The following is a 211,926-nucleotide window of genomic DNA, read 5'->3' as shown; positions in this document are numbered from 1 at the left end:
CACAAAAGTAAAGAGTGGTTAGTTATTTCTAAATGATGAAGTAATCATTGGTTTTTATTTTCTTTTTATGTTACTCTGTTTTTCTACCATTAGCATTTTTGTTTACTGTTTTAAAGTTATTTAAAATTGTTTTAAAAACAGAAAAATCACAGTGAGCTTGGTTTATGGAATTTTATTGCAATTTTGCACAGCATTTAAATTTTCAAAGGATTAGTTAAAATTCGAAAAGAACAGTGCATTTACCTTGGCAAAGGGAGAAAATAGACTTTGTAGTGGTTTTAGCCTTTTATCCACAACTTTTAGGAAAAGACTGCCTACCCAAAAGCCATTAGTTTAATGACACAATGTAAGTGTTATTCTGGGAAGTAGAACGCTGTGATTAAACCTGTGCTAAATCTCTGCCACCCTTGGGGGTTTGCTCTCGTCCTAACAAAGAGTGCTCAAGTCAGACATGGAACAGCCTTCAGTGCAGCATAGGGTTTGTAGGTCTTGTTTTGACATCCCCAAGTGCTTCTTTGACCTCCAAAGCCCTTCCGGGGGCAGCTGTTCACCCTGAAGACTTTCCTCCCCTGAGAAATCCATCTTCGGAAGGTTGTGAGCTGCTTGTTCCTCAGAAATCTCCTGTTCATTTGGCAGCTGGAAGTGGTTTCCTCTCTCAGCTATAGCAAAGGGAAAAAATAACTTCCTTAGAGCGCTCTGACAAAGGCAGCAACCAACTTCTACTTTGGGGGAAATGCATTGGATTTTTGGAAGGAAACTGAATCCTGAAGATGACTTTTACTTTTAACGTTGGTCTGGGGCTTCAGAGAGATTAGGTATTTTAGGGAGAACTCAGTCATCTCCACGCTCCTCGTTTTACAGAGGAGGAAACGTGGGTGCAGAGAGCAGGAGTGACAGAGCCAGTGTCACTCAGCTGGTTAGCAGCCAAGTCAGGGCCTGACTTCAGTTGCACTGGCTACTTCCGCATGGTGACCAGTGGCTTCCAAAGGTATTAGCTATATGTTATCAGCAAAAAACAGTCAACCAAAAAATAACCCTGTGTACATTCTGCAAAGCTGATCAGTAAGGAAGTGGAGATTTAAATCTCTATATTTGAAAGTTAAAAGTGGGTCCCACTGTTTTATCAGTGTTGTTCCCAGAGTCCATGGATAAGCCTCTCTCACTTTAACTTCATTCAGACTTACTTATCAGCACCTTAGCACACTGGCAGGCACCAGAAAAAATTTAGATGAATGAATACTGATTGGGAAGCCAGTAGTGGATTAAACATCTAATGTATGGGAAAGTACTCTGAAAGCCTGTGAAAGGTTAAATTCCCTGTAAAAGGGAATAGCCTTACACAGACATACATTCCATTGTCCCATGTCTTACAGACACCGAGATGTATATATGTATATATATGTATTTTTTTTTTTACTGTATTTTGACTTGCTAATCCAGAGATTGATAAAATATAGTCAATGAGGTAAATTATGTTTATTCTCTTGAGATTAAAAACCGTTATTGTTTATTAACATCTAGTAACTATGATGGATAAGGCAATGGCAACCCACTCCAGTACTCTTGCCTGGAAAATCCCATGGACGGAGGAGCCTGGTGGGCTGCAGTCCATGGGGTGGCTAGGAGTCGGACACGACTGAGCGACTTCACTTTCACTTTTCACTTTCATGCGTTGGAGAAGGAAATGGCAACCCACTCCAGTGTTCTTGCCTGGAGAATCCCAGGGACTGGGGAGCCTGGTGGGCTGCCGTCTCTGGGGTAGCACAGAGTCAGACACGACTGAAGCGACTTAGTAGCAGCAGCAGCAGCAGTAACTATGAATCTCTCATTATTAAAGTAGGAGTGGTTGATTCACAATTTTTCAAGACATTGGCCCACCAAAATACAAAAACTGTAGATCATTTTCCAAAATCTTTTTGCTTACCAAAATCATTTTAAATCAAATTGAAACCTGTAAAGTCTTTATATCAGGTATATGGTTGCAACATTTATTATATAAGCATGCTTTCCTCTTTTACTTTTAAGACATAACAAGTACAAACTGGAACCTATTATACAGAGTGAAGTAAGCCAGAAAGAAAAACACCAATACAGTATACTAACGCATATATATGGGATTTAGAAAGATGGCAACGATAACCCTGTATGCGAGACAGCAAAAGAGACACAGATGTATAGAACAGTCTTTTGGACTTTGTGGGAGAGGGAGAGGGTGGGATGATTTGGGAGAATGGCATTGAAACATGTATAATATCATATATGAAACGAGTCGCCAGTCCAGGTTCAATGCATGATACTGGGTGCTTGGGGCTGGTGCACTGGGACGACCCAGAGGGATGGTACGGGGAGGGAGGTGGGAGGAGGGTTCAAGATGGGGAGCACGTGTATACCTGTGGCGGAGTCATGTTGATGTATGGCAGAACCAATACAATATTGTAAAGTAATTAACCTCCAATTAAAATAAATAAATTTATATTAAAAAACACAATTATAACCAAGAAGAATTTAAAAAATAATAAATAAAACAGAATCTTAAATAACATTTACCTCACACTTTAATATAGGATTAGTAGAAAATGGTCAACTTTGAAATTCCCTGAGTTGAAAAACAAAATACAGTGAAGTCAGTCGCCTCACTGTTTCTGAAACACACTAGGTTCACTCTCATCTTGAGACAATATCCACTCTCATCAGTACCTAATTATTACTGCTAGAATTCCCACCCTACTCCTCCTAACTCCTTAGGGCCTCTATCAAACATCACCATCTCCACAGTACCATTATGTATTACAATACACACTACCACCATCTTCTCGCCACCTGAAATGCACTATAAAATAAAGGAAAGACCTCGACTCTTGTAGTCAGAAAGCCCTGGTTTTCTTCCCAACCACACTGCTGACTGGCTGGGTGAACAATTTTGTCCTCATTAAACTATAAATGGTGGTAACATTACTTACTTCAAAATATCCTTATCAGAAGACAAAATGTTGCACATGAAACTGCCTGGCACATAAGAAGTGCTCAATAAGAGTTAGATTCTTTCCTCCCATTCATATTTAGCAGCTGCCTGAATGCCAACTTATTATATTCTATAATTATCCAATGTGAAAATCTTGCTGCTACAACATGGCCCTTGAAGTCACCTGCTTCTCCCTGTTCAACCACCAGGACCTGCCATAGATGCTAAGCTCACCAAAGTAGTTATGCAGTCAACTCATTTCAAGCTGGGGACTAAAGAATACAATGTCATATTTTTTTAAAATTAGCAGTTCATGTCTTTCCCAAGCCAAATTAAGCTTATTTTGATAATTAATTCCCTTGATTGGAATAGATGTGGCTTAGTAGTAGCTGGCTAAACAGTTATTAAGACAAATCTTCAAAAATAATAATAAATGAAGAAGTCATGCACATCGATGTACCTTGCTGACCCTGCAGGAGTGCCCCCGGTTGCTGCCTCCACCTGGAGCTGGCACAGATGTAGATGACCGTGCGTATGTACTCGGACCCGCAGAGCTTCCTGGATCCTTCACTCCTTGCTTCTGAAATGGCAAGCATAACAGAGAAGGTAAATAACATAAAAATGAAACCTCTCATTTTGCTGAGGACTGAATGAGAATCTGATATGGTGAATACTGTCAAACCAAGTTTTGAAGTTGCCCTCCCACTCTTGGCCAATTTATATGAACTTTCCTGCCATTTTATTGGTCAATACCTCACTTTAACGATATTTGCTAAGCACATAGGTGATACCATGAAGTTTTGAAAATGAGTTTTTACGATTATTGCTAGTTATTCAGTCACTTCCGAACAGCATCACTTACTATTTAGCTGCATTCATGAGACAACAGGACACTTGAAGACATCATGGAAAACATATGGACTTTAAAGGTAGGCAAGTCTGAGTTTCAGTGTCAGCCTTACCCCTTACTGAGTGACATAGGGCAAGTTTTAAACATTTTAAGCCTCAATAATCATGTCTATAGGGGCTTCCCTGGTAGCTCAGTTGGTAAAGAACCCGCCTGCCATGCAAGAGACCCCGGTTCAATTCCTGGGTAGGGGAGATCCCCTGGAGAAGGAATAGGCTACTCTCTCCAGTAATTTGGGGCTTCCCTGGTGGCTCAGACAGTATAGAATCCACCTGCAGTATGGGAGACCTGGGTGATCCCTGGGTTGGGACGATCCCCTGGAGGAGGGCATGGCAACCCACTCCAGTATTCTTGCCTGGAGAATCCCCATGGACAGAGGAACCTAGTGGGCTACAGTCCTAGGGGTCGCAAAGAGTCAAACACAACTGAGCAATCAAGCACAATCATGTCTATAGAATGGGAAGACCTTTCTCATAAGGGTTTTTGTAAGTATTGAAAGCACCATCTATTTCAAAGCAATGAGAATGCACACTTAAGAATTCAGGTTCTCATGTTTTGGGCTTGAATCCTGCTTTCCCACTTGCCAGATCTAGAATCTCAATCAAGATATTTAACGTCTCCAAGCATCCTTCACTGTGATATTGCATTGATGACAGTGACTACTTCCTAGAGCTAATGAGATAATGTGTCTCCTGCTTGACAAAATAAACAGTCAATAATTATTGATTGTCTGCTTGTCTTATCATCCAGACAAAGTAGAAAGATAATGTTCCTTTAGAATTCAGGAGTGTTTCTCTGACTAGAATCTTCCTTGCTATTCTTTACCCTATGACTTAGGTATGCCTTTATCACCACATGTTTTTATAATAGAAAACTGAATTCATAATCTCAAACAGCTAAATAATGAAATTTCTCTTCCAGTAATCCTCTGAAAGCACTAGCTCTTGCAAAGCTTTTACCTACACTGAAAATTCTAGAATTTGAGATATTAAAGAATTATTGTCTCCTTTTTTAGGAAATTAGACAAATAATTATTTAGTTGATTTTGTTGAGTCTTTGTGATGGTGGTAGTTTAGTCACTAAGTCATGTCTGACTCTTGTAAACCCATGGACTGTAGCCCACCAGGCTCCTCTGTCCATTGGATTCTCCAGGCAAGAATACTGGATTAGGTTGCCATTTCCTTCTCCAGTCTTTGTGATAGTTGAAAAAATCACTTGAGCCTGTGGATTAAGATCAATTCACCCATAATATTTGTGGTATTGCTATTCTTTGGTAAGGAAGATAGAGAACATAACAAAATAATCTAGGCTGCCATTGGACGCATCTCTGATTCTGAAAAATAGAATACTGTTTCAAAGAAGTGAGGCTTTCTTTGTCTCTCTGGCTGCAGTATAGGTAATGGGTTAAGGGAGACAATGTTTGAGGCAAGGGAAACAAAAAAGGCTTTTGCAATAATTTAGATGAGATACAATGGTGTCTTAAACTAAGGTCCTGGTAGAGGGGATGGGGCAAAAAGATAATTAGATAACTGAAGGATTTGGTACTGACTGTGCAACAGAGGTAAGGGAGAGAGCAGCCATAAGTTGTACTTGGGTTTCTGGTGTGCACAGCTGAGAGGTAGAGTGCTTATTTGCTAAGAAAATCACCAAAGGTGCAGGGATGTTTTTTGACATCAAGCAGAGGTATCTTATCTTTTATGGGCCAAAACTGCAGGTTACTCTGTGTCATTTGTCAACTCCAGAGGGACATCTGCATGACCAAGTCTAGTATACTCACATCAGCAATTATCCAGCAGTGTATTTCCAACTTTTTCCTTTCTCTGGAGACTTATACAGCCCAACTTGATAAAGCTAGTTTTCACAAAGCACTGCAGTAAAGTGGGCTATGCTTCTGCAAAACTCAAAAGAAAATTATTCAGTCAAGGAATGACCTCTACCCTAGATATTGGATATACTCTGTTTTCTCTGAACTCTGCTATCACCCTTACTTGATCTCCTAAGGCTCAAAATAGTCTCCTCTTTTGCCAGCTCTAAAGACCTCATCAGGGCTCTTGCTAATCTGGGATGAAGACCTGAACTCAGCCTGTGACCAAATGCAGGCAAGCTAACCGGCCATGTCAATTATCCAGATGAAAAAGCTACTGCCAAGAATGAGGCTGCCAGCTGCAGAGCCTCAAATTCAGGAGCTTACTTTGTTTTCCCCATTTGTGAGATGACAGAGGATTGAATTACTTAAAGAACTCTTTTGAACTTGAAATTCTAAGTCTTGTTATAATTGGCTGATTCTGTTACTCCCACCCCAAAAAACGTTCAGTGGCTCAGCATTACCTGGAGAATAAAATGCAGTCTGGCATTTAAGGCTCTCCACTCAGGTGCCCAAATATGACTCCTTTCACATCCTTCAAGGTCCAATCAGAGAGGAGACAACCCAAATGAAAATTAATCTTTCTAATCTCTTGACCAACAACAGTTTGTTGCTTGTACCTCTAACTGGAGCCCTTACTCCATTTTGTTGGGAGGTTTACACAACTTTCTCTCCTCAGCAGCAACAGTTTGTAACTCAAGTTACTATCTGCATGGCTTTGACTGTGTAATGGCTTCTCTGAGCTTTAGTTTCCTCATCTGCGAGGAGATAATATTTGTCTTGAAGATGGTACAAACTGACATAAGTAAAGCACCTGGCATGATATATGACGCTTAATATACACTCAAGTAAATTAACAATTCATATGCGAGAGATCAGAACATGTAAATTTGGGTCAAAACTAGCTAAAAAATATAATTTGGGGTCTTTTATGCATAACTCTCAAAGTTTATCCATAAATTTGCAGTCTTTTTTCCCCTTCTTTTATTCGTCCCTTTCCTTCTTTCCTCTCCTCTTTTCCACTTATTTCCTCTTTAGAAATAAGTTCTAAAAAGGAAGAAACTTAGAGTACTCTTTCCTAAAGTATTGTCTTCAGGACATGAATCTTTTCCGACGATTTTTGGAGAAAAAAGTACCCCATTCCAATGTTCCCTTTCCTGAAGATCAGTAAAGTTTACTAATATAGTCAGGGCTCAAACAAGACTTGTAGTTAGGAAACTTCTTTAACTTTGTTTAACTCAATGTTTCACAAACTTATTGGCTCTGGAAAATTTCACTGTGAAATTGATTAATACCTGGGATAGTCACGAATTACTAGAGTAGATGTGTCTCTGTGCTAAGTTGCTTCAGTCGTGTCTGACTCTGTGTGACCCCATGGACTGCAGCCCACCAGGCTCCTCCATCCATGGGATTCTCCAGGCAAGAATATGGGAGGGCTTGCTAGTTCCTTCCCCAAGACATGTTTCTAGTTCCAAGCAAATGGTAGGATTATATTTCTCTGAACTTTAAACTTATTTGTGGCCACGAGACACAGTTTAGCAAATAAAATGTGAGTGGAAGGGACACATGTCACCTCTCCCTGGCATTTAAGGATCACTGCATGATTCCCCAGTTCCACCACTCTTCCTGCCTTGGTGACCAACAACAGTCCTGATGACAGAATCTGGTCTCTGAGTCAGAACAATATGGATCAGGGCCACCTGATAACCTGTAATGAACAGGTAATATGAATGAGAAATCTTTATTAGTTAAAGCCACTGATATATAGTAATTATTGATTGCAGCAACATCAGCAAAGTAAGATGAATTATTTGGCCTTAAGAACTGGCTTTAATTATCACACATTCAAAATGATCAATTACATGAAGGGCCACAATTAACATGACCTGAAATTTCAAATTAACAACTAGACAGTGAATTCAGTAAACTTTTCACCTATATACTGCTCATAGAGGAACTGTGGTAAGAAGAATGCCTAATAGACAGTTTGGGGGACAGACTGGCAGAAAAGTTTTAAGTACTGTCTGTAGCATTAAATATGGGAAATTTTATCTCAGTTCTGTCATTTTATATCTGTGTGACCTCAGGAAATACATATGACTCTGAATCTGTTTCTTCATTTATAACATGTAGATAACACTGCTGACTTCACTAGGCTAGTTGTCAGGACTAAAGTGTGAAAGAGCACTGATCAAGAGTCTCTAGCACAAAGAGAACTTTTAATAAATTGATCACTGATGGTAATCATAATAATTCTACCAAATATTATTGTACCATACCATAGTGATCTTGGTGTTAGAATGCTCGAGTTTTATCATCGCCACTTTAGTTTTCAGTTGAGAGAGGATGGGAAAGTGATTTAACCTGTATTATGTTTTCTAATTTGTAAATTGAAAAACATCACAGCATCAAATGAAGTAATGTTAGTTAAATACTGACAAATTATGTAGCATACCATACAAAGCTACTTGGTGGTAATGATGGTTATGAGGTCACTGTATAAATTCATTAGCAAACACTAACTTATTTTTATCATTTTTTAACACAGAGTTAGTGCTGCTACTCCTTGGCTAATATTCCTACCTACTGCTTCCAGAGGGTGCTTTCTTTAAATGGCACCACTATACACTCAACTATTCTCATGGGTCATTCACAACTCCTCATGCTCCCTCACTCTTCACTGACTGAATCCTCCTGCACACACACATACACAAAGTCTAAAAGTCACAAAGTCTCATTACTTCTAAATGTCCCTCTGGTCCACCCACTACTGTATATCCCCTTTGCCATTATCTAGACTTCCTTTCAGTTCAGTTAAGTTGCTCAGTCGTGTCCGACTCTTTGCAACCCCATGGACTGCTGCATACGCGGCCTCCTTATCCATCACCAACTCCCAGAATTTACTCAAACTCATGCCCATTGAGTCGATGATGCCATCCAACCATCTCATCCTCTGTTGTCCCCTTCTCCTCCCTCCTTCAATCTTTCCCAGCATCAAGGTCTTTTCAAATGAGTCAACTCTTCACATCAGGTGGCCAAAGTATTGGAGTTTCAGCTTCAACATCAGTCCTTCCAATGAACACCCAGGACTGATCTCCTTTAGAATGGACTGGTTTGATCTCCTTGCAGTCCAAGGGACTCTCAAGAGTCTTCTCAAACACCGCAGTTCAAAAGCATCAATTCTTTGGGACTCAGCTTTCTTCTTAGCCCAACTCTCACATCCATACATGACTACTGGAAAAACCAAAGCTTTAACCAGACGGACCTTTGTTGGCAAAGTAATGTCTCTGCTTTTCAATATGCTGTCTAGGTTGGTCATGGATTTTCTTCCAAGGAGCAAGCATCTTTTAATTTCATGACTTCAGTCATCATCTGTAGTGATTTTGGAGCCCCCCAAAATAACAAGTCTGTCACTGTTTCAACTGTTTCCCCATCTATTTCCCATGAAGTGATAGACTAGATGCCATGATCTTCGTTTTCTGAATGTTGAGCTTTAAGCCAACTTTTTCACTTTCCTCTTTCACTTTCATCAAGAGGCTCTTTAGTTATTCTTCACTTTCCACCCTAAGTGGTGTCATCTGCATATATGAAGTTACTGATATTTCTCCCAGCAATCTTGATTCCAGCTTGTGCTTCATCCAGCCCAACATTTCTCATGATGTACTCTTCATATAAATTAAATAAGCAAGGTGATAATATACAGCCTTGACATACTCCTTTTCCTATTCTAAACCAGTCTGTTGTTCCATGTCCAGTTCTAACTATTGCTTCCTGACCTACATACAGCTTTTTCAAGAGACAGGTCAGGTGGTCTGGTATTCCCATCTCTTTAAGAATTTTCCACAGTTTGTAGTGATCCACACAGTCAAAGGCTTTGGCATAAGTAAATAAAGCAGCAGTAGATGTTTTTCTGGAACTCTGTTGCTTTCTTGATGATCCAACAGATATCAGCAATTTGATCTCTGGTTCCTCTGCCTTTTCTAAAACCAGCTTGAACATCTGGAAGTTCACATACTATTGAAGCCTGGCCTGGAGAATTTTGAGCATTACTTTGCTAATGTGTGATATGAGTGCAACTGTGTGGTAGTTTTAGGATTCTTTGACATTGTCTTTCCTGGGGATTGGAATGAAAGCTGACGTTTTGCAATCCCGTGGCCACTGCTGAGTTTTCCAAATTTGCTGGCATATTGGGTGCAGCACTTTCACAGCATCATCTTTTAGGATTTGAAATAGCTCAACTGGAATCCCATCACCTCCTCTAGCTTTGTTCATAGTGATGCTTCCTCAGGCCCACTTGACTTCACATTCCAGGATGTCTGGCTCTAGGTGAGTGATCACACCATCGTGATTATCTGGCTCATGAAGATCTTTTTTGTACAGTTCTTCTGTGTATTCTTGCCACCTCTTCTTAATAACTTCTGCTTCTGTTAGGTGCCTACCATTTCTGTCCTTTATTGTGCTCATCTTTGCACAAAATATTCCCTTGGTATCTCTTATTTTCTTGATGAGATCTCTCGTCTGTCCCATTCTATTGTTTTCCTCTATTTCTTTGCACTGATTACTCAGGAAGGCTTTTTTTTTTATCTCTCCTTGCTATTCTTTGGAACTCTTCATTCAAATGGTATATCTTTCCTTTTCTCTTTTGCCTTTCACTTGTCTTCTTTTCACAGCTATTTGTAAGCCTTCCTCAGACAACCATTTTGCCTTTTTGCATTTCTTTTCCTTGGGGATGTTCTTCATCATTGCCTCCTGTACAATGTCATGAACCTCCATCCATACTTCTTCAGGGACTCTGTATCTAATCCCTTGAATCTATTTGTCACTTCCACTGTATAATTGTAAGGGATTTGATTTAGGTCATACCTGAATGGTCTAGTAGTTTCCCCTACTTTCTTCAGTTTAAGTCTGAATTTGGCATTAGGGAGTTCATGGTCTGAGCCACAGTCAGCTCCCAGTCTTGTTTTTGCTGACTGTATAGAGCTTCTCCATCTTTGGCTGCAAAGAATATAATCAATCTGTTTTCAGTATTGATCATCTGGTGATGTCCATGTGTAAAGTCTTCCCTTGTGTTGTTGGAAGAGGGTGTTTGCTATGACCAGTGCATTCTCTTGGTAGAATTCTATTATCCTTTGCCCTGCTTCATTCTGTACTCCAAGGCCAAATTTGCCTGTTACTTCAGGTATCTCTTCACTTCCTACTTTTGCATTCCAGTCCCCTATAATGAAAAGGACATCTTTTTTAGGTGTTAGTTCCAGAAGGTCCTATAGATCTCCATAGAACCATTCAACTTCAGCTTTTTCAGCATTACTGGTTGGGGCATAGACATGGATTACTGTGATATTGAATGGTTTGCCTTGGAAATGAAGAGAGATCATTCTGTTGTTTTTGAGACTGCATCCAAGTACTGCATTTCAGACTCTTTTGTTGGCTGTGATGGCTACTCCATTTCTTCTAAGGGATTCTTGCCCATAGTAGTAGATATAATGGTCTTCTGAGTTAAATTCACACATTCTAATCCATTTTAGTTTGCTGATTCCTAAAATGTTGACGTTCACTCTTGCCATCTCCTATCTGACCACTTCCAATTTGCCTTGATTCATGGACCTAATATTCCAGATTTCTATGCAATATTGTTCTTTACAGTATTGGACTTTACTACCATCTCCAGACATATCCACAGCTGGGTGTTGTTTTTGCTTTGGTTCTGCTTCTTTATTCTTTCTGGAGTTATTTCTTCACTGATATCTGGTAGCATATTGGGCACTTACCTACCTGGGGAGTTCATCTTTCAGTGTCCTATCTTTTTGTGTTTTCATAATTTTCATGGGGTTCTTAAGGCAAGAATATTGGTTTGCCATTTCCTTCTCCAGTGGACCACATTTTGTCAGACTTCTAATCTATACTTCCATTTAGATTACGGCAATGGCCTCTCACTTGGCCTCACATCCTTCATCAATCCATTCTCTATACTGCTGCCAGAACACATGATTATTACCCACATTGAAGATTCTTCTATGATTTTTTGTTTTCCTCAATAAAAAGTAAAAATTCCTTTCACATGGCCTGCAAGACTTCTTATGATCTGGCAGTACTCGTATAGGTCTTTGATACCCTGAAATTGTAAATGGTCCACCTATAGCAAATATCTGAGTTTTTGGGAAAGTTCATGTTCTCTGCCTTTCTAGGCCTTTCACATACTATTTTCTTCATTTAAAACTCCTTCTCCTCCCCTTTTTAAAACTGGTTAACTGCTACACTACAAGTATCTGTAGAACCAACATTGAAATACCATTTATCTAGATGACTCTGCATAATCTTATGGATAAAAATTTACCATTCATTTTAGTGATTTTTAAAATGCCCTATCAGTGAGAATTAAATGAGCAGCTAAAAATAGTTTTATTAGTGATCTCAGAAACAGTAATATATAATGCTTCATTTTGTATTGACAGAGAATTTTTATTCTTTTTATGTTTGCATTGTTATTTTGGGCTTTTAGAAATTGTTAAAGCAATCATCAGAATATATGTAATAATTTAGAAAATTCACTAAAACTATTATTGAGCTACGATGAAAGGTCCCTAAAGTGTCCTGGGATCATTTGTTCTTCCTGGTATAATGGCATCATATCTTTTAACAGCTGGCTTATCCAAAGAACATACAGACAAGGAGAGAGTACATTTTTCATGATACATTACCGATGCTACCTAAATGTCTCATCAATTTAAAAAATAAACGGTGCTCATTTGATAAGATGCATAACCATGTTTTTAAAGGTTCCAATTTAATGAGCATGCTCTGTTTTCTATTTAACCCATGACTAGTTTCATGTAAATTGTTAGCCTTTTAGTTTTATCACCAACGGGTAAGCCAACCTAAGCAAATGAAGACTAATAGCCTAGTAAATGTTCTATGGATCTGAGGGTGGATTTGAACATTGTACTATATCCTGAACAAACAAGACACGAAGCCCAGATGTTGTATTAAGGAACAAATGAGGTCATAAGCACAATCTGTATTTCCCGCAGGAGGAGTTGGGCCTTGGCAAGGACCCAGCCAGCTGCTAAGGGCAAAGAGGTTCTCAGAGCAAGAAGTGGGGATGTGGTCTGGGATCATCGAAGTGAGAACGACTACTTCTGAGGACCAACTTCATACAGGTATCTTGCTAAGTGCTTTACTCTGAAGGAAAACTGCTCCAAATTGTCAGTAAGAATACAATCTCACAAAAAGCAGCAGTAATGCTTACCCAAAGAAAGTGATTTGTTTATACCTTTTGTCTTAAGGGAGAAAATGGATTTTATCTTGTTGTAGACAAAAAAGACCTTTGATCTATGTTTAGCAACTTTCAAGGCTCATTTTATAGATTTTCCACCATTAAAATGTTTTTACCCTCTGTGATATTGAGACATTTTGTTATGATGTTGAAGAAGTCATATTTAGGATATTAGACCATGTTATAATATAGGGAAAGCATAGCCAACACTTCTTACATTAATATGATAATTCATTTACTCAGCAAATATTTGTGGTAATAATTTCCCTGTAGAGGTGCTGTTCTAGGTGTTGAATATACAGTAGTGAGCAAAACACATAGTTCCTGCTCTCAAGGAGCTTACAGTCTAGGGAGGAGGCAGACACTGTGCAAATGACCACAGAAATATTTAGCACAGCAGGTATGAATCTCAGTTCAGAAATTCAGGAATCCAAGGAATATATTTTCTATAATTCAGTTTCTAACTTTAAGTTTTCATTTCACTCACCTGGCAGAAATAAACAACACACCAAAAAAAGTTAATGTTAGTATCTCTCAGAGTTGGTTTTATTCCATTTCCAGGACATAATTCTAGCATCTTACCCTATGCCAAGGCCCATCTATCATCAAAGTGCTGCTTCTTGCTGGGCCATTAATCATCCTCTGTTGCTGCTTTTTCAGTTCCAGTGCTTCTTTGCTGTTTCTGCACATCATTCATCCTGTGGAGAATGGTTTTTTGAAGTTGCCTATGGTCCCTCCTAGATCTTATTACTTCCTGAACAGTACTTTTCAAAAATAGGACATTGGCCCCTGCTGCTTCATGAATCCACAGGTCTCTCTCTTTTCCTCATTCCCCTCCCTCTCTAGCCCTGCACATTCCCCTTCACATTCAAGATATTTGGAGCAAATTTAGCCTGTCTGGGTGGCAGGTCCTATAGGAGGGAGCCCCAAAGTGTTTCTCCTGAGAATATGATGTATGAACTGAGATCTGAAGTGTGAGTGAAGAGCTAACACATTGAAGAGGAGTGAGGATCAAGGAGAGTGCTCCCTGCAAAAGGGGTCCATATGGCAAGGTCTAATAGCAGGGGATAAAAACTGAGAAAAACTGCTTTATTATTTGGAGATAATTCCCTGGTGGCTCAGATGGTAAAGCGTCTGCCTACAATGTGGGAGACCTGGGTTCGATCCCTGGGTTGGGAAGATCCCCTGGAGAAGGAAATGGCAACCCACTCCAGTACTCTTGCCTGGAGAATCCCATGGATGGAGGAGCCTGGTGGGCTAAAGTCCATGGGGTCGCAAAGAGTCGGACACGACTGAGTGACTTCACTATAGAAGAATACATACTCTTTTACGTTTTGGTGTATAAGACCTCAGAAAAACCATATAGGCATGAACCATTGACTACCAATAGTGGAAAATGTATAGGAGCTGTTCAAAGCTTTAGGTTTAAGTTCAAGTCTCTAAGTGAAGTTCAAGTTACCAGATATATGGTCTTTGGCAAATGATGTCATCTCTTTAAGCCTTAATTATATCACCCGGAAGGCTTTCTACGTGGCTCAGCAGAGAAGAATCCATCTGCCAATGCAGGAGACACAGTAGATAGGGTCTGTTCCTTGGGTAAGGAAGATCTCCTGGAGGAGGAAATGGCAGCCCACTCCAGAATTCTTGCCTGAAAATCCCACGGACAGAAGAGCCTTGCAGGCTACAGTCCACAGGGTCTCAGAGTCAGACATGACTGTGCGACTGAGCATGCATGCACATATCATCTGGAAAACAAAGATTATGATAATAATACAACTTCTTGTTCCACCTGTCTCATAGGATCACTGTAAGGGTATAATGTGACAATGGACTTGAAGTTGTTTTGCAAAATGCAAAGAACTTTAACATGCACATTGTTACTAGCAGGTTGATAGCAATCTATTCACGGTAGGATGCAACATTTTGAGAGATTCCTACTGGGACAAAGTAGCAAATACTAGTGTTTTATCTCTCATTTATAACTGTAAGTAACTACATAGAGGTAGGGTGCTAGAGAAGACTCTTGAGAATCCCTTGGACAGCAGGGAGATTACACTAGTCAATCCTAAAGGAAATCAACTCTGAATATTCATTGGAAGAACCAACGCTGAAGCTGAAACTGCAATACTTTGGCCACCTAATGTGAAGAGCTGACTCATTGGAAACAACTTTGATGCTGGAAAGATTGAAGGCAGGAGAAGGGGATGATAGATGATGAGATGGTTGGATGGCATCACCAACTCAATGGACATGAATTTGAGCAAGTTCCAGGAGATGGTGAAGGACGAGAAAGCCTGGCATGCTGCATTCCATGGGATCAAAAGAGTTGGCCATGACTGAATGACTGAACACCACCACCACCACCACCACAGAGATGAACCTAGAATATACTAAGTATGGTGTACACATGGACATCACCAGATGGTCAACACCGAAATCACATTGATTATATTCTTTGCAGCCAAAGATGGAGAAGCTCTATACAGTCAACAAAAACAAGACCAGGAGCTGACTGTGGCTCAGATCATGAACTCCTTATTACCAAATTCAGACTCAAATTGAAGAAAGTAGGGAAAACCACTAGACCATTCAGGTATGACCTAAATCAAATCCCTTATGATTAGACAGTGGAAGTGAGAAATAGATTTAAGGGCCTAGATCTGATAGATAGAGTGCCTGATGAACTATGGAATGAGGTTCGTGACATTGTACAGGAGACAGGGATCAAGACCATCCCCATGGAAAAGAAATGCAAACAAGCAAAATGGCTGTCTGGGGAGGCCTTAAAAATAGCTCTGAAAAGAAGAGAGGCAAAAAGCAAAGGAGAAAAGGAAAGATATAAGCATCTGAATGCAGAGTCCAAAGAATAGCAAGAAGAGATAAGAAAGCCTTCTTCAGCAATCAATGCAAAGAAATAGAGGAAAACAGTAGAATGGGAAAGACTAGAGATCTCTTCAAGAAAATTAGAGATACCAAGGGAACATTTCATGCAAAGATGGGCTCGATAAAGGACAGAAATAGTATGGACCTAACAGAAGCAGAAGATATTAAGAAGAGATGACAAGAATACATCGAAGAACTGTACAAAAAGATCTTCACGACCCAGATAATCATGATGATGTGATCACTAATCTTGAGCCAGACATTTTGGAATGTGAAGTCAAGTGGGCCTTAGAAAGCATCACTACGAACAAAGCTAGTGGAGGTGATGGAATTCCAGTTGAGCTGTTTCAAATCCTGAAAGATGATGCTGTGAAAGTGCTGCACTCAATATGCCAGCAAATTTGGAAAACTCAGCAGTGGCCACAGGACTGGAAAAGGTCAGTTTTCATTCCAATCCCAAAGAAAGGCAATGCCAAAGAATGCTCAAACTACCGCACAATTGCACTCATTTCACATGCTAGTAAAGTAATGCTCAAAATTCTCCAAGCCAGGCTTCAGCAATACATGAACCGTGAACTTCCTGATGTTCAAGCTGGTTTTAGAAAAGGCAGAGGAACCAGAGATCAAATTGCCAACATCTGCTAGATCAAGGAAAAAGCAAGAGAGTTCCAGAAAAACATCTATCTCTGCTTTATTGACTATGCCAAAGCCTTTGACTGTGTGGATCACAATAAACTGTGGAAAATTCTGAAAGAGATGGGAATACCAGACCACCTGACCTGCCTCTTGAGATATCTGTATGCAGGTCAGGAAGCAACAGTTAGAACTGGACATGGAACAACAGGCTGGTTCCAAATAGGAAAAGGAGTACGTCAAGGCTGTATATTGTCACCCTGCTTATTTAACTTCTATGCAGAGTACATCATGAGAAACGCTGGACTGGAAGAAACACAAGCTGGAATCAAGGTTGCCAGGAGAAATATCAATAACCTCAGATATGCAGATGACACTACCCTTATGGCAGAAAGTGAAGAGGAGCTAAAAAGCCTCTTGATGAAAGTGAAAGAGGAGAGTGAAAAAGTTGGCTTAAAGCTCAACATTCAGAAAACGAAGATCATGGCATCCGGTCCCATCATTTCATGGGATATAGAAGGGGAAACAGTGGAAACAGTGTCAGACGTTATCTTTTTGGGCTCCAAAATCACTGCAGATGGTGACTGCAGCCATGAAATTAAAAGACGCTTACTCCTTGGAAGAAAAGTGATGACCAACCTAGATAGTATATTCAAAAGCAGAGACATTACTTTGCTGACTAAGGTCCGTCTAGTCAAGGCTATGGTTTTTCCTATGGTCATGTATGGATGTGAGAGTTGGACTGTGAAGAAGGCTGAGCGCTGAAGAATTGATGCTTCTGAACTGTGGTGTTGGAGGAGACTCTTGAGAGTCCCTTGGACTGCCAGGAGATCCAACCAGTCCATTCTGAAGGAGATCAACCCTGGGATTTCTTTGGAAGGAATGATGCTAAAGCTGAAGCTCCAGTACTTTGGCCACCTCATGCGAAGAGTTGACTCATTGGAGAAGACTCTGATGCTGGGAGGGATTGGGGGCAGGAGGAGAAGGGGACGACAGAGGATGAGATGGCTGGATGGCATCACAGACTCACTGAACGTGAGTCTGAGTGAACTCCGGGAGATGGTGATGGACAGGGAGGCCTGGCGTGCTGCGATCCATGGGGTCGCAAAGAGTTGGACACGACTGAGCGACTGAACTATGAACTGTAACTATGAACTATGGTGTACAACTATATACTAGCAAATACAATCTTCCTTCCCTACACAAGTTGGAAGAGCAGCTAACAACTTACTCTCAGAACTCTCAGTAAGTTCTTCATGGCACATGCCTAGTAGAGAATGACCAAATGAAATGATGAATAGCTCGCACAAAAGCCTAAAGTTAGCCCAGTCACCACTCCTTCCTTAGGCCCTTAACTAGGATAAAATGAGTTGGCTAACAATTCTTAAACTTATATAGTAAACTCTACATTATATCAGGAAATGTCATCAGGAAATGCAAATTAAAACAATAATGAGGTATCACTACACACCTACTAGAATGGCCAATACTTGGACCACTGATGATACCAAAGCCGGCAAGAATATGGAGCAATAGGAACTCTCATAAATTGCTGATGGGAATGAAAAATGGTATAAGCACTTTGGAAAACAGTTCAGGGCTTTGTTTCTTTACAAAACTAAATATACTCTTACCATATGACCCAGAAATTGTGCTCCTTGGTAGTTTCTCAAAGGAGCTGAAAACTTATTCTACATAAAAACCTGTGCATGGATGTTTACAGCAACTTTAATCATAACTGCTAAATTTTTAAAGCAACCAAAATGTCTTTCAGTTGATGAATGACAAACTGTGGTACATTCAGACAGTGGATACTATTCAACCCTAAAAAGGAATGAACTATAAAGCTATGAGCAGACATAGAAAAACCTTAAATTCATATTATTACATGAAAGAAGTCAATCTGAAAAGGCTAGGTATTGTATGATTTCATACAATGGAATAGATTCAGTTCAGGATCAGTTGCCTAGGATGCAAGAAGAATAAAATGGCTTTGCTTTTCATTTAGGCCTGATGAGCAATGAGAATAGAATATGTGAAAATTTTCTAAAATCAAAAATATAAAATAAAAAGAGACACATTTTTTCAACTACATTTTTATTTTGTTATACAAAGTTTTATGGAAAGTCCAAACCTTAAAAAATAATGACAAAGAGTTAATGACTTAAACCAGTAGAAAATTTATCATTTACAAATCCTAATAACCTGAACATTTATCATCCTTATAACCTTATCTAAGTTTTCAGTCCACCTAAAAATTGCCTTTCTTTTGTTTAAAGAATGGCTCCAAAGAAATGAAGATTGTGAATGGATACTTGTAAAAGGTAATTCCCACTGTTGCACTGATTCCATTCTGTTTTTAATATATATTACTTTTCAGATAGTTTAGTCACTTTCCAATGCCTTATGCTCTCCTCTCCACTTAGAATGCTTTATAGAACAGGCTATACTGCCCTATGGTCTCAGTTAACAAACACCAGGACTTTTCAAAACAAACAGCAAGGAACACACTGTTGTGATCTATATTTTAAGGAGTTGCTGCTCCCACTCCTCCTATTTCTATAAGGTTGCTCTAGAACTGTTCACAAAAAGACATCCCAATGGAAACGATAGATCAGGGACTCTCTGTATTTTATCTGGGCCTACTTAAGTCTAGGCTTAAAACCCAGAGCAGATTCTGAAGGATGCAGGGAAGAATGCCCTGACGTGTCCCAGACTAATTCTTACTTCTGGATCGGGAGTGTGATGCTTGCTGGCCAAACAACGCGACACTGGCATTGGCTGTCATGTCTTCTGCTCTAGTCAAATAGTCTAACTCAGTTCTACAGCTGTACCTCTCAGATCTAAGAGTATAAAGTTCTTAGTTAAATCTGGGCATGAATGTCCATTAGTCTCATAATGCTAATGGCTGCATAATTTATAAACACTGGAAAACAGAGCTCGGAAAGCAGAAATTTAAAAGTGTTCGGACCTTTTGTCTTAATAAAGATTCTGTTTTAAGTAATCCTAATACTTTACAAGCTTTGCTTCTAATGGAATAACAATTTCTAACCTATTTGGATATTTTATAAGTACATATCTGTACTTACAATGTCCTTGGAATATGATGAAGAAAAAGAATAGAAATAAATTTCAAAAATTAAGGAAAATACAATGAAACTCTTACAGTTAGCTCAAATAATAAAACTAACCACAATTATCTGAAGTAAAAGTTCATACATTTATATTAAATTTAGATGGAGGTTATACATCAAGTAGTGTTTTCTAGAATCAAAATCCCAGCTTACTTCATACAAACCAGACTATTGGTTATTAAACATTGTTCTACTACTGATGATGAATTATGCTTTGACTTGACTTGGGCCCAAGCAAAGTCACTATTGCATCTCCCTGAAAAGAAAAAAAGTTACACAATTAAAATGCAATAAAATACAAATTAAGAGGTAAAGTAGTGTTTAAAATGCCATTTAAAATTTATAAGCTAGTGATATACATACAAAGAGCATCGAATAGGACTATAAAAGGAAACAAACCAAGTTAAATTTAAATAATAACATTTACTTCCTAGTATGAATTTGCTGTTTCCTTTGAGAGGCTCTTTTAATGAAGTTTGATAAACAATTTTATAAGGATTCAGTAAAGGGACAATTTTGGCAGCTCCTGTTTATCTTTAATGCTTAATCCTCAGTTTTTTCATCCATAAAATCACTTTTAGTCTTAATGCTACCTTAAGCTCTTTGTTGATCTGTAGTGTTTCATTAGAGACAGTAAAACATCTGAATTTCTGTGTGGATTGGTATTTCATTTAATAATAATGATCTTTGTATCAAAGGGGTAAATGAAACCAAAGACAGGAGGTGAGTTTTCAAAAAAAGACACAGTAAAAAGATGGGAACTGAAAGCAGAAGGCTAGGACTTTCTCTATCACATAGAAAAGTTGATCTTGAGGAAATCATTGGTATCTTGGAATCTTAGTTTCTTTAAATGCATAATGAAAATATTAACATCCAGTTCCAAAGATTGTTGTAAGAGATGATTGAGCTAATGTAGTTGAAGGTGTTTTATAAACTGCAAAGAGTTATAAGCACCGTAGATAACATCACGTATAAGTCGGTTCCAATCTTTTAGCTTATAATATACTCTCTTCGGCACGTCCCTATCCTTTTAAGCTCTGACACACCAAATCAATTGCTAAACTGGAGAGGGTGGGACAAACTAAGAGAGTAGTACTGATATATATACAATGCATGCATGCTGTGCACGCCTGCATGCTAAGCCACTTCAGTAGTGTCTGAATCCTTGTGATCCCATGGACTGTAGCCTTCCAGGTTCCTCTGTCCATGGGATTCTCCAGGCAAAAATACTGGAGTGGGTTGCCATGCCCTCCTCCAGGGGATCTTCCCAACCCAGGGATAGACCCCATGTCTCTTATATCTCTTGCATTGGCAGGCAAGTTCTTTACCATTGAGCCACAAGGGAAGTCCACAATATATACATACCATTGTGGCTCAGCTGGTAAAGAATCTGTCTGCAATGAGGGAGACCTGGGTTTGATCCCTGGGTTGGGAAGATCCCATGGAGAAGGGAAAGGCTACTCACTCCAGTATTTGACCTGGTTGGGAAGATCCCATGGAGAAGGGAAAGGCTACCCACTCCAGTATTTTGGCCGACTCTATACAAAGAGTCGACGTGACTGAGCGACTTTCATACACTTCACTATCACACTATATATACAATATCATGTATAAAATAGATAGCTAGTGGAAAGCTGCTATATTACACCAGGAGCTCAGCTTGGGGCTCTGTGAGGGGTAAGACGGGGGGTGGGAGGGAGGCTCAAACCTACCTAGATCTAGTTCAGTCTCTCACTTGGGCAGATTAGTAGATCATTACTATAGCTTGTTCAGTTTTAGTGCCTAAAACAGACCCTTGTCACATATCACATGCTCAGTAAATATTTATTGAATGAATGGTCTATCTTTTCTGCCTTCAATGTCTCTCAACATTAATTTATATATATATACACACACACATATACATATATACATACATACACATCCAGGTGTGTATGTATGTGAATGTGTTTGTATTTTTGAAGATTTCATTTCTCTTTTTGTTTTTCTCTTAATTTGGGGGAAAAAATGTACATTCAAAAGTACGGAGGAAAAGATGCAAGCATTAGCACACTGAAACATAAGAGTAGAAACAGTATGTAGGAGTGATTCTCTACAGGCTGCTTCCAGAAAAGGAGTTGGTCCATGCCACTGAAATTGGCTTCTGCCAAGTGCTTAAGCCATGAAGTGAAGTGAAGTCGCTCAGTCGTATCCAACTCTTTGCGACCCCATGGACTGTAGCCTACAGGGCTCCTCTGTCCATGGGATTTTCCAGGCAAGAGTACTGGAGTGGGTTGCCATTTCCTTCTCCAGGGGAACTTCCCAACCCAGGGATCAAACCTGGGTCTCCCACACTGTAGGCAGACGCTTTACTGTCTGAGCCATAATTCCGTTCAATGCAAGACTTAGGCCCCCAGCAACCAAGCCCCAGTGCACCAAGAGAGGAGCTGGTGCTTCAAACAACAATAAATGCTAATGTGGTGGTAAGTCCTGTCAACATCCAGTTACATCATAAACTTGTAACTGCAAGGTTTGGACCCCAACCTCCTGTTCATGTCAGGCACCAAGCTGATGCACCACCAGAAACATGAGTCCTGAGTCAGTAGGATAGGGCTAGAGCCAATGTCCCGCCATGTCTTATCACAATGATATTCTGACCCTTGGTCACACTGGGAGGGGCCAAAATTTCAGAAAATTATGTCGCTTAAAACCTCCACAGTCTTTTCTCCTTCTGTGCAAGGCCAGAGAAAGTAATGGGCAATGAGAAGATGAGCAGGTGTTGTGGTCCTAAAGTTGCTATTGATCCTTTCTCCATGGGTTTCCCTCAATGAACCCTGTTCCAGTACACTCGATGCATGGGCTGTCTGATACTTTGCCTTTGTGAACTTACATATTTACCCTAAATCAACAAATGTCATCTTTGCCTTGAATATTTTTTAGTAAAATAAATAAAACTTTACTGATGACGTTCTCTTTGTACCCCTTTCCAATTCTATTCTTCCCTCATCTTTCATTTCCCAGAGGCAGCCTTTATCATAAATTTGGTGTTCATATTTCCTGTATGATCAAATCATATGACTTGCAAAATTTTGATTAACTCTTGGTTAAAATTAACAGAGAAATTGTAGGTCATAACATTACATGGTAAGATATCTTTATGGGAAATAATGGTTTGACATTAATTATTTTGAGACTTTAAATTACTATTATGATTGCAATTCTTCACTGAAAAGCTAAGGAGGAAGTGTACCAGTTAAGCTTGTGGTCAGTTATAATTAACATAAAATCTGATTAATGATTTTTTGTTTAATCTCTCAGAAATATAACCCTTTGAACCTTTAAAATTCAATGGCCAAAAAGAACGAAAAACTTATTTGTATTAGGAAACTGTATTTATTTACTAAGGTATGGAATATATTTGTTAAAAGAAAACTTTTGCTTACCAGCATTGAAATCATTCACATACACACCCCTCCCCCACCACACACACACACACACACACACACACACACACACACACACACTCGTTTTTTGAAAACATTCAGACTCTCTGATCTTAGCCTTCTGCTTATAGAGTATGCTGCTCAAAATAAAAGATGTCTCTAACCGATTCAAATCAAAACACAAAAATGAAAATTTTCTTTCACTTTCTAATCTATATTCTTTTCTTTTACTAACTATAAATATAACAAATGAAGGACATAATTTTGAGTTGTGTCTCTGAATAATATTACATAAATCATAACATATTGTATTTACCTTCTGACAATTTGCTTTTGTCATGCAACACTATGTTTTCTAAGATTTGTTCAAAATTTGTCAAATTGACATATTAAAATATATACTAAACTTCTGTATTATAGTCATTTATGTGATTATGCCATATTTTATTTATCCAATATCCCACTGATGTTCATTTAGATTGTTTCCAATTTATCAATATAGAAACAAGGCTGTCATGAGTGTTCTTTTCTCATTAGCACGTCTTTCAGACCACTACCAAGAAACTGAACAAAGCCCTAGGAGATATACAGAATCCAAACAGACGTCATTTAAACATCTATAACAATTATAGTTCTACAAGATAGGAAAACTGTTGTAATTTAGAGTTAATGACACAGTCAGTAAATGAATTGAAATGAATCAAGATGCAGCAACACATTCAGAGCTGCAGACTTCCAAGAAAACATGTGATATGCAGGTAATATATAACCAGACTTGACGAGAATGGGCTTTGAGACGCCTCCATGTGGAGGGTGTTGACAAAACAACTGAAATAGGGCTCAGCCTGGCAGCCAAGGTAGTCGGGAAAATGCCCTTGAACATCTACTATCAATATGCATCTAGGCCAGTTGAGAAAATAATCTCCAAACTACTTGGGATGTTTCACTCATTTCTTTATTGGGAAAACATCTTTGCCCTGAGAAGAATAAAAACTGGGTATAGAAATAATGCAGCAAATTAAACAAGTAATTATAATATTTTTGGATTAAAGCATTTGTACATGCTTGGTATTTTAAATATTCATTATATATAAAAGAATTTGTCATATTTGATTATCTAACAAGTAAGTTTGTGATTCTAATGAAAATTATCTATAATGTAATTAGGTAATTGATTTAGACTTGTAATCATAGATTGAAATATTATTAATTTGTAAAAAGCATTGGAACATTTAGGAAAATTTAAGATTCAGCATATTCAATATTTTAAACTTATTAAGTTAATAGGAATTCCTTAAGTATCTGAGATTTGCTTGCCCTAAGAAAATTGAAGTATTTAAAGTCCAATATATTAAATTTATAAATGTAATTTAAAAGATTCAAAGAAATTTAATTGTTACAAAAACTCACTTAAAAGTATTTATTAAACTTTCCTAGACTTAGAATAATAAAATATATAACCTAAGAGTTTAAGGTGAACTAAGACTAAACTTTTTTTTTTAATTTTGTAACGTGAATGTTTTAAGTGAACCTGAACTGAGTTATCGTCTCTGAAAGAAACATTAAAAAAAACTCATATTGCCACCTTATATATATCCCTTAGTACACATGTGCAAGAGAATCTCATGGTATCACTGGCTTACATGATATCTGAATTTTCAGTTTTATTGAATTGCTCTCCAAACAGGTCATGCTAATTCATATTCCCATGATCCCTGCATAAGAATTCCTAGTTCCCTACAACTCTGCTAATGCTTGATATTAACTTATATTTTAATTTTGGTAAACTTGATCAATATGAACTGATATCTTGCAAAATTTTAATTGCATATTTCCTCATTATTCATGAGAATGAATGTTGCTTTTTAAGTTTATTTGATAATTTAGTTTCCTCTAGTCTGAGTTAATATTTTATATGCTGCCCATTTAAAAAATTGAGTCATTCTTATTGTTCTGTAGGAGTTTTTACATACACTGGATATTAAATGTCTTCCATATATCTTGGAAATTTCTTCTTCCAACCAGTTGTTTTTAACTTGGAATATGAAATCCTGGACAGAAAATATGAATTTTGACAAAATAATCATACAAAAAATAATTGAGATTTATAGAGATTTTACTATGTGCCAGTAACAGTTCTAACCACTGCTGCTGCTAAGTCGCTTCAGTCGTGTCCGACTCTGTGCGACCCCAGAGACGGCAGCCCACCAGGCTCCCCCATCCCTGGGATTCTCCAGGCAAGAACACTGGAATGGGTTACCATTTCCTTCTCCAATGCATGGAAGGGAAAAATGAAAAAAGTGAAGTCTCTCAGTCACGTCTGACTCTTAGTGACCCCATGGACTGAAGCCTGCCAGGCTCCTTCGTCAATGGGATTTTCCAGGCAAGAGTACTGGACTGGGTTGCCATTGCCTTCTCCCTTCTAACCACTTTGTACATATTAACTCATTCTTTTATATATATATATATATATATATATGTAGCAGATTTTATTAAACGTTTAAGAAAGTGGATGGAACAAATCTGCCTTACAGATATTAAAACAACTTAAAATTGAATTATAAACACCAGGGTACCTAAAAGGCCTTTTCTTTCCCTCCCTTTTTTTTTTTAACCATTCTCACCTTCCAGACTGAAACGTTTTCATTCTTTCTAACAACCTTTGATTCTAGTGCCAATATTATACCTATTTTGCAAATAAAGAAAAAGAAAAAATTTGAAAAAAATTAGATTTGGGGTGGTCATTTTTTAAAAATCTATCCTGCCTTTAAATTATTAACACATTATCCTACATTTTCTTTTAGGAGTTTGTTTATTTTCCCCCATAGTCTTCAATCCATTTGCTGTTCACTATTACACAAAATGTGAGATGAGGGTTTAATTTTTTCCCCGTTTGTCACTTCTGGAATTGTAAACCTTAAATAGCTTTTAGTAATCTGTATGAAAGTGAAAGTCACTCAGTCCTGTCCGACTCTGTCATCCCATGGACTATACAGTTAATGGAATTCTCCAGGCCAGAATACTGGAGTGGGTAGCCTTTCCCTTCTCCAAGGGATCTTCCCAACTAGGGATCAAACCCAGGTCTCTGGTATTGCAGGTGAATTCTTTATCAGCTGAGCCACAAGAAAAGCCCAAGAATACTGGAGTGGGTAGCCTATGCCTCCTCCAGCAGATATTCCCGACCCAGGAATTGAACCAGAATCAGACCATGATCCCCTACATTGCAGGTGGATTCTTTACCAACTGAGCTATCAGAGAAGCCTGGTAAACTATATAATAAAAATCAAATTCCTTAACTTGGCAGTCATACATTTTCTGGTCCTAAATGGCCTGACTGGTCCTTTTGTTGCTCTTTTCTCAAGTGATCTCTTTACCAGTCAAAAAGTCTACTCACAATGTCCTTAAAATGCCAAGTTCAGTTCAGTTCAGTCGCTCAGTCCTGTCCAACTCCTTGCGACCTCATGGACTGCAGCATGCCAGGGACCTCTTCAATTCTGTATTTTTGTTCAAACCTTTCTATCAGTCTGGAATAACAGTTCTACTCTCTTGTCTACTGGAAAAACCCTGATCCTCTAAAACACTGTTGAAATTCAGTCTCCTGTGTGAAAGCCTTCCCCAAAGCATTCTTATTTTTTCTTTTTCTTCTTCCTATTCTCCTTTCAAAAGTCAACTATTTTCCTACTCTGTGTTCCTATAGGAGTTTGTTTATTATTTTGTTCTTTATTACCCGATTGTGTTTCTTAAGCATATGTTGTTTCTTTCTTAGAAACCATATATATGCCTTTTGTCTGTAGGTTTGTTCATTCACACATCTATTCAACATTTGCTGATTGTCTATTATGTGCTAATGCTATGCTAGATACTTGAATATAAAAGTTTCAAACAGCTCAAATTAGTAAGAAAGACGTGTATACAAAATATTATAATTTATATTGACAAATTATTGCAGCATTTGATAGGTACTAGATAAAAATATATGTGATGGAAAGAATCAACATGCTAATGCTTACAGATTTCCCTCCAACCACTATACCAACACATACTAATAAAAATTTTGAAAAAATTCAAACCCTCCTTCCCCACTGCCCCCAGTTCAGAGCTTGTGGATAAGTTCTTAGCACTGAAAGAATTACAGAGACAAGAAAGGATGGATCAGGCCTTGAGTTTATATTTAGGATTTGAGAGCTATGGGTGGAAGAAGAAAAAGGAATATTATGAACTATATATTTGGATTCATTTTAATATTTCTTTGAAACACTTAAATAAATAGAATTCTCTTTTAATTTCTTTTGGCTGTTGAGCTGTATATCTTAAACAAGGTTCACTATGAGCACAAATATCCCCATGCTGTTAAAATATCTTGTACTCAATGAATTTGTGAGAAAATGAAAATATTAAAATAGTTTATATCATGGAAAAAATGAGGCATTAGAGATGCATTCCTCAGAGCACACTCAACTATTTTGTAAGGAAACCAATGCATTTAAACAATTACTTGATGTACTATAATGACTTATAAAACAGATAAGTATAAGACTAAAATTCACTTATGATCCTACCTCTAAGAAACAATGCTTCTAATAGTGATTTTTTTCTCTAGCTTTTCAATGCATATTTATTCAAAAACATTTATTGATAACTACCATAAGCCAGACACTCTACTAAGACATAGCCCAGAACAATAGAGACAAATTCAGTGTTTATGTAGAGGTTATAATCAAGCTGTGGGAGATAGGCAATTAACAAAATCAACCAATCAAAACTCCAGTATTCTTCCCTGGGAAATTCCATGGACAGAGGAGCCTTGCAGTCTATAGTCCCTGACGTGTCAAAGAGCAGGACACCACCGAGTGACTGAGTGCACGCATACTCACACACAAAGACAAGTCTTATTAAGAAAATTAGTCATGGAAGAGTATTGAATAGGGAGTGTTTGCAATTTTAAATAAGGTGGCCAGGGAAGACTTCACTAAGAAATCGACATTTGAGCAAAGACTTGAAGTGGGTAGAGGATCAAACCGTGTACAAAGTCCCAAGCAAGCTAGTATGTATGTATGTAAGTATTTTCTGTTTCCTTGTTTGTTTAACATTTATAGTCCATATGGCTAGGGTAAAACTCCACCTCTTACATGTAACCCAAATCTAATCAGTACTTCTGACTTGCCTAGTCATATTTCCCTCTGATTGGATATTTAGATTCGTTCCTTTTCCTTTTTTTTCTTTCCTTTTCTTTTTTTGTCTCATCCTATCACAAAACATGCTATAATTTCTTAGATTGCCCTTATGAATATTTCTGTAAGATAGAGTTCCAAAAGTCAACAATTCTGGTTCAGATTGCCAAATTGCTCCCAAAGAACTTACACTAATTTTTATTTCAACTGTCAGTATAAGAGAGGACCTATCTTACCAAATGTCTGTCAGTAATAAGTAGTCCAAGTAAAAGAATTTCTGTTAATTTGATATATGAGACTTCTATTAAATGAATGCTTCTCATTTAACTTAATGAAATATATTTTGATAATGAGGTTAAATTTTAAAATATATTTACCAGCCATATTTTGTGAATGAACTGTTCCTAACCTCACTCACCCTTCTATTGGAGTCTTAGTGTTTTTTCTTATTGATTCATGTATATTTTTAGTATTGTTAACATGTTGATATATTCATGGTAATATTTACCAGATCATTCCTTAAACTAGAAATCTAAACATAAACAGAAAAAAACTGAAAAGCTATCTTGAAAATAATGGACATCTATATAGTATATGTGTATATATATATACATGTATATATATGTATATATACACACATATATATACACAATGGAATATTACCCAGAAATTTTAAGAAAATCAAATTCTGCAATTTGCAACAACATGGATGGATTTGGAGGGTAATTGAGTAAGTCAAAGAAAGACAAATACTATATGCTTTCATATATATGGGAAATCTAAAAAAGAAGATGAATGAATAGAAACAAGACTCACAGATACAGAGAACAAATCAGTGGTTACCAGTGGGGAGAGGGGAGGAGAGAGTAGCAAGATAAGGGAAGGGGATTACCAGGTACAAATTACTAGGTATGAAATAAATAAGAAACAAGGATACAATGTATAGCACAGGGAATATACCCAACATTTTATAATAACTTTAAATTAAGTATAATATATAAAATACCAAATCACGATGTGATTTAACACTATAAATCAACTTTACTTCAATTAAAAAAACTTTTAAACAACACATAAGCAAAATATATATATAATGATATATAGTGATGCTGATTTACTTATCAAAGTTTTATAACAAATCGTTGATATCTGAAGATCAGAGTTAGGGAAGAGGACAATGTCAAACCAATAGAAACAAATGGCAACCTTAGGAACACTGGATAACATCTAAAAATATTATTTCCAAAATAATTTTAAAATAAAAATATTATTTCCTTTTGCAGCCAGTTAGCTGACTGTGCTCTTCCTCACAGGGGCCCAGTGTGCAATCGCTGCAAACAGCCACCTCCTTGTCTATTGCCTGTACAGGTTGCCCTAAGGGATCTTGGAGACAACTCTTTCTACTGGACCTTCATGACTGGCATGCTGCTCTGTCTAGGCTCCAGACAGGTGTGCTCGGTGCCTTTGGAAAGTCCCAGGGAGCAGTGGCCAGAGTCATAATGGCCATCCACACCTAGCAGCAGAACAATAAGCCTGTGATTGAGGCCCTCCTCAGAGCCAAGTTCAAGTTCCCTGGCCACCAGATGATCCACATCTCCAAGAAGTGGGGATTTACTAAGTTTAACGCAGGTGAATTTGAAAACATGATGGTAGAAAAGCGGCTCATTTAGATGGCTGTAGGGTCAAATATATCCCTAATCATGGCCCTCTGACAAATGGGTCCTGCACTCATGAGAGCCTTGGCGCTGCCCCTCCTTACTCATGCTTACCCATAAATTCTACTTTCTTGACAAAAATAAATAAATAAAAATATTATATCTTGTAAAAGTCTTTGAATATTTGCAGAGAACAGTCACAACCATAAACTAGGGACAGTTTTAAATGATTTCATATAATATTTATAATTATTCTGCTCAACATTATTTACTTTTAAAAATAAAGAATGATGTTTTCATTTAACAGATAAAGACTGTGAGGCTCAAATAAAATAAGCCTGCTAGACACCATGCCACTCTTGGGACTTATATATATCTTTCCACTATGCCACACTTCAGATATTTGAGAAATGTAAATCTCTTGTATGACACAAAAGTACAGCTGAATAAAATCATAAAATGACATAAGATTTTGACTTTCAAGTCTTACCCTGTTAGAATCCAAAGTAGTGGGCATATTTTTTAATTCATATACAGCAACTTGTCCATCACTATCTCCCACCAGAAGGCAATCTGTTTGCTTAGCAAAAAGAACAGTTGTGAACTTGATTCCAGGGTTAGCAACATTGACAATCAGAGGGTCCAAACTGTAATGAAATATTGTATTTATAAGTTTAGTTATTGTTAATATGTTCTTTTTACATACAGACTAAGAAAAGCCTGAGATATTTGTGATTTCATTTAACAAAAACCAAAAGCGTCTTTATGTGTTTCCAAAAGCAAAATAACTATTTCTCACCCTTTATTCAATCAAAGCTTTCATTCTTTCAATAAACTAATTTCAACTAAATAAAGTATTCACAATTAAGATGTGAACTCATACTTTAAACTCCTGTGATGATTAATTTTATGCATTAATTTGGCTAGGCTGTGGTTTCCAGTTGTTTAGTCAAACACCACTCTACACACTGATGTGAAGGTATGATATGATTAACTTAAATCAGTAGAATTTGAATAAAGCAAATTATCCTTCACAAAGTGAGTTGGCCTCATCTAATTTGTTGAAAGCCTTAGAAGAAAAGACTGAGGTCTTTGAAACCGAATAAATTTCTGCCTCTATATTGCCTTTGTACTCAAGACTGCAACATGGACTCCCCTGATGGAAATTTTGGCTTGTTACCCTGTCAAGCAAACTTGGGAACTGCCAGGCCCCACAATCACATGAGCCAATATTTTTAAATCTCTGTCACTCTTTCTCTAGTATTCTCTCTCACTCTTTCTCTAGTATTCTTGCCTGGAGAATCCCATGGACGGAGGAGCCTGGAAGGCTGCAGTCCATGGGGTCACTAAGGGTCGGACACGACTGAGTGACTTCACTTTCACTTTTCACTTTCATGCACTGGAGAAGGAACTGGAAACCCACTCCAGTGTTCTTGCCTGGAGAATCCCAGGGACGGAGGAGCCTGGTGGGCTGCCATCTATGGGGTTGCACAGAGTTGGACACGACTGAAGCGACTTAGCAGCAGTAGCAGCACTCTTTCTCTCTCCCTTCCTCCCACCAACTCTATTTTATGGGTTCAGTTTCTCTGAGGATCCCTAGTACAACTTCTTAAATAATAAATGTCTTTTAAGGGAAGGATGTTTTGATCCATATGAATCCCTAGACCATAAGTGAATCTGAACAAGATTTAGAACCTTGTTCCAAGGTTCTCTAAACAAGAACCTTCTCTACTCTTACTCAGCCAAAGCAATCCATTGACATTCTTATAAAAGAAGCAGTAACTTGCATACTTCTTCTGAAGAAATTTTGCCTGGGAACTACAATTTTACTAGGAAAAAAAAAATCAGAGATGACATTCCTTTAAGTAACCACTTTCTACGTTAGTCATCTCATACACAAAAATATATTGTTTTGTGTTGTACTCCTTGAGTTTTTGGTTCAAATTGTTTTATAGAATGAGTCGTGACAAAATTTTAAAGTCACTAAACTATTATTAATCTCTAGGAAAAAAATTTGCAATTATTAATAAACCCATTGAATTTTATATCATTTATTTCAAACAAGAATGTATTTCCATGCTTCTCCTCCTTAATAACTTGCCTAAAGGTCTACAATATTTTCTAATATTGAAATAATGATTGAAGAAGTAGAATCATTAAACACAATTCCAGCACTTTATAAACTTTCATATTAAAAAGGACGGTCCAGTCTATGGCCCTCTAATAACTTTGATGTAACACTTAAAGAAAAAAAAATTAATTAAACTGCATGTTTCTTCAAATATGTTTTAAAATGAGGTAAGAGAATAAGTAAATATCATTTAAAAATACTTATTTTGCTCCCTTCTTTATCTTACTAATAAAAAGGTCTTCGGTTAAGAACAAGTAGAAAAGTACCTCTCTGCATTCTTCCATAAACCAGACAATGACAAAGAATTCAAGTAGTTATGATATCCTATATCAGTCTATAAAAATTTGATGGGGGACTACCGTGGTGTTTCAGTGGCTAAGACGCCATGCTCCCAATGCAGGGGACCTGGGTTCAATCTTTGGTCAGGGAACTAGATTCCACATACTGCAACTAAGTTTGCATGCCACAACTAAAAGATCTTCCATGCTACAACTAACATCTGATGCAGCCAAATAAATAATTTTAATTGAGGAGATAGAATAACCCATTTTCATTCAAATGTTTTTAAACTATTAATACATATGATGTAGATAATTAATATATTATCCTGGCACATCACTTTATTCATAAAGAACTCTCATAGTGTGAACTATTACTTGTTTTAAAGTAACTACGGTTCTCTTGCTGCCGCTGCTGCCGCTGCTAAGTCGTGTCAGTCGTGTCCTACTCTGTGCAACCCCATAGACGGCAGCCTACAAGGCTCCGCCATCCCTGGGATTCTCCAGGCAACAACACTGGAGTGGGTTGCCATTTCCTTCTCCAATGCCTGGAGGTGAAAAGTGAAAGTGAAGTCGCTGTCATGTCTGACTCAGCGACCCCATGGACTGCAGCGCACCAGGCTCCTCTGTCCATGGGATTTTCCAGGCAAGAGTACTGGAGTGGGGTGCCATTGCCTTCTCCGACAGTTCTCTCTAACCAATGTCAAAACCATCAGGCATCATTTAGATGGAACTGCAATTATCTTCAAGAAAAAGGTTAATATTTACGTGCTGATGTGAAGGTCCCAAATCTCCACTCTGCTCTCATTTGCAGCTGCAAATATGTAGGATGATTTTGGAGACCAGGCAATATCATAAACAACATAAGTAGTTGGATAAAAACTCAAAAATGGTTTGAGATTCTCATGTTGCCATATAATAACACCCCAATCTGCAGAACAGCTTAAGAAAACATCATGGCAAAATGGGTTCCATGCTATTTTATACACTGGTCCCTAAGATAAGAAAAATAAATTAAAATACATAGTAAGTAGTATTTAATGTCTTATACTTTAAATTTGACCAACAAACTTAAAATGCTCAGATTTCTAAAAGCTTTATACACCATGCATTATTGTGTAAGTATTATCTTAGCTAAGAATACTAGGTCAAAGTTGAATCTCTTCCCTAAATTATGGCATACAGAAGCATACAAATATAGTTGTTACAGTACTTACTAAATATTAATATATACTATAGTATTTAAAAATATTTAGGAATATTAAGAAAAATAAACAAAAATAAAGGAGAAAATGAAAAAAACATGGTAGGAACTAGCATTTTAAAATGTAGGGAATGCGTATATGCCAGCGTCAGTTTTACTTTGAGATCAGCATGTTAAATCAGCAGTTTTTAAGAAGCTAAAATTGTGATCTAATAACTTATGAAAAGAAATCAAGGATATCTAGAAGCAAAATTAAAAGCCCCGCATACTATGGGTGTTGCATATACAAATTCAAGCTTTTATTTTTAAATCTGAAGTTATAAATTATTGCATAAAAATACTGTGTCTAATACTTTTTTCAGAGATATAACAAGATAAAATTTTCCATGCCTACTGTAATTAAAACTAACCTTATGTCCTCTGTAGGTATCTAGATATTGTTCATTGTATGAACAGGAACACTTGTGAATATGACCTTCTTCAGTACCAGCCAAATAGATATTTGTGTCCTAAACACAAAAAATCAGAATGCATTAACTTGTGATGTATTAGTAAATGTGCTAAACAGAAGACAGAATTCAAGATTTCTTAAAATATGTTCAAGAACCAAAACTAGAAATACCATCTTGTAGACAATTGACTGTTGTCTTTTTCTTTAGATCATGATTTTATAATAATTAAACTCCCTGAAGGATGGCTGTGCAAAGAAAACACAGATTCTTTTCTTTGCTAAAATTGAGTGTAGAACTTAGTATCCTATCTAGAAACTACATGGACAAACATTCACTTAAAATGAGCAAGAAACTTTCTAACATTTAGAGCTACCTGACAAGAGAACTAACAGTCCAGGGAAACAGTATTATTTCACTAGAATTAATCAAAGAGAAGACAGATGACTTAACAAGAACATGATTCTTGCTGAGAATGAGAGAGTAAACGAGACGGAGTCTCAGACATCTCAGATGTATGTACCAAATAGGGATTTAAAATGTGTTTTCTATACTGAAGTTATAGTCAGAAAGTCTGAAAGTCAGGGCTCTATGTGGAGCTATGTCAAGTCAGCACCACCTGGTAGTATTATAGAACTGCAGAATGTCAGGCCCTGCCCCAGACCTGCTGAATCAGAATCATTTTAATAAGATTCCCAGGTAAGTTATAAGAACCCTGAAATCTGAGACACATTGCTCTAGCATATATCAGTACTTAAGAATGCAATTACGAGATCATGGGGGTCTATGTAGTTTAAATTACAAAATAAAGTCCATTTTTCCCCCAAAGTAGTATTACCAATTTACATTCAGCAGTATATAAAAGTTCCTTTTGACACACATTCTCTTCAACAGTTTGGTTACATTAGAAATCCTAGATTTTGCCATCCTATTAGGTATTAGCTTACACTGAATGGTTTTAAGTTTCATCTATGTGGATATAAACAAAGTTGAGCATTTTTATGTTTATTGGCCAATTGAATCTCCTCTTCCGTTCACATTTCTTGACCATTTTACTAATAATCTTTCTTTTTCATATTCATTTTAATAAGTTCCTAATATATTCTATTGCATATGTTTTGTCTGTTATTAGATGGCAAAAATCTTCTCCCAGCATACAGCTTTTTTTTTTTTTTAAGAACTCTTAGTGTCATTTAGTAAATAAAAGTTCTCATTTTAATGTAGCTGGTATTATATATTTTACATAATTAGGATTTTGTGCTTTAAGAAACTGTTCCTACTTTGAAGTCATAGAGATATTCTCCCATATTTCCTTCTAAAAGTTTTTACATATAAAGGAGTAGGGATCTAATTCCTTTTTTATATATGAACAATGATTACCTCAGTAGTATTTTTAAGTAGGTCATCTTTCTCTGGGCTTCCCTGGTGGCTCAATGGTAAAGAACCTGCCTGCCAATGCAGGAGACACAAGAGATGTGGGTTCAATCCCTGGGTTAGGAAGATCCCCTGGAGGATGGCATGGCAACCCACTCCAGTGTTCTTTTGCCTGGAGAACCCCATGGGCAGAGGAGCCTGGTGGGCTACAGTCCACAGCATCACAAAGAGTTGGACATGACTGAAACAACTTAGCACACAGATAAAGGTCTTTCTCTAGAGCTCTTCAAGGTTGCTGTCTAAAGCTGGGTTCCTCACTATATAAACCTGAGACCTCCAGGCAAGAGGTTTATTGGGAAGTTCTCTCAGAAACAACCTCTTTGAGGGAAACAGGAACAGGTAGAGATTTAAGTTAAACTATGATGTATCTGCAACAGAGTGGTCAGTCCAACCTATAATAAGCTTTGGAGCTGAGACAGCCCTTCAGAGTCCTACCTCCAGACAAAGGGGTCAAATATGTTTTGCATTTCTTCCCAAACATAAATTAGTTAAGAATGATGACAGACTCAAACCAAACTAAATCAACAATCAAACTAAAGGTAAACTGTGTAAATATCACAAAAGTCAGAGATTCTAGGACTGGATAAAAAAGCAAAATTCAACAATATGCTCCCTATAAGAAACATACTTTAAATATAAAGACATAAATAGGTTAAATGTAAAAGAATGTAAAATGATAAACTGTGCTAATATTAGTTAAAAGAAAGGTGTAGTGGCTACATTAATGTCAGACTAAGTAGATTTCAGAGTAAAGAATGTTACCAGCTATAAATAAGGTCATTGTATAATAAGGGAATCGATTAATCAAGAGAACAATTCTAAACACTTATGTACTTAAAGCTTCAAGATACATAAAGAAAAAATTGATAGGATTTCAAAGGGAGAAAAGACAAATTCACAATTATGGTCAGACACTTTGATACCTTTCTGTCAATAAATCATGGAAGAAACAGGCAGAAAATCAGGAAGGATATAGTGAACTTGAACAATATCATCAACCAACATAACCTGATTGACATTCACAGAACATTTACCCAACAGTAGCAGAATATACACTTTTCTCAAATGCAAAGGGAATATATACAAGTAAACATCACATTCTAGGCTCTAAAACAAATCTCAATAAATTCAAAAGGATTCAGTTTATAAAAAGTTGGCTCTCTGATCATTATGGAATTGAATTAGAAACCAACACAAAGATCCTTAGAAAAACTGTGAATATTTGGAAACTAAATAACATGCTTTATCAGTCAAAGAAGAAATCAAAGGAGCAATATTGATGTTCTGAGCCAGCTAATTCTTTGTTTGGGTGGGGAGAGGAGGGTGGTTGTCTTGTGCATTGTAGCGTGTTTAGCAGCATCCCTGGACTCTGCTCGCTAGATATAACTCTCCTCCCTACATCCCACCTCCCACAGCTGCAACAACCAAAAATATCTGAAGAAGACATTGTGAAATGTCCCTGATGGAAAATACTCCCCTCCCTGCCCACATTGAGAACCACTCTTCTACAGTCAAGTTGACAAGCAGATTATAGGAATTTGAGAATGAATGCAGTGAGAATATGACTGTAGTGATAAAAGGGCTTCCTTGGTGACTCAGAGGTAAAAGAATCTGCTTGCAATACAGGAGACCAGAGTTTCATCCCTGGGTCAGGAAAGATCCTCTGGAGATCGGATTGGCTACCCACCCCAGTGTTCTTGCTTGGAGAGTCCCAAGGACAGAGGAGCCCAGAGTCCGACACAACTGAGTGACCACATACACGGTGATAAAAGTGAAAAATAATAAAAGCCTGAACTATATGAACAGTAGGCTTGAACTAAAAGAAGTAGGATGATAAAACCTAAATATCATGTGGGTGATAGAGTAGAATAGAGTAAGAACTCAAGTTTTGGTTTGCATAAGTAGGTGAATATTGGTATCATTAAAGAGATGATCATATTACATATAATAGAAAATATATAGGAAATGTTTTCTTGTAAGAGTCACAGTGGTTGAATTTTCTGATTCCAAAGAGCCTCCAGGTAAAAAGAATTAGAAAAGCAGAACTTTACTAACAGTGCTCTGATTTCATTTTGGTCTTGATAGGGATAATCTGAAGTGGTCTTCCAAATCCCCAGAATCATGAGAGTCACCACTCACAGTGAGATATGTAAGACTATCTAGTGGATTCAGTTTCTGTCACTATGATAGGGCAGGAGAGTACCCAACAGGGGCAAGGTGGGGCATTCAAGTTAAAATGAGCAATTGAGTAGATAATCCTTCTATTGTTGCTCAGAAATACAGACCTTTCCTCTAAAATGCAGATGAAGGACAGCCAACTGGAAAGTGCCATTTCACCTTCAGTTCAGTTCAATTCAGTTCAGTCGCTCAGTCGTGTCCGACTTTTTGCGACCCCATGAATCGCAGCATGCCAGGCCTCCCTGTCCATCACCAACTCCTGGAGTTCACTCAGACTCACGTCCATTGAGTCAGTGATGCCATCCAGCCATCTCATCCTCTGTCATCCCCTTCTCCTCCTGCCCCCAATCCCTCCCAGCATCAGAGTCTTCTCCAATTAGTCAACACTTCGCATGAGGTGGCCAAAGTACTGGAGTTTCAGCTTCAGCATCATTCCCTCCAAAGAAATCCCAGGGCTGATCTCCTTCAGAATGGACTGGTTGGATCTCCTTGCAGTCCAAGGGACTCTCAAGAGTCTTCTCCAACACCACAGTTCAAAAGCATCAATTCTTCGGTGCTCAGCCTTCTTTACAGTCCAACTCTCACATCCATACATGACTACTGGAAAAACCATAGCCTTGACTAGACGGACCTTAGTCAGCAAAGTAATGTCTCTGCTTTTCAATACGCTATCTAGGTTGGTCATAACTTTTCTTCCAAGGAGTAAGTGTCTTTTAATTTCATGGCTGCAGTCACCATCTGCAGTGATTTTGGAGCCCAAAAAGATAACGTCTGACACTGTTTCCACTGTTTCCCCTTCTATATCCCATGAAATGATGGGACCGGATGCCATGATCTTCGTTTTCTGAATGTTGAGCTTTAAGCCAACTTTTTCACTCTCCTCTTTCACTTTCATCAAGAGGCTCTTTAGTTCTTCTTCACTTTCTGCCATAACAATGGTGTCATCTGCATATCTGAGGTTATCGATATTTCTCCCGGAAATCTTGATTCCAGCTTGTGTTTCTTCCAGTCCAGCGTTTCTCATGATGTACTCTGCATAGAAGTTAAATAAGCAGGGTGACAATATACAGCCTTGACGTACTCCTTTTCCTATTTGGAACCAGTCTGTTGTTCCATGTCCAGTTCTAACTGTTGCTTCCTGACCTGCATACAGATTTCTCAAGAGGCAGGTCAGATGGTCTGGTATTCCCATCTCTTTCAGAATTTTCCACAGTTTATTGTGATCCACACAGTCAAAGGCTTTGGCATAGTCAATAAAGCAGAGATAGATGTTTTTCTGGAACTCTCTTGCTTTTTCCATGATCCAGCGGATGTTAGCAATTTGATCTCTGGTTCCTCTGCCTTTTCTAAAACCAGCTTGAACATCAGGAAGTTCACGGTTCATGTATTGCTGAAGCCTGGCTTGGAGAATTTTGAGCATTACTTTACTAGCATGTGAGATGAGTGCAATTGTGCAGTAGTTTGAGCATTCTTTGGCATTGCCTTTCTTTGGGATTGGAATGAAAACTGACCTTTTCCAGTCCTGTGGCCACGGCTGCAAACACTCTCCTCCAACAACACAAGAGAAGACTCTACACATGGACATCACCAGATGGTCAACACCGAAATCACATTGATTATATTCTTTGCAGCCAAAGATGGAGAAGCTCTATACAATCAACAAAAACAAGACCAGGAGCTGACTGTGGCTCAGATCATGAGCTCCTTATTACCAAATTCAGACTTAAATTGAAGAAAGTAGGGAAAACTGCTAGACCATTCAGGTATGACCTAAATCAAATCCCTTATGATTAGACAGTGGAAGTGAGAAATAGATTTAAGGGACTAGATCTGATAGATAGAGTGCCTGATGAACTATGGAATGAGGTTTATGACATTGTACAGGAGACAGGGATCAAGACCATCCCCATGGAAAAGAAATGCAAACAAGCAAAATGGCCGTCTGGGGAGGCCTTACTAATAGCTGAGAAAAGAAGAGAAGCGAAAAGCTAGGAGAAAAGGAAAGATATACGCATCTGAATGTAGAGTTCTGAAGAAGAGCAAGAAGAGATTAGAAAGCATTCCTCAGCGATCAATGCAAAGAAATAGAGGAAAACAACAGAATGGGAAAGACTAGAGATCTCTTTAAGAAAACTAGAGATACCAAGGGACCATTTCATGCAAAGATGGGCTCGATAAAGGACAGAAACGGTATGGACCTAACAGAAGCAGAAGATATTAAGAAGAGGTGGCAAGAATACACAGAAGAACTGTACAAAAAAGATCTTCACGACCCGGATAATCACGATGGTGTGATCACTCATCCAGAGCCAGACATCCTGGAATGTGAAGTCAAGTGGGCCTTAGAAAGAATCACTATGAACAAAGCTATTGGAGGTGATGGAATTCCAGTTGAGCTATTTCAAATCCTAAAAGATGATGCTGTGAAAGTGCGGCACTCAATATGCCATTTCACCTTAGGCTGATACCTAAGTTTGTTAGTTTTATGCTTACAAGGCACAATATCTATTAACATGCTAACCTTTCGCCTTTGTTTTTGGCCACGAGACTTGTGTGATCTTAGCTCCCTGACCAGGGACTGAATCTGCACCTCCTGCCTTGGACACTGAAATCTCAACCACTGGACTGCCGGGGAAATCCCAGCCTTATATCTTAACACACTTCAATAATTAGAAGTTGTACTGAAATAATTTACCTTGGGATGAAAAGCAAAACACATTCCAGGAGCCTGTCGAGATATCAAAGCTTCACCTTTCTTTTCCTTTTCCCCTCCTTTTTTGCTGGTGCTAGCAGTCGTTCGCCTCAAGCGCATCAAATCTTTAAAGAAAAAATAGATACCTTATCTACCACGTGAAAAAAGTATTATAATATGTCCCTTCTGCAAACAATATGAGTTCTGCCATCCTTTGCATGTCATTAGGTTAAAATAAGCAAATATCAGAGTTAGTTGCTTAGCAAAATGATCAAGCCTAGTTTTTCTCTTATTTAGTCAAACCTAAATTTATCACCTTTTATAATTCAGCACATAATAAGAGAAAGATAATTTGTGGGGGGTGGGGGGTGGGGGGTGTATATGTGTGTGTGTGAGAGAGAGAGAGTGTGAGTGTATTTATTTATTTTTACCATGACAGTCCAGTCCTTTCCGTATAACCCATTTAGAGATTCTTCCATCCGCTGATATAGAAACTAGTATTTCTCTTTTGTCATCACCTGTTGTCCCTCGATCTTGTTCTATCCACTGCAGTTGCCATACAGGTCCCAAGTGTTTTTGAGGTGATTCACTAAAACAAGGAAAATCACTAAGTGGAAAATCATAATTTTTAAAAAGACTTGTAATACTAAGCGATAAGGACGACTCCCTAAAGCATCATGACTTAATTACAGAATGATGCTTTTATTGTTCAACTTTAAATATTTTGTAAATCAGGGGGAAAAAACCACTTTTCTAATATTCACTGATGTTTTTCTCATTTCTTACAAAACGAAAATTTTATTGCTATCATAATAGGAATATAAAAGCAAATATATCTTTCTTTTAAGAATCTACTCCTTTTACTCTACTCACTTACTTTTTCCTAGTTGTGTAAATTTGGTTTATTTAGATACATTGAATATAAGTATCTCCATTTTTACAAGGATATTTCTCATAGTTTAAATAAGTAAGTCATTTAAGTCCTATTCAAGTAAATAGTTACTTCACCCTTCTTATATTTCAGCATTGTCCACTGGCTTGATGCTCTCTAAGGCTGAGATTTAAAATTTTTCTCAAAAATTAAAATCACTTCTCAGATTACTACTTTCCTTTTGGTTAATGGGTTGCTTTGTTCCTAGTACTGACTCTTGATTTTTTATGTGAATCCTCCAAAGCAATAGGGCTGAATACTTTTAAATCTAGATGTATTTGATTATTTGGTAAAAGTTACGAATCTTCTGCCCGGAAATAAACACAAGGCTCACACTTACAAAACTATGCAAATAATTTCAAAATTAAGCTAAAAAACACCTGCTTTAAAGCCTATCTCCAGTTCTTCTGAAGTTTACTCAAACACTAATATGAATATATGACCTCATTTTTGCTCCATGAGTATCAGGTTTATTATAAAAACTTGAGGTATCTTTCGATCTCTTTCACCTTAAACTTTTTTTAGTTTCTCAATATGTCACATTAATTATTTCTTTCATTTATAAAATGAAAGTTCTTGAAATCTAATGCACATCATGGTGATTATAGTTAATAATACTATGTTGCATACACGAAATTTGCTAAAAGAGTAGATCTTAAGTGTTCTTACCACACACAAAAAAATGGTAACTATGTGAGGTTGTTGTTGTTGTTTAGTCACTAAGTCATGTCTGACACTTTGTGATGAAATAGACTGTGGCCCACCAGGCTCCTCTGTCCCTGGGATTTTCCAGGCAAGAATAATGGAGTGGATTGCCATTTCCTTCTCCAGGTATGTGAGATTATGGATGCATTAATTAATTTGATTGCACTAATCATTTCACAATGTATACATATATTAAATCATCACATTGTACACTTAATCATGTTGTACAACCTAAATAAACTCAATTTTTATTTGTCGATTATACCTCAATGAACCTGGAAAAAAATTTAGCTTTTTAAAAAGCAGCAGCATACACCAAAAGAAGTTTGTTGGTGGGCAGGCAGAAAAGATGATAAAGAGATGTTAAAGCTGAGCATTCCAACTGGAGAGACGTTGTGAGGAATTATCAAATGTTTGAAAGATAATGGTATCACTCTCAATAAGAGTATAAACATTCACTCAAAACTAAATGACATTAATTTTTTTCTTCTCCTGAAAAAAAAGTACATGTTATATATTTATCTAATTCTTGGATTTTCTCACCTACTATCCAGAACCGGAAGGTTACTGTTGTTCTGTACATTATAAATTGCAATAGTGCCATTGTGATAGCCAACTGCTAAAAGGTTAGGTGAGCCGATTGAAAAATCCACAGCAGTAACTCCATAAGGACTCTGATAAGTACGCTCTGGCCACTGAATAAAAAATATATATTATATTACAATTTAAACTTGGTTTTATAGACCACAGTACAGGAGGGTGTGATAGTGACTTAAGACTAGGCTGATGGCAGTGGGGATGTGAGGAGCATTAACCTGCATTCAGTTACTCCTAACTTCGTATATACATGAGAACAAAACCTCAATCGGTTCATTTCCTTTATTTTGATGAATCCTCAGAGCTCAGTAATTTTGCAAAATACAGCATGTAGCTCTACAGTAATTATCATTTTGGGTAATCTTCCAACAGGATTTTCCATCACAGGTCTACATTCTTAAAAATACAAATAATTTCCACCAAATAAATTATCCTGCATATATTCCTATCTCCCAGTATCTGTTTCTAATGCTTGTATTATCTAATCATTTCTAAATAAGGATAGAAAAGGCTCTAGAACTTTCTAAGTTACTCTTTTCTACAACTCTGTCAAGAGTTTTATTCTTTTGTTTGAATGTCCCATTCAAACCCTTTCCTGTTTCTAACAACCTACATGGAAAAGAAGACAACTTGCTGTTGATGAATCCTGTCAATCCTTCCACATGTTTAAAATTGCTTCTTCCTTTCTTTTAGGCTATATAAACCCAACCTCCTAACAGATGAGGGTTATTTATAAGAACTCCAATTATTTCTGTATGCCTTTCTGATCTTTTTAAAGTGGTCCACTTTTCATTTCTGTTGTAAAGTAAAACTAAGGGTAAAGGGACCTCCCTGGGAGTCCAGTGGTTAACATTCTCTGCTTCCAATCCAAGGAGTGCAGGTTCAATTTCTGGTCAGGGTACTTAAGATCCCACATGGTGTGATTAAAAAAAAAAAAATTAAAGGCAAACTTGTAAGTGACAGATTGACTAGAGCTATTTAGCAAAAAACATAACTGATTCTTTTCATTTTCTTTAAAAACTCACAACAGTAAGATATTATATGAATCTATTTTACATCTATTGAGGATAACAGAAACCTATCTTATAAAGTGATGAGTTATTCAGATACTGAAAAGCAATCCAATAATAAATGAAACAATTTTTAAAATTTGCATTTGCAAATATTTTTCTTTATAACAGGCAGTGATATACAATAATGGTTCAGCCCTGGATCATCAGATCTAACAGCACATAGTAGTGAATTTACTTTATCCTATAAAGTATCAGAATAAGTTTTTATTATTTAATTGTTACAGATTTAAACCAAAGAAAATAAAGTCTTGCATGATAAAACTTCCTTGACTTTGCTTAATTATCAAATATGACTATCTACTACTTAACGAGAATTATGTCAACATTTAATTAAATAAAAATAGATCTTGTTCCTGCTCAAGTTACCATGGGGTTCTTTATTGACCAACAGCAGGCCAATCCTCTTTTTTGCTCCTTAAATCCAAAGTGTCCATAGCCAACAGCCAAAAGGTCCTGAAAACCAGAAAAATTCAAACTAAGAGAGGATAACATAAAAATATTGGCAAATGTATGAAGATGTATATTAATGAACTGTGTTAAGAAGAGTGATTATATTTTAATTAAGGTTAAAAAAACACCATATGCCATCTATTTTCACTCTACATTTCCATCTTCCTAAGCAAAATCACAATAATCACATTTTCAGACTGAAAAATAAGTACTCAAAAAGAACCAATTGCTAACAAGCTCTTTTACATATTGAGATAATCTTCAAAAATTGTATTATTACATTATAATCTCCTATGGGTTTTTAAGGATGACCTAATTTTTTCAAATGTAAAATAGAAGACCTTTAAATTTAAAGTGAGGTGCTATGGACTGAATTGTGTCTCCTCTCCTAAAAGTCATTTGTGGAAGTCCTAACCCCTAATAATATGTGATTATATCTGAAAATAGCACATTTAGGAGGTTATTAACGTTAAACAAGTCCAGGAGGGTAGGGTCCTCATTCGATAGGATTGGGTTCCTTACAAAAAGAGGAAGAAACCTAAGAGCCCTTTCTCTCCACCATGTGAGGATACAGTCAAGCCTGGGAGAGAGCCTTACCCAGGAAATGAATCAGCCTCCAGAACTGTAAGAAATAAATTTCCATTGTTTAAGCCACTCAGTCTACGGTGTTTTGTTATGGTAGCTTCAGCTGATTAATACAGCAGGTCATTTCCAGAAATGCCTTTATAATTGACCCTTGAACAATGAGTTTGAACTGTGTAGGTCTACTTATAAATGGATTCTTTTAAACTAATATATTGAAACTTTTTTTGGAGATTTGTAACCATTTGAAAAAATTCACAGAAAAACTGCATAGCCTAGAAATCCAAAACATTAAGAAAAGGATTTTTCATGAATGTATAAAATGTATGTAGATAATAGTCTACTCCTTTGATAGGCATAAGTGAACATTTAATATAAAATTAATAATGTATTCATTTTATTACTGTTTTATAACTTTGCTTTCAAAGAATTATATATTACCATACATATGCCTCACTCTCATAATTGAAGAACTGCATATCAGCCTATCATCACAGGTAAGCAGCTTTTTTCAGGGTAACAACGTTTCCAATACACCATTATGAATATGACTATAATACTGTATGCCATTGAAATTTTATAACAATTCATTCATTAGTGTATAGTCTAGGCTATCCTGAAGCAATCATATCAATTACACTAGGCTACCATAAAGCAATCATATTGCTGCTTCTTTGTCATCAATATATAAATCACTATACTTGAAAAAAATAGGAATTTTTCATATTATCTTTTTATTTTTGATATCTAAGTAACACATGTAATGTCTATAGTATTTTGCATCATCTAAGACAATACTGATATAGGCACTGACAGACAATTCATCTGTTAAAATGCATGACATACACTTCAGTGTTGCTAAGTACAGTACAGTACTATAAATGTTGATCCATTGATCTGTTGATCATAGAAAAAGCAAGAGAGTTCCAGAAAAACATATACTTCTGCTTTATGGACTATGCCAAAGCCTTTGACTGTGTGGATCACAACAAACTATGGAAAATTCTTAAAGAGATGGGAATACCAGACCACCTTATCTGCCTCCTGAGAAATCTGTATGCAGGTCAAGAAGCAACAGTTAGAACCGGACATGGAACAATGGACTGGTTCCAAATTGGGAAAGGAGTATATTGTCACCCTGCTTATTTAACTTATATTTGGAGTACATCATGCAAAATGCTTGGCTGGGTAAAGCACAAGCTGAAATCAACACTGCTGGGAGAAATATCAATAAATTCAGATACACAGATGACACCACTCTTATGGCAGAAAATGAAGAACTAAAGAGCCTCTTGATGAAAGTGAAAGAGGAGAGTGAAAAAGTTGGCTTAAAACTCAACATTCAGAAAACTAAGGTCATGACATCCAGTCCTATCACTTCATGGCAAACAGACAGGGAAACAATGGAAACAGTGACAGACTTTATTTTCTTGGGCTCCAAAACCACTGCAAATGGTGACTGCAGCCCTGAAATTAAAGGACACTTGCTCCCTGGAAGAAAAGCTATGACCAACCTAGACAGCATATTAAAAAGCAGAGACGTTACTTTGCCAACAAAGGTCTGTCTAGCCAAAGCTATGGTTTTTTCCAGTAGTCATGTATGGATGTGAGAGTTGGACTATAAAGAAAGCTGAGCCCTGAAGAATTGATCTTCTGATCTTTTTGAACTTTGGTGTTGGAGAAGACTCTTGAGAATCTCATGGATTACAAGGAGATCCAACCAGTCAATCTTAAAGGAAATCAGTCCTGAATATTCTTTGGAAGGACTGATGCTGAAGTCCTTTGGCCACCTGATGTGAAGAACTGGCTCATTGCAAAAGACCCTGATGCTGGGAAAGATTGAAGGCAGGAGGAGAAGGGGATGACAGAAGATGAGATGGTTGGATGGCATCACCGACTCGATGGACATGAGTTTGAGCAAGCACCAGGAGTTGGTGATGGACAGGAAAGCCTGGCATGCTGCAGTCCATGGTGTTGCAAAGAGTCAGACACGACTGAATTGATTATAAATGTATTTTCTCTTTATTATTTTTCTTAATAATATTCTCTTTCCCCTAGCTTGCTTTATTGTAAGATTACAGTTTATAATACATATAATACATAAAACATGTGTTCACTGACCGTTTATGTTTGGTAATACTTTCAGTCGACAGTAGGCTATTAGTAGTTAAGTTTTGGGGTAGTCAAAAGTTACACTTAGATTTTTAACTGCACAACAGGTTGGCACCCCAAGCCCCCTTTTGTTCAAGGTCAACTGTATAAGTACATATGCACAAAAGTTTAATTATCAAACAAACCCAGAATTTTCTTTGTAATCGGAAAGAATACAAAGACAGTCCTCCCACCATCTTACCTCCCAATCAACATCATGTCTCCACAGTTCTCTCTGTCTTACAATACTTTTCATCACTACCCTTGACATTGACAAACTCTTATTCATCTCTTTCAGACTCACCATAGATGTCAGTTCTTCAAAGAAGCATTCACAACCTTCTCTTATGTGTTCCCACGGTATTATTTTTCCTTATTAAAGCACACAGGAAACTAGTGTATGACTAGGGCCTACATGTGACTAAATTACTACTGTATCTCCAGTGCTTTAACAGAGTTTCTGCACAGAGTTAATACTCAACAAATATTTACAGAATTAATTAATAAATATGATGGATACCATCTGTCATATTTTTAGCTTCATTCAAAATTAACTTTATTCTAAATAGCAATATATTAATTTTTAGCTGTGAGTATATTCAGTTTCTTAAAATGATTCATCTGTCTTTACTACCCAGTTATTATTGATTTATTAAATTTCACTTATCTACGAGATGTTCCCTAATATAGTTTTATAAACACAAATCCACAATAAAAGTATTATATTTTATTCAAAATAATACACATAATTTAAGTAATGTGTTATTTCAGTCCAGTTCAGTCACTCAGTCGTGTCCAACTCTTTGTGACCCCATGGACCACAGCGCGCCAGGCCTCCCTGTCCATCACCAACTCCCGGAGTTTACCCAAACTCATGTCCATAGAGTCGGTGATGCCATCCAGCCATCTCATCCTCTGTTGTCCCCTTCTCCTCCTGCCCCAATCCCTCCCAGCATCAGGGTCTTTTCCAGTGAGTCAACTCTTCGCATGAGGTGGCCAAAGTATTGGAGTTTTAGCTTCAGCATCAGTCCCTCCAATGAACACCCAGGACTGATCTCCTTTAGGATGGACTGGTTGGAGCTCCTTGCAGTCCAAGGGACTCTCAAGAGTCTTCTCCAACACCACAGTTCAAAAGCACCAATTCTTCAGTGCTCAGCTTTCTTTACAGTCCAACTCTCACATCCATACATGATCACTGGAAAAACCATAGCCTTGACTAGACAGACCTTTGTTGGCAAAGTAATTAATGTCTCTGCTTTTGAATATGCTATCTAGGTTGGTCATAACTTTCCTTCCAAGGAGTAAGTGCCTTTTAATTTCATGGCTGCAATCACCATCTGCAGTGATTTTGGAGCCCCCAAAAATAAAGTCTGACACTGTTTCCACTGTTTCCCCATCTATTTCCCATGAAGTGATGGGACCAGATGCCATGATCTTCGTTTTCTGAATGTTGAGCTTTAAGCCAACTTTTTCACTCTCCTCTATCACTTTCATCAAGAGGCTTTTTAGTTCCTCTTCACTTTCTGCCATAAGGGTGGTATCATCTGCATATCTGGGGTTTCAACAAAAATGATTATAGTTTTATTTTTCATTTAAAAATTTTTATTGCAGTAGAGTTGATTTACAATGTTTTGTTAGTTTCAGGTTGATTATAGGTTTTTAATATCCATAACAATTATCATGTTTGCACACAGTACCTTATAAGGTATAGCGATAAAACAAGGCTAATTCTTAAAACATGCATAAAACAATACAGTTTAAACAAATTAGTTCTGAGGACTTTAAACATACATCAGGGACCTCCCTGGTAGTCCAGTGGTTGGGGGTCCACCTCCCAATGCAGAGTATATGGGTTCAATCCCTGGTTGAGAACTGGAATTCCACACATTGTGGGGCAATACAGCCTGAGCCAAACAACAACAACCAAGAAAAAGATGCTGCAACTAGCACCCAGTGAGGCCAAAATAAATAAATATTTCTCAAAAAGGACCAAAAAAAAAAAGTTCTTTCAGAAGCACTAGTTGAGAATCATGTCTTCAGAACCAGTTTATAAATCTCAGGAAAAAACAACTCTCATTAATCTATAATCATTCTTTTTTTTTACAAGAAAACATACCGTTCCCCAGCTTGATGATTCATCTATTTTTCCTCAAGATGATTTTTAACAGAGCAGTACTAAAGGGCATCCCTAATAGCTCAGTTGGTAAAGAATCGCCTGCAGTGCAGAAGACCCTGGTTTGATTCCTGGGTCTGGAAGATCCCCTGGAGAAGGGATAGGCTACCCACTCCAGTATTCTTGGGCTTCACTGTGGCTCAGTTGGTAAAGAATCCACCTGCAATGCGGGAGAGCTGGGTTCGATCCCTAGGTTGGGAAGATCCCCTGGCGAAGGGAAAGGCTACCCACTCCAGTATTCTGGCCTAGAGAATTCCATGGACTGTATAGTTCATAGGGTCACAAAGAGTCAGACAAAACTGACTGACTTTCACTTCACTTTCAGTAAAAGCAAGAATTCTGTAGCTAGATGTCTTGGTTTGAATTCTGTTTCACTTACTGGTTATATAACTTTGGGCAAGTTATCCTTTCTGTGCTTCAGTGCAACATTATGAGGAAAACAGTACCTTATTCATAGATTTATAATAATACAAGTAAAACGTTTACAATAGTGCCTGGTACATAGTAGGTGCTATTTAAATATCCACTGTAGTATTAGTTTCTTAAGGAATCTCAAAATCATTTTGCACTTTTACAGGGTCACTGGATTAAGCTGTTATTGTTGTTATTTAGTCGCTAAGTCGTGTCTGACTCTTTTTCAACCTCATGGATTAAGTACATACTTCCAAATACGGTTTCTTTAAAGAGAATGCAAATTTGGGTGCATGAATTTGGTTAACATGTTAAACTAAATAAATATATATTATTTTCTTGTTCACTTCTCAACATCTGAAAGAGATTCAGCCATGTTCCAAGCACATCTCTTAAAATAAAAATGGTGAAACTTTCATATTAAAGAAGAAAAAACATTGTTTTCTAGCTGTTGCATTTCCCCCTTTTTAAAATATAAACTTGTTTTCAGAGGAATTTTAAAACTAGAGGTTATATCAATTTAAATCTCTTGCCTAACAATGAGAAAAGAAAATTATTAGTGTTATACTTGGTAAATGCCCTTAAATGCTAGAGACAGAATTATTAAAACATTTGATAACTTACTGGATTTGCTTTATTCCAGGCAAGGCTGCTCACATTAAGGCCTTTGGTTAGGTCACAGGAAAAGGACCAGAGTCGTTCCAAATTGGCTGGTATTGTTGATTGTTCTGAACTTATTTCTAAATCTTCTTCCTCTTCCTTCTTAGCTTCTTCTTCGACCACTTCAAGTTTTCCATCTACTAAAAAGTCTCCGGGCTCTTCAGGTTCTGGTTCTAAAATTAAATCAAATGAAGATCATGCTGCTCTACACCCATCTGCTAAAGTTTCCAAAGAATAGCTCTATCTACCACTGATACTTCAGACACCACTGGATCTGCTAGGTCATAATGCTCAAGGGACAGGGCACCTAGAAGAGCAGCTTGAACCTGCTGCAGAATCTTCTGTTGTTCTGAGACCCACTCAAAGCTATTAGCTTTTCAGATCACTGAGTAAATGAACCAGAATAACATCCAAATGAGGAATGTGTTGCCTCTAAAATGCAAAGACAGCTTCCCTTGTGGCTCAGTCAGTAAGAAATCCACCTGCAATGCAGGAGACCCAGGTTCAATCCCTGGGTCAGGAAGATGCCCTGGAGAAGGAAATGCCAACCCATTTCCTTCAGTATTCTTGCCTGGGAAATCCAGTATTCTTGCCTGGGAAAACCCACACACAGAGGAGCCTGGTGGGCTACAATCCGTGGGGTTGCAAATAGTCAAACACAACTTAGTGACTATACCATCGCCAACGAAAGTAAAGAGATCCACTAGGAATATGTCTGTCTGTCTCTCTCTCTTTTTTTTTTTTCATTGCAGAGGACTCAGATGCAACTGCATATCTTTTACCTTAGAAGGTATATCTGACATATTCTACTGGACCCTTGGAAATTTCACTGAGGTGGAAGGCCCCTGAAATTCTGTCAGATTTATTTCTCACCCTCCGACATGCAAATGTCTTGCCAGTAAGTTTACTTCTTGTTCACTAGGTCCAATCAACATGATACCATCAGTGTAATGGACCAGTGCAATGTCTTGCTGAAGGGAAGGCTTGCTGCAGACTAAATTATGACATAAAGCAGAACAGTGAAGGTGTACTGCTGACCTGGCCAGCTGAGAGCAAATAGCTTTGGTTTTCCCAACAGGTACTAAAGGGAAAAAGCATCAGCAGCTACACACTATATACCACAAGTAGTGTTAGTTTGCTCAGGCAATGAGACTCTAACTGAAACACCAGCTGCAACTGGAGTCACCACCTGGTTAAGCTTACAATAATCCACTGTTACTCTCTAAGAGTCATGTGTTTTCTGTGTAAACCAGATAGATGAGTTGAATGGTAGGAGTCAACATTCCTGCATATTTCAAGTCCTTGATGGTGGTATTAATCTCTGAGATCCCTCCAGAAAGGTGGCTATATGGTTTACTATTTTAATAGGTATAGACAGCTCTAGTGACTTCCGCTTCGCCCTTTCCTCTCAAATTAGCTCTCATTCCACAAGCCAAGGATCACATGGGGGATTCTGCCAGTTTCTAAATATTTCTATTTCAAGTATACATTCTGGAACAGGGAAAATAACTGCAGGATGATGGGTGGACACACTGTGAGATGAACCTGAACTAAAATTCTGTTGATCACCTGATTTTAAGTCCTAGTGGACCCCAGTGATGTTTTGGGTCTCCCTGTTAGTGTGCACTCAGAGCCAGTGTTCAGTAATCCATGAAATTTCTGATGATTTCCTTATCCACAATGTACAGTCCTTCTAATAAAATGCTATAGATCTTTATGGAGAAAGCTGGGATAAGTATTAAGAGTACACACTCTTGGCAATGTAGCATGAATCATTCTCAAAGTGACCCAGTCTCCACTTCATTCAAGACAGTCTGGTTTTATAAACTGGCTCAAGTCTAGGAATAGGTTAAGGGGCTGTGACTTTGTTTTTTGGTGTTTCAAATTAGAAACACTTGACCTAGAACTTTATTGCTTATATAGATTAAGTGAGAATTTATAAGATGACCGTATGTTATGGGATGAATTGTTTCACTCCAAAATTCATATATTGAAGTCATAATGACTCAGAGGTAAAGAATCCACCTATGATGCACGAGACACAGGTTTGATCCCTGAGTCAGGAAGATCCCCTGGAGAAGGGAGTGGCTGCCCACTCCAGTCACCACATGGTTAAGCTGGTGAAGACTGGGAAATTCCATGGACAGAGAGATCTGTAGGGCTTCAGTCCATAGGGTGGCAAAGAATTGCACAAGACTGTGTGACACACAGAGCACACACAAGAATGTAGTATATCAGAATGTAACAACATTTTGAGAAAGGACTTTGAAGTGGTGATTACATTAAAATTAGACCGTTAGAGAGGGTCCCAATCCATTTATTGATATCCTTCTAAGAAGAGGAAATTTAGATACACCAAGAGAGACAAGGGATGAACACACACAGAGAAAAGACCATGTAAAGAGGCAGCAAGAGGGTGAACATCTGCAAGCCAAAGAGAAAGGCCTCAGAGGAAACCAACCTTGCTGGCACCCTGATCTTGGACTTTCTGTCTCTAGAATTGTGAGGGAGTAAACGTGTGTTGTCTAAGTCTTCAGTCAGACGTATACATTGCAAACATATTCTTCTAGTCTGTTGCTTGCATGTTTCCCTGCATTTTTTTTCCCTACTGTTAGCAGTGTTATTCAAAGAGCAGACATTTTAACTCTTGCAAAAGTCTTATTGATTTTTTTCTTTTATGCCTTGGGATTTGGGGCCTCCCAGGTGGCTCAGTGGTAAATAATCTGCCTGCCAATGCAGGAGATGCAGGTTTGATCCCTGGGTTGGAAAGATCTCCTGGAGAAGGGAATGACAGTCCACTCCATTATTCTTGCCTGGAGAATACCATGGACAAAGGAGCCTGGTGGGCTACCACTCATGGGGTCACAAAGAGTTGGACATGAATTAACTCACCTGCACTTGGGATTTTTGTGTATTAAGTGGATCTTTTCTTATGCTAAAATCACAAATATTTTTTTCCTTTATCTTCTCCTAGAACTTTATAGTTTTAATTTTTACATTTAAATCTATGGTCCATTCTGACTTAATTTATACATTTAATAGGAGGTGAGGATTAAAGCTCATTTTTCTCCCCATAAGGATATCCAGTTCTTTCAGCATTGTTTTAAAAGATCAACTTCTCTGTATTGAATTGCCTTGACATGTTTGTTAAAAATCAGTTAACCATATATGTCTGTGCTTATTTCTGGACTCACTAGTTTGTTTCAATCATCTATATGTCTACCCTTAGACAAATACTCAGCTGCCTTGATTACTGTATCATTATAGTCAGTCACCTGTAATATAGTAGGGTTAAGTCCTTCAACTTCATTCTTCTGCTACAGAATTGACTTAGTTATTCCATGTCCTTTGCTTTACCATATAAAACATAGAATAATACTGTTGACTTCATGATCTTTAAAGAAATTTCAAATGGTGGGAGATGTCTCTCATTTTCAAATTCTAGCACTCTCCATTCTTTTCTGTAGATTCTAATTTCTGTTGTTATTTTCTATCAGCCTGAAGAACTTCCTTGAACTTTTTTTGCAATGCTGGTCTGCTGACAATGAATTCTCTCAGCTTTTGTTTGTCTGAACATGTTTTTATTTCACCTTGATCTTTGAAGGATATTTTCTCTAGATATACAATTTTTAGCACAGTAAAAATAACATTGCATTGTTTTCTGGCTTCTGATATAGAAATAAGGGCATTATTAATTTCTCCCCTGTATGTAATGAATTTTTTTCTGGCAACTTTTAATTTTTTTTGTATAGTATTTATAATATGCCTCAGCGTGCTTTTCATTGTGTTTATCTTGCTTGGGTTTCATTGAACTTCTTATAATTACTGATTTAAAGTTTTTTCAAATATACAAAATTTTTAGCAATTCTTCCTTCAAATATCTTTCTGTGCTTCCTCTTTATTCTACTACTACAATTCTAATTACATATATATTAAACCACATGACCTTGGGACACAGGTCACTGAAGTTCTATTTTTTTAGACTGTTTCTGTACTTTAATTTGGAATGTTCCTCTTGCTTGTCTTTTAGTATTTTGTCACACTCAAGCAGTAAATGTTTTCATTTCAAGTACTATGTATTGTATTTCATCTCTAGAAGTTCCATTTGGTCCTATATGTAGCTTTCATTACTATCATCATTGTATCCTTATTTTTTCCTTTAAATCTTTAAGCATATTTTTAGAACTTATTCTTTAAGAGACTTTATTTTTTAGAGTAGTTTTAGTTTCACAGCAAAACTGAACTCAAAATGAAGAGTTCCAATATACTCACAGCCAGATTTACACATAGCCTTGTCCAGATCAACATCCTGCACCAATAGTACAGTGTTACAATAAGTGAACTCCCAGTGACAAATTATTATTACTCAAAATCTATATAGTTCACTTTAAGATTTACTCTTGGTGTTGTACATTCTATGAATTTGGATGAGTGTACAATGAAATGTACCCGTCACTAAGTATTATGCAGAATAGTTTTATTGCTCTAAAAATCTTACATACACTGCCTATTCATTTCTCCCAACCTCTAATCCCTGGAAACGTCTGATCTTTTTACTGTCTCCAAACTTGTGCCCTTTCCAGAATGTCATATAGTTGGAGTGACAGCATATGTAGCCTTTTCAGATGGGCTTCCTCCACTTGGTAATATCCATTTAGATTTTGTCTGTGTCTGTTCATGGCTTGATAATTCATTTCTTTTTAGTGCTGAATAATATTCTATTGTCCGGATTTTCCACAATTTTTTCATTCATTCACCTTCTGAATAACATCTTGTTTGCTTCCAAGTTTTGGAAGTTATGAATAAAGCTTCAATAAACATCTGTGTGCAGATTTTTGTGTGGAAATAAGCATTCAACTCCTTTGGGTTAATACCAAGGAGTACAATTATGGACCATATGGTTACAATATGCTTAGTTTTGTAAGAAACTGCCGAACTATCTTCCAAAGTAGCTGAACTACTGTGCATTCCCACCAACACTGAATAAGTGTTCTTGTTGCTCCACATCTTAGCCAGCATTTAGTGGTATCAATGTTTTGGATTTTAGCTATTCAATAATTGTATGGTGGTATTTCATTGATGTTTTAATTTGAAATTCCTTAACGACATATAATGATGAACATCTTCTTAAACTTATTTGCCGTTTGTATATCTCTTTATAAGGTGTCTGTTAGGTCTTTTGTCTGTTTTTAAATTATGTTATCTGTTTCCTTATTATTGAGTTTTAAGAGATATTTGTCTATTTTGGACAAGTTCTTTATCAGGTATGTATTTTGCATATATTTTTTCTAGTCAGTGACTTGCCTTCTCATTCTCTTGACAATGTCTTTCACAGAGCAGATTTTTAATTTTAATGAAGTCCAACTTATCAATTATTTCTCTTAATAGATTGTGCCTTTGGTGTCAAATCTGAAAAATCATCACCATACCCAAGTTTATCCAAATTTTTTCCTATGCTGTCTTCTAGAAATTTTATAGTTTTGCACATTTCATTGAAGTTTATGACCCATTTTGAGTTAATTTTTGTGAAGGGTATAAGGTCTGTATCTAGATTATTTATTTTGCCCATAAATATCCTGATGTTCCAGAATCATTTGTTGAAAAGACTATCTTTTTTCTTTCCATTATATTGCCATTCCTCTTTGGTCAAAGATCAGTTGACTATAATTATGTGGATCTATTTCTGGGCTCTTTATTCTGTTCCATTGATCTATGTGTCTGTTCTTTCACCAATACCACACTATCTTAACAACTGTAACTTAACAGTAACTCTTGAAGTTGGATGATGTCAGTCCTCCAACTTTTTTCTTCTTCAATATGGTCTTGGCTATTCTGAGTATGATAGCTTTTTTAAAGTTCTTATCTGTCTTTTACCATCTCGGTCACCTTTTTATCTGTTTCTATTGACTGACTTTTTAAGCTTTAGCTCACATTTTCCTGCTTATTTACACAGCTAGTAAATTTGTATTGGGTGCTGTGCATTATAAATGTTACAGCACTGAATGTCTGCGTTGTGTTTTCTTCCATACAATACTGTATTGAAGTTTGTTTTGTTGAGCAGTTAACTTACTTTCAGATTAGTTTGATTCTTGAAATTAGCTTTTAAAAATAAAAATTTTTAAATTAGCTAAAAAGTTTATTGGTGGGGATGAGGGTCTAGACTAGTCTTTATTCTTGGGTTATTCTAGCTCTACTCTTAAGGTATAGCCATTCTGGATATTTATTGAATACCCTATTTCTACCCCTCTGGCCAGTCAGAAATCAAATGTGTTGCAGCCCTGTGTGAACTCTGAAGACTTTTTCACTTAGATCTTACTGGTAGTTGTTCTTTCCTTGCCTTCTGGAGTTTTAGTCTAACATACACAGCTTATGTTTCAGCCAAAGACTAAATGATAGATTTATGGAGTTTTTTTTCTCTACATAGTTTCCTAATATCTGATTATTCCAATTACAGTCACCTCAGACTCTTTGACGGAGAAGGCAATGGCACCGCACTCCAGTACTCTTGCCTGGAAAAATCCCATGGACGGAGGAGCCTGGTAGGCTGTAGTCCATGGGGTCACGAAGAGTCGTACACGACTGAGCGACTTCACTTTCACTTTTCACTTTCATGCATTGGAGTAGGAAATGGCAACCCACTCCAGTGTTCTTGCCTGGAAAAGCCCAGGGATGGAGCAGCCTGGTGGGCTGCTGTCTATGGGATTGCACAGGGTCAGACACAACTGAAGCAACTTAGCAGAAGCCTCTTTGAACTCTTATCTGGATGTCATCATATGAGTAAAACTGCAATACCTATGTCCTCTCCGATGGTCTTATAATTATTTACATCCTAACTAAAAGCAGAACTACTATTTTTTCTTTTTTAAATGATCAGTGATACGTTCCTGGGCTGGAGGAAGCACAAGCTGGAATCAAGATTGCTGGGAGAAATATCAATAACCTCAGATATGCAGATGACACCACCCTTGTGGCAGAAAGTGAAGAGGAACTCAAAAGCCTCTTGATGAAAGTGAAAGAGGAGAGTGGAAAAGTTGGCTTAAAGCTCAACATTTAGAAAACGAAGATCATGGTATCCAGTCCCATCACTTCATGGGAAATAGATGGGGAAACAGTGGAAACAGTGTCAGGCTTTATTTTGGGGGCTCCAAAATCACTGCAGATGGTGATTGCAGCCATGAAATTAAAAGACACTTACTTGTTGGAAGGAAAGTTATGACCAACCTAGACAGCATATTCAAAAGCAGAGACATTACTTTGCCAACAAAGGTTTGTCTAGTCAAGGCTATGGTTTTTCCTGTGGTCATGTATGGATGTGAGAGTTGGACTGTGAAGAAAGCTGAGCACTGAAGAATGGATGCTTTTGAAGTGTGGTGTTGGAGAAGACTCTTGAGAGTCCCTTGGACTGCAAGGAACTCCAACCAGTCCATCCTAAAGGAGATCAGTCCTGGGTGTTCATTGGAAGGACTGATGCTAAAGCTGAAACTCCAATACTTTGGCCACCTCATGCAAAGAGTTGACTCAATGGAAAAGACTCTGATGCTGGGAGGGATTGGGGGCAGGAGGAGAAGGGGATGACAGAGGATGAGATGGCTGGATGGCATCACCGACTCGATGGACATGAGTTTGGGTAAACTCTGGGAGTTGGTGATGGACAGGGAGGCCTGGCATGCTGCGCTTCATGAGGTCACAAAGAGTCAGATATGACTGAGTGACTGAAGTGAACTTTAGAACGTTTCTATAAACTTCATTTCATTCATTCAAAAATTGAAAAGTTGAATTAAGTAATCTCTCAAATCCTTAAAAATATTGTAGCCATAACAACAGGAAGAATGCCTGTGTAATAAAATTAGGGGGAGGTAATAAAAGCTAGAACCTGGAAGGTATCAATGGCAATGGAAAGGGGTGTTTGACTACGAGAGAATAATTCAATACTGGAACAACAGAGAGGAAAGAGCTTATGAGGTTTTGAATCTAAGGTACTATCTCTTTGGGCTTCCAGGTCTGGACTCTCCTGCTAGTCACTTTTAGTGCTGGAAACTATATAAAAATGTCTTCTGATAAGTGATGTGTGTGTATGTGCTAAGTCACTTCAGTCAGATCTGACGCCTTGCAACCCCGTGGACTGCAACCTACCAGGCTCCTCTGTCCATGGGGTTCTCCAGGAAAGAATTACTGGAGTTGGCTGCCATTTCCTTCTCGCTAATAAGTGATAATTCAGTTTAAAGATTGCATTTAGAAATAATACAATTTGATTTTTTAAATTACTTGAGCTTGTCTAAAAATGATTATATTTAGACATCTTTTTTAAAGTATAAAATCTTTATTTCAAAACAACACTATTTTTTAAAAGATGTTTTAGTATATAATGTGTTAAATACCTTTTAAAACAGGAAGCTGACGATAAGCTGCAAGTTTTGGCTGAAATATATTTTCCATTATAACTCGTTCCATAAAAAATAAGTCCTGCTGAAACTTATCAGATTTAAATACTGCATCTGAGTTGTCTTCTTCTTCATCTCGAACTTTAGCCAGAATTACATTTTCAATATCCATTAGAGAACTACCTTCACTAACTGTAAAATACAAATATGATGTAATGGTAACAATTCAAAAATTATATTAGCTGGTTTGTACATTCTAAAGATTTATCAATGACATTTTGCCATCACTATTTGTATTCCTCCAGTATTCACAACAACTTTAATAGTTACTTACTGAATGTCTTTTAGGAACCAAGCACATGCAAGATATACATATATTATCTCCATATATTTTTATTCAAATTGAAATTAAATTATTATCAGTCTTCATTACACCTTCAGATAAAGGTTTAATTTATTGCTTTATAGGAATACTACACTACTGTTATTTATTAATGCTATAACAAATTACCAAAAATTTAGTGGACTAAATTTAAAGTTCTAGATTAAATTTAAAATTAAATTTAAAGTGGATACAAATTTAAAGTTCTGTAGGCTACCGATCAACCCAGGTCTCACTTGGCCAAAACCAAAAGGTTATTAGGGTTATGTTCCTTTCTGAAGGCTCTAGAGAATTAATTTCCTTGCCAATTTCTAGAAGCCACCACCAATCCATCATCCATCTTCAAAAGACAGCAACATTGCATCTCTCTGATGGTCCTGCCATTATATCTCTCTCTGACCAGAAATGGAAAAAAATACTCCAAAGTACCCATTTGATTGGTTTGGGTCCACTCAGATAATCCAGGATAACCTCCCTCTTTTAGATCCTTAATGTAGTCACATTTGGATAGTCTCTTATCTCATGTAAGGTAATCTATTCATAGGTTCCTGAGATTGGGATGTGTATATATTTGAGGAATGATATTCTACCTATTACTTAGTTTAAACCGAATGAAGGGGAATCCTGCCTCCATGAAGATGGAGTAAACACTTTCCCCTATTCCTTTGCTAAATACAACTAAAAATCTTGGGACATTGATTTTTTTTTTTAAGAGGAAGCCTTTGAAAGCCTTTGTCAGAAGAAGGCAGAGCAAAAAGACTGCTCAGGACCCAGGGAATGACATAGTGGTGAGTTCCCTGCATTTCTTATTATTGCAGATACTCCAGACAAACCTCTCTTTAGCCAAAACTCAGGAAAAGAACAACCTTGCAAGAAAGAAAACTTTTAGGATATAACCATTTCTCTCCAGGAAAAAAAAAACAGAGAAAAACTGTAGCTCCACCCATTCCACAAATACCACTAGCCAAGTGGGAAGTCTAGACTTCCATTCTTGCCAGGTTCTAACAAGGCTTTCCAGTCTCCCAGCCTTCCAGTGGGTGTGGTGTCAGAAAAGGCTCAGTAAGGAGCTAGGACTTTAAATCTTACCCAAAAAAGAAAAAAAATGACTGTGCTGCCCTTTGTGCAATATCAATTAAGATCTCTTGGGAAACATGGAATTCCACAGTTATCTGGCAGTAAAAAGGTTCTTCCCAATAGTCAGTGTTGAATTGGTACAGTCAGAACTTACAGAACTGCCCCAAAGTAATAAAGCCAAGTCCCAATCCATGGTGTCAGGAAGTGTTAATGAGGTGCTCCTCTCCCTCCCAGCCATGTAGGTATCAATGGAAGTTAGAGCCCACTATCTAACTTACACAAGGTTAGAGCTCCCCATCTAACATTACAGAACAGTAATGAGATGATCCCCTCCCTCAGTGTAATTGAAGGGCAAGTGAAAAATATGGATTTCTACTCCAGCAATGGGTGCTTCCCAGGTGGTGGTGCTGCTGCTGCTGCTAAGTCGCTTCAGTCATGTCCGACTCTGTGCGACCCCATAGACAGCAACCCACCAGGCTCCCCCGTCTCTGGGATTCTCCAGGCAAGAACACTGGAGTGGGTTGCCATTTCCTTCTCCAGTGCATAAAAGTGAAAAGTGAAAGTGAGGGCACTCAGTCGTGTCCGACTCTCTGTGACCCCATCGACTGGAGCCTACCAGGCTCCTCTGTCCATGGGATTTTCCAGGCAAGAGTACTGGAGTGGGATGCCATCACCTTCTCCGCCAGGTGGTGCTAGTGGTAAAGAATCTGCCTGCCGACGTAGGAGACGTAAGAGACCCAGGTTCAATCCCTGGATCAGGAAGATTCCCCTGGAGTAGGAAATGGCAACCCTATCCAATATTCTTGCCCAGAAAATTCCATGGACAGAGGAGCCTGGTGGGCTACAGTCCATGGGATTGCAAAGAGTCAGAAACGGCTGAGTGAACGTGTGCGTGTGTGCACACACACAGACACAAAATGGGGCAGTAAACCCCACTTCTACTTTCACCTGACGGTAATGGAGCAGTAAATTTCCCTGTCAAAAGAGTGTCAAACAAATCCTGCTACAAATGAAGTTTAAACAAGATCCAGTTCTCAAAACATAATACCCCAAGTCTCTAAATTTTAACTGAACGTCACTGATCAAAGAACCAAGAAAATCTCTACTTAAATGAAACAAAAAACAAACAAAATCAATAGAAACCAACACTGAGATGACAGAGATGCTTAAATTATCTGACAACAGGGAGGTCCTAAGATGGCGGAGGAATAGAACAGGGAGACCACTTTCTCCCCCACAAATTCATCCAAAGAACATTTAAACGCTGAGTAAATTCCACAAAACAACTTCTGAATGCTGGCAGAGGACATCAGGCACCCAGAAAAGCAGCCCATTGTCTTCGAAAGGAGGTAGAAAAAAATAGACAAAAAAAGAGACAAAAGAGGGAGGGATGGAGCTCTGTCCTGGGAAGGGAGTCTTAAAAAGAGAGAAGTTTCCAAACACCAGGAAACACTCTCTCTGCCGAGTCTGTGGCGAGCCTTTGAAGCACAGAGGGCAACATAACAGGGAGGAAAAATAAATAAATAATTAAACCCCATAGATACGAGCCCAACAGTAACTCCCCTAGCAGAGAAGCAGCGCAGATACCTGCATTTTCCACTAGCAAGCGGCGGCTGGGCAGGGAGGCACGGGCCGCATTGCTTAGAGTAAGGACCCCGGGCCTGAATGCCCTGCGGGCAATCTGAGCGAATTAACTTGGGCTAGCAAATCAGACTGCGAGATAGCTACCACGCGAAAAGCCCTAAGACACCACCAGGCCTGTGCACAGAGCAAAGAACTGAACAGAACTAGCCGGCTGTACACCATCCCCCTCCAGTGACAGGCAGCCAGAGCCAGAAGAGGGCAATCGCAGCCCCAGAGAGACAGTATCTACCAAACTGCAAGCAGGCTTCTTTGCTAACTAAGACTTCTTGGGGCTCTGGACATCTGCCTGCGAAGGTGCGCCAGTTGTACACCCAGAAAACCGAGTGGCAGGGACAGGAGCCGATAAGTTGCAGCGACCCCACTCATCCAACACCTCATCACCTGAGCTGCTCAGACCTGGGAAGGGCCCAACACAGGCTGAGGTAGCCCTCAGCCTCTGAGGACTACCCAAGTGCCTGAACTTGAGCAGCTTAGACCTGGGAGGTGCATGCAGCCCAGGGCTGGCCTCGGACGGTTCCTGGCAGAGCAACCTAGATCCTGAGCAGTGTGGGCAGGGAGGGCACATGCTCTGGGAGCGGGGGCAGGCCCAGTGTGGCTGAGACACTGAGAGCACACGTCAGTGTTATTTATTTGCAGGGTCCCTCCCTCCCCACAGCACAAAAGAACAAGTAAGCCTACAGAAGTGTCCACCACCGCCCCCTTGTGTCAGGGCAGAAATCAGACACTGAAGAGACCAGCTAACAGAAGAAGCTAAAACAGAGGGAACAGCCTTGGAAGTGACAGGTGCAATAGATTAAAACCCTGTCGTTAGTACTGACTACATAGGAAGGGGCCTATAGATCTTGAGAAATATAAGCTGGACCAAGGAACTATCCAAAAATGAACTGAGCCCACACTGCCCACAACAACACCAGAGAAAGTCCTAGGTATATTTTTACTATTTTTATGATAATCCTTTTTTTATTTTTAATTTTTAAGTCCTCTATTACTCCTTTAATTTTCATTTTTATAACCTACTATTACTTTGCAAAAAAAAAAAGACCTTATTTTTTAAAGGAAATTTCATATATCTATATTTTTTATAATTTTTGTGACTTTTTTTTTCTTCTTTTCTTTAATATTGTATTTTTGAAAATCCAACCTCTACCCTAGATTTTTAATCTTTGTTTTTTCATATTTGTTATTAATTTTGTACCTTTAAGAACCCAATCTTCAGTACCCATTTTTACCTGGGAGTGAGATTACTGGCTTGACTGCTCTCTTCCCCTTTGGACTCTCCTTTTCTTCTACCAGATCGCCTCTGTCTCCTCCCTTCCCCTTCTCTTCTCTACCCAACTCTGTGAATCTCTGTGTGTTCCAGATGGTGGAGAACACTTAGGGAACTGATTACTGGCTGGATCTGTCTCGCTCCTTTTGATTCCCCCCTTTTATCCTCCTGGCCACCTCTGTCTCCTTCCTCCCTCGTCTCTTCTCTGTATAACTCCGTGAACATCTCTGAGCGGTCCAGACTGTGGAGTGCACTAAGGAAGTGATTACAGGCTAGCTTGCTCTCTCCTCTATTGATTCCACCTCATCTCATTCGGGTCACCTCTAACTCCCTCCTCCCTCTTCTCTTCTGCATGTAACTTTGTGACCCTCTCTGGGTGTCCCTCACTGTGGAGAAACTTTTCATCTTTAACCTAGATGTTTTATCAATGGTGCTGTATAGAAGGAGAAGTCTTGAGACTACTGTAAAAATAAGACTGAAAACCAGAAGCAGGAGGCTTAAGTCCAAATCCTGAGAACACTAGAGAACTAACTCCAGGGAAAATTAATCGACAGGAGCTCATCAAACACCTCCATATCTACACTGAAACCAAGCATCACCCAAGGGCCAACAAGTTCCAGAGCAAGACATAGCACACAAATTATCCAGCAACACAGGAACACAGCCCTGAGCTTCAATATACAGGCTGCCCAAAGTTACTCCAAACCCACTGACATCTCATAACACATTACTGGACACTTCCTTACATTCCAGAGAGAAGAAATTCAGCTCCACCCACCAGAACACCGACACAAGCTTCCCTAACCAAGAAACCTTGACAAGCCACCCATACAACCCCACCCACAGCAAGGAAACTCCACAATAAAGAGAACTCCACAAACTGCCAGAATATAGAAAGGCCACCCCAAACTCAGCAATATAAACAAGATGAAAAGACAGAGGAATACCCAGCAGGTAAAGGAACAGGATAAATGCCCACCAAACCAAACAAAAGCTGAGAGAATTCAGCACCACCAAAAGAGGAAGAGATAGGGAATCTACTTGATAAAGAATTCCAAATAATGATAGTGAAAATGATCCAAAACCTTGAAATCTAAATGGAATCATAGATAAATAGCCTGGAGACAAGGATTGAGAAGATGCAAGAAAGGTTTAACAAGGACCTAGAAGAAATAAAAAAGAGTCAATATATAATGAATAATGCAATAAATGAGATAAAAAAAACACTCTGGAGGCAACAAATAGTAGAATAATGGAGGCAGAAGATAGGATTAGTGAAGTAGAAGATAGAATGGCAGAAATAAATGAATCAGAGAGGAAAATGAATTAAAAGAAATGAGGACAATCTCAGAGACCTCCAGGACAATATTAAACGCCTCAACATTTGAACATAGGAGTCCCAAAAGAAGACAACAAAAAGAAAGACCATGAGAAAATACTTGAGGAGATAATAGTTGAAAACTTCCCTAAAATGGGGAAGGAAATAATCACCCAAGTCCAAGAAACCCAGAGAGTCCCAAACAGGATAAACCCAAGGCAAAACACCCCAAGACACATGTTAATCAAATTAACAAAGAACAAATATTAAAAGCAGCAAGGGAAAAACAATAAATAACACACAAGGGGATTCCCATAAGGATAACAGCTGATCTTTCAATGGAAACTCTTCAGGCCAGGAGGGAATGGCAAGACATACTTAAAGTGATGAAAGAAAATAACTGCAGCCCAGATTACTGTACCCAGCAAGGATCTTATTCAAATATGAAGGAGAAATCAAAAGCTTTACAGGCAAGCAAAAGCTGAGAGAATTCAGCACCAGCAAACCAGTTCTCCAACAAATGTGAAAGGATATTCTCTAGATAGGAAACACAAAAAGGGTGTATAAACTCAAACCCAAAACAATAAAGCAAATGGCAACGGGATCATACTTATCAATAATAACCTTAAACATAAATGGGTTGAAAGCCCCAACCAAAAGACAAAGACTGGCTGAATGGATACAAAAACAAGACCCCTATATATGTTTCTACATGAGACCCACCTCAAAACAGGGGACACATGCAGACTGAAACTGAAGGGCCGGAAAAAATATTCCACGCAAATATAGACGAAAGAAAGCACGAGTAGCAATACTCATATCAGATAAAATAGACTTTAAAACAAAGGCTGTGAAAAGAGACAAAGAAGGACACTACATAATGATCAAAGGATCAATCCAAGAAGAAGATATAACAACTATAAATATATATGCACCCAACATAGGAGCACTGCAATATGTAAGACAGATGCTAACAAGTATGAAAGGGGAAATTAACAATAACACAATAATAGTGGGAAACTTTAAGAACCAACTCACAGCTATGGATAGATCAACTAAACAGAAAATTAACAAGGAAACACAAACTTTAAATGATACAATAGACCAGTTAGACCTAATTGATATCTATAGGATATTTCACCCCAAAACAATGAATTTCACCTTTTTCTCAAGCGCACATGGAAAATTCTCCAGGATAGATCACATCCTGGGCCATAAAATCTAGCCTTGGTAAATTCAAAAAAATTGAAATTCCAAGCATCTTTTCTGACCACAATGCAGTAAGATTAGATCTCAATTACAGGAGAAAAACTATTAAAAATTCCAACATATGGAAGCTGAACAACATGCTGCTGAATAACCAACAAATCACAGAAGAAATCAAAAAAGAAATCAAAATATGCATAGAAACGAGTGAAAATGAAAACACAACAACCCAACACCTGTGGGACACTGTAAAAGCAGTGCTAAGGGGAAAGTTCATAGCAATACAGGCATACCTCAAGAAACAAGAGAAAAAATCAAATAAATAACCTAACTCTACACCTAAAGCAACTAGAAAAGGAAGAAATGAAGAACCCCAGGGTTAGTAGAAGGAAAGAAATCTTAAAAATTAGGGCAGAAATAAATGCAAAAGAAACAAAAAAGACCATAGCAAAAATAAACAAAGCCAAAAGCTGGTTCTTTGAAAGGATGAATAAAATTGACAAACCATTAGCCAGACTCATCAAGAAACAAAGGGAGAAAAATCAAATCAATAAAATTAGAAATGAAAATGGAGAGATCACAACAGACAACACAGAAATGCAAAGGATCATAAAAGACTACTATCAGCAATTATATGCCAATAAAATGGACAACGTGGATGAAATGGACAAATTCTTAGAAAAGTACAACTTTCCAAAACTGAACCAGGAAGAAATAGAAAATCTTAACAGACCCATCACAAGCATGGAAATTGAAACTGTAATCAGAAATCTTCAAGCAAACAAAAGCCCAGATCCAGATGGCTTCACAGCTGAATTCTACCAAAAATTTAGAGAAGAGCTAACACCTATCCTACTCAAACTCTTCCAGAAAATTGCAGAGGAAGGTAAACTTCCAAACTCATTCTATGAGGCCACCATCACCCTAATACCAAAACCTGACAAAGATGCCACAAAAAAAGAAAACTACAGGCCAGTATCACTGATGAACATAGATGCAAAAGTCCTTAACAAAATTCTAGCAATCAGAATCCAACAACACATTGAAAAGATCATACACCATGACCAAGTGGGCTTTATCCCAGGGATGCAAGGATTCTTCAATATCTGCAAATCAATGTAACTCACCACATTAACAAATTGAAAAATAAAAGCCATATGATTATCTCAATAGATGCAGAGAAGACCTTTGACAGAATCCAACATCCATTTATGATAAAAACTCTCCAGAAAGCAGGAATAGAAGGAACATACCTCAACATAATAAAAGCTATATATGACAAACCCACAGCAAACATTATCCTCAATGGTGAAAAATTGAAAGCATTTCCCCTAAAGTCAGGAACAAGACAAGGGTGCCCACTTTCACCACTACTATTCAACATAGTTTTGGAAGTGTTGGCACAGCAATCAGAGCAGAAAAAGAAATAAAAGGAATCCAAATTGGAAAAGAAGAAGTAAAACTCTCACTGTTTGCAGATGACATGATCCTCTACATAGAAAACCCTAATGACGCCACCAGAAAATTACTAGAGCTAATCAATAAATATAGGAAAGTTGCAGGATGTAAAATCAACACACAGAAATCCCTTGCATTCCTATACATTAATAATGAGAAAATAGAGAAATTCAGGAAACAATTTCATTCACCACTGCAATGAAAAGAATAAAACACTTAGGAATATATCTACCTAAAGAAACTAAAGACCTATATATAGAAAACCAAAACACACTGGTGAAAGAAATCAAAGAGGACACTAATAAATGGAGAAATATACCATGTTCATGGATCGGAAGAATCAATGTAGTGAAAATGAGTATATTACCCAAAGCAATCTATAGATTCAATGCAATCCCTATCAAGCTACCAATGGTATTTTTCACAGAGCTTGAACAAATAATTTCACAATTTGTATGGAAATACAAAAAGCCTGGAATAGCCAAAGCAATCTTGAGAAAGAAGAATGGAACTGGAGGAATCAACCTGCCTGACTTCAGGCTCTACTACAAAGCCACAGTCATCAAGACAGTATGGTACTGGCACAAAGACAGAAATATAGATCAATGGAACAAAATAGAAAGCCCAGAGATAAATCCATGCACCTATGGACACCTTATCTTTGACAAAGGAGGCAAGAATATACAATAGAGAAAAGACAATCTCTTTAACAAGTGGTCCTGGGAAAACTGGTCAACCACTTGTAAAAGAGTGAAACTAGAACACTTTTTAACACTGTACACAAAAATAAACTCAAAATGGATTAAAGATCTAAACGTAAGACCAGAAACTATAAAACTCCTAGAGGAGAACATAGGCAAAACACTCTGACATAAATCACAGCAGGATCCTCTATGACCCACCTCCCAGAATATTGGAAATAAAAGCAAAAATAAACAAATGGGACCTAATTAAAATTAAAAGCTTCTGCACAACAAAGGAAACTTTAAGCAAGGTGAAAAGACACCCTTCGGAATGGGAGAAAATAATAGCAAATGAAGCACTGACAAAGAACTAATCTCAAAAATATACAAGCAAGTCCTACAGCTCAATTCCAGAAAAATAAATGACCCAATCAAAAAATGGGCCAAAGAACTAAACAGACATTTCTCCAAAGAAGACATATAGATGGCTAACAAACACATGAAAAGATGCTCAACATCACTCATTATCAGAGAAATGCAAATCAAAACCACAATGAGGTACCATTTCACACCAGTCAGAATGGCTGTGATCCAAAAGTCTACAAGCAATAAATGCTGGAGAGGGCATGGAGAAAAGGGAACCCTCTTACACTGTTGGTGGGAATGCAAACTAGTACAGCCACTATGGAGAACAGTGTGGAGAGTCCTTAAAAAACTGGAAATAGAATTGTCTTATGACCCAGCAATCCCACTGCTGGGCATACACACCAACGAAACCAGAATTGAAAGAGACACGTGTACCCCAGTGTTCATCATGCACTGTTTATAATAGCCAGGACATGGAAGCAACCTAGATGTCCATCAGCAGATGAATGGATAAGAAAGCTGTGGTACATATACACAATGGAATATTACTCAGCCATTAAAAAGAATACATTTGAATCAGTTCTAATGAGGTGGATGAAACTAGAGCCTATTATACAGAATGAAGTAAGCCAGAAAGAAAAACACCAATACAGTATACTAACGCATATATATGGAATTTAGAAAGAGGGCAATGATAACCCTGTATGCGAGACAGCAAAAGAGACACAGATGTATAGAACACTCTTTTGGACTCTGTGGGAGAGGGAGAGGGTGGGATGATTTGGGAGAATGGCATTGAAACATGTATAATATCATATATGAAATGAATCGCCAGTCTAGGTTTGATGCAGGATACAGGATGCTTGGGGCTGGTGCACTGGGATGACCCAGAGGGATGGTACCAGAAGGGAGGTGGGAGGAGGGTTCAGGAAGGGGAATACATGTACACCTGTTGCGGATTCATGTTGATGTATGGCAAAACCAATACAATATTGTAAAGTAATTAGCCTCCAATTAAAATAAATAAAGTTAAATTAAGAAAAATTATCTGACAACAGATAAAATATATCTGACATAAAAAATATCTGACAAAAAATTCAACAGATGGGCTCAACAGCAAAACTGAAGGGACAGAGAACAGAATCAGTGAACTTGAAGAAAGAAAAATAGAAATTATCAAATCTGAAAACCAGAAAGAAAATAATTTGCAAAATAATAATAATTATATATATATATATATATATATATATATATATATATGTTAGTCAGAGCTCAAGTGGGGGTGGGGGGGAGGAACAAGCCAAAAGACTGAGCATTGCCAGGAGAATGTATTCAGGGCTCTGAGGCATTCCCTGTTGAGAGACCAAATTTTCAGCTTGATTAGTAAGGGTTTTTATTTGTCGGGAAGATGCCCTGGAGAAGGAAATGGCAACCCACTCCAGTATTCTTGCCTGGAGAATCCCATGGACAGAGGAGCTTGGTGGGCTACAGTCCACGGGTCTCAAAGAGTCGGACACGACTGAGCGACTTCACTTTCACTTTCACTTTATATATATATATATATATATATATATATGAACGGAGGCCCAGAGACCGCTAACAAGATATATAAATTCACGTTATTGGGGAGAGGAGAAAAGGATGAAACCAAAAATGTACTTGAAGAAATAATAGCTGAATAATTTTTCCAAAATTTGGCAAAGAAAAACATATAGAATTAAGAAATAGTGAATTCCAAAGAAGATAAACCTAAAGAAATTCACACCAAGATATACTATACTCAAGCTTCTGAAAACTGAAAACAAAACAAAAATATAGAAAGCACCAAGGAAAAAATACTTTCTTATATACAGAGGGAAACTAAAATCTAAAAACCTTCTGCATAGCAAGGAAAACCATCAATAAAATGAAAAGACAACCTACTGAATGGGAGAATATATTTGCAAACCATATATCTGATAAGGGGTTAATACAAAGAGCTCAAAGAACACAATAGCAAAAAAAAAAAAAAAAAGAACATAAGCTAAAGAGACATTTTTCCCAAACGGCACATGAAATGTTCAACGTCACCAATTATCAGGGAAATGCAAGGCATTATGTTAAGTGGTCCTTTTCATCATGGGGGACTGGAATGCTAAAGTAGGAAGTCAAGAGATACCTGGATTCAGGCAGGCTTGGGCTTACAGTACAAAATGAAGCAGGACAGAGGCTAACAGAGTCTCACCAAGAGAATGTACTGGTCATAGCAAACACCATCTTCCAACAACACAAGAGAAGACTATACATGGACATCACCAGATGGTCAATACTGAAATCAGATTGATTATACTTTTTGCAGCCCAAGATGGAGAAGTCAGCAAAAACAAGACAGGGAGCTGACTATGGCTCAGATCACAAACTCCTTATTGCCAAATTCATACTTAAATTGAATAAAGTAGGGAAAACCACTAGGCTGTTCAGGTATGATCTAAATCAAATCCCTTGCATACAATGGAAGTGAAGAGTAGATTCAAGGGATTAGATCTGATAGAGTACCTAAAGAACTATGGATGGAGGTTCATGACATTGTATAGAAGGCAGGGATCAAGACCATAACCAAGAAATAGAAATGCAAAGAGGCAAAATGGTTATCTGAGGAAGCCTTACAAATGGCTGAAAAAAGAAGAGAAGTGAAAAGAAAATGACAAAAGCAAAGATATACCAATCTGAGTGCAGAGTTCCAAAGAATAGCAAGAAGAGATAAGGAAGCCTTTCTCAGTGATCAATGCAAAGAAATGGAGGAAAACAATAGAATGGGAAAGACTAGAGATTCCTTCAAGAAAATTAGATACCAAGGGAACGTTTCATGTAAAGATGGGCACAATAAAGAAAGAAACAGTATGGACCTAACAGAAGCAGAAGATATTAAGAAGAGGTGGAAAGAATACACAGAACTATACAAAAAATATCTTAATGACCCACGAAGGTGTGATCACTCACCTAGAGCCAGACATCCTGGGATGCGAAGTCAAGTGGGCCTTAGGAAGCATCACTACGAACAAAGCTAGTGGAAGTTATGGAATTCCAGCTGAGCTATTTCAAATCCTAAAAGATGATGCTGTGAAAGTATTGCACTCAATATGCTAGCAAATTAGGAAAACTCAGCAGTGGCAATGGACTGGAAAAGGTCAGTTTTTTTTCAATTTCCAAAGAAAGGCAATGCCAAAGAATGTTCAAATTGCCGCACAATTGCACTCATGTCACACATTGGCAGGTAACGCTCAAAATTCTCCAAGCTAGGCTTCAACAGGACGTGAATCGAGAACTCCCAGATGTTCAAGCTGGATTTAGAAAATGCAGGGGAAACCAGAGATTAAATTGCCAACATCTGTTGGATCATAGAAAAAGCAAGAGAATTCCAGAAAAACGTCTCCTTCTGCTTCATTGACTACACGAAAGTCTTTGAGTGCGTGGCTCACAATAAAATATAGAAAATTCTTAGAGATGGGAATACCAGACCACTTTATCTGCCTCCTGAGAAATCTGTATGCAGGTCAAGAAGCAACAGTTAGAATCAGCCATGGAACAATGGACTGGTTCTAAATTGGGAAAGGAGTTTGTCAAGGATGTATATTGTCACTCTGCTTATATAACCTATATGCAGATTACATCATGCGAAATGCCAGGCTGGATAAAGCACAAGTGGAATCAAGATTGCCAGGAGAAATAGCAATAACCTCAGGTATGCAGATGACGCCATTCTTATGGCAGAAAGTGAAGAGGAACTAAAGAGCCTCTTGATGAAGGTGAAAGAGAGAGGGAAAAAGCTGGTTTAAAATTCAACATTCAGAAAACTAAGATCATGGCATCCGGTCCCATCACTTCATGGCAAATAGATAGAGAAACAATGGAAACAGTGACAAGCTTTATTTTCTTGGGCTCCAAAATCACTGCAGATGGTGACTGCAGCCATGAAATTAAAACACACTTGCTCCTTGGAAGAAAAGCCATGACCAACCTAAACAGCAGAGACATTACTTTGCCAACAAAGGTCCGTCTAGTCAAAGCTATAGTTTTTCTAGTAGTCATGTACAGATGTGAGAATTGAACCATAAAGAAGGCTGCACATAGTGAAGAATTGATGCTTTTGAAGTTTGGTGTTGGAGAAGACTCTTGAGAGTCCCTTGGACAGCAAGGAGATCAAACCAGTCAATCTTAAAAGAAATAAACCCTGAATATTCATTGGAAGGACTGATGCTGGAACTGAAGCTCCAATACTTAGGCCACCTGATGAGAAGAGCCGACTCATTAGAAATAAGACCCTGATGCTGGGAAAGTGTGAAGGCAGGAGAAGGGGATGACAGAGGAAGAGATGGTTGGATGGCATCACTGACTCAATGGACATGAGTTTGAGCAAGCCCCGGGAGATGGTAAATGACAGGGAAGCCTGGTGTGCTGTAGTCCATGGGGTTGCAAAGAGTTGGACACAACTGAGCAACTGATGTTAAGTGAAATAAACAGAGAAAGAAAGACAAATACTGTATGATTTCACTCATATGCAGAATATAAAAAATAAAAAAACTCATAAACAAATTGATGGCTATTAGAGGGGAAGGAGGTTGAGGGGTAGGTGAAATGGCTAGAGAGGGAAATTTATAGTGACAGTAACTAGACTTTTTGTGGTCATCACTTTGTAGTGTACACAAAGATCAAATTATTATGTTGCATGCTTGAAACTAATATAATGTTATAATTCAATTATCCCAATTTTTAAAAAACTGAAACAAATGAAATCTTACTTTTTTCTAAATTACTCCCTGGCACTGTTTGTTCCCAGTCTTTTGAAGGTACACTTGCTTTACTACTTGAGTTAATCATAGATCGTTTTGATGGTAAAGATGAAAGCTCCATAGCATTGTAAGAATCATACAAATCCCAAGCCGTGGACATTATACCTAAATAAAGAAAAGGAAGGTAAACATGACTTAAAAGCAAATTATAATATTTTAGCTTATACATAGCTAGCTAAAGCAAAATCTAAGGTAAGAATATCTATTGTTCAGGGAAAAAACATTATTGTTTTACAACAATGGCAAGAAATAGTTAATGATGCCCATGGATTATAGCTTGCCAGGCTCCTCTGTCCATGGCATTCTCCATGTCAGAAAACTGGAGTGGGTAGCCATTCCCTTCTTCAGGGGATCTTCCCAATCCAGGGATCAAGCCGAGGTCTCCAGCATTGCAGGCAGACTCTGTACCATCTGAGCCACCAGGGAAGCCCCAATTTTAGTTTAGGTAACATCATTACATTTGTTCATTGGACAAAATTTAATTAACCTAAGAAACAGAAAACCTAGGAAACAGATATTATGTACATGCCATAATTATGTACAAGTTAGAATAATAAATCATGATTGTGACTTCCTAATTCTATACTATCATACACTATTGAAATCTTATTTTAGCTACTATCAGAAAAATGGTATTCCTAACTATACCTAAGTTTTGAGTATTTCTGAGTGTAAGATTGTGTAAATAGTTTTTTAAAGTTTTAAAATATTGTTTCTATCTACTGGTTTAATTCAGACTATATTAGCCATATAACATTTATAGAAAGATAATTTTATTTTAGCTGAGTAAAACGACATGATTACTGTAAAAGAAATGGTAAATAACACTTACATTTCCATAACCTAGAAACAACTGGTAACATTTTCATGCATGTCCTTCCAGATTGATATAAATATATATGTTAACACATGAACAAATACACATGCATTTTTAAATTAAAATGATCTCATATCACACACTTCTTAAAAGAGTTTTTACTATAGTATATAATACACATAGAAAACAAACTGTCTCTATGAAATGTACCAAGTTTTAGAATTTAATTGTATTTTTAAAAGTTAGCCAGGAACACTAATACATTCATTGAATTATCCATTTATTTGAAATGCAACTTCTATAATAAAGTATTGTATGTGGACTGTTAGGTAGGAAAATTTTGTCAGTTTTTCTGAATCTTTACAGAGGTAACTTCAGCTAAATTGACATTTCTGGCTTCTCTATGTCCCTCATTCACACATTACCAGGCAAAGAGAAATGACTAATCCTACAGGAAAGTTTAGGAGATGGAATTACAACTTTGCCACTTCTGGATTCTTTTGTTAAGTCTGCTCATTTGCAGAAAGCATGCATTCTCATCTGTTCTCACCCATGCAAACAAGGTCTGCGTTTTCTAGCTGTGCCAATTATTGTTGATAAGATCTATTCTGAAGGGAAGAAATAGCAAGTCCACTCAGCTGTGGATGAAAGGCTACATGTTTCAATTAACTTCATCAGTAGTAAAGGCACTTTTAAAAATTTTCCATCTCTTCTATTGATCCATAGTCTCAATATTTACTTGATTTTCATCAAATTCTTTAGTATAAACTGTAGCATTGGTTTTAAAAATTCCAATTGGAGTATAGTTGATTTACAATGTTGTGTTAGTTTCAGGTGTATAGCAAAGTGAGTCAGTTATATACATACATATATCCACTCTCTTTTATATTCTTTCCCCATATAGGCCATTAGGGAGTACTGATTAGAATTCCCTGTGCTAACTAAGAAAAAAGTACTAATATCATATGTGAAAGAGAGGATGTCCCTGCTGATTCCATGAACATTAAAAAGATAACAAAGGAACACTATGAACAACTCTATTCCAATAGATTTGACAGTCTTGATGAAACTGACCAATTCCTTGAAATACACAATCTGCCAAAACTCACACAAGAAAGAATAGACAATCTGTATAGCCCTATCTCAATTAAGGAAACGGAGTCATAATTAATAATCTTCCAAAACTAAAAGCACTGGGCTCAGATACAGGGATTGAATTCTACTAATTTAATTTAAGGAGAAAATTGCACCAATTCCCTGTAACATCTTTCAGAAGATAGAAATAGAGGGAATACTTAACTCGTACTTTGAGGCCAGCATTAATCTAATACCAAAAACAGACCATAAGAAAGGAAAATGGCAGACCAACAACTTTCATGAACATAGATGCAAGAATCCTCTACAAAATATTAGCAATCAAATCCAACAATATATAAAGAGAATTACACACGGCAACTAAGTGGAGTTTCTCCCAGATATGCAAAACTAGTTCAACACTGGAAAACTGATTGATGTAATCCATAATATCAGGCCAAAGAAGAAAAGTGACTTGATCATATCAACAAATTCAGAAAAGGCATTTGGCAAAATCCAACACTCATTCATGATAAAAACTCACAGTAAACTAGGAGTAGAAGCGGAACTTCCTCAACTTGATAAAGAACACCTACAAAACCCAACGAGTTTCTTCTAGAAACTAGAAAATATTTCACTAACATCAGGACAAGACAAAGATGTCTCCTCTTACCACTCCTTTCAACATCATACTGGAAGTCCAAGCTAATGCAGTAAGATAAGAAAAAGTAAATGCTAATAAAAGAAATACAGAATGGAAAGGAATAAATAAACTGTTTTTGAACTCAGATGACATAATCATCTATATAGAAAACCTAAAAGAATTAACAAAAAAACTACTGAATTACCAAGTGATTACAGCAAAGTTTCAGGGTACAAGGTTAACACTATACAAAAATCAACCTATTTGCTATATATTAACAATGAACAAAGGAATCTGAAATTTGAAACAATATGATCTACATTAGTACCCAAAAGTGAAGTAGGAATAAGTCTAACAAAATATGTACAAAATGTATTATAAGGAAGACTACAAAACTCTGACGAACAAAATTAAAGAATGAAATAAATGGAGAGATATTCCATGTTTACTGATAGCATGACAACTCAGCATTGTCATGATGCCTGTCCTGCCCAAATTGATCTATAGATTCAGAGCAATTTCAATCAAATCTAAGCAAGTTACTTTTGTGCATATCAACAAACAGATTCTAGGGGAGACTTTCAAGATGGTGGAGGAGTAAGACATGGAGATCATCTTCCTCCCCACAAATACATCAAAAATACTTCTGCATGTGGAACAACTCCTACAGAACACCTACTAAATGCTGGCAGAAGACCTCATGCTTTCAGAAAGAAACCAACACAACATGTAAAGCAGTTTTCCTCCAATTAAAAAAGAAGTGAACTGACAGAAAGGAACTGATTCTAAAGTTTACCTAAAGGGACAAAAGACCTAGAAAAGCCAGCACAATATTGAAGACAAAGAAGAAAATAGGAGCAGTGACACTACTCAACCTGAAGACTTACTACACTGCTACAGTAATCAAGATAATGTGCACGGAACAGAACAGAGAGCTCAGAAATACACTGGCATTAACATAGTCAGCTAATCTCTGTCAAAGGAACAAAAATAGATGAAGCAAAGATAGTCTTTTCAACAAATGGTGCTGGAACAAACTGGACATCCAAGCACCAAAAAAAAAAAAAAAAAAAATTAATCTAGATACAGATCTTACATCCTTCAGGAAAATTAACCAAAAACTTGTTTTAAAACTAAAAGTAAAAGGCAAAACTAGAAAACTCATAGAAGAAAATATAGGCAAAAATTTAGATGACCTTGAGTATGGCAATGACTTTTTAGGAACAACAGCAAAAGCACAATCTATTAAGCAATAATTGATAATCTGGGTTTCATTAAAATTAAAAATCTATGCTCTGTAAAAGGAAATGTCACGAGAATAGCAAGACAAGCTACACACTGGAAGAAAACATTTGCTAAAGATACAATTGAAAAAGGACTTTTGTCCAAAATATACAAATATCTTTTGATCCTTAACAATAAGAAAACAAACAACCAAATTTTAAAATGGGCCAAAGAACCTAATAGATACCTCATAAAAAAAACAGACATACAGGTGGCAAGTAAGTATATGAAAATATACTCCTCATCATATGTCATCATGGGAAAATAAGTTAAAACAAAAATGAGGGGAATTCCCTGTGGTCCAGTGGTTGTGACTTGGCACTTTCACTGCTGGAATCAGGGTTTGATTCCTAATCGGTGAACTAGAATTCCCCAAGCCACAGAGTATAGCCAACCCCCACCCAAACAAACAAAAATAAGTTACCACTGCACACTACTAGAATGGTCAAAATTTGGAATACTGACAACACTAAATGCTAATGAGAACGTGAAACCAAATAAACTCTCCATCACTGCTGGTGGGAATGAAAATGGTATGATCACTTTAGAAGGCAGTGTGGCTATTTAAAAATAAAAATAAAAATACTGTTTCCATACAATCCAATAATCACATTCTTCAATATTTACCCAAAGGACTTTAAAACCTATATATACACAAAAACTTGCACATAGATATTTATTATACCAGCCTTATTGATAATTGCCAAAACTTGAAACAATCAAGATGCCTTTCAGTAGGCAAATGAATAAATTAACTGTTGGTACATCCAGATAAAGGATAAATAAGAATCTGGCTACCTATGGTTTTACAAGCCTTCTGTGAGGGAGGAGAGGATTTCAAGGAGTCTCTGTGTATAGCATTCAGTATGCATTGGGGTTTTTGTTTGTTTGGGGTTTTGTTTTGTAGTTTTTTTTGTTTTGTGTAAGTACCCATTGTATAGTCAGAGCTATGGTTTTTCCAGTAGTCATGTATAGATGTGAGAGTTGGACCAAAAAGAAGGCTGAGAGCCAAAGAATTGAAGCTTTTGAAACTGTGGAGCTGGAGAAGACTCTTGAGAGTCCCTTGGACTGCAAGATCAAACTAGTTAATCCTAAAGGAAATCCACCCTGAATATTCATTGGCAGGACTGATGCTGAAGCTGAAGGTCCAATATTTTGGCCACCTGATACATAGAGCTGACTCACTGGAAAAGACTCTGATACTGGGAAAGATTGAGGGTAGGAGGAGAAAGGGGCGACAGAGGATGTTTTTTACAAAGCATCACTGACTCAATGGATACGAATTTGAGCAAACTCCAGGAGACAGTGAAGGACAGGGAAGCCTGGCATGGTGCTGTTCATGGGGTCACAAAGAATGACTCAGTGACTGAACAACAAAAACAACCCATGTCTTGATCTGTGCCTGGTATTCTCCATCTAAAAAGCCTCTATTTTGTCCTCTCCAGAGTAAAATTTTTGACATCTTACAGGGTAGAAGATGGAAAGTTTCTCAGAGAAGGTACTTTATTCCTTTTGTGACTGAATTATATTTCATTATATGTATTTACGAGTCTTCCTGATAGCTCAGTTGGTAAAGAATCTGCCTGCAATGCAGGAGACCCTGGTTCAATTCCTGAGTCAGGAAGATCCACTGGAGAAGGGATATGCTACCCACTCCAGTATTCTTGGGCTTCCATTGTGGCTCAGCTGGTAAAGAATCCGCCTGTAATGCGAGAGACCTGGGTTCAATCCCTGGGTTGGGAAGATCCCCTGGAGAAGGGAAAGGCTACCCACTCCAGTATTCTGGCCTGGAGAATTCCATGGACTGTGTAGTCCATGGGGTCACAAAGAGTCGAACATGACTGAGAGACTTTCACTCACTTCACATATGTATTTACACACTTTGTCTGTTCATTCATTTACTGATTGACATTTCAGTTGTTTCTACTTTTTGACTGTGGTAAATATTGCTTCCAAGAATATGTGTGTACAGGTATTTGAGTACTTATTTTCAATTCTATGAGGTATATACCTAGGAGTGGAACTGCTGAGTCATAAGGAAAGTCTTTCTCATTATTTGAGGAATTACCAAACTGTTTTCCAGAACAGCTGCACCATTTTACATTCCCAGCAGCACTGTATGGGAGCTTCAATTTATCAACTTCTTTGTCAACACCTGTCCTCTGGCTTGTTCTTTTTAATTATAGTCGTTTAACGTGGGAGAATCAGCAACTCATTGTGGTCTTGACTGTATTCTCTAATGACTAATGGTGTTTAACATATTTTCTTCTGCTTATTGGTCATTTGTTTTCTTCCTTTGGAAAACAAGTTCAAGTCTTATGCCCACTGTTTTATTGTGTTGTCTTCTGGTTCTTGGATTATAAATGTTCCTTATATAGTCTGGATACTAGACCTCAAGAGAAATAGGATTTGCAAATATCTTATTCCATCATGCAAGTTGTCTTTTCACTTTTTTGATAGCTATTTGATGGACAAAGCTTTTAATTTTGACGCAGCTCACTATTTTTTCTTTTGTTCACCATGATTCTAGTGTCATATCTAAGAATCTACTGTCAAGGCAAAGGTAAAAATATCTACCTCAATTTTTTCTAAGAGTTTTATAATTTTGGCTCATCCCACATCCAAGGGCAAAGGAGATGCCCCAGCAGGACAGTAGGAGGGGCAAAATCGCATATAGAATCAAACTGTATACTTGCCAGAGACACTCAGAGGGCTCAAACAAACCTTGTGCGCACCAGAACCAGAGACCCTACAGAGACTGAGACAGAACTGTGTTTGAGTGTCTCTTGCATAGGTACAGGTCAGCAGTACACTGCTGCAGGAGTTACGGGTGCAGTACACCTGGGTATGGCATCAGTGCTCTTGGAGGAGGTCGCCATTAACCCCACCACAGAGCTGCCAGAACTTACACAAGAATGGGGAAACAGGCTCTTGGGGGGCACAAACAAAACCTTGTTTGCACCAGGACCCAAGAAAAGGGAGCAGTGACCCCACCAGAGACTGACCAAGAGTTGCCCATGAGTGTCCAAGAGTCTCCGGTGGAGGCATGGGTTGGTGGCGGCCTGCTGCAGGGGTTGGGGGCACTGAGTGCAACAGTGTGAGCATGGGACCTTTTGAAGGATGTCACAGTTATCTTCATCACCTTCACCATAGTTTGGCCTCAGGTCAAATAACAGGGAGGGAACACAGCCCCGCCTATCAACAGAAAATTGGATTGAAGATTTACTGAGCATGGCCCCTCCCATCAGAACAAGACCCAGTTTCCCCCTCAGTCAGTCTCTCCCATCAGGAAACTTCCATAAGCCTTTTATCCTTCTCCCATCACTTCATGGCAAATAGATGGGGAAATAGTGGAAACAGTGGTTGACTTTATTTTGGGGGGCTCCAAAATCACTGCAGATAGTGACTGCAGCCATGAAATTAAAAGACATTTACTTCTTGGAAGAAAAGTTACGACCAACCTAGGTAGCATTTTAGAAAGCAGAGTCATTACTTTGTCAACAAAGGTCAGTCCAGTCAAGGTTATGGTTTTTCCAGTAGTCACGTATGGATGTGAGAGTCGGACTATAAAGAAAGCTGAGCGCAGAAGAATTGATACTTTTGAACTGTGGTGTTGGAGAAGACTCTTAAGAGAGTCCCTTGGACTGCAAGGAGATCCAATCAGTCCATCCTAAAGGAAATCAGTCCTGGGTGTTCATTGGAAGTACTGATGTTGAAGCTGAGGCTCCAATACTTTGGCCACCTGATGCAAAGAGCTGACTCATTTGAAAAGACCCTGATGTTGGGAAAGATTTAAGGCAGGAGGAGAAGGGGATGACAGAGGTTGAGATGGTTAGATGGCATCACTGACTAAATGGTCATGAGTTTGGGTAAACTCCAGGAGTTGGTGATGGACAGGGAGGCCTGGCATGCTGTGGTTTACGGGGTTGCAGAGAGTCAGACACGACTGAGTGACTGAACTGACTGACTGATCAGAGGGTAGAAAAATGAAAACCAGAATCACAGAAAACTAACCAATCTGATCACATGGACCACAGCCTTGTCTAACTCAATGAAACTATGAGCCATGCCATGTAGGGCCACCCAAGATGGACAGGTCATGTTGGAGAGTTATGACAAAACATGGTCCACTGGAGAAGGGAATGGCAAACTACTTCACTATTGTTGCCTTGAGAACCTCATGAACAGTATGAAAAAGCAAAAAGATAGGACACTGAAAGATGAACTCCCCAGGTCAGGAGGTGCCCAATATGCTACTGGAGATCAGTGAAGAAATAACACCAGAAAGAATAAAGAGACAGAGCCAAAGCAAAAACACCCAACTGTGGATGTGACTGGTGATGGAAATAAAGTCCAAGGCTGTAAAGAACAGTGTTGCATAGGAACTTGGAGTGTTAAGTCTATGAATCAAGGCAAATTGGAAGTGGTCAAACAGGAGTTGGCAAGAGTGAAGATCAACATTTTAGGAATCAGCAAACTAAAATGGACTGGAATGGGTGAATTTAACTCAGATGACTGTTATTATCTACTACTATGGGCAAGAATCCCTTATAAGAAATGGAGTAGCCATCATAGTCAACAAAAGAGTCCGAAATGCAGTACTTGGATGCAATCTCAAAAACAACAGAATGATCTTTGTTTGTTTCCAAGTCAAACCATTCAATGTCACAGTAGTCTAAGACTATGCCCCGACCAGTAATGCTGAAGAAACTGACATTGAATGGTTCTATGAAGACCTACAAGACCTTCTAGAAATAACACCCAAAAAAGATGTCTTTTTCATTATATGGGACTGGAATGCAAAAATAGGAAGAGATAGCCAGAGTAACAAGCAAATTTGGCCTTGGAGTACAGAATGAAGCAGGGAAAAGGCTAATAGCATTTTGCCAAGAGAACGCACTGGTCATAACAAACACCATCTTCCAACAACACAAGAGAAGACTCTACATGTGGACATCACCAGATGGTTAATAGTGAAATCAGACTGATTACATTCTTTGCAGTCAAAGATGGAGAAGCTCTATACAGTCAGCAAAAAAAAGACCAGGAGCTGACTGTGGTTCAGATCATGAACTCCTTATTGCCAAATTCAGACTGAAATTGAATAAAGTAGGGAAAACCAGTAGGCCATTCAGGTATGACCTAAATCAAATCCCTTACAATTATACAGTGCAAGTGACAAATAGATTCAAGAGATTAGATCTGATAGCATGCCTGAAGAACTATGGATGGAGGTTCATGACACTGTACAGGAGGTAGGGATCAAGACCATCCCCAAGAAAAAGAAATGCAAAAAGGCAAAATGGTTGTCTCAGGGGGCCTTACAAATAGCTGTTAAAATAAGAGAAGTGAAAGGCAAAGAAGAAAAGGAAAGATATACCCATTTGAATGCAGAGTTTCAAAGAATAGAAAGGAGAGATAAGAAAGCATTCCTCAGTGACTAATGCAAAGAAATAGAGGAAAACAATAGAATAGGAAAGACTAGAGATCTCTTCAAGGAAATTAGAGATACCAAAGGAACATTTCATGCAAAGATGGGCTCAATAAAGAAGAGAAACAGTATGAACCTGACAGATGCAGAAGATATTAAGAAGAGGTGGCAATTGAATGGTTCTATGAAGAACTATAAAAAAAGATCTTCATGACCCAGGTAATCACGAGGCTGTGACTAGAACCAGACATCCTGGAATGTGAAGTCAAGTGGGCCTTAGGAAGCATCAATACGAACAAAGCTAGTGAGGCGATGGAATTCCAGTTGAGCTATTTAAAATCCTAAAAGATGATGCTGTGAAAGTGCTGCACTCAATATGTCAGCAAATTTGGAAAACTCAGCAGTGGCCACAGGATTGCAAAAGGTCAGCATTCATTCAAAACCCAAAGAAAGGCAACGCCAAAGAACGCTCAAACTACCACACAATTGCACTCATCTCACATGCTAGCAAAGTAATGCTAAAAATTCTCCAAGCCAGGCTACAACAGTACATGAACCCTGAACTTCCAGATGTTCAATCTGAATTTAGAAAAGGCAGAGGAACCAGAGATCAAATTGCCAACATCCATTGGAACATTGAAAAACTGAGAGAGTTACAGAAAAACATCTACTTCTGCTTTATTGACTATGCCAAAGCCTTTGACTCTGAGGACCACAGCAAATCATGGAAAATTCTTCAAGAGATGGGAATACCAAACTACCTGAACTGCCTCCTGAGAAATCTGTATGCAAATCAAGAAGCAACAGTTAGAACTGGACATGGAACAACAGACTGGTTCCAAATTGGGAATGGAGTAAGTCAAGATTGTATATTATCACCCTGCTTATTTAACTTATACAGAGTACATCATCAGAAATGCTGCACTGGATGAAGCACAATCTACAATCAAGATTGCTGGGAGGAATATCAATAACCTCAGATATGCAGATGACACCACTCTTATGGCAGAAAGTGAAGAAGAACTAAAGAACCTCTTGATGACAGTGAAAGAGGAGAGTGAAAAAGTTGGCTTAAAACTCAACATTCAGAAAACTAAGATCATGGCATCTGGTCCCATCACTTCATAGGAAATAGATGGGGAAACAATGGAAACAGTGAGAGACTTTATTTTTGTGGGGCCCCAAAATGACTGCAGATGGTGATTGCACCATGAAATTAAAAGACACTTGCTCCTTGGAAGGAAAGTTATGACCAACCTAGATAGCATATTAAAAAGCAGAGACATTACTTTGCCAACAAAGGTCTGTCTAGTCAAGGCTATGGTTTTTCCAGTGGTCATGTATGGATGTGAGAGTTGGACTATAAACAAAGCTGATTGCTAAAGAATTGATGCTTTTGAACTGTGGTATTGGAGAAGACTCTTGAGAATCCCTTGGACTGCAAGGAGATCCAACCAGTCCATCCTAAAGGAGATCAGTCCTGGGTGTTCGTTGGAAGGACTGATGTTGAAGCTGAAACTCCAATACTTTGGCCAGCTGATGGGAAGAACTGACTCATTTAAAAAAAACCGTGATGATGGGAAAGATTGAAGTCAGGAGGAGAAGGGGACAACAGAGGATGAGATAGTTGGATGGCCTCACCAACTTGATGGACATGAGTTTGAGTAAGCTCCAGGATCTAGTGATGGACAGGGACACCTGGTGTGCTGCAGTCCACGGGGTCACAAAAAGTGGGACACAACTGAGTGACTAAACTTAACTGAACATTTTTGAGGTAATTTTTGCATATGATATGAGGTCTGAACCCAACTTTATTCTTTCACATGTGGCTATCTAGTTGCCCCAGCACCAGCTGATGGTCTTGGCACCTTCATTAAAAATCACTTAACTATATATCTGAGGGTTTATTTCTGGGACCCCTATTCTATTCTTCTGGTTTATATATCTATCTATTTGCTGGCACAACCTATTTTGATCATAACTTTATAGCAAGTTTTTAAACCAGGAAGTATGAGGTCTCTAACTCTGTTCTTTTTCAAGATTATTTTTGCTACTTGGGGATCCCTTGATATTCCCTTGATAAATTTTAGGATGGTTTTTTTTTTTCTGTTGTCGCAAGAAAGTCTTTGGGGGTACTTCCCTGGCAGTCCTGTGGTTAAGACTCTGTGCTTCCACTATAGGGGGTGCAGGTTCATCCCTGGTCAGGGAACTAAGATCCCACCTGGCTTACAGCATGACCAAGAAGTGAAAATTAAAAAAAAAAATTTCAAAGTCTTTGGCATTATTCTGGGTGGTATTCACATCTTAATAACCTTAAGTCAATTCATAAATACAGAATGTATTCCCATTTACTTAGGTATCCTTTAAAATTTTCAGCAATATTTTATAGTTATCAGTGTACAAGTTTTTCATCTCCTTAATTATATTTATTGTCATATTTTATTATTTTGATGTTATTAGAAACACAATTACTTTCTTAATTTCCTTTTTGGAGTGCTCATAGGTAGTATGTAGAAATACACATGAATTTTGTGTGTTAATTTTATATCATGCAACTTTTCTTTTTATTGTAACTATATGTTTATTTAACATCCATGTTAATAAACATGTTAAATGTTTAAATAGACATTTTATTTAAAATGTTTATACGTTAAATAAACCTGTTGTGGTAATCATTTCACAATACATGTAAATCAAACCATCATGTTGTACTTATACATTGATACATATCGATTATTTCTCAATAAAACTGGGAAAAACAGTCTCTTGTTAGAAAACACATAGATGGATCATGGTTTTTTCTTACAGTATTTTTGATGTTTACTGTCTTTTTTAAATCCATCCCGCCAACTTTTACTCTTTAATTGGAGTCTTTAATTCACTTATTTAAAGTAATTATCATTTAGGAAGGACCTCTGATGCTTTTAATTTGTCTTCTTTATGTCATACACTTTCTTTATTCTTTAAATCCTCCATAATTGTCTTCTTTTATGTTTGGTATTTTTTATAGTGTATCGTTCTTATTCCTAGTTTTCTTTTCTGCAATTTTTAAGTTATTTCTTGGTGATTGCCTTGGGGATTAAAATTAATTTCTTAAAATTTTAACAATCTACTTTAAAATAATACTACTTTACTTCCATTATATAAACTGCTTCTATACAGCTAAATCCCATCCACTTTAAGTTGATGTCATAAATTATATCTTTAAACTTTGTATGCCTAGTAGCATAGATTTAGAATTATTATTTAATGCATTTATTTTAAATCACATTGCAAAAATACAGGAGTTACAAATCAAAATTATAATACTGGCTTTTGTATTTACCTATGTAGCTACCTTTTTCAGTGTTCTTTATTTCTTTCTATGTCTTTGAGTTACTTTCTAATAGTGATAAGCATAATATATTCTTTCTGAATTAGGCAAGGAAAGACAAATGCCTTGAGTCAATATTCCAGGAAGCTCCTAGACACATCAAAACATACATGCCAAATTCTTTGAGAATAAGGTCTGCTCTGTTCCTTCTAGAACCAAGCGCCAGGGTCTCACACTAGGAAGGCATGCTTCTGTCTTTAAGACCACCACTGTATCCAGGAGGGGAGTGGGACAAGAGAAAATAAAGATGCCACAAATCTGTCCTTAATATGTGAAGAGTACAAAATTCCATGATATAGTTTGTATAAAAATCAAGATTGATAATTATGCTATTCCAATCTTCTGAATCTGTATTTATTACTTATTAACTAAACTGTCAAATTTTGAAAGTTGTAGATCACAGTACCCAGCTATTGCTGTGATTTGGCCAAATCATTTCATTTTGCCTTATACACTTTATTATAATAGTTGTTAATCAACAGACCCAATGGATGTATATTAAAATATGGTAATTTACCAAGCAGAATATAACATAAATTACCTTTGTCTTCTTTCAAGATTTTGTCACATTGAACGTCTTTATTCTTTGGTGCTCCATTAATAGTCTGCATCATCCTTTCTACGTATAAATCATTGCCCAATCTATTTCGACAAAGAGTCTCATAGTTCTTGTTTCTCTGGCTATAAAAAAATAATATACACTCAACTTACTAATAAAAATTAGTTTTTGCCACACATATCTTTTTATATTATACTTTTTCTAAAAATTACATTATTTAATGTAGATTGCACTAAAAAGTGAACAATCAAAAAGTGAACAATCAAAAATCTTGGAAAAGACTGCATTAAACTACCTCCAAAGGACTCTTTTATACTATACTCCCCAACATCCCTACAACTTTGAGTACCCACCAATAGTGCAATAGGCCTTGCACCATTTCTACATAGGTTTTATGAACTTTGATACAGACACTCAAAAAAACCACAAATTTCTCTCAAAGTACTACTTTTGTGTCATTCCATAATATGTATTGCATGTGTGTGTGTGTGCTCAGTTGTGCCAAACTCTTTGTGACCCCATGGACTGTTGCCTACCAGGCTCCTCTGTCCATGGGATTCTGCAGGCAAGAATACTGGAGTGGGTTGCCATTTCTTTCTCTGGGGTTCTTCCTGACCCAGGGATAAAATCCGGGTCTCTTGCATCTCTTGCTTTGGCAGGTGGATTCTTTACCACTAGCATGGCCTGGGAAGCCCTGTACTATGTATTATTTTCATAATTATTTAGTTCTGAGTATTTCTTTGATTTCCATTATGATTTCTCCTTTGGTTCATGGGGAATTTACAAAATGCACTTTTTAACTTTCAAAAGGGTATATGAATATGTCTCCATGTTTTAGTTGAGATTTATGCTATTAATTTTTAACTTCATTCCACTGTGGTCAGAGAATTTGTCAGATATCACTTCTTTGAAATTTTTGAAACCTTGCTTCATGGCCTTGTACATGGGTGAATTGTATAACATTCCATGTGTGCTTGAAAAGAGTGTGTGTCCTCTAATTGTTGAATTCAGAGTTCTATATATTACCATTAAACTATGGTTTTGGTTCAAATTTTCTATAACTATACTAATTTTTTTATCTGATTGACTTATCAATAATTAAGAGAAACATGTTTATATCTCCTATTTTAATACTTGTCAAGTTTCCAATTTTTGCCTCATATATTAAGAGGTTATTCTATTAGAAGTTTCATGTTTAGAATTATTATACCTCCTTTATCATTATGAAGTGACTCTATTTCTAATAATGCTATTGGTTTGTTTCTCTGTAAATGATATGTTCTTTAGTGTTTTCTTCTGCTTTTAAAATCTTTGGGGGATTATCTTAGTGGTTCAGTGGCTAAGAACACACCTTCCAATGCAGCAGACATCGTTCAGTCTCTGGTCAGGGAAATAAGATCCCACACGCTGCAGGGCAATGAAGCCAATGCAGCATTGCTGCAGCACCTGTGTGAAGCTGCATGGTGCAGAGCTCTAGAGTCCACGCGCTCTAGAGGCCCTGTGCCACAAGGCAGCCCAGTGCCGCAACAGAGAGCCCATGTGCTGCAGCAAAGACCCAGAGTAGCCAAAAAAAAGTTTTTCTTTTAATATTTGGTATTTTGGAGTACAATGTATCCATGTGTGTGTGTGTATTTCTTTTTTTAAATTTATTCCTATTTCTGTGGAATGGTGTTTTTCAACAGTTTGGGGAAATCTTTGCTGTCTTTGAACAGCACCTCTCTTCCATTCTTTGCATTCTGCCCTTTCGGAAATGATTAGGTGTACGTTAGACCTTTAGCCTATTATCAATAACTGTTTAATTTCTCTCTGATGCTTTAGGAATCATTTTTCTCTCCAAGATTTTGTACAACTTAGATCTAAATTTTGATTTATTAAATATCTATTCAATTATGTCTCATTTAAATTTAAATGCTTACTTTTTAAAAACAAAGATTAAAGCTTTGCTTACTTTTTAATTTTAACAACTATACAAACTAAACTGATTCACGTTGAAGTGAAGTGAAGTGAAGTCGCTCAGTTGTGTCCGACTCTTTGCGACCCCATGGACTGTAGCCTACCAGGCTCCTCCCTCCATGGGATTCTCCAGGCAAGAATACTGGAGTGGGTTGCCATTTCCTTCTCCAGGGGATCTTCCTGACCCAGGGATCGAACCTGGGTCTCCCACATTGCAGGCAGATGCTTTAACCTCTGAGCCACCATGTATGGCAAAACCAATACAGTATTGTAAAGTAAAATAAAATAAAATAAAATCTGAAAAAAAAATTCTTTTAAAATGTTTTTGCAGTTATCAGTCATCATTTTAATAGTTTCTTAGGGTTAATGATGTTTTAACTCTATCTTATTTTTCTTATAATTTTTTTCATTATTTTTGACTGTGCTAGATCTTCATTGTTGTGTGTGGGCTTTCTCTAGCTGCAGCAAGCGGGCGCTACTCTCTAGCTGCAGTGTGCAGGTTTCTCATTGCAGTGGCTTCTCTTGTTGCGGAGCACAGGCTCTAAGGTGAGCAAGGTCCAGCAGTTGTGGTGCTCAGGCTCAGTAGTTGCAGCACAGGGGCCTACTTGCTCTGAGGTGTGTCAGACAGAACCAGTGCCCCCTACGTCATAAGGTGGACTACTCTCCACTACTGTAACACCAGAGAAGCCCCTTAACTCTTTTATTTAAATATTTCACATATATTTTATACTTTATATTTGGTAACATCATTATCTATAGTCCTCAGGATCTAGATCCAGGATTTCCTATTTTTTTTAACTTCTCACCCATAATGTCTTGTTTCTTTATTGGTAATTTTTACTAAACACACGGAGGAAACCTTAAGAGTCTAACTGGGATATGCCTTCCTCCAGAGAAGAGTTGTACTTCCCTACGATAGTAGCTAGGAGACCCTACTGACCTGGCCCACTTGAGATAACTGAGATCCTTTTAAGGGTCTTGGTTTAATATAAGAGCCTTTTTTTTGATTCTCTCAATTTGGGGGGGATTCAAGACTTACCGGTGAGCTCTAGATCCATGTGCTAATATTATCATTTGCCTCTAGCATCTCTCCCTCTCTGATTTTAGATCATTTATCTATCCCATTGTTATTCTTTTCCTTTCTTTTTCCTGGTCCTATGACTTTTCCCTTATGTCTGATGTGCTTTAAAAAAGTATGTTATTCAAGATCTGATTGTATTATATTTTATAGTCCAAACAATTTTACAATATTTTATATTTGGGTAAAAATAATACCATAAAAATTATGCTAATGATGAATTTTTTAGTACTATGAATCATATTCAAATTATACTTGAAGGCAAATAATCTGAATAACTATAAAATACGAAATAATCCATTTATGTAGCTATATTAATTTAGAGCACACTTCGGAGTAAGGAAAATTATTTGAGATAAAGAGGGGTATTATATAATGATAAAGGGGTCAAGTCTACAAAAAGATGTAACAATCCTTTATGTATATGTGCGTAACAGCAGAACTTCAAAATACATGAGGCAGAAATCCATTTATATTCATTAATAAATAGAAATGGAAAATCTGCTCTCAATAGTAAATTCCATCATATCCCCATAACACATTTTCCCTTCTTAAGTTTAAGTTGTTTTGAATATAAAACTGGCAGTCATTTCTTTTTAAATTGAAAATAATTCATATATGTATAAAAGAAAAAAATCATTAAAACCTATTCTGAGACTTAGAAGCTTCCTTTATTTCTTTGTTATTTAACTTGGTAGCTCACCTATTTTTTAAAGAATATGCTAAAGCTATGAGTTACTCCTCTAGGAAGAACATACAACATATATACTTTACATGTAATTTCATGGGGTACAAATTTATCCAGAAATCCTCAAAGACAGAAACAAGAATAGTGCCCTCTGATTTAGCATTTAAATTACAAAAGCAATGTAAACAATTAAAACACACATACCTTACTTTCTCAGCTTCTTCAGATTCTACAGAAAACATAACTGTTGGTAGATTTAAAAAGTTCATTGTTTCTGTCTCTGTGAGAATTATCTCTATAGTCTTCTCCAGGTCTTCTTTTGTTATAATTTTTCCAGGTGTTGTCCTCATAACTCGTAAATCTAAAATACATAACTTAATGAAAATAATTTACTAACTGCTAATTTTAATCTTCATCAAAATGTCATGATGAGTCATACATTGCAGGTGGCTTTATATGCTAAAAGAATATGTCATGTTGTGAGATGTAGTCTATTTAAACTTTCTGAAGCCAAACTGGATCCTATGGCTCATAAACCGTCTCTGCTGCTGATATATCAAGCTTACTCCAATATCAAGTGTATAGTCATGACTACAAGGGCATCCCATTACATCTATCCCATAATATTAACAGGGAGATTGAGCTGAATGACTGTTGATACAATGCAAAAGGAGTATGGACAAGTCTATTTCCAAATAATATGCAACCCTTCTCCGAGTCCTGAAGCTAATATCTTGTCTATATCTTCTCGTCCTTCTTATCTGTTGACTTTTGATTTAGATGATAGCCCACCTCTAATCATCTAATCATCTTCACCAAGAGCTCAAAAGATTCTCCAATGAAAGTTGTGGTTAAACACAGGAGAAAAACAGACTTAATATCCATGCAAAAAATACATTGAAAAGAGTTAATCTCAAGTCTGTAGTCTAGTCAGAAGTCCAAGGTTCTTAAAAAATTCCACTGAGGACAGAGTTTCAGGGCTGGGAGTTTGAACTTGGTTGTATGGGTAATAAAGGAGCCATGACAAGGGTATATAGGCCAGAATTCAATGTTTTCTGTTAAAAATCAGGGTGAGAAGCAGGGATCCATGAGATTCTGACATGGGTAAAGCTTGAATAGGCAAAGGGTATAAACTTCCCAGAGATTAAGGCTTAGTCTCCTTAAGAAGGTCCAGAGTATGAGAAAAACACCTTTTTCATAGTCTAAAAAAAAATACAAGCTACTAATTCCACAAATCAATCACCAACATTTCGAATTGATAAACAAATTAGAGTATACTCATCTATTAATATTAAGTAGTAATTAAATATGATATTAAAATTATGAAAATGTTTGTGATAAAATGTAGAGTGACTAAATAGTCCATGACAAAATCCATGGTATGATTGTAACAATTAAAATACTAGAGTCCATGAAGAAGCTGAGGAAACAAAATTTTAAATTACCAGTTCTTTATAGTATTGGATAATTCTTTTTAAAAATGTTTTTTAATTTTTATTATTTATGCAATAAATTTAAAATGAGGAAGAAATGATTTATATAAGTAAATCTACCTACATAGCAGATATAGGATAAGTGAAAAAGTAAATAGTGAAAAGTAAATAAGTGAAAAAGTAAAAAGTAAATGGACACAACTGGAGATTTATCTAGTCCAAACTGTTAGTTTGATCAATGAAGAAAATGAGAAACAGACAGGCTAAGTGAGAAGTTTAAAGTCACACAGGCAGTTTTGAGCTCTTCTCTAAACTTCCTTTCTTTAAGACTGTCAGGTCTTCATCTATGATTTAGTTACATATACCTCAAAGTAGCTTTGACCAAAATAGACAGCATATTAAAAAGCAGAGCCATCACTTTGCCAACAGAGGTCCATATAGTCAAATCTATGGTTTTTCCAGTAGTCATGTACGGATGTGAGAGTTGGACTATAAAGAAGGCTGAGCATCGAAGAATTGATGCTTTCGAACTGTGGTGCTGGAGAAGACTCTAGAGTACCTTGGACTGAAAAGATATTTAAGCCAGTCTAGGTGGGAGGGGGGTTCATGTTTGGGAACACATGTAAGAATTAAAGATTTTAAAATTAAAAAAATAAAAAAACTAAAAAAAATAAAAATAAAAAATAAAGAAGTAAAAAAAAATAAATAAATAAACCAGTCTATCCCAAAGGAAATTAACCCCGAATATTCATTGGAAGGACAGAAGGTAAAGCTGAAGTTTCAATACTATGGCCATCTGTTGTGAAGAGGCTACTCATTGGAAAAGACCCTGATGCTGGGAAAGACTGAAGGCAAAAGAAGGGAGTGACAGAAGATAAGTTAGTTAGATAACATCAACAACTTAATGGACATGAATTTGAGCAAACTCTGGGAGATAATGGAGGACAAAGGAACCTGGTTTGTTACAAACAGTCCATGGGGTCACAGAGAGTTGGACATGACTTAGCAACTGAACAACAACCTAAAAGTACCATTATGACACAGATATGCTAATTATAAAAATGAATGATCTTACAGTAGATAGAACCAATAGAGTAACACCTTAGTTACCTACCATGGTTGAGGAAAGTAGTAGTTTTCTTTTACTTAGTGGCAGAGAATCTACTATTCATAGACAAAACCCTAGGATGGCAGAAAGAATTTTTGTCTGGCTCTCTCTAGCAACCTTTGTATGAATGTTGGTTGAATATGTTATATATTGAGAAACTGCTTCAAACTCCACTATATACCTATAGGATTTGTCTATTCATCGACCAGATACCCTAACGGTAAATGAACTTTAAACCAGATTTAACTACATATCACTCTCCACCTAGAAACACATCACAATATATCAATCTGCCTTGTCTGTTCTTATTTACTGCTGGTGATGGAGGGAGCATGGTTCCATTCCTGACGATTTTTACAGAAGGAAGAAGCTCTAGAATGACAATCTTGGCTCTTCTCCACACCTTTACTCATGATTCCCATTGAGAGGGTTGCGGTAGGCCTGAGATGGTCTGATGTTTTATTGAATGGGTGGGTAAGTCTGTCAAATTTGAGAGTTTAACAGCAGGCCTTTATTCATAATGTGATATTCTGGCTCTAATATACCATATCTACATTTATTACATTTTTCAATTAATTCAGAACTGCATAGGGGAAAGGGATCTCATTACTTCGCTACCTTCAAAGACCCCCCAGTAGCTAATCATCTGTGAAGCCTTCCTTGGCCTCTGCATAAGCTAGAATTGGTGTGATAAAATTGCAGTGCAATTCAGTCACATAAGCATCTTATTCTCACCCTTCCTCACAAATTACATACGTATCAAGACACTTATGAGTTCACGTAAAAGATAGCTATTATTATTCAATTGTTCTGTGAGACCATCCACAATCTATAGGTAAGATGATGTTTTGGCTCCTACCTTGCCATTAAAACCATAAGCTTTTGTAACCATAAGCCTCCTTTTGGTTATACAGTAAAAAGAATGGTTCTCAAACTTTAGCATGCAACAGAATCATCTGGAGAACTGATTAAAGTAAAGACTGCTGTGACTTACCCTTAGACATTTTTTTAACATTTAATAAATATTAATTTTAGAATAGTTTTACATATATAGAGATCCACAAGAATATTACAAAAAGTTACTGTATACCCTGTACCCAGTGTTTCCTATTGTTAACATTACTTTGGTACCTTTATCACAACTAATAAACCAAAACTGATGCTTCATTATTAACAAAAGTGAATACTCTATCCCAATTTCCTTAATTTTTAACCAATGTCGTTTTCCTTTTTCAGGATATATTGTAGGATATATTATGTACATGTATCTACATGTAGGATATATTATGTCTATCGATTGTGTCTCCTTAAGTTTCCCGACACTCTGACGATTTCTCAAACTTCCCTTGTTTTGATGACCTTGAGTTTTGAGGAATACTGGTCATGTATTCTGTAGAATGTCCATCAGTTGGGTTTGTCTGATATCAGACAGGTTATGGATTTCTAGGAGGAAGACTACAGAGGTAAAGTGTCATTCTCACCATATCATATCAAGGGTACATGCTATCAGCATGACTTACTACTGATGATGTTCACCTTGACCTGAGGTAGACTTTGTCAGCTTTCTCTGCATTAAAGTTGCTCTTTCCCTCCCCTTCTACATCCTGTACTTCTTAGAAGGAAGTTGATATGCAACGCCCACATTTAAATGAGACAGTTAAGCTCCACCTTCTTGAAGGAGAAACGTCTATATAAATCATTTGGAATTCTTTCGTATACATTTGTTCTCAATCATTAATTTATCAGTCATTCACTTGAATCACAATGGACTCATGGATATTTACTTTATACTTTGGGTTGTTAATCCACTATTACATAACATATTTTGTTCTTGAAATTATTCCTCCTATTACCATCACAAGATGTTGGCTGCTATGTCCTTTTCACATACCTCAGATTTTTTGTTTGTTTAATGTAGTTTTTTCTCTTTAACACTTGTTTCAGTTCAGTTCAGTTCAGTCGCTCAGTCGTGTCTGACTCTTCGCGACCCCCTGAACCGCAGCATGCCTCCCTGTCCATCACCAACTCCCGGAGTTCACCTAAACCCATGTCCATTGAGTCGGTGATGCCATCCAACCATCTCATCCTCCGTCATCCCCTTTTCCTCCTGCCCTCAATCTTTCCCAGCATCAGGGTCTTTTCAAATGAGTCGGCTCTTCGCATCAGGTGGCCAAAGTATTGGAGTTTCTAACACTTGTTTACTTTCTGATTTACCTTATATATTCTCTGTTCCACTCTAGAAGCAGTCATTTCTCTAAAGACTCCTGGTTCCTTTTATTGGAGAACAGTATCAGAAACCAAGATCTGGGCACTGGGTATGCTTGTTGCTATAGGGGTGTCATTTCTTCTAGGCTTTCTTAGCAGGCAGGGCTTAAGAAATATTTGTGTCTATAGTAAACCCCCCGCTCAACCACACACATATAATCTGTATATACATTAAGCTAAACATTAGTTTACTCTTTCTGATTCTCACTCACTATCATATGGATAATTCTAACCTTCTCCCCTTGTTTGCCTGCAATCTCCAACTCCGCTGACAGTGAAAAAATGTAGTTCGTACTATCTGCCTTCCACTTATTTACATGTTTAATACTAGTATATATGTACAATGCTTCAGATTGTTAACTCACACTCCAATGGAAAATGAGTCTATCAAATAAGAGTATGGAGGCTATGTGTACTTCCATGTTTTTAATCTTCTAATCTCCATCAATTTCAATGTTACTTAGGGCTATACCTCCCCTGACACCCAGTCTCTCAGTGAAGTTGTCATGTATTTGCAAAGCAGTTAGATTCTTATGTCACAGTCTGTATTTCATTCTGGGTGCTCTGATCTCTTGAGTTTGTTTTTTTTCAATGTAGTATATTAAGGTTGACTCTCTGTACTGTAAGAGTCTATGGATTTTAATAAAAGCATAATGTCATGTGTCCACTACTATGGAATCACAGAGAATAGTTTCACCATTCTAAAAAATCCATTGCACACTTCTTTTCACATGGACTATTTCTTTGATGTTCAGGATTCATTCTATGATAATTAAATCAGAATTCTGGACATGTGATCTAGGTTATCAGTATTTTTAATACTAATTTATAAAAGTGTTATATATTACAAGCATGTGGGAAATTTTTAAATATACCCAAAAGTGTGTTAGAGCAGGACTGAACCAGCTTGCAAGGGGCAATTATTAAATTATCAGGAATTTTGTAAGCTAATCATTAAATAGTCATTATTCAAAATTAAATTATATAAACTTACAACTAAATACATATCAAAAACAAAGATAATAACCACTCAAAACTTACCACTCTAGACTTTTGCAGTTATTTATACTTATTGCATCTGTATGGTAAAAATATTGAATAACAATGTTTCACTAAGCATGTCTTGCAAGCGTCCCACTCAGAAATTTCATGTTGGTAGCTTGAATTTGTTGGGGGTGAAGATATTTATACCACACGAAATTGGCAAATACTACAAATCAGGACTTTCTCTACTTCAGAGTAGGTTAGTTTTATACTTATCAGCACACCACTGCTTATGCCTAACCCCCTCTGTCAGATAGTCCTCTATTGTTGGCCTAGAGTAAGACATGGAGAAGGCAATGGCACCCCACTCCAGTACTCTTGCCTGGAAAATCCCATGGACAGAGGAGCTTGGTGGGCTGCAGTCCATGGGGTCGCTAAGAGTCGGGCACGACTGAGCGACTTCACTTTCACTTTTCACTTTCATGCATTGGAGAAGGAAATGGCCAACCCACTCCAGTGTTCTTGCCTGGAGAATCCCAGGGACGGGGGAGCCTGGTGGGCTGCTGTCTATGGGGTCGCACAGAGTTGGATACAACTGAAGTGACTTAGCAGCAGCAGAGTAAGATGTGAGTGTGGGAAATTTTTTAAGGTATATAGATTATGTTACTGAACATTCAAGATTTAGAAATGTGAATCTAAATGAGTTGCCAGGTCATCAGTTCAGTTCAGTTCAGTCGTTCAGTCATGTCCGACTCTGCGACACCATGGACTGCAGCAGTCTGTCAATCACCAACTCCTGGAGTTCACTCAAACCCATGTCCATTGAGTCGGTGATACCATCCAACCATCTCATCCTCTGTCGTCCCCTTCTCCTCCTGCCTTCAATCTTTCCCAGCATCAGGGTCTTTGCAAATAAGTCAGCTCATCGCATCAGGTGGCCAAAGTATTGGAGTTTCAGCTTCAACATCAGTCCTTCCAATGAACACCCAGGACTGATCTCCTTTAGGATGGGCTGGTTGGATCTCCTTGCAGTCCAAGGGACTCTCAAGAATCTTCTCCAACACCATAGTTCAAAAGTATCAATTCTTCAGCACTCAGCTTTCTTTATAGTTCAACTCTCACATCCATGCATGACTACTTGAAAAACCAGAAGTAGAATTGTTTGGGTGTACTCACTTACAGAGGCTTGACTTTGTAGTTAGAATTAGCCAGCAAACCAAGATGATATAAGCATCGATACTATTCTTCAACATTTCTGGAGGTGAAGTTTTTATACTTTTGATTGTTTTTGTTAGAAACAAGTAGAGGTAGTAGCTGTGCATGGGATTCTCCAGGCAAGAACACTGGAGTGGATTGACATGCCCTCCTCCAGGGGATTTTCCCAATCCAGGGATCGAACCTGTATCTCTTAAGTCTCTTACATCAGCAGCTGGGTTCTTTACTACTAGCACCATCTGGGAAGTCCTTAGAGGTAGGCTTCAAGGCAAATTGTAACATAAAGATAATTGTCTTTTTCTTAAGAGCAATGAAAATTCATTGAAGGGTTTTAAGCAGTGAGAATGCAGTTAAGATTGCTAAAAATATCATTGTAATAGGGATAGAGTAGGATAATTAAATAGTTAGTTTAGAAATCCCTCTAAGGAATTAAAGACAGAAAGGGAATTTTAAGGGAGTTTGGGGAGACTGTTGTAAACTACTGACCACTCAAGAAAAGAATCTACTAATCTAGCAAAAATCCATGCTACCTTGAAGAAAGACCAGGTGCATCTAAGCACCAGGCACACTCAAGCCACAAACTCTGATTGTTAAAACACAGGACAATATATACAGGGTCTCAATCTTGTTATTAATACATGAAGTCAGGAAGTTAATGGTTCTTGAAAAGTAGGATTTCTGCATGTAGTCAAGACAGAAACACACGTAAAAAGGGAAAGAAAGTAGGTGAAAGGGGACATTATACCAAAACCCGAGATGAATTACTATGTGGTGGTGGTGTAGTCACTAAGTTGTGTCTAACTCTTGTGACTCCATGGACTGAAGCCCACCAGGCTCCTCTGTCCATGGGATTTCCCAGGGAAGAATACTACAGTGGGTTGCCATTTCCTTCTCTAGGGGAATTTCCTAACCCAGGAATTGAACCCAGGTCTCCTGCATTGCAGGTGGATTCTTTACTGACTAGGCCACCATATGTCACCATCCTTCTAATAATATAGATCTTATTTAAATAGTGTCATGACAGTCCCCATTAGAACGTATAAGGTCAAAGGAAGAACTAATGATGCAAGCCATGCCGTCTACCCAAAAATGAGGAAGAAGATGATCTTCTTCCCTGCCCACTTATTCTTTAATTCTAAAAAAGCAAAAGCCCTTTTTGTTCTCAGGGCTGTGCTCCCTTGTTGGCCTGCTTGTAGCTCTCACAGGAATCCTGTGCTTATGTAAATTCACTCTTGTCTATCTTTGCCTCACATTGAATTCTTTCTGCAAAGAGACAAAAGAATCTAAGCTTCATTAAGTCCTGGCACAAGGTGAGCAGTTTCAATTAAAAGACAGTGGATTTGAGTTCCCTCTCAAGTTAGAGAATTGTAGGTTCAAGCCCCAATATGAGGTGTGGCTGAGTTTGAGTCCCAACCAAGGAGTGTGGTTTCAACTCTGCATGTAGTTTGGAAAAAATTGGAAGGTGGCAAGAATATACGTAGAGACTGCTGGGGGAGGTTATGACAATAATTTAATTCTCTTTCTTCCATCCTGAGAGGATGGGCTTCTTCCTACAACAGATATTCCTAATTTTTTCTTAATTTTCACTGCTAAGCCTTTCTCTCTTCCAAGGCCTCTTTCCATTAATACTGCCTGAAAAATCAAGTATTTGGCTTTTCCAGCCTCTCTTGAAGCTGGTGGTGGCAGTGTGACACAGTTCTGGCCAGTGAGATAAAAGCAGAAATACACAGGAAAAAGGAAAGCTTCTGGGAAATGTTTACTCTCCTGATAAATGGAGATGGAACTGGTGCCCAGAGTTGGGACAGGTATTATGAGGTCCTGTGGCAAGAAATGAGAAAAGGCTGAAAAAAGAATAGCAGAGATGCCAGTTCTGATTCTGATATGACTGTGCCACAAACGCAAAGACAAAAGCTATCTACCTTTCAGTTCAGTTCAGTTCAGTTGCTCAGTCATGTCCAACTCTTTGAGACCCCATGGACTGCAGCACACCAGGCTTCCCTGGCCATCACCAACTCCCAAAGCTTGCTCAAACTCATGTCCATCGAGTCAGTGATGCCATCCAACCATCTCATCCTCTGTCATCCCCTTCTCCTCCTGCCTTCAATCTTTCCCAGCATCAGGGTCTTTTCCAATGAGCCAGTTCTTCTCATAGGTGGCCAAAGAATCAGAGCTTTAGTTACAGCATCAGTCCTTCCAATGAATATTCAGGACTGATTTCCTTTAGGATTTGCTGGTTTGATCTCCTTGCAGTCAGTCCAAGGGACTCTCAAGAGTCTTCTCCAACACCACAGTTCAAAAGCATCAATTCTTTGGTGCTCAGCTTTCTTTACGGTCCAATTCTCACATCCATATTTTCTTCCAAGGAGCAAATGTCTTTTAATTTCATGGCTGCAGTTACCATCTGCAGTGATTTCTGAGCCCCCCAAAATAAAGCCTGTCACTGTTTCTATTGTTTCCCCATCTGTTTTTCATGAAGTGATGGGACCAGATGCCATGATCTTCATTTTTTGAATGTTGAGTTTTAAGCCAGCTTTCTCAATTTCCTCTTTCGTTTTTATCAAGAAGCTCTTCAGTTCCTCTTCCCTTTCTGCCATAAGGGTGGTGTCATATGCATATCTGAGGTTATTGATATTTCTCCCGGTCATCTTGATTCCACCTTGTGCTTCATCCCACCCAGCATTTCACATGATGTACTCTGTATATAAGTTAAATAAGCAGAGTGATAATATACAGCCTTGATGTACTCCTTTCCCAATTTGAAACAATCCATTGTTCCATGTTGGGTTCTAACTGTTGCTTCTTGAGCTGCATACAGATTTCTCAAGAGGCAAGTCAGGTGGTCTGGTATTCCCATCTCTTGAAGAATTTTCCACGGTTTGTTGTGATCCACATAGTCAAAGTCTTTGGCGTAGTCAATAAAGCAGAAGTAGATGTTTTCCTGGAACTCTCTTGCTCGTTTAATGATCCAATGGATATTGGCAATTTGATCTTTGGCTCCTCTGCCTTTTCGAAATCCAGCTTAAACATCTGAAAGTTCTCAGTTCACGTACTGTTGAAGGTCTGGAAGTAATAGCAACTCCATGTATATTTACCTTTAACTTCCTTTAATGTGGAAAAACTGTCTTCATTTAAGCTAATGGTAGTTGGGTATTCTGTTAGTTGTCAGAAGCGTTCTGTTACATAGTCTAACACCATAAAGAAAAGTTCATTAAGCACTTTTTCTATAAATATTTTAACTAATCCTTCATTGTCATCTCAGAGGAAAAGATATCCATACCACACTCCAACACAAATATTCCTCAAGGAAATAGCCACTTCTTCCAGTGCTTTAGTCAACCACTATTTCCTCTTTGATCTTCACTCACATAATCCTTCGTATTACCTCATGTTTTTATCTTCTACCTGGAATGAGTCTCTCCAATTTGTTCTCCTGACAAATTACTAATTATCTTTAAAAGTCCAATTCAAAAGTCAGTAATGTTCTTTATGAATGTTCTCCTGCTTTTTACTTTCCACCTCATAGTAATCTTTTCTAAGTGTTCCCATCACATTCTACTTATGTCTCACTACTGAATCGATCACAGTATATCAGAATTATTTGTCTCCTGAGTTAGAAGCTGAGCTTTTTTAAACAGGGTTTGTGATTACTGAGGCTGTTGGTGCAAGGGAGTCACTTGAGAATTTTTTAAAAAATATAAACATTACCCTGATAATTCTCATGTAGCTGTTGCACAAGCCAGCATTTGGGAATGATTACCATAGTTCTTCTGTCTCAAGCACCCAAAAAATAATGAGCACATTTACAAAGAAATAATAAACTGTTACTTAAATGAAAGATTGGATTCTCATTACCTGTAAAACTAGACAATCTTTCCCGTTTAAAGGATGGTTCTTCTAGGTCTTCGGCCATTGATTCACTAGTGGATACACTTGACTTAGAAACTGTGCTGCTTCCTAAAACTGACCTTTAGCAATGGAAAACAACATTATTTATTTATTCATATGTCCTTAGGGCAATTAAATGTATAAATGAAAACTATCAGATACACATAGAGAAATCAAATCAAATCAAATATGATTACACTATAATCATATAAGCAAAAGTGATAAAATAATTCTTTAAAAATTAAGTTGATGATTAGTGTTCTTTAAGTAAGTCTCAAAGTCCTTTTGTCTAAAGTCCATGTCTAAAGTCTTTCAATGGATTCCCAACAGTATATTTAGGGTAAAAATCTAAAATACAGCCTATCTACTGAGATTCTCCATCTTATCATCATATCACTATTCTTTTATTTTTTAAAAGTTCCTCAACCTTATGGAGCTCTCTTACCTCAGGGCCTCAGCCTGGAATACTCCGCCTTTAATTTTCACCAGGTTTCTGCTCATTATTCAAATCCCATCTTAAATGCACTTTTATTCAATTTGATAAATGTCTTCTCAAAATTTAATTTAAAATAAAGTTTATATATTTGGTGGGAAATCAATATATTGAAGAGTCCAAAAATAATTTCCTTTAAACATAGGAACTTAACAGTACTCCGTGATATTACATACTTTTTCCTTTCTATTTATAGTTTCAACGGGCCTCCAAAAGGTTGGGCTCAGCTTATTGGAACATCCTTTATTTTGCACAGAACTCCCATGGCATCTGTATGCCAATTTGGAGGTAGGTTCTAGACAGCATATTTTCTCCTAAAATTTCGTGCTTAGTTAACATCTAGAACTTTTAATTTGTCAGACTGAAACTTACACACTAACGTACTTCCCCATAATCTTTAGATTGTTTTAGGAGTACTGTTTTATTATCACAAAGATTGAACTTCTCTATTGGAAGCTCTAAAATTTTTCAATTATGTAAGTATCTGCATATGTAAATACAAAACATATGATTTACCAAAAAGTTATAAAACAAGACAGAAATCAAAGCATAGGAGAATAAGGATTTGTATGGAAGAATAGGGAGGAAAAAAAGGGAAGCCTCTAAACTGCAGCATAAAAGAAACTGAAGAAAACTAAAGAAATATGTCTGTAATGCTAGGTCCCATCTTTTTGGTTCCTCAGGAAATCTTGAGTAAAATCTATATATGTTTTTGCACAAATGTGTTGGTAGGAGTATAGATGTAAGCCCCACATCTAGTTAAAACAAAAGACGAAAACAAGAGGCGGAACACTAGTGTGGGAGAGCAGAGCTGGCAGACAGGACAACTGACATCTAACTTCCACATGTGCAACTTAAATGAAAATATGTAATAAGATAAACACAAAGAAGCATAGAATAGTATACTCTACCTTGTAAACTGCCCTAACATACTAGGATTTAATGTGTTCTGATAAAGGCTATAGGAAGCTATAAAGTCTGAGGTATGTGATCCATCTTGTGAAGTCAATAGTTTATTTGGCTTTCCTGTACCGGAATATGGATCTGGACGGTAAAGAGGTTTGGGAGTAACATCAACTCCATGTATATCAGTCACCTGTAGAAAATAGTGATTTAAAATAAAATAAGTAAAAAAGATGGGATTTCTGTATTACAAGTTCTAAAACTAGAGATAAAAACGGTAGAGAAAAAGATAAAGTGTGTAGGATAGGACAAACATGGACAATTGAATGATAAAAGATTTTATGTTTAAAAAACTTCTTAACTGAGGTAATACAACTTTAAAAAAATCTCATTCATGTTTTATTTATATACAAGTAATACATGTTAATTTTGAGAAATTCAATTAATTTTGAGAAAATTTAAAAATGTAGAAAGATAATTCAGATAGTTAATATTTTGGTATATTTAATTTTATGTATAATTTTTTAAAAACCCACAATTTTTCATTTAATATTTTATTAATAAACATTACCCAAGTTACTACACATTTTTGGCTTATATGTCTTTGGCTAATTTTCTGTATGTGAAATTTAACACATACAGAAATGTAATTAAAATGTAACAATATAGTTAAATAATATAAAGTAAAACATTGTTATAATTGCAACTGAAGTAAAAAATTAGAACATTTAAAGAACCTCTAGGAGACTTTGCTCCTTCTAGACAAAAACAGCTCCGCTGGTTTTTGCTCCTTCTATGTTACTGCCTCTCCCTCCCTCCCCAGTGAATATCATTAACTTGATTTTGGTAGTTATTTTCTTTTTCTTTTAAATAGTTTTTTTTAAGTATGCATTCCTAAATAACAGCATTTACTTTTCAAAACTTACATTGAAGTAATATATACATAGACTTATACACATAAATGTACAGCTTAATATATTTTCATAAACAGAAGACACCCAGGTAACTACCATTCAGACCTAGAAATAGAAAACTACCAGCATGTTAGAAGTTCCTTCCCTAAGAGTCACCATCTCTTACACCAAAGGTAATGATTATTTTGACTCCATGGATTACTTTGGCCTGTTTGTAAACTTTATTTTGATGAAATCAGGAAGCATGTACCCTTGATATCTGGTTTCTTTTGTTCAAAATTATATCCACATTTGTGAGAGCCATTCATATGGTTAAGTAGAGTTGCAGATGGTTAATTTTCACTGTTGTACAATATTCCATTGTGTCAATATATCACAATTTATTTATTGTTCACAGATTTTCTGTAGTTTCCCAATTTTTGGCTAGTACAAATGACGCCACTATTAAGACGGATGTGCATGTGTTTTGCCGACTATACTGTATGAATTTATGTTGGGTGTATACCTGAGTGAGATCCCTGGGTAGTGAACTATTTTTATGTTCACATATAGTAGATACTGCTAAAAGGTTTTCCTCCCAAGTGGTTCCCACCAACAAAGTATGAGAGAGTTCTGGTTGCTACAGATTTTGGTTAGCACTTAGTATTTACCTAGTTTGGCAAGGCAATTTAGTTTTTAAAATTTACAATAGTCATATATTGTGACTGAATTATCTGACATCTTCTGTTCAGCAGCTCATTTTTATTTATCTCTCCATATTGTTGCATGTATAATAGTTTGTTTATAATCACCAATAATTTATCGGTGATTGGTTGTATCTGTTGGATTAGCATATCTTATTTTATTTATCCATTTTACTTTTCAGTTCAATTCAGTTCAGTTCAGTCGCTCAGTCGTGTCCGACTCTTTGCAACCCCATGAATTGCAGCATGCCAGGCCTTCCTGTCCATCACCAACTCCCGGAGTTCACTCAGACTCACGTCCATCGAGTCAGTGATGCCATCCAGCCATCTCATCCTCTGTCGTCCCCTTTTTCTCCTGCCCCAAATCCCTCCTAGCATCAGAGTCTTCTCCAATGAGTCAGCTCTTCGCATGAGGTGGCCAAAGTACTGGAGTTTCAGCTTCAGCATCATTCCCTCCAAAGAAATCCCAGGGCTGATCTCCTCCTGAATGGACTGGTTGGATCTCCTTGCAGTCCAAGGGACTCTCAAGAGTCTTCTCCAACACCACAGTTCAAAAGCACCAATTCTTCAGCACTCAGCCTTCTTCATAGTCCAACTCTCACATCCATACATGACCACAGGAAAAACCACAGCCTTGACTAGACGGACCTTAGTCGGCAAAGTAATGTCTCTGCTTTTGAATATGCTATCTAGGTTGGTCATCACTTTTCTTCCAAGGAGTAAGCGTCTTTTAATTTCATGGCTGCAGTCACAATCTGCAGTGATTTTGGAACCCAAAAAAATAAAGTCTGACACTGTTTCCCCATCTATTTCCCATGAAGTGATGGGACCAGATGCCATGATCTTCATTTTCTGAATGTTGAACTTTAAGCCAACTTTTTCACTCTCCACTTTCACTTTCATCAAGAGGCTTTTTAGTTCCTCTTCACTTTCTGCCATAAGGGTGGTGTCATCTGCATTGACACTGAATTGTTTCCAGTTTTTGGCCATCATGAAAACTGTTTCAATAGATATTTATGTAAAAGCATATTGTTATACACAAGAATGCATTTCTGTAAGGGACAGATAGATGTGGAATTGATGAGTCAACATGATTAGATAACACCAAACTCTTTTCCAAGTTGACTGTAAGCTGTTCATGATTACCAGCATTGTGACAGTTGCTGTTTTTCTATATTCTCATCAACAACTAGCATTGTCAGATTTAAAAATTTAAACTAGTATGGGTATAGGTATACAGGTATCTCATTTTGACTTTTTCATAAAGTTGAACTTCTTTTCATATGCTTATTCCCATTCTGACTTCACTTCTTCGAGGAAAATGTCCCATACATGTCCTTTACACACTTTTCTATTGAGTTCTGTCTCTTTAAAATTTACATTAGAGTTCATTAAACATCCTGCAGTCATGAAATTAAACGACGGTTGCTTCTTGGAAGGAAAGCTAGAAAATCCCATGGACAGAGGAGCCTGGCAGGCTACAGTCCATGGGGTCGCAAAGAGTCGGACACAACTGAGCGACTTCACTTCACTTCACTTCACTTCATTAAACATCCTGCAGTCATGAAATTAAAAGACGGTTGCTTCTTGGAAGGAAAGCTATGATAAACCTGCTGCCGCTGCTGCTTCAGTCGAGTCCGACTGTGTGTGACCCCATAGACGGCAGCCCACCAGGCTCCCCCGTCCCTGGGATTCTCCAGGCGTTAACACTGGAGTGGGTTGCCATTTCCTTCTCCAACGCATGAAAGTGAAAAGTGAAAGTGAAGTCTCTCAGTCGTGTCCAACTCTTAGCGACCCCATGGACTGCAGCCTACCAGGCTCTTCCGTCCATGGGATTTTCCAGGCAGGAGTACTGGTGCCATTGCCAGTGTAAAACACTAAGATCAACAGTCAGAAAACGAAGATCATGGCATCCGGTCCCATCACTTCATGGCAAATAGATGGGGAAACAATGGAAACGGTGTCAAATTTTATTTTCTTGGGCTCCAAAATCGCTGCAGGTGGTGACTGCAGCCATGAAATTGAAAGACGCTTACTCCTTGGAAGAAAAGCCACGATCAACCTAGACAGCATATAAAAATCAGAGACATTACTTTGCCGACAAAGATTCATCTAGTCAAAGCTATGGTTTTCCCAGTAGTCATGTATGGATGTGAGAGTTGGATCATAAAGAAAGCTGAGCAGTGAAGAATTGATGCTTTTGAACTTCGCAGTTGGAGAAAACTCTTGAGTCTCTTGGACAGGAAGGAGATCAAACCAGTCAATCTGAAAAGAAACCAACCCTGAATATTCATTGGAAGGACTGAAGCTGAAGCTGAAGCTCCAATACTTTGGCCACCTGATGAGAAGAGCTGACTCATTAGAAAAGACCCTGATGCTGGGAAAGATTGAAGGCAAAAGGAGAAGGCGATGGCAGAGGAAGACGGTTAGATAGCATCACCCATTCAATAGACACGAATATGAACAAACTCTGAGAGACAAGAGAGCCTGGTGTGCTGCAGTCCACAGAGTCACAAAGAGCCAGACATGACTTAGTGACTGAACTACAACAAAATGTTCTGACTATGAATCTTTTCTGTTTTATGTGTTGAAAATGTCATCTTTCACTTTATGGCTTCATTTTCCTTGTTGCTGTTGTTCAGTCACTCAGTCATGTCCAGCTCTTTGCGACCACATGGACTGCAGCACGCCAGACTTCCCTGTCCTTCACCATTTCCCAAAGTTTGCTCAAACTCATGTCCACTGAGTTGGTGATGCCATCAAACCACCTCGTCCTCTGTTGTCCGCTTCTCCTCCTGCCTTCAGTCTTTCCCAGCATCAGGGTCTTTTTTAATGAGTCAGCTCTTCACATCAAGTGGCCAAAGGATTGGAGCTTCAGCTTCAGCATCAGTCCTTTCAATGAATATTCAGGATTGATTTCCTCTAAGGTTGACCGGCTTGATCTCCTTGCATTCTGAGGTTCTCTCAAGAGTCTTCTCCAACACTACAGTTCAAAAGGGTCAATTCTTTGATGCTCAGCCTTCTTTATGGTCCAACTCTCATATCCATACATGACTACTGGAAAAACCATAGCTTTGACTATACAGACCTTTGTTGGCAAAGTAATGTCTCTGCTTTTTAATATGCTACATTTTCTTTGTAGTATCTTTTAATAAAAAGAAGTTCTTTTTCTTAGCACAGTCGAATTTATCATATTTTCCTTTATGGTTTACATCTTAGATGTTTCATCCAGGAAAACATTCCCAATCCTTAAATTATGAAAATATTTTTGCTTTTCATGTTTAGAACTATAATATACCTGGAATTGAGTTTTGTGTATACTATGAGAAAGGAAGCCAATATGTTTTTATTCCATATGAATACCCAATTGTTTCAACAAGAATTTTTGAAAACCCTATTATTTTCCCATTACTCTCTAGTGTACATTTATTATAAAACAAGTGTTTATGTGCTTGAGTCACTTGTAGACTTTTTGTCTATACCTTTGTTAATGTTACACTTTTTATAAAATTTGTTATCAAGGAGAGTATCCTTTCACATGGTTCTTATTCAAGAGTATCTTGGGGACTTCTCAGGTGGAACAGTGGATAAGAATCCACCTGACAACGCAGGGGACACAGGTTAGATCCCTGGTCCAGGAAGATCCCACATGCCAAGGAGCAACTGAGCCTGAGCTCTAGGGCCCAAGAGCCAGAACTACGGACCCCGCATACCACAAGTACTGAAGCCTGCACGCTCTAGGGCCATCAAGCCACAACTACGAAGCCCTTGTGCCACAGCTACTAAAGCTTGCGGGCCCTGGAGCCAGCTCACTGCAACTAATGAGCCCATGTGCTGCACTTACCAATGCTCATGCACCTAGAGCCCACGCTCTGCCCACGGGAAGCCACCATGATGAGGAGCCCATACGCTGCAACTAGGGAGTAGGCCCCACTCTTCGCCTCCAGAGAAAACCCATGCACAGCAATGAAGACACAGTGCAGCCAAAGATAAAAATGAATGAAATCTTTTACAAACAGTATCTTGGTTATGCCTACCCTTTAGCAGTTTTATATAAACTTTAGAATTACCTTGATAAGTTCCTGGAAAATAATAAAATAAAACAACAACAACAACAACAACAACTTGAGATTTTGACTGAAATTGCAAAGAACCTATAAATCAAAATTTGGGTAAAACTGATACACTTAGAATATGGGCTCTTATTGTGCATAAAAAATTCTCTCTCCATTTGTTTGGGTCTTAGTATCTCACAGCAAAATTTATAGGTTATGTGTATCTTTGTTAAATTTATACACAAGTATTTAATGCATTTTAGTGCTATTATAAATGGCATCATTAAAAAATATGTAATTTTTGAAATGTGTGTGGCTGGTATATACAAATATATATTTTTTGCTTTTGATTATTTTTGTTATCCAATAATCTTGCTAAGCTCTTAGTAATTTGATAATTACTAGGTGATTTAAAATTTTATATGTAGGTAATTGTGTCATCTACAAATATTCAAAGTTCTGTTTCTTCTTTTCCAAATCTTATACTTTACATTCTTTTTGTTATCATACTGAAATGGCTAAGACCTCCAAGAATGTTGGATAGAAATGGATCCTTCTTAGAAATGCTTTACCATTAAATATGATCACTGCTGTAGGATTTTATAAATAAGATTAAGGAAATTTCTTGTGATTTCCAGTTTCAGAAGAATCTTTCAAATCTAGAATAAAATTTTCATCTTATCAAATACTGTATTGAGATGATCATATCCATTTTTTCCTTTAAGCTATGAATGTGGTGAATTACCCTGATGGATTTTTAAATGTTAAACCAATATTAATTTCTTGATATAAACTCAACTTTCTTACAATGTATTATCTCTTTCTATTGTTATTGAATTTTAATATTTTATTGAGGATTTCTCCATCTATGTTTCCAAGTGAGATTGACTTGTAAAGTTTATTTCTCATACTGTTGTAGTCAGATTTTGATATCAGGATAAGTCTAGCCTCATAAAATGTTTTACAGTATACCCACTTTTCTTGTTCTGTTTTTGTCCTTATGTGTTTGGCATATATCACTAGTGAAACCATATGGGCCTGGAATCATCTTTGACAAAAGATTTTTAAATTACTCATTTCTTTAATAAAAGCTTCCAATTTTCATTTTTATTTTTCTTTTTAAAATGTTAATTTTTCCATTTTATATTTTCAAATCTTTCAAAATTTAAAATTGGCATAAAGTTACATACAATCTGCAAGAATTATCTTTTTAGATAGCTTTGAAAGTGTACATGTCAGTGGTTTTTAGCATATTCACAGATATGAGCAACAATCACCACAGTTAACTTTAGAACTACCTCAAGAAGAAACTCTGTTTCCTTTAATTCTGACTCCCTAACACTTGTCTTTCTCCCAGTTCTTGTTGTTACTCAGCGGACAAGTCATATCTGACTCTTCAGACTGTAGAGTGTAGCATGCCAGATTCCTCTGTCCTCCTCTATCTCCCAGAATTTACTCAAATTCATGTCCATTGAGTCAGTGATGCTATCTAATCATCTCATTCTCTGCTGCCCCATTCTTTTGCCTTCAGTCTTTCAGTCCAATCTCCCAGCCTTAGGCAACAACTAATGTATTTCATGTCTTTATAGATGTCTCCATTCTGGACTTTTATGCGCGTAGAATCACATAGAGTGTGGTATTTTGTAACTGGCTTGTTTCATTTAGTATAATGGTTTCAAGATTCATCCACAATGCTGCATGCACCAGTAGTTCGTTCCTTTTTGCGGTTGAAAAATGTTCCACTGTATGAATATATGTATGAATATATCACATTCTATTTAGTTATTTGCCCACTGTTGGATATTTGGGTTGTTTCCACTTGCTGACTATTATGAATAGTCAGGGTTTGAAGTTTCGGGTTTGAAATATATCTTAATTTCTCTTGGGTGTATATATCTAGAGGTAGAATTGCCAGGTCATATGGTAAGAGTATGTTTAAACTTCTGAGTTACTACCAAACCATTTTCCAAAGTGTCAGGACTATTTTATGTTCCTATCAGTAGGGTTCTGATTTCTTGATATCCTTGCCAACAGTTGTCACCTGACTTTTTGATTCTAGCCATCCTAATGAGTATAAAGATCTCACTGGTTTTGATCTACATTTCTCTAATGACTAATAACGTCATGCATCTTCCTGTGTGCTTTTTGACCATTTGCATACCTTCTTTGGAGAAATGAGTATTCAAATCCCTTGACCAATTTTTAATTGGGTTATTTGTCTATTGAGTTGTAATTCTTTATATATTTCATATACAAATCCCTTAACAGATAGATCATTTGCAAATATTTTATCCCATTCTGTGGGTTGACTTTTTACTCTCTTGATTATGTTCTTCAAAACACAAACATTTTTAATTTTGGTAAAGTCCAATCATCTGCTTTTTTTTTTTCTTTTGTGGTTCACATTTTTGGTGTCATATCTGAGAATCCTTTGCAAAGCCCAAGGTCATGAAGATTTACCACTTGTAAGTTTTTTAGTTTTAGCTTTATATATATGTCTTTGATTCACATTGAATTAATTTTGATATGGTATGAGGTAAGAGTCCAACTTCATTCTTTTGAATGTGGATATCCAGTCATCCCTACACTATTTATTGAAGACCCTCTTAAAATAGTCATGATACCCTTATCAAAAATCAGTTGACCACTGATATAATAGGTTTATTTCTAGACTCTTAGTTTTATTCATTGATCTGTATGTCTATCCTTGTGCCAATCAATACCACACTATCTTGATTTCTGTTGATTTATAGTAAATTTTGAAAATGGAAAATGAGAATCTGCTCACTTTATTCTTCTTCTTTAGGAGTATTTTGTCTATTCTGGGTTTCTTGAAATTCCATATGAATTACAGAATCAATTGTAAATTTGTACAAAGAAGTCTGCTGGGATTTCTAGTAAGGACTGTATTGAATCTACAGATCAAATTGTGGAGTACCACCATTTTACCAATGGTAAGTCTTTCCATTCATAAATTTTGGATGCACTCCCATTTATTCAGATCATTGTTGATTTCATTCAGTAATGTTTTACAGTCTTTGGAGCTAAAGATGTCACTGCTATTATTAAATTTATTTGTAAGTACTTTATTGTTTTGGATGTTACTGTGAAATTGTTTCCTTAATTTTAAAATTATTCCAAAAGTAAAAACTATAATTTATTTGTATATTGACCATGTATCCTGCAACCTAGCAGAACTCATTAGTTAATTTTAATTGTTTGTTTGGCCATGCCGCAGCTTATAGAATTCTAGTTCCTTAACCAGGGATTGAACCTGGGCCACCACAGTGAGAGGACCAAGTTTGAACCATTAGACTGCCAAGTTTGAACCATCACCAGTTCCCTAGTTTTTATACTTTTTGGTGGGCTTCTTAGGAGTTTATGTACATAACATTATGTCATCTGCAAACAGAGATTTACCTTTTCCTTTCCAAACTGGTTGCCTTTTTTTTCTGCCTAATTGCCATTTTTAGACCCTCCAGTACAACACTGAATACAAGCAGCAAGAAAATTTTGTCTCGTTCCTGACATCAGCGGGAAAGCATCCAGTTGCCTGCTAAGTTGATATTAGTGGGTTTTTCATAAATGTCCCTTATCAAGTTGAATTCCCTCTATTATTAGTTTTTTAAGAACTTTTATCATGAAAAGACATTGGATTTTGCAAAGTGCTTTTTCTAAATCTATTGAGATGATCATCATTTTTTATTCTACTGATATGAGATGTGGTAAATTACATTGATATTAAGATGTTAAAGTACTTTGCATCCCTGGGATAAACCCCACTTGGTAACTGTTATGGGCTGAATTGTCTCTCTCTACCAAAAAATTCATATGTTGAAGCCCTAACTCCCAGACCTCTCAATGGGACTGAATTTAGTGATAGGGCCATTAAAGAGATAATTAAGTTAAAATAAGGTAATCCAATCTGACTAGAGTCCCTAAGGAAGAGCAGATTAGTACACTGTTTAAGCCATCTAGTCTGTGATATTATGTAATGGCAGTCTTATGAAACTAAAGCACTCAAGGCATAAAATTCTTTTTATATGTTACTAGATTACTAGTAACTGTAGGTTTTTCAGAATGCTCCTAAGGAAATTCTTTTTCAAGTTAGTTGAAATGGTTTATTAATTTATCATTAATGGATATTGAATTTTTCAAATTCTTTTTATCTGTTGTTATAATCACATTGTTTTCAGTCTACTGATAAGACAAGTAGTATTGACTTTTGAATATTAGAACAACCTTGCATGTATTATCTCCACTTGGTCATGATGCATTATACCTTTTACACAGTGGTGTTGACACTATGTAATATGTAGATAATATACAATAATACATACATATTACATATAATGTATATATAATATAATGTATATGTAATATGTATATAACTATTATGGACTGAATGTTTGTGTACCCCCCAGATTCGTATGCTGGAACTCTAATCCCAGTGTCATGGTATTGGGAGGTGGACCCTTTGAAAGGTAATTAGGTCCTGAAGGTAGCACTCTCACAAGTGAGATTAGTGCCTTTACAACAAAAGCTAGAGAGCTAGCTAAATCTCTTTCCTCTATGTTAGGATACAAAGAAAGTTGGTAGTCTGCAACCTGGAAGAAAGTCATCAACAGTAACCGATCATTTGCCACCGTAATCTTAGACTTCCAATTTCCAGAACAGTAAGAAATGTTTATAAGCCACCCAATTTACAGTATTTTACTATAGCAGCATGAGCTGACTAACTAATTCTTAAGGTCATGAGTAGACTCTCTTCATTACACTCTAATAATAATGATAGGAGCCAACTGCCAATATTATGCTGTAAGATATGTTAGTTATATCGTAAGGATCTAACAAAATCAATATATCAATATAGGTATACCTCATTTCGGGCTTTCTCAGTGGCTCAGTGGTAAAGACTTCACCTACAATATTGGAGCCATAGGAATTCGACCCCTGGGTTGGGAAGATCCCCGGAAGAGGGCACAGCAACCCACTCCAATATTCTTGCCTGAAGAATCCCATGGAAGAGGAGCCTGGCAGGCTACAGTCCATGGGGTCACAGAGTTGGACACGACTGAAGCGATTTAGCACAACACAGCATACCTTTTATTTCACTTCACTTTATTGCACTTCAATATTGCGGCTTTTGTAAAATAAATTGAAGGCTTGTGACAGCCTTGCATCCAGCAAGACTACTGATACCATTTTTCAAAAGCATCTGCTCATTTTGAGTCTCTGTGTCACATTTTGGTAATTCTCACAATATTTTCAATATTTTCATTATTATTGTATTTGTTATGGTAATCTGTGACCAGTGCTCTTTGATGTTACTATGATTCATTGAAGGCTGAGAGGATGGCTAGCATCAGTTCAGTTCAGTCACTTATTCATGTCCAACTCTTTTCAACCCCATGAACCGCAGCACACTAGGCCTCCCTGTCCATCACCAACTCCCGGAGTCCACCCAAACCCATGTCCATTGAGTCAGTGATGCCATCTAACTTTCTCATCCTCTGTTGTCCACTTCTCCTCCTGCCCTCAATCTTTCCCAGCATCAGGGTCTTTTCCAATGAGTCAGCTCTTTGCATCAGGTGGCCAAAGTATTAGAGTTTCAGCTTCAACATCAGTCCTTCCAATGAACACCCAGGACTGATCTCCTTTAGGATGGACTGGTTGGATCTCCTTGCAGTCCAAGGGACTCTCAAGAGTCTTCTCCAACAAGCATTAAAGATTTTTTAAAATTAAGTCATCTGTATTAGAATTTTTAGACATAATTCTATTGCACACTCTATTTAGACTACAGTATAACATAATCATAATTTTTATATACACTGGGAAGCCAAAAAATATACATGATCCACTTTATTGTGATATTTGTATTATTCCAACTGAACCCATGATATCTCTGAGGTATGCCTGTACTGTATTAGAAGTAAGTTATTGTTTCAAAGTAGCATACTTCCCTGGTGGTCCAGTGGTTAAGACACTGCTTTTCAATGCAGGGGGCATGGGCTCAGTCCCTGGTTGGGGAGCTAAGATTCCACATGCCCTGTGGTACAGAACAAATGGTGCTAAAACTTGAATACCTCTATGTAAAAACAGCAACAACAGCTGACCATAGCTTGTACCATATACAAAGATTAAGTCAAAATGGATCACAGACCTAAGTGTAAAACCTAAAAAAATTTTGGAAAAAAAAAAAAGCATACTTTCTACCTTTAACATTTCAATCAAGTTCTTACCAGTATCATTTTCAAACAAATTTAGAATTCTAAAGAATATTACCTGTGTGACTGTCTTTGCAGAAGAAATAGTCATTTTTTCTATTTGTTTAGCTTCAGGTAGAATCATCATGTTTTTTGACACAGTCATTCTGCTTTGGTTTGCACCAGCATATCCTCCTTTCATTAGAGCTCCTTTTCCTGCACCAACAAAACTAATAGACTTCCTTGGCCCTAAGCCAACGTTTCTATGTCAGGAAAAGAAAATATAACACAGAAGATCCAAGAAATTGAAGAAATATTAGCCAACAGAAAAACAAACAAACAAACAAACTTTCACTTAGAAACATGGAAACAATCCGATCATATAAACAAGAAGAAAAATAGTAGCCACTTGAGAGCTCATTATATGTAAGCATAGTTCTAGAATGTTTACAAGCACTGTGTCATTTTTTCCTCACAATAATTCTAAGAAGTTGCTATAACATTATTTTATTTAAACCATAAAAGCTTAGAGGGAAGCATTCCTACTAGAGTTGAAATTTGAAACCCAGACAGTCAGATCAAAAGTCTACACTTATTTCTCTGGGTCTGTTTCCTTATCTGTAAAATGGGGGTAATAATAGTATCTTTTAGGTTACTGGCTTCCCAGGTGGTTCAGTGATAAAGAATTCACCTGCCAATGCAGGAGACCCGGGTTCAATCCCTGGGTCAGGAAGATGCCCTGGAGGAGGAAATGGCAACCCACTCCAGTATTCTTGCCAGGACAATCCCATGGACGGAGGAACCTGGTGGGCTACAGTCCATGGGGTTGCAAAGAGTCATACATCAGTGAGCAACTGAACACACACACATAGGTTATCCTGAGGATTAAATGTATTCATTTATATATTATAGTTAGGAAATGCCTGACACATAGTAATCATAAATAGGTGTAGACTGCAGTTATATAGGCTGACTGAAGCATGAGTAATAAAACCTGGGAAAGAATATCATGTTCCTGCCTGAACAATTACATAATAAATTTTAATAAGAAGAGAAAATATAATCAAAATATTTGCATCCAGGAGAAGAAGTATGATTTCACTTTTGGATCAATTTCTCCAAATTCCTTAAGACAAAAACCTAGTCATTCTTTCATTCTAGTACTCTAATTGTGCTGCAGACTTCTTTAAAATAAGAGTGATTGCCCTTTAAACGATAAAAAGGCAGTGTGTTTCCAAAGAAAACATTTCAAACAATACTTTTATTTTCCAAATCATAACAAGATCAGACAAGAATACAGTACTTTAAAATGACCACAATCTGCTTTTCACATTTTATTTTTCTTCATAGCATTTATTACTACTGACACTTTGTATGTTGTCATATACTCCTCTCCTAGAATGTAAGCATCTTTAGGACAAGAACTTTGTCTTGTTCATTGCTATATCACTAGTACACAAGACAGTACCTAGTCAATTGCGGGCACTGTTGTTTAGTTAGTAAGTCTTGTTTGACTCTTTTGCATCCCCATGAACTGTTGCCTGTCAGGCTCCTCTGTCCATGGGATTTTTCCAGGCAAGAATACTGGAGTGGGTTGCCATTTCCTCCTCCAGGGGATCTTCCTGACCCAAGGATTAAACCTGCATCTCCTATGACTTCTGCATTGGCAGACAGGTTCTCACCACCAGCACCACCTGGGAAGCGCTTAACTGATGTGATTGCTCAGTCGCACATCAATTCCTCTGCTAGTGGCAAATCCCAGTGCTTTTCCATGTGGTTCCCTCCTCTTGGTATCTATAAGTGATAAACCATTTTTTTAATGGCAATGATATCCTGATCTGTTGTCCTTACTGTTCCTGAAATTTTCTATTAATACACTGCATTTAACTCAGCCTGTGTGGGTAAGTGAAGCTAGAGAAAAACATCTAACCACGATGCCAGGTCTCATTTTAAGTTACAGATTGTTAAAGTGGGTCCTTAACGTGACAGCAACCACACTGCATTACCTTGGTTAATTTTTACTACCCCTTCTAAAGTCATCATTTCACACTTCTTGAATATCAACATTTCCTCTCCTATGTTTACCTTCTGCTAACTAAATGAGAAAGCTGAAGCAATCAGGTAACTTTCAAATACTCCCCCCGTTACATCTGTGCACTTGCCTCTCTCTGTGTGTCTATATTCCCTATTTCTCCCATTACTCTGAAGGAGTTATCCATGATTCTTGCTTAGGTCAATTCCTCTACATGTGTTCTAGATTCCATTCCTTTTTGCCTATTTACGGACATTGCTCTAGTCATTCTCTCATGCTTCATAAGCTTTTCTCTACTGGATTATTCCTTGTCTAGTAAACCTAATTCTCTTGCAGTCTTCCCCTTTTTTTGTCAAAGGTAATGTTTTTCTTCCAGTTGTCCAGGTGAAAAAAACTTCAAATTATATCCTGAATCTAATCATTTGTCATCACTCTTTGTTGCCACTATCATGATCCAAACACTATCCTCTCTCTCTTGGATTACTGCAGAAGTCTTCTAATTGATCTTCTCACTTAACCTAAATTCCCTTAAGTCTATTCTTCACATGGTAACCAGAGTGATCCTTAAAAACACAAGTTAGATCATATCACTACTGTTTCCCATCTCATTCAGAGTAAAAACCTAAAATCTTACTATAACCTAAAATGTCCTACATGCATCTAGATTGAGCTCTGACTTCATGATCAATATTCTGCCTCGTTTACTCTGCTTCAGTCACACTGTCATCCTTGACATTTTTCACACATGCCAGGCCTTTGCAGTTGCTATTTCCTCTGCCCGAAATGTTCTTCCCACACATGTACATGTTTAGCATCCTTTCTGTCTCCAGGTCTTAAAGCCACATTCTTAATGTGGACTTCTTCAGCTCCCCTATCTAAAATGTCAAATACCCCTCAAATACTTCATATCCCCTTGCTTAATTTTTCTCCTTAGTACTTTCAACTAACATATTTTTACTTATTTAATTTATGAATTAGATGTTTCCCACCTGACCTCCCCAACCCTGAGAATCTAAGTTCCACAAGTTTAGGGACTTTGTGCTCTTTTGTTGCCTGCTGTATCCCTACTGCTGCTGCTGCTCAGTCACTTCAGTCGTATCCGACTCTGTATGACTCCATAGATGGAAGCCCACCAGCCTCCCCCGTCCCTGGGATTAGTGCCTACAATAGTACCCAATACACAGTAGCTGTATAATAAAAAAATTGCTGAATGAATTACCAAATCATTATATCCAATTCAAAACATTCTCTCAATCTTCATATTCAAATGCTTACCAGCCTAACTGGATAGCTGCAGCTAAATGTCTTCTAGACATCTCAAGCTAAATAAATACATAATGAAATCATATCACATTTACTCATAAACCAGCCCTTCCTCTTTTATTCCCTACAGGGACCAAATAGAAACAAATTAGCAATGATGTTGCATTTACCAATTAGGTGGTTACTGTGATCTAATGAGAATCCTCAGTAAACTCTCCCAAATTCTCAGACTGTAAGTTTTATGGGAAGGAGCCATGTTTTATCATGTCTACCATGAAAGCCCCAACTCTTAGTACTCTGCCTGATACAGTGGGAAATTTGACACAGAAAATACCAGTAAATTTAAAAAACTGAAATAAGTACTTGTAGTCAATTATGTTAGAAATGTATGGTACATATCTATCCTAGCTGTGTTACAAAACAGATACCTTTAATAGAGGCAAATTAGTGGGCAATGAATAGGATGACATTCAGGAGATATTCACTCTGAAAGTTTTGCCTGAAAAACAGTTATGATACAAGAGGTATGTAGCTGTAGGTTCCTGAGTTTCTGAAGCAGAGACCTAACCTATTTTGTTCACCCCTATGTCTTCAGTGTCTACGGCAGTAACCGGAAAATATAACACATTCTGTATAATTGGTATCTATATAATGAACACCTGATGATCACTTCTATGAAAAAAGACTAATGACATTAAAGCATACAACACATACATAAATCTCACAATGAAATAACCATAGGAGGAAAGGAGGAGCGGCTTAAGAAAAAGTGTCTTTATTATTCTCTTTTTATTTTAATGAGATGAAGGTAGAAATTTCAATCTAAACCAAATCAATTTCTTTCATTTATCCAACCATTATTTATAAAATTACTGTGCATAAGGCTACATGCTGACAGGGATACAATATGAATCAGATATGGGCCCTAAGGAGTTGACAGTCTTGATAAAAGAAAAAACATATATATGATTACAATGCAAGTACAGAATTGTATTTGCCTCAAAAGACTTACACATAAGATATAACGAAAGTTGCGGTAAAGATTACCTTGGGTGAGAGGAGTAAGCAGAGAAATCATGAAGGTGGCATTTGAGTCAGGCATGAATGCAGGTCAAATTCAAAAGAAGCGTATGTGGTGTGTATGTCTGTATGTTTGTGTCTGATGCAGCTGCAGGTGAGGAGGGATGAGGGTATTGGAGCAGGACAGGAAATACACCCCGAGCAAAGCTCATTGTGAACAATAAAAGTAGAAAAGCAGGTGGCATATAGAGGGAATCTTACATGATTTGGTTAGACGCATGAAGGAAAATAAGCTTTGAAAAAATAAAATGACCAGACTGAGTCTTTGAAATTTACTAAGCAAGTAAGAGAGTGCCTTTGAGAGAGAAGAGTAAGCTACTCAAAACTATGTTTCAGAAAAATTTAGCTATATGCAGAACACACTAGAAGCAAGAAGACCGTTAGTCACAGTGCTATGGAAATAGGCCAGGTGAGAAGTAATCAAAGCTTAATCTGGGGTGGGGAAATGTAGAAATAAAACAAATCCTAGATAAAGCATGTACTAAGAATATCTTTTTATTTTCTGTATTTTAATGTTTTGACATATAGGAATTTGCTGCACCTGAAGGGACTGCCCCTCCCAGGGCTAATCAACTTTTATGCATAGTAAGGGACTTGCCTACAAGCACACCATTTATATTGGCTTCCCAGGTGAAGAACCTGGCTGCCAATGCAGGAGACATAAGAGACTCAGGTTCCATCCCTGGGTCCAGAAGATCCCCTGGAAGAAGGCATCGCAATGTACTCCAGTATTCTTGCCTGGAGAATCCCATGGACAGAGGAGCCTGGCAGGCTCAAGTCCATAGGGTTGCACAGATGGACATGACTGAAGTGACTTACCATGCACACACAATTTATATGCAAACCAATCAATCCAGAGTCCATACCCTCAACGTCCTCCTTCAGCAGGCTCTCAGAAACCTCACTCTCTGGGTCACTATCCACTTGCAGTAATCAGTGCAAGGACAGGAACCAGAAACCTAAGGATAGGCCCAATATCCAGAACCTTTAAAATTATTCAAACAAGCTATTCCTATATTTGCTTATTCTGGTTTGTCCCTTCCTTGCCATGGAAACCACAATAAAGCTTCTTGCCCAGGTTTTCCTCTTGCTGGTTCTACATCCTGCCTGGCCCTGGTGCCTCTTCATGTGCCCCTCTATGTGGTTCACAGCATGCCATGCCTCCTGGTTTTAGGGATCTATGAGTATTTAAAAACAAACTTCTTCCTTTATGGTAGTTCTTCAGTGTCTGTTTCTTACCATACTCGATTAAAACACAGTCCAAATACCCTTAAAACACAGCAGATACAGAACTAATGCTTGCACGCATGCTAAGTCGCTTGTCATGTCCGACTCTTTGCAACCCTATGGACTGTAGGCCACCAGGCTCCGGTGTCCATGGGATTCTCCAGCCAAGAATACTAGTGTGTTGCCATGCCCTCCTCCAGGGAATCTTCCTGACACAAGGATTGAACTTGTGTCTCTCATGTCTCCTGCACTGGCAGGCAGGTTCTTCACTGCTAGCGCCACCTGGGAAGCCCTACAGAACTAATAGGACTTTGCAACTGATAATAACTATCCTGATTAACATTTAAACTTCAAAGTACTTCCACTTAGTTTTGTAACTCTTTTACTTATTTCACCCTTTAAAAATGGAAATACAATTGACCTACAACCCTGTTGGTTCTAGGAGCACAATATTGTGATTCTGCATTTCTATACATTACAAATGATAACCACCCTAATTCTTATAATAACTTATTAGATATCTAATTGCCATGTTTTACATGTTAACAAACTTAGAGAGGCCAATTTAAATGCCCAAACTCATCCAATAACTCACAGACTACGTGTTCCTGAGCAAGTTTCTTAATCAGTTTCTTTCCTTGTACATAAATTAAGGTTAATAATAGTACTGGCCTCATAAAGTTAAGGTCATGATTAAACTAGCCTTTATTTCTAAAGCCCAGTAAGAAGTTAAATTGTAGACATGTTCAATTTTAGATATTATGAGTGCTAATATGGTGGAGTTGTTTGGTAGCAGTTGAAAATCAAGAAGAAAGTGAATTTCAAGGAACAGAAGTGAGAACTAGAGATACAGATTTGAGAAACTTTCAGGGAGATGAAAATAAATGAACTGAGTTCCAAAATAAAAACCTAGAGCTACAAAGAGAAGGTAATAGGGCCAAGGAGAGAAACCGGAAGTAGAAGGTAAAACTAGAAAAAAAGCACCTAGCCCAGTAATAAGTGAAACAGTTCAGGGTTGGTTCAGGGTTAAAGAGGGGAAGATTGATATTGTTAAATGCTGTGAGGTAAAAAGAAAGCCCACTGAATTTGTTGACTTTTGAAACCTTTAGGTTACTCATTATTGACCTCAGTAATTTTCATACAGCAACAGAGACAACAGAATGCAAAGGTTAAAGAGTAAACACAGATACCTGTGGTTTATGGTCTGATATGTAAAGGCTGCAAAAGACATCGATCCAGTACTCACAAGAAAAAGGCTTAGCAAGCTGAAAATCAATGGGTCTTCTTAGACCCATCAGAGAATTGAGGTTACATGCAAACCCCTGTACCGAAAGAGATGTAGGAATAACAGAATCACAACTTACTGAAACTGCCACTAGAGCTAACAAGTGGAAGGAAAACCTAACAGGCAATAGCCTAATTGCTGAAAAATGAGTGTAGACTAATTCAAGAGAAAAAATTGCTGGGGGCCCAGCCTTAGGGAGGCCCCCACACTTACCAAGTTTTACCTTCAGGAGCTCCAGCAAGCTCCCAGGATGAAGGTCAGAGTAAAACTCCCTGATAGTTTCAGCAGGGGGACAGGAAGCAACCATTCTGAAATATAATGTTCAGTTATCCTTAACAGAGGCCTGCCCTCAAGGAAAACCATTTTACCAGAGCCTAAGCAACATGGGGAAAGGAAAATACCTTACTTGAAGTCCATCTAACCTTCTTGTTCCACCTAAAAAAAAATTCTGAGAATTATTTATGAAGGTCATGGCCCAGGGAAAAAGGCCCACTAAAAGATTAAGACCTAATTAATCCCAGGATTAAGGCACACTTTTCTTTGCCTTCCCATTCTCACCCAGCACATCTTACCACATCAACAGAGCTCCTGTATAATAACAGGGGATTACAATGGGAAGAACTGCAAGGCTCAGACTCTAAGCAGGAGTCTCTAGGGAAACCTAAAAACCAGAGTAGACAAAAAACCAGGACACTAGAGGAAACTGAAGTCTCGGAAACCTACAGCTACAGTAAACAGCCTGATTCCTAAGCAAATAAACATAAAACTTCACACTAAGTGCTTACTTATCTCAGTTTATATTACCTGATGCAACATGTTTAGCTTTCAACAAAATACATGTCATACCAAAAGGCATAAAGCAGTCTGAAGAAACAAGCATTAGAGCCACAACAGATATGGCAGAGATTTTGGAATTGTTAAGACTGGGAATTTAAAATAATTATAATTAATATGCTAAAGATCCTAGTGCAAAAAGTGAGTAACATACAACAGATAAAAACTACTCTCCCCCTCACCCACCCAAATCGAAAGGAAATGAATAGATAAACTGGGCAAAGAAATGAGATAAAAGCGTTGAAGAAAGCACTAGTGCTTTTCGTTTTTTTCACCACAGTGGAAGACTGTCCAATACAGCCAATCCGCAAACTAAGATTTTTCGACTTTACAACGTTGTGAATGTAATACAGTTCATTAGAAATCCTACTTTGAATTTTTCCCTGGGCCAACAATATAAAATGATACTCCTGCAGCTCCCAGTCAATCGTGCAATCACAAGGGCAGGCAACAAATACAACCACTCTGTACCCACACAGTCATTTATTTAATTTTCAGTACAGTAGTCAATAAACTATATGAGATATTCAACACTTTATTATAAAAGACTTGGTGTTAGACAGTTTAGTCTAACTATAGGTTAACCTCAGTGTTCAGAGCATGTTTAACGTAGGCTATGCTAAGTATGCTTTCCTGTTGGCTCTGATGGTAAACAATCTGCCTGCAACGCAGGAGACTGGGGTTTGATCCCTGGGTCAGGAAGATCCCCTGGAGAAGGGAATGGCTACTCACTCCAGTATTCTTGCCTGGAGAATTCCATGGACAGAAGAGCCTGGAGGGCTACAGTCTATGGGGTCACAAAGAGTCAGACGTGACTGAAGCAACTTAGCATGTGTGCCCATGATGTTTGGTAGGTTCAGTGTATTAAGTCTATTTTCTACTTAATGATATTTTCAACTTATGATGGGTTTACTGGGACATAACCTCATGGTAAACTGAGGAAAATCTGTATTGTTAAGCCAATAGGAAAGACCCCAATATAGGAAAAACTGGAGTGGGAAAGTGAAAAACTGATAAATACATGTTTCATGAGATCCTTTCTGAGATCAGTATTAAATCCTAAACTGAGAAAGATTAGAAATAATATATTAGGTCAAACCAATGGTTGTAAACTTTATTATGTATGAAATTTTGTTTTTAATTAGATAATACGGCTACCTCAAAAACTGAAGGTTATACTACGTCCTGTCTCCCACCCCAGTTCAGTGTAGTCACTCAGTTATCTGACTCTTTGTGACCCCATGGACTGCAGCACACCAGCTCACACCCTGAGCTTGCTCAAACTCATGTTCATGGAGTCAAGTCAGTGTCCATCTCCCACCCTACTCTTTCCTTAATAGATAATCTCCCATGAATGTGTCATTGTTTCAGAAATCCCCAAGGGAATTTTTCTAACACTCTCAGGTACTATGAGAGTTTTATGACTTTTTAAGAATTTACATGAAATCAAATTAATTTTACTTTGAGATTTCCATATCAACAAGTAAAAAAAACCAGAAAGATGAGCAGTAACCAATGTTACTAAAGTATATATTACACTCATTTTTTTGCTGCCAGCAAATATTTATCATCTTCCATCTAGGCAACAGCAGTGAACAAAACAGAAACCTCTGCCTTCATGGAGTACCTCATAGGATGAAAACAGATTAACAAAAAAGTATATAATATACCAAACAGAATAAACTTTTTGAAGAACAATAAAGCAAGTTGAGGAAATGGAAGTATTGGGAAGAGTTTATTTTATGTTGGGTAGTTAGAGGACTCTTTGATAAGGTGACAGCTGAAGAAAACGAATTATCAAATGACTAAGGGTACAATATTCCAAAGAACAGCAAATGCCACTGAAGAGGCCTTGAAGCGGGAAAAGGTGTTTGATGTTGTTGTGGAACAATACAGAGTATAACTAGCCAAGGGGAAGAGTCCAAGGTGAGATCCTGTGTGGCCTACAGAGGATGAGCTATTACTCTGAGTGAAATGGGAAGAACTGGAGACTTTTGAGAAGAGCCACAGTGATTACTATGTTGAATGAAGGTGATGGTAAAGAGATCATTGGACTGCAAGGAGATCCAACCAGTCCATTCTGAAGGAGATCAGCCCTGGGATTTCTTTGGAAGGAATGATGCTAAAGCTGAAACTCCAGTACTTTGGCCACCCCATGCGAAGAGTTGACTCACTGGAAAAAGACTCTGATGCTGGGAGGAATTGAGGGCAGGAGGAGAAGGGGACGACAAAGGATGAGATGGCTGGATGGAATCACTGACTCGATGGACATTGAGTCTGAGTGAACTTCGGGAGTTGGTGATGGACAGGGAGGCCTGGCGAACTGCGATTCATGGGGTTGCAAAGAGTCGGACACGACTGAGCGACTGAACTGAACTTAACTGAGGAGTTTACTGCAATGTGACAGTTACTGACACTGGAGTGGTAGTCTGGACTTATTTTGCACGCAGAGATGGTAGAAACTACTGGTGGATGGGTGTATTGAGATGTCAAAGGTAAACTAAAGTTTTTTTTACTGAGTAACTGGAAGAATGTAAATTGTCATTTACTGAAATGGGAAACTACAGATTTGATTACAGGGGAAAATAAGTTCAGTTTTAAATATGAATTTTGAGATGCCAACTAACTTCTAAGTGCAGCTATCTGATTTTAAGCCTGTTTTCTTGGGAGAGGTATTGGCTGGACAGATAAACTTGTAAACTGTGAGCAAATGGGTAATCTTTAAAGGCAAAAAACAAGAGTGAAGAGAAAAGGTTGTAAGACTGACCGACCCCATCAACACTCCAATATTTAGATATGGGAGAGACTGAAGATGTAACAGCAAAGTATTTTGAAAAGGAATAGGCATAAAGCAAGAGGAGAATTAGGAGAGAGTGGTGTCCCAGAAACCAAATGAAGTAAGTGATTCAAAACTCAGGAAGTGGTAAATCAGATCAAAGCTGCTGATGGGTGAGTTAAGAACAGAAATGGCCATTACACTTGGCTGGACAGTTATTGCTGACCTTCACACAAGCTGTTTTTAGTGGAGTGGTAGAATGGACAAACCCTGGTGGTTCAGATGGTAAAGAATCTGCCTGCAATGCAGACCTGGGTTTGATCCCTGGGTTGGGAAGATCCCCTAAAGAAGGGAATGGCTACCCACTCCAGTATTCTTGCCTGTATAATTCCACTGGACAGAGGAGCCTGGTGGCTCAGTGCATAGGATGGTGAAGAGTCGGATACGACTGAGTAACACTTTCACGTTCAGGATGGACAAAAACCTGAGTACCATATCCAAGACAAAAAGAAGATTCTCTCCCAACATCTTTGAAAGAAGTTCTGCTCGAGAAAGATTAGCTGAGCTGGAAGAGATTGCAGAGGGGAGATGCTGAGGGTTTGAGAAGAGAGAACAAAAGTGATCTGGAAGTGTGGGAGAATTAATCAATTAGGAAATTTTAGTGGAACTGATAGACTAAGCGACCATCTAAGTTTTAAGTGAGACAACTGTAAAGCTGTGGGCTTCTGTCCAGTCCTTAATCCAACTGCTGCAGAACAGAAGGTTGTAAGCTGGAATGAGTTTTAAGGCAGGATGGTAGGAGAAGGCGTAAAAAAAACCTCGACTACAGAGCATAATAATGTTCAGTCTGGCGGCTCACAGAAGCTGAGAGATTGAACAGCTGGGTACAGCTTGAAGGCAACAAGTTGGAGAGAAATAAACCACCACACAAGGAGTGCCAGGAGGAACGGCGGTTCTAAACAAACTAGGTCTTTTCTCAAAAGAGGTTTGGAAAAGGCTGTACTATGCCAAGGAAGGAGACATTGCCACCTCGGAGGTTACAAGGTTGCTGACTCAACACAGGTGAAGCGATAAGTTCTAAAAGGGTTCCCTGCGGGACCCAAGGGGATGGACTAAAGTTTTAGCGTCCGAACTTACACCCCGACGTTCGGCTGCCTGCGGCCGTTTACTGGAGAGATGGGCATGGTGGCGACTGGCTGCGGAATGGTCAACCACCCTTTTTCCTCTCTGCTTCTTAAGCCCCTGTACCCCAAAGCCGGCGTTAGTGGCTCCGGCTAAGGCACGGGAATGTTTGCTGGGCGTCATGGAGACGGTGGAGCCTTGGCTCAACAAGCGGCCGCGCGGTTGGCTGGCGGCTGGAAGCCGAGGAGGAGGGAGGAGGCGGAGGGGAGGGCAGAGGGTTGGTGGAGCAAGAGGAAGCTCCGGACGACGACCAGAAGAAGGAGGCGGGCGGCCCGGGCCTCAGGCCCCTCCCAGGCTCTGAGTCTCCGGGGCTGCAGGCGGATGGATGGGGCTTCTTCAGGCGGTGGCGGCAGCAGCGGAGGTGGCGGCGGCGGCAGCAGCAGCGGCTGTAAGTGCAGCCTCCATAAACCATCTCTCCTCTCCTAGTCCTGTTTGGGATAAGGGGCTACCGAGGTGTCCTCGGTCCCCTTTCTCTCCTTCCCCTCCCCCACCGCAGAGTACCGCCCGGAAGACCCTTCACTTCCGGGGAGGAGCTAAGAGAGCGCGCCCAGCGGGCTGCCCCTCCCGGAGTGGCGCCGGCCACCCAAAGCGCATGCGCAGCTCCTCTCCACCGCCCACCCCCGCCCAACTGGGTCTTTTGCTTTGGCGTTGGCGGCGGCGCGCTGGGAATCCGCTGCGGAGTGAGTGCGCCTCGCCCTGTCCGCTTCCGCCCCTTCCTCCAGTCGGCCCAGGAACCCGGTCGGGGTGGGGCCAAGCTGACCACCCCGCTGTGGCCCCGCCTCTTTCGCGCTCTATCTCCGGGTGCTGTCTCAGCCCAGGGAGACTTCTGCTCCCACTGCATCCCTGGTGGTGAGCAGGGTCCTCGGCAAACGGGTCCTGGGCAAAGCAGCCCTTTTCGGAGGGAGTAAGGGAGGGAGGAGAGGCCCGAAGAGGGCATTGTTGTGAGGGCAAGAGGTCCTCATAGCCCGTGGGAGGATCCTTGGGGACAGATGCCTCCCCCACCTTTCAATGGCCTTATTCTTTCAGCTTTTGGTGGAAAGATTTCTGGCCTGGAGACCATCTCTAGTCCTCGTTTGCTGTGTGACCTTGGGCGAGTCACTACTCTCTGGGCCCCAGTTATTCCTAAAACTTCCTCCAACGCTAAAACTCTTTAATTTTGCAGAAAAGCTTATGCAGTTACAACTGGCCGATCTACTGAGGCCGCTTAGCCGAGGTGACCCGGACTTGAGTGAACCTTTCTTCAGTCATGGGTGGAATGAGGCGACCTATTTATCGAGTCACTTTGATTCCTTTATCATCAGTTGCAAATTGCATGACTCAAGGCTCATTAATGTTTTTCTAAAATTATCATGGGATTCCTGTCCTAATTCCTGGCTATCTTTAAGAATTAGAGATGGGGTGAATACTGAGCTTGTAAGATCATGGTCTCCAGTCTCGTTACTACTGAGGCTCTCTTTCCTTTGATCCAGATGGTGTGGTGGCTCGATTCTCCCAGTGCCTGGCTGAGTTTCGGACGTGGTTAAGAACCAACTGGTTGAGGTTCAATGCAGACAAGACGGATGTGATGCTGGTAGGCAGGGGCACACTTGGAGATTAAGGGAGGGAAAGTCCAAACTCCCTCAAGTATATAAATGTTATACTACTCTTCCAGTGTTTGAGAACGGTTGATGGGCCAATAATTTCCAGAGTTTGGAGGAGATTTAAAAATCATGTCAACAATATTATCCAAATACCAGTTTGTGATAATTTGATAAAATGGAGCCACTGGATAAAACTGTATGTAAAAATTACGAAAAGGAAAACCAGAACTGTTCTTTGCAGAACCAAAAGGCTATTATATACGTGTTTTGGGGTGGTAATAAAAATCAAACCGAGAAAAAGATGATGCTAATTGTCGCATAGATGTGGGACTTACAATGTGATGCATTACTGCTTTGTAATTTACATGCCTGCTATGGTAAAGGTAAAACTCTCTATCTAAAATGTCATTTTTAAAAATAGGTGAAGTTTTTTGACATTTAGGTATTCTCAATCGAATTAGTATTTACCCATAAATTTTTACCTGCACATCATGTGCAGGCTGTCACTTTTAAATAAAAATTTAAGGAAATGGTCTCAAAAGGGACTCTGAAAATTGTTAGATACAGAATTTGGTTTTAGGGTTTTGAATGTACTGTGTTAATCTGTTTCATTCAAACAGCCCCAGAGTCTAAATTGTTGCAAATTATTTTCTTGATGCATTTTGAGAGGTACTTTTTTGAATTGCATAACGTGTATATAATATTCCTTATATCTGAATCGGGTATTGGTCCTGAATAAAAGGATATATTTCTTAGGTACATGTAAATTGCCAGGTTTATTTATTGGTTAGTTTGGGGTACTGGTTGAAGAAAAATTGAGACTTTAAAATGCTTTTGTTAAAAGCAAAATAACTTGAAGGGTTTGTGTATGTGTGTATGTGTGTGTATTGTAGCCTCTATAAAACTGTTAAATAACTTTTTAAATGGAATATGCAGTCAATTGCTTAAAAATAGTTTGCCAATATAATAGCAGTTTTGAATAACTTAATGTGGTAAAAGTTAATGCAAGTTTGCCTGAACACAAGGAAGCCTTTAGGTGGGGAATGGGAGCTAAAGAGGCATTTATTCAGGCTTTGTAGTGATTTTTTTTGTTTTGGGACATTAGCCACAAATCTTACATATAATTAAGCACACCTTTTTGCTTAACTGTAAACGTTTTACTACACAATTCTAACAGAACTACCATTTTGGATATCACAATAATAAGGACTATAAACTGTAATAATTTTAAACAGCTCATATTTAATGGTGAATTTTCTCATGGCTTCAACTTTGTAATGTCCCCTTTTCAGCTCCTTTAGTATCAGTAGTCTTTAAAGATTTATTTTTTGTTAACCCAAGTATAAATATTGAGTGTTTATATTTGGATACAAAGAAGACATCTGTTGAATTAATCCAAAGTGCTGAAGAACTCAGGGTAAGGGGTGACAATAACAAGGAGGTAGACTCTGGTTTGATAAAAAGAAGAATGTTCCAAACATTAGAGGTTTTTCGGAAAAGAACAGCCTTTTTATGAGACGGTGAGTACATTGGGGGTGTTTAAGCATAGGCAGGAAAGCCTGGTAGTGGGGAAACAGTATGAAGGATTCCTACCTAGAAAGTTTAGAAATTGACTAAAGACCTCTAAGGTCACATCCAACATTAAGATTCTGTGACTAATGAATAGTTAATTTATACATATTTGATACTGAAGAGGTATACAAGAGTTTTGAGAAAGACTTTGTGTTCTTTAAGACCCAGGTTCGATCCCTGGGTTGGGAAGATCCCCTGGAGAAGGAAATGGCAACCCACTCCAGTACTCTTGCCTGGAGAATCCCATGGACAGAGGAGCCTGGCAGGGTACAGTCCAGGGGTTGCAAAGAGTTTGGCACAACTGAGCAACTAACACATGACATGACGACATGACAAAATGGCTCCTAATTTTTTTTTTTAATAAGCATTTTATTTTATTTTTTGGCCACGTGGTACTGCACGCACGTCCTTAGTTACCCAACCAGGGATTGAACCCATGCCCTCAGCATTGGGAGCATGGAGTCTTAACCACTGGACCACTAGCTAGGGAAGTCCCTCCTAAAAATTTTTAAGATAAGTATATCACTAGAAGAAGAAGGCAATGGCAACCCACTCCAGTACTCTTGCCTGGAAAATCCCATGGACGGAGGAGCCTGGTAGGCTTCAGTCCATGGCGTTGCAAAGAGTCAGACATGACTGAGCAACTTCACTTTTACTTTTCACTTTCAAGCATTGGAGAAGGAAATGGCAACCCACTCCAGTGTTCTTGCCTGGAGAATCCCAGGGACAGCAGAGCCTGGTGGGCTGCTGTCTATGGGGTCGCACAGAGTCGGACACAACTGACGTGACAGCAGCAGCAGCAACAGCAGCAGCAGCATATCACTAGAATAAGATAGGAGGTGGGTAAAACTATACTGAATTCAATATGTGAACAGTGACTTACAACATTGGAGCTGTTTCTCTTTTCCTTTAGAATATCTGAATCAAAAAAAAAAAAATCACTTAACCCACATTTACCAAAAAAAATGTACAGGGAATTTTTTTCCCTTAAACGATAATGCCACTTAAAAATAGTAAAATTGATGCACAGTATTAATAAACTTGAAGTCATTTATCAGTAAAATGGATACCCATTCAAGTATGTCCTAGATCCTGATATTCCTGACAATTTCAGTAGCTTAAGGGACTGTGAGCCCCAGCTCTTTATCACAATCAGGATTCTTGTTGATAACTGAAGAATCAGAGATTCTTCAAGCAAATTATTCCTATGCCTTGCATTTTGACAGTACTGTTTAATCTTCCTTTTGATAACCAGCTAAATTTCATATATTAGCTTTCCCATCCTTTTAAATGGATAATTCTCCTTTAATCCAGTTGTTTTATAAAGCCTGAGTTTCTACCTCTAGGCCCCTTATTCTTATCTTTACCCACCTCAGTTCTGTGCACATCTATTGTTCTTTGCCTTCACAGCCGTTTCCATCAAGCATCTCAAAATGAAAAGTGTTGGAACTGACTTATAAAAGTCATTTCTGTTTCAAATCAGAAGGACTAAGGTAATTCAACAGGGTAACTCTTAGAAACTATATACTTATGCTAAAATATTTATTCCCCCAAGGAATCCTGAAAAACACTTTTATATAAGTATTCTAAAAAATAAAGTGAAAATTCTGTACAGTACAGTTAATGGTAAAAATTGTTTGTAGATTTGGGAACCTTAAAGTTTTCCTTTCTCTTCTTTCCCTTGCTTTTCTTTCAGTAGAAAATGTGCATCAGATGTTTATGTTTAATTGGTTTACAGACTGTCTGTGGACTCTTTTCCTGTCATATTACCAGGTAATGTCCTTTCACTTAGCAGCTACTTCATATACCTATAAATGCACAAAATATTCATGCACAAAGTATTACTGGACAGAATTTCAAGTTAAATGTTGAATCTTTGAAAAAAGAAACTACTTAATAGAATCTAGAATTTTAAGGGAATACAAATAATCTAAAACAGTCTTCCCCATATTTCATTGTAAGTTTTGTTTTAAAGAAAAATTGTATACGTTCACACTTATGTAATATATTGTGCTGGCAAAGCATTATTTGGAGGGAACAAATAAGTTTCATATTGAACTGGTTGATTTTGGAAGTCATTTTTGAAATTGCATTAAGAAGAACCCTTGAACATTTGGGGGAAAACGGTCTTTATGAAATAAGACTTACTAACTTCTGGTTTGGTAAAATGTGTTAGTACATGTTTTAATATCATGTTTGCATTACCCAGTATCTGCCATAGTAATGAAGTGAAACACGTTTGTTATTTTGCAATCATTGGCTCTGGCAATCATCAGAATTGGCACCAAAGCCAGTTGGCAGATCTCGGCCAATACAATAAACTTTTAAATTGCAGGCATTTCAGGCACTGCACATAAGCAAATTCTCCACCTAAGCAGTCGAGTTGGAGATTATATCTATTAAAGAGCAGCTTTTCAGTGTTTCACATTTAGAAATGTTATCTAGTGCAGAACCATTGCACAATTACGTTAGTACTGGCATTGCAGAAGGTGTGTAAGGAAAAGCAAATGACACATGAGGATGGCAGTCTACCCAGTGCAGTCCCTTTTCTTAATCCCTGCTGTGACCTGTAAAATTTTGTTATATGGGATTTTACAATTTCTGTCGGGAAAGATCCAAGAGAAGTACCCATCAAGGGATAACCGCTTTCAAATCGCACTGCTTGACGTTGTTGCAATCACAGCAACATCCGTTTTTCCAACAAATGGGACTTCAAAAAAGGCCTACACGTAAAATATATCGTATCTTTTCCCCAGCGATATGAATGCTGGACGTGTCTCCTTTGGCTAGTTTCCTTGACCTCTGGTCCCTAGAGCCCGCTCCCGGGCAGGGGTCGCGGATCCGCTGGGCTGGGATGCCCACCTCCCGCTCTACACCCACCTTGGCTCCGCCTCCTCGGCGCTCCTCTGGGGGAGGGCTGCCTCGGGGCCGCGCGCGCTCCTGTTGCCGCGCGCGCGTTCTGGCCTTTTCCCTCCAGTCCCGCTGAGCCCCGGCGCCGCGAGGGGGCGGAGTGGGGTGTGGTGGGCGCGCTCGGGCGGCTCCTGCGCGTTCCCGCCGAGGCAGCGGCGGCGGGAGCGGCAGAGGCGGCGGAGGCTGGAGTCCCGTTGCCGAGTCTCACATCCGGGTTCTGGCCGTGACCCAGCTGCGGCCGCCGCGGAGATGTGACCCGTCAGTACGGCAAATATGGCGGAGGTAAGGGAGGGAGCTCCCCCTCCCCGTCCCGGAGCCGGGCGCCCCCAGGTTCGGGCCGGGGAGGAGTGGAGTGGGCCTGGCGAGGGAGGCCGAGCCCTGCTGGCGCCACTGCCCACCTGTTGTCCAGAACAGGCCGCGCTCTGGGCGGGAGCCTTTCGTGGAACTTAGTTGGGATGGGTCTGTGGGAAGGAGAAAGTGGAGGCGTAGTTGGACTTCGGGGGCACTTTAAAGGGTCGAGGGCGGCGTAGCTGTGCGTACAGAGAGGGGCGAGGTGGGGTGGGGGGCGCCCGCGGAGTAGGGGCGCCTGTGGCGCAACTTCGCCGGCCGGTGCTAGGGGCCGAGAGAGGAGCTGCTGCTTCCTCTTGTGAAGTTTCTTCCCTCTAACCGAGATGCTGTTGCGCCCTACCGCGTCACCCCCGTCGGTTTGCTACTGACATTCCGCCTGTGTTGGGGAAAACGTAAGGAAAACGGACTCTGATTAACTCTAATTTTCTTGATGGTGACCAAATGAGCGTGGAGAAATGAACCTGGTCTTTTCGCAATCCATCACTCTAGGTTAGGACAGCCTCCCCATTTCTTCAAACATTCCCCCTTCCCCGCCCCGTAGAACCTCTTTTTCTCTCTTTATATTTCAGAAGAGTTGCTTTCTCCCTTTCTTAACCACTTTCCGGGCGTTTCACGCCTTTGCGAATCGAGGCTTTCTATTCCTGCCTTTCTCTTTCAGTTTTTTCCCCGCTTAGGGAAGATTTCCTCCCCTCCCCCTCCGCCCCCCCCCCCCCCCCGCCCCGCCCCAGTTTGCTCTTTTTCTAGTAAACGAGTTCCCAAAGCCCCCTTTCTTTAGTGGCGATTGTTTTACATTTTGGGGCCTTAAACCCCCATGTTGGGGTAGACAACCTCTGTTGATTAATCTTCATTTAGTGTATACTACTGGAGGTTAAAATTTTTGCCTCTGATGTAAACCTATAAACATTTGACTTTTTTAAAATACATTTTTTCTCCCTTACCATCAGAAGAATTTCGATGTCCTTTACTCCCTGGAGTTGAAGAGGTGGTATATTTGGATTTCCGTGTCTTCCTTGAGTAGAGCCACTTTAAATGTTGGCAAAGACATTTTTTTCTTTTGAGAATTATCATTTTCATTGTCTCAGGGGCACCTAAAAACAGATTTAGGAAGTAGGTAATTATATTTACCGTCCACCCCCTATTTTTGTCTTCATTATTTGCTAAATGAAGCTAATGGTGAGTACACGTTCATCAATACCATAATACTTCCTTTTTAAATCTTGGAATTCAGAAAAATAGATTTTGGAGAAGAATGTTAATTTGGAGACCTGTTCAAGTACCTGTTGAGTGGAGGGACCCAAAGCTTAAGAGTTTTCTGGAGTGGCTCTTAGGGTGCTCCTTCCCCTTGGTGTATGGAAACTGACTTTATGTTCTGGAGTATTTGCTATTTAAAAGGAATAGCAGGATTGATTGCTGCCAGTATTTTTAAAATTTTAATATTCTGATATAAAAATAAATTTAGGTCTTAAGATTTACTTCCATTTCTTTTGCTCTTTGTGATTAAAGAGTTGTATTCCAAGGAACACGAATTGGAGAAAACATAGTACTTTGTATTTCACTTAATGTGACTGGATTTATTCCACTGGGCTGAAAGATATTTAGTCCTGATGAGGTTCTTAAGGGCTTGTTTCCTTCGTGTGTAAAAGGGGAAGGGATTCTGTGTACCTGGCTTTACATATATTTTGTCAAATAGTCTTCAGTGAATGCCCATTAGGTAAGCAGCGCTGTGCTGTAATAGGTGATGGCGTTTCTTGCCTCGTGGTGCTGCTCAGGATGGTTTGAATTTTAAGTTTTTTAGTCACATTTTTAAAGCAGGATATTACTGAAGGAAAATATCTTAGTGTATGAAAATACAGTGAAATTTAAATAAGTTTTTTTTTTAAACTTAGAAATTTTAACTACTACCACACTGAAAACAATATGTAAATAAAAGCATTTTAACATTTTTCTTTTAGAGTTAAAGATGATTGTATTCATTAGTGATTGAGTCACTGATCGTTAATAATTTCAAGTGGACATTTTAGTTTCCTTAAAAATCACATCACTTGGAGAATGGAACTTTCATGTTTTGTAGGAACACACGGATAGTTCAATTTAAAGAAAATTTTAAAAACCCTGAAACTAGTTTCCAGTGCATTTTAGTGACCTAGTTATCTTTTAAAAGTTAATCTTTCATGTTCTTCAATTACTTGTAGATGGTTTTATTTATAATGAATTTTGAGGAAGAGTGGAGGAAACTTCTTCATCTCTGTCCTACAGAAAATCTAGAACCAGTGAAGTAGTGAAAATGAATTTGTAGTTTTCCTATCTGAATATTTTAGAAATTAGAATGATTTTAGAGACTAGTCATTTTAAAAATTAGACGAAGGAGAAATGCTTGATTTATAGAGTACTTTTACTTTTATTTGAACTCCAGAGAGATTTTTTTTTTTAATGCTGCCTATATAAAGCATGTGATAAAATAATTCAAATGCCAAGCTCTTTGCACTTTTGGTTAAGTAGACCTGAAGACTGACGCTAACTGGTGAAATAACAGTAAGTGCAAAGTGACAATATGTGTTCATTTGATAAATCTGAAGGGAAAACAGGTCACTGAAGAAACATGTCTCTGGAGAAAAATGTAGGTATTATGCTTCTGGGCTTTTTTGTTGTTGTTGTTTCCTGCTTAGAGTGACCCTGATCTTGTTTTTCCAAAAAAATACTGATTCTTAAATACTGTTTGCTTTAGATGTGTACAGAATACTAATTTTTCATACTTTATCTGATCATCTTAGTCCATAATAAGTATGTCATGCTTATTAAAATTGTAGTAACATTTAAAACATATATAACATATATGGAAGTAATGACAGTTGCTCCATTTCTTAATACTTTCTGGTAATATTTCTCCCTGCTTATTATCCCCTAAAATTATTTATCAACCTTTGAAAAGGAGGCTCTCCTAATCACACTTAAAGGAAATTACAGGGTAGTGGCAGTTGTACAAAGGCAGTGAGGAAGAAAGAATAAGAGGAAAAAATAGTCCTTTGAGTTTTATAAGGAATGTGGTGTACAGACCTTTGGGAATGAACAATTTGTCTTTTATTTCAGAGTTTGTAAACACATAAGCTACTTCTCTTTCAAGGGAAAAAAGATCATAGCATAGTTTAAGACCTGTCTTTTCACCTAGGCCATATTGTTGTCTCATAAAAAGAAGACAATTTAATGGATTTGCTATTTTGTGTTAGTTTTAAGTACTTTAGTATTGCCCAAAATAATACATCGTATTTAGTCACTCATATTTATCCCTTTCTGTTAAAAACAGACTCCTTGTGTAATATTTTTCAAGGGTATTTGGATTTTGTTTCTTAAGGAAATAGGATCATCTTGAATGCTATTCTTGATAGTGTTAATTTTTACTCTAAACAAAACTTGTTTCACTGCAATGAATTCAGACCTAAAATAATTACGCCAGTAATGGAAAAAAAAATTTTTTTTAGTGTTTATACTTACAGAACTATTAAGGATTTATCCAGCGTGCTTAATACCCATGATGAAAGTTTAAAAAGCTTAATTCAAAAGAAATAATAGTCAAAGTGCTTGATAAGGTAGGAAAGATTAGCTGGGAAATAATAGAAGTGAATTTCTTTCAGAGAATTCTGGAGACTAATCATTTTCCCAAATAATTAAAAAATGCAACATTGCCATTGAAACTTGAGCATGGCATGAAAAGTAACCAGCTATACAGAAATTTCTTGCATGAAGTTCAGATGGAGTCACTGTTTATTTCTAAAGATTTCTAAACGGTTTCAAAAATCGTTGCAGTGATTAAGTTCGCATACCAGTTGTTACTGGGGACCACTCTGTTTGACTTATGCTGTGGCTTAGAATGTTATGTTTATGTTGTATGAAATTCATAAAGTAGCAACCTCCAAAAGCTTTTTGCAAATTAGATTTTTTTTCCCCAATAGCCCTAGATTTAAAAAATAATACATTGAGAATAGTCTTAAACATATCCCGTCCATGAAGCTAAGTACTCCTCAGTAGTGTTAATGTTTTTTGAGCAGTTCATAAAAAAGTAAAGAACTTAGATCTCAAAGGAAATTGGACTAAACCTGAAGAGATCTAAATCTTTTCATTCTAAAGGAAAATGAAACTGAGAGTTTATGTAGTTTGTCCTGGGTTGTGCTGTTCGTGTAGTACAGTCAAGACTGGAACATAGACTTCTGAATTGCTAGTGCTTAGTAACAGCAGTTCATCCTCTATGAATTATTACTGTTGTAGTAAATTTTCTAATTTTAACTCCAAAACTTTCTTAACCAGCAGTTAAGTGATTTAATTTTGTGTGAAGGAAGAGGGATGGTGGGCTCTTGACACAGTCTCCCTGCCCTCTCTCCACCCTGTAATAGGGCCCCTAACTCCTTTCTGTCTTCATCCCTATCACTGTGAGCATCTATTATCTGCATTACTAAGTAAGTGATATTAATACTTAAATAGTGGTGGAATTGGTTTGTGGGAAAAAATTAGTTAAGACAGTTATACTCACTGAAAATGTGTTTTTGATTGTCTTGGATAAAAGAATCTAATTCGTGTTTTTACTACCTTATTTATGTTTTAGTAATAGTGATATTCTGGTTTATCTTTTGTTTCTTTGGTATGTGGAATATTTCTTATCATGGTCTAAAAATATACAGAAGAGAAACATTTGAACAAATTTGAGGCACTGAATATTTGTTACAACTATTAGCAGCTTGATCAACTAAATCAAGTATATGAGCGTAGATACAAAAGTTGCCATAAAAGTTAACACAGTTCTTTCTGATTCTTTGATTTAGCCGATTCATACCCTCTCTGCTGTTTTCCATCTCAGATAAAACAATTATGTATGTACCTAAAAGAAAATTAGGTTATTTTTAAAATTATATAAACTTGTTTTTAAAAAATAATGGCAAATACTAAGTTTTCTTGAAAATCTAAAACTAAGAGAAGAAAATGAAAATGGCTCATAATTCCACTGTATAATCTCCACTGACTTTCTGTTTAAAAAACAAAGAATAATGCTTGCAAGTGGTTAAAAAATTCTAGCAGTACCGAAAGGCGTAAAATGAAAAACCTTCTTTCCCAACCCATGTTCTAGAGGCAACTTGTTAACAGATTTTTGTGTATCGTTTAGGGGAAAAATTGATGTACCAGCCCAATTTTCCCCTTCCTCTACACTTTTCTTTTACTCCTAATATAGCTATCTGTTTATAGACACACACACACGCACATGTTTTAGCATTTTTCCCTCAGTCAACACAAGCAGAACTGTCTCATTCTTTTTAGTGAATTAGTAATTTTGTGTGCTTGGAAAAACTATGTTTCATTTCTAACTAGTTAAATAATGGAAAATGTTTTCCTATCTTTTTGCTATAGACAACTCTGTAGTAATAACTGAGATACACATATCTTTATGTACTTTTTTTGTTATATCTGTAGGGTAAGTTCATGTTGGCGAGGTGATCTGCAGAATGCTTTAACTCATATTTCTATCAGTAATAAATGAGCGTGTTTTAAGTACATTTTAATCCCCAATGTAAAAAATCTTCTTTACTGATTGTATTTTATAATTTTAGATTTTTCTGAAAATAAGTATTGTTACAAATGTTTAGCTTTAGTTGTAGTTTTTCCCCGTCCTTTCTGATTTACTGTAATCATTAATGGTAGATGTTGCAGGTTTTCTGGAGGGTATTGTTAGATACCAGTTCCTAATGAGACAGAGATAATAGTCTGACATGACAGATGACAACTTGCAGTCACATTTTAAACATGCTTTGACTAGATGAAAACCATTTTTTTAAAAAAATAGAGGGGAAGGAGGAGAGAGAGTTTTTTGTTGTTGTTGTTGTTTTTACATATTTAATAGTTGTTTCCTTCGGAAATATAGAAGGAATTAGTCCTAGGCTTTACCTTCACCACCTATTGTGGAACCTTTATCAAGTCAGTTTTTCTCCCTGGGTTTGCTAATCTATAAAATGAGGTAGGTGGGGTAGGTTTTTATTGCCATGTTCATGATCAAGTAAATTTATGCATTTGGAAATATGTAGTACTATATGAACATAAGCTGGTTCTGCTATTACTTTAAAGATCTAAATTAAAAATGCCCTCATTTCATACTAAAATTTCCGGTATTATACTGAACACATTTATATGTATTTATATACTAAACTCATAATGAAAGATGATCAGTTTGTTTGTTGGTGGGCAAAAGTAATGCTTACAGTATAAACTGTTTTCAAATGCCTGTTTTCCAGAAGTTGATCTTTGATTTAATTGGATATAATGGACTTCCCTGGTGGCTCAGTAGTAAAGAACCTGCCTGCCAGGGAAAGGAGATGCGAGTTCGATCCCTGGGTTGGGAAAATCCTCTGGAGGAGGAAATGGCAACCCACTCCAGTATTCTTGGCTGGGAAATCCCTTGGATAGGGAAACCTGGCGGCTGTAGTCCAGGGGATTGCAAAAGACTCAGACATGGCTTAGTAACTGAGCGTGTGTGCATGCATGTGGGTGCAGACCCACACACACACTCTCCCTCCCTCCCTCCCACCCTCCCCCCTCCCTCCCTCCCCCCCCCCCCCCCCACCAGTCTCTTGCCTGTAGATATATAGGCAAACCATTCCTGCTTCCCCTCCCCCAGGGCTAATCCAGGTATACCATCCATCAAATCATGCTTCTTAAAACAGCCTAGTATGCCTTACATACCATGATTAGTGCTATCTTTGAGCACTGGGTGTTCTATTTTATGCCAGCTATATGTATAAATGCTATCAGTCATTTAACATTTGGCATCTTAATGAATAGAACATATTTTAGACCTTTTTCAGAGCATTACAGTGGTAACTGTTTACCAGTAAAACAAAACTCAGTATGGTATTTATTCACATTTAGCACAGTTTGAGGAGTTTTACAAACTATACAGACCCCAGTTGCAATTCAGTCTATTATTGCCAATATCTAATAACATCAGTGAAAGTGTACCTTTTATTCTTAAGTAGAATAACTTATTTTTTTTATCAGAAGACTGTTAAATGGAGTAATTATTTGAGTGTTCAAAAAGAACCAAATGCTCAGAGAGCCATTTCTTTTAAGCTAGTTTGAAAGATGTGCTGGTTTCTCTTGTTTAAGCCTTTCAGACCTATTTCAGAAGTTTACTAAAAAGGAAAAACGGCCATTGTAAGGCTACTCTGTGTATAGTGAACCTAGGACCAGATGAAGATAATCAATAACTTTGCTGTAACCTTGGATAGAGAGAGGTTGTGCTTAAACTTGGGAAATAAAGTTTGAAGTGAAAGTGGATTAATATTTTTCAGTGTTGATTTACTGTGTAATATGTGTGGTGGTTTAATCCATTTGAGCTAGAAGTGAGCTAGAACTGTTCAAAAGATGTTGTTCAGTTTCCCAGTCATGTCCGACTGTTTGCGACCCCATGGACCGAAGCACACCAGTCCTCCCTGTCCCTCACCATCTCCCAGAGTTTGGCCAAGTTCGTGTCCATTGTATTGGTGATACCGTCTAGCCATCTCATCCTCTAACATTCTCTTCTTCAATATCAAAAGATGTTAAGCAAGCTAAAAACTCTTTTCTATGGTTACATTATTCTCTGTTACCCTACTCCACAGCTTCCCGTTAGAGGAACCAAATTTAAAAGTAGCACTGTTTTGACTCTCTGTGGCAGTTCAAGATGGTGGTGTTACACTTGAAAATGTGTGATACTGAATAATGGTCTTTTGTTAAAATGAGTCAATGCTATAGACAAGAACCATTCTCTTGTAAGAATTAAAAGGAACAAATAGGAACCTTGGAAAAGTATGCCTTTAAACAATGTTAAGTCACCATGTAGACGCTAGAATGTCACACTTAAACGGCAATAGCTTGATGTAGACTGTTTTAAAAACAGAATTTTTAATATCTCATAATTTATCTTAGAGGCCTAGCTTTTGAAAAATTGGGCACTTTTTGTCTTTTCAATTTTGTTCCTGCCTTTCTGCTCCATATCTTAGTAGAAAGAAGGAAAATACTAGACTATCCGTATCTTTTTGCTAGTACTTCTGAACTTCCAGCATCTGTGACTTCTGATGAGCCTGAATAGACAGCTTGGAATGAATAGGCAACGTTGTAGTTAAAAAGATTTTGTCACTTGAGGCCTCTTTTAAATTTGTGTTCTTGAATTTATCGTATAGGAGTTGATGTTTCTAGATGACTTGTTTATAACTGTTGAATTAGCTGGATTACAATAAAACACAGCCACAAACTGTCTAGTGGTGGTAACACTAAAATAATTTGCTAATAATTTTATCTTTAAATTTTCCGGATGTTTGTGGTTAAATTTATAAGAGGTAGAATGGTACAGTAGGAGTGCTGTAATAGGAAAGTCTTTGTGATCTTCTATTAGATAACCTTCCTGGATTGACCTTGTAAGATTGCTGACTTTGTGGTAATTTAAAAGTATGTTGTGTGTTAGTAAAGGTAATGTTTGTACTTAAGTAACATTTAAATTTTTCCTTCTGCTTTCTTACAATATAGTTTTTATTCTAAATAACATCTTAAATTATTTCTGCCTCCCTTCTCACACTCATTTTAAGCCAGAGAACAGCTTGATAGCAGACCTTGGGTTTAATTTTCCCTGTGTTGATGGGAGAGAATATTTTAGAGAATTCAGAGATCTGAAATCATATGTTTTGTGCGCGTGCTAACTCACTTCAGTTTGTCTGACCCTTTGCGACCCTGTGGACTGTAGCCCTCCAGGCTCCTCTGTCCATGGAATTCTCCAGGCAAGAATACTGGAGTGGGTTGCCAGGCCCTCCTCCAGGAAATCTACCCGACCCAGGGATCAAACCCATGTCTTTTAATGTCTCCTGCATTAGCAGGCAGGCTCTTTACCACTAGTGCCACGTGGGAAGCCCAAAATCATATCTCTTGAATGACATATATTATAAGCTACATATTTGCCTTGGAAATCTGAATCAGTTACACATTATTGTCTTTGTTTCTAGATTCAGGAATGTTTTAGATTTTTCTCTATGTTTAAATAAACATAATGTCAGAGGAGGGATTATGGAGGAAGTTTTAGTTTGTCTTAGTTCAGATGTTAAAATGTAACTAGTTTTTGGTGGCATAAAATGTAACTAGTTTTTGGTGTCATATCAGTTGTTGAATAATTCTGTAATGTTCATGAAGATTTACTACACAGAGATGCTAATTTTTCTTCTTTTCTCCCCCCCACCCCTTAGCCATCTGTTGAGTCTTCAAGTCCAGGTAAGTATTTTCTATATTTTTTATCATCTTTATTTAACTAACATTTGACCTATTAGTTACATAAAGGTTAGAGGAGTTAGACTATCATCTGACTGACTTTTCTTCTGAATGCTTCTTTTCTCTGGGGAAAAAGAAATGGATGAAATATTTGACTGCTCATGAAAGTACAGGTGAGGCTGCTGTGAGTTCAACCTCATGACTTTTTGTGGGTTTCTTCTCTCTCTCTTTTTTTTAAATGAATTGCCACATGTATTTTGTGTATTTTTTATTTGCTGTTTGATTTGAAGTGTATTTTTAAAAAGGAGTCTTTAACTGCTTAGAGATATTTGCTTATAGAGAAAATTCAAAATATTTTCTTACAAAAAATATTGTTAATGCGTTTAATGAGAGAGGGGAAGGTAAAATAAAAGGTTCAACAAGCGAGTATTGTAAATTAAGGAAGTTATTTTAAAATTTTATTATAATCAAGTTTTCTCCTCTGACCATGTATCTGACCTTGTAGTCTCCTCGAAATACAATATAGATTTCATTTTTTTCTTTAACTTTGAGGTTGCAAATGTATGATCTTTGGGCCAAATCTGGGCCATTAATGTTTTTTGTTCAGCTAGTGTAGTGAGCTTAAAAAATTAGAATATTTTATTTAAAATCTGGATTTAGGTTTCTTATGCTCAGTCGAAGGTTCTGATACCACTGAGTCCAGCATTACTGTGTGTCAGCAATTGGTAGAAGCTAAACAGCAGTCAGGAAAGAGTTTGGTATGTGTTGATCTTACTGTCTCAATGTCCAGGGATTTTACTGAGAGAGGAGACTGACTTCTGCAGTGGGGTGGGCAGGTGAAGGAAGAGCCTAAAGTAGCTTAGGAAGAGAGAGAAAGGGAACTCTCCTGAGGCATGGTATTGTTTTATTTGAAAACATCTCACATTGCGTATTTAATAATGCTATATTACTGACCTTTTCAGATCATTGAAGCAGTCACTTTTTTGTGTTTAAACTTTTAGGAAGTTTTGGAAAATACTGAAAATAATATAAGGCTTTTTTAATTGTTCAGGGTCCTTTTCTTGAACACAAATCATTGTTCTCTGTGTCAGGTAGGAGTTGAATTGAAATAACTCTAGATCCCTTCTAAATGATTCAGTTCAGTTCAGTCAGTCAGTTGCATCTGACTCTTTGCAACTCTATGGACTGCAGCATGCCAGGCTTCCCTGCCCATCACCAATTCCTTGTACTACAAATTGACAGTTGATTTTGTCCTATTTATTTTAGCTGAAAATGACTTTCTGATATTCTTGGAAGTGAAGTACATTATTAGGCTTTGTGACATTTCTGAAACTCAAGGTTTGTTTTTTTTTTCTTGTTTATAAATACGTTCTAGATGGAAGTAGGTTGGAAGAAGTTGGAAATAATCTGACCTCAGATAAATCAAATTACCATATCCTTTGTAGGACATGGTATTATTGTGCCTTTATTTCTTTTTTTCTCTCAAATACAGAAATCATTTTCATTGAAAAGATAGGTTTAGTTTTTGTAGTGTTGTGACTTTGCAAGTAGATCAAATTTTAAACATTTTTCTGTGAACTTTCAAGACTTTTGTTAGGTAATATATAGGTACGTAAAAATAATCACTCTAAAAGTGATATGAATAAGTGGCTTTCTCAGTTTCCGTTGCATTTAAAACAGCTTAGGGTGAACTGGAAGAACAGTGGAGCTGGAAGAAAACAAATGTCTTTGATAGTTTTTATTACTTGCTGAATGCTTGTATTAATACAAATAGGATGAATTTTTTTGTTTCCAGAGTAAGGAACATCTTTTGAGGTAGACAGCATTTGGTGCATCAGTCTCCTGTCCACAGAAACGTTTACTGTTCTTACAAGTAGTGCTAATTGTAGGCAATTTAAAAAATTGGTGGAGAAATTTGAAATAGAAACTTAATGTAAAAAAATTTGGTCCATTGGTGAAATGCTGTGTCCTTTGTCCTTTGTCCTTTGTAACATCTTCACTTTGGAATTGAAGTGAAGATCACTCAGTTGTGTCCGACTCTTTCCGACCCCATGGACTTTTCAGTCAATGGAATTCTCCAGGCCAGAATACTGGAGTGGGTAGCCTTTCCCTTCTCTAGGGGATCTTCCCAACCCAGGAATCGAACCGAGGTCTCCTGCACTGCAGGCAGATTGTTTACCAACTGAGCTATGAGGGAATTGATGCTAATAATAATAGTCATGTGACCCAGGCTAAGTAGTTTGTTGATTCCACCAGTGTAAACTAATTACATCCAGTAGCCATTAGAGGTTGGGTTTTAGGGTAGGAAGGTAATAGAATGATTAAATAAGTCCACATGATATACTACAAACTGAATTTATTTTCTGAGTCATTGCAAAGAGGTAAGGTACATTTCTAGTAATTTTGCAGTAGGATGGAATTCTGTGATAAAGCAGGGATATTTGCATTAATTCTGAAGAAAAATATTTACACAAAGCACCAGACTCCTTAGCCCTAATAATTTACTTTTGGGATTCTTTTCCCTAGGAGATAACCTAACGATGGGCCTTAGTAATTAACAGAAAGGAATAGGATGGTTAGTTGGTCTTGAAGAACAAGGTAAAAAGAAGTCAACTGAAACAAAGAAGTCAAGATTAAGGCAAGAAAAAAACCTGAAATTGAAAGTTTATAGAGAATGGTACAGTGTAGGTGTGGGGAAAGGAATTAAAGAGTGTTGAGAGAAAACGTTCACTCACACTTTGTAATTTTATATAATGGGAGGGTTAAAGTAACAAGGCTTTAAATATAATTGGCTTTGCAAATAATGAACAAAAATGGGGGACTTCAAGTGTGTGTGTGTGTGTGTGTGTGTGTGTATATGTATAATACTTGTGATTTGGTACTGTTTTCTCATGTGAGCTTGATTTTTAAGTTGGTAAAAGATTGTAAGTAGTTAGAAATTAAGCATAATTATTTTTAACAATATTTGGATTCAGTAGGAATTATATTATGATTAGGATAATAATATGCAAAATGGTAGCGTGAGGTTTTTTAGGATTTTTCTGCCAGCAAGGGAGAAAAGTATAGCAACATCTGTAGGAATACATAATTACTGACTAAGCATCCTAGAAGATTGCTGTGTGAAATGAAAAGTTTGGGACTGTTTTCTATTGAAAACTGAGAAAGAAGGATAATGATTGGGACAAAAAAGCTATAACTACATTAGTAATTCTCAAACTGCTCTTAGGGAACCCTGTGTCTAGTCCTTCACCCAGTTCTAAGATTCCTTTCTAAAAGTGTACCACGTTATTCTTCATTTCTAGAAGAAATTAAGATAATACTTTTCTAAATGTTGTTTTAGCTTTATAAGTTGCTCTAAGACTTTGGTAACTAATTTGTACTGTACAAGATAGACTAGCTGATTTAGCAGTTATATATTTCATTATTTTATATTTGATAGCAATATTTTGTTCTGTTCCTCCAAGAGCACAGTGACTTCTGAGTGCTCTGCCCTCTGACCTAGCCTGCCGTTTACTCATCTTTTGGTAACCCATAGGTTCTCGTCAGGTATTCTTTGAGGCAGAATATCTACTGCTTCTGAAACTCTTGACTAAACAGGAACCTTAAAGAGCAGTAAAAGCACAGGCATTGGAATCAGCAGATCCAGAATTAAAGTTCCATTCTTGGCACCTGCTGGCTCTGTGAGTTTAAATATGCTGCTTAAACTCTTGAACTTCAAGTTTTTATTTTTACTTCGTAGGGTTGTTGGAAGATTAAGTGAGATAATGTACGTGAAGTGTTTGAGCATAGTATTTGACGCATAGTAAACACTCAAACAATGGTTCTTAATGCTAAAAATATTGGAAGGTAACAACAACTTTGGAGTCTTGGGTGCCCCCTTATTCTTAATTGTCTGATTTTCCAAGAAATCAGCATCTGTATTTCTTTGTTTTACTGGTTTTCTTCAAAGATGAAGTAGGAGAGTAGGTATATCTATTGATACAACATTTAACACTTTTAACTGATAAAAGTAAATTGCTAATTGATTTTTTCATTTATTTAAATAACTCATTTATTAGTTAACAGTCTTTTGCAAACAATCTTTTGTCCAGGTTTGGCATAGTGGGGATAGTTTATAGATTATATTCAATATATGCCCAGCATTTGCAATCTCCTGTTAAAAGTTCTGACCCTATTGAGTTCAGCAATATTCTCCAGCCACAAGGCTAAAAATAGATTAGTTATACAAGTTACCTACTGGATTATTTTTAATACCTTTCATAACACTTTTATATGCAATTTTAATAAACTTTGCTGTTTATACTCTGTCTTTGGGTTACTTCAACTAAGTTAAAGACAGCTATTTTCATATTAGTGTATATTTTTGTGGATGTGCTAGTAGAATAATATTTGAGTTCAGCTGTACTTTTCCCTAGGCTATATATTCAAATTATGGTATATTTCAAACTCTATATTCATACTTATTGGGTCTGTTAACTATTAGTCAAGTAATTAAGAATTGTGATTTTTTTTTTCACACAAAAGATCATTTTTATTTGATATAGCCACTATTTACAACTGAAGCTTTGGAAGATTACAGTACTCTTCAGACACCCTACCCTCATTTTATAGTTACAACTATAAATATATAGAAGTAAAACAGGGTAAAAAAAATCCTTAAAGATGTTTTGTGGGGGGTGATAAGTAAAGGCAGGAATTTCAGAAAACAAGAAATAAAATTTGCTGTGCATAGCTTTTCCCTCGTACTTTTACTTGACTTATATCCAGTTTCAAATAACATATACATTAATATTAATAAGGTACACATAATTTGGTTTACCAAACTGTTCAAAATATTCTTTACCAGGAGGTTCAGCAACATCAGATGACCATGAATTTGATCCATCAGCTGACATGCTGGTTCATGATTTTGATGATGAACGCACATTAGAAGAGGAAGAAATGATGGAAGGAGAAACAAACTTCAGTTCTGAAATAGAGGATCTTGCAAGGGTAAATAACAATAAGAGCTAGAGGATGAAGCGGTTATAACTTTTTTATGGAGAGAGGAAACACTTTAAATTTTAGTTCTCTATGTTATTTTGGGGAAAGCGGTATTTTATATATAAAATCAATACTGAGAAATTCTATGTGGCCATAGGTGGGATATTTAATGTTTGAAATGGAAGGCATTTTTTAAAAGAAACTTTATTATATGAATTAGTATTCAGTAGTTACTTCGATAAGACACCACAGGTACTGGATCAAAAATACTTTTAAAATGGGTACTGAATTTCATCATACATACCTTCTGTCCTCCTCCAGTTACTGCACCTTTTATTTACTCCCCTTCAGAAGCATGCCACTCTTTCTTAAGAGTTGTCATCGTTTTCCTCATGTCTTGCCTACTCTGTAATGTGCCCTAAATTGTCTCTGCCTATCCTGTAAAGATAACCAGTGATTTCATTGTTAAAACCATTGGTCACTTTTTTCTCTACTCTCAAGAGATACTCAGCATGGTTTACCACTCTCTTCCTGCACGGTAGCTTTCCCTATCTTCTTGTTCCTGCAGTGGCTTTTGCAGACTTGTCTTCCTTTCCTCAAGGTTTAATTTTGGGATTTCCCAGTTCTCAGTTCTGGGCTTTGTTTTCATCCATCAGTACTCCTCAGTGTAGTATGAGATCAGTCAGCCCCATCAGAATCAACCATGAACTTCCTCAGAAATATGCATTCCTGTGCCTTTCCCCCAGGCATACTAAATCAAAATTGGGATGGGGTGGTGGGCTCAGATCTGCATCATCATTAATGCACACCATGTTTAAAAATGCTCATTAGTAGGTGATTGATCTAATCTTGTTGTGTTTGTATGCTTAGTATTTCTTAGTTATTTTTGTAGCATTATCCTGTTTGCTGTGTCCACTACCGACCTGCTTGACATTTCTGCTAGGATATCTCAGTAGACATCTTTAAATTTTAAAGGTCTAAAACAGAACTGTTGATTGATCCTCTGTTCATTTGCCTGTTCTTCCCTGTTTTTTCCATCTCAGTAAAAAATGCCAACACTCTATATACCTTGTTGAGTAAGTCAGAAGCCAGGGAGTCATCTTCCTTCATTCTCAATATCTGTTCCTAAATAAGCCTATCATTTCTATCCAGAAATATCTGACTCTTGTTCCATCTCTACTGCTACCCTCAAGCCCAGGTCACCATCATTTTTAGCTTAGAATATACAGTAGCTTCCTAACTGGTTTCTTCATGTCCTCTTTTACCACTTTTCTCCAATGTATTGCCACAGTAACCATGATGAACTTTTCAAAATATAAATCAGTTTATGTCAGCCTCCTGTGTAAAACTCTTCGTTGGCTTCCTGTTATACCAGAAGAAAATTCAGACTCCTTGCCCTGGCCAGCAAGGCCACCTACATATGGTCCTTTGTTCATGTATTACACTGCCCCTGTCATGGTGTCTATAGCTATGTTAGCTGCTTTTGTTCTTAGATGTGCTGGCTTTTTCCTGTTTCAAGGCTTTTTACCTCATTTCCACTCTGTGGTATCTGTCAAGTCTGGGCTTAATGTTCCCTCCTCAAAATGGCTTTTCCTGGCCTCAGTCAGCTATTTTTAGCTGCTGTACCCCATCCATTGCTTGCTTTCTATGTAACACAATTTGTAATTATATGTTTGTTAAGTTTTTGTCTATATTCTCCTTAGTTCCATGAGAGGAGGGATAGTCTGTTTACCAGTATATTTCGTAGCACATAGCAAGAGTGGTCACTGAATTCATTTTTGAATGAATGGATAAATCAGTTCGGTATGTTATCATTAAAAGGTGTTACGTGTACAGTCTGCTGCACTTCAGAACAAAAAGAAGTAAGACATACACCAGTCTTTAAGCATTTGGAGTACATAATGTCACAGAAAAATGAATTCTTATACCCTTATAGTAATAAAGATTAATCTATGCTTCAGAATTTTAGTTCGGAACTTTAAAGAGCTGAAAAAAATAGTCAGACCAAGTCAAATTTTGTCGGTTCCATTTTGGATCATGTAGTAATTAAAACTGGCTTAATCCATAAACCTAAGCAATTCAATATTTTGTTATTTTAAGCCAGACAACAGCATTGATCTTAGTGGTAATGGTGTAGAGCTGTTAAAAAGCTTTTCAAGGATGAGTTAAAAAGCACATGAGGAATCTGGACTCAGAACCATTCTTTAGGAGAGGCTAGAAAGCATTCAAAAGACTAGTATAATTTGCTTGGATGATTCAGAACCTAGGCAAACATCAAAGGAAACAGTTGATTTAAATGTCAGTCATGGTTGCTTCATGTATTCATGAAGTCGAAAGGCAGTTATTTCCAAATATTTGCCTCTTGTTTCAAAGAAATTTACCACTTTGGATATATTTTCTTTCTAAATAACCCATCCATGGGATAAAAGGTAAAGGAAGAAAATCTTATATTTTCCATTTTTTCACATTCTATATTATTCAAGTAATTTGAGTAAGTAATTACTCAAGAGGTAATCAAGTATGGTCAAAATAGGTTATGAGGTGGAATAATTTTTATTTTATTTCAGAAAATGGCCTGCTATATTTAACTAGTACGAAATTACTGCAGGACTTTGCTAAAATTTTTATCATGTTGTGGTCTTTTCCTATTTTTCCCTTTATTCAATTTCCTTCCTTGGTCTGTTACAACCCCAAAATCTGCTTTCAGATGCTCCTTTTTTTGGAAAAAATAATTAAAATAGAATTATTTGTAGAATATATACAAAGGGAGAGAAAGACAAGGGAACCAATCTTTATCATTCTGTTCAACCAGACAGTCTTTAACCTTCTCTGAAACTACTTCTAACTTTTCCTGGAGTAATTAAGGCTTAGGTGTAAGTAGCATATAATCACCAGTGCTTTCATCTGTAGCTTGCAGCTAAGCTAGAGGGCAAGTATATTGGATTTCTTATAGTTGTAAACTCTTTAGGTCCAAACCAAACTAGTTTTGTTTTTATTTAAAACAAAAGGAGCAAGTTTTTGTTATTGATGACTGATTTGCTTTTATAGAAGTAAAACATTATAGTTATGTCAGGAATTGGTAGGGTAGTTTATACCTGGTACTTCGGTTGCATGAAAAAGACCTTTGATGTAATGTGGTAAACTTTTTACAGTTGTTTCATTCAGGAGTATCAGTGACTGCATAGCCTGTAGCTTTAAGTTCATTAATGTGAATTCTAAAATTTAAGTGAAAACTAGCTTTGATATGTATTGTTAGCATTTGTATATGTGAGTCTTACCAGTATAAAAGACATTTTAGTAAAGTTTATCATTTAAATGTTTTAAGAGAATTAGTTGTACAGGTTAGAATTTATTGATAATATTAGAAGAGGTGTCAGAATCATTCCCATAGTAAATTTTAGCTTGTAAAAATGGTGATATGCAGATTTAACTCTGTTTTTCAAATGTACACTTAAAACCCACCATCTCACTTTGAACAGTAGCAGTCTGTTTCAGAGAAAGGAGATCAGGATCAGCTGTTATCTTTATTTGTATTTTTGCGAAATCATGTTATAACAATGTTAATTAATACTTTAAATTGCTAAGCACATTTTACTTGGTGAATCTCCAGAACTAGAGAATAAAGATTAAAATGTGAGTTTTTTTTTTTTTAATTATTCACAACACATGAATTATACAGGTAAGAAAAAAGCTCCAACATGGGTACTATAAAGAAGAATTCACTGTCTTCATCATCTCTTCCTAGTTTTATAGTCAAAGCCCAGTCTAAGAGGTTGGTTACCTTAGGAACTGTCACTCTTGTCTCTTAGGTCTTGCCTGAAAATCAGTCCCTTTCCTTCTTCCCAACTTCATTTCCTGGTAAGTCACAACAAGTATAAAAAGAGATGTCTATCCACCAAATCGGAGAAGGCAACGGCAACCCACTCCAGTACTCTTGCCTGGAAAATCCCATGGACAGAGGAGCCTGGTAGGCTGCAGTCCATGGGGTCTCGAAGTCAGACACGACTGAGCGACTTCACTTTGACTTTTCACTTACAAGCATTGGAGAAGGAAATGGCAATCCACTCCAGTGTTCTTGCCTGGAGTATCCCAGGGATGGGGGAGCCTGGTGGGCTGCCATCTATGGGGGTCGCACAGAGTCAGACACGGCTGAAGCGATTTAGCAGCAGCAGCATCCACCAGATGGCCCTTGAACGGCCATCATCTGCTACCACGTGCAGTAAATGACTAATCCCCTGATGTGAGGGAGAGGGAGCCACTTTCTCTGCAGCTAGGAGACAGATACCACTCCATCCTTACAGTACTGCTGGTGGTGCTTGGTAACTGTACCCTGTTACTTGAAGATAAATGTCAAATTTAATTTCAGATACCATGTTTGTCTTTGAAAAAGTCTATGCTGTTTTCACCTCCAGCTAGTCTCCCTTCAGCTTTTACAGACATGATTGTCCCTCTTTTTGTTGTAATACTTAGACAACTTTTTAAAAGCACAATATGCAAGTATAGTCCACATGCCTGTATTTTTATTCATTTTGTACTTTGTCCGGTTTCCTTATTTTTATAGTCTGTCAACCCAGCACGTCTTATTTCACTGTCCCTAAGAATGATGTACACTTAACCTAGGGTCATGTTTCGAGGAAAGGAGTATGCATATGTATATAAGGGCTCTGTAAAGTAGTAAGTCAGACTGCCTCTTTTAAGAACTCAGCTGCAGTGTTTAATCAGTGTGTGACTTTGGACCGGTTATTTAACATGATTAAGCTTCAGTGTTATTACACAGATGATATATGTAAAGCATTTAGCAAATGTCTGATACATGATAATCACTCAAATCTTAATAGTTATTCATAAAATTCTCAAAGAAATCTGTAACAAACTGCAGCCAATACTGTGGAGAACCCCTGTACTTGATTGATAATCTTTTTCACCCTGCTCCTCCCATTTCTTAACACTTGTATGAATGGGAACAGTTTATTGTGATGTTTCCATTAATTTGAGGAAAGCCCTTTAATATGTGGTAGAACATAGACTTTGGCAGTATAAGCTAATGAGAAAGTCTATGGAACAGGTAACTGATGGGTCCTAGTATAGTGTACTGTCAGCCAATTTAATCCTCTCTTTTTTTTTTTCCAGAGGGGAATAACAACTTTTGCTTTACAGGGTAGCATTACTTTTTATTTCAAATATTTGGGGGCAGATAATAGAAATCCATTTTGAGCAGGCTTAGGCAAAATGAAGATTTAGTTGTAAGGCTCATGTAATTTCATTAAGGGTGGGGCGAGGTCTAGACTTCAGGGACTCCTGTGCCACCAGGACACTTTTTTACGTGCTGGTGTCCTTTTTCAGTCCAATTTTTGTCATATGTTGTAAGTTTTCAGTCTCTAAGATTTATTGCTTGGGATACAGCCTATATTCTTTAGCTGCTATCGGTAAAAATTGGGAAACAAATTATGTTCAAGCTTGGGTCATGTGCCGTTTTCAAATGAATGGTCAGAGAATGCAGTGATTCCAATTGAGTTAGATGCTCTGAGTCCAGGAGGTAAACTGCCAGTCAAAATACATGCTTGGAATGGAGGAAAGAACGTTTCTGGAAAAATGAATGTAGAAAGAAAGGACTGGTTGACAGACAACAAGAAATGATACTTGAATTTGAAACTGGAGATTACTCAGCAAAATTGATTTGGGGTTTTATTGTATTTGTGTTTGCTGTTAGGACTTCCCTTTATACCTTAGATCAAGTAAGATACTTTTTAATACTATGTGGATCATGGCTGTTGCTTACTAATTTGTTGTTTCTAACTTGCTGCTTACTCGTAATAACTTGATATTGGGCAACAGAATTTAAAAGTTGATTACTAAGAAAAGCATAATACCACTACGTATTCTTTAGTTTTCAGTATTAAGCAAGAATTTTCTTGATGGACTGCTGCTGCTAAGTCGCTTCAGTCATGTCCGACTCTGTGCAACCCCATAGACGGCAGTCCACCAGGCTCCCCCGTCCCTGGGATTCTCCAGGCAAGAACACTGGAGTGGGTTGCCATTTCCTTTTCCAATGCATGGAAGTGAAAAGTCAAAGTGAAGTCGCTCAGTCATGTCCAACTCTCAGCGACCCCATGGACTGCAGCCTACCAGGCTCCTCCGTCCATAGGATTTTCCAGGCAAGAGTACTGGAGTAGGGTGCCATTGCCTTCTCCACTTGATGGACTAGGCAGGCATATTTTGTTGACACGTGATAAAACCAGCTTTGACTGAAAGTAAACTTTTTAGAAGTTTGTCAAAACTTTTTTAGATGTTTATTGCTTTTAATATTTTTTAGATGTCATATGAATATATATCTAGGTCTAAGGAATATCTGGAACTAGAGATCAGTGTCACAAGGACCTCTTGATCACTCTTAACCCATGGTTAAATCTATTGATTTCTTCTGTGGGATCTCTTGTTTGTTCTTTACCACAGTCACTAATTTAGTTCAGATTCTGATTATACTCACATAAATGATAGCAGTGGATTCCAACTTAGCAAACTAAATTTCTTCCTGCCTAGGTTCATCTTGAATAATACGTTGTGTGCATAATTTTCCCAAAGCCCTTCTATAGCGTCAATCACTGTTCAGCAGCTACTCTCAAATGAATCAAAAGTAGACTATGACAGATGCCTTTAGAAACTAAGTAAAACTAGAGAAAATAGGTAAAAGAAAACTAGCCAGCCCTTTATTATTTTTAGTTACTGCAAATCAGGATAACCTGCTTATTCATTTTTTGTTTCTGTAGTCGTTCAGTTGTTTCTTTGACTTGTCTTGACTTTTCTCTGCCAGTTCTGTTACTGTTTCTCTAATTCAGGCACTTCTCTTTCAAATACACTGATCAATCACTTCTGACTCTACTCTGTTCTCTGCTTAGTCAGTATTGGGGGTGTTGCCAACTTTTTCTTTGAGAAATGAATTTTTATAAAACAAGTCACACTTGTCATATGTGTAGCCAAGAGAGAAAAATCTTGGACTTAACCATGGAAGTCAGATACTCCACTTTCCAAATGATGGTTAAAAAAAAAGAAAGAAAAATTCTTTCCATGCAGTTGGTAGATTACTTATCTTTTTGACATATAACTGAGCTAGATGTCAGCTGTTAGTGACAAGCTTTATTAAGGATAATGATCACAATTTATTATGTTCCACTGAAAAGCCTGGTTTGCAGTTACCTTATCCTAGAAATGATGAGAGTGGTTCTCCAGATGGTCTCATACCAACAACATCAATGTCACCTGGTACTTTAAAAAATGCAGAAACTCACGCCTCACCTCAGCCCTGCTAATCTTTGAGAGTTCAGTTGTAAGTTTAAATAAGCCCTCAAGGTGAATCTGTTGCCCTTGAATAAGACAGATCAAAGGTAGAGAGCCTGTTGTTGTTGAGCTACTAAGTCAGGTCCAACTCTTTGCAACCCGGTGAACTGCAGCAGGCCAGACTTCCCTGTCCTTCACTATCTCCCTGAGTTTGCTTAAACTCATGTTTTATTTTATTGGTAATCATACCTCTTTTGGTGATCTCTCAAAGTATCAGTTAAACGCAGTTGTAAAAATTAGAGGTAACAGCATATTAAGGTAATCTTAAAGACGAAATATTATGAAACAAGCTGTTGGTAAATTCTCAAGGTCCATGGTAATGTTGGTTGCAAGCCTACACTAAAGTGTTTTTCTTGGTTTGGCCCTTATTCATGATAGTGACCTCAGTGGCGTCTAGCTCATAGAAGTGACTTCAGTTGCTAATCCTGCTTCTAATTTGCGATGCAGAATAAGTTTATGGAAAATATGAGCTGAGATTAAGAGTTCTGGGTATTACAATAAAGTCTCTGTCAGTACATCATGTTTCTCTCTGCTTGGTTTTCTTATTTACATATAAAGGTACCACTCTCATCCGGTACTTTTAAAGATCAAATAAGATAGTATAATATTTTCACTTCGTTAAGAAACGAGAATAAGGTAGTGAATCAAAGCATTTATCACAAATGCCTGGCATATAGAAGATGTGATGGCAGCTATATGTTATGATTGTTTATTTAACCCATCTTTTCTACATCATATTCTTATTTCTTTCTTGATTTTGAAGTTCTTTTTTCTTAAATCCTGACTCCTAATTCCTAAATTTCTGTTTCTTTGTACCAAATGCTTATACTGGACCAGGTATCTGGAGGGACTAGATCCTTGAACACTTCAAGCATTATCTCTTATTGTACTTTGAAGGTCACAATAATTAAGTCAATTAAGTATACCAGCTTGTCATTGATTTCTTTCAGAAACAGATTCACAAACTGATTTATAACTACAGTATCCATGTACAGTATGAAATATTAATAGAAGTGTTAAACAGCATTTTCTTCCTATTTCTAAGGAAATTTTTTCCAAATTATCGTTATTTGCTTTTTACACACAAATTCTGAGTGATGGGAGTTAACTGTATGATCTAATTATTTAGTATCATCAGGTTATATCCTCCAATCTGATGTATTGATCCTCATTATAAGAAGGTATTTCACACACAGGCTAGACTTGTTTCTGTCCATGAACAAGACTGTGATACTGCTGGAGAAATACAAAGTCTTATTTCACGATTATCCTTTTTCTAGGTTCTAAACTGACTCGGTTAAGTTTTTCTTCAGAGTGTGTATGTGTATGTTATAGGCTCAGACTATTTGGGTTAAATTTTCTTTTTATAATTTTGTCATGTTTCCCTGATACTCTGTAACACTTTATTACTGACTAGAATGAGTACCTTCTGCAGAAATCTCATTTCATTTCATAACATGTGGATATTTCTTCATTTCACCCTCAGGAAAGTGTGCTTTCTGTGGTTGGGGGGAGGTTCAGGTCCCTGACTGAAGCATCCTGATACACTGTTAAAGAGTATGGGGTTTTGTAATTAGACTCAAAATCTGTTTTCACTACTTGTAACTTGTGTGTTTTTTGGAGAAATTGCTTAATCTGCTGGCCTCAGTTTCCTTATCTATGAAGTGGAGATAACACAACAGTTTTGTAAGATGTACAGTAAAGATTACATGAAATGATTTTATATAACCCAAGGAAAGAATATATGGCTGATGTAATCCAGTATCATTCATGTATGTTATTGCTGTTTTTAATGTGTTTGGGCTGGGCTCTAAATTTCATTCCCCTTTCTTGGTTTCTATTTCCCCACTCCCAAATTATGTATGGTACTCATAGTAAATGTGAACCGATTGTTGGTGTACAGTCACTGAATTGAAGCAGAAAAGAATAATAAAGATTAGGGTTTTTCTGGTTTCAGAATTATATTGTTTTACCTTTTATGATTTGTGAATTCTTGATAACAGTTCTAAGAATATTCTGCTGTATTAAGATTTGTGAATGATAGGAATATGAAATGTCATCTGTTAAAACTTTAACTTTTGTTCGGTCTATTTAGGAAGGCGACATGCCGATTCATGAACTTCTCAGCCTTTATGGTTATGATAGTACTATTCGGCTACCTGAAGAAGATGAGGAGGAGGAAGAGGAAGAGGAAGAAGATGATGAAGATGCTGATAATGATGATAACAGTGGATGTAGTGGGGAAAATAAAGTAAGGTTATACATATATTTTTATCTTCCTGAAGTTAAAATTTTATTGATACATTGATTTTGATTGCTTGTTTTTGTCATTTCTTTTCACTCTAACTTTAAAGGCAATATATTTAAATATAAAACTTAAGATATAGACATATGTAATGCAAATTGGAAGTTTCCTGTAATCTACTCCAGAGAGGCAATAGTTTGCTCTGTCATTCCTGTTTTTTTAATGCCTGTTCTAAATAAATTTGTACCAACTTTTAAAATGCTGTTTTTTTAAGTAATAATGGTTAATTGTACTCATTTTTATTTTGTTTTGAAATAACTTTAGGTTTGCATAAGAGATTCAAAGATAATTCAGTGCATCTCTTTGTACTCTAGTCGACTTCCTCTACTGTTAGCATCTTGTGTAACCATGGTATATTCATATAGTCTTCTAGTTTTATCTGGAATACTATGACCTTTCATCTGCAGCACTTTTTTTCTTAAAGAGATTTAATGTATTATTCCACAGGAAGAGAATATAAAAGATTCCTCAGGTCAAGAGGATGAAACTCAGTCTTCCAATGATGATCCATCTCAATCTGTTGCTTCTCAAGATGCCCAGGAAATAATCCGTCCACGTCGATGTAAATATTTTGATACAAGTAAGTATTATTAGTTACTATTTTTTATATGATCTTTGCTATTTAATATTTTACTGTTTTTTTTTTCAATACTCTGAATTCATTGATTTGGAAATCTCGCTCATCAGTAATGGGATTTTGTTCTAGATTATTAGTTTAGTTGTACTGGTGCCATGTTGTCCATGAATATGCTACTGTAATTATTATGTGTCACTATGATACCTGATTTTGAATGTGTTCCTTTTTTTCCACTCTTGACTGTTCTTTAAATTTGTTGTTTCATGGTCATCTTTTTTATTTTTCCTAGTCTTTTCCTCAGTTTTCCATTTTCTGCTTTCTTTGCCTCTCAGTCTAGATAATATTCATAAGCATTGCTTTCTCTAACCAGTGGTTCCCAAGTCTAAAGAAATTGTTGGCCCTTGAGGTAGGAATATATTGTACAGAGAAAGAACTCTGCTGATGTTTCTACCTCCTCAAAGTCATTGACCAGTAGTCGATACAACATTTAACGTATGTATCTTGAATATTTGCATGTATCACTACTCCATAATGTTTTCATTCTAAGCAAGAATCCTTACCTTAGGAATAAGGTAAGAAAAAGTTAACCATTAGTGTTGTTAGTTTAAATATGTAGTTTAAATTTCTATATTTAAAAAAGAAAAATACTTGGATACAATATAATAACCTCTCCTGAAGTGTGGTAAAGTAAAAACTGATTAAACATGGTTACTGCTTTGTGTGAATGACTTCTGTTACACATTTTTGTTTAGAGGTCAGTGTAGGGCTGCTGGTGATAATTTTATTGTGAATTTTTCATTTGGAGATACAGTCCAACTGAAAAGTGTTATCACTGCACAGAGAAATTAATTACATTTAATTATTTGGAGAAAATGTATTTTTCCCCTAGTTAAACCAGGAGCAGGTCCATTGCCAAAATTTGCTTAAAAGTGGGATACTAAGTGACTGCGTCTTGAAATAATATATCATAGTTCAGATGTTATTTCAGTATGCATGGAAACTATACATACAGTGCCCACCTTAGCTTTTCCATAGAAAGAATTAATTTCTGTGTGTGATGTTACCATTTTGAATTTTGTGTGCCATTGTAGAGTTGAGAAGATGCTGACAATCAAGTGGTTTTCAGATTTCCCGCTCCTTTATGTAAAGGCATTCTTAGTTCAAAATGTAAACAAATAGCAATTTGCCTGCTCTGAATAAAACAGAAGTTGGGGAGATACACATGCACTCTCTTCCTGTGTTCCCCCAAAGTGATGTTACAGCATTCTCAAGTGTTTTAAGGAGCACTGTTCAGAAACTATTATTTTGTCCCAACTCTCATTTAATAAGGGAAGAAACTGAGATCATATAGTTTTTCTGTCACCAGGCTGTTGGAAGCAGAATTAGGTTTAGAAACAGATTGTCTTGACTCTGAATCAATTTTTTCCCTAAAGTTTTTTGTAGAGTATTATTTCATGAAAATATAGTTATCTAAGAAGATTGTCCTGGAAGGTGTATGAGTTTTGTTTTTGTTTTAACTGACAGGGTAATATTTGACTAAAAATATCTTGACCTACCTCTGCAAATACTTTTTGGCATATTTAAGTATTTAATGGTAGATGTAAGAATGGACAGGCTAAGCAATCATTTTATAGTACTATTGTCTTACTTATTCTAGATAGTGAAATAGAAGAAGAATCTGAAGAAGATGAAGATTATATACCATCAGAAGACTGGAAAAAGGTAGTTAGAGCCATATTTTCCCAAAACTTAGATAAATTAATATTTAAAGAGCCAAGTATCTTCTTTTACCAAAAGTTTGATATATGTTCAGATTTTCCCTTAATACATCCAGGTGAGAAATAACATAAATTTTCTTATAAATAACGATATAAAAAAATCATACTTTGTTGAACAAGTTGGTACTCAAAGCAAAATTACAAATCCAAATTTCTAAACTAGTTAGGAACTAGACTTTTGTTAGCCACACTGTAAAAAGTATCACATGTGATGTTTTCTTTTTGTATATATATATCTACTTGAGAAAACAATTGTGGAGGCTATGGTATTTGTTAAGTAAATTTTGTTTGATGAGTTAGATTACAGATTTTTCTATCCCACTTTAATGTTGATACTCGCAGCTCAAAGTATATTGTGTGAAGAGATAGATTTGGACTTTGGTATAACTATCCATAATTAATTTCTAAAATGAGTTTAAAGATAATGACATGGTCTTTAATTATACAAGTGTATAATTAATCTCATGGTTAAACTGAAGAATTTTTAAGCTGCTGCCAAACAGTTGACTTACTAGGAAGAAGTGTCACATTATTATGTAGAATTGATTAGGACAAGTCATCTATAAGAGGTGATGTCATACTTGTTGAGAGAGATACCTGATTTATCTCTTAGAATCTCTGTTGAGGGTTTTGGTTTTTTTTCCCTTGGTGTTCTTTTCCCTAGGTCTGATTCTGAATTTAGTGCATAAACAGTCGTTTATGGGGAAGCAGAATAGCCCAAAATATAAAATCGAGTGGCCTTTCTGGCCTTTTTAAGTCATGATTGTTTACTTAATTAGTCAATACTTTTGATCCTTCCCTGTGTTTTGTTTGTTAGTTTCTTTGAAGTTGTCTGGTCTGGATGCCAGGGGGACACTTAAGAGATAACCCCCTTTGTGGATTAAAATAAGGAAAAATCTGTATATTTGTAGTTGCAGCTGGGAAGAATGAAGTATTAAAATGACCTTGGACTGTGCTACCCGAGGATTATGGGCTTCAGTCAGAATTGATATATTTATGGGTTTCTAAAGAGATGTTGGCTTCCCTTGTAGCTCAATCAATAAAGAATCTCTCTGCAATGCAGGAGACCTGGGTTTGATTCCTGGGTTAGGGAAAATCCCCTGGAGAAGGAAATGACAACCCACTCCAGTATTTTTGCCTGAAGAATCTCCTGAACAGAGGAGCCTGGCAGACTACAATCCATGGGGGTCGCAAGAGTTGGACACAACTTAGCGATTAAACCACCACAGAGAGAGGTTTAGAAAAGAGAGACATCAGTGTGGGTTAAAGTGGTAAGGAAAGATTATCACAGTGCATGTATTAATTACTAATAACTTGAATGATTAATGAATAAATGATGGGACTGAAGACAGGAAAAAAATGATCACAGAAGTTGCTATTTGTGTAACTTGTTTAAGCGTGTTCTTCAGTCATTTCTGATTACTAAATCATGCAGAAATTAAAATTAGAGAAGCTGGAAACTTTGGTAATCATCTTAAACTGTTATTTTCTACCACATATCCAAGTTTGTTTTTTCTCCAGTATAAATTGATTTTGTATCTGGAGTGTCCCCATAGAGTATTTGATTGAGCCTTGAATTTTTTCTTTTTTTAAATGAAGCAGTACAAACTCAAAGGAGGGAGAACATGGGGGAGATAAAGCCCTCATTACTAGAAGTATTGGTCCCGTCCTCAGGAAAATTACGTAGTAAAGCAAATCCAGATTTATATAATAAAGTAAATCCAGATTGTCTTATTTTAGTGCCATTTGTAAAAAGCTGTCAGGATTCAGAGATTAATCTTCTAAGGCTTGTAAGACAAAATTAAATTTTTATTGAAACCTGGGGTAGAGGAAACAGCTTTGAAATCAAACCTGAGTTCAAGTTATAGCCCAGAATTTACTAATAGTGTGATCCTAAGGAAACTCATTTTCTTGAGTTTCATCTCCTTACATACAGTATAGGGACAGCAAATTCAGCCTTGTTGAAGTTGTTGAGGATTAAATAAAAAATTTGCATAGATACTTGGTACATAATGCTCCTAAGTGCTGTTTTCCTTCATTTCCCTACAGAACAAATTTAAGGTGAAAAGTTTCTGAATGCAATAGGAAAAAGGAGAGGTGTCTTTTCTTTATACTAAGCTAGAAATTACCAACTCTGGCTTCATGTTAAAATCACTTAAAGAAATTTTAATGCTGATTACCATGGCCGTCATCTAGAGATTCGAGTTTATTTGGTCTAGGATGGATCCAGACATTGAATATTTATAGAAGCACCCCAGCCAGGGTTGATAACTTGACTATTTATTCACTGATAGGTGGAGATGAGTTAACTTAAAAGGGGCACAAGAAGTGACAATAGGGTAATCTTTTTTATAGTGAAAGATATAAGGAAAATTCCTATGTATGAGTAGAGAAAATGCGTGTGTGGTATTTTTAGAAAAACTAACTGGTTTTCCTGTACAGGTACAGCAATAAATTTATTACATAGACATGTCTTTGAAGTTACACTAGATAAAATGAAGCTCTAGCATCAGTGGGAAACAGTAATAGGAGAGAGGAACTCTTCAAATCCCAGGAGTTATTTAAACTTACTAGACCATGATTTCATACCTTTCCTACGTAAGTCTTTATTCTGAAAATATAGTAACTGTGTTAACACTTAGCCACAGACAGAAGAGGGCCCATGTAATTAATCTTGGTCCCTATGTCTTACATTAATAAATTCTCATCAGTGGTGACCTCTAATTGTCGTTCTGAACAGCCAGTTTCCCCTAACTTGTGTTTTGACTATATAGATTGATTACCAGATTTCCTAAAATAAGATTTAATTATGTTTGGGAGAAGTTATGCTTTCATCTTACATTGTTTTAATGAAAGTTAGGCACTGATTACCTATCCATCTGGTTTGAAGTTTTATTTATTTGGCCTCTACTGGGCTTTATTCAAACTGTTTTTGTTATTTCCTTTACCTTAAAGCTCTGGTTCTCAGACTTCATTGTGTGTCAGAATTATATGGATAGCTTGTTAAAATACTTAATTGCTGAGTCCCATCCTCATAGTTTCTGGTCCAGTAGGTCTGGGGTAAGACCTGAGTATTTGCATTTCTCAGTTTCCCAGGGAAGCTGATTCAGAGACCATAGCTTAGAGTGGGTACTCTGAAAATACCTTAATTTGACTTTCTGCTTTTTAGAGTTATCTTATTAGTTGAATTACAAGAATTCACTTTTATTTCTTTTTCTCCATATTTTAAAGTAAAGTTCATATCCATTGTCTATATTGCATTTCACCCCATCATTATTACTAATACTTTCATCCAATCATGTCCAAGCTCTTATCTATTATTAACTCATTCATCCTCACAATACTCCTCTGAGGTAGTTAATTGGTTGTAACTATTTTATGACAGAAACCAGGAACAGTTAACCCAGGAAGATGGTAAATCTAGAAAGTGGACATAAAATCTGTTACTCCATCTTATTAACATTTTATATTTTTTAAAATAGGAGATTATGGTGGGCTCCATGTTTCAAGCAGAGATTCCAGTTGGCATTTGTAGATACAAAGAAAATGAAAAAGGTGGGTCATTCATATATTTACATAGCTGAATTCATGCTTTTAAAAAGCAGGAATTTGATGAACTGCTTTTATAATGGGATAAGAACATGACAGTTCATTTGTTACCCCATGATTTATGAAAGAAGACCCCTACACCATATCTGTAAGGAATATTTTCTGTTTCTTCAGCCAAAAAAGAAAAGTGAATGCATGTTTGGTATTGTGTTATTAGATGACTTAAGACATTCTTTTAATCTTTTTTTATATTTTAAATACTCTGAATATACCTTTTTATAACCTTTATAATTTATACTTTAAAAGGTTATTTTGTAGGTTATTTTGTTCCAGTGGAAGCCATTGACAGATTTTTAAAAAAACTTAAGTGTAAACAACTGATATAAAAAGCTTATTTGCTCCTGAAATTTTTAATATTATTAATATTGAGTGTTTTGCTGTTTGTGTTATTTAATTTGGAAAAACAAACTTGTGTACTTAAATTTTGCATGATTTTTTGTTCATTTTTTTGTCTAATAGTGCTAAGGTACGTCATAAAGATTAAATACTTGAACTTCTGAAAACAGAATACTTGAGGATTTTTTTTTTAAGTCTATTTCAAATTATCCACTTTGTGAAAGTTCCAGAGAGAGAGAGAGAGAGAGAGAGAGAGAGTGTTTAATGAGTTCATGGGCAGTGTGACATCACTCAGTGTTAGAAATCTTTCTTCATTTCTTTTATTTCAGTTTTCTTTTCCACATTTCAGCTTACATATGCAGAGCCTCTGGGAGTTATAAAAGTCATCTTGTTTGTTTTCTTTTTAACGTTCTCTCTGAAAACTTACTTTATATTCTAAGCATCTGCTTTTAGGGCAGAGCCCCAGATGAGAAGTCATTATGGGAGTATCACAGGCTCTAGTAAATTCTAGTGACAACGGAAATGTTTTAACACACTAGTAATAGCTTTCAAGTTAATTTCTGAAATATATCGGAACATTAAAGGTATTAATATGGAATGACCTTATTGTATACTGAAATTCTGTGCAGTTTTTGTAAATCATTGTAATTGTGTACAAAAATGAATGATCCATTGGGTTTTCTATTTTTTTGTATGTGACAAGTTAACGTTACAGTTAAAGGCAGTTTTAATTATTTCTTAATATGTTTGTCTTTTAACATTTTTGCCTTATTAGATATCACAGTGAATAGTGATCACAATTTCTAGTTTTGGTTTAATGTTTTTCCATTTTAGCTAATTTTTGAAAGCAATTGCTTTCTTTTTTTTTCAGGATGCTTTCTTACTCTGAGAATTTAAGCATGTTAAATTGTAGGAGGATCAGATGAGATTTAACACAGTTACTGCTTTAGAGGAGTCACTGTGGTTCAGGTCCTTTCCTCGGTTTTATAGTTCTGTAATAGAAATTCATACCTTTGTCATGATGATTAAGAATTCATCTGCATTTAGGTTAACCTGTGCACATGAACCAAACCCTTGTTAAACTATTCAGTAAACCACACTATGAAATAAAACTGTCAAAGGGATAGTGCTGATTAGAGCCTTTTTTCCTTATAGAAAAAGTTTTATAGAGTATTTTTCATCGATTTGGTGAGCACATTCAAAAGGGTGAGCATTTAGTTTGGGTGATTTTGATATGAATCACAAGACTTTATGATATCTTGGTATCCACACAGTAAGAAGTTCTTTGGCAGATTGATTAGAATTTTTCATTGCTTTAAACCCTATTACTGAGTATCCTGAAGAGATATTGATAAAGCTTTTCTCTTAAATTTATGTAAGTGATCGTTTATAGTTAACAGAGTATATTATAATCATTTGTTTATTCAGCTTTGTATCCTTAGTATACCTCAAGTGATCTAAAACATAGACACTTTGTAAACATTTGAGTTACTCGATGGTTGCAGAATAGTGTTAACAGAACTTATATGGAGTCAGTGAACTTGAGGCTATCTAGGCATTTGGCCTTGGACAGATTACTTACCTGCTTTTTCTCCTCATCTAAAAAATAGCAAATATTTAAAATAGCAAGTATTTATAGAGCTTTTTCTCAGGAGTTACATGTGATGTTGTCATGTGTGGCACTTAGGGGCGCAGTGTTTGGCACATAGAAAATGCTCGATAAATAACATTAATGTCCAGTAAATCATTAATCTTATCCTTATGTTTAGGTTTTATTATTCAGATTTTCAGAAAGTATCCATTTATGCTCTTTTGCTTGCAGGTGACAAAGTTTAAACTGAGTTCAGTTAGCTTTAGCAAAAAAGAATTTACTTGATTGCTTTACTAGGAAGTTCTGGCTAATCTGTCTTCAAATAAAACTGGATTTAGGGCTTTTTATAATATTAGATATCTCTTCTTTGCCTCTTTCCTTTATTGTCAGACAAGGTAGGATGGCTCCTGGGAGCTCATGACTGACACTTTTCACGATCCTAGTCAGGAACCAGGAAAAATGAGAACTTCCCCATCCCGCTTTGCTCTAGCAAAAGTCCTAGAGAGAGCTTCTATTGACTCAGCTTGAATCTTACCCAACCAGAAGTAATTAGTGTGACCCAAGAGTTGAGTGAATACTCTGGCTTATTTATCTCTTCTTTGGGCTCCAGGGTGCAGTGTCAACCCTGCTCAGACTATATGAAAAGGGTTTGATTCGCAAAAAAGTTCGCTGGGCATATGAAAACCATGATTGTTTCTCCTGTGTACTAAAAACTGAGTAAATGCTGTATCTTTGAGATAATTCTAAATAGTTCAGATGCTTGGTAAACATCTTAAAATGCACAGGACCCCTTTCCCCAGATTAAGAGTTCTCTGGCCAAAGGTGTCAGTAATGCTAAAACTGAGAACCCTTTACTAGATTAGTTGAGAATTAGATGGGCTACTTAGGGAAAAAAGGCAAAGAAATAAGGTATTTCCAAATTTTCATGCTTGCATGATGTAAGTTTTAGAGTAAACTTGCTCAGCGCTAGCAGAGGACTGTGTGAATTGTTGTTTCTAATGAACATTAGACAAATTATTGATTCTTAAGTTACTGAAAAATGAACACATATATTACGCTTACTTGATAATAATACTGTTGAAACAGGCACTTCAGTTAATCTACACGTAGGAAAAGCTCAGCTAGACAACTTAAAATTCATGTCGTTAATCACAGTGTGACCTTTTTAAGATGTGGAAATTTCTGTGGTAAACCACATTATTACATCTTGCTAACTATGTTTTAGCATTTCATCCTCATAATATATTGATTAGGTAGAATTTTTACTTGAGCATTAAAATGTGATGACACAGAAACCAGAGGTTAATAAATTTATTTATTTATTCACATTTATTTGTAGTCACTAGGAATTTCCCAGGTTGTCAAAGTTTATGATTTTGTGGTAGTAGTTTCGCAGTTTTCTGCGTTAGTCTTTTCCCTTCTCACCCCCAACACACACATAATGAACTTTGTTAAATTATTTTGAATTCATTTTGCCTATCTGACACACTTTAAAATGCCTTAAAAATCACTTTCTCAATTAACCTGTGTTAATACATTATATGAGCTCTTGTCTTCTGAACTCTTTCACTTATTTATAGCCACTTGTAAATTATTTTTCAGTAATATAAGGTAGATATACTTACGATTGCTTTTTAAAAGTTCTAATATTTAAATTTGGTAATTCATTAGAATGAAGTAGTTTCAGAAGATTCTGTTACATTTCAGTGATTGGAATCTTTCAAAATCCAATGTGTTCATGAAGTTATACTAATTATTTATAATGAAGTATTTTTTCTTTCTATTGCTGTTATATTTATAGAGGTTAATGTCATATTTATAGAGATCATTCCTCCATATTTTCTTGTGTTTTATCATAGAAGTCACATTTCTCTTGGCATTTAGTCATTCTTCAGTAGACATTTAATAAATATCAGTTGTGTTTCCTGTTCTATTTAGAACATAGTCAAAAATCATATTTTATTTAGAATATAAACTTAACTGCCAAATAATCCATCTACTTCTGGAAACAATTAAGGCAGTGTGGTTTATTCTCTGAGAATTCTAGCTATTCTCAACCGTGTTGTTTAAAAAAAAACATTTTTTTAACAATTTTTTATTTTTATTTTTGGCTGTGCTGGGTCTTTGTAGCTCCATGGGCTTTTCTGTACTGGGGCAGGTGGGGGCTACTCTTCATGGGGGTGCACGGCCTTCTCATTGCGGTGGCTTCTCTTGTGGAGCATGGGGACTCTAGGGCACACGGGCTTCAGTAGTTGTGGTTCCTGGGCTCTAGAACACAGGCTCGGTAGTTGTGGCATACAGACTTAGTTGCTCTGTGGCACGTGAAATCTTCCTGGACCAGGAATCATGGTCGTTTTTAATATATAGTAATTCTGTAGCATTAAGTATCATATTCTCAGGGTTATCCTGTCTGACGTTCATGCATGTTCAGTTGCAGTCATGCCCGACTCTGTGATCTCATGGACTAGCCTGCCAGGCTTCTCGTCCATGGCATTCTCCAGGCAAAAATACTGAAATGGGTAGCCATTACTTTCTTCAGGGGATCTTGGGATCGAACTTAGGTCTTCTGTATTTCAGGCAGTTTCTTTACCATCTGAGCCATGTTTGTGTACTCAGTTTAAACAAGGATGTGTTTGCAACCTGTGACTTGGGACTTCAGATTGACTCCAGAAGTATTTCTCAGGTAGTGTGTGCTTGTTTCATGGGAGTATCTGGAAAAACACTGGGGACTCAGGGACCCACCCTCCATTGTCTTCTTCCTGAATCAGGGTTTCATTGTAAGGCACTGTCCTTCTCCCACTCTCGAACCAAGACTATATGGACTGTAGTATGGAAACAGGCTGAGTAGAGCCCAGAAATCAATAGCAGTATATCCAAATTCCCTTTATCATGGGAGTTTATTGTATTTACAGTTTGGAGAGTTTCAGTAGGATTATACCAGTGGGTTAGAAAAGAAATGCAGTTTACTAAGGAAAAATTTCTAGAGATTGTCTTTTGATTTATACTCTTTTGGGAAATAAGGGTGTAATATTTTGAAGTGTTTGTGTGTAGTGACAGGGGAGTGGGTAGGGATAAGGTAATTTATAAGAAAACACTTAACACAGTACCTGGTATGTGTCAAACAAGGAAGTTTGACACTGTCAGCTATCCTTTGACTTAAATTCAAAGTCTTTTCTCTAGCTGGCTCCTTTCTTTTGGCATCTAAGTGGTTATGTCTCCTATCTTGGGCTTCCCCAGTGATTCAGTGGTTAAGAATCCACCTGCAGTGCAGGACCTGCAGAAAGACAGGGTCTTGATCCCTGGGTTGGGAAGATCCCCTGGAGGAGAGCATGGCAACCCACTCCAGTATTCTTGCTGGGAGAATCCATGGATAGAGGAGCCTGGCAGGCTACAGTCCATAGGACCACAAAGAGACACGATTGAAGTGACTTAGCATGCACTCACATCTCCTATCTTTAAACACCAACAAACAAAACCAAAAAGTTCTTCAGCTATGCTTCTCTAGCTACTTACTCTGTCTTCCTCCCTCATAATGGGACTTTTTTTCAAAAGAGGTTTGTGAGTGAAACAGCTGATCTGTGGCAGCCTAAATGGAATGAGAGTCAGACAGTCCTTGCTGTAGCCATACATATCCCAGACAGGGACACAGGTCTCCTGGAAGATGCAGCAGCTGGGAGCTGGAGTTTAGGGATTGTGGAGCAATCCCAGGACAAGGTCTGCTGTTGACTGTGGAGAGACAGATCTAGGGGATGTGAGGGAGGAGATTGTGGTGGGAAATGCCTGTGGAGGAAAGCTGGGCAGCCATGGAAGCAAGGCAGTACTGTTGAGTCACGTGTAGGGGGTGGAGCCATCACTATAACGTCTCTCTCCCCACACTACCAGCATTGGCAGCTGAACAGTAGAGAGGCTGACCCATCAAACGCCTGATGCACTGAACTGTAGAGCAGGACCCCCGCCAGGGGGCCCCTCTATATGCCTGGCGCTCTGAACAGTAGAGAAGGACCCCAGGCAAGAGAGCCCTCTAAGTTCCTGAATGGGCAGAGCTACAGAGAATGACTGGCTAAAGAGGCCTTCTGATCGCCAGCTGCAAGAGGCTCAAAAAAAGACTCTGATAAAGCCATAATGCTTGTGGCAGAAGCAGTCTGTGTCCTTGCACAACTTGGCGCCACCAGGGTTCCAGCAAGCCAAGCAGCTGCGTCACCTTCAAGCTCAACTCTCACTGGGGCAGAGCTGCCACAGGCAAAAAAATCTTGCGTCTCTACGTGCAGGGTCACTTCGATAGTGTCTGAGTCTTTGCGACCCTGTAAACTGTGGCCTACCAGGCTTCTCTGTCAGGGAGGGGGGTTCTCCAGGCAAGAATACTGGGGTGTATTGGCCAATACTGGTTGCCATATCCTCCTAGAGCACTATATTTCCTGCTGTCCTAGCTGCCATCTCTCCTCAGTATCTGCTGCTGCCAGAACCCTTGTCACCCAAGCAGCTGCACCACCTCCATACCTCGCCCTCATGGGGGCAAACCCAAGTCCTCCAGGGAAGCCCCAGGAGCAAACCTCAGTGGACGACCCACATCCAGTGGTGGAAATAAAACCACAGTTGAAACCCAGGGGCAGTGTGACTAAGGAAGAAGACCCAAAACCTTCCCACTGGCTGTACAAGCTGCACATTATATCCACACAATCAATTGGACAGACTCTGTGTCTGTGGAATATATAAAAGGTCATTGAGAGCTGCCACAAAAGAAAACACACTAGTCCTGCTAGCTGTGGACATTGGAAGCAAGAACACACAGGAATAGGACTAGATAAGAGTCTGAACTGCCCCCACAGCAGGTCAGAGATCAGCAGTGTCAGAGGGCAGCCTAAGGAGGTGAGTGGACAGTAACTCCCAGTGAGGAAAAGGAGTCTGACAGCAGTGATTCAAGAAAAACATTCGTTGTTATTATGTTTTGACTTGTTCTGTAGCTTCTTTTGGATTTTTTTTTCTTCTGAGCTTTCCCCCCACCCCACCCCTTCAGTCACGTTTTTTCCTCAGTCACACACACACAAAAAAACATTTTTTATTGCTTTTATAAACCTCTGCCTCTACATTGGGCTTCTGCAGTTCTGTGAAGTTCCCGCCCCCCCCCCCCCCGCCTTTTTTTTTCTTTTCTCTTATTTATTTTTAATTTTTTAAACATACTGTTTTTTTCTACATTTATTCCTTTGTTTGCTTTTCCTACTGTTCTTTTCCCCTTGCAGTTAATCTTTAATGTATATAAATCTTCTTTATCTACCTCTTTGTAAACTTGCATATCTGTTCTCTTTTCTTTCTCTCTTTTCCACTCAACATATTTGTTAGTTTTATCTTCATTGCTTTATTCCCCACTTTGCACCTGCTTTAGTTTTGTTTTCCGGTTTGTGCTTCAGTTAGTTTTGTTCTTTACTGGTAAATATAATTTTTTACTTTCTTTGTTCACTGGGTCAGTCTACTGTAATTTATTTTTGTTGGACTGTTTTGACTTTGCTCATGGATGTATATGTATATGTATGTTCCATTATTTTAATTATTATTTGCCTAATTTTGTAACTGCCACTTGTCTGGGGTTCATCTTTGGCTTCTCATTTTTGGATATTTGTTTTAATCTCAGTTAATGCCATGACAAACCACTTGTGAAATCTTCATTCCTGACCAGAGATCAAGTCCTGAGCCTTTGGAGTGGGAGCACTGACTACAAGACCCTAGACTACTGGAGAACTAACCCTAGGGATATCACATAGTGAGAACTCACACAAAGGAAACCACTTGAATACAAGACCTGGCATCACCCAACCACCAGTAGCAACCTGTGCAGGACGCCTCATCTAAACAACAAACAAAACAAAAATATAAACCTAGTCATCAGAAGACTGGATTACCACCTCACTCAGCCTTGCCCATCAGAGGAAAACAAACAAAAACTCAGTACTCACCCTATTAAGCTTACACAAACCACTGGGCCAACCTTAGGAGGGCAGAAACCAAAAGAAAGAATTCACCTTGAAGTCACCTTGGAAAAGGAGACCTCAAACAATAAATTTGAAGAAAAAAAGAAAATGCAGAGAAATACTGCACAAATGAAGGAACAAACTAGAAACACGGAAGTGAAAATAAATGAAGAAGAAATAGGCAAACTCCCTGAGAATTCAGAATAATCGTAGTAAAGATAATCAAAGACCTTGAAAACAAAATGAAGCAAATGTAAGAATCAATTAACAAAGATCTAGTAGAATTAAAGGATAAACATAGACAAACAACACAATTACTGAAATTAATAAATCTCAATAATGTTCTAGGAGGAATCAATAGCAGAATATCTGAAGCAGAACAAATCATCAATGAGCTGGAAGAAAAAATGGTGGAAATAACTTCTGAAGAGCAGAATAAAGTAAAAAGAATGAAAAGAACTAAGGATCGTCTCAGAGACCTCTGGGACAATATCAAAGGCACCAACATTCCAATTATAGGGGTCCCAGAAGAAGACGAAAAGGGTGTGAGAAACTCTGCAGGCCAGAAGGGAATGGCAGGATATATTTAATGTACTGAAAAGGGAAAATCTACAACCAAGATTACTGTACCCAGCAAGGATCTTATTCAAAATTAATGGAGAAATTAAAAAGTTTTTCAGACCACCAAAAGTTAAGAGAATTCAGTACCACCAGACAAGCTTTAACAACAAATGTTAAAGGGACTTACATAGTCAAGACATACAAGAGAAGAAAAAAGATCTACAAAATCAACCCCAAGCAGTTAAGAAAACGGCAATAGCAACATACATATCAAAAATTAATTTAAATGTAAATGGATTAAATGCTCTAGCCCAAAGACAGACTGGCTGAATGGATACAAAACAAGACCCATAAGTATGCTGTCTACAAGAAACCCACTTCAGACTTCAAGACACATAGAGTGAAAGTGAGAGGATGGAAAAATATATTCCATGCAAATGAGAAGCAAAAGAAAGCTGAAGTAGCAATCCTATCAGACAAAATAGACCTTCAAGAAGATTACAAGAGATAAGGACGGTCGGTCACTATATAATAGTTAAGGGATCAATACAAGAGGAAGACATAACAATTGTAAATACCTATGCACACAACATAGGAGCACCTCAATATATAAGACAAACACAGACATAAAAGGAGAAGTTGACAGTTAACACAGTAATAATAGGAGACTTTTAGCAGCCCACTCACACCAATGGACTGGAGAAGGAAATGGCAACCCACTCCGGTATTCTTGCCTGGAGAATCCCAGAGACAGAGGAGCCTAGGGGGCTGCTGTCTATGGGGTCACACAGAGTCAGACACGATTGAAGCGACTTAGCAGCAGCAGCAGCACACCAATGGACAGATCATCAAAACAGAGAATTAATAAGGAAACACAAGTCTTAAATGATACATTAGATAAGATGGATCTCATTGATATCTTCAGGACATTCCATCCAAACGCAGAAGAATACACCCTCTTCTCAAGTGCACATGGAACATTCCCCAGGATAGTCCACATCTTGGGTCACAAATCAAACCTCAGTAAATTTAAGGAAGTTGAAATCATATCAAACATCTTCTCCAGCCACAGCACTATGAGACTAGATAGCAATTATAAGAAAAAATCTGTAAGAAACACAAACACATGGAGGTTAAGCAACACATTTCTAAATAACCAATAGGTTACTAAAGAAATCAAAAGTGAAATCAAATTATTTCTAGAAACAAATGACAATGAAAACGCGACAACTCAAAACCTCTGGGATGCAGCAAAAGCAGTTCTTAGAGGGAAGTTTATAACAATACAATCCTACCTCAAGAAACAAGAAAAACTCGAATAGATAACCTAACTTTACACCTGAAACAACTGGAAAAAGAACAAAAAAACCCACCAAAATTAGTAGAAGGAAAGGAATAATAAAGATCTGTGCAGAAATAAATGAAAAAGAAATGAAACAATTAGTAAAGATTAATAAAACTAAAAGCTGGTTCTTTGAGAAGATAAAATTGACAAGCCTTTAGCCAGACTCACCAAGAAAAGAAAGAGAGGAGAATCAAATCAACAAAATTAGAAATGAAAAAGAGGTTTCAGCAGACAACACAGAAATACAAAGATTGTAAGAGATTATTACAAACAACTATATGGCAATAAAATAGATAACCAGGAAGAAACGGACAGATTCTTAGAAAAGTTCAATCTCCCAAGACTAAACCAGGAAGAAATATATTAATGAAACAACCCAGTTACAAGCACTGAAATTGAATCTGTGATCAAAAATCTCCCCAAAAATCAAAAGCCCAGAACCAGGTTGGCTTCACAGGAGAATTGTATCAAACATTTAGAGAAGAGCTAATCCCTCTCCTTCTAATACTCTTTCAAAAATTATAGAGTAAGGAACACTTCCAAGCTCATTCTATGAGGTCCCTATCACCCTGATACCAAAACCAGAAAAAAAAAAAAACACTAAAAAAGAAAACTTCAGGCCAGTATCACTGATGAACATAGATGCAAAAATCCTCAACAAAATTTTAGCAAACAGAATTCAGCAACACATCAAAAAGCTCATACACCATGATCAAGTTGGGTTATTCCAGGAATGCAGGGATTCTTCAGTATACACAAATGAATCAGTGTGATACACCATATTAACAAATTGAAAGATAAAAACCATATGATCATCTCAACAGATGCAGAAAAAGCCTTTGACAAAATTCAGCACCCATTTATGATTAAAACTCTTCAAAAAATAGGCATAGAAGGAACATAGTAAAGGCCATATATGATAAGCCTACAGCAAACATTATTCTCAATGGTGAAAAACGTTAAAGCATTCAGCCTATGATCAGGAACAAGACAAGGGTGTCCACTTCCACCACTATTATTCAGCACACTTCTGGAAGTCCTAGCTACAGCAATCAGAGAAGAAAAAGAAATAAAAGGAATCCAGATCAGAAAAGAAGTAAAGCTCTCACTGTTTGCAGATGACATGATACTGTATGTAGAAAACCCTAAAGATGGTATCAGAAAATTACTAGAGCTAATCCGTGAATTTAGCAAAGTTACAGGATACAAAATCAGTACACAGATATCACTTGCATTTCTATATACTAACAATGAAAAATCAGAAATTAAGGAATCAATCCCATTCACCATTGCAACAAAAAATTAAATATCTAGGAATGACCTAAGGAGACAGATGTACACAAAAATTATAGGACACTAATGAGAGAAAGATGACATAAACTGATGGAGAGATATTTCATGTTCCTGGGTAGGAGGAATCAATATTCTGAAAATGACTATACTACCAAACCAGTCTATAGATTCACTGTGATCCCTATCAAATTACCAATGGCATTTTTCACTGAACTAGAACAAAAATTTTCACAATTCATATGGAAACACAAAAGGCCCTGAATAGCAAAAGCAGTCTTGAGAAAGAAGAATGGAGCTGGAGGAATCAACTGTCCTGACTTCAGATTATGCTACAAAGCTATAGTCATCAAGACACTATGGTACTGGCACAAAAACAGAAATAATAGACCAATGGAACAAGATAGAAAGCCCAGAAATAAACCCTTGCACCTATAGGAACCTTATTTTTGACAGAGGAGGTAAAAATACACAATGGAGCAAAGACAACCTCTTCAATAAATGGTACTTGGAAAACTGGACAGCTTCATGTCAAAAAATGAAATTATAACACTTCTTAACACTATACTCATCAGTTCAGTCCCTCAGTCGTGTCCGACTCTTTGCTGCCCCATGAGTTGCAGCACGCCAGGTCTCCCTGTCCATCACCAACTCCCGGAGTTCACTCAAACTCATCTCCATCGAGTTGGTGATGCCATCCAGCCATCTCATCCTCTGTTGTCCCCTTCTCCTGCCCCCAATCCCTCGCAGCGTCAGAGTCTTTTCCAATGAGTCACCTCTTTGCATGAGGTGGCCAAAGTACTGGAGTTTCAGCTTTAGCATCATTCCTTCCAAAGAACACCCGGGACTGATCTCCTTCAGAATGGACTAGTTGGATCTCCTTGCAGTCCAAGGGACTCTCAAGAGTCTTCTCCAACACCACACTTCAAAAGCATCAATTCTTCGGCACTCAGCTTTCTTCACAGTCCAACTCTCATGTCCATACATGACCACTGGAAAAACCATAGCCTTGACTAGACAGACCTTTGTTGGTAAAGTAATGTCTCTGCTTTTGAATATGCTGTCTCGGTTGGTCATAACTTTCCTTCCAAGGAGTAAGTGTCTTTTAATTTCATGGCTGCAGTCACCATCTACAGTGATTTTGGAGCCAAAAAAAGTCTGACACTGTTTCCCCATCTATATCCCATGAAGTGATGGGACTAGATGCCATGATCTTAGTTTTCTGAATGTTGAGCTTGAAACCAACTTTTTCACTCTCCTCTTTCACTTTCATCAAGAGGCTTTTTAGTTCCTCTTCACTTTCTGCCAGAAGGGTGGTATCATCTGCATATCTGAGGTTATTGATATTTCTCCCGGCAATCTTGATTCCAGCTTGTGCTTCTTCCAGCCCAGCGTTTCTCATGATATACTCTGCATGTAAGTTAAATACACAGGGTGACAATATACAGCCTTGACGTACTCCGTTTCCTGTTTGGAACCAATCTGTTGTTCCATGTCCAGTTCTAACTGTTGCTTCCTGATCTGCATATAGGTTTCTCAAGAGGCAGGTCCGGTGGTCTGGTATTCCATACACATAGATAAACTCAAAATGGATTAAAGACCTACATGTAAGACCAGAAACTGTAAAACTCTTAGGAGAAAAAAGGCAGAACACTCGATGACATAAAGCAAGATCCTCTCTGACCCACCTTCTAGAGTAACTGAAATATAAACAAAAGTAAACAAGTTGGACCTGATTAAACTTAGAAGCTTTTGCACACCAAAAGAAAGTAAGCAAGGTGAAAAGACAACCCTCAGAATGCGAGAAAATAATAGCAAATGAAACAACTGAAAAAAGATTAATTTCCAAAATAAACAAGCAGCTCATACAACTCAATGCCAGAAAAACCGACAACCCAATCAAAAAGTGGGGAAAAGACCTAAACAGACATTTCTCCAAAGAAGACATACAGATGGCTAACAAACACATGAAAAGATGCTCAATATCACTCATTAGAGAAATGCAAATCAGAACTACAATGAGATACCACCTCACACCGGTCAGAATGGCCATCTTTGAAAAGTCCACAAACAATAAATGCTGAAGAGGGTGTGGAGAAAAGGGAATGCTCTTGCACTGCTGGTGGGAATGTAAATTGATACAGCAACTATGGAAGACAGTATGGAGATTCCTTTAAAAACTAGAAATAAAACCACCATATGGCCTAGCAATCCCACTCCTAGGCATATACCCGGAACAAACCAAAATTGAAAAAGACACGTGTATCCCACTGTTGATTGTAGCACTGTTTACAATAGCTAGAAAATGGAAACAACCAACATGTCCATCGAGAGATGAATGGATAAAGAAGTAGTGGTACATATACAGGATGAAATATTACTCAGCCCTAAAAAGAAATGCATTTGAGTCAGTTCTGAAGGTGGATGAACCTAGAACTTATTATACAGAGTGAAGTGAGTTAGAAAGATAAATATCTTCTAATGCCTCGAAGGCTGCAGTGCATGGGGTCACTGAGGGTCGGACACAACTGAGTGACTTCACTTTCACTTTTCACTTTTATGAATTGGAGAAGGAAATGGCAACCCACTCCAGTGTTCTTGCCTGGAGAATCCCAGGGATGGGGGAGCTTAGTGGGCTGCCATCTATGGGGTCGCACAGAGTCGGACACAACTGAAGCGACTTAGCAGCACCAGCAGCAGTGCATATATACGGAAAGTAGAAAAATGGTACTGAAGAATTTATTTACAAAGCAGCAGTGGAGAAACCGACATAGAGAATAGACTTATGGACATGGGGAGAGGGGAGGAGAGGGTGAGATGTATGGAAAGAGTAACATGGAAACTTACTTTACCATATGTAAAATAGCCAATGGGAATTTGCTATATGGCTCAGGAAACTCAACCAGGGGCTCTGTATCAACGTAGAAGGGTGGGATGGGAGACAGCTGGGAAGGAGTTTCAAAAGGGAGGGGATATATGTGTACCTATGGCTGATTCATGTTGAGGTTTAAGGGAAAACAAATTGTGTAAAGCAGTTCAGTTCAGTTGCTCAGTTGTGTCCGACTCTTTGTGACCCCATGAACCGCAGCACGCCACGCCTCCCTGTCTGTCACCAACTCCCGGAGTCCACCCAAACCCGTGTCCATTGTGTCGGTGATGCCATCCAACCATCTCATCCTCTCGTCCCCTTCTCCTGTGCTCAGTCTTTCCCAGCATCAGGGTCTTTTCAAATGAGTCAGCTCTCCACATCAGGTGGCCAAAGTATTGGAGTTTCAACTTCAACATCAATCCCTCCAATGAACACCCAGGACCGATTTTTAGGATGGACTGGTTGATCTCCTTGCAGTTCAAGGGACTCTCAAGAGTCTTCTTCAACACCGCAGTTCAAAAGCATCAATTCTTCCGCACTCAGCTTTCCTTATAGTCTGACTCTCACATCCATACATGACCACTGGAAAAACCATAGCCTTGACTAGACGGATCTTTGTTGGCAAAGTAAGTCTCTGCTTTTTAATATGCTGTCTAGGTTGGTCATAACTTTCCTTCCAAGGAGCAAATGTAAAGCTGTTACCCTTCAATAAAAGTTAATTTAAAAAATTCTTCATCCTGCTTGTTTAACAGAATTAAAAGTCTATTATTTTCTGAAGCATTTTTTCCCTTTGCTGCTATGTTGCCATACTTCTGATATTTTGTCTGCCTTGTGACTGTTCCTTCTTAATTTTGTTTATGTTTTTGTCTTCCTGTCATGTAGAATTCCACAAGGCTCTTGTCTTAGTTTCTTCTCCACTCCTCTCACTTTTAAGATTTTGATGAAATTTGGCCTTAAGTCTTTTTATAATGGAAATTCTGATGAAACTTAAATGCTTTAAAAAAAAAATGACTTTTTAAATTATGAAAACGATTTACACTTAGACGTTTTCAAACATCATGGAAAAGTACAAAGATGTAAGAAAAAATTGTCCCAAATCCCACCACCAGGAAATAAGCAGTGTTGACATCTGGTGAGCATTGTTTTAGACATCCCTATTCAGAAATCATAATTATAGTTTAACATTATTTAATGTGTCACAATTGCTTTAAATTGCTTTAAATCCCTAAAACCTTGTTTAGTAGGGTTGTTTTCCCCATTTCACAGATGAGGCAGAAAGAAGGGAAGTAACTTGCCAGGGTCATACAAATATTATTAGTTAAGTGTTGGTAGTGCAGTGGCACCCCACTCCAGTACTCTTGCCTGGAAAATTCTTTGGACGGAGGAGCCTGGTAAGCTGCAGTCCATGGGGTGGCTAGGAGTCGGACACGACTGAGCGACTTCACTTTCACTTTTCACTTTCATGCATTGGAGAAGGAAATGGCAACCCACTCCAGTGTTCTTGCCTGGAGAATCCCAGGGACGGGGGAGCCTGGTGGGCTGCCGTCTCTGGGGTCACACAGAGTCGGACACGACTGAAGTGACTTAGCAGCAGCAGCAGTGCTATTCAACTGCTTCCCTGGTGGCTTACAGTGCGGGAGACCTGGATTCAGTCCCTGGGTTGGGAAGATCTGTAGAAGGGCATGGCAACCCACTTCAGTATTCTTGCCTGGAGAATCCCCATGGACAGAGGAGCCTGGTAGGCTACAACCCATGGAGTCGGAAAGAGTCAGACATGACTGAATGACTAAGCACAGCACAGTGCTGTTCAAGCTAAAAGAGCTTGGAATTTGGTAAGTCAGACCAGATCTAAAAGGGGCATCAAGTGGTACCTGTCTGTTTAGATTGCTTAAATTTCTTATAAATATTGCCTCAGAATGAAGTCAGGCAGGTAGTGGGACCATGCCTTACCTCTTAGTTGTCAACACTTTGGCTCTAAGTATGTTATTTGTTCAATATGTATTAACAAAAACTTGTCTCAATTTTTGGCGTTATTTTTAACATTATATTTTACTAATTTAGTATATGAAAATGATGATCAGCTCCTGTGGGACCCTGAATACTTACCAGAAGACAAAGTGATTGTGTTTCTTAAAGATGCGTCTAGAAGAACAGGTGATGAGAAAGGTGTAGAAGCAATTCCTGAAGGATCTCACATAAAAGACAATGAGCAGGTACATGAATAAGAAATAACAATTTTTTCCCAAAATACATTAACCACATATATGTTTAAGTGCTGTCACAGTATTTTTCTATCCACCAATGTTTCTATACAGGTGGTCTCTGACTTAACGAAGGATCAGCCTAAAATTTTTTGACTCTATAATTGTATGAAAGCAGTATGCATTCAGCAGAAGTCATGCTTTGAATTTTGATGTTTGCCTGGGCTAGGGTTGAATATCTCTTGTGATGCTGAGCAGTGGCAGAAAGCCATACCTCCCAGTCAGTCATGCAGTCACAAGGGTGAACAACTGATAAAACCATTCTGAATCCATACAACCATTCTTTTTGTTTTCAGTACAGTATTCAGTAAATTACGTGAGATAGTCAGCACTTTATTGTAATACAGGCTTTGTGTTGGATGATTTTGCCCAGTTGTAAGCTAAGTAAGTGTTCTGAGCACATTTAAGGTAGGCTAGGCAAAGCAATGATGTTCAGTAGGTGAGGTATATAAAGTGCATTTTCGGCTTAACATTTTCAACTTAGGATGGGTTTCTTGGGACCCCTTGTAAGTAGAGGAAGCTCTGTAATGTCATCAGCAGGGAGTCTGAGGTTGTAATTTGCATAATATATGTAGTATTGACAACACTCAATTTTGGTATTTAAGCCTCAGTAGAAGTTTTGATATTTTGCCTGTATGTATTTCTTTTATTAGGCTTTTTGAACTTCCGTTGCATATCCCAGAGAATCTGTGGATATCATTAAGCTGGGAGTACTCATCTGGGATAATGTAATTCTTTACCTAGTAGAACAGTGCCTACTATGAACCTAATAACAGCATTATATACTTTACCTTTTTCACCAGTGCTTTTCTTTTCTGATTGTTTAAAATTATCTTTGAATAGGAACACTAAAAAAAAAAGGACTTGTGATTATTATAAGATGATTTCCTTTTATTTCTAAACTCCTAGAAAACCATGCCGCTGCCAGAGGTTTGCTTATCCAGTGTTTTCTACATATTTAGAGGCAGTTAAATATCAGGAATGAATTACGTTTGTTTTTCTTTAGTGGTTTTTATGTTGCATTCACACGAATTATTTGTCCTCCAGAAAGGATGGAGACATTGGATTCTAGAAAAGCCTTTACTCAGTTAAGAAATTGTCACCTTGAATTGTTCATAGTCCAGGTAACATATTGAAGCTTTTTATTTTTCTAGGCATTATATGAATTAGTTAAATGCAGTTTTGATACAGAAGAAGCATTGAGAAGATTAAGATTTAATGTAAAAGCAGCTAGAGGTAAGCATAAATATTAACTTTTTGTTTTCATGATATAGCAGAAGTTTAAACCTTAAGCTATTAAATTTTTTGAAATTTTAAAAGTTTAAAAAATTATAACTAGGTATATCCTAAATTTAATAATACTAATCTTTCTGAATTTAGTAAATATTTGTTGGATAATAGTTTGTTATAACTTGTTATATATAACAAGTATTACACAAGGCATTATGGGGAATGGGGTTAATATTGTCCTTTCCTTTATGAGAAAATAAGACCATTTAAATAAAAATACATAATGCCTTTCAGTTTCAAGGCATTTATAAATATTTTCTTACTTGATCTTGGTAATGGTCCTGTGAACTGAGTAAAGTGACAGATGTTACCTTCACTTTATAATTGATGAGAACTGAGGTCTCTTTGCTGAGACAAGCATGATTCATAAATAATGAAGCCATAGCTAAAATTCTTTTGTTACTCTAAACTGGTTCCCACCCCCTCTTCACTAAAAGTACTGTTTATATATCATTGTGTAACCAACGAAAGACCATTCATTCAACAAAAATTGAAGGGCCTATTAAATTGTGAGGATTTAACTATAAACAAGGCCCCTGACCTCTCAGTGCTTGGAGCCTAGGTAGGAAAGCTGAAAAATAGTTCTGAGTTCTTCCAAGGAGAATTCAAGTGTTCTGTTCAAACTTACTACAGTGTGACTTTACCTAGTTGGGGGAAAGAATGAGGCGGTAAAAGAGAGCTTCTAGAACAAAATATTTTTACTGGGCTGTAAACGAATTAGCTAGGTGAAAGGGGGGATGAGATAAGAGGCATACAATAACCTCTAGACAAAGGGAAGAGCATGCACAAAGTCTAAAGAAAGAAAGAAAATGTTTAAGGAATTGAAAGGTGGCTGGTTTAGTTGGATCATAAAGAATGAAGAGGAAATGGCCTAAATTGAGGTTGAAGAGTTAGGGACTAAATCATCCAAAATTTTATTAAACAAGGATGTTTTATTACTTTTATCTTTTGAAGCCATCAATAATAGAACTCAGGAGTAAAATACTTCTGTTGTTACCAAAAGTTATATTTTTATTTGCGGTTTTGTTATGTGCAGCATTTGGGAAAATATTGCTTAACAGTTTCCTTCCCCCACTTTCCCCCTGCCACCCCCCACCCTGAATTTTGTCAGAGGAATTATCTGTTTGGACAGAGGAAGAATGCAGAAATTTTGAACAAGGGTTGAAGGCCTATGGAAAGGATTTCCATTTGATTCAGGCTAATAAAGTAAGTAATGATACATGTTGTCTCTTTTTATAAAAATAAGTTTAGTTAACCTGGGTCATGTGAAATCTATATTTTCTAATGTTAAAAGTTCTGTAGTGAATATATAATATGCTAGTATTTAGGAAATTATAATAAGCATGCCTAGACTTCCTGGCATATATTTGCCAAGTGACTGTTCCCAATGTGTGGTATTTATTGGAAACTTTTAAGAACTGGATGTTTAAAATTATGTTCATCAGCTCCTGAATGGGATGTGTGAGTACATATCATGCCATATAAATATCAACTATACAGTGTTAATTTATATCCCCCCAGATTTCATAATTACTTACAAATTTATTTAGGCTTAATTCTCTCAAACTAAAATCAGGTAAGATTTTTAATAGAACTTCACAATTGTAAAGAATAAAAAATTGTGTTCCTAAGGGAAATTATGACAGGTAAAATTAAAATCTCAAATTTAAATATGGCAAATTAAGTAATGTCTAGGCTTATAAATGTCACATTTTTAGTGAATATAAATAACAAGGAACTTGGCTTTATATGTGTCCTCAAAGATGGTGTATCAGATGTGTGATGGCTTACCTAGGGTTATGTTGAAAGTGTCTGGGCTTTATGGGCTTGAGTCTGAAGCTCTATAAATAGTCTGTCCTCATCCTCTTTCATATCTCTGGATGTACAGTATCTATTGTATGTTCCATAAATAAAATAGTTGCTTACAAATTCTCAATTGATTTTTCTCAATTTTGGTGTTCTTTAGTTTATTGTTGATAATTTTGTTAATTGTGTTATTTGACATCAGACATAACTAATAAGAGAGAAATTTTGTGTCTCAGCATTGATATAAAAGATGTAGCCAAACCATGTTAATGTTGTACCAAATCATCTGATGATTATCTCCAATATAGTGACTTCTCTGTGAAAGGACTGTATTATGCTAATGACTAGCTATATATGTTTCTGATTTAAAGAAAAGCAAATGATCTCATGGTTGAAAGGGCCAACATTTTGAAAAAGTTTTGTAGCATTCCTGCTTAAATTCAAACAATACTGACCCAAGCGTGCTATAGAGGGGGACCCCTGGGATGATAAGCTGATGTAACTCACAGGAGCAATACCTGCCCCCGCCCCTCCCCCCCAACCCCCCAACCCCCCCCCCGCCAAGAACTTAGTAGGTTACTTAAAGCTATTAGCCAAAAAAAGTCTTAACATGATATTGAAATAAGACCTTGATTTCTTATTTATGAAGAATATTTGCAATGGTGGCATTTTAGTGTTACAAAAGTCATCTGACATATACCTGATTCACAAGTTTGTTCCAGTGAACCATAGGGAGGACAATTCTTAAGAGGGAGGGGAATAGTCCATTGAAAATATTCTTTGTTTTTACACCTGGAATTGAAATTTGGATCTTAATCATAGGTTGTATTATGCAGACTTACTTAATTGACAACTTTTCATGATACTGTTAACTTTTGCATGCCACAAAATGTCTTTTCAATTTTTGCTTTCAGTAAAGTACAGTTGACTTGACAGTTGTCTTCTAGAATAAGATTCTAAAAAGGAAGCAAAAAACAGCTTGAGAAGGTGATTGGGGTTTTTGTTTTTAAAACACTGATAGCTTTGTCTTAAAGCAACATGGGCCAAAGTCATGAAGTGCAATCAGAGGGGCAGAAAGAAAAATAGGTGCCACCTAACAAAATAGGGATGTGATACAGTTGACTTTAGATCTAATCAGTCCCACAGCAGATACCCAACTTCAGGACCAGAAACTTATGAGCTAAAGCATATCATCTTGCATCTCAAACACTCATTCAGATACACTTTTCCTTTTAAATTCCCAGTATTTTCTATGCAGCAACCCTACTAGCTCTACAAGCAAAGTAGCAAAAAAGGGAATTTTGTCAACATCATCATCTGCCAGTCCCATATATTTAGTATGTGTAAGGGGAGCCATTCACTTCCCAAATAGGTATAGCACAGTAAACCACTAGAGTGATTTTGTAAACAAATATTCAGTTCAGTTGCTCAGTCATGTCCGACTCTTTGCAACCCCACGGACTGTAGCATGCCAGGCTTCCCTGTCCATCACCAACCCCCAGAGCTTACTCAAACTCATGTCCATCGAGTTGGTAATGCCATCCAACCGTCTCATCTTCTGTTGTCCCCTTCTTCTCCTGCCTTCAATCTTTCCCAGCATCAGGGTCTTTACAAATGAGTCAGTTCTTCACATAAGGTGGCCACAGTATTGGAGTTTCAGCTTCAGCATCAGTCCTTCCAATGAGTATTCAGGACTGATTTCCTTTAGGATTGTCTGGTTTGATCTCCTTGCAGCCTAAGGGACTCTCAAGAGTCTTCTTCAACACCACAGCTCAAAAGCATCAGTTCTTCAGTGCTTAGCTTTCTTTATGTTTATAGTTGGACTATACATCCATACATGACTACTGGAAAAACCATAGCTTTGACTAGATAGACCTTTGTTGGCAAAGTAATGTCTCTGCTTTTTAATATGCTGTCTAGGTTTGTCCTAGCTTTTCTTCCAAGGAGCAAGCATCTTTTCATTTTCATAGCTGCAGTCACCATCTGCAGTGATTTTAGAGCCCCCAAAATAAAGCCTTACAAACAGCCGAGAAAAGAAGAGAAGCTAAAGACAAAGGAGAAAAGGAAAGATATATTCATTTGAAACAAATATTAGCATTTTTATAATAGCTTTTAACTCACTGAAATATTTTTAGTCTTTCTACAGTGTAAGTAGCTGAGTCTGGATCAGTGTTGGGAATATTAAGAGAATCCTTTAAAAGGGCATTTAAATTCAGTCTCCCTATGTGTTCTGTGAGTAAAAGTATTTGCATATTGCTTGTAATATTAATTTTAATTCAAATGCCACTGCCAGACATTTTCGATAAAGGAGTATTTATTTTTATAGTAAATGAATATGATAGTCTCTTTAAAAGCATAATGCTTAGTATCTGAAGACCTGTTGCCAATATATGATTTCTCTGAATGGGAGCTTAGAAAGAGTAATTTTTAACACAGCTGCTACTGTATAATATTTTATAACTGCTATTATTTATTACTTAAAGATCAGCTAAATTTATTTTCAAACTTAAGATTTTTTTCATGAAATAACTCCTTTAAGGAGGAAATAATTCTTAAAAACAAGTATTTGTTTCTTATAGGTTCGAACAAGATCAGTTGGTGAATGTGTAGCATTCTATTATATGTGGAAAAAATCTGAACGTTATGATTTCTTTGCTCAGCAAACACGATTTGGAAAAAAGAAATACAATCTTCATCCTGGTGTAACGTGAGTTCATTTTTTTCTTTTTGAGTCATTTTTCTAAGCTTTTCTAAATTTTTCTTGAGAGAATTGTGATTTTTAGACTCTTCTTTCTTTAAAAGGATAAAAGTTGACACTAACCTCAGTTTATCCATTTATTGACATCTTCATGGGGTATTTAGACTTTCAGTGTCTTACAAAACATTGTAAACTACAGTTCATATTATTTGAGACAGCAAGTTTATCAAAGTAGATGTTAAGAGTACATGTTTTCAGTAGTATTCCTGAGAGCAGATGGATCAGAAGAGCTGTGAAAAGAGCATGTTTTTGTTAAATTCTATTCCACTCAGTATAAGTACATACAGTTTTGATTTAATAACACCAAGAGAGCAGTAAGAATAGGAGAGACTATCTTTTCTAAAACTTACAGGGCCATATGCCCAATAGAAATCCTTTAAAGAGGAAGAGAAATTAATATTTTTCCTTGCTCAATCTATTTTAGATCTTGGGAACCAAAAATAAGATCTGGATATAGATGATATCAAAGGGAAAAGACATGGGAATATAATAAATCAGGTCAAATTGGATTTTCTTTTTTGTTACAAAATATTTTATAGAGAAATGAACATGTACATGATAAGTTCCCTTTTCCTAAATATTCTGAAGCCTTTTCCTCTAACAGAAATAATATTTAATAAATACAACTTTAGCTCACTCCTAGTGATAGAGGGAGTATAGTTTGTTATTATATCCATTTTTTAAGCAAAATGCCTCATATGTCTAATCCACTCCCCATGCACCAAATTCTCTTAGCTTCTTTTAGTCTAGCTGTGGAATGATACATTATCCCCAATCTGACTAGTAATGTGTTACTGTTAAGTACTTAGTAATAGAGTAATGAACCCTTTATTTCATGTATTGCTCTAAAATACCGGTGAACTTTCCAGTGAAATTCACTTTACCATACTTGCCTTTATTATTCCCTGTATTATGTTTATGAAATAAAAATAAAGCAGAGTTGTGACTTCATTTGGTCAGCCTGCACTAGTAAAATTCTTAAGCCTAGCCAAATAATTGCCTTTGAAAGATGTGCTTATATGCATACTCTTGTGCTTTTCAAACTACTTGACTGGACTGTCCCTTGGTCATGTTCATTACAGGTGTTACTTCTGGTCACTTCCCTGTCTGGAGTGTTCAAACACTCTAAAATCCAAAGCAAACTTATCTGAAAGGGAATAAATGGGTATAATTGTCCTTGGAAATCATGAAACACTGGACTCTGCCTCATTCCTTTTTGTTCAAAGGCCATAATGAGTAGACTTTTATATATAACAGTATTCCAGTTTTTATATAATTGCTTATTGTTATCAATTTATAGTTAAATTTTTATTAATTGGTAGCATTGAGACATAGTATGTAGAACTACATACAGCTATCCAGTCTTCAGAGTATATCTTAAAATAGTTTTCAAGCTATAGGGAAAAGCAGTAGTAATATCTTTCATCTTTTCACCCATTTCAGAAATAAAGTTCACACACAAACTACAGGCAGTCTGTCGTCATCAACAGTAAGAATATAAGAATTGCCATGCTGGGTCAGACCCATGGTTCATCCAGTTTTCTCTTTCAGAAAGCATCACCAAGGGAAGTGTTGTGGGCTGGCTTAATTGGTCCTCTGTGACGTCAGGCTCAACAGGTTAGGTAGGGATGTGCCGCTAAACATTTTAGTTTTTCTAATAATCTCTCCATAGCTTCTGAAAAACTTTTTGAAGCTACTTATATCTGTCACCTTGATTCTTCTTAAAAGGTTTAAGTATTCTGTAGATGGAGTAGTCTTAGTTAAAAGTAATCCCATATCTTCTCTTTTCTCAGGCATTAAGAGTTAACAGTGTGTCCCCTGGTGTTACGGTATGAAGTGAAGAAATGTTTTCCTGCTAGACAAGAACAGTGTTTTGTAGTTTTCAACTATATTCCCTCTGGGTCTTTTATAAAGTTTTTTTTTTTACTGAAAACTAATTTTTTTTTCACTCCTCCTCATCCCTTTTAGCTGTGTTAAATCTCCTGTAAGAAGCCATGTAGACTGTATATTGCAGATGGGGAGAAATTGTGGTTTTCTCTAGCATAGAAATATTTTTGTAGTTTGCTTCCAGGACCTTTTCTTTCCATTAACAGTTGCAGTTTAAGTGACCACACAAAATTTAAATGCCTTTAGACAAAAACATTAAGTTAATTAATGCCTTTAGACAAAAATTTGACTGAATTTTTCAGTCTTCCTCTTTAGTCAAAATGTATAGTTAAGAGCAGATTATCCTGAAAGTTATTTGCTTATTTTTCTGTTACATAGTTACCTTTCATTTGTTCACCAAAATGAAGCATATTTGCCACTTTGCTGCCTATACATGGCCTTTGATAAATCCTACTGCAGAGTCTCTCCATTCACTACCTAAAAGAATTGGTAGCCATATGCAAATTGAAGCTTTGCAAATAATTTTTTTTTTTTTAAGTAAAAAATAACTCGGCATAATTCCAACTATTTGAATGCTGCTCCAACCCCCTGGGTGGTCTACTTACCTCCTCTTTTCCTTAAGCATTCTGGATGGCATTAACCTTTAAGAAACAGTAGTAAATAAGTCTTTAACAATATCATTGTTATATTCAGAGATTTAAAATAATTTTGGTATCTCTTCAGTTTTAGTTTCCCTTTGAGTGGCTTTTAACATCCTCCATTACCCATTCCCACTATACCAGATTTATTTCCAGCAGTTCTTCCTAGTGCATTATCTGTTTCTGTTAGTTTTAATTTCTTAAGTCCCTTTGGCATTGGATTCATCATATTCATTCTGTTTCTGTGTGCTTCAGATTTGTTACCTAATTGTTCTATAATGATGAATGATATAAAGTCAAAGAGATCTTAAAAGACCGTCAAATTTATTCCATTTATAAATGAGGAAGATAAAGCCTAAAATGTTAATTAGTGCAGACTGTTACACAGACTTTGAGTAAAGTTCCAAGCCCTTCCATGGTTTGTTTCTTGTCCACATTCCTACTTAACCTGCTTACAAGATTCTGAAAGATTTGTCTTAATATTTCTATTATTCCTATTCTGGGAGAATTTAAGAATAAATAATGTATTTAGGTTTTTCTTGTACTTCTCGGCACTGTGCAAACTTAGGCACCAATGGTGCAGAGATAAAGCAGACTGAACTCCTGCCTTCACGGGATTATTCAGTACAGATGACATCAGTCTTTTCCTGTAAAGAGCAAGAGAATAAATATTTTAGGCTTTGCAGATGTTAAGTTCTCTTGAAACTACATAGGTCTGCTGCTGGTGTGTAAAGGGTCCTAGATACTATGTAAATGAATGGATATGACTGTGTTCAGTAACATATCCACGGAAATAGATCGCCAGCCCACAGGCCTTAGTTTGCTGACCTTTATTCTAGTGACTCAGTAGCACTGCATAGTTCGTAAAACACTTTGCTACACATACCCTATACAGCAGCCCAGTACATACGTCATGTATGATTACATGCATTTTATAACTAAAGACACTAAACCTGAGGGAGAGAAGTATTTAGTTCAGCTCTAACCTCAACCCAATGTCACTTACCACAAACGTCATCCCATGCCGTTAAGCTCAAAAATTACTTAGGGAAGATGTAAACTCACCTCTGACGATATATGGGCAGATGAAGCTAGCAGATAAGCCCAGGAACTATGCGAGCTTATTATAGCTCAGCTCTAACAGAAGGGTGATACAGAAGAAAGTAACAGGAAGTTTCAGGGAGGTATTTCATTTTTAGGTCCTAGTTTGTCTTTCAAATATTGCCATAGTCATAACATAATCTTGGTAAGCTTTACAATTCCAATCTGTGTTCAGAAATTCTTCTGTACTTCTTGTGATTGACATCATCCCACTTCGTTTACAGCCTTTCTGATTTTAGTTGGGCTGCTCTGATCATTTGCCTCCAGTTTCTAAAGTTTTAAAACTGCCTGTAGGTCTGTAACATTTGCTAGTGTAAAGCCCTCACACGTCATTTGCCTACAGACATTTAACCGAAAGGAGCTTTCCATTTGGGAAAATTAGGGTATACTTGCTAATAAAGCCTTGTAAATTTAACCTCAGTTTTAATTTTCAGTTGTTTTTAATTTAAGAAAATAATTATTGTTTCCCTCAATTTTAAGGGATTACATGGATCGTCTTCTAGATGAAAGTGAAAGTGCTGCTTCTAGTCGAGCACCATCTCCTCCCCCAACTGCCTCAAACAGTAGCAACAGCCAGTCTGAGAAAGAAGATGGCACTATAGGCAATAGTAATCAGAATGGTAAGGAAGCAGAGAAACACTTGTATTTCTTCATAATGATGGGCACTTTTCCTTCAGTAGCCTGGGAAATTCTGTTTCCGTGTCTATTCAACCCCCAAAGCAGACCTAAAGTAATACCAGATGAAACAGAATATCAGGGTGCATATATACTAACACAGAGAAAATGTACAAGTTAATTGGAAAGAATTCCCATTGATATCACTAAAAAGTACATTTAATAAAGTATACCATCAACAATGACCATTTCTTTTAAGAAAATAGCATCTATTTTCTTATCAGGTTGGAATGTCTAGATGTAAGTATTCTTATTTGTTAAGTCTTAGAACTCCAGCCGTTTCACATCAGAAGTACACAGATACTTGATGAAATACTTTGAGTGCTTATAACAGTTTAGCAGGAAACCTCTTTAAGCATATAAATGGAAAAAAAGGTAACAAGGGCACCTTTTAAATATTTTCTCCGTGATAGCATAATAACCTAGAAAGAAAAGATAAAACAGATGTGTCAGCCTGTGCATTCATATTGTACAAAAACATTCATCTTTATGCCCATGAAAAAGAAGCAAAGAAACACATATTTGAGGTTCAGATAGGTTCTTGCTTAAAATATAGAGTGGACCGAGGATCAGTAAGGCCTGGTCAGAGAATTTTCTAGATTTCTACTTTAATTAAAACAGTCTTAAGTAAGACCATCTCTAAGCAGAAAGTAATAAATCTTCTCTGATCCTCTTTAATAGGAAACTGGTAAATTAGAGATAAGCTCTGCCCACCTGCATTCTGATGTAATAGCTTTAGGGGAGGGCCAGTGGAGAGCTAATCCCTTCTCCCTCACAGAAACTAGAAGAGGAACATTGAACAATTTGACCTTTTTTCTGATCTTTGCTCTCACACTGGCATTTAATATACTGTGGTGAGTATATTTTTTCATTTAATGACCCCTTTCCATTCCCTCATTACTTCCCCTCTAAGAACAAGCCAAACAAATATTAGGGCCCAGCAGCCATTTCCTGATTCAAGAACATTCAGGTTCACTGACATGATTTCTAATGCCAGTCACAACCATCCTAAAGTTGAATAAGCAGCTGAGATTGGGACTAGGGTGGAAGCTTGGGGAGACAGATGGTTGGTAGTACAGTCAACCCTCTGTATCTGCAGGTTCCACATCTGCAGATTCAAAATACTTAAGGAATCATCTCTAGAGTATTTATAATACTTAATAAAATGTAAACACTATTTAATTGCCAGCACAAAGTAATTCAGGTTTTTGCCTTTTGGAACTTTCTGGGACTTCTTTTAAAGTGTTTTGATAGGCAGTTGGTCGAATCCTTTTAACCATTTGATAACATGCAGTTAGCCTAGGAAGAGTGTTTATAAGTTACTTACACATTACTCTGCCCAGAAGCCATTCACATGTGATACAATTAAGATTTCTAGGCTTTTCAGGGAAAGGAAGAGCTGCCCAACTGTCTTTTTTTCTTAAGGGGCTTTAATTAGTGTCTTGAAATCTAATAGTGATTTTTAACCTAATGATTGTTTAACCTAGCTTCTTGTGCTTACTATGGCAAAGTCACTCCTTTTATATCATATGGTACATAATCTCATAAGCAGTCATGGTTTGAGTGCATTTTTGAGTTGAGAAAATAGAATACTTTTTCTTTGACCAAAATGTATATTTGAGGCTCATTCTTATGTTTTCAGATAATTTTCATTTTCTCCAGTAGCACATTCTGTATTTTACATAAAGCATTCATAAAATTTGTCTTCCATTTTGCAGTCAACTGTAACATGACCTTTTGTTATGTTATTGATTATGCTATTTCTTTTCTCAATCTGTTAGGAAGGAATTTGTGTTTGCCTTTAGCATTTTCAAGTGTATGCTTGTATAGTGCAGGCATTAATTTAATATTATGACAGATTAATGTTAAGAATGAAAAAGTCATGTCATCTTGCTTTTATATGGCAGTTAGAAAACTCAAGCTGCTATAAAAAGAATATAATTTTTTCATTGTTTTAGAAAGTTACAAACTGCTCACCCTGAATAATTTATGAATATCTTTGCTTTAATTCAGCTTATTTAGACTGCTGGTGGATCCATTGCTTATTTGTTGCCATATAATACCAGCATGCTATTAATACATACCAAATCCTATTCTTAATTTTTTACATTTATTAGCTTAATCTTCACAGCAACTCTATAAATCTGTTATTATCCTCATTGTATGTGTGTGATCAGACTGAGGTACAAGAGAGTGTAAATAATTTGAGGTCACACAGCTACTAAAGTAAATAGAGCCAGAATTCAGGCTATATATACACACATGTGTCACACACACACATATTTGATACCTCACTTCCTTGATAAAAAAGTTATTTTACAGCTGTTTATAGCACTTTATAATAGTTTATGAATTAGCTTTATAATATTAGCAGTTGCTTTCACGTCTCTTCCAACCTAGGGGTGTCATCTAACGGACCAGGTGAAACATTAAACAAAGAAGAAGTGAAAGTTGAAGGATTACATGTTAATGGACCAACAGGTGGAAGTAAGAAACCACTTCACACAGATATGGATACCAATGGTTATGAAACCGATAACCAAACCACTGACCCAAAAATCACCCATATGACTGCAAGAAATGAAAACGATTTTGATGAGAAAAGTGAGAGACCTGCCAAAAGGCGAAGGGTAAACAGCAATGGCAAAGAAAGTCCAGGTGGTTCTGAGCTTTTCCAAGACACAGTCTCACATGGGAAATTTGAAGAACTTGAGAACACAGATGACTAAACTTTCTTTGGAGTACATTCTGGTGTGACTAAAATTTTCAGGGTTGATGGGTTACCTTCAAAAGTTGATTTCCTTGAAGCAGTTGGTTAAAATTTGAATTGAGTCCTAACTTTAGTAAATAAGTTTTCATAATTCTGCTTTGCAGATTTTTTACTTTAAAATTGTAACAGCCCTTTTAAGGAAATAACAAATAGTTTAGTAAATTTGAATGAACTACAGATATATCTGTACCTTCTTATTTGATGTATTAATCCTAAAATTTCACTACAAGGTACTTTTTGCTTAGTTTGATGGCAGAGAAGGAAAAAACAAGTTCAAATTTCTGATTAATAACCAATTTTTCTGAGTTTCTTGAAATATCTTTTATAACAGATATTTTTCTCTCCATACAAATTGAGTATCATTATTAAGGAAACCCTTATGAATCCTGAAAGTTATGCTAGCATGATTTTTTTATATATAGAAGTTTAAAAATAAACCAAGTCAGGTTTGTATATGTAAAATTGTTGACATCAATGATGTCTTTCCATATTCTTATCTGGGCTTAAGAAATACATTCTGTATTTTTCCAGATTCTTTGTAGCCTTTGAAAGATTTTTACAGTACATATGTCTTGACTGAGCTGTCCTTTCTTAACACAAAAGCTTGTATAATTTTCTTAACTTGTACAGTTGGTAAACTTTTATGAGAGGAATTGATATTCTGAGTCTGTCAGCTTTCATTTTATTTTGCTAAGGTTTTTCTAATGAATTTTTAAGTGTTTGTGTAGTAACTGAGTCATGTTTCTTATCCAGGTGGTTAAAGCATTCATAAAGGATTGTGAACATTTGTTTTTTCAAGTTTTACTTAAGGACAAATAGTTTGAGAACTGAAATTAAGCATGATACTTAGATCACATAGTTTGTTTTGCATTTGCTATAATTTTCAAAATTATTTTTGAAGCGAAACAAAAGTTTAATGTTGACTTCAAGTGCTTAAATGTATCATGCTGACCAGAATCCCATTCAGTTATTTTTATATGCTTTATAAAATTTCCCATTTTTGCATTAAATAAACAGGGGGAAAGGTCAAGTGACACTTAGATATTGGCACACACAAGGAGTTGGCAGGCAACAATATTTTATGAGGAAAAAGTGATAAACTTACCTGGTGATAATAGATCACCAGATAATTAGATTTCCAATTACAGTCGAGCTTTTCATATTTGATAGTGCATTTCCAAAGTGAAAATAAGCTATTAAGTAACCATTGCTCTGTGTGATTACAAATAGGATCATCCATTCACAAAGAGTCAGAGACAACTTGAGCAACTGAACTGAACTGAACTGATTTGCATCACCTTGCAAGAGTGCCATTTTATTTTTAGTGCAAAATTCTTATTTTAAAAAATGTAGTTTTATACAGCTGATAGACCAACCTATATCCAAACTTTTATAAAAGATTATTAACTACCCTTCTCACACAGACATACCCCCAGATACTTCTAGCAGTTCATTTTCAGCCATCAAAGAGCCAGCGTCTTTTTAGAATATATCTTCTGTGGTCTTGTTTTTAATGGCTCAACTGTCTAATGCAATTGAGTAGAGGTTTGCACTGAGAAATTATGGTTTAGGCCTTATTCTTCATGAAGTATTACTATTAACCTATGTTCAGACTGCTTCCCTCCACCAATGTGAACAACTTTTTTTCCCCAAACAGTGTTAAAAGCCACTTTACAACACTTGACTTTACATGATGTAGCTTCACTGTTGTTACATATGGATCCAAGTAAATCAAAGTTTTGGGTGAACGTGGTGAGAAGCGTGAGCTCTTTGTTGTTTTGTTTTACCTAGAACATTAATTTATCCAGAATGGCAGCTTTAGCAGATGGTCACAATCCATTTTCTAAATCAAATTTTATTATATGAATCCAAAGTATCCTAGTTCTTCAAAGATGGTCTATAGAAATAGTGATGATGTACTTTTTTTAAGTTGTTGCAATATTAGAGATGCCATTTTCACCTTTTTTTAAAAGATGCATTTTGTTAGCAGGTTTGTGAAGTTCTTGCAAACTGATATTACAGGAACATTTTAAATAAATTCTCAGGCATGTTTGCAAATACGGCACATGTATACATGTTAGGAAATTTTACTTTTCTTTATATTTTTAAAGTCTGCCTAATGAAAAACATTCCACTATTATAATACATAATGCTCAGCTTTTCATGGAGAAATATTTAATTGTATTTTATGTTTATACAGGTATTTCACACAGTACGTTCTTTGTAATGCAGCCACTATAACTTGATAAGTCATTGCACTACTTTAAAAAATTTTAGTAATATCATGAATTTAATTTGCTTAAGATTTAGTACATTTCATAACTCTTGACAAACTGCATTGGGAAAAGAAGCCTTCGTTAATAGTTACTTAGTCTCCCTCACCCCATACCTACCCCCCAGCAAAGCACTATCTTCATTTGGAATGGTATTCTGTTTTATGATGTGTTTTCAAATAGAGTTCAAAATTTGCAACTCAGTTCAACAAAACAAATCTGTTGAGCTTTAAAACGTATTTGAAATAATATTTAAATAGGCATTTAAAATTATGGATTAATGTTTTTAAATTTATGCATAATAATTTTGCACTGTAAAATAATTCCCTTCCCCGGCTCCCTGTCTGCCATTCTGAATATGCTTATTAAAATATTTTTTTAAACACATTTGCCTACATAATGCTTTGTGAATGATTTTTAGTAGATTGAGTTAGGTGTTAATTACAGATTTTAAGTTTGAATGATGCACAGTTTACAATGTGAATGTATACAATTTCTGTTCTTTCAGATCCTAGACAAGGCTGTGAAAGAGTGTTTCAGTGGCTCCCAATCCCTTTTACCTCATGGGTAAATGGACAGATGATGTATTTTTGTTTTTTTTGTCTTCCAGAGAGATCCTTAGATCTGTGTACCTCTATTCATCTGTTTCTCGTTCTCTGAACTACTTAATTAAAAACATTTTGTTTCCTTCTTTTACAGTGCAATTTATATCACATACAGTTTTGCAAAAAAATTTCACTTTACTCTCAACAGAAAATTAAGAGTGGGCATTTTGAAGAGGGGAGGCTGAAGAATTTTCCAAGCAAGATGTGTGCTGATGACCCTAGGGGTGTAACCAGCTCTCCTATCACTGCTAAATACCAAATCAGAAAGAAAGGTTTTTCTAACTATAATTCTTATTTATGCAAAGTGCCAGTGAGGAAAACCATATAAATCTCTCCCTAAAAATGCCCTTCCTATATCATATAACTTTACTGATTATTTAAACTTTTCTCATAAAATCAACTCTGCTGTTTAATAATCAGGTTTATCCTTTGCAAAATCTTATCTGCCCCATGTTTTGGACTGATTTTATGTTTTTAAATATCTGTACTAATCTGTGTCTTCTAATACCAATTATCCATAACCTTATTTCTATTTTACCTTTAGCATTGTGCTGGCATCTTTGGCATCTGACTTCTGTGTTTTTCCTTTACCAAACATGATCAGTTTTTATCTTGTTTTTATACTAGCTCCTGTGACGTTTTTAGAATATATAATATACAGTTGACCCTTGAACTACACAGGTTTGAATTGCATGGGTCCATTTACATGCAGATTTTTTTCAGCAGGAAATACCACATGATCCATGTTTGGTTGAATCTGTGGGTGTGAGACATTGGATGACAAGAAGAATACTATACAGAGGGCAGACCGTAAATTACGCACAGAGTTGCAACTGGGTGGAGGGTCAACACCCCAGCCTCTGTGTTGTACAAAGGTCAACTGTACTTAAAGTGTCATTTTGCTTGTTCTAAGAAGTGAACTTGAATGTGCATTTGAAGTTTACTCATTTTGTGAAGAACATTGAGAAATTGCCATATAAACTAGGGTTGAACTTCTAATTCTCCTTTGTCCAAATTAATGGTAAAACCTTCTTCACATTCAAAAGTCAATGATGACAAGTTCTCATCATTTCCATATGCAATATTCAACAAACATTTGGGTCTATACTTGTGCCAGTTACTGTGCTTAACTTACGCCTTCAGAGATGTAGCATGTTCTCCTCAAGGCTAGGTGAGTGCAACAGTGGATGTTCATGCTGAGTCCAAGGAGAGCACAAGAAAAGGAAGAGTAGGCATGAGCTTGGGAATAAAGAGCTAATGACTGTTTGCCCATAATTCTAGCTAAGTAAGATTTTCCTTGAACTTACTGTATTTGTTAGAGATTAGGCAACTATAAGAGGAACTAAACAGCCTCTTGATGAGGGTGAATAAAGAGGGTGAGAAAGCTGGCTTAAAACTCAGCATTCAGAAAACTAAAATCATGGCATCCAGTCCCATCACTTCATAGCAAATAAGGGGAAAAGTGGGAACAGTGGTAGATTTTCTTTTCTTGGGCTACAAAATCACTGCAGATGGTGACTGCAGCCATGAAATTAAAAAACACTTGCTCCTTGGAAGGAAAGCTATGATAAGCCTAGACAGTGTATTAAAAAGCAGAGATGTCACTTCACTGACAAAGGTCCATATCGTCAAAGCTATGATTTTTCCAGTAGTCATGTATGGATGTGAAAGTTGGTTCATAAAGAAGGCTGAGCGCCAAAGAATTGATGCCTTCAAATTGTAGTGCTGGAGAAGACTTGAGACTCCCTTGGACTGCAGGGAGATCAAACCAGTCCATCCTAAATGGGAATCCTGACTGTTCAGGATATGGGAAAATGGGAAACCCTGACTAGTCACTGGAAGGACTGATGCTGAAACTGAAGTGTCAATACTTTGGCCACGTGATGCAAAGAGCCAACTCATTGGAAAGGACCCAGATGCTGCAAAGATTGAAGGTAAGGAGAAGGGCAGCAGAGAATGAGACAGTTGGATAGCATCACTGACTCAATGAACATGAATTTGAGCAAATTCTGGGAGATAGTGAAGGCATGGGGAGCCTGATACACTGGAGTCCATGGGGTCACAATGAGCTGAACATGACTTAGCTACTGAACAACAACAAGCAACGTACATGTGTGAGTCCCGTAAGAAGGCTCTTGTTACCATTTCCTGCAGGGCTGATTATAACAGCTGTGGCTTATTCAGGACTCACCCTGTGTTGTCATTCACTTTCTAGGGAGCACTACTATAAGGTCAGGAGACTCGATCTGAAGTTTGAGAGAGGTGAAGGCTAATGCACATTTGGTCTCATTAAAATTCTACTTTTTGCTATTACCACTAACACTTATGGTTGACTGTAGAGTTGGCTGAACATGTCTTTCTGCACACCAACTAGAAAGTGTTTAGAGTGAGTTCAGTAAGTTAAATGGTCTTCCTCCTTTTCTCTGAAAGACAGTTGAATTAAGTGTATAAAAAGCTTACGCGTCTTAAAGAGAAAAAGATCTGGACCTTGAATTGGGGTAGTTTCTTTCAGAACCGAAAGAGATCAAGCAGAGAATGGCATCAGAGCCGCTTCAAACTCCTGACCAGGAAATCTAGATTTAGGGAGAGAACTTGCCCTTCGTCTCCTCCTGTCCCTTAGGATACTTAGCTGAGTGAACGTGAGAGACCAGTTCCAGCTACAAGCTAAAGAGGTGCCAGTCATCCTGAGTGTGACTGCTCCACTAATCCGCTCTGAACACATGGCTGTAGACAGTGGAAGTTTTGGTTGGCTGGTGGTTCTGAGCTTTCAAACGCCCTGAATTACCTGCTTCATTAACTGCTTTGGCTGTGGCTTCGTCACTGTATTGCTGTTTGCATCTGCCTCCGCTGTTGAGTGGGCAGGCATCTGCATTGTAAAACACTAAAGACAATTGGGTTGTGTCCACAAATTTCAGAAGTGGCTAATGTTAATAACACTGAGCCTAAAAGGGCGAAACGACTCACTTAGGTGTCTTCCCTGCCACACTCCTGTGCCACACCTTATAAGTGAAAAGAGGATGTTCCTGGTTTTGTTAAAGGGATATGTTTCATATAGATATTTGGTTAGGAAAATCAATGAAGGTCATATGCCAAAAATAATATTTATTTCTAAATGTTGGGATTATGGTGGTCTTAAAAACAAGTCGTCAGTGTAGCCCTTGTCACAGGTGCCATTTTGATTTTGTAGGGTTATCCCCTCCTGATCACAAGTCTCATGAAAGAGGGCCATGTCTGGTTTCTTCACCATATACCCAAATCCAACCACAGCCCTCTTGCCTTACAGATAAATTTATTTGCTCACTGGGCACATTACACTGCTTTTCCAATTGCTTATAATAACCACTTTTCCCATGTGCTTTTAAAAGGGCCAGGCTCAACCGACCAGACTCTTGGGAGATTTCCCCACTCCATTTCCCTGTACCTTTGGGGATAAATCCTAAATTGTACTTCGTATCAACCTCTTCCCCCCCACCCCCCGCCCCTGCCCACCGCCTTTCTTCATTTGTGAAGGTGCATTTTCATTCAGACACTCCCATCAGTTAATGCCATTGCTGGTAAAGACTACCACTTTCCTTGGGGCTTTGTTTTAGCTCTGACTGCAAGAATTTTGCAACTTTTATTTCCTCAAAAAAGTTTCTAGTTAAAATTATGAAAACAGCATCTCCCATTGCTTTTGTTCATTCTGTACTTAATCATAAGGGGTTTCCAGGTGGTGCTAGTGGTAAGGAGGCCTCTTGCCAATGTAAGAGACACAGGAGATGTGGGTTTGATCCCTGGGTCAGGAAGATCCCCTAGAGGAGGTCATGGCAACCCACTCCAGGCTTCTTGCCTGAAGAATCCTGTGGACAGAGGAACCTGGCACACTACAGTCCATAGCATTGCAAAGAGTTGGACATGACTGAAGCAACTTAGCAGACATACCTCAATGTTCTCCCTCTCCCTAAAGTCTGTTGATGAGGGGTGGGGGCGGGAAAAAGGATAGGGGGGCTACATGGGTGAGTAGAAGGAACATTGAACATGAATGTCAGTGGTTACATGGCTAGCCTGCAATCACCGTCTGGGCTCCACAGAGAACCCAAGTCAATATTTGTGGCTTGACTACTAGCAATATCACAGCCCTTTTTATGCTCTTTAGTTGAATTTTAGATCATCCTGTTGAAAAGTCAACTTATTATAGTTAAAACAATGTTTCTGAAGCAGGGTCAGTTTATATCCGTTACTGACTCAGTGGACATGAGTTTGAGCAAACTCAGAGATAGTGGAAGACAGGAAGCTGGTGTGCTGCAGTCCATTGGGTCAGAGAATCAGAAAAGATTTACCAACTGAACAAAGCATTTACAAGGTATATCCCATAGGCCAACGGTGAAAGCAATGAACTTAACCTGATGGCTTGGAGCCTCATTAATATTTTTAATCAGTGCTTCTAAATATTCATTTCCAGAACAAATAGCTGAAAGCCTCATAGTGCCTGGCCTTGTTATTTCCTTATTTCTGTTTATATACCTCATACTGTACCTCATTTCCACCAAGAGATAAGTATGCACAGTAGACCATTAACACAGATTTCAACTGTATGGGTCCTCTTCTATGAGGATATCTTTTTCCAATAGAGTATTTGTATTTTCATTTTGCAGATCCTTAAGTGTGGAGAAAAATTTGTGTTTGATTAGAGATCACAATACATGGAATCAAAAGAACTAGGGTTTGAGTAGTGACTGTATCCAAACTGGCTCAGCTTCCTGCCTTTGGGTGAATCATTTACTAATTCCTTTGTTTTTGAGGCAGACATAGCAGCACTCAGGTTTTCAACTGTTTCAGTGTTGGGGTAAGCATCTCTAATAGCTCCATTATTCAAAGGTCAACTGGTTAGAATCTTCCTGTTCAAACAGCATTTTTTACACCATGCCACCTCTTTGCATTCTACTCATCCAAATCCAGCCATATTTGAAAATTTCTCCTCTTGATTTTGCCATTACTTTGTAATCTTAAAGCTTCCCTGGTGGCTCAGACAGTAAAGAGTACCTGCAATGAGAGAGACCCAGGTTCATTCCCTGGGTCGGGAAGATTCCCTGGAGGAGGAAATGGCAATCCACTCCAGTATTCTTGCTTGGAGAATACCATGGACAGAGGAGCCTGGCGGGCTATAGTCCATGGGGTCACAAAGAGTCAGACACGACTGAGTGACTTCACTCACTCATAATCTTATGCTAAAGAAAACACTAAAACTGCCCATCTGTAAAGCACAATACTCACAGTGATATCACAGAGATTATAAAATCACACATGGGGAATGTTTATCCCCAGAAACTACTAGATACTCAGTAGTTGCACAGGTTTATAGTCCCTTATCCAAAAATCCCTGTAGCCCTAATTTTTCAGATTTTAGGGAGGTAATATGTATATTTTTTAAAAGATCAATAGAGCATAGAGCACTTAATGTCCACAATAAAATGTGTTCATGGCTTCCCTGTGGCTCAGTGGTAAAGAATCTGCCTGCCAATGCAGAAGACATGGGTTCAGTCCCTGATCTGGGAAGATCTCACATGCCACGGAGCAACAGAGCCTGTGTGCCACAACTACTGAGCCTGTGCTCTAGAGCCCAGGAACCGCAACTACTGAGCCCACACGCCACCGCTACTGGAGCCTGCATGTCCTGAAGTGACTAGAGAAGCCACTGCAATGAGAAGTGAGCCTAGAGCCCAGGAACCGCAACTGCTGAGCCCGCGCGCCGCAGCTACTGGAGCCTGCATGTCCTGAAGTGACTAGAGAAGCCACTGCAATGAGAAGTGAGCCTAGAGCCCAGGAACCGCAACTGCTGAGCCCGCGCGCCGCAGCTACTGGAGCCTGCATGTCCTGAAGCCTGTGCTCTGCGACTGGAGAAGCCACTGCAATGAGAAGTCCGCACCGCAACTAGAGCAGCAGTTTGCTGCAACTAGAGAAAGCCCACGCAGCACAGCCAAATAAAATAGGAAGCCAAAAGTAAACCGGCACGGTGTGCTTGGCTAGGTACAACAGCTCCAACAGAACGCTGTGCACTGGGCCTTCTGCAGAGCCACCAAAAAGCCCACAAATGAAGCGGCAGCTGCCTGAAGGAACCTGCCAGAGCCCAAAGAGTCGGCAATGATTTAGCAACTAGAACCTCCCACTCAATCCTCTCATTTTATGGGAGGGAACACGGAAGGCCTAAAATGGGGAAATGACAGGTCCAAAGTTCAACAGCCTTAGACTGAGCTTAGATAAGATCAGATCCCTCTCTTCTCTTCCTTCACAACACTTAATAGCTTATGTATTCTTGGCTAGGACCATGGGCTCAACCCTTAGGTTATCAGTCCCTCCGGCCAGAGGAGTGAAGTACTATCAGCCACCTTGCAGGCAACTCATAAGGTGGCAGCCCCTTTTGGATTCATTTGGCTAGGATGGTTGGAAGAGCCATTTGTTCAAAAGGAGCACGTGCTGGTCACAGATGAAGGGTCAGTAGGCGGCTGAAACAACACGATTACAAATAATACCACGTACCATATTGAGTGGTTGCCATTACATGCACTGGGATAATATTCATAAATCAAAGTCACAACATTGTTTTCCCCAACCTACAAAATGGGAAACTAAGCCACCTTGAGAAGATGGAGGACCTTTCCAATCATTTGGGTTTTGTCCACTTTCTATTTTTCCAAGTCAGATCTTTGCATTGCTTTCAGGAAAGAAGTGTGTTGTGAGGTAAAAAGCACATGTTGTTCACTAACAACATTTTCTCCTAGACTATTTCTCACAAGTCAGTTCTGAAAGAAGAAAGTCCCCAAAATGGTGGAGGGTGGAGGAGGCGGGGGCGGGGAATATGGTCCATAGGCTCTGGGAAAAACTGGAATGCAAGTTCATCGTCTGGCAAGACATCAGAGGAATGGCCACACAGGGACAGGACAGGCTGCACACAAGGCATCGGAACAGGAAGAGAAACTACCTCTGCGCCAAAGTTTGGAATCTGTGCTGCCACCTGCCTTCAAAGGACGCCTTAGTCACTAAGGAGTGACCCTGAGGGGCTGAAGGTAACAAGGTGCCCCATCTATATTCCAGGCATCATACAACTCCCTCAAATCTTGTCTAACCTTAGAGAAGGGCTAAGATTGAATTTCCTGCTAAGTGGCAAGATGGGGACTCATCTAACTTGATTTAAAGGAATAGCCTGACACTCCCTCCACACTCAAACATTACACTGTAATGCAGCTCTGGGAACTCAGAGCAAAAGGTAGGCCTTAGAGGAAGGCAAGTGTATATTCTGTAAAGCAAGAATTTCTCACAATTACCACCATTCAACAATAGGAACTTCCTGTGCCTGTTTTTTCACCTCTAAAATAATAAGTTTAATAATATGATGCTTTAGAGAGTTAAAATGTATCAATATGTAAGGTCCCCACAAAAAATGCCTACCTAGCACGTAGCAAATGCTCAGTACGTTTATTTTTACTGCAGATAGTGCAAGTACTCCATTTCATTGCTACACACCAAATTTACCTTTTTGGAAAACACTTGGAAACCTAAGATAAATACCTTAAAAATGTTCATGTTTGGTCTCCTGAAGCCAGATTTAGGTTTAAAAAAATAAACAACTCACCACAGTTTCACTTATAAACAAAAAATAGAAACAAATTTCATCATCACCTACTAATGTTACCTCCTAAAATAATGCAAATCCTGTTTCTCTTCCATGCTTTCACAGCCACGTTAGGACTCCACAGTTTCTCACCAGGACCGTGCATTCTAGCTGAGGTACTTACCTGTACAATCCCCCCCTTCTTTGAACTTTCCCTGACAGCATCCTCATCTGACCAAAAGTAGTTCCTTGCTTTAGGCACACTGGCAGCCAGTGGGCCAAACCTGGCTGGCAGATCCGTTTTGTTTTCATTTAAATGCCTTTAAGCAGGTAGATACCACAAGCCCTACCACTATTATAGTGTGGATTGCGTTTATTCAGATTCATAATTTTTACCCGCCTGGCCCCTGTAAGATTTGAATTCATCAGTCTACAGTATACAGTCCAAATACTGCAGCTGGCATGATCTTCCTAAAATGAAGAAAAGGCCATGTTTCTGCCTTGCTGTGCTCAGTAAACATAGCTACTGACTGGATGTATTCAATTCAAGAAACACTGTGTCCCTGCAAACATATCCAGCACTGTTCTAGGTGCCAGGGATGTTACAGCGAACAAAACAGACCAACATCTCTGCCTTCATTGAGCTTAAATTTCATTAGAGGAGACAACTGCTGTGGAGGTGAAGCATGGAAAGAGGTCAGGGAGTGTGGTGGGGTACCACTTTAGACAGGCTGTCCAAAGAAGGCCCAGAGAGATGGCATGCGCTATAAAGACATGGGGGGAGGGTGGAATGCATTCCAGACAGAAACAGATACAATGGCCCTGGAATGTTGGTTGAATCCTAGCTGTCCCTTTAAGTACCAGCTCAAATGCTCTCCCAAGAGATTTTCTTACCATTCCCAGTTAGGATGGCATTCTTCCTCCCACAGCTTCTTGCATATAGCTCGTATAATTTCATGATTCTGTTATCATTTGCAGATATTGTCCTCAAAAATATTCATTGAAAAAGATAAGTTACCCAAAGGATCAGCAGACACGATGAGGCACTCTGGTGAACTTTCCTGCTGCAGTCTCCTAACACAGGGATGTTATCTGTAATTCTTTAAATAGGCTTTGGAATCAAAGCTCAGATTTAAGTTTATCTGAGGGACAAATCCCTCAGCCTTGCTTAAGGTACCATTTGTACAGCAACACTGTAACATGGAAACACATGATAGGAAGTTTTAACTCCATGAAAGCATATAGTAGGCAGAACATAAAGTAATGCTGCTTTTCCTTCTTGTAAAACAAACGGTGGCTCAGATGGCAAGAATCTGACCACAGTGCAGAAGACTGGGGTTTAATTCCTGTGTGGGGAAGAGCCTCTGTAGAAGGGAATGGTTACCCACTCCAGTATTCTTGCCTGGAGAATTCCACAGACAGAGGAGCCTGGCGGACTACAGTCCACAGGGTCGCAAAGTCAGACACAACTGAGTGACATAGTTTCCCTTTCTTCACTATCACATAGCCCCCAGTGGCAGCTGTTGCCACAAGAGGGCACCATCAGCACAGCTGAAAAGCATGGCTCGTTGCTTTGCCTTCTCAGATTGAACCAGCTACCAGCTTCACCAGCTTTAAATCCACTGTGTATGAACTCTGAATGAAGAATGCCACCAACAGACAGGCATATGGTGGTGATGAGATAGATACCACCAAGTTTATTACAGGCAGACTAAGAAAAACAAGAATCTAGTTTGAGAACTTCCCTGGTTGTCCAGTGGTTAAGACTCTGCCTTGCAACAGAGGGGATGCACGTTTGACCCCTGGTCCGGGAACTAACACTGTACAGTGGGGGTCATGGCAACTAAGCCCCAAGTACTGAAACTGCACACTCCAGAGCCTCGGACCCACAACTAGGGAGCCGTACACAACAAGATCCCACATGATGCAACTAAGACCCAACAGATAGATAAATCAGTTCAGTTCAATCCTGTCGCTCAGTTGTGTCCAACTCTTTGCGACCTCATGGACTGGAGCACACCAGGCTTCCCTGGCCATCACCAACTCCCAGAGCTTACTCAAACTCATGTCCATTGAGTCAGTGATGCCATCCAACCATCTCATCCTCTGTCATCCCCTTCCCCTACCGCCTTCAATCTTTCCCAGCATCAGGGTCTTTTCAAATGAGTCAGGTGTTCCATCAGGTGGTCAAAGTATTGGAGCTTCAGCATTAGTCCTTCCAATGAATATTCAGGACTGATTTCCTTCTGGATGGACTGGATGGATCTCCTTGCAGTCAAAGGGACTGTTAAGAGTCTTCTCCAACAACACAGTTCAAAAGCATCAATTCTTCTGTGCTCAGCTTTCTTTATAGTCCAACTCTCACATCCATACGTGACTACTGGAAAAACCATAGCTTTGACCAGATGGACCTTTATTGGCAAAGTAATATCTCTGCTTTTTAATATGCTGTCTAGGTTGGTCATAACTTTTCTTCCAAGGAATAAGAGTCTTTTAATTTCATGGCTGCAATCACCATCTGCAGTGATTTTGGAGCCCCCCAAAATAAGTTTGTCACTGTTTCCATTGTCTCCCCATCTATTTGCCAAGAAGTGATGGGACCAGATGCCATGATCTTAGTTTTCTGAATGCTGAGTTTAAGCCAACATTTTCACTCTCCTCTTTCACTTTCATCAAGAGGCTCTTTAGTTCTTTGCTTTCTGCCATAAGGGTGATGTCATCTGCCTATCTGAGGTTATCGATATTTCTCCTGGCAATCTTGATTCCAGCTTGTGCTTCATCCAGTTCAGCATTTCTCATGATGTACTCTGCATGTAAGTTAAATGAGCAGGGTGACAATATACAGCCTTGATGTACTCCTTTTCCTATTTGGAATCAGTCTGTTGTTCTATGTCCAGTTCTAACTGATGCTTCTTGAATTAATTAACTAAAAACAAAAAGAATCTTGTGTGGTGGTGAAGAGCAAAGACTGATTAGGGTTGGGATATGGGTTCCACAACTCCAGTGCACAGCTGTACCTCCCTGAGCTGCATGTGTAAAAAGGTTGTGCCAGACCCCTGCTAGAGGCTGGGCACTGGTCCCAGTGAGCTCAGTCTTACTGCACAGATGGATGGATAGACAGAAGAAGATGTCTGTCCCTTCTCTTCTGCAGGGAAGAAGCCCTGAAGGGCCCTGGTTTCCGCTTACCTGCTGTGGATACACAAAGGCCCCAATTCTGTGGTCTGCCTGTCTTGGCAGCACCTCTTCCATGCTGCTCCCCAATAACCGACGGCCCTGTGAGTGGAAGCTGAGCAAGATGATAAACCAGTAGAAGACAGGCTGCATGAAAGAGCACATAACTCACAAATTAGAAAGAAAAAACTCTCATAAGATATTAAAGGTTGATTTACAACAAACGTCTTAGGGACAGTCTCTCAAAGGTGGATATTCAAGCTGAAAAAAAAAATGGAATTGGAAGTAGAACCATATACAAAGGTAACTAAAAATAGACCTAAGATGTAAAATTATACAACTCTTAAAAGAAAATATAGAAAAAAGTTTTCATGACAAGGGACTTGGCAATTATCTCTTGGATATGACACCAAAAGAATAGTCAACCTAAGTAAAAATAGACAAATCACACTACATCAAAATTTAAAACTGTACATCAAAGGACACCAGTCAACAAGAATCAAAAGGCAACCTACAGAACGGGAGAAAATAGTTGCAGATAATTTGATAAGGGGTTAAAATTCATAATACTTTATAACTGCAGAATATCTCTACAATTCAAGAATCAAGAAACCCAATTAAAAAAAATGGATTGAATAGACATTTCTCCAAAGAAAGTGTATTACGTGACCAACAAGCATATGAAAAAATGCTCACTAGTTGTTAGAAAAATACAAATCACAATAAGATGATATCATCTCACACTAAGCAGGATGGCTACCAATAAAAGAAAATAACAAGTGTTGACAAGGATGTGAAATTGGAATCTTTGTGCACTACTGGTGGGAACGTAAAATGGTACAGCCACAATGGAAAATAGTACAGCCATTCCTCAAAAAATTTAAAATAGAATTATTATATGACCTAGCAATTCCAAAGAAGAATAAAAAGCCTATTTGTACCACCACTCCTATAGATTTTGTGTCCCATCCCCTGCTCCCAATTCATCTGTTAAAACCCCAATCCCTGACAAGATAGTACTTGCAGATGTGGTCTTTGGTAGGTAACTAAATCATTAAGGTGGAGCCTCAAGATTAAGAGTCCTTTTAAGAAGAATCAAGACAGCTTGCTTCCTCTCTGCTCTCTCCCATGTGAGGCTTTGAGAAGACGGACATCTGCAAACCAGGAAGCGGGCTCTTAGCAGCTGCCACATCTGCTGGCATTTTGATCTTGGACATCCCAGCCTCAGAACTGTGAGAAATCAATGTTTGTTATTTGCCATCTATGGCCATTTGTTAGAGCAATTCAAAGTGACAGCTTGGCATGTTTAGCATTTCTTATTCACAATAGCCACATGCTGGAAGAAACCAGTGTCCAGCAGCGGATGGACAGATATACAAAAGCTAGCATATACATCGGAGAAGGCGATGGCACCCCACTCCAGTACTCTTGCCTGGAAAATCCCATGGATGGAGGAGCCTGGTAGGCTGCAGTCCATGGGGTCGCGAAGAGTCGGACACGACTGAGCAACTTCACTTTGACTTTTCACTTTCATGCATTGGAGAAGGAAATGGCAACCCACTCCAGTGTTCTTGCCTGGAGAATCCCAGAGATGGGGAAGCCTGGTGGGCTGCCGTCTGTGGGATCGCAAAGTCGGACACGACTGAAGCGACTTAGCAGCAGCAGCAGCAGCAGCATATACATACAATGAAAAATCATTCAGCCTTGGAAAGAAATTCTGACACGTGCTATGACACAGATGACCCTCAAGGACATTATGTTAAGTGAAATAAGACAGTCACAGAATGACAGATACTGTACGATTTTACTTATAGGAGTTATCCAGAGAGGCACAAAGTAGAACGGTAATTGCTGGGGTCTAGGGGGCAGTGGGAAACGAGCTTTGTAATAGTTACGGACTATAGTTTTACAAGATGGAAAAGATTCCGGAGCCTGGATGCAGAACAGTGTGAATATACAGTATTACTCCTGAACTGGACACTTCAAAAGCATTAAGACAGTAAATTTTACATTATGTATTTAACCACAGTTATTTTTTAATGCCTTAATGTACGTCTACCTGTTTTTGCCAGTACCAATAAACGCTTCTTGAATAGCATGTTTTATTTGGGAGTTAATTCCTAATAAGGGCTTCCCTGGTGGCTCAGAGGTTAAAGCGTCTGCCTGCAATGAAGGAGACCTGGGTTCGATCCCTGGGTCAGGAAGATCCCCTGGAGAAGGAAATGGCAACCCACTCCAGTATCCTTGCCTGGAGAATCCCATGGACGGAGGAGCCTGGTGGGCTACAGTCCACGGGGTCGCAAAGGGTCAGACATGACTCAGTGACTTCACTTTCATTTTCCTAATAAAGTTATTCAGAGTCTTAAGCACCTGATTAAGGAGATGAAATGTTTTAAAGGCAATTTTTATATGCATTTCTTTCCTTTCAGTTTACCACAAGTACACCAGAGACACTGAATGTTGAGTCATATGTGCTATTCATGCAAAGTACTGAATGGCTGTAAAGGAAAAACTGCTCCCAGGCCATCTTCTCTGCGCTGTACTCACATTTCTGGTTACCAAATGTGTGTTTTTGCCCTGTACCAAGCCAATCTGCTATATGGGCTACATGAGCAACAATTCCGTTCTGATACTGAACGTGCGGTTAGTATCAGATCCCGCAGCAAAAGGCTGAGCCCCACAGGACTGTTCCTTCAACCCATTTCCAATACAAATCACAAATCCAGATTGACACCTGTGCTTCTGGCCAAACAGCTATAAATCACACCCTTCTCAGGTTCGATTAATTTGTGGGAGTGGCTCACAGAACTCAGGAAAACAGTTTACTTACTGAACTACTGGTTTATTACAAAAATGTATGACTCAGGAATAACAGATGGAAGAGCTGCAGAGGGCAAGGAGTGTGGGGACATGCAGTATTCGCAGCGTTCCGGGAGCACCATCCTCCCAACACCTAAGCACGGTCGGTCACTGGGAAGCTGTCCACATCTCACAGTTCATGGACTTTGATGCAGGCTTCATTATGCTGACATGACTGACTAAATCAATGGCCACAGATTTAACCTCCAGCTCCTCTCCCCTCTTCTCTTCACTTGGAGAGAGCAGATGTATACAGGCTGAAAGTTCCAATATAAATCTCTCAGTTGGTTCCCCTGGCAACCAGCTCAAAGCCATCTCATTAACATAACCTTAGGAATGGCTGAAAGATGCTAACAAAAGACACCCTTTTCACCTTTATGGCTCTGGAGCTATTTCATGAACTGGAAACAAAACTACATACTCTAATAAAAGATTTTCCTGTAGCTCTTATATAGAAAATTACATAGGTTTTAGGGGCAGTGCGCCAGGAATAAGGACAAAGACCAAATACATACTTCTTATTACAAATCATATCACATTGGCAAAGAGTATTTTCTCTATTGTGTCTCAGTCAACTAACTGGGATGCTATCCTCTTAAACTGAGGCAGACTTACAGCTCTTGACTGTCTCTGCAGGCACTTAGAAAGAAATTTTAATACATGGGTTGAAGAAAAAGTATTTATTTGACACCTTTACAAAAATATTTAGGCACATAATTTTCATATTTATGTCACCTGATTTACATATCTCAATCCTCAGTACCTTTTAAAAACACTAAAATGGTCATTTGGTAAATAGAATCTATATTGAAAAAATACTGTGACAGACCAACATTTGTAGACAAAAATCAGTTGATTATCAGCACGAGAAAGAAATGTTTATGAATAAAATAATCTCTAAAAACATCTTTGTGAGACAAAAAAAAAATCTAACCAGTAGATTTCTTTTTAAAAGTATTTTCAAAAGAGAAAGCTTAAAAAAAAACTCATCATAGAATATCTCCTCATACCATGATGAAGTGGCATCCTAACAGTAAGAACTAGAAGGTAGGCTTAGAAAACAACGATAGTGCCAGAGGTTCACGAATACCAACAACTGACAAAAGCCTGGACACAGAGGCACCATGAAGCTAACGCGTGTAATTCGAAGATGAGAAGAAAGAATGTCCAACCTACACAGGAGCTACCTTAAGGTACGGTAAAACTGGGGAAGTTTTAACAGCATCACCATTCTGAAGTGTAATTATATTTCTCTGAGATAGATACTATTTTTTTTTAATTTACCAAAATATGAGAGTCATTTTTTTTTAAAGTAGAATCTTTTTAAAAGGTAGAATCACCTGCATCATACAACAGCCCAACTATACCCACTAGATATTTTAACAAGTTGACCATGAGCAGAAACTCTTCTTTAACCATTCTAGAAGCAACCAAATTATAGGGGCACATTCAAAATGAAATATATTGCCCAGGCCTCTAGCATTTAAGGAGCACAAATTAAGACTCTTAATCTTTGCTTACAGCCTAAACCTGAAATGACAGTAACGTTTGTTGAGTGCCTAATATGCACGAGGCATTGTGCTGAGGAGTTTGCATCCCTTATCTTATTTATTTTGAAGATTATTTTTCCCCCAGGGAGAGAAAAATCAATCACAGCCTTGTTCATAGGGAGGAACCAGTAGTACACAGCTATGGGGAAGCAAGAATACGTGCAAGAGAGAGCAGAGGGACCCGGGTAGTCACAGAATTTGAATGGCCTGGCTCTCATCTCAGAGCTAGAGGACTAGTACAAGTTATAAATCCTCTTCAAAAAGTGCGTCAGTCAACTCTATGGGTGGGACACCCCTAATCACCAGTGCTGGCAACTGTGCAGGCAGCTTCTACTCATAAATCGCTGACTCCTTTCATCTGCTTCTTTCTCTCAATCGGGGTCTGGCTAAAGAATCATACATTCCTTGAGAATGAGAACCACGTCCTCTTCACCTCAGCTGCCACAGAGCTTCGCATAATGCCTGGCATAAAAGTCAATCTCTCCTCAGTGAAAGGTGCCACAACAACCAAAATAAAGGTAGGCCTGCCCAAAACCCTGGGTACTACTCCAAACTAGTCAAAAGCGAAACGACTCTTCTCTCCATGAAGATCCTATATCAGCATTACTGCTGTGAACTTTCCATGCATGGCTGATACAACAAGAACTACAAACACCAAACGCAAAACATTCTCTTTCTTAACCTACATGCAAGCTGGATCCTACAAATGACTGACTCCTACAGCCAACAGTCATGTGAAGGAATTAGAAATCACCCGACATGCTGGCAACATGTAGCCTGACCAATCAGGTTACTCAAATCAATCTGGCACTGCCTTAAAAACAGACTGGTCAAAGAGGGCATCGCTGTCATTAACTCAAAAAAAGGAGCCACTAGTCACAAATGTGTTTTCAGCATCCTCACCACAGCTCATCTGTCTCAGAGGGCAAATTCAGGATTTAATTCCATACTGCCTCTTTTTCTCCCAGGAGGTAGTTAACAGATCAAAGAACTTTTGCCTTGTAAGATGCTGGAATACCAGGCACATCTCTTCATGTGCCATAACCAACCCTGCACATAACTGAAAACAAACTACAAAAAATGGCTGGTCAGTCTATTCAGTCTCCAACTTCCCCAGGCTTCTTGCTCTTAAGATGTTGGTGGCAGGTAAAGGGGAATCCAACAATCAACGTGAACAGGGCAGAGAGCTTGAAGCTGCTCTGCTGCTTCTGATCAGTCAGAAAGCTCAGCATAGGCCACAGGCCCTAACGTCATGTGCATTTAGTGAAATTATTACTAAGCATGATTTTCTCAAATAAGACCTAGAGAGATGACACGTCTTCAAGGAAACTGACTCTCCAAGAAGCAGTTCAACACTTGGCAGGGCGGGGGGCCAGTGGCGGGGTGGAGCAGGTCTTAGTCCAACACCTCTAAATGCACACCAACTATTTCTAATGTCAAAGTTCCCTCCTCCCAGTAGCTCAAAGGAGGAGGAACAGAACTACCAAAATCAGCTCCCAAAATGCGTTCCCCTTGTCCCCGGGCAAAAGTGGGTAGGGACAGCAAAATTCATAGGCAGAAGTGCGTGTCACCCATGGCCAGCCTGGAGTAAGACAGAAGCTCAGGCACGCAGAGTGCCCATCACTCTCCCTGATGCACAAAGCCTATTCCTTGAGGACTCTAAATTCCATCAATCACTCACCTCCTCGAAAGAGCTCAGGCTAGCTCAGCTGGCACCTCTACCTCCTCACTTCCTCAAGAGGAGGAGGGGAGGTTATCAACGGCAGCACAGTTCAGTGGAAAAAAACAGGAATTCTGACTTATTAGCAAGTCATCTTTCTCCGAGTCTTGCTTTCTTATCAATAAAACAGGGATAAGATATCTTGCACAACATAATATCCTATTCTCCCACTTAAATTTTCTCAGCTCACATATTATTAGGAAACAGTGAGTCTCAGGATCCCTGCATGGAGCTACTAACTTGAGAGTTGGCTATGAGGCTAATTTTAGGGACCAGCACCACTGGCTAGGCTTTGACAAAGACAAACCAAAAATAAGGGAGATATGAATATGAAAAGGACCTCAATATAACTCTTTTTCAAAAATAGGAAGAAATCAAAACCTTCCAGGTTCCCTGTTGAGGCACCAGAATACTGGCTGTTTAGGTCAACAAAGGCCAGTAGATTGCAAACCTAATGAAATGAAAGCCAGCATGTACACCAATGCAAAGGTAGCCAGCTTCCTGCAATGACTGTACAGCTGGCCTGAGCAAGCATTTATCTCCAAAGTCAATGGATGTCTCTAAGCCAAGTCACACTGCTGTGTTTGAGTTAACACCCGACCTGCCCAAAGAGGCAATTCACGCGAGGCCCATCCACGGCTGCTCTCCCAGGATGCAGCATTGACCTTGAGAAAAGCGGGTCTGCTCATTAATGTGGGATGTGGCAGGAGTGTCCAAAGGAAAGAGGTATGCTCATGCCATTAAAAGAAGAGGAGGGAAGGTGATGGCTCTAACACTGACGGTGCCAGCAACACAGTCCAAGCCTGGACCATACAGAAACATCTAACCAGCCTTTCCCCTCAAATCATACACTCAGAAATGCAAGACTGGTCATACTGATTCAAGCAGGAGTAAAAAGAGGAGCAACAAAACCCAGAGGCAGGAAGCAAGGGGAAACAGATGGAGGTCATGTTCCCAGCATGCCATTCTCACTCGGGCAAGAACAGCTGAGCTCATGGTTTAGGATGGCAGGGTCCATACACATTTGATGTACACTGCAGCGTTTGGTTTCACATTGCTGTGGAGCTGGTGCTTCTAACCCCGCAGACAGATTTGCAGTTTCTGAGAGTTGAGAAAACTTCGAAGACTTGTTCACAGTCACAAGGTCTTCTGAATAAATCCATGGAGCTAAGTTCTCAGTCTTACCCTTGGTCACTATAGCAGGAGCGAGATCAGGCAACTACCTCCAACAACATCTCTCCACCTCCAGCACGCAGCACAATGCCTGGCACATATTACATGCACGATACATTTTAGTTGAATGAATGACTCCGACAGATGAATAAAATGAGTAAAAAGTCTACTTCCTTCAGCCCTTCATTTTCCTCATCCTATACAACATAGAGGGAATAGGACACTTTCAAGGAACACACCCTACTCAT

The 211,926-nt window shown here is 37.8% G+C and overlaps 3 protein-coding genes and 1 pseudogene across 3 annotated transcripts; 2 read left to right on the top strand and 2 right to left on the bottom strand.

Moving 5' to 3' along the window:
- Window positions 1-426: 426 nt before the first annotated feature.
- Window positions 427-3,597, bottom strand: INSL5 (insulin like 5). Its single transcript, XM_052638262.1, has 2 exons — window positions 3,423-3,597; window positions 427-659 (listed from the first exon to the last, which is right to left on the bottom strand). The coding sequence occupies exons 1-2, from the start codon at window positions 3,595-3,597 to the stop codon at window positions 427-429; spliced, it is 408 nt and encodes a 135-aa protein (XP_052494222.1).
- A 16,252-nt stretch (window positions 3,598-19,849) lies between these two features.
- On the bottom strand, window positions 19,850-125,457 carry DNAI4 (dynein axonemal intermediate chain 4). The gene is given in 18 exon segments (XM_052638055.1): window positions 19,850-19,912; window positions 30,395-30,551; window positions 33,082-33,308; window positions 33,928-34,026; window positions 40,274-40,395; window positions 40,702-40,859; window positions 42,450-42,601; window positions 43,943-44,029; window positions 49,968-50,176; window positions 58,382-58,576; window positions 72,561-72,716; window positions 85,775-85,914; window positions 89,716-89,872; window positions 100,369-100,481; window positions 101,806-101,990; window positions 113,735-113,918; window positions 125,290-125,406; window positions 125,408-125,457. Coding segments are annotated over 18 exon segments (2,571 nt in total).
- LOC128045866 (uncharacterized) lies at window positions 29,527-29,645 on the top strand (annotated as a pseudogene).
- A 198-nt stretch (window positions 125,458-125,655) lies between the features above and the next one.
- Window positions 125,656-190,768, top strand: MIER1 (MIER1 transcriptional regulator). The gene is made up of 16 exons (XM_052637497.1): window positions 125,656-125,722; window positions 126,804-126,904; window positions 130,186-130,259; window positions 140,990-141,014; window positions 141,148-141,184; window positions 145,858-146,003; window positions 155,425-155,580; window positions 156,082-156,214; window positions 157,869-157,933; window positions 161,472-161,544; window positions 177,615-177,766; window positions 178,969-179,050; window positions 180,216-180,310; window positions 183,490-183,617; window positions 187,775-187,914; window positions 190,370-190,768. The coding sequence occupies exons 1-16, from the start codon at window positions 125,656-125,658 to the stop codon at window positions 190,696-190,698; spliced, it is 1,803 nt and encodes a 600-aa protein (XP_052493457.1). The 3' UTR covers window positions 190,699-190,768.
- The last annotated feature ends 21,158 nt before the right edge of the window (window positions 190,769-211,926 follow it).

Source organism: Budorcas taxicolor, chromosome 3 (assembly GCF_023091745.1).
Source record: "Budorcas taxicolor isolate Tak-1 chromosome 3, Takin1.1, whole genome shotgun sequence".
NCBI classification, from domain to species: Eukaryota; Metazoa; Chordata; class Mammalia; order Artiodactyla; family Bovidae; genus Budorcas; species Budorcas taxicolor.
This window is presented reverse-complemented; position numbering and strand designations above follow the sequence as displayed.

What these genes read in the sequence shown, in the direction of transcription:
- MIER1 (XM_052637497.1), top strand. Translation starts at nt 125,656, where the DNA reads ATGGATGGGGCTTCTTCAGGCGGTGGCGGCAGCAGCGGAGGTGGCGGC. An exon ending in ACAAGACGGATGTGATGCTG is followed by an intron (nt 126,905 to 130,185) that starts GTAGGCAGGGGC and finishes TTCTTTCAGTAG; the next exon opens with AAAATGTGCATCAGATGTTT. An exon ending in ATGTAAATATTTTGATACAA is followed by an intron (nt 156,215 to 157,868) that starts GTAAGTATTATT and finishes TACTTATTCTAG; the next exon opens with ATAGTGAAATAGAAGAAGAA.
- INSL5 (XM_052638262.1), bottom strand. Translation starts at nt 3,597, where the DNA reads ATGAGAGGTTTCATTTTTATGTTATTTACCTTCTCTGTTATGCTTGCC. An exon ending in ACTCCTGCAGGGTCAGCAAG is followed by an intron (nt 660 to 3,422) that starts GTACATCGATGT and finishes CCTTTGCTATAG; the next exon opens with CTGAGAGAGGAAACCACTTC.